This window comes from Sus scrofa, chromosome 7, assembly GCF_000003025.6.
Source record: "Sus scrofa isolate TJ Tabasco breed Duroc chromosome 7, Sscrofa11.1, whole genome shotgun sequence".
Lineage (NCBI taxonomy): Eukaryota > Metazoa > Chordata > Mammalia > Artiodactyla > Suidae > Sus > Sus scrofa.
The window spans coordinates 110035996-110307723 of record NC_010449.5 but is presented as its reverse complement, the minus strand read 5'-3'; the positions used below and the strand labels follow the sequence as shown (position 1 = coordinate 110307723).

Sequence of the window (271728 nt, the reverse complement as noted above, 5' to 3'; positions counted from 1 at the left end):
CCAACTTCAGCTGAAGCCATCCGCATGTCATTATTTTTCTTAAGGATTTTCTTTTAGTTCTTCCAAGATGTGCATGATTAGGGTCTTTTTCTCTCCAATTTTAGCAGAGAACATATTACCATAGGTGCAATTTAATTTGTCTTTGTGATAGGGATGGAGTTAGACACAGATATTTTTAGAAGTCCTAATAAAGGACCACAGATAAGGAGGGAAACTTAGGGGACATTGGGAGATTGCTGTAAGTAAATAAATTGCTCAAAAAAAGCCATCAGAACAAGGCAGGTTTGCTTCATCAGTGGAGCCTTGAGAATTGCCTCAGGTCGTTGCGTGGGGGGTGGGATTAGGCCTGCATTCATATTCAGACCAAGGGCAAGAGTTTGAGGACCAGCCTTTTGAGGATTTGAATACACACCTTACCTGATACTAAGGAGGAGCTACTGCTCCCAGAAAGGAAGAGGTGGACTTTTCCAACCCCCATTCCCCTTGGCTGATAATTGTAGCCCTCCGGATCTTAAGGGCAGAGCTTCCGTGGCTGCCCGCTTGCATCTCTCACAAGTGTTCTGTCTTAATAAATCTATTTCTTGCCTATCCCTTTGTCTCTTGCTGAATTCCTTCTCTGTGGAGACATGAAGAACCTGAACCTCAGTGAGTCTAGACACAGGGTGAGTGATTCTAATTTAAAACCTTGGGGTCAAGTCCCAATCTGGGTTTAGACTGGGTTCGAGTCCCGGCACAAGGGTTCAAGGCTAGGTTCAGACCGTTAATATTGTCAGTTTCACTTGGGCTTCACTCTGTGTGTATGAAGAAAAAAGAGAAGATGCTGTCTGGTTGCTATTCCCTGGAAATAACCCATGGTCACGAGTAGATGCAGAGAGCTAGCCCGGGTATATCACAGAGTTAGCTCCCAGGAACAGGCTTCCATTGTCAGAATCACCACCAGCTGCAATGGCCTGAAGATCTTTTGTTGACCATTTAAACATTAATTTCTCATTGTTAAGAAATTATTCCAATGGTACATTATTGACATTTAGATACTTGCATATCTGTGTTTTAGAAAGAATTTTCTCCCTTGATGAATTGGTTTGTTTGCTTTTATTATTGGGTTTCTTCTGGTTGTCTTAGCTTGTCAGTGCAAAACTAAGATTTGTGTTTGGTTGCAATAACTGTTTGTAGCCTATTTTTTCTATTTATCTCTTTATTCACTTTATTAGGCAGGTGGCTTTTTTTTCTTATTTAATGGTTTAATCACATTTATTTTTATTAGATGAGCTTGAAGCCCTGTAGAAATGGAGATACAAATAAAATTAACTTTCTATTATTATGTACCATAATATACTGCCTAATACATACTCTACATAGTTCATTTATTGTATTTTATTATTTATTATTTAAAAACATTATTACATTTACATTTAATATATATCTTTATAGATTACCATTAGTTTCATAATTCAGAAGATTCCTGGAATTTATACTTGTCTGCTTGTCCATACTCAGTATTATCAATGAAAATTATCCAGTAATGCAGTAAAAACACCAGGAGGTAAAGGCCAAGATAATCTCCTCCCATTTAATGGTTTTTTATGAACATATGTTCATCTTTAAAATCCCTGAAGGATAAAAATGAAGGACTTTTTAAAGTGAATATTTTTTAAAGTATACCCATCAGGGCAGAGTAAAAGAAATAGAATGAAATAAATGGGGCATGTACCCTCGGTGTTGACCCCTGTCTCAAAAAAAAAAAAAAAAAATACCCTTTGGTTTCAGTGAAGCGATTGAAGAATGCTTGGAAATTTGAGCCATTGATGATTTCTGAGTCATATTCCAACAAAATACTCTAGCTATTTATTCATCTAATAAGTTAAGGAGAAAATGGAACTTTAGAGCTTGGTGATATTAACATGTTCTAAAGCAAAGGATTAATTTGCTGTTTGTCACTAGAGGGGGCTTTAGGAAAGTTTAAAGCTGAATCTCTGTGAGGAAGAGAGCCAACTCAAGGCAGTGCTAACCTACGCATATTACTCATGGAGTATAAGGAGTGACTTTACTCCTTATACTTTTGAAGAACATTTTGAACCGTGACTCCAAGATAGAGCTTCTCCAACTATAGTTAGCGCCATATATACTGGGTTCTTAACGGAGCACAGGAATAAATTACTATATTATCTAAAGGCCCTTCGGTAATAAAAAAAAATCTTCATCATTGTCCACCCATAACTTGATTTTTCTTAATTTTATCATCAGGGCTGGAGAGAACTATAATGGCCATAATTCTCTGTGAAGCAACATGTGCCCAATAGAAAAGAAATAGAGACAGACAGAAGCGAGTGATAAAGGGACAAGCTGATCCCGAGGGACCATTTTGAGCTCTTGTAAGAAAGAGAACTCTGAACACAAATTTCGTCTTGTCCATAGAAAATGATCATTCTCATATCTGTATCACCACACAGTGTTCACTGCACTTTTAAAATATGCTCCATTTCACACTTTATTTTCCTTTTTCCTACAGTTTAAAAGAGGACAAAATTATGACTCTGGAGGTGGCTCAGCTGGTTTGTTGTTACTGAGAATCCCTCACATCATGTCCCTTTAGAGAGGCGGCTGCAATTGCAGATACTGGACCCACCAGTATTGTCATCGTCCTCCATCGCTCCAGTTTCTTCCCAGCTGTGTTCCTTAAATCTTTTCATCCAATTAAGAGAGCAGGTCTCTGTGAACAGGACTTACTCACTCTGTGGTTACTAGGTAACCTGTCCCTGTAGTTTAAGAGCATTTTATCTATTCTTCCACTGCCCATCAGTTGCCACAACACATCAGGGATGATGCTTGGCCTAAAGATTTGATAATTCTCCATCTATAGCATGCTTTGTTTATAAGCAACTTAATTAAAAAGAAAGCCAAACAAAAAACATAACCAAGCTGTTAGTTTATTCTGATATTATTTTTTCCACTTAGTAGAGTTTGGGGAGTTCCCATCGTGGCTCAGTGGTTACTGAACCCAACTAGTATCCATGAGGACTCAGGTTCCATCCCTGGCCTTGCTCAGTGGGTTAAGGATCTGGTGTTGTGGTGAGCTATGGTGTAGGCTGGCAGCTACAGCTCTGATTCGACCCCTAGACTGGAAACCTCCATATGCCCTGATGCAGCCCTAAAAAACAAAAGACAAAAGACCAAAAAAAAAAAAAAAAAAGTTTGGAGATTTGGAGTTCCCTGGTGGCCTAGATGTTAAGGATTTGGTATTGTCACTGCTGTGGCTTGGGTTGGATCCCTGGCCCGGAGAGAACTGGGGGAACTTCTACATGCTGTGGGCATGGCCAAAAAGAAAAAAGAGTTTTGAATTTCAACAATTAGCAGATTTATGAAGTTGAGATAAAGCTCCTATAGGTGCGTGTATGAATCACAAACGGACACCTGAAATCAATTAAAAAATAACTGAGTTTGTAAGACAGCAATGAAAACCATCCTTTATAAATGCCCTACCCAGTTTATCTAGGGATTTAATCTCCACTCCAGACAAAATGAAGGACAGAAATGAAGAAGATTAAGGAATGTTTAAATTTAGACTGCATTAATTATTTCTTTATAAAATTTGAGCATGTAAGCTTAGACAATAGAGACAGGGATGGGTTACGGACCCTTTCACTTGATTTGGCTGAAATACAAGATTCCTCTTACCTTCTTTGAGTCCTTCCATTGCCTTGCCTGCAAACATTTGTTCAGTGTTCATTGTGTTTCATGTTTTTAAACAAAATCTAAATTGTCCAACAGTATGAAAATATGTAATGAGAACATCTTCTTGTTATGTAACATTGAGTGTTCACTGAAATTTATAACCATAGGCAACTTTAAAGAAAAACATTTTAAGTCAAGAAGTGAATAGAGGAGAACTTTTCCACAGTAAAGGCACAGTCTAGAAACATGGGTTGTGAGCTGGGCACAGAAAGACTTCCTCCGTGTCACTTATAACATGTAGAATGGATGCTTATGGAAGATAACTGGACAAATACGGTGAACAAGGGGTGTTCTGAGCCTTCTTAATTTATTTTATTTTGGCCTCACCCATGGCATGGGGAAGTTCCCAGACCAGCATTTGTAACCAGAGCCACAGCAGGGACAATGCCAGATCCTTAAGATGCTGAGCCATGAGGGAACTCCTGAGCCTTAATTTACTTTTTAAAATGCAGCTGGCAGAAGCAGATAGTTTCCCTTGTATGTCAGAGAGAACTGGGGGGCTAGAATGATGCCAGGAATCACTGAGCCAAAACCCTCATCTTGCAGAAAAGACTGCTGGAGTCCAGAGCATGTAATTGGCTCACCCAACTCAGCTCTCTGACTCTTCATGTAGTGCTCATTCCACTAAATCAGGAAACAGGCAGTGAGAAAGTTATCTCAGTGACTTTTCATTACGTATGTTTGCTCTCTTAGGCATGTGCTTCCTAAAATAATGGAAAAATTATTTCAATGTGCAATCATGAGCAAATAAAATGGAAAAGATAAGTGAGAATTTGCTCAAGTCCTTTGCCTTAGGAAAACCTATACTTAAGCTGTCTGAAACGAATGCAAATATGTATTTTTTTTTTTGTCTTTTTGCCATTTTTAGGGCTGCTCCCGTGGCATATGGAGGTTCCCAGGCTAGGGGGCCAATCAGAACTGCAGGCCCTGGCCTACGCCAGAGCCACAGCAACGCCGGATCCTTAACCCACTGAGCAAGGCGGGGATCAAACCCGCAACCTCATGGTTCCTAGTCAGATTTATTAACCACTGAGCAATGACGGGAACTCCCAAATATGTATATTTTAAAGTTGTATATTTTTATAAAAGACCAACAAATATTATTCTTCCAAAATGGAGGTGAGCCCAGTTAAGCCCAGTTTTTCTCTTACCCTAGAGATGACGACTTTACCATAATCCAGAGATAATCTGTCATTCACACTGAGTTTGGGAACATATTTCACTGGAGAATTATCCCTCAAAAGGGGCAGCTTCTCTTTATCAAGGGTGGAAGAAAAGACAACATTCATGATGCTATCAAGCACATGGACCACTGGAGTGCAATCCTTCCAGGGAACTCTGGGCAACAGTACAGAACACCTCGGAGTTCTCCCTGGAGATGAGAGAGCTGGGTATTTATCCACCACCTCCTGTTGGTCCTCCTCTGAGGGCCACTGGGGGGTGGGTGGTTAATTCCCCATGGGCAGTAAAGTGGGTTTCAGTGTTGAGAAAGCTCTAGGCAGTAAGGTGCAGGCACTGATGGCTGACACTGGGATAGACGTGCAGGAAGTGGCAAGAGCTCAGGACTGACAGTAGCCATTCAGCACACACATCTACTCTTTGTGTTTTGTTTTGTTTTGTTTCTTTTTAGGGCTGTACCTGGCAGCATATGGAAGCTCCCAGAACTAGGGATCTAATATGAGCTACAGCTGCAGGCCTACACTACAGCCACAGCAATGCCAGATCCAAGCCGCATCTGGGACCTACGCCCTAGGTTCAAGCTTGAGGCAACGCCAGATCCTTAATCCACTGAGCAAGGTCAGAGATCAAATTCACATCCTCAGGGATACTAGTTGGCTTGGTTACCGATGAGCCACAACAGGAACTCTGCATCTTCAGTTTTTAAGATGTAGTTTTGTTTTTGTTTTGTTTTGTTTTTAATTGCAACATTTCTGTCGAATCTAAAGCTCTTCTCTTCCCCTTCGCTAGCACCGACTAATTTTTGGTTGGGCCACATGGAATCAGGCTACATTTCTCATCCTCTTTTATAAGTAGGATGTACAAGACAAAATTCTGGTTAATGTGTGAAATAAAAGAGATGGATGCAAAGTGAGGAAAGTGTCTTTAAAGCAGAGAGTGTGCCTTACTTTTTCCTTTTCCTCCTTTCTCCTGGGTTGAATGTGGATGTGATGGCAGAACCCGGAGCAGCCATCTCAGACCAGGAAGTGGCCTGGGAATGAAGGCAAGGATCAGCACAGTGATGAGCTAGAAGGAGAATGAGTCCCTGATACCGTGGAGTTTCGTAACCATCCTGGAGTCAGACTTTCATAAGAGAAAAAACTAGGTGTTCTTATGTGGCAGGGTATGGATTCAGAATTGTCACTGCTGTGGCACTGGTTTGATCCCTGGCGCGGGAACTTTCACATGCTGAGAGAAAACTTTTGGGTTTTCTATTACTCACTTTATAATCATAGCCAAATATAATTAGAATTTTCTTAGACTTCAAAGTACACTATGGAAATGAATTCTCCTAGAAAGTAACTTTTTGACCACTTGGAAGAGTCAATCAATTCAAAATGCCTACCTGGATTAGACTGAAATTATAAGAGCATTTTTTATTGTTACATAAGGGTGTTTTCATTATTTCTTAATACATAGATGTAATTATTTCTAATAGGAGCAATTTGAGAACTGACTTGAAATAAGCCAAACCCATATTCAAATTTTATATAAAGGTTACCTTTCTCCCAATGCATTCTCCATTCTTGGTGTCATTCAGAATAACTGTCTTAACATTTCTAAAGTTTGGCTCAGGATAGCATGGAAATATTATAGGATGAAGACTTACGAGATAGGAATCCTTGGGCTGCGTGGTCTTAACTCGTTGTGTGAACTTAAACAAGATACCTCTCTGAGCTAGGGTTTCTTGACCTTTAAAATAAAAGAATTAAAATGCAGTAAGTGTTCCTTTCAGTCCTCGTTCTACAAAAAACTGGGTATTTGTTAAAGGCAGCCTTTTCCTAGTGTTCTGACAAAGACCAAATCTCTCAAACCCTGGAGGTATTTTAGGACCCGTAGCTGCTTATGGAAGGTGGCAGATTTACTGTTAGTGATTTCACTGCTATTTTGTTCTTAGAAAGTTATTCATGGTCTTAAATCACGTTCAAACACCAAGATTGTTGACACTACCATTTTATAAAAATTGAAGAGTTTCAGAGTGAGAAAGTATTCTGCCTCGTATATCCTTGTCTAACTGGAATGAGGCATTTTAAGTCACACCTCTAGGAAACTGGTTTTGTCTACCCACTTGTGTTAAATATGTTTTTACACATTCCTTGTTCATAATTCAGTGTCCTCTAGTGGTTAAACTCTAAATCAGAAAAGCCTGCAGTGCGTGAGCAGTTGACATAAACGTATGAGGACAATAGGTGCTTGGTCACGGGTGGCACTGCCAGGTGTAACCACTGCCTGGGTTATTTGCCGTTTCAACAGCAGACTTAATCAAACACATCCCCAGGCTGCACTTCACACGTAAGCACCAACTCCTAACCCATAATCTTTAGGAGTTGGTGGCCACACCTGGCAGCTTATTAACACTCTCCTGGGGAGCTTTTAAAAAATACTAAAGCCTGGGTCTTCCTCGCAGGGAGAGATTTATTTTGATATTTGGGTTGGACTTGGCACTGGTATTTTTTCCCACATTTCTCTGCATGCTTAAGGTTGAAAAGCACTGGGGATATAATGCTATAAATTCCTTACTCTACAAATAAAGCAGCATAATACATTTGCAGGTTGCCTCTCCTTAATTCAAGGTGCATATTGTAAATACTGGGCACTAAACATTTTTTGGGGCTGCACATAGCCTTTCTTTTCCTGCCATATTTATTGAGATATAATCGACAAACAGCACCGTATAAATTTAAGGTGCACACACAATGATTTGACCTACATATATCATGAAGTGATTATCACAATAGTTTAATGAGTATCCATCATCTCATACAGGTACAAAATTTAAGAAATAGAAAATATTTTACTTTTTTTTTTGCTTTTTAGGGCCACATCTGTGGCATATGGAAGTTCTCAGGCTAGGGGTTCAATCAGAGATGCAGCTGCCGGCGTACGCCACAGCCACAACAACACAGGCTCCGAGCCATGTCTGTGAACCATACCACAGCTCATGGCAACACTGGATCCCCGACCCACCGAGCGAGGCCAGGGATTGAACTTGCATCCTCATGGATACTAGCCAAGTTTGTTTCCCCTGCACCACAACGGGAACTCCAAAAATATTTTACTTTTGATGAGAACTCTTAGGATTTACTTTTTAACAACTTTCATGTGTAACATACAGCAGTCTTAATTGTATTATTCATGTTGTACATTACATCTCTAGTACTTATTTATCTTATAACCGGAAATTCGTATCTTTTGACCACACTCATCCAATTCTGCTTCTAGTAACCCCAAATCTGATCTCTTTTTATATAAATTTTTTTGTCATTGTTTGTTAACATCTAAGAAACTGATATGAAATTTATAAAGGGGGATCCTGAAAAATACTTAAAGAACCTGAGAGTAGGAAGAAAAAAGAAAAAACCCTAAGAAATCATGGACAAACAAAACAGCCAGTAAGAAGATAAATTTTAATGTATTTTACATGTGAATGGTCTAAACAATAATTAAAGGATAGAGATTGTCAGCATAGATAAAATAAGACCCAGCGGATTCTTCTTTGCTACTCTCAACAAGCTGATTCTGACATTTATATGGAAAAGTAAAGGAGCTGGAATAGCCAGAATAATTCTGTGAAATAAAAACAAATTTGAAAACTCACACTACCCAATTTTACCACTTACTATAAAGCTACATTAATCAGACGGGGTGCAGAGTTCCTGTTGTAGCGCCCTGGAAATGAATCCGACTAGGAACCATGAGGTTGCGGGTTAGATCCCTGGCCTCACTCAGTGGGCTAAGGATCCGGCGTTGCCATGAGCTGTGGTGTAGGTCACAGACATGGCTTGGATCCGGCGTTGGCGTGGCTGTGGCGTAGGCCGGCAGCAACAGCTCTGATTCGACCCCTAGCCTGGGAACCTCCATATCCCTCGGGTGCAGCCCTAAAACGACAAAAGACCGAAAAAAAAAAAAAAAAAGACAGGATGGTATTGGTAAGAGGATAGAACATAGATCAATGCAACAGAAGAGCCTACAAATACAATAAATGAACCTTTGATAAAATTGCAAAGACAATTCAAAGCAGAAAGATTGTCTTTTTAACAAATGGTGCTGGAACAACTGGATGTCCATATGCAAAATATTAACCTAAACACAGATCTCATACCTTACACAAAATTAATTCAAAATGAAGTATAAACCTAAATGTAAAACTTGAAACTATAAAGCTTGTAGAAGAAAACATAGGAGGAAATTTGATTCATCTTGAGTTTGACAAAACATGATGCCAAAAACATGACCAATGAAAGAAAAAAAATTGGTAAATTGGAATTTATCAAAATTAAAAACATTTTTGGTTTGCAAAAGACATTCTTAAGAGAGTAAAAAGATAAGCCACAGACTTGGAAACATATTTCCAATCACATATCTGATACAGGTCTTATGTCTAGAGCATATAAAACACTTAAAATGAAGTAACAAGAAAATATGATTTTTTTAAATTGGCAAAAGATCTGAATATACACCCCACTGAATAAGATGTAAGGATGTCTCGCTTCAATTGAATGGGGAAAATAGTAACTTTACTTTGGGATACTTTGCAGACACCACCTTAACCAGGTGATCAAGGTCAACATCACTAGTAAGGTCTTGTTTTTTTTTTTTTTTTCCAGGGCTGCACCCACAGCATGTGGAAGTTCCCAAACTATGGGCTGAATCGGAGCCATACCTGCCGGCCTACTCCAAAAACCTGAAGAAATCCCAATAAGATCTGTTGTTTAGCTATTGTGATGTACCAGGCTTCATTTCCTGGTCTTGATAATTATGTGATAACTATTTAAATTGTTGACATTAGGAGAAGCTGGGCGAAGGATGGATGGGAACTCTTGCAGCTCTTTGGTAAGTTCAAAATTATTTTGAAATAAAGAGTTTTCAGTTTCCTGGGGCACAGTGGGTGAAGGGTTTGGTACTGTCACTGCTATGGTGTGGATTTGATCTCTGGCCTGGGAACTTCTGCGTGCTGTTGTGTGGCCAAAAAAAAAAAAAAAAAAAAAAGAAATGGAAAAAAAGGAAAAAAAAAAAGAAATAAAAAGTTAAAAAACACAACCGTCTTTGGCTTAAAGATGAGGATACTGAGGAACTGACTGGTTCGTTTTCCATAAATCTAATAAGTGGAATCTCTGATGTCACATCAGTTCTGTCCGACTCTAAAGCTTGTCTTCTTCCATTAGTCAGCTATCTTTGAAGTTTTCCCAAGTAGTTTCTAAGCTTGTTGAGAGATAGGACTTTATTTTCTTTGTCATTGTTTTAACTCCAGGTAGAGATAATTAATAATTTTTAATTATTAATAATAATTAATTCCTTTCTATTCCCAGCACCTAGCAGAATGACTCCTTTAGGGAATGTGTGTCCAAAACACATTTGTTGGTTAGGACATTTCCCTCCTCAAGAAGGCATGTTTTTTGAGTTCCTGCTGTAGCTCAGTGGGTTAAGGATCTGGCGCATCAGCTCAGATTGCTGCTGAGGTATGGGTTTGATCCCCAGCTCCAAGCAGTGGGCTTTGCCGCAGCAGTGGCATAAATAATAGCTTTGGCTCAGATTCAATCCCTGGCCTGGGAACTTCTGTACGCTGTGGGTGTGGCCAAAAAAAGAGTGTTTGTTTTCTCTATATTCATAGTGTTTTCCCAGCGTCATATTAATGTGCTGGTGTATAACAACCCAACATGTGTCTCCCCTTCATTCTCCAGCTCAGGGTCAGTTATTAGAGAGTAAGCCGCAGAGGAGGTTAAAAAAAAAAAAAAAAAAAAAGTTTAAAAATGACCAAAAGGAAGTCAGAGCGGGCACCTTCCAAGTGAGCCTCATCTCTTCTTTCCCTGGGCTCCTGCATGCTGCTTAGTCATGGTAGGATAACTACTATAAAAAACCTCCCTTACCTTCCCACCCACATTTCAGCGGCCTGATATCACAGACATTTAAATTTTCTTTTGGGAGTTGCCGTCGTGGCACAGTGGTTAACGACTTCGACTAGGAACCATGAGATTGCGGGTTCGATCCCTGCCCTTGCTCAGTGGGTTACCGAGATCTGGCGTTGTGGTGAGCTGTGGTGTAGGTTGCAGACACGGCTCGGATCCTGCATTGCTGTGGCTGTGGCGTAGGCCAGCAGCTACAGCTCTGATTAGCCCCCTAGCCTGGGAACCTCCACATGCCGCGGGAGTGGCCCAAGAAATGGCAAAAAGACAAAAAAAAAAAAATTTCTTTTGGCAGTGCCAGTGGATAGGGGTACTGGTGTTAGCCAGCAGATCTTCAGGCATTCAAGAATCTGGTTTACGGAGGCTCCCCCATTCTTCTAATATGACTTCAGGACTCCTTGGGCATGGATCTCCAGCTGGCAGATGAGAGAAGAGGGAGGAGGATGACCCATGGAAATTGTTATAGGCCAGGCCTGAAAGTGGCCCACATCACTTCTGCTCACATTCTATTAGCTCTCTTCTCAAGAGAGGCTGGGAAGCAGAGTCTGGCTATGTGTACAGGAAGAAGAGGTTTTGGGTTTGGTTGTCTACACATGTACCAATGCCCAAATAAGAAGTCATTTGCAGGGACAGGTTGGACTTGGCAGAAATTATCATAGCAGCAACTACTAAAAATAGAATTTGTGACAGCCAATCCCTTCTCCCCAGCATTAGTCAGAGGGAATCTCTCACCTCTTGGCTGTTGCTCTCTTGTGTCATCTTCTGCGTAGCCCTCTCCATGAGCACTGACTGACAGCAAGTACATGGGCGTGAATGGACATAAAAGAGAACAAAGCCACCCTTGTTCCAACAAACCCCAGCTGTCAGTACACATCTCCAATATCCCAAGTACTGATCCCAAGTGTTTCTTAGAAGTGATCTTTTTAAAACAAATCAAGCCAGAATGCACTTAACATTCATCATCTCCTGCTTTGAGTTAGCGTTGCTGCACGAGCTCTGTGGCATTTTGTCAGACCCTTTGTTGTTGAATAATAACATATTCGTTTGGGGAAAATGATGACAAATTAGAAAAGAGAGCCTGAGTCTACTGCAGCAAATATAACAGGCCCATTTTATTTCCAGGAATGGGCTGTCATTGTGGCCCAAGTGTCCTTATCCATGGCAGCTCTCTCCCCTATAGAGAGGCTAATCATACAGTGAGGCAGGCCACCATCAAAGGCTTGTCATATCCAAGAGCCTGGAAAAACCGGAGACAGTGATGGAAAATTAGCATTTCTTCAGCTGAACCAAGGCACATGGAAATGTGCTTGGAAATATGGCCTGCTTTATTCACTAGGTGAAATTCTTGTGAAATTTATAATGGAAATGTTCCAGCTGAGGATATCTGATGTGCAGAAACCACTAACCTGCAGCTTGTTGTATATTTACACAAAACGAAATAGCTATTTTGTATTATGTGAAATATAAAATGTGCATTATATGATTTCTTTGCAAGACTGTTTATGAAGAGTCTAGCTCTTAGACCACTGTGAATGCACATCAGACCCTGACTTTTGGGCTTGTTGACCACAAGTGAATGTGATCAGTCAGAATTCAGTCGTTTTTTGGTTCTGAGCTGCTGCTCATACTGGATGTTAGTTCTCAGAACTAGTAACTAAACTAGAATAGTGGTAGTTGAGATGTGCCATTTGAAAGTAACATTGACCCATAGAAAATAAGAGTTACCAATGGCTAGTGATTGACAGCAATAATAGTAATTATGATAGTAATCTCGATAAAACCTAGAGACACTTAAAAAATGTCAAAAGGCTAAGAAGAAAATGCCAAAAGTATAAGATATAATGATAATTTAATCAGATTACATAGAAAGGTGAAGGCAGAACTTTGAGAGTGCACAAGGTACCTCACTTGTGCCCTGGAGCTGAGTGTCTGTCTCCGGATCTCACTCTGTTTCCCTGGGCTCACGGCTCTGAGCCTGGTCAGGCTGGGTAGGGGAGTGGGGGCTACCATTTAGGTGTTACAACCAATCTGTATTCTAATTGCCAGGCCAGTATCATATGGTACAGTGAGCAGGACCATCCCGACTACAATGAGAAAATTGTTTTTTGTTTGTCTTTTTAGGGCTTCCCCCCTGGCACATGGAAGTTCCCAGGCTAGGGGTTGAATCGGAGCTGTAGCTGCCAGCCTATGCCACAGCCATAGCAATGTGGGATCTGAGTCATATCTGTGACCTATGCCACAGCTCACAGTAATGCCAAATCCTTAAGACACTGAGTGAGGCCAGGGATCAAACCTGAGTCCTCATGGATACTAGTTGGGTTTATCGCTGGGCCGTGACGGGGACTCCTACCATGAGAAAATTTTAACACTCCCAAACAAGGAATCAGGTGCATGGGCAATATTTATTGAGCATCTACTCTGGTGCTTTACATGCACCAGTTTGAATGCTAAGGGAATGACACAAGGTGGTGATAGGGATGGGTGGAGGAGGACAAGGGCTTGACCTTAGGAATCAGATAAATTGGCCTAAATAATTTTTATGTGAGTATGCAACTCACACCTGCAATTCCTACCCCTGCTTCAGAGTAGACTCTATATTCCTGAGAGACAGAAAAGCCAATGAGATACAACATGATATGGGGGCGGGGGGGGGGGATAACCTCAACTTTCTAGTTAGGTAACTTGCTCTGATTCTGGTCTTGTTTTACCACCTCTGAATCCCTATAGTTTCCTTCTATAAAATGAGCATAAAAACCATGATCTAAAACAGTTGTTTTCATACACATTAGATGCTCAAGGTTAGCTTCTCTTCTCCTAGGGTCTTGCTTATAATAGAAGCTTGATAGAGAAATGAATTGAGGACATTTGGTAGAACTGTAGAATGCTGAAACTGGAAGAACCTTTGACAGTCACCTAGTTCAATTATCTTATTGAATTTAATTATATTTCTCCTTTTCTTTTCTTTTCTTTTATTTATTTATTTTTTTTTTTTGCTTTTTAGGGCCGCACCTACGGCATATGGAGTTTCCCAGGCTAGAGGTCTAATAGGAGCTACAGCTGCCAGCTTTCCCCTCAGTCACAGCAACACCAGATCTGAGCTGTGTCTGCAACCTACACCACAGCTCACAGCAATGCAAAATCCTTAAACCACTGAGTGAGGACAGGGATCGAACTCACCACCTCATGGTTCCTAGTTGGGTTCATTAACTGCTGCACCATGATGGGAACTCTGTCTCCTTTTCTTAGAGTTATGAATTGATGGGAGAAGAGTGGCTACCATCAAAACATGACATCTTGTCTATTAGATAGGGAAAGATAAAAAATGAGATACTCTCTATTGGTGAGGGTGTAGAGAAACTTTATACTTCTGTCTTGTTTATGTATATAGTGGCTCAACTTTTCTGGGGTGCAGTCCTGATGATATGGAACAAACATTTAAATATATATATATATTTCACAAAACATCATACATAATACCACTTCATTTATATACATTTATTAAGGCATGCCTGTGTCTATGCACAGAGAGATATTGGAGGAGGGCCACCATAATTTTTTTTTGTTTTTTAGTTTTAGTTTTTTAAAAAATTTTATGGCATCCCTGCAACATGATAGTTCCCATTCCAGGGGTTGAATCTGAGCCGAGGCCAAAACCTACACCTCAGCTGCGGCAATACTGGATTCTTTGAATCGCTACCCAGGGCCAGGGATTGAATCTACACCTCCGCAGTGACCTGAGCTGCTACAGTTGGATTCTTAACCCACACACCACTGCAGGAGTTCCACCGCAATTTTAAACAGTTACCTCTAGATGATTTGGGCTGATTTTTACCTTCTTCCCTATACCTTTCTAAAACGCATGGATTGTCTATTTGAGCATGTATTGACTTTATCATCAGAAAAAAAATGATAAAGCTATTTTCAATTTGAAACAAAAGTCAGAAAAATAAATAGTCCCTCATATTTAAAAGTTTAATGGTGCTACTTGGCAGTGTCACCATGCAGAATCCAATTTTATTTTTATTATTTAGATGACTGTCAAACCAGTTGTTTACATGGTCATAGCTGTGGAGAGTGCACACGCCAATCATTCTTCTCATTTTCTCCATCTCCCATTTTGGAAGTTCTGGGACTTAACCACAGATCTTTTTTTGAAATAAGGTAGTAAATAAATAAATAAATAAGACTGTCTCCATAATTTTAAAACTTATGCTATCATAAATCCATTTTTTTCCTAAATAAAAGCAGATGGTTGACCATCCTTTAGTGTAAATCTGTCCTTAAATGATAACCAAACAAAACAGATTTCCTGTCTTGTGATTAAAGAATTTTAAGGACTACCCGTCAAGACGCAGGATGTGTAGTGTGTACTGGTTGCCATGGTTTCAACTGAGGATGGACTATTTAAGCTTAAGCTATCCTAATTTAGATAGACAGGAGTCTCAGCTTTGTAGGGTTAAAAATGGTGCAAAGGCATGACTATTTTTAGACTAAATGGGAGCCTGACTATAGTAACAGCTAAAAAAAGAAATCCCTGTCCTTAATTAACCATTTGGCTACCAAACTGGAAAAAAGAAACGAATTCAGTAGATTTCTGTCTGGATACTAGTCAGGTCGTTAACCACTGAGCTCCAGAACTCCAGCACAGGAACTCCAGATTTCTCTTTGGAAAATAAAGCTGGCATGACAGAGAGAAAGCTGATGTCTAATTATGCAGTGTTTTTGAACAAACATCCTGATATTTAAAAAAAAATCCTGAAAGATATATACTTAAAAGACCTGTTTTAAGCCTTAAAATCAGCTAGGCAGTTTCCATGGCAGTTTTACTCTTGAAGGATTGGAGATTGTAACCAATTAAACATTTTTAGCAGCTAATTTCTTTTTCCCTTGCAAATAGCACTTTGGAGCAAAGAGGCGGGCGGACTCAATAGTTTATCCTTGGCTCTACTACCCATATTATTTCAAGTAGTGCCATAAGAATTATTTTAAAAATGCAGATGGTCTCTCTGTCAAGGGCTTTAACATTGAAATGAATGGAATCTATAAAGGCTGGAAAAATTAGCATATACTAGTTTCAACTCAAGATTTCCAACCCCTCTTTATGGAAACTCCAGAGGTTCTTTGAAGGGTGGTTTGGAAAGCCCAACCAAATCAGAATCAGACAACAAAAGTTCCAGTTCCTGTCCTGCCACTGATTGGCTCTGGGATTTGGGGAAAATCACTTAATCTGATTAGGCAGGTTTTAATCAGAAACCTTCAGCTTTAAGAGTACTTAGACCAGATGAGTTGTCTACTTTAAAAAAAATGTATTTTTTCTTATTTGCCAACTGTTGAATGTTTTCTTTAGATAAAACCTGTGTGGGAGTTCCCGTCATGGTGCAGTGGAAACGAATACAACTAGGAACCATGAGGTTTTGGGTTCGATCCCTGGCCTTGCTTAGTGGGTTAAGGATATGGCGTTCCTGTGAGCTGTGGTGTAGGTCACAGATGTGGCTCGGCTCCTACATTGCTGTGGCTGCGGTGTAGGCCGGCAGCTGTAGCTGGGATTCGACCCCTAGCCTGGGAACCTCCATAGGCCACAGGTGTGGCTCTAAAAAGCGCAAAAAAAAAAAAAAAAAAAAAAGTGCATTGTGAAAACCAGAGAAATTTTCCACTTGTGAATCTTGGCCCTCGGTTGGGAGTGTCCTTGAGTAGTTCTCTCTTGGTCCTTCTCCAGGCAATCCCTGGCCACCACTGACATTGAGTGGGAGCTCCCAGGGCTTCTTAAAATACAGTTTGAGGACCATTGGTGCTCATATCAAAGGCATATAAAAGGTAGACTCAAATGTCTTACTCAATTTTAAAAGTTAGTCTATGGTCCTGAGAAATCTCAAAAAATAATGTCATAAGAATTTTTTAGGAAATTAAGCTCCCCATATTATACCAACAAAAACAAAGCATAACTGTTTCCAAAGGACAGAAATTATTATTATTATTTTTTGGCCTCACCCATGACATGTGGAAGGGATCAAACCTGCAGCACAGCAGCGACCCAAGCTGCTGCAGTGATAACACCAGATCCTTAACCCTTTGCACCACAAGAGAATGCCCAGGAATTATTATTTTTAACATTATGGGTTAGAAACACTGTTGCCTTGATTTGCCTGATACTTGACCTTAAAGGACACTGATGTGAATTCTCTCCCTACTGCTCACTTGTTGTAACTTACAGTAAAACAATTAAATGCTCGATACAACCTCTTTGCTGTTTTGTCTGTTTGTTTCGCTGGGTATCTACCCATTATAATGCTCGTAATGTCACAGTTTAAAAGTTTTTATATTCTTTTGGATTTTTACTTACTTATTTTAAAATTTTAATTAAAAAAAATTTTTTTGGCCGCTCCGCGACATACGGAGTTCCTGGGTCAGGGATCAGATCTGAGTCACAGACGTGACCTAAGCCATAGCTGCAACAATGCCAATGCTGGATTCTTAACCTATTGTGCGGGGCTGGGGATAGAACTTGCATCCCAGCACTTCCAAGACGCCACCCATCCCATTGTGCTGATCCCATTGCACCACAGTGGGAACTCCTGGATTTTTATTTTTATTTTTATTTTTATTTTATTTTATTTTATTTTTTTATTTTCCCACTGTACAGCAAGGGGGTCAGGTTATCCTTACATGTATACATTACAATTACATTTTTTCCCCCACCCTTTCTTCTGTTGCAACATGAGTATCTAGACATATTTCTCAATGCTATTCAGCAGGATGGATTTTTAAATGGCATTGCATAGTTCACAAACTTCTTTATTCTGAATGGTAGATGCTGCTTATTGGGATTAATTTATTTATCATCAATTTTAATCCAGCCTTTGTCTGTATTTATGCAGAACTCTTTTAGTTTTATTTAGAGAGGAAGTTGCCACACTGAGAATAGCTCTGATTGGATCAAAGACTTGTGAGCCTCTATGGAGGAAGCTGGAGTTTGGGCTCCAAAATGATTTCTATTAAATCCTGACCAGGAGTTCCTGCTGTGGCACAACCGGACTGATGGTGTCTCTGCAGCACCAGGATGTGCAAAAAAATCCTGACCATTGGTTATTCTATGTCTATTAGATATGGACTACTACTGGGAAATAGCAATAGTTTGAAAAGGGCAGCAAGTGTCAGAATTTCATTATTTCAAACATGATTTCAGAATCAACAATGAAGATGTGATCTGATTCTTGCCTTAATGTTTCCAACAGCTGTGGAATAATAGGAATCAATTGTGTATAGGGATCTATTGCGGTATAATCTGCAGCTGGAAATCAGACTATGTCTGGATTCTGTGCTACACAGATAAAATAAAGCCGAATAAAAGTAGTATGATTTAGGAGTTCCCGTTGTGGCTCAGTGGTTAATGAATCCGACTAGGAACCATGAGGTTGCGGGTTCGATCCCTGGCCTTGCTCAGTGGGTTAAGGATCTGGTGTTGCCGTGAGCTGTGGTGTAGGTCGAAGACGCGGCTTGGTGTTGCTGTGGCTCTGGCATAGGCCGTTGGCTACAGCTCCAATTGGACCCCCAGCCTGGAAACCTCCATATGCCGAGGGAGCAGCCCAAGAAATGGCAAAAAGATAAAAAAAAAAAAAAAAAGGTAGTAATGACTTAATAAGTGATCTCTATGAGGAAAAAATATTGTGCACACTCCCTAATGCTTAAAACTAACATTTGTACCATACTTCCAAAACCACTCTACAAATTATTTATAGAGAAATCACATCAACCACCCACCACCTGTTAAAACAGAGCAAGTATTTTAACACTGAAAGGCAACTTACAAAACATCAAGGGAACTGGTAATGGAAGGAAATGATAGGCTGGAAATGACAGGTTGGAGACTTAACTGAGTTTTTCCTTTCTTATTTTTAACTTTTAAGTTGTAATATATATTCAGAGAAATGTGCATATATGTCAGCTGGCTGAATTTTCACAAACATAACATAGCTGTGGAACTCGAACTCACATCAAGAAAAAGAATATTGGAGTTCCCGTCGTGCGCAGTGGTTAATGAATCCGACTAGGAACCATGAGGTTGCGGGTTCGGTCCCTGCCCTTGCTCAGTGGGTCAAGGTTCCGGCGTTGCCTTGAGCTGTGGTGTAGGTTGCAGACTCGGCTCGGATCTTGCGTTGCTGTGGCTCTGGCGTAGGCCGGTGGCTACAGCTCCGATTCAACCCCTAGCCTGGGAATCTCCATATGCCGAGGGAGCGGCCCAAGAAATAGCAACAACAACAACAACAAAAGACAAAAGACAAAAAAAAAAAAAAAGAAAGAAAAAGAATATTACTGAAATCCCCTAAATCTTCCAGTCATTGTCTTCTAGTCACTGATATCTTCTAGTTGCATAGATTAGCTTAGTGTGGTCTTAACTCGTATATAAATGGAATGATACAACATGTACTCCTTAGTTTTTTTTGGGGGGGGCGCTCTGCCTATGGCATGTGAAAGTTCCCAGGCCAGGGATCTAACCCGAGCCACAGCAGTGACCTGAGGTCACTGTGACCGACACCGGACCCTCAACCTGCTGTGTCACAAGAGAACTCCAATATGTACTCTTTCGAGGCTGGTTTCTTTCATTTAACTTTGTGAGATTCACCCATGTTATTTGTTCATTCTTCTGCAGAGTATTAAGTTGTGCAATGTACAACAATTTATTGATCCATTCCACTGTTCATGGGGCATTTTGGTAGCTTTTGATTTTTGACTGCTACAAATCATGCTTCTGATAAACATTCCTAATTATGTCTTTTGAGTATATTTTTGGCAGTGAAATTACTATGTCATAGAACAAGCACATAATAGGTACTGCTAAATGGTTTTCTAAGTGGTTGTACCAATTTATACTCTCAACTACTTCATGAGAATCCTGGCTCCTCTATATACTTGTCAACATTTGTTATTTTCTGGCAGGTAGGTAGCTGTATCACATTATGCTTTTATTTTGCATTTCCTGATGACTGAAAAATTGATTACCCTTTCACAGGTGTACTGTCATTTGGATAGCTTCTTTTGTGAAATGTCTTTTAAGATTTTTGTCTAATTTTCTGTTGGATGTCTATCTTCTCATTGATTAGTAGTATTTCCTTATGTATACTGGCTAATTGCTTGATTTTTTCTATATACAATGTGATTTGTAGTGTTCAGATTTATGCTCGGAATGTTTTTTTAAAATAATTTCAGGTATTTTGTTTACTATGAATCTTACATCACTGTATATTCAGGTCTGGAAAGCTTCTAATGACACTTGGGTAGAAAAAGTAACCTTATTCCAGAATTGAAAGTTTTACATGCAATCGGCCACCGTAAAATGCATTATCATTATTTAATTTTACACTCATAATCTTTTCTTTTTGGCTGCACCTGCAGCATGTGGAAGTTCCTGGGTCAGGGATTGAACCTGAGCCATAACAGTGATTGGAACTGCTGCAGTAACAATGCTGGATTCTTAACCTGCTGCACCACAAGGGAACTCCTTTTTTCATATTGTTTGAATCATTGCTTAAAATTGAATATGAAGATAAGAAGAACAAAAAACACCCCAAAACATGAGGGGATAACACTCTTGCTTTAAACTTGTTATAGTATAGTAGTCTGTTCCCTATGTCTATGAGTCTGTTTCTGTTTTGTAAATAGGTTCATTTGTGCCATATTTTAGATTTCACATATAAGTGATATCATATGGTATTTGTCTTTCTCTATCTGACTTATTTCACTTAGTATGAGACTCTCTAGTTTGATCCATGTTGCTGCAAATGGCATTATTACTTTTTTATGGCTGAGTAGTATTCCATTGTGTGTACGTACCATATCCTCTTAATCCATTCATCTGCTGATGGACATTTAGGTTGTTTCCATGTCTTGGCTGTTGTGAATAGTGCTGCAATAAACATAGGGGTGCACGTATCTTTTTGAATTATAGTTTTGTCCAGATATATGCCCAGGAGTGGGATTGCTGCATCATATGGTAGTTCTATATTTAGTTATCTGAGGAGCCTCCATACTGTTTTCCATAGTGGCTTTACCACTTTAAATCTCCATCAACAGTGTAGGAGGGTTCCTTTTTCTCCACGTCATCTCCAGCACTTGTTATTTGTAGTCTTATTAATGATGGCCATTCGGCTGGTGTGAGGTGGTACCTCATTGTAGCTTTGATTTGCATTTCTCTAATACTTAGCTATGAAAAGATATCAACTCCCTTTTCTATGTAGAAATTGATGGAATAGATGAAAAAACAGTTATTACTAAGTCTCCAGGTTAAAATTTTCTAGGTCCTTTAACTCTATTATCATATACACTATATACACTAAAATATAAAGGCTTAATTCAAGGACATATATTGTTTCAAATACAGTTTTGTTTGTGAAAAGACTCCAGGTTCTGTTCTTTTATTCCCCCCGTAATTTTTTTTAATTAAAATTATTTTTTATTTTTTTAAGACTGCACCTGCATCATATAGAAGGTCTCAGGCTAGGGGTCAAATCAGAGCTGTAGCTGCAGCCTTTGCCACAGCCACAGCAACCCGGGATCTGAGCCATGTCTGCAACCCATACCACCGCTCATAGAAATGCCAGATCCTTAACCCACTGAGTGAGGCCAGGCATTGAACCTGCATCCTCATGGATACCAGTCAGGTTCTTAAGCAGCTGAGTCACAATGGAAACTCCAGGCTCAGTTCTTATATGACAGAACAGATACCCAGTTAATGTTACTGAAATCACTTTCTTAATAAGTTTGGCGCTAGGAAGAAGAGCTAACGCTTCTCTTACAACCCCAGAGTATTACATTACACTTGACTGTCATCAGTTATATTTATATTTTAGTTGTATTTTAATGAAGGGAACATAATTTGAACTATAGTCTCTCTGAATGCATGTGATACTGAGCTGCGAATTCAGGACTTCAGATTTGCATATTATGTTGTATTTAATACTGCAGAATTGTTTTTAAAATTAAGATAAAATAAATTGGAATAGAACAAACTGTGGGGATGCTCTTTCTAGTTACGTTATTTTGTTTTCTGCTTTAAAATGTAAGCGAAACAGATTCTTTTCAGTGTCAAAACAGAAAAGAATTTTTCTCCTAACCAAAGTCCTTCAGTTTAACAATTGGCTTGTGCACCAATTCACATTTACTGACTTCCTTGACTAAACCACAATAAGAATCACAAGATGTGTAAATTCTGCTTTCTCATCTGCCAAATGAATGTATTCACGATTGTGATTATTGTGGTTACTCTGCAGAACAATATTTACTAATTTCAACAGCTAAACTATCTGAATTATCTTACAGTGGGAAGACAATTGTCTTAGGATCTCACCTGGATCCTGCTGCTAACCAGGTGAGTTATTTTGGTGAATTACCAGGCTAATCTGGCCCTCTGTTTCCTCCTCTGTTATAAAGGGGGCTGTAGAATTAGAGTATCATAATTTTGGACTCTATGCAAATGATGACTCTAGGCAGTGATCATGGGTGAATATAAAACAATTAGGAGGAAAGATAATGGAGAACTTTATAAAGGTTAGATCAGGCTGACAACATCTGAAACCACTGATCAACCTTAGTGTCACACAGAAAGACACTGGGCATTAACGTATGCAAAGGCCACAACTTCACCTATGAAGTATTCTTACCAAAACTATTGACACTGAATCTGTTCGAGATCTAACATCTAGTTTATGGGAAACATAGGAGAAAGGAAAATACTGAAGACACTCAGAGATGGACTAAAATCCAAGGAATTCCACTATGTGAATGCTCTGACCCGGGTTTTTTCAACGAATAAATTAAAAGGAAAAAGAAAAGAAGAAAAGGGAACTTGTAGATGAAGAGATGAGATAAATGAATCAAATACTCAGTGCAGATCTTGTTTGGATCCTGTTTCAAACAAGCCAACTGAAAAAGAAACTCTATATGAAACACTTGAAGGATATTTGAATACCAAGTAAATATCTGATTTTATCAGGAATATTTGGTTAATTTTTAGGTGATGTATGGTATTTTGCTTATGCTGAAAAAGGAGTTTTTATTTATTTATTTATTTATTTATTTGGTCTTTTCAGGGCTGCACCTGCAGCATATGGAGGTTCCCAGGCTAGGGGTCGAATCAGAGCTATAGCCGCCGGCCTACGCCACAGCCACAGCAATGCCAGATCTGAGCTGTGTCTGGGACCTACACCACAGCTCATGGCAACGCCAGATCCTTAACCCACTGAGTGAGGCCAGGGATCAAACCTGCATTCTCTTGGATACCAGTCAGATTCACTTCTGCTGAGCCAAGACGGGAACTCCAAGAGTCACTATCTTTTAGAGATATATTCTGAAGTATTTTTAGATGGAATAATGTGATAACTAGAATTTGCCTCAAAACAATCCAGCTGCAAAGTGGTAGGTGGATGTGCAGATGAAACTAGATTGGCCATGTGTTAATTATTGAAACTGGATTTACAGAACATGAAGGTGCATTATATTGCTCTCTCTGCTTTTGCATATGTTTACCATTTCCATAATTAAATGTTTTTCTAAATGGAAAAGAGTAATGAACACTTTGTGATAATTTATTAAACTATAGGCTTATAATTTGTGTAGGTTTTTGTATCTGTTTTAATTAGTTGTGGCTGCCCTAGCAAATCACCACAAGCTGGGTGGGTTGCAACAACAGAAATGTATTCTTTCACAGTTCTGGAGTGTAGAAGTCTGAAATTCAGTAGGACTGTGCTCCCTCCAGGGCTTCTAGTGGAAAATCCATCCTTTGTCCTGTCGAGCTTCTGGTGGCTATTAGCATTACTAAACTTGTAGTTGCTCCACTCTGGTCTCTGCTTTCACATTGTCTACTGTCTGTAATCTCCCTCTGCATCAGTCTTTTTTTTTTAGGCTTTTTATTTTTTCTATTATAGTTGATTTTGCATCCCCCCCTTTTTTTTAAGGGCCACACCTGCGGCACATGGATGTTCCCAGGCTAGGGGTCGAATCAGAGCTGCAGCTGAAGCCTATACCACAGCTATGGCAACACTGGATCTGAGCCGCAGCTGCAACCTACTGCCACAACTTGAAGCAATGCTGGATCCTTAAACCACTGAGCAAGGCCAGGGATTGAACCCGCATCTTCACAGACACTGTCAGGTTCCCACTGAGCCACAACAGGAACTCCTTGCATCATTCTTATAAGGACATTTGTCATTGGGTTTAGGGCCCACCCAGGTAATCTTGGGTGATCTCATCTCAAGATCCTTAATTTAATTATATCTGCAAATACTCTTTTTCCAAATAAGGTAATATTCACCAATTCCTAGGATTAGGATGTGGACATATTCTTCTAGTTGTCACCATTCAACTCACTACATTGACATACCTCAGTAAAAAGATTTAAATAGTAATCATCAAAAGGAGCAGTTTAGTCTTTCTAAGTTTGATATTAAAGAATAACTGTTGGGAGTTCCTGTTGTGGCTCAGCTGTAACAAACCTGACTAGTATCCATGAGGATGCAGGTTCGATCCCTGGCCTCCCTCAGTGGGTTAAGGATCTGGTGTTACTGTGAGCTGTGGTGTAGGTTGAAGATGAGGCTCAGATCTGGCATTGCTGTGGTTGTGGTGTAGGCTGGTGGCTAAAGCTCCTATTCAACCCCTAGCCTAAAAAAAAGGCAACGAAACAAAAAACTGTTAAGGAGTTCCTTGGTGGCCTAGTGGTTAGGATTTGGTACCTTCACCTCCGCAGCCTGGGTTTCAATCTGTGGTCTGGCAACTGAGATCCCATGTCAAGCCACTGCACATTGCAACCAAAAACAAACAAAAAAGAATAACTGTTAGAGTTATCCCTAATTTCAAATGTGTGAGACATCCTCGATTTCTTCCTTTCTACTTTACCACATAGGCAAATCTTGCTACTTTTACTGCCGAAACGTAAATCAAATCTATTTCTTTCCACTTTACACATTTAATGCCTTAATCTCATCTATCATATTTTACAATGGTCTTTCTGGCTTCTAATCTTGCCTCATTTTATTATTCACAGAAAAATTAGAGTAATTAAAAACAAAAGCAAACAAATACTTCACAAATCTAGTTATCACCCCTTTTTGCTCTGTCTCTCAAATGGTGATCCAGTGCTTCCAGAATAAAACCCAAACTCTTTATCATGGCTTCAAAGCCGGGAGGAGTAATTCAGACCCTAACTCTTTGTCCATACTTCTCTGGGGCCATTCACTTTCTTTCTTTCTTTCTTTTTTTTTTTTTTTTTGTCTTTTTGTCTTTTGTCTTTTGTTGTTGTTGTTGTTGCTATTTCTTGGGCCGCTCCCGCGGCATATGGAGGTTCCCAGGCTAGGGGTTGAATCAGAGCTGTAGCCACCAGCCTACGCCAGAGCCACAGCAACATGGGATCCGAGCCGCGTCTGCAACCTACACCACAGCTCACAGCAACGCCGGATCGTTAACCCACTGAGCAAGGGCAGGGACCGAACCCGCAACCTCATGGTTCCTAGTCAGATTCGTTAACCACTGCGCCACGACGGGAACTCCCCATTCACTTTCTTGACCACAACTGTCCAGCCCCACGGGCCTCCCTTTAGTATCGTAAATATGCCAAAACAAATTATACCAAATGTAGATCCTTAAAGAGGAGAAACAAGGCAGTTTTTACCACTAGACTTCTATGGGAATTTTTTTATAAATTGTGTTTTTAACAGAAACAAGCATTCATATTGAATACAAATACATTAAGAAAATATTTAAACAAAATGGAAATACTCTCTCCCTGCTTCCCAACTATCCTACAGTATAGGATAATGACATTTTGGTTTGGTTTATGCGCTTTATTTTATTTTATTTTATTTTTTTTAAACTAATGCCTTTATTTTTATTTATTTATTTATTTTTTGGTCTTTTTGCCATTTCTTGGGCCGCTCCTGCGGCATATGGAGGTTCCCAGGCTAGGGTCGAATTGGAGCTGCAGCCACCAGCCTACGCCAGAGCCACAGCAAGGCGGGATCCGAGCCGCGTCTGCAACCTACACCACAGCTCACGGCAACGCCGGATCGTTAGGTTCCGTTCCATTGAGCAAGGGCAGGGATTGAACCCGCAACCTCATGGTTCCTAGTCGGATTTGTTAACCACTGTGCCACGACGGGAACTCCTATTTATTTTATTTTTTATTTTTATTTTTTGCTTTTTAGGGCCCCACCCACGCCATTTGGAGGTTCCCAGGTTAGGGGCTGAATCAGAGCTACTGCTGCCAGCCTGTGCCACAGCCACAGCCACATGGGATCCCAGCCGCATCTGTGACTTACACCACAGCTCACAGCAATGCCAGATCCTTAACCCACTGTGTGAGGCCAGGGATGGAACCCGTGACCTCATGGTTCCTAGTTGGATTCGTTTCTGATGAGCCACAATGGGAATTCCTAGTTTATGTGCTTTTGGATTGTTTGTTTAAATACGTAAATACATGATTATATAACTTGGTAATCTCCTTTTCCTAACTGACAGTGATTAAGAATCTGTTTTCATGTTATTACATATACAGCCTCAACACTATTTTTTAGGCTTTTGATCCATATTTCCAAATCACCTTACCAAAGACTTGTGCCAATTTGCATCCCTGCCAGCAGCGCGTGAAGGTTATCATTTTCTCACATCCTCGGGAATATTTTCACTCTCTGCCAATCTGAGAGATGAAAAACAGCATCCCATTGTTGTTTCAATTTGCATTTCTTGGATGGTAGTGAGGTTGAACTTTTTTTGTTTCTGACATGGTTTACTTGTTGTTCTTCATAACTGCATAATTGAAAGTGTTTGCTTACCTTTAAAAAAGAAATGGTAACGTATCTAAGGAAGAGTTGTGTAAGCTGCTCAGCACTGCATTGCAGCGACTCCACCACTATGCCCCGGTGTAGGGTTCCATCAATGCCTTGAAGATGTTTACTCTCATGTGTCTAAGGATAGAGCCTAGGCTTTTATACCCCTCATCAGAGAAGTCTTTATTTTCTTCTTGTAAGATATGCATCATAGAAAATCATCCATGATCAGTTTTAAAAGCTTGTTGCTTACATTTCCTGAAACTACATCTGGGGAAATAAAGAGGAAATGATAGATTTGGAATCTAAGTTTCAGGGAGTTCCTGTCGTGGCGCAGTGGAAACGAATCCAATTAAGAACCATGAGGTTGCAGGTTCGATCCCTGGCTTCACTCAGTGGGTTAAGGATGTGGTGTAGGTCACAGATGCAGCTCGGATCTGATGTTGCTGTGGCTGTGGTGTAGGCTGGCAGCTACAGCTCTAATTAGATCCCTAACCCAGGAACCTCCATATGCTGAGAGTGCTGCCCTAAAAAGACAAAAAAAAAAAAAAAAAAAAAAAGAAAGAAAGAAAAAAGAAAAGAATCTAAGTTTCAGAATGTGGCCCAACAATTTGGACTTGCCACTGCCTGGGGTTTTGATCACCTTTAGGTTTCAGCTTGGAGTGCAAATAACTTTATACATCTGAATATTCAGTTATATTAATTTTAGAAAAAAGGTCAGAGAAAAACACAGGTAAAGGGTAACTGACACTAGCACCCATTCTCTGCATTACTTATGAACACGCTCTTTTATATTGCAGCTCTGAAAAAAATTTGAGCAGACCATTTCTTTTTTTTTTTAATTTTTTCCATCATAGCTGGTTTCGAGTATTCTGTCAATTTTCTACTGTACAGCAAGGTGACCCAGTCACACAAATATATATGCATTCGAGTAGACTATTTCAAGGCACCATGTCTAATATGATCCTGTAAATTTTCAAATGTACCACAAGCTCACTTATGTGGTGATGCCAGTCATTACAGCCAGAATACTTTTAACTGTCCAAGGTCCTGAAATGATACGTTTTTATTTTACAATCTTGTGTATTATTTTGAACTCCAAGTGACTGTCCATCATAAGCTGGAAAGACACACAATTTATACTATGGGAAAAAAATCTAGTCTTTACCAAAACAAAGACCGGCTATGATCAGATATGTGGCTCATACACCATCTGTGATGGGAGGAGGAAAGTCAAACTAGACTAAGGAAGGAAGTGTCAGCATTTATTGAGTGGCTGAACACTCTAGGTAGCTACATGAAACAGGCTCAGCGTAGAGAGAAAAATAAATTGAGGAAAGATGGTCCCTTCCTTTCTTAAAGAGTTGGAGCAGACATAGAAAGGGCTCAGAAGCTCAGAGTTGAGCCCTTTCAGTTGAACAACAGAAGCTCAGAAAGGCTGAGTGATTTGCTCAAGGTCACACAGCTTACTTGGGACAACTTGGACTAGAAATTGGTGGTTCTGATCTCTATCATGGTGGTCTTTCCACTCTATGACTATTGTCTCATATGCCAAACACTTAGCATTTATATAAATAAGCATGCCCTAGAGTTAGATATAGAACACTGAGAGATTAGGCAATAAAATGAAAGGATGATAAAGTAAATGATATAGAGAAGAACTGAGAGTCAAGTGACACATGCCTGGTTGGATAAGTTTTAAGGTGAAGGAGAGTTCTGACCAAGACTCATGAAGACAGAGGTGATGAGGTCCAAAGAGACCCACATGAAGGGAGCCCCATTAACCACACAAGTGCAGGAAGCCAATCAAAGAAACGATTGGTGAACCGTATTTGGCAAATGAAGGACAGGGTGTTGTAAGTGTTTGATTGACCAGAATGCTTCTTAAATGAGGGGAAATATATGTGTTCATTTTATGACGCCTTGAGGCCACTCAGGATGTCTCTGTTCCAGTCCTAACCCTGTCATGGACCAACAGTTTGGCCTCAGGAAAATCACCTTACTTCTTAGGACCTCAGCACCATATCTGTACAACGAAGGATTCCAGGACATCAAAGATTGCCAGAGTTGCACAAAAGAGTCACCAGGGGCTCTTGTTAAAGAAATATAAATCTCCAAGCCTTAGACCCACTGAAATAGGATCTTCAGAAGAAGCACTTGACCATGAAATTCTTGTCACCTGGGAAGTTGGAAGCTCTCATATAAGATCTCTACAGTTCCTTCTACTAATGACTACATTTTATGATTCAGCTTTCTTACTGGAACAAGCTCCAAACTTCTAAAGCAACGGCATCTCTGTTTGATGGACTGGGATCAATGTGAATGTCATTGTAAGGATCTGTAGCTTTCCACGGGGAAAGGGCAGAAGAAGGGATAAGTGCACGAAACCTCAGTTATCTCTTTTTGAATATAAAATTTAGTAGATGAGCTTGCTCGGATGTTAGGGCTCCCCCGCCCTCGGCTTTTTAGGTCTGCACCTGTGGCATATGGAAGTTCCCAGGCCAGGAGTTGAATCAGAGCTGCAGCTGCTGGCCTACACCACAGCCACAGCGACATGGGATCCGAGCCGCATCTGCGACCTATACCACAGCGCACAGCAATGCCAGATCCTTAACCCACTGAGTGAGGCCAGGGATCAAACCTGAGTCCTCATGGGTACTAGTTTGGGCTCGTTACCACTGAGCCACAAAGGGAACCCTCGGGTGTTAGCTTTTAAAATTTTATTTGCCAGGAAAACTCTATATCCAATATATCTGTATTGCAAATAAAAGTCTTAACACCGAAGAAGAAAACAATAGATGAAGGTATCTTCCAGGGAGAGAGTAGAAGAAAACAAAACATCCCTGTGAATGTAGGAACTTCACATCCTCTCAGTAGCTTTCCTAATAAAATAACAAATTACTCAGCTGATCAAAGGTAAAGTATAGATTTTCCTCCCTAATACTTTATTCTTAAATTTATTATTTTTGTCATTCATGGCTCAAAAGCAACAGAGGCATCACTATAGTAGTGAGTTCAAACTTAATTTTATCAATTTCAAGAAAAAACACAGTTATAATGTTGTAGAGTTATGATACTGTGGTCTTTTAACTGAGAAAAATAAGGAAAACAAGAGGAGTTAAAAATGTCCAATGACAAATAAAATAATTTTTTTCTCCTATAAACTAATCTAAAATTTATTTGAATTCATGTATGACATAAGTGCTTAAATTTTTTCCCCCATAGTTGACCGTGAATATTTGGAACCCATCACATACATTCCCACTCATTTCATCCATCTATGTATTTTATACAGAGGGCAAGAGCACACAGCTGTGAAGTTTGTACACTGCATATGGGCACCAAGGTGGGGGTGATGGGGCTGAAATCCATTCCAAGGGCTCCTGGGCTTCCTGGTATTGGTAGGTCCTTCCCAATTCCCACCCCATGCTCCCAAGGAGTGTCTTCTGGCTTGAACAAAGGCCCTGCTTGCAAATCAAGCCAGTGCCATGGTGCTTTTTCCACTGGAGAGAGTGACTTTCTAAGCTATAATATTGGCTAGAAGGGACTTTGTTTATAGAGGCTAATTACCATATAGGATAGCAATGTCCATCTAGACTTGCAGTGACCTTGTTTTTAAACAAGGAAATGTAGTATTTGGCTTTTCCAAGATGTTGCTGAGGGCAGATTTAACTTGGTAGGTCCTGATAAACCAGTATTTTACTATGGTGTGATGGATAGCGGGGATAATAATTGATGGTGGTTTTCTTACAATGGAGGTTCCCAGGCTAGGGGTCAAATTGGAGCTACAGCCGCTGGCCTACACCATAGCCAGAGCAATGCCAGATCCGAGCCACATCTGTGATCTACACCACAGCTCATGGCAACGGCAGATCCTTAACCCACTGAGTGAGGCCAGGAATCGAACCCACAACCTCATGGTTCCTAGTCGGATTTGTTTCTGCTGTACCATCACACGAACTCCAAAATTTTGGATTCTTTCTAACTAAGGGTTATGGTCATTTACAACTTTTTGTCACCCTAAGATACAGTGCTTTGGAAATTCTTCTTGAAAAATAATGGAAGAAATAGAGAAGAATGATCTTGCGTAGGAGACACAATAAGACTCCTAGAAATTAGCTGTCAGCTTAACTTTGACCCCTGATGAAGAGTGGTGCAGATCATTAGTTATTTCACAAGCTAGTGGGTCAATACTTCACTGTGTGTCTGTAACATTAGAGGGCTATTTTAAACAACATATTATCAGAATCTAAATATAGGAGTATTGCATAAACTGGAAAGAGATCCTCCTTCCATAAGCATCATTATTAATAGACCAGAGTAGGATGGAGTAGCTCACCAACATCATGTGACTGTGGAGAACTGGGTAAGACCTGGGAAAGTCAAAGTAATTCCATCAAGAATGCTTAGCTGGCTCAATATGGCAAGACGGCCACATATTTGGTGTGATTTGGAGTGACTTCAGGGACATAACAAAGGCTTTCCCACCTACCTATCTGCTCACGTCTCCCCAGCACTCCCTTTATTTGTTTGATGATTCCTGAGGGTCTAAGATTCATATTCACTGCTTTGACATAAAGGTTCAGTTGCTGTTAAAATGTAAATACTTCTGGGATGGGAAGGACATTCACTAGTTCTTTCTGAGAGCCAAGAGCACACACTTTCATAGGGCAAAAAAATGAAAGGAACCCAGAAGGTGGGGAGATGCCAAGGATTTGGAAATGTAGAGTTTCAGCTGCTGTTTCAGGTGGAATGGACTCTACTCCAGCGATCAAACTAACTTTATGTAAAAAGTGAATAAGGACTTTATTAATATTTCTGCATAAGGAATGGTACTTTGACTTAGAGATGGATGGGAGCCTGGTTTGATTTCTACTTCCATCTCTAACTAGCCATGTTAGTTGGACAAGCCACTAGCCTCTCCAAGCTCCAATTTCCTCCTTAACAAATATTTAAGTACCTAATACATATCAGGCATTGTTTTAAATGAAATCAAGATGATAATAGTACCCATCTTCTAGGATTGTATGAGAAGTAAGTGAGGTAATCTTGGAGTTCCCTGGTGGCTCAGTGGTTTAGGATCTGGTGTTATCACTGCAGTGGCTTGGGTTGCTGCTGTGGCACGAGTGAGATCCTTCCACATGCCATGGGCATGGCCAAAATTAAAAAATCAATGCGGTAATCTTAAAAGATGATTGCTATGTGCCTAGCACAGAGTCAAAAAAACCTCATGGAGCAAGTAATCTTAACAATGACCCCTTAAATCTGTAAGTCCCTGCACATTTTGCAAAACACTTTCACATTTATTGTCCTCTTAAGTGACACTGTATGTGGAGCTAGCCAGATATTTAGTGTCCTATTTTATAGATGAAGAAACTGTAAAACCACTGTGGAAAACAGTATGGACATTCCTCAGAAAACTAAATATAGAACTATTTAGTTCTATATGATCCAGCAATATATAATCCTGGGCATATGTGGGGACAAAACTTTCATTAAAAAAGATACATGCACCCCTATGTCCACTGCAGAATTATTCACAATAGCCAAGGCATTGAAATAACCCAAATGACCATGAACAGATGAATGGATTAAGATGTGGGACATACACACAATGGAATACTACTCAGCCATAAAAAAGAACAAAATAATGCCATTTGCAGCAACATGGATGGAACTAGAGATTCTCATACTAAGTGAAGTAAGTCAGAAAGAGAAAGACAAATACCATATGATATCACTTATATGTGGAATAAGTGATGAACAGATGAACAGATGGCACAGATGAAACTATCTACAGAATAGAAACACTCTCACAGACATGGAGAACAGACCTGTGGTTGCCAAGGGGGAGGGAGAGGGAGTGGGATGAACTGGGAGTCTGGGGTTAATAGATGCAAACTGTTATATTTAGAATGGATAAGAAATGAGGTCCTGCAGTGTAGCACAGAGAACTAATATCCAATCACTTGTGATAGAACATGATGGAAGACAATGTGAGAAGAAGATTGTGTATATATATATAACTGGGTCACTTTGCTGCACAGCAGAAATTGACAGAACATTGTAATCAACCAGAATAAAAATTAAAGTGTAAAAAAAGAAAAAAGAAATTGAGTGAAACTTGCCGTGATTCACTTGCTTGCTTGGACTTCCTACCTAAAAGGATGGGTGTCAGTTGGCCAAATACATTGTACTCATTACTTACCCCTACTTTATAGATGGAGAAATTCAGTAAGGCTTAGAGAGATTTCGATTTTCTTTTCTGAAACCTGGAGTGGAAAAAAAAATGCTTTTTTAAAAAGTACGAGGTGGAGTTCCCATTGGGGCTCAGTGGTTAATGAATCCGACTAGGAACTATGAGGTTGCTGGTTCGATCCCTGGCCTCTCAGTGGGTTAAGGATCTGGCATTGCCGTGAGCTGTGGTGTAGGTTGCAGACGCGGCTCGGATCCCACGTTGCTGTGGCTCTGGTGCAGGCTGGCGGCTGCAGCTCTGATTAGACCCCTAGCCTGGGAACCTCCATATGCCCTCGGGGTGCAGCCCTAGAAAAGACAAAAAACAAACAAACAAATCTGAGGTGGCTAAATGCTTGTACATCTTGGTGAAGGGGTGAAAAGAATCACTTGACATGAAGAGGAGGTAGTTCACAATTTAATCTCTAATAGATAAAAGTTACTGCAAGGGTCTTTCTGCTCTTCATCTTCAATGAAGTACTGAAAAACTTAAGGAAGGATGGGATTTAGGCTAGAAACAAGAAAAGATTTGACCTCATCATAATTTCTTGAATTTGGGAGAAGCCAATCAACACAGAATTTAGAATGTCTTTCACTAATTGTATTTAGAAATCTTGGAGGGTCATTTAAGTTGGAATCCTATTCAGAGACGGAAAGGTAACAAAAAAATATCTTGAAATGATAAATCCAAATCTGGTTCTATGATTCAGCAAACATTTAGATGACTTAGTGGTAGGAAAGGAAGGTCCTAACATTACATTTGCTCCAATCATTTATGACCAAACAAATATTTGCTGAAAGCAGCAAAAATGAAAGATTTATATTTCAAACATTCCCACGGGATGCTGAGACTATATCCCATTCCCTACTGAGCAAAATCTTTTCCATTACTCAGACTATCCTAAGCCTTTCATTGGCTACTTGGTAGAAGCATCTGCCAATACATGGAGACAGTAGGTCCTTCTAGAGGGTTTTCAACACTTTGCCAAGCTTAAAGGCTCTAGAAATAAGACGTGCCCATAAATAAAGAGGTTATCTGAAAGCATATACCTATGCCTTCCACATGCCTTCGAATTTTGGCTCACGTTAAAATCTTCCTAGAACAACATGAAAATCATTCATTATGGTGTGTAACCTTGCTGAGTTTTGTTTTTAAATTCAGTAAAATACCATATGTGCCTGTCAACTTGGTGTGGATGTGTGAAAACGCTCATTCATCCTTGAAACATGGTGTATTGGGAGATAGGAAGCAAATATAACTTCCTCGACTAAGGCTAGGGCTAAGTCTAGGGGAGAAACCTGTGTAAGCACTGGATAGAACTGCCTTCTATTCCATGGATATTGGTAGAGAAGCTGAATTCAACTAGAAGGTGTTGAGTTATTTTAATGATCTGCTGTGGTCAGGAAATTGTTTTTCCCTTTGACTGAACTTGTCTTTGGGTACATCATGACATTAAACATTACCAGAAAGCAAATGATTTTGAACTCTTAAAAAAAAAATCGGAGTCCCCAAAAAAAGACGATGGGACTTTTCCAGAATAAAACATACTAAATAGAAATAACAGCCAAGTGAAATCTTTGATTGGATTCTATTTTTTTTTTAAATCAAACAACCATAACTTTTTTTCATGTTGGAAAATTTTCAAAACCAGAGTTCCCATTGTGGCGCAGAGGAAATGAATCTGACTAGGAACCATGAGGCTGTGGGTTCGATCCCTGGCCTCCCTCAGTGGGTTAAGGATCTGGCATTGCCATGAGCTGTGGTGTGGGTCGCAGATGGGGCTTGGATCTGGCATTACTGTGGCTTTGGCATAGGCCAGCAGCTATAGCTCTGATTAGACCCCTAGCCTGAGAACCTCCATATGCCTTGGATCTGGCCCTAAAAGAAAGAACAAAAGAGGAGTTCTTGTCATGGCTCAGTGGTTAACGAATCCAACTAGGAACCATGAGGTTGTGGGTTCGCTCCCTGGCCTTGCTCAGTGGGTTAAAGATCCGGCGTTACAGTGAGCTGTGGTGTAGGTTGCAGACTCGACTCGGATCCCGAGTTGCTGTGGCTCTGATGTAGGCCAGTGGCTACAGCTCCGATTGGACCCCTAGCCTGGGAACCTCCATAAGCCGCAGGAGAGGTCCAAGAAATGGCAACCAAAAAAAAAAAAAAAAAAAAAAAAAAAAAAAAGAGAAAAATTTCAAAATAAAAAATTTGAGGAGAAAACAAAAAAAAAAAAAAAAAATGTCTAGCTCCATCTCTGAAAACTTACCTGGGATTATGTTTTGGTGGTAACTCAAAGAGAAGGAATCACCTTAAAACTTGTTTTATAATAAGTAGCATTATAGCTCTGTAGAGTTTTGGTAAAATGTTTGGCATAATACTTTACAGGACTTTAAATACTATTTTCTAAATTTAAAATAGTCCTGAAGATGTAACATATCACATAGTGACTATAGTTAACAGTACGGTATTGTATATTTAAAAGTTGCTAAGAAAGGGATTCTTAAAAGTTATCATCACAAGAAAAATAATTTGTACCTACATGTGATAATGGATGTTAACTAGACTTAATTGCAGTAATCATCTCACAGTATATACCAATATAGAATCATTATGCTGTACACCCTACTAATACGATGTTGTATGGCAATTATATCTCAATAAAAAGATTTGAAAGTAAACTTACAAAGGAGGCAGAGGCAGTTCCTGGTTATGAAATGTAGTCTTCAGCCTTGGCCTTTAATTACAGCTTTTTTGGAGTTCACGGTATGTTGTCTTCATTAATCCCCAATCAGAGGTTTCTGTCACTAAATAAATCTGTAGGATTTACCCATACCGAGTTTACTATTGAGCAGTATGATATGACACCCTTTTGCCCTTTAGTTGCTGATGTGTCTCCAGCTTTTCCAAGCCAAAAGCAGAGCCTACGATTAGAGCAACATATATTTAAGAGTGTGTTTTCGCAGATGCTGGTTGGGACATGAAGACAAACGTAGGCATGATTAAGTGCTGAGAACGAAGTGGAAACGGCTGGGGAAAGAAAACATTTCTGGTAGGATAAGTTTAAGTTAACGTTCAGACATAAGCCTATCAGTTTCACCACTGAGTGGATCTGCTCAGGGTGTGTGTGGGGCGAATATCTTCATAAAATGCCCTGGAGATTTCTCTGCAAGGTCTTTTGAGAAGAGGACTTGAAGGAATCGGATTTCTTCTAGACCTCAAGAAGGAGTGATGAAACCGATGGGGGAAAAATCATTCCGATCTTCGGGAATTCAAAGTAGATTCTAATGAGATCTGCCCTCCTCCCGCTTCTGCTTGCCGAACAGCACTAAGCAGGAGTCCCCAAGCTGCTCCAACACTCCCTGCGATTCGCTGTCCCGGACTTTCTCCTGCCTCACCCCGGATCCGGTGTTCAACTCGCGGAGCTGTCCTTTGCCAGTCATTCGTTGAGGCTGACTCCCCAAGCGGCAGGCAGCATCCCTCCGCCCTCACACCCATCCTGGGCTGCGGCGTTGGGAGTGGGTAAAGGTCTCACTAACTCGCGGGAAACTTTCTCGTGGGAGATGACTGGGGTTTTCCGGCTTCCCCAGCCCTTCCACGCTGGGCCACAGGGCGTTCAATAAAGTGGTGCCGCAACTATTGCAGTTTCTGAGCTGCAGAGATCGGCGCAGCCAGCAGCAACGCAAACCCTGCAAGGAACTGCGCCCTTTACCGCCAAAGGCACCCCGGACGCGGCGCCGGGGCTGCTGGCGGGGCACGGCAGGTGCAGGGCGACTTAGCGCCACGATGCTTTGTTTTCTTGCCGCAGGAACCCGAGGCGGTCTCTTTCCACCAGACTTAACCCGCCCGCAGCAATAGCCATGGAAGTTGTGGCGACGCAGGAGAGGGAACCGCTTGGCGCGGCATCTTTTTTGGATGTTTCTTCTCTACCCAGATCACTTCATTCCTCCTTCTTGGGGTAAGTGGAACCTAGTCTGTAACGGCGAAGGGGCAGAATTGAAGGCGATGGAAGGGGATCGCAGTAACACAACGGGTTAATGTGCTAAGTTATTTTTCTTGGGAGGGGGCTCTCCTCCCTGCCCCTTCCCTTTCTGGCCCTGGACATTCCAGATACGCAGTTTAGAAGAGTTGGGTTTGACTTCAGGCAGTTAGGGGAGGGGATTAATTAATTAATTGATTAATTAGTTTTGGTAATTTGTTTTCCTCTCCACAAACTTGTCTTTTTGTCCACATTCTGAGAAGGGAGTATGAAAGTGAAGGTGAGGGAAGCCCCAGAGGTTGGAGAGGGAGGAGTGATTTAGCAGAGAGAAAATCCTAAGAGCCAATGACTAATGCAGATCTTTAACCTAGACCAGTAACTCTGGACCCCTGATTCTGCTCCCTCACCCCAATAGATCCATCCCAAACTGCCCATCCCCCCACCCCCAATAATCCTCCTGCTGATGCTTTTCTGGGGGAGGGTTCTAAGGGCCAAAATAACTCTGACAAAACCCTGGAAACTGTCTTGTACACGAGATGCTCAATAAATGTTTGTTGACTGACTGAATGATGTACTCCTATGGCTGCAATTTGTGCCATGGGAATTTGCCTTGGATAGTGATATAGACCCCGGGACACCAGGTCCAATTCATTTCAGAAAAGGAGAAGGGGCTGGAGCCTTAGAAAATAGAGTACTTGGATCTTCATTACCCTAAAGGATCCATGTGACAGCTTCAGGGTCAGATTTATGGGTCCAGGAACCAGATGAGCTCATTTGGGTTTGAATCTCCACGTCGTGACCTTGGGTGTGTTCCTTTACCTCTCTGAGCCTTGGTTGTCTCATCTGCAAGGTGAGGCCATTGAGAGCTTCCTCCACATGATGCAGGGAAGAAGAATGGAGAGAAGTATGCAGAGGTGAAGGAGCATTTGATAAATGTCAGTCTTGCCTCCCATCCTCAGAGGATTCAGGAGAGAAGGTATCTTTCTCTTTGGTAACCTCTCTCTGACTCTGATGCAGGTAATACCATTGTATTGCAGTGACTGGGCTGGCACCCTTCTGCCTGTGAGCTCTGAAGGCTTTCTCACAGGAGCTTAGAAGCAGCTTCCTTTGGGTTTCGGAGCAGAATTTGCATACGTACTGGTGTCTCTGGGGGCATGGTTGGAGAAACAGTAATTCTTTGTCTTATCTCCGTGTCTCATCCATCCTCAGCCTTCTAGCAGAGGGAAGCCAAGTGTGGAGATGGAGTTCCAGAGAAGGTGGCTCTGAAGCACTTGGGGAACCTACACCTGCCTAAAGGTTGGAGGAATCAGAATAGTGCCATCAGATTGGTACCAATTTTGCCTGAATGAGGTCTGCAGAAAATTCCCTGGCAGCTTATAGGGTCAGTGACAAAGCACTTACCAACCCTTCCCACAGATAACAATGAACCTCTGTGGATCTTGCCCTGGGACTCAGAAACCTGGGCAGTGGGGGATGGATGATGTGAAAGATGCTGCTGATACAAGGCTCCCCCCAAAGCCTTAGGGTGTGCCATAGAAAGCAGGCTTGGGAAAAAGCTGGATAGACTCTTCCTCTTTCTTCTCTCTCTCTCTCTCTCTCTCTCTCTCTTTTTTTTGGCATTTCTTGGGCCGCTCCCGTGGCATATGGAGGTTCCCAGGCTAGGGGTTGAATCGGAGCTGTAGCCACTGGCCTACGCCAGAGCCACAGCAACGCAGGATCCGAGCCACGTCTGCAACCTACACCACAGCTCACGGCAACGCCGGATCCTTAACCCACTGAGCAAGGCCGGGGAGCGAACCCACAACCTCATGGTTCTTAGTCGGATTCGTTAACCACTGCACCACGACGGGAACTCCTCTTCCTCTTTCTTAAGGCAATGATGATCTAACCTAACCTTGCACTAGATGGTAAGCTCCATGAAGGCAAAGTCCAGGTCAAAACTTGTTTATTTGTTTGGTGTTTTTTCCATATTGTCAGTAATGGCATATAGAAGGAGCTCAAGACATAAGTAAAATTAACAGCTAATGGACAGTAACTTAAACTACTTCCTGTCCAACACTGCTTCCTGCAATTCATTCCTTCATTTAGCAAGCATTTCTTGAGCATCTACTCTGGGCAAGTCTCTGTCGCTAGGCATCTGAAGCAATTTATAAACATTATTTATAGTGGTACTTCGAGTAGCTCATTCAAAAGCATCTCAGGACCACCAGGTTCTTCTGGAGACCGAGGTCGCAGCGCAAGCCCGTTCGTGGATTCAGGCCCAGGCAGTAAGAGCCGAGGGAAAGGGGAAATGCTCTCGGTTTATTTTCTTTCCGGGGACATGTCTGGAGATCCTTTGCACCTGCTCCAGCCGAGCCCTCGGACTCCCGGGGCCTCCAGGTCTTGGCAACTCAGCTTTCCTCAGGGGCCCCGGCGCCTCGCCAGTCCCCTCCCCGGCCTCTGAGAAGCGGCCCCAGCCAGGTAGCTGGGGAAGGGACCAGGCTGCGCCTAGGGAGCGAGCTTCCCGGGCGAGGAGAGCGCTGCCGACGCGGAGCGGTCCCAGAACAAAAGGCTCATGGCTGGCACCGGCTTCCTCGGAAGGAGCTGGGGATGTGGGTTTGGGGCGCAGGCGGGAGAACCAGGCGCGGGAGCGGACTGGAGTGAAAACATGAAGTGAGACCAGCAGGTGCGGGGTGCGCCCAGGGTGGGACCGGTGACAGGAGGTCACCCTCGAGGTAGAGGTGCCTCCACGGCCCTTCCTCCGCCTCCTGCAGCGCCTTCCAGGCAGCGAAGCGTGTCTCCGGCTGCAACTCCACCGAGCGCGCCGCGGCCGCCTCCACGCCCGCCCACGGGCCGGCCGAGCCAGTAAGTAGCAGCGCGCCTGCCGCCCGCTCCCTGCCCCCCGCCCCACCGCGGCTTCCGGGCCGCCGCGCCCGCTGCCTCCCGCTGCCTCCCGCCGCCTCCCGCCGCCTCCCGCTGCAGCGCGGGCGAATCCCGAGCCAGCCGCTGCCCCAGGCGGGGCGCGGGGGGCCAAGCGCCTCTCCTCCGCCCGGCGCCTACACCCGCTGCGCGCCCTCCCGAGAAGTGCGGCTTGTGCAGCGCGCGGCGGGAGGGTCGCCCTTGTCGCGCGCTCCCCGGTGCCGCGCCACCCCGACGTCCAATGGTTTTCGCGGGATGGGGAGTGGGGGGCGTCGCCCGGGGGGCGAGGAGCCGGGGCCGGGGTGGGGCTTGTGCGTCCTGCGCGGCCGAGCGGGGCTGACGTGCCCGCCCGAGCGCGCGCCCGCGCGAGTGTGTGCGAGTGTGTGTGTGCGGGAGTGCGTGAGCACACGCCTTCGGGGGCTGGAGTGACACTGCAATGGGCTTCTCCCTCACGCCGGCCCTCTAGCTGCTCAGCCCCCAACCTGCGAGCGCCGCGTTTGGGAGACAGCGTGGCTCTTTCATCTTCACAAGGCTCCCTCTCCATCCACCCCTCGCCGGTCTTACTTTTCCTTTTACCCCGGGGGGTCGTTGCCGGCCACCCCTCCATCGGTGCAAACACCCAAGCAGTCTCCAGTTCTCTCCTAAGCCAAATATTTCCCACTTGTCTTTCTCTGGGGTTCTTCCACGAGCCAGTCCAAGGCTCGCTCATCCTTGGAAATTGTTTTGTTGGACTGCTGTACCGAGGCGTGTAAAGCTTGAGGACTTTATTATTATTTCGATTCTTTTCATTTTCTCCCCTTCTGGGCAACGGAGCAATGAAATTTCCAATCGAGACTCCAAGAAAACAGGTGAACTGGGATCCTAAAGGTTGGTATTTCCTACTTTTGACCGCCCTGGCCCTACCTCCATCTCCGGCGTGTGCGCGCTTCGAGTGGAAGCACTCTGGCTCCTGGCAGCGTGTGTCCTGAGGCTGGAAAATGCGCCTGGGAACTGCAGCGCGGGTGGGAGGAGGGCGGAGGCAGCGTGGGTTCCAAACCCAGATAGTGCCTGTCATTATCACATAATCATTGTCCCTCCTGGATGGTTTTAAAATCTATTTAAAGGTACACCAAGCTGGGTGTTTGGCTTGAAATTGCACCAGGTGTCGGTATTTGCTTCTGACTTTGTGTGTGCGAGTGTGTGTGTGTGTGTGTGTGTCTCCTTTGTTTCTGGTGATCTTTGTCTCTGGCAGATGGGTGGGGTGCCTCCCCCTAGACTTGGAGCTGCACCGCCTGCCCAGGGTGGCCTCAGTGGGAAAGGTTTCCTGGCAGCAAGTGGGGCTGGAATCTGCAGCAACAGTCCCTAGAGGTGGCCCTTCTCTAGGGCGTTTGGAATAATGAAGCCCACAGGGGCCCTACAGATCTTCACTCAGTCTTATTACCAAGCCAGGCAGCTAGTTTGTCTGGGAGATCAGAGTAGGAGGGGGAATGGGGAACGGTTTGCAAGGGTGGGGCTGGTGGGCTGGGGAGGGGACCAAGCAGTGTGCCCCTGCGGAGTAGTAGTATTGTCTGCACGCTCTTCCGAGTGTTGGGCAATGTTCCCTGGGTGCAGAGGGGTGCCATTTAGGCAGGTGTGTGTGCCTAGCATCAGCTGCGGTGTCTGTAATTAGCATACAGATGCTAGGGCTCCTTGTGAGTGATCACTATGGGAGCAGAACAAGTTGAAACCTCATGTCCAGTTTTGACAAGAATGCTCTTGCTTTTGTCATGCTTTTGACAAGCATTTCTCTTAGCTTATTTGAACTCCGAATGGGGCAAGGCAACGCCTCTGTGTGAATTGGGCTTGAAATTTGTTTACTTGATGTGTGTGTGTTTAGTGTTTTTTACAAGTGCATTTCTTTTCTCCAGACTGAAAAAGGAAACCCAGTCACTGTTGAGTAAAATGTCTTATGAATTAACTGGGTACTGAAGACAGAGTGAAGAGATACTACCAGTTATCAACACCAAGGCTTATCTATCTTAAATACAATCCAGACAGTTTATTTTGTTTATAGATCTCTGGGAATACAAAGTGTGCCTTTCTTTTGTTTGTTTGCTTTTTTTGGAGGGGGGAGAAGAATCATCGCAAAGCGTATTTATTGAATATCAATAAATACAGGAAATACACTGCCTTCTTGGAGTTTATACTGAGGGAGACAGACCTAAGTCAATCATTGAACAGAGAAGCACATAATTACAAGTTTACATATGTCCCGTGAAAAAGAGCATCAAGGTTTTTAGAAAGTGTCTGATGGAAGAGACTTGTAAGAACCAGGGGAGGTGGGTAGTCAGGGAAGACTGTCAGACATTTGTAGTGAGACCTGGAGTATATGTAGGAATTAATTGGCTAATGGAGAGGGGAACCTGCAGAACAGGAAACAAGTGCAAAGGCCCTGAGGCATAGGGAACATGTATGTTTGAGGAATCGAAGGGAAGTTTCCAAGGCTTGAGCAAAGAGCAAGAGAGCATGTGTTTCAAGGTGTGTTTGGGGAATCCATAGGATCAGATCTCAAAGCCTCATGTTGTTGAGGGTAGGGTGGGCTTGTGGATTGGGGGGATGGATTTGGGGAGTAGTCTTTATCTTAAGCTAGTGAAGTGTTTCAAGTTGAGGGGTGACATGATCTGAGCTAAATTTTGAAACAAGTGCTATGTGGCTCTTCTGGATGTGAGAGACGAGATACGATAGTGGTGGTAGCTGGTAGGGGATGGAGAAATGGGTGGAGTAGGGAGCTAGGGAGGGCAAAAATCCACAGGCTTTGTGTGACTAAAGATGGAGGTGGTGTAGTTGGAATGACTGGGAAGGCAGCCAGGCAGGACCCGTCTTGAGGGAAAACTCGTGAGTTCAGCCCAGGACTTGATGAGTGGGAGACATCCCTGAGTCCTCCAAGAGGTGGGTCCCTTGGGCGGTTGTCTAAAGAGTCAGGTGGGGATATTCAAGGAGCTCTGGTAGGGAGGCCTGGGTAGCTGATTTTGTGAAGCTCGTTTTAGCTTTTAACATACATTTCTATATAATCATCATTCTATTTATGTCCCAGTGATAAACACAGATGAATCCCACACTTTACAGCTTGAAATAGTGGAGGAACTTGCAAGTAGCATCTACAGTCACAACCAGTGGTGCTAAAAATGAAGAGACCTCAATACAAATCACAACATTCAGTGAGCAATCATTGCATGCCAGGTGTTTTATGTACAATTCTTATGTATAGTTATTCTCACAATACTTAGGGTGATGGCATAGTGTATTGTCCCCATTTGACACTTGATTGCCATGGGGACCCCACTGAGCTGCCTTCTAGTAATGTGCTTTGACTTGAGGTACAGTTGTTCCTGGCGGTGGAGTGACAGTAGTCTTTCCTAGCCAGGAGGTGGAGGCAGGAGGAGAGCGGTGGGTTAGGGTGTCATATCTTGCCCGTGTAGAGAACTGTGTGCACATGTGTTAATAGACTGATCGAACAATTTATTTATTATCATTTAACCAGAAGATTAATTTATTTAATCTTAGAAGGCAGAGATAATCCTAATTTTACAGGTGAGGGAAATTGAGGAACAGAGAGGTTTACTAAGTTATCCAAGGTCACACAGCTAGTAGGTGGTACGTTTGGACTAGAATATGGGCCCTTAAACACTCTTTCGGTCTGGTCTGTCTTTTCTGTTTTGGGGATCCCTGGCTTCTCTCTGATGAGGCTTCCAGAGCTTGAGGACTGGAGCAGCCTGTTTTGAGGAGAAAGAGAATAAGAGTGATGAGGAGGAGGGAGAGGAGGGCGAGGAGGAAAGGGAGGGGGAGGAGGAGAGGAGGAGGAGGTGAGGAAGCATGAGGCGGTGGATTAGCCTTTCCCACTCATTCCTTTCTTCATTAACCTGCCTAACCAAATAGTGTCTCTATTGGCTGAGGGTGGGGCAGTCAGTGGCCCCTGAGCAGACATTGGGTCTGTTCTTTGAAAGTTTGGGTTTACGTAGAGCAAGTGTGTTTAGCGGAGGAAAGATGAGGAGCATAGCGTTATAATAGCAAAGACGAGGGTTGGTTCCTTAGGATTGGGGTATTAACAGACTTGTACCTTCAGGTGGCTGTGCTCACAGATTTTGGAAGGAAGTTGTAATTATGATGTTTTGCTTGCAGCCCTATTACCTGACAGTTTAATAGCACAAAATGAAGGTGGTTTGAGAACAGATTGGTTGTGATTGCACTTGGGTGAATTAAGCAAAGCACTGGTAAGAGGTTTAGGTGCAAAAAACAAGACCTAAGTGTAAAATGATTATTCTCTGGTGAGCTGTGGCCTTCCTTGGTGTTTGTAAAGCCACGCCTTTAACACACAGTGACTGTGGAGGACCTGCACAAAAGTAGACTGGCACTAAGTCTTGGCTTCATAGCAGAACTTTTATGCATTTTAAATCACTGGGATCACTTTTGATGATCTGTTGAAAATTGGGACTGGCTAGCTGCTTTTATGTATGTTGTGGGCTTTTAAAAACCGGTAAGATCAGGAAGTTCCTGTGGTGGCTCAGGGATAAGGAATCTGACTAGGAACCATGAGGTTGCAGGTTCGACTCCTGGCCTTGCTTGGTGGGTTGAGGATCCGGCATTGCCATGAGCTGTGGTGTAGGTTGCAGACACGGCTCGTATCCCACGTTGCTGTGGCTGTGGCTGTGGCTGGCAGCTGTAGCTCTGATTCAACCCCTAACCAATAAGATCAGCAAACATCATCACCACAGCTGGAGGCAAGCAGATCTATGGTGTCAAAAAACTCTGAATTTGAGTGCAAAGGAATTAGTTTCTAAAATGAACTGTGGCATTAATTAGCTGTGTGACTTTGGGCTGCTCACATAGCCTCTGTGGGCTTCACTTTCCTCCCGTGTGCAAGGAGGCCATGGACATGACCTCTTTGATCCGATCTCTTCAACATCCCCCTTGATCCAACCTTTGGACTACTTGGCTTCCTTTTGTTCCTCAGATAGATCAGACATGTTCCTGTCTCAGGGCCTTTGCACTTGCACTTTCCATTGCTTATAATGTATGTTGGTGTGGCTGGTTCCTTTCCATCCTGTAAATGGAGATCACCTTGTTAGCAAGGGTTTCCCTGTCCCATGTGAAGACCTGGCTTCTTGTTCTCTAGTCCTATCACTTTTTTTTCCCTTTCTTTCTTTCTTTCTTTCTCTTTCCTTCTTTCTTTCTTTCTCTTTCCTTCCTTCCTTCCTTTCTTTCTTTCTTTCTTTCTTTCTTTCTTTCTTTCTTTCTTTCTTTCTTTCTTTCTTTCTCTTTCTTTCTTTCTTTCTTTCTTTCTTTCTTTCTCTCTCTCTCTCTTTCCTTCCTTCCTTCTTTCCTTTCTTCCTTCCTTCCTTCCTTCCTTCCTTCCTTCCTTCCTTCCTTCCTTCCTTCTTTCTTTCTCTCTTTCTTTTTGCTTTTTAGGGCCGCACCCATGGCATATGGAGATTCCCAGGCTAGGCATCCAATTGGAGCTACAGCTGCCAACCTACGCCACAGCCATGGCAACGCAGGATCCGAGCCACGTCCACAACCTAAAACACAGCTCACGGCAACGCCAGATCCTTAACCCACTGAAGTGAGGCCAGGGATCGAACTGGCAACCTCATGGTTCCTAGTTGGATTTGTTTCTGCTGTACCACAATGGGAACTCCCCTATCACTTTCTATTATGTCACCTGTTCCGTTCTCTTCCTGGTACCTGTCTTGATCTGAAACCATCTTACTTGCCCACGTGTCACATTTGATGCCAGCCTTCCTCACTGGCAGGTGAGCCCTATGAGCAGGGATGTTCCCTGTCTTGTTCTTCACTGTCGTGTTCCCAGTGCCCTGGGAAGCACCTGCCACAGAGTGAATGACTTTTTGCTGAGTATATGTAGGAATGTAGGGATGGATCAGAGAGGACCTCTAAAACTTTAGGCATAATGGAAATATTAGCACTCTTTTAAGCTACAAATGGCAAAGCACAAATAAGACGAGGATAAGAATATCCCTAAATAATAGGGTAGCAGAAAGGACACCGATATCCCTACTGCATTGCACGCTCCTAGCTTTTCAGAGCCTCCAGTAGGCTGTTTTCCTTCTGTTCTCCTTTTCACCAGCAGTGGGATCAGGTGGGTGGGTAGATGTAGCCTGACAAAGACATGGTTGGTGTCCATTTAGTAATTTGGTACAAATTGGCCGTTGGTGTGTAGCTCTATTTTAGGTATTTAAAAACATCTAAGAAAGAAAGAAAATCTTAGAGTTGGTGCTGGATTTTTTTTTTTTTCTTTTTTTTGGCTTTGCTCATGGCATGAGGAAGTGCCCAGGCCAGGGAGCAAACCTCAGCCAGAGCAGTAACCAGAGCCATAGCTGTAACAACGCCAGATTCTTAACCACTAGGCCACCAAGGGACTCTCTGGAGCTGGATTTTTTGAAAAGCTGCAGTTGTAATGCAGAGTTTCATGCAAAATTCTAAAGAGGCCTGTACTGTATGTGTGATCACCTTTCAGTTTACAGAACACTTTTTACAAATTATCTCATTTGTTCTTTCCACAACCCTATTTTTGTCAACCTTGGAGTCTTAGATTTACAGATGGGACTAGAACAAGTAAGTGACTTACCTGAAGGCCCAAGGTTGCAAACAGGCAGCCCTGGGGCCAGGCCTTCTGATGCCTACATCAGGTCAGTTTTCCTCCCTTCCAGGATTTTTGCTCATCTGGCACTCTCTGATTCCGTCTTATCCAAAAAACACGTTTAGAGATTTCTCTGAGAGATTTATTTATTTATTTAACCTTAATGTTTAAATTTGTAATTAAAATGTAGTTGATTTACAATGTTGCACCAATTTCTGCTGTACAGCAAAGTGACCCGGTCTCTCTCTCTCTCTCTCTCTCTCTCTCTCTCACACACACACACACACACACACACACACACACACACACACTTGTTTTCTCATATTATCTTTCATCACGTTCTATCCCAAGAGATTAGCTATAGTTCCCTGTCCTAGTACAATCTCTGAGAGATTTAGAGGAAGAAGGCATTGGGCTTTGGGTTGCTCAGTGAGTCCTGGTTTCTGCAGGCTGTACTTCCCACGGGCTGGCACTTTATTCCCATGAGTTTAATTGAAGACCCTTGAATCCTGCCTCTGCTCTCTTGATTAAAAAGATTTCCTTCTCTTGTGAATGTGAGCTGCATTCAACACGGACGGTCCATTGCATGCTATCTTTATTAATGTGTTTCCAAACACACATTTGCATAGCTTAGATTTTCTGGAAAGAAAATCATCTATCTTGATTTAAGATCCAACTCTCAGGAGATCAGCTTTCCAAATGGGATTAATCATATGCCAAAATCACCACAATTATCCTAGAAAGTAAAGAGGAAAGATGTTCCAAGGACTGGCTGGGCCAAGATTTGATTCAGGGTTCTTTTCCAGCGGTATCTGGGGGAGCTTCCTCAGGCTTCTGCCAATCCCAGTAATCACTGGGACTGGAAAATTCAGACTGGGCAGGTTAGGAGTTCCCTTGTGGCTCAGTGGAAACAAACCCGACTGGTATCCATGGGGATACGGGTTCAATCCCTGGCCTTCCTTGGTGGGTTAATGATGGGGCGTTGCCTTGAGCTGTGATTAGGTCGCGGATGTGACTTGGATCCCGGCAAGCATTGCTATGGCTATGGTGTAGCCCAGTGGCTGCAGCTCTGATTGAACCCCTAGCCTGGGAACTTCCATAAGCTGGAGGTGTGGCCCTGGAAAGCAAGCAAAAAAAAAAATAAAATAAAATAAAAAAAAGACTGGGCAGGTTGACTTTGCTATTCCACCCTGTTTCCAGAACATCTGTACTTTGACTCTGTGTGAGTTGGCTCAGGCTGTCATAACAAAATATCATAGACTGAGTGGCTTAAAATACAGGAATTTATTTTCTCAAAGTTGTGAAGACTGGAGGTCCAAAATCAAGGTACCAGCAGCGTTGGTATCTGCTGAGAGCTCTCTTCTTGGGTTGCAAATGGCCATCTTCTCACCAGGCCCTGGTACTCTGATGTCCCTTCCTCTTCTGAAGGGACACCAGCTCTACAGAATGGGAGCCCCACCCTTATGACCTAATTTAATGTTAATGACCTCCTAAAGGCCCCATCTTCAATTCAGTCTTGTTTGGGCTTTAGGTTTCAGCATGCTAATTTTTGTGTTGTTGTTGGAGAGGGCACATGATTCTATCCATAGTGGGTTCTATATGAGCATCATCTTAAATTTGATGCATTTAAAAAACACAATTCACATCCTGCTTCAACTTGGGAAATTTCACCCACAACTGAGATTTGGTGTTTAATATAGAGAGGGGTCGTTTCTCCCTCCCTTCCTTCCTTCCCTTCTTTTCTTTTTATGGCTACACCTCCAGCATATGGAAGTTCCCGGGTTAGGGGTCGAATCAGAGCTGCAGCTGCAGGCCTATGCCACAGCCACAGCAACACAGATCCGAGCTGCATCTGTGACCTATGCTGAAGCTTGAGGCAATACTGGATTGTTAGCCCACGGAGTGAGGCTAGGGATTGAACCCACAACCTCAAGGAGACTCCATCAGGTTCTTAACTCACTGAGCCACAATGGGGGCCCACTCTTGACTGGAAAAGGCAAAATGTACCTTTTTTGAGGTGGTGGATTCATTTCGCTTTTAGTCCATGGGGATTTAGAGATTAGTGATGAACTAGAATGAAGCCATTTTACTGAAAAGCCAATTAGGACATTTCAGTTTGGACAGCTCCTTTGGCTGAAGCAGCAAGGTGAATTAAAGTGACCATCTTTTGCTGGACTCAGATTTTGTGAGACAGGTGCTTCCTGGGTGATCCAGCCAGAGTTAGGGCTGGTCAGGGGCTCAGCTTGGCATGACATGGTTATGGAATCTATCTCAACGTGGCATCAGCACCATGTGGCTCACCCTCACCTGGTAGGTTTCTTACAGAGGTCAAAGGCGCTGCCCACTTTTGGCCTGTGGTTCCTGTTTTACCCTCAGGGGAGACTTTACTGTGTCAGGCTCATTACTGTTACTCTGATGGAGAAACAAAAACCTCATATTTACTTAGAACATTTATTTGTGGTTTGCAGACACAACTTGAGATTTTTTTTTTTTCTCCCTCCCGAGTGTCTGGGACTGAGTACAGTGAATGGAGAATGAAACCCGATGTTCCAATCCCTTAGGGTTGGAGGGGGCTCTTGAGGGCCAGAACCATTGACAAGGGGGGGGTGGTCCTGAGGGGGTATTTCATTCTTTATTTTTACCATTCCTAGAGCAGGAGAGTCGGGAGGGGTGGGTGGGCAGGATTTCAGGCCATTCCAGATTCTGTACTACCATGAACTTTCTTTTTCCATGGAGGGAACTTAAAAAAAATTTTTTTTTAAAATTATAGATGATTTACAATGTTCTTTCAATTTCTGCTGTCCGTGGAGGGAACTTTGAAGCAGAGGAGAATTGCGGCAAAGGATAGGATTGGTGGAGTCAGCTGCTGCCATATGTAAACCATGTGATCACAGGGAACGTCACCTCCTCTTTCCTCCCTCCCTCCCTCCCTTCCTTCCACCCCCACCGTGATTTCTACAGAGTTCTGATCTCAATTGCTGTATCTTATGCAAACAATCCCATTTTTTTTTTCCTTCGACTACTTGATGTAGGGGTGATGGTAGTGTTGGCAGTTCAAAAAGAGATACTTCAAGAATCAGTGCAGATCTGCTCAAGTGATGGAGAATCTGAAGTCATGTCCAGCTTTGCAGAATAGCCTAAAATACCTGACATTTGTAATCCTGACACACTAGCTAGCAACAATTTCACTACCAGGAAATGCATTTCTAATGAGTAAGCAGCCCTGTGGGTCCCCCAAAGAACAATTAAATATTTTAGCAGGATAAAGTTGAATAGTATAACTTTATCAAATTTAATGTGTGATGAGCCCGACAGGCTGACTGGAGATGCTCAGTGTCGCTAGTGATACTGGGCAAATGAACATTCACTCCACCAGTTGCGAATATTGCTTTAGGCCAAAGGCATTCATTTCTCATGGTGAAATTCGAGGCCATGTAGAAAGTAGTTACAGTAGAGCAGGTTCAGCATATACCTCCTTAAAATAACTCGACAGGCATAAATGTATGTTATATTTATGTCACCTAGCCTCTGGACTAGATGCTGCCCTCTGCACATCATAGGAGCTCAAGGTGGGAGGATCTAGGTGCCACTTCTAGCTCTGCCACTCTTACGGAAAAGGAGAGAGTTGGACTGTTGCTCACTAAGACCCCTTCGTGCCCTGATAGTCTTAAATCGCCTGGGTCCTGATCTGAGCTCTGTCACTAACTAGTGGCTCATTTGGGCAAGTTGTTTCATTTTGCTGTGACTTGGTCTCTTCATCTGCAAGGTGAAGATGAAGACGCCTGGACTTCCTTGATTTGTTATGTAGGTTAAGTGAAGTGACTTAAACAAGGCTCTCAGAAGAGTGCTGCAATGTCACAAGGGCCCCTGAGTGCACCTGAATTACATTATTGTCAGGGTTGCAGGGGCCCCTATTCTGTAGAAGTCAGGGAGGCTCCAGCTCCCCGACTCTTCAGAAGCATCTGCTTCACTCTCCAGATCATCAGGGAGGGTGGCCTATTCCAGAGCCCCCTCCTTCCTGGGACTCTCTTAGACTTCCTGTGTTCTTATCCCAGGCTTAAAAGCCCTAAGCTGTTCTCGTCAAACCAGAGAGAAGAACAAAGAAAAAACACAGTTTGGAATCATAATACTCAGTCTGAGTTACTGTTCTACCAATTTTATTAGCTGCGTGAACCTGGGCCAGTCACTTAACCTGTCAGAACCTTAGTTTTTTGTGGGTTAAAATAAATGGCACAGGAACACCTGCTTCATGTTGGCCGAGATGATCAAATGAGATAATATCTGATAATAAATGTGAACAAGTTTTATAAACTGTTAAATTCTAGACCAACATTTCCCAAAGTGTGTTCAGTGAGACACAAACTAGTCTCCTCAGATGCTGGGTGGAAAAAAAAATGTTTTCATGGCCATGACAGATTGCAGAAGGATGCATCTTCATTTTCTCCTGGAGAACTGATAGTGCTGTGTAACAAATGACCCCAACATTTAGTGGCATTAACTAATGATCATTGTTTAATATCTTACAGTTTCTGTGGACTAAGAGTTACGGAACTGCTTAGCTGGGTGGTCTGGCCAGGAGTCACTCTGTGGTTGTGGTCAGATGTTGACTGGGGCTGCTGTCATCTGAGAGCTTGACTGGGGCTGAATGGGGGCACCTGCTTCTTCTTCTTCTTTTTGTCTTTTTAGGGCCACACCCACGGCATATGGAAGTTCCCAGGCTAGGGGTCAAATTGGAGCTGTAGCCACCGGCCTACACCACAGCCACAGCAACTCGGAATCTGAGCTACGTTTTCAACCTGTACTGCAGCTCATGACAATGCCTGATCCTTAACCCACTGAGCGAGGCCAGGGATCTAACCCACATCCTCATGGATACTGTCAGATTCATTTCCGCTGAGCCACGACGGAAACTCCCAGAATCTGCTTCTGAAATGGCTTGCTCCTGTGGCTTGCAAATTGCTGCCGGTTGTTGGGGAGAGACCTCATTTCTGCCGGTGTGAACCTGTCCAAGGGCTGCTTGAGTGTCCTCACAGCATGGCTGGCTTCCTCCAGAGTAAGCCCTCCAAAAGAGAACAAGGTGGAGTCGAATGCCTTTTGTGACCTAACCCCAGAAATCATATACTGTTTGTTACTACTACTATATTCTTTGTCCCCCCCCACCCAGTTTATTGAGATAAAATTGAGATACTAGACATTGTATTAGTTTTAGGTGTACAAAATAATTATTTGATACCTATGTCGTCAAATGATTACCACAATAATTTTGCTCAAAATCCATCACTACACATACTTACAATTTTCTTAGGATGAGACCTCTCAAGATCTGCTCTCTTAATAACTTTCAAATCTCCAACAGAGTATCATCCACTAGAGTCACCATGCTGTACACTACATTCCTGAGACTTCCTTTATCCTAGAGCTGGACATTTGTGCCTTTCCATCACCTTTACTCATGTGGCCCAATCCCCACTCTCCACTCCTCCATCTGCTCTCTGTTCCTGTGAGTTTGGGTTTTATAGATCCCACCTGTAAGTGAGATCACTCAGTATTTGTCTTTCTCTGTCTGACTTGTTTCATGTAGCATCATGTCCTCACGGTCCATCCGTGTTGTTGCAAGTGGATTTGCTACCACATTCTTTTCACTACTTGTAAGTCACTAAATTTAATCCACATTTGAGGAGGCGGAGTGATTAAGCTCACTTTGGGAGGGGGCGTGTCAAAGCATTTGAGGACTTTTTTTTTAAATCACCATAAGCCTTCCCCCCATTACTTAAATTGAATGTGTACTAAGTGCCAGGCACTGTGCACAGTGCTTTAGAGACATGATCTCCTGTAGTCCTCTTGCGAGTCTAAAGAAACAGGGGAAATGATTATCCTTGCTTTCTGAATGAGGAGGCTGAGGCTTGCAGAGCTTAGGGAACTTGTCCAAGGTTACCTCGTGGCTTTGTGACTTGATGCTGGGGGTCTGTTAAGCCCTCACCTCTCCTCCCTTCACCTCTCCCAGTAATCCTGCAGTGCAGAAACTGGGTTGATTTTGTTTAACCCTGCATTTCCCATTTAGCCACAGAACATGATTCATTGAATTCCATGTACCCCTCTTATCACCTACTGCTTGAAATGATATTTTAGAAAGTGAGTATGATGATGATTTATATAAAATATGAATATGTGGCCTTACAGTAGATCCCAGTACCAACAATCCATGCAGATTCTTCAAATGCAAAAATCATCTATTAAGTCCGTTTTATGTGGACACCAGGCTCTATGTAGACCTGTAAAATATTCACCCCAAATGACCACATGAGATATGCAGTTTGTTCTCACTGTAAAACAAGAGTTGAGTGTGACAACTCAGGGACCTGCTTCTTTGACAGCCCTCTTCCTTTACAGGTTTGGGGACTGAAAGTCCACCCTCCTTGGATGAAGCCAGAGGAACAGGCCATCCCTCAGGCTGCAGAAGTGTCAGGGAACAGGTGTCTGGTGTGTTTCTCCAGCAGACCTTGTGTCTGTGTGTGTGTGAGAGAAGCACAATTCCAGACACAGCCAAGCTGGCAGGGATGGTGTGCCTGGGATGATGGGCCCAGCACACAGGGAGAAGCCACTTTCTGTCACGTTTGGAGTAAACACACTTCTTTTTTTTTCTTTTGCTTTTCTTTTCTTTCTTTTTTTACCATCTTGTTGCTTTTCATGCACATTCTCGGAAGAGATAATGATTTCCAGGAAGCAGGGTGCATCTGATGCCTTTGAGGTTCCCATGTTTGCAAACATTGCATGCCTGGATTATTCCTAAGGTGACTTTCTATTCTGAAGAAAGTTCTGGAGCTTCTGTGTTCTGGGCAGAGCAGAGTGAACACAGTGTCTTTTGAGCGCCACCCTGGGCTTTGTTGAATCTGTCGTTTCTCCCACAAAATGGCAAAGAGAGGCCCTAGGACAGGGTGAGAGTGGGTTGAATGAGGCTGCCCAAGGGCCCGTCACATTCCAGAGGCAACTCTCATGGTGTCTGTAGCCATAGCAACCATGGGCTGAAAAATTCTCAGGATGCTGATACGCCGTGGTACCCACCTTCTGGTCCTGTTGCTTTCCCCTCTACTTGTTCATCTAGGAACTACCCCCAACCCTGCCTCTACCCCCCTGACCCTCACCCTGGAACAGTGACTGACTTTCAGGGTGATTCTACACTGGTGATTTTAACTTTTGACTGATTATTCACTTCCTGAGCCTCATTTTCAATTCCTGGACCTACCACTGATTCATGACCCAGCCTAAGCCACATGCACATCATTTTCTCAGCCTTTCCACTTTTACTATGAACATTTGGGTGTATTCATATCATGTCCATACTCTAGGTTTAATTGTAATCGTGTATAATGACAGTGGCTCAGGGCACTCATTGTTCAGAATAAACACCCCTGAACTTACCATGCACTCTAAAAGAACAGAGAAAGCCAGTAAGGCACAGAGGATAAACCACAGATGTCTGGCCAGGGAACCTGGACTGTGGTCCTTGCCAGAGTGAGAGGAATGGCCTGATGGCACACAGGGTGGTGGGTGGCATCCAGATTATGCAGGGAAGATTGTGCTTTTTCTGAATATAGTGGAAAGGTACTGAAGAGTTTGAAGTAGGAGGGATGACACAGTCAAATTTGTGTTTTAGGGAGTTCCCTTCATGGCTCAGCAGTAACAAACCTGACTAGGATCCATGAGGATGCAGGTTCGATCCCTGGCCCCGCTCAGTGGGTTGAGGAACTGGCATTGCTGTGAGTTGTGGTGTAGGTTACAGACATGGCTGAGATCCTGCATTGCTGTGGCTGTGGTGTAGGCTGGCAGCTACAGCTCTGATTTGACCCCTAGCCTGGGAATTTCCATATGCTATGGGTGTGGCCCCCAAAAGGACAACAAAAAATTTGTATTTTGAGAGACGATTTAAAACATTTACTGATGATTATAACTCATAATTGAATGATTGCTTTAGCAGGTGTTTATGCCTGTGTTTTTTGCATGGTGCTGGGTGTGGGACTTGCCAGGGGCACTTGCTATCTTCTTTTAGAAATCATAGGAATTTTTGAAAAATATTAGGCAGGAAAAAAAGCTTTTCTTGGTCTTTTTGATTTATAGCCAATTCTAAACTTCTGCTTGCAAATGGGAGGTCTTTTCTTTCTTTCTTTCTTTCTTTCTTTCTTTCTTTCTTTCTTTCTTTCTTTCTTTCTTTCTTTCTTTCTCTCTTTCTCTCTTTCTCTCTTTCTCTCTTTCTCCCTCTCTCTCTCTCTCTCTCTCTCTCTCTTTCTCTTTCTTTCTTCAGGGAGGAAGGTATATCTTAAAGCAGCAGCTATTTTCAATCTCTGTTAATTAATATCTTTTTTCAGCTTTGTTACGTGGCTCTTGATTCTGTGATAATTTACATATCTGGAGTCAGTGAATCAATAGACCCCAAACTATGGCGCATCTAATATTTTGTACTTCAGACACCTTTTGGAAGCATTCAGCTATCAGTTTAGCATAATGGGCCTAATAAAAATTGCTAGCGTCTCCTCCACACCCCGCTGTCACTTTGTTCCTGGAGTGTAGGGAGGCATTGTGATGTTGGGGTATTTCTCCTTTGACTATAATAGGACCCCCTGCTTGTCAAGTCCTTGTGGCCTCAGCTTGGAAGGCATCCCCAGAGCCTGAATTAATGAGACGCTATGATGTGCTGGCCCCTTTCTCTGGCAGAGTGAGAACACAGCTTCTATAGGGACATGAATGCCTGCTTGTCAGGCAATAATCTCTGCATTCAGATGCAGTTCTAAAGAGAAGCAGAGCCGGTGGCCACGGGGGGTGGGATTTGAGGAGCCCTGTAAGTCCCTGTCTACAACTGACTCACATCCATCAGTTACTCTGTTCATCGGCAGCCTTTCATTCACCCTTGTGGTTATGCCAAAAACACTGGTGAGTGAGTGCGTGCAGAAATGGGGCTAGGCGCTAGACACAGGAAGGTGAAAAAGACCCGAGGCTTCGTATACGGGAACGTCACAGTCTAGCTACAGAGACAGGTGCATAATCAAGTTCCAGGAGGTACCGTGATCCATGCCATGATAGGGATGTGGATTAAACCACCACCTCCAGAACACTTCTTGTTAAAAGGCAGATATGTTTCCTCCGGATAACACTTGAACTCTGTATTAATCCATTGGTACAGGCAGGTTAATCAAGTTTCTCTGGGAGACCTGGACTGAAAGGAAATGGAACAGAGAATGAATGATGGGTTGGCTGGGCCCTGATGGCTTGGGTGGTGGGGGTGGGTGGGATGGAGGTACTGCAGGTCCAGGTAGGGGGCAGAAGGTGCTGTGATGAGTGGGGAAGGGCACCGAAGGCACACTGTGACTGTGTGAAGCTCCAGTTCACATTAAACTCACTTCAGGGAGTTCCCGTCGTGGCTCAGCAAAACGAATCTGACTAGGAACCATGAGGTTGTGGGTTCCAGCCCTGGCCTCGCTCAGTGGGTTAAGGACCAGGCATTGCTGTGAGCTGTGGTGTAGGTCGCAGATGCGGCTCGGATCCCATGTTGTTGTGGCTGTGGCATAGGTCGCCAGCTGTAGCTTTGATTCAGCCCCTAGCCTGGGAACCTCCATATGCCACAGGTGTGGCCCCCCAAAAAAGGTCAAAATACAAACAACAACAACCAAAAAAACCACACCCCCAAACCCCAAAAAAACTCACTTCAAAATCTGGGAAGGACTCTTGAGACATCTAAACCCTTGTGGCTTCTCAAAGGAAAACACTGAAGGTCAAGTGCAAAGAGGTGCCAGACTGTGCGTGTGCATCTTTATCTAACCTCCAGTGTGTAACACTGCATCTCACAGCAATGCCAATGGGGAGAGGCCTTTGCTTCTCTTCTTCTTCCTTTGGAAGAAGAATTAATGAAGAGCCGTAACTTAGCAAGAGCCCGGAACATGTTAGTTCTGAGATTCCAAACGAAATTCTCCGGAGGTCTACAACAAGTAGGGATGTGGGTGTATTTTCAGTCTCTTGGAGAACATGCCCACTGGTTTATTCAGTGACTGTTTACCCAGTGCCTCCCTTGTGCCCAGCACAGTTCCAGGCCTGGAGGTACAGAGATGAACAGCACAGAGTCCCTGCCCTCTTGAAACTTACCACCTGGCCAGCATGCTCAGCCTCTCTCGTAAGCACTCAGGGTCTGCTTCCTCTGCATTTCAGAAATCTCTCTCTGGCACGCATTTGACAAGTAAAGGAGCTTAAACACTTTCATAAGGCGTTCCCGTCGTGGTGCAGTGGTTAACGAACCCAACTAGGAACTGTGAGGTTGCGAGTTCGATCTCTGGCCTCGCTCCGTGGGTTAAGAATCCATTGTGTTGCGGAGTTCCCGTAGTGGCACAGTGGTTAACAAATCCGACTAGGAACCATGAGGTTGCGGGTTCGGTCCCTACCCCTTGCTCAGTGGGTTAATGATCCGGCGTTGCCGTGAGCTGTGGTGTAGGTTGCAGACTCGGTTCGGATCCCGCGTTGCTGTGGCTCTGGCGTAGGCCGGTGGCTACAGCTCCGATTCAACCCCTAGCCTGGGAACCTCCATATGCCGCGGGAGCGGCCCAAGAAATAGCAACAACAACAACAACAAAAAGACAAAAGACAAAAAAAAAAAAAAAAAAAGAATCCATTGTGTTGCCATGAGCGTGGTGTAGGTTGCAAGATGCGGCTCGAATCCTGCGTTGCTGAGGCTGTGGTGTAGGCTGGTGGCCACAGCTCCGATTAGACTCCTAGCCTGGGAATCTCCATATGCTTCGGATGCGGCCCTCAAAAAGACAAAAAAACCCCAAAACCCCACTTTTATAATAAACCACTTTTATAGTAAGGATGAAAGCGAGGCCATTCTGATGTTACATTGCTCTTGGAAAAAAACATCCTATTTGTTCATTTGGTAGGCAATAAGCTTTGATCTGCTGAAGGCAGCAACATTGTTAGAAAAGGCAGTGATTTCAAAGAGGGCCTCAGAACTGCCGAGTTTGTATTGAAATTTTATTAAGGACGTCTGTCACTTAGGACTCTGTGCTTCTGCATGTGTCACTGGGACTGATGGGAGTTTGAGTCTCCCCCATGATGATGGCTTATAAATGAATCCGGGAGGAATTGCAAGAGGCTGAAATGTGAGGTACTTAAATGCTCTCTCTTTCTCTCTCTCTCTTTCTGGCAGATGGAAACTTTTTTGCTACACGTGATTTCCAAAGTGTCTAAATTTACATGTCTTCTGAATAGGGGGAAATTGGGGCCGGGTTGGTTGGTTTGCAGTCTGTTAGTCTCTTTGCTACATCTGGGATGCTGGGGAAGACTAGGGCCTGCAGAGACAAGGATGCCAGCCTGGGTCATGAGGCAGCATCTGGGGGTGTGGGAGCCTTTCCTGGAGTGTCAGCCAGAATTGGGATGAAGCCACACCCCCATTGCCAGGATTCTCAGCTGAGTGGTGGGGAGAGACCTGTAGGAGCCATCCAGCCGGCAGCTAATGGAGGTTTCTGCTTTATTTTAAGCCAATTCTAGTGATCAGGGGAAGCCTGCCTGGTGATGCCTGGTGATGGCAACAGTGGCACACTACTGCCGGGGATGAGGGGAATGTGAGGAGAAAGTGTGCAAGAGCTCAGATTTGCCCCTCCCAGCTCCGCCGCTCCCAGGCTGCTGGTCTTAGGTGCTGACTTACCTTTCTGTCCCTGTTTCTCCACCAGAGAACCAGCAGTGGTTACAGGACTCACCCCCTCGGGGTTGGGAAACTCAAATGAGACCACGTGCACAGAGGATGGAACATAGTGCCCGACACATGGGAGGCATTTAATAAATGACAGTGATTCTATTGATAGCACGTGTTTACTGAGGAGCTGCATCGGTGTGTAACACACGAGCTGTAACTCGCACTTCACAGCAGCCTGAGTCATTTTGCTTGTTCTTCCAGTTAACATCCTAATGTTTAGCCAAACCATCTAGATGCTCAGGTCTTCCAAAGAACCTGCACATAGGGAGAGCTACAGATCTGTTTTTTTTTTTTTTTTTTGAATGACAGCTTTATTAAGATATGATTCATAACATGATAACTGCTCATGTAAACTGTGCAATTCTGTGTTTTTTGCTTTATTTACGGGGTTGTGCAACCATTACCGCTCTATGATTTTAGAAGATTCCTAAATTACTCCGAAAGAAACCTCTTCCCAGTGGAGGAGCTGCCACTCCCTAATTTCCCTCATTCTCTCCCAGTCCCAGGCAACCACTAATCTTCTTTCTGTCTCCATGGATACGTCTATCCCGGACATTTCATATGAATGGAATCACATAACATGTGGCTTTTTGCAATGGGCTTCTTTCACTTAGTGTAATTTCCTCAAGGTTCATTCATGCTGTAGCATCCATATCTATTTTTGAATGAATGTCAGTCATCTGAGACACATAGTATTAGATCTGTTTTGAAGATAAAGAAACTGAAGTTGCTGGCGGCCACCCAGTTTGAAAGTGCTTGAGCTGGGGTTGGCACCCAGGTGTGTTGAAACCAAGGGCATTCTGTTGTCATCCCCTCGCTGGCCTCTGATTGGGTCCCTGCAACACGCGGTGCACCTTCTCCAGGTAGAGGAGTGTGTCCCACTAAGCAAGGACCCCTGGACATCAGGCCTGCCCCCACCCCAACCCCCCGTCTTTGCTGTGGTGATGGGAGCCCCTGCTGCCAAGACTCGGGTAGTCTCCACCACCTGATGGAGGAATTTGTGGTTTCGCGGACGGATACCCAAGGGTGAGACTTGTCTTGGCCAGTCTAGCTCTTTTTATCCATTTCTCAAGGGTGATGGCATCAACTGGGAAAGTTACAGAAATGAAAATGAAAGGAGAGATATACTTCTCTGGGTTCAAAGCCCAGCAGTCCAGTCACCTGAAGTGATGGAGGAAACGTCATCTTTCTGGTCTCGTCTTTAATAGTGGATTGTAGTTAAACACTGAGAAGTCTATGATGGTCTCCTCTCCAGGCCCCAGGGATTCTCCTGAGATGTGAGGTGGAGCTGCTGTGGCAGCACCAGTGTGGTGGGCATAGGTGTTTGTGGAAGGGAAAGGCCTATATGCCATGGGTGCAGTCCTAAAAAAAAAAGAGAAAAAAAAGTGAGGGAGTTCCCCTTGTAGCTAGCAGAAACGAACCGGACTAGTATTCATGAGGATGCAGGTTCAATCCATGGCCTCACTCAGTGGGTCAAGAATCCGGAGTTGCTCTGAGCGGTGGTGTAGGTCATAGATGCAGCTCGAATCCCGAGTTGCTGTGGCTGTCGTGTAGGCCGGCAGCTGTAGGTCCGACTCAACCCCTTGTCTGGGAATCTCCATATGCCGCACCTGCTGCCCCCTCCCCAAAAAAACAAACAGCCTTGTGTACTACTTCCAGGCTCCTTTAGAAACACCATGAAACCTTGGGTTGACTTAGAACTACTGGGACCTGGTCTTCAGATGGCCTGATTGGCTGAAAGGTCATGAAGACCCCAGGATGTGGGGAGCGGTTCTGTGCTTCTTTGGTAGATTTGCTGTGGCAGTGGCCCTGGTCCTGGTCTCAGTTCATGTGAGACTTTGAGCCTTGTGTGATGGAGCAGACAAATCACTGCCCATCCATTTCCCTTCAGTGCAAACTGGTTGACTTTGATGGCCAGTTGTTTTTTTTTTTTTTGTTTGTTTGTTTTTTTTTTTGCTTTTTCCCTGGACTGGCCCACTTTGCTGCTCCATGGGAGGCAGAAAGTGCTGGGAAATTAGAGCCCCTGACAGCCTCAACCAATGGCTGATGGGAGATGGTAGATAAATACCCCAGATCTCTCAGGCCCGGGTGGGATAAATCAAGAATACGTTCTGCAGGGGCAAAAAATTCTACTCCTCTGAAGGGATAGCCAGCTTGATGCTGCACTTTTTTTTCCCCTGCATCCTCAGCCTGTGGAAATTCCTGGACCAGAGATCGAATCTGAGCCAAAGCTGTGAGCTATGCCACTGCTGCGGCAATGCTGGATCCCTAACTCGCTGTGCCAGGCTGGGGATTGAACCCGAGCCTCAGCAGTGACCTGAGCCACTGCACCATATCCTTAAACCACAGCACCACAGCAGAATCTCCAATGCTGTACTTTCTATTGGTCTTCTTGGCTGCCTTCTGGTCCCTGTCTCCCTTTTCCACTTCTCCGTTGGTGCTTTCTTTACCACCCAAACAAGTATTGTGCTCACGTCCTTATCTGAGGATCAGCTTCTGGAGGAACCTGAATTAAGACCTATGCTAACACTTTACTCTTCCCTTGCTGCTCTACCTCATTCCCCAACCAGCTGGCTTTGAGTGAGAGGCTAGGGCAAGGGCCCCAAGATGCTTTTCAGGCAAGCTAGTGGCTCTCAGGGGTATGAGCCACAGCCAATCAGTCGCTTTCTCTTCAGCACAAATGCCAGTGCTGGTGAGTAACCCAGAAAGCATGAGAGGAGAGCTAAGGCTTGATGAGGCTCATCTCAGCCTCATCAAACCATTTTGTTTCCATGATACCCTGTCTCAGAGGATGGCAAAATGAAATACCATTCCTTCTTGTTGTTTGTGGTAGTTATGTCCTAAAGTCACTGTGAGTACTGAATTAGTGAATAATGAATCATTGCTTCTAGGGGAAATCTAAGGTTAGGTTCCTACAAGCATCTGGTCATTGCATTTCCACCAACTCATCAATCCATAACCTTGTTTTATGTGTGTTTCTGTTTAAAGACATCTTATTTAACTGACATCATTGACTCATTAACATTGAACTCTGGGCCAATGGCACTGTAACTTATGCCTCATGGATGCCGACAGAACAAACATATTTTCTTTGTAAGGGCAATCCCAGCCTTGCACGTAGGAATGCTGGATAGCACTTAGCACTATGCTTGAGTGTAATTTTAAACAGTGAAACGACCAACAGGAAGCACAAAAATGTGAAAAACGTGGCACTAAATAGACCACAAAAAGGACACTTACAGCATGAGAATGGACACAAAGAAGGCAGAATATTGCCTTGTTCGACCTCAGCTGGGAACCTGTGCTATGAGCCTCAAATATTTTGCTGCTCCGCACATGTCCACGAGTGACTGCAAAGTTGCTGTGAGTACTGTTTTGGGGGGTGACAAATACATTTTAGCAAGTAAGAGAATTTGCATATGCAGAATCTGTGAATAATAAGGGCTGGCTTTCTTTTTCACTCCAGTGCATTGACTCTACTTCAACTCAATATCTTTATTAAACACGTGTGAGATACTCTGTGATAGATTCTGAGACGTTAAGGGATGATCCCTCCCCTTCAGGGGTCTTCATTCTGGTGGCACAGGATATTAAAACAATGACACAAGACAGGATCCATACACCCAAAGAGAGACAGTTTCATGGGGGTGCGAAGGGGGGATTTAAGAGTACAAGTCAGGGAAGATTTCACAGTGGACCGAGTCTTAGGTCTAAAGAGACATTCATGTTTTGAGCATGTCTTACATCGTTGAAAGAAGGGAAGCCATTGATCGGAACAACCTCGTTCCCACCCCACCCCCCAAATCCGCCAGACTATATGCATCTGTACCTGCCTTTGTCCCTCCATGGATGAAATGTGTCTGCTGCCTAAGGCCAACCCCTCCATTTATACTGGGACCCCACCACTTGGGCTCTCTTGGTTCTCCTCTCTCCCCCTGAGCCACTCTCTCCCCCTCTCTACCTGAATATTCCCACTAACATGGAAACATGCTTCAGTATCTCCCATCCTTCCCTGGACCTCATATCCCCTCCAGCTACCACCTAAGTCCTCTCTACCTTTCACAGCAAAACTGCTGGAGAGAGTTGTCTGGAGTCCTGGTCTCCACCTCCTCACCTCCCTTCTTTCCAACCATTGCCACTTTGCAGGGCTGCCCTTACCCAGGTCACCAATGGCTGTTGCATCCTCTTTCTGTTCTTTATCTGAAGTGTCAGAGAGGATGCATGCTGCAGAATGTCCAATTAAAAGAGGCTTAAACAATTTGGGTATTTACCGTTAAGAGAGTTATTGCCCCACTGAATAAAGGGCTCCCGGTTGGCTCAGCTGGTCTGTAATACCGCCAAGAACCCACTTGTCCAGCTTTCTGCCCTGCCTCCCTTCATTACGTTCCTGATGGTGGAAAGAAGGCTGTCAACACTCCAGCAGGCATAATGTTGTCTAAACACAGTGTGGGAAGTGGAGCAGCCTTTTTCCTTATGTTTCTCTTTTTTATCCTGCGGAGGACTCCCCCTAGCCCCCAGGAGTCCCGCAGCCTACTTTTCCTTCCATCAGCCCCTAAACCTATCATTGCCAAAGGGGAATGGTATTATCATTATTGGCTTGGACCAGTTAGGATTTATCCCCTGAGTCTGTGACTGGGGCCCACCTTTTTTTGAATATATTGTCCTTTAACCAACTTTTAAGTGAAATTGGGTCTATTAGCAAGGAGGTGGGGGGGTCTAACGTGAAAGCCCCCTGCAGCACCTGCCACATTGTCCTTGACACCTCAAGGCAGTTTTGACAGTTGACTGCTTCTTCCTTCTGGACGCACTTGACTTTTTTTGCTTGCTTTGGGACAGCATTTTCACTCTGGTGGCTGCTCCTCAGCTTCCTGTTGTCCCCTTCTCTGGAGCTCTCCCTCAAAAGGACAGGAGGCCAGGCACTTAGACTTGAGGACCTTCTCATCTCTGTCTGGTTCTCCCTAGGTGATGTCAGTAGCCCTCAGTGCCCCCCAGCAGTCCATCTCCAGGTTTTCACATCCACCTGCCTCCTGGGTGTTTCTATGCACATAGACTGAAACAGGACCGATGGACTTCCCACCCCCAACTGCGCCTCCTCGTCTCAATAAAGGGCTCTGCCATCTCTCCAGTTCCTTGAACAAAACATCCTGGTTTGGTGAGCGAGTCCTTTCCTCCCCTCTGGCATTTCAACCCCCCATTTATCAGCAAAGTCATGTCAACTCTGACCTTCAAAATACTCCAGAATCTGTTTGTTTCTGTCTCTTGCTGCTCCCACCTCTCTAGTTCTTGCCTTCTCTGCTGGATGGCTGACATCATCTTTTTATTGCTTTGCCCGCTTCCACTCCTGCTCCCTGTAATCCAGTCCCCACAGAGCAGCCAAAATGATCACTTAAAAATGTGAATCAGACCCTATCATACCCATGGCTTAAAATTCTTGACTAGTGTCTCTTTCCACTTGGCATTAATTCCGCACTTCTTGTGCTGGCCTGCAAAGCCCTGTGTGATGGTTGCTTATTTCCTCCCTGGACCTCAGCCACAGCCCAATCCTCTTCAGACTTATGTCCATTCCTCGAATAAAGCAAGAGCCTCCTTATCCGAGGGCTTTTGGAGGACCCCTTTCCTCCTGGAATTCTCTTCCACTGGGTCTTCATGTGACCGGCTCCTCTTCACTTCTGAAATCTCAGCCCAAATGCCACCTGCTCAGCTGCTTTTCTAACCACCCACTTGTGCAGGTCACCCTCTGCCACAGCACCCTGTTATAATTCTCTGCATTATGCCTGCCACTCATTGAAAGTTTTCCTTTCTATTTACCAATTTCTTTTTTTTTAGGGGAGGTGGACCCACGGCATAGGGAGGTTTCTGGGCTAGGGGTCGAATTGGAGCTATAGCTGCCGGCCTTCGTCACAACCACAGCAATGCCAGATCTGAGCTGCATCTGCCACCTACACCACAGCTCACGGCAACCCCGGCTCCTTAACCCACTGAGTGAGGCCAGGGATCCAACCTGCATCCTCATGGGTACTCCCTGTATTTATTAATTTAATAAATTAAAACTAAAAAATCAACAACCTAAAAACACTAAAATGACATCCTCATGAGGTCAAGGGAGGGAAACGTAATGAACAGTATTAAATGCTCTACAAAGAAGTTCCTGCTGTGGCACAATGGGATTGGGGGCCTCTTGGGAGCCTGGGGTGCAGCTTTGATCCCTGGCCTGGCGCACTGGGTTAAGATTCCAGTGTTGCCACAGCTGCGGCTTAGGCTGTAGTGGATCTGATCCCTGGCCCCGGGAACTCCATACGCCCCAGGGTGGCCAAAAAAGGGGGGAAAGAAGCTCTATAAAGACTGAAGGTGATGATGATGATAGTGATGATATAGTAACAACTAACATTTATTTTTACTATGAACCTGGTGGCGTGCCAGGCATTTTGCCCCCATTATTTTATTGAATCCTGACAATGTCTGTATTTCAAGGAATGTTACCATTCTTATCTTGCATAGGGGAACATCGAGGCTCACAGAGGTCAGGCATAGTGCCTGGCGCATGGTAGCTTTCAGGTAATATTTGCTTTGTGAGTGAAAGAATTTCCCCAAGGTCTTAGAGCTCCAAATGGAAAAGCTGAGCGTCTAATTTAGTCTGAGTGAAACCAGAGTCCATGTGTATAACCAGATGGTGATTGAAATACTGAAATACCCCTTACCAGATTGAGAAAGAGAAATACAATATAGGGTAGGTCATTTCTCATTTATTGTAAAAATGTGATAAGTAAAATTAACTTTTGGACCAAAAGCCTTGAAATTTTGACTCCATCAAATTCTTTCAAAGGGATAATTGAGTTTTGAAAAAGTGTTAGGGATGAATCCAGATTGAGTGATTTCCTTAATTTTTATCTTTTTTCTTTCTTTCTTTTCTTTTTTTCTTTGGGGCCCTACCTGCGGCATATGGAAGTTCCTGGGCTAGGAGTCCAGCCTACCCCAGAGCCACAGCCTCACTCCCGCTGAGGGAGACCAGGGATCAAACCTGCATCCTCGTGAATACTAGTTAGGGTCTTAACCCACTGAGCCACAATGGAAAATCTGATTTCCTTATTTTTAAAATTGAAGTATAGTTCATGTACATTATTATGTAAGTTATGGTTGTACGAGATAGTGATTCACATTTTTTAAAGGTTATACTACATTGATAGTTGTTATAAAATATTGGCTATATTCCCTCTGTGGTACGATATATTCCTGTAGCTCAGTTTATACCTCTTAATCCCCTATGCCTATCTTGCCCCTCCCCCCCACTTCCCTCTCTCCACTGGTAATTATTAGTTTGTTCTCTATATCTGTGAGTCTGCCTTTTTTTTTTTTGGTTATATTCACTAGTTTGTTGTATTCTTAGATATCGCATATAAGTGATATCATACAGTATTGGTCTTTCTCTGCCTGATTTTTTTCATTTAGCATAATACCCTTTGTGTTCTATTCATGTTGCAGATGGCAAAATTCCATCCTTTTTATGGCTGAGTAGTATTCCATTGTAGTATGTATGTATGTATGTATGTATCTATTCTACATCTATATATATATCACATCTTCTTTATCCATTGGTCTGTTGATGGACACTTAAGTTGCTTCCCTATCTGGATTATTATAAAAATGCTGTTATGAACATTGGGGTGCATATATCTTTTTAAGTTAGCATTTTTGGGTTTTTTCCTATATGTATATATATATCCAGGAGTGGAATTGCTGGGTCACATGGTAGTTCTATTTTTCATTTTTTGAGAAAGCTTCATACTATTTTTCACAGTGGCTGCACCAATTTACATCCCCACTGACAGCGTACAAGTGTTCCCTTTTCCTCACGGAGTGGTTTCCTTATGAAAATACCTCAGCGATGCCTTCTCATGTTAAGCCCAGGTTCATTGTGCAGGGAGTTGTTAAAACTTAGGCTTTGGGGTGAGTGGCATAAGAATGCCACTTGGATGGTGCTTTGGGTGAGCACATTCTAAACCATGTTCATTTTTGACAAGCTCGTCGAGCACCTAGTGTTACACATTTTCTGGATGTGTTGGTTTTTTGTTTATTCTCTTACAAGGCACATACTTAGTGCTTGTGGTTTGCTCAGCACTCTTGTAGGCTGACGGAGATGTCACACAACCCTAAGGGCACAGACTTGGCCATGGCTGAGTTTACAGTCTAATTGGAGTGTTGAAACACACACGTGGATGAATATCAAGTCTCAAATAAAAACCATTACCTCAATGGATGAAGAATGGGCAGTCCAAGGAGTTCCCATTGTGGCTCTGCAGATATGAACCCAACTAGTATCTATGAAGACATGGGCTCAATCCCTGGCCTTGCTCAGTGGGTTAAGGATCTGGCATTGCCATGAGTCGTGGTGTAGATTGCACATGGCGGCTTGGATCCTGCATCGCTGTGGCTGTGGTGTAGGCCGGCAGCTGTAGTTCTGATTCAATCCCTAGCTTGGGAACATCCATATGCTGCAGGTGTGGCCATAAAAAGACACACACACACAAATAATAATGTGCAGTACAAGATGGATTAGAATAAGAGATTGAAGAAGCAGTGTTATCCCATTACACTGGGGTAAGGGATGCACAGGGATTGGTGGAGAGGAAAGAGAAGGTAGAAGGTTTTTTGCACAGGCAAGACAATGCACATCTGCAAGGTTTGCCCAAGGGGCAGGATAGGCAGCCCTCCAAAGGATCAGAGGAGGGTTTGGGAGAGAGGGTTAGATAAATGAGAACTGTCAATAGAGAAGGCAGGGTGTGGCTTGTTGTTGGGGAGCTACTTGGGGATTCTGAGACCTGATGTGACATGAAGCAATATTTGTAAGGGATTATTCTTGCAGTGGCTGTGGAACATTTGGGAGCAAACCAGATTCAAACTGGTAGTACAAGTTAGGGCAAGATTTCTTAACTTCAGCCTTTCCTATGTCACTATTGCTTTTTAATTTTTTTCCCACCATATTTAAATATCATCTATACTGTTATTTACTTAGTATTTTTCTGTAAGTTGATTTCGTGTTTATTTTTTAAATATTTGTTTATTTATTGTCTTTTTAGGGCCCCACCTGTGGCATATGGAGGGTCCTGGGCTAGGGGTCAAATCAGAACTGTAGCTGCTTGACTACACCACAGCCACAGCAACTCAGGATCTGAGCCGCATCTGCGACCTACACTATAGCTCACTGCAACATCGGATCCTTAGCCCACTGAGCAAGGCCAGGGATCGAACCTGTGTCCTCATGGATACTAGTTGGGTTTGTTAACCACTGAGCCACAATGGGAACTCCTGATTTCACTTTTGAAAGCTTAAATATGTTTATATTTGCCTGAAGCATTAATATCTACCACTGTTTAGTTAGTATTTTTCTTTAAATTGACACCCCATTTGAAAATTAAGTAATTAGTCTTACCCTAAGAAGTAGTATCTATAAAACCACAGGTCTGTTGTGATTGTTATACTTTTTTTCTTAGTGCACATTAAAATAAACCATTACAGGAGTTCCCGTCGTGGTGCAGTGGTTAACGAATCCGACTAGGAACCGTGAGGTTGCGGGTTCGGTCCCTGCCCTTGCTCAGTGGGTTAACGATCCAGCATTGCCGTGAGCTGTGGTGTAGGTTGCAGACGTGGCTCGGATCCCACCTTGCTGTGGCTCTGGCGTAGGCCAGTGGCTACAGCTCCGATTCGACCTGTAGCCTGGGAACCTCCATATGCCATGGGAGTGGCCCAAGAAGTGGCAAAAAGACAAAAATAAATAAATAATAAATAAATAAATAAATAAAATAAAATAAAATAAACCATTTCAAAGTTTCCTTCTGGGTGTCACTTCAGGTCGTCTTGTGTACCACCAATGGTTCATGCGCTCTGCTTTGGGGAACACTCAGGGCAGTACAGCTCTCTAGCTGTGACATGACGGAATTGAATATAGGGGGTTTAGCCTACATTTATTAAATGCTTACTGTGTACGAACCACTGGCTGGAGGAAATGAAAATATAAATTATGTACAGTCTTTCGAACCTAGTCCTAGACATGTGGAACAGCTTTTAATCATGCCATCTGATATCAGGTCTGTCAACTGGGCAATACTATGGAACCAGGGCTGGGCAAGCTCTACTCAAATCCATTTCACTCCAGCCAGTATTTTCCAGACACTGTATGATGCTTCTGTAAATATGAAGGAAAGTACAGGGTTTCAGGGAGGGGGAGATCAGCAACCAGTGGATGAAGTGGGAGGCAGAGTGGCCTAAGGACCATAAGAGAGATGCGATGAGATACAGTGAGCTCAGGGCTTGTGAGAGGAAGAGTTGAGAGCCAGCTTTGGGGACCAGGAAAGACCTTCTAGAAGACATGGCATTTCAGATGGACTCTGAAGGATGAGATGAAGTAAAAGGCAGTGACGGAGGGGCTCTCACAGGAGGAAGGGCATCAACAAAGTAGCAAAGAGGAAAGAGGAGGCATTTGTTTGGGAGACGAGCAAGTCTCCAGTTGTTTTGTGGGAACGTGGGGAGATGAAGGTGGAAAAGCAGGTTGGGGCCTTGTGGGCCCCTTTGATGCTGGGCTGAGCATGGATTTATTTCTGTAGGTGTTTGGGAGCCATGGAAGGCCATGACATGGGATGAGTTGCACTTTAGGAAAAGGCTAGGAACTGGAGGGATGAATAACAGCAAGCTGGAGTCTGTTAGGAAGAAACTTCAGTAATCTGGGTGAGAAATAACGAGGCCCTGGATGGACTCCATGACAGGTCTGGGCTGGAGGGACCCGTGGAGAAGTGAAGAAGAAAGTCTAACTAGAAGGTCAGTACAGAGGTCTGGGGACCGACTGGCCATTGGCATAATGGAGTCAATCATTTCCCTTAAATTGCAAGGAGAGGGGTGTCACCCACAAGGTGTGGAATATCGGGGAAGGCTGACTCTATGTAGGGGAAGGAGATGATGGCCTTTCTGGTACGTGGGGGTGAGACGGAGGATGCATGCTACAGATAATACTTCACGGAGAAAGAACAGAAGCAGTCCAGGCTCTGTCAGTTCCTTTTATTTTGTCAAGTATACACAAGGAGAAATAGCTGTGCAGTTTCCCTGTGCGTTCTAGAGGCATTTAGGTCAACACCGAAAAGGGACATTACTGCTGTTGGCTTGAACATCGGTAACACGTCCTGGGAAACCGGCCCACTGTGTTGTGTGATAAGTCATTTGAGTGACTCATTTTTATCCATATGGTACCCACTTCCCCTGCAATCTCCCAATATTTAGGGAAACTTACAAGACAGGATTCTTCTCTTCCAACTCCTTGTTTTCCCCCTGAAAAGCATCCGATGTCCAATGGCTGTGGATGTAATTCTGCCTCTACGTGGAGAGGAGTCTAATAGGCATATGTTTAGCAAATAGCCTATGGAGGCTTCAGGAGAGCAGGATTTGGAATTTGACACTCCCCAGCAGAACAAGAGAACGGTGGCTCGCTGATGCTGGTGGCAACTGTCACAGGAAGATTTCCCAGAGAACCCTCTATGTGTGAATCTCCAAAATCCATCCATTTTCAATTTAGTCTTTGCTTCGGGAGTGCCTGTTCTTTTATCTAGTTCATATAATGCCCATCCCTGTAGTAATTGCGGTAAAAGGCACCAATTTTAATTGCAATGAGTAGAGCAAAGCAACTCTTTTTGGGAGCTGCTCTGAACAGGAAGAAGAGGCTGAGTTCTTCTAAGCAGAACTGCTTAGGGAATCTGACCGACCCATTTGCCCTCATCCCCATCACCACACAGGGACTAGTTAGTTCCAGGAAGTCTACAGCCAATTTAATGGTAGAGAGGAAAGGAAAAGGCGCTGTTAAGTGGATCTGTATTCGCAGTTATCAAAGATGCCAACATTGTCTCCTGGCGAATAGGAACCCAAAGTGTGCTCTGAGGATGGTGCCAGATGTTTCTGAATTCGCCTTTCATTAATGATCCCAGATACTGCACACTTAAAAATAGTTGGCTAATTGGCTATTAGCTAGACACTAAACTTTTGGAATCCATTCCTGTATCTAGGTTTCCATTTCGCTGAAGAGGCAATGAACAGTTTAGAGTGAAGTTTGTTTATTTTCTCAATGAATTTAAGTGGAAGTCTTGTAAAACGGTGTATTTGATTTCTAGCACAATTTTCCTATTGCATCCAATTTTCTTTTTAAATAATAGAATGTCATTATAATGTAGCTGTTAGGAAATGCATTTATTCATGCATATATTTATTCATGCAATAAACATTTATTTACTGTCTGCCAGGCATTTTGCAAGACTCCTGAATATAAGGGCACGAACCGTGTTTTGTACTTTTTAATGTTTCTCTAAGAGGAAATGCCCTGTTGTACTACATTAATTCTAAGACGCATTATTTTATCTTTTTTAAAATTTTCTTTTCTTCTTTAAAAATTATATGTGATTGACAATGTTGTGCCAATTTCTGCTGTACAGCAAAGTGACCCAGTCATACACACACCCCATATATATATATGTATGTATATGTGTGTGTGTATATATAGATTTGTTTCCCTTTATTATATTATCTTCCATCATAATTCCAAGAGACTGGATATAGTTCCCTGTGCTATGTGGCAGGACCTCATTGCTTATCCATTCTAATAAGCATTATTTTCATTACATAACATAATCTGAAATCAGAAAAGTGTCTTATTACCAAAGACATGTAATCATTTACTGGCAATCTTAATCTTTTAGAAGCATAAAATAATGATGCACTTAGTGTTTTTTTGTTTCTTGTTTTGTGTTTTACTTTTTTAGGGCCACACCTGTGGCCTATGGAGGTTCCCAGGCTAGGGGTTGAATTGGAGTTACAGCTGCTGGCCTATATCACAGCTCACGGCAACGCCGGGTCCTTAACCCACTGAGCGAGGATCGAACGTCCTCATGGATGGCAGTCGGGTTCGTTAACCACTGAGCCACGATGGGAACTACACAATGCACTTTGTAATTGATGGTGTATTAGATTTGATAGACGGTTATTTACACAATACTTTTATTGATACCATGCTTTGACCAATATCATGGCTCCATTTGGAGTTCAGCGCTAATGTTAAGCATCTAGTTTTAGGCATTGAAGTTGGTTCAGGAGTGCCAGAGCTCAGACAGCTGGGTGGCCATATCCAAGAAAGAAAGGTCAGAAGGTTTATGGTGGGCCAGGGGTTGCAGCTGCAGAGGCAGTAAGAGCAGCATGGAGAGAAATTCTGCAATGCCTCGTGACTCTGCATCTCTCCCCTTTTCTGGTCTGCTACATAAATCCAGGGCGGCATGACTCTGCCAGACAGAAAGGAGCAGGAGGAATGAGAAATGGCACTTAGGGCTGTAGCGTGGGAGATGGGAACTCTCACTGAGAGAGGCTGAGGTCAGCGTGTGCTCCCGATGATGGGAAAGTGGACAAGGACAGCAGCAACATCCATTTGGCGAGTGTCCTGTTATTATTGCCTATTTAAAATACGCTATTTTTTCCCAGTTTCATTGAGATGTAATTGTTAAACACAAGTGTAATACATTTCAATTGTACAACGTGATGATTTGATATATTGTGAAAGGATTCCCATCATTGAGTTAAGACATCCATCTGCCTCCATATTTACTTTTTTTTAGTCAGTGTGTGAGAACACTGATGTACTACCTTCTTAGCAAATTTTCATCATCCGATATATAGTACCATCAAATATAGTCACCATATTATACCTTAGATCAAACTTCATTTATCTTATACCCTTATGCCCTGTGGATGGCTTAGTATTTCCCCACACCCCGGCAACCATTCTACTCTGTTTTTTCGTTTGTTTGTTTGTTTTTGTCTTTTTGCTATTTCTTGGGCTGCTCCCGCAGCATATGGAGGTTCCCAGGCCAGGGGTCGAATCAGAGCTGTAGCTGCCAGCCTACGCCAGAGCCACAGCAACGCGGGATCCAAGCCGTGTCTGCAACCTACACCACAGCTCCCGGCAATGCTGGATCGTTAACCTACTGAGCAAGGGAAGGGACCGAACCTGCAACCTCATGGTTCCTAGTCAGATTCGTTAACCACTGCACCACAACGGGAACTCCTCTACTCTGTTTTGAGCTTTACTTTCTTTTTTTCGTTTCATCTGTAAGAGATACCATGCAGTATCTTTCCCTTTTTGGCTTATTTCACTTAGCATTATGTCTTATAGGATCATATATGTTGTTGCAAGTGGCAGGATGTCCTTCTTTTTAAAGGCAGCGTAGTATATCTTTATCTATGCATCACATTGTCTTTGTCCTTTAATCCACTGATGGACACTTAGGTTGTTCCCACACCTTGGCTATTGTGAACAAAGCTGCAGTGAACATGGGAGTACAGATATTTCTTGAAGGTAGAGATGTCATTTCCTTTGGATATATACCAAAAGTGGGGTTGCTGGATCATATGGTCGTTCTATTTTTAATTTTTTGATGAGCATCCATGCTGGTTTCCATAGTGGCTGCACCAAATTACTGTTCCACCAGCCGTGCAGAAAGGTTCAGTTTTCTCCATACCCTCATCAGAGTTTGTAATCTCTTGTCTTTCTGATGATAGATATCCTAACAATGTGAGGTATATATTTCATTGTGATTTTTTTTTTTCCTTTTTAGGGCTGCATCCATAGCATATGGAAGTTCCCAGGCTAGGGGTTGAATCGGAGCTACATCTGCTGGCCTACACCCCAGCCACAGCAATGCAGGATCCAAGTTGCGTCTGTGACCTACATAACAGCTCACGGCAATGCCGGATCCCCAACCCACTGAACAAGGCCAGGGATCAAACCCAAATCCTCATGGATACTAGTCGGATTTGTTTCTGCTGCACCGCAATGGGAACTCCCTTCATTATGATTTTTTTTTTTTTTTTTGTCTTTTCGCTATTTCTTTGGGCCGCTCCCGCGGCATATGGAGGTTCCCAGGCTAGGGGTCAAATCGGAGCTGCAGCCACTGGCCTACGCCAGAGCCACAGCAACGCAGGGTCCGAGCCGCGTCTGTAACCTACACCACAGCTCACGGCAACGCTGGATCGTTAACCCACTGAGCAAGGGCAGGGACCGAACCCGCAACCTCATGGTTCCTAGTCGGATTCGTTAACCACTGCGCCACGACGGGAACTCCTCATTATGATTTTGATTCAGATACACTATTTAAAAACTAACAATCCTGCAAGATAGGTGATCATTGAACATCATTGTTAGCCTTGTTTCGTTCATGAAACTGAGGCTCAGAGAGGTAAGTGGCTTGCCCAGCAACATACAGTTAATAAGTGGTAGAAATGAGATTCAGGCTTTGATCCGTGAAGCATTAAGGTCTCCTGTGCTTCAACATACTGCATGACATCAAAGTCTCAGAAGGTGCAGTGAATTTATGTCCAGTCCTGAGAGGTCCCAGCAGCCAACCAGGATCAGAGCAGTGCATGTCATACAGTGGCGTCAGAATCCAAAATTAGGGCCACTGAGCAGAATTCTACCAATGTCTTGAGTAACTTCCCTGTGTACCGTAGCCCAGGTGCATGAACAGACCTAGACTGAGAGGGAACAGATACCCAGCTGGCCCAGAGAAGTACCTGGTAGCCTGATGAGTTAAGTGCTGAGGTTCAATGATTTGTTATTTTACTCTAATCAAACCCTCAAAGAGCAAAAGTGCTGTTGTAGCTAAGATTCCAGAACTCATTGATGAGTATTTTAATAAGCCCGTGATCCCAAGAGAAGCTTGCTGCAGAGACGAGCTCAGAGTCTATAGTTGGGAGCTGATTAATAATTTTAATTATGTTTCTAGTATTGGTGGAGATATTCTTCCATCACTAGATCCCTTCAGATTTTGATCCCATGTAGATCTCAAGGAAATTTGAATTTTTTTGGTTCATTATTTAAAATCACTGTGTTATTTTGCTGAGAGCTATTGAATAGCCAAGAAGAATTTTACATAGTCTCAGAAAGAGTCCAGTCTTTCAAAGGCCAAGGAGAGCTATTCAAACCTGGGACCTAGGAAGAATTCTAAGGTGTATTTCTAACTTATTCTTGTGTGATAGCACAAAGTAGATATTTATTAATATAGAGGAAATATCTCCACTGAATGGTAAGAACAGTTGTCCGTCTTTCTTTTTTCTTCTCTTTTTAACAGCCACATCTGTGGCATATGGAAGTTCCTGGGCTGGGGTCAAACCAGAGCTGCAGCTGCTGTCTACACCCAGATCCGAGTGGCATCTGCAACCTATGCTTCAGCTTGAGGCAACGCTGGATCCCTAACCCACTGAGCAAGGCCAGGGATCGAACCCACATCCTCATGGACATTATGTCAGGTTAACAACAGGAACTCCTGAATGAGAATTTTAGTGAGAAATTTATAACATGTACAGAGTCGTGGTGACTGTGTTGCAACATTTTCTAAAGGTATAGAACACAACATTATTAATACACTAGGAGGGGAAAGTTGGGACAGTACCCTTGAAGTTGCTTATTAAAGTTAGGTGGAGAAAGAAAAGGTCAGTAATTTTTTCAGGTCAGGGTTTGATGCTCATGGGGATGCTGATACTGGAATCAGTGCTCTGAAGACCAGTCAGAACCTCTTGTGGGCTTTGCCCATGTAGCAGATATGAGGCCATTGTATGCTAGGATTGATGAGACCCAAGTTTCATGGGCATAAACACAGCCACTGATTAAGATGATGCATCTATTGGGATAATTTCTTTGTTTCTTTTTTTTTTTTTGCACATAAAAAAATTAAAGTATAGTTGATTTACAATGTCGTGCCAGTGTCTGCTGTACGGCAAAGTGACCTAGTCATACATATATATACATTCTTTTTCTCATATTATTTTTCATCATGTTCTATAGTTGGGATAATTCCTATTGAAGATGACTGAGAACTTGGCCCCAGTGGAATCCAGCTCAAAGTGGGGCTGAATCTATTGCCTCCTAACTGAGCAGTCCAGGCAGAGTTCAATCTAGGGATCTGGACTAAATGCAGCCCAGAGTGTTTCTTCATTTCTTGATGTGTCATCTTGGCATTGATTTATTCCTGGGCAAGTTTCTTCTTGGTGGTTCTAGGATGGCTGCCACTGGCTCCCGAGCTTCCTTCCAGATTCATATCCTTCAGGAAAAAGAAAGCTGAATCACCAAGGCTCCAACAAAAGTCCTGCAGTTGAATTTTCTTGGTCCTAATTGGCCTGTGTACGGTCAGATCCTCATCTTTTAACCAATCATGGTGGAATGGAGCAGGGATCAAATGTGCTGATCAGCTGGCCTGGGTCATGTTCTTGAGTCCTGGAAGCTCAGAGTGAAGCCCAGTGAAGCCTGGCACAAGGGCTGAGATGGGCTGGAGTGGCCTTAAAAAAAAAATCAGAATGGGAGTTCCCATTGTGGCTTAGTGGACACGAACCCAACTAGTATCCATGAGGATCTGGGTTTGATTCCTGGCCTCGATCAGTGGGGTTAATGATCCAGTGTTGCTGCGAGTTGCAGTGTAGGTCGCAGACATGGCTTGGATCTGGTGTTGCTGTGGCTGTGGTGTAGGCTGGCAGCTGTAGCTCCGATTCTACCCCTAGCCTGGGAATTTCCATATGCCACACTTGCGGTCCTAAAAAAAAAAAAAAAAAATCAGGATGATCTTGCCAAAAGATGACTGGCCATGGATGCTGAGAGAAGGGATGGGGTAGGGAGAGAGGGCAGCTGGGAGACTGGTGGGGAGGTTATTGAAGTCCAGGAAAGGAGTCATGGTGGCTTGGATAAAGAGAGTGGCAGCTGAGAGGAAAGGGGTGGACAGATTTGATTTATACTCTGGAGATGGAATCCACAGGGTTTGATGTGGATTCTTACTCAGAGTGGTAAGCAAAAGGAGATTTAAAAATGACTCCCAGAGATCTAATCCCTTGTGATAGAACATGTTCGAAGATAATATGAGAAAAAGAATGTATATATGTATATGTATGTATATATATATATATATATGTGTGTGTGTATATATATATATATATATATATATATATATATATATATGACTGGGTCGCTATGCTGTGCAGTAGAAAATAGACACAACTTTGTAAATCAACTATATCTTAATAAAAATTAAAAAAAATGACTCCCAGGTTTGTGGACAGAGCAGCTTGGGAAAACAGTGATACCATTTTTTGAGACAGGAAGACTTGTGGGTTTTTCTCTTATTTTGTTATTATTAATTTTTAATCAACTGTGCTATTTTTGCTCTTTGGGATTTGAAAAGCCTCTCAGACATCTGAGTGGAAATCTCAACTAGACTGTTGGAGAGAGGAAACAGAAATTTAGAGGGTAGGGTTGGAAATATAAATTAATGGACATATGAGAAAGAAGGGGTGGCTGCAATGGTTTTAAGTTTTTAAAAAAATTGTGTAGTTGGTTTCTTAAATGAGATGGGCTCATCAAGAATACAAACAGAAAATGGCTTTATGCATCTTTAACTGCTACCTGCACACTTGTTCTGTTAGACCAGTGCTGGATGATATCCCAGGTGCGTCCACAGCTTTTCTAGGCATTTAAAATAAAATAAAATAAAATAAAAAAGATACATAAGAATAATTATTTTCAGGACTTCAAAACTCCAGTTTGTTTTTTTTCTTTTTTTCTTTTTTTTTTGTTTGTTTGTTTTTTAGAGCTGCACCCACAGCATAAGGAAGTTCTCAGGCTTGGGGTCAAGTCGGAGCTGTAGCCGCTGGCCTAGCCCCAGCCACAGCAATGCCGGATCCAAGCCGCATCTGCAACCTACACTGTGGCTCATGGCAACACCAGATCCTTAACCCACTGAGCAAGACCAGGGGCCAAACCTGCATCCTCATGGATACTAGTCGGGTTGGTTACCACTAAGCCACAGTGAGAACTCTCAAAAGTCCAATTTAATATAAACCCAAACATCAGCCTCTCCTTCAATTTGAAGCCCCCCTTTTCTGTAGGTCAGGCCTGGGCTGAGATGCCCTAGCATCTCTGAGCAGTGGCAGAGAATGGCCTGGTTTGTTTTCTTTCCCTCTTTGTCCAAACTCCTTCCCTGCCTGCTTGGCTGCTCTGGCTCCTCCAGGGTCAGGTGGCAGGGAGAGGAATGATGAGAAGGCAAAAACCTTACTACTTTGTGGCTCTGTAGCCACAAGCTACCCTCTGTCTCACAGGCAATTCAGGAGCTTTTGTGAACTCCTGGCTACCCCTCCCCCGCCCTGGTGAAGACCTGAGCTTTCCTGCTGCAGATATGAGTGATGCCCTCCCTGGCTGGTACCCACACACCTCCCAGCATCTGGCCTGAGTACACTCTGGGTTTTTTTGTTTTTGTTTTTGTTTTTGTTTTTTAAGGTCTTAAGGCATTTTATTTTATTTTATTTTATTTTATTTTATTTTATTTTATTTTATTTTATTTTTGCTTTTTAGGGCTGCACCCGTGACATATGGAGGTTCCCAGGCTAGGGGTCAAATCGGAGCTGTAGCTGCCGGTCGACACCACAGCCACAGCAGCGTGGGATTGGAGCCATGTCTGCGACCTACACCACAACTCACAGCAACACAGGTTCCTTAACCCACTGAGTGAGGCCAGGGATTGAACCTGCATCCTTATGGCTGCTAGTCAGATTCTTTAACCACTGAGCCATGACAGGAACTTCAAGGTTTTTTTTTCTTTTACAGTAATTTTTTTTTTGTTAAATTGTAGTTGATTTACAATGTTCTTTGAGTTTCTGCTGTACAGCAAAGTGACTCAGTCTCACACACACACAGACACACACACAGACACACAGACACACACACACACATTCTTTTTTTTTCTTACTATCTTCCACCATGTTCTAACCTAAGATATTGGACATATTTCCCTGAGCTGTACAGTGGGACCTCATTGTCCATCCATTTTAAATGTAATTGTTTGCATCTACCAACTCTAAACTCCCAGTGCATCCCACTCCCTTCACCCTCCTGCTTGGCAACCACAGTCCGTTCTCCATGTCTGTGAGTCTGTTTCTGTTTTGTAGATAGGTTCATTTGTGCCATATTTTAGAGTCCACATATGAGTGATATCATATGGTATTTGTCTTTCTCTTTCTGACTTCACTTAGTATGCGAATCTCTAGTTGCATCCATGTTTTTTTCTTTTTTTCCCCAAGTGGTTAGACTTCTAGCTAGCCACCCTCCCATCCCATCCTAGTGCCCCCCTGGCCCCTGAGAAATCTCTGTGCTGCCAGACTTGGGAAGAACAGGCTGTTGCACTGCTGCTTTCTGTTCTTAACCAGCCATTACAGGCCAAACTCTGGGAACTCAGGTCTGATTTGCTCAGGGTTGTCTTATCACACACCTCCAGGGGGCACCACTCATTTGTCTTCTGGGGTGTGCAGTTAATGTTGCAGCCCTCATTCTAACAAATCTCATATACTCTTACCTGGAACACTGCAAAGCAGACCTGGGATGTTTGGAGCTTGGCAAAGCACCCAGCAGGGGAGAGTGGGATGGGTGGGAAGGTGTGCCAAGCTGCCAGGACTCTCTTTGGCCAACCACACTGATCTCTCTGAGCAGGTCCCTTGCTGTTCCTTTGTCCCAGTGTTCCCCGATGTTAGATTTTTTTTTTTCCTTCTTAGAAACTCCTTCTCCAATGAATTCTCTTATGTGGGTTGGAGGTGGTAGGTGATTTCTTGAACCAGCATGACCTCATCTTAGTAATTTCTGCATAGTAAGTGCTTGGGGCCTCAGTATAAGCCCCCGAGACAATAAGAAAGCCCTGCTTCCTTCATATTGCCTTGTGGCAGAGAAACCCTTTCTTCAAATACAGCCTTGCAGGCAAGTCCAATACCTGAGGCAGGCAGAAATCGTGAGTGGTGAGCAGGCAGAGGAGGGCGGGCGGGTGCTCAAGGCTGGCTCCTAGGCATGGTGAACACGTTGTGCCTGGAGAGGCAGCCCCAGAATCCAGCGCAGGGAGTATCCCATTCCTTACAGTTCTGCAGTGTTTGGCCCGTTCATGACTTTTTGGTGATAACAACAGATTCGTGTGCATTGTGTGGGAACAAAGAGCATCCCTGTGCCGCCCAGTTCAACTGCAGCGGACCGCCTGGCAGCTGCACGGTTCTACAGGGTAAATGCCTGCCTCCTTGGTCTCCTGACACTGACCTAAAAGCTTCTGCATAAAATGGCTTGGTAGGTGCCCTTTCTGCTTCTGGCTCTGAAAATAGCAACTGGACAATGTGCAGAACTGATTTTTCCATTTTCTTGTGTCTGTGTAGCTTAGGGCTTTGTTCCTTGTAGGAGAGTCAGAATTTTCTGTTAAGGCTTTTTCTGTAAAGGCTTTGTTCTTTGCTCCTAGGAGAGTGGAGCCTCTGTCCCAGGCCGTGGTGAGGCTTAATGAGGGCTTGCAAAGAGACATGCCAGGGGGGCTGGTGGCTGGCCCAGAGCAAGCACCCGATACATGTTACCCGATTGTAGTGACTACAAACTGGATGGTTGAAAACAACACACATTTACTGCCATCTCATTCTGCGGGTCAGATTTCCGAGATGGCTTTTTTGGGGCTAAAATCCAGGTGACAGTGGAGCTGTGTTCCTTCTGGCGGCTCTAAGGAAGAGTTCATCCCTTGCCTTTTCCAGCCTCTAGAGGCTGCCCACATTCCTTGCCTCTTGGCTACCTCACGTTGACCTTTGGTTTCCTTCTCACATCATCTTCTCTGCTTCCCCCCAACCCCCAGCCAAGACCTTGTGATTACATTGGGCCCTCTTAGCTAATCCAAGATCATCTCCATACCAATAGCCTTAACCTCCTCACACCTGCAAAATTCCTTTGTCAGGAAAGGTAAATATGCACAGGTTCCAGGGATTAGGATGTAGACATAGGCATGAAAGGGTCGATTTTGAGTAATTATTTTCAACAGTGTTGACTTCTTAAAAGCATACTGCGTGGGACTTAATTTTTGGATATTGTAAGGCTTGATATGTACAATCACGGATCAGAAAAATTCACTGAATGGTCATTTTCTGCCTATCACACCAATTATTTTAAAATTGTCTTTTAAGGTAATTTTGTAATCCACAGTGTGCCAGATCCTCTGCTTAGTGCTGGGCCTAAAAATGAGTAAGATACAATGTTTATGCCAAAGTAGATATATGATGATGAGAATATTAGTGATAATCGTATTAATGGACATTTATTGAGTATTTACTATATGCTAGGTATTAGGCTAGGCACTTAAAGTGAATTATCTTGCTGAAGTGTCATCGATAGCATTAAGGGAAAGGTATTATTCCCATTGTAAGAATAAGAAGGTTTAGAGTTTTTTTTAGGGCCATACTCTCGGCACTTGGAAGTTCCCAGGCTAGGGGTCTAATCAGAGCTGTAGCCGCTGGCCTACACCAGAGCCACAGCAGCACGGGATCCGAGCTGCATTTGTGACCTACACCACAGCTCACAGCAATGCCGGATCCTTAACCCACTGAGCAAGGCCAGGGATCAAACCCACAACCTCATGGTTCCTAGTCGGATTCGTTTCTGCTGCACCACAACAGGAATTCCAAGAAGGTTTAGAGAGTTTAAGTACTCTTTCTTTCCCTTCCTTTTTTTCCTTCCTTCCTTCTTTCTCTTTCTTTCCTTCCTTCTTTTCCCTTCCTTCCTTCCTTCCTTCCGTCTTTTTTCTTTCTTTCTTTCTTTCTTTCTTTCTTTCTTTCTTTCTTTCTTTCTTTCTTTCTTTCTTTCTTTCTTTCTTTCTTTCTCTCTTTCTCTCTTTCTCTCTTTCTCTCTTTCTCTCTCTCTTTCGTCTTTTTAGGGCTGCACCGGCAGCATATGCGAGTTCCCATTGATAGGGGCTGAATCAGAGCTGTGGCTGCTGACCTACACCACAGCTCACAGCAATGCCGGATCCTTTAACCACTGAGGGTGGGCAGGGGTTGAACCCGCATCCTCATGGATACTGGTCGGGTTCATTACTGCTGAGTCACGATGGGAACTCCTAATTTTTTTTTTCCTCCTAAAAGCCGGTAATCGCTATTAGCTAATTGTCCAAGAGCTAATGACATGAGCCTTGTTCTGTCGATTCTAAGCTGGTACAATTAATTACTGCACTATACATGCCCCTGGAAGGATGGATGGGATGGGTCTGCCTCTGGCTCTCTTCTTAGCAGCATAAAGGTTGACCAGGGGCAGTAGAGCAGCACACACAGGTGGGTGGACTTCAGACCAGCAGGCACAGCTCCCAGGGGAGGCTACGTCTCTCCCATCCCTGCCATGGTCCTAAGCTGCAAGTACACAGGTCTGACCTTTGGGCAAATGTTGCCTTGTCTTCAGGAGACTCTAATAGCGTGTGTTAATCATCCCACTGAACTGGTCCCTCCCCAAGATCCTTAACATCATGCTGACAGGGTCCTGCTGCAACCTGAGGTGGTGTGTGGATAACAAAAGAAGAGCCCAGTGGAATACCTCTTCAGTGATTCATGTGGAAACCACCTGGTGATTTTAAAGGGCAAAAGGAAGGTACATTTAGGTTTATCTGAAGGGAAACGTTTGAAGACCAAAGGCCACATTATTCTTGATCTTTGCTGGAATTTCCTTCAGGGGAAATGGGAAATTTGCATGAAGGGCAGAGGTGAAGGCTGGCCTCCAGATTGGATGCCATTCCAATGCCCAGTCTGGCAGCTCACCTGGGCAGGTTAGATGTTGGCCGGAAAAGGAGAGGAGGGAGAAGGTTCCCAGGGTCTACCCAGAGTCTGGGATGGGCTGGAGAAGTGAAGGCAGAAAAGGCTGTCACCTCCCCTGCTCTGATCCCAGAGGGCACCACGTGTGCACATCCCTGGATCTTTCCTGCAGGCAGGCTGCACAGGGCAGGGCACGGGTTTTTACCCTTCTTGTTTTTCTCCTGGGACATCTCTCTCTTTACTCCTTTGGTTCCACCTCTGAGCTTAGGAGACATTATTTTTTTATGTTTTGCTTTTTTTTTTTTTTTCCCTAGGGCCCTCACTTTTGGCGCATAGAAGTTCCCAGGCTAGTGGTCGAATTGGAGCTACAGCTGCAGGCCTACACCACAGCCACAGCAACGTAGGATCCGAGCCACGTCTGCAACCTACACTGCAGGTCATGGCAATGCTGGATCCTTAACCCACTGAGCAAGGCCAGGAATCAAACCCACATCCTCATGGTTACTAGTCTGATTCACTGTGCCACGACGTGAACTCCAAGGAGACTTTACTTTTTAAACACGTTCACAGATTGGGTAATAGGAAAATGCTTATTAAATTGTGGCTGGTGGTGTTCTCTTGTGGCATGGTGGGTTAAGCAGCTCGGGTTGCTGCTGTGGCTTGGGTTTGATCCCTGGCCTGGGAACTTCTGCATGCTGAGGGAGAGCATCCATACATTTTGGCTTTTTTTGGTATTCTACTAGTGAAAATGTTTAAAATTTTTTTTTTTAATTTATTTTTTATTGTTATTTCCCCCACACACTTTTTTTTGCCCACTGTATAGCGTGGGGACCCAGTTGCACATACATCTATACATTCTTTTTTCTTCCATTGTCATGCTGCATTATAAGTAGACATAGTTCTCAGTACTACACAGCAGGATCTCATTGTAAATCCATTCCCTGAGCAATAGTTTGCATCCATTGACCCCAAGCTCCCAATCTCTCCCACTCCCTCCTCCTCCCCTCAGGGCAACCACAAGTCTATTCTCCAAGTCTATGACTTTCTTTTCTGTGGAAAGGTTCATTTGTGCTGTATATTAGATACCAGATATGAGTGATATTATATGGTATTTCTCTTTCTGACTTACTTCACTTAGTATGAGAATCTCTAGTTCCGTCCATGTTGCTGCAAATGGCATTATGTCATTCTTTTTTATGGCTGAGTAGTATTCCATTGTGTATATATACCACATCTTCCTAATCCAATTGTCTGTTGATGGACATTGGGGTTGTTTCCAGCTCTTGGCTATTGTGAATAGTGCTGCAATGAACATGCAGGTGCATGTGTCTTTTTTAAGGAAAGTTTTGTCCAGATATATGCCCAAGAGTGGGATTGCTGGATCATATGATAGTTCTATGTATAGATTTCTAAGGTACCTCCATACTGTTCTCCATAGTGGCTGTACCAGCTTACATTCCCACCGACAGTGCATGAAGGTTCCCTTTTCTCCATACTCCCTCTAGCATTTGTTATTTGTGGGCTTATTAATGATGGCCATTCTGACTGGTGTGAGGTGATATCTGGTGGTAGTTTTGATTTGCATTTCTCTAATAATCAGGGATGTTGAGCGTTTTTTCATGTGCTCTTTGGCCATCTGTATATCTTCTTTGGAGAAATGTCTATTCAGGTCTTTTGCCCGTTTTTCCATTGGGTTGTCAGCTTTTTTGCTATTGAGTTGTATAAGTTGTTGGTATATTTTAGAGATTAAGGCCTTGTCAGTTGCATCATTTGAAACTATTTTCTCCCATTCTGTAGGTTGTCTTTTTGGTTTCTTTTTATGGTTTCCTTTGCTGTACAAAAGCTTGTAAGTTTGATTGGGTCCCGTTGGTTTATTTCTGATTTTATTTCTGTTGCTTTGGGAGACTGACCTGAGATGTCAGAAAATGTTTTTGCCTATGTTCTCTTCCAGGAGTTTGATGGTGTCTTGTCTTACTTACATTTAAATCTTTAAGCCATTTTGAGTGTATTTCTGTGCATGGTGTGAGGGTGTGTTCTAGTTTCATTGATTTGGATGCAGCTGTCCAGGTTTCCCAGCAATCCTTGTTGAATAAACTGTCTTTTCTCCATTTTAAGTTCTTGCCTCCTTTGTCAAAGATGAATTGACCATGGGTGTCAGGGTTTATTTCTGAGTTCTCTATTCTGTTCCATGGGTCTGTATGTCTGTATTGGTACCACTACCACACTGTCTTGATGACTGTGGCTTTGTAATATTGCTTGAAGTCTGGAAGAGTTATGCCTCCTGCTTGGTTTTTGTTTCTCAGGATTGCTTTAGTGATTCTGAGTTTTTTGTGGTTCCATAAAAATTTTGGGATTATTTGTTCTAGTTCTGTGAAAAATGTCATGGGTAATTTGATAGGGGTTGCACTGAACCTGTAGATTTCTTTGGGTATTATGGCCATTTTTACAATATTAATTTTTCCAATCTAGGGACGTGGAATATCTTTCCATTTCTTTCCATCTTCTTTAATTTCCTTGATTAATGTTTTATAATTCTCGGCATATAAGTCCTTTACCTCCTTGGTCAGGTGTATTCCCAGGTATTCGATTTTTTGTGGTGTAATTTTAAAGGGTATCGTATTTTTGTATTCTTTTTCTAATATTTCATTGTTAGCATACAGAAATGCGACTGATTGAGTGTTAATCTTATATCCTGCTACTTAGCTGAATTCGTTGATCAGTTCAAGTAGTTTTGGGGTTGAGTCCTTAAGGTTTTCTATGTATAGTATGTCGTCTGCATATAGTGACAGTTTTATCTCTTTTCTTCCTATTTGGATGCCTTTTATTTATTTTGTTTGTCTGATTGCTGTGGCTAGGACTTCTAATACTATGTTGAATAGCAGTGGTGAGAGTGGGTATCCCTGTCTTGTTCCAGATTTTAGTGGGAAGGCTTTCAGCTTTTCTCCATTGAGTATTATATTTGCTGTAGGTTGTTGTAAATGGCCTTTACTATGTTAAGGTATGTTCCTTCTGTACCCGCTTTGGTAAGAGTTTTTATCATAAATGGATGTTGGACTTCGTCAAATGCTTTTTCTGGATCTATTGAGATGATCATATGGTTTTTGACTTTTCTTTTGTTAATGTGGTGTATGGTGTTGATTGATTTGCATATGTTGAACCATCCTTGTGAACCTGGGATGAATCCCACCTGGTCATGGTGTACGATCTTTTTGATGTGTTGTTGGATTTGGTTGGCTAAAATTTTGTCGAGAGTTTTTGCGTTTATATTCATCCAAGATATTGGCCGATAGTTTTCTTTTTTGGTGGTATCTTTGTCTGGTTTTGGAATTAGGGTGATGGTAGCATTATAGAATGTCTCTAGCAGTGTTTCTTCTTCTTCAAACTTTTGAAAAAGTTTAAAGAGGAAGGGCACCAGTTCCTCTATGTACATTTGGTGGAATTCGCCTGTGAAGCCATCTGGTCCTGGACTTTTATTTGTTTTTATGACATATTCAATTTCATTTCTAGTGATCAGTCTGTTCAGTTGATCTATTTCTTCTTGATTCAGTTTTGGCAGGCTGTAAGACTCTAGAAAGTTGTCCATTTCTTCCAGATTGTCAAATTTGTTGGCATATAATTGTTCATTGTGTTCTTGCATGGTTTTTTGTATTTCTGCAGTATCCATTGTGATTTCTCCTTTTTCATTTCTTATTTTGTTTATTTGAGTTCTTTTTCTCCTCTTCTTAGTGAGTCTAGCCAGAGTTTTGTCAATTTTGTTTACCTTTTCAAAGAACCAACTCTTGGTTTTATTGATTTTTTCCTATTATTTTTTGAATCTCTATTTTATTGATTTCCTCTTTGCTCTTTATGATTTCCTTCCTTCTGCTGACTTTAGGGTTTTTGTTGTTGTTGTTGTTGTTGTTCTTTTTCTAATTCATTTAGGTGGTGGGTTAAGTTGTCAATTTGAGATCTTTCTTATTTATTGAGGAAGGCCTTGTATTGCTATGAATTTCCTTCTGAGCACTGCTTTTGTGGCGTCCCATAGATTTTGAGAGGTTGTGTCTTCTTTATCATTTGTCTCGAGATATTTTTTAATTTCTTTCTTGATTTCCTCATTGACCCATTGGTTTTTTAGAAGCATGTTGTTTAGTCTCCATGTAATAGGTTTTTTCTCATTTCTTTTCCTGTGGTTGATTTCTAGTTTTATGCCATTGTGGTCAGAGAAGATACTTGAAACAATTTCTATACTCTTAAATTTGTTGAGGTTAGCTTTGTACCCCAGCATGTGATCAATCCTTGAGAATGTTCCATGCACACTTGTGAAGAAAGCGTATTCTGATTTTTTTGGATGTCATGTGCTGAAAATGTCAATTAAGTCTAAATTTTCTATTGTTTCCTTTAGGATCTCTGTTGCTTTATTGGTTTTCTGTCTAGAGGATCTGTCCACTGATGTGAGTGCAGTGTCAAAGTCTCCTGCTATTGTATTCTCATCAATTTCTCCTTTTATGTCTGCTAGTATTTGTTGTATGCATCTGGGTGCTCCTATATCTGGGGCATATATGTTGATGATTGTAACATCCTCTTCTTGAATGGATCCTTTTACCATTAAATAGTGTCCTTCTTTGTCTTTCTTTATGGCCTTCGTTTTAAAGTCTATTTTGTCTGATATAAGTATTACAACTCCTGCTTTCCTGTCTTTTCCATTAGCATGAAATACCTTTTCCCACCCCCTCACTTTCAATCTATATGTGTCCTTTGTCCTAAGGTGAGTTTCTTGTAGGCAGCATATTGAAGGTTTTTGCTTTTTTATTCAATCAGCCACTCTGTGTCTTTCCATTGGAGCATTCAGTCCATTGACATTTAAGGTGATAATTGATAGATGTTTATTTAGTGCCATTTTAAACCTTGTTTTCCAGTTGATTCTATGATTCTCCATTCTTCCTTTCTTTTTTTGGTTGGATGGTCTCCAATTATTTTCTGCTTGCGTACTTTTCTTTTCATTTTTTGTGAATGTAATCTTTGATTTTGATTTATGCTTGCTCTGTTTTTTAAGTATGTTAGCCCCTTCCTATTATTTTGTGTTTTAGCCTGATAGTCCTGTAGGTTCAAACACTTCATTACCATAATAAAATTTAAAAAAAGAAAAAAGAAAAAACAGAATCTATTTATTTCCTTACTTCCTTTGCCCACGTTTTATGATTTTGATGTCTTTTTAAAAAAATTTTATTTTTTTTTTAAACATCTTCATGATTGGATCTGTATGCTGGCTTATTTAAGTGACTGCTCTCTGATTGCGGTTTCCTCCATCCTAGTTCTTCCGCTTTTTTTTTTTTTTTTTTAATTTAGAGAAGCCCTTTCTCTAATTTAAAATTTTTTAATTTTAAAAATTTTATTGGTGTACAGCTGACTTACAAAGTTGTGTTAGTTTAACGTGTACAACAAAGGAATGGATATATGTATATGCACCCATTCCAGCTTTTTAAGATGGTCTTAAGTTTAAGTAATTGTTTTTCGATAATGATGATTGCTGAAATGCATACTATGTGGGACTTAGTTTGGGATGTTTGTAGGGCTTTAAATGTATAAAATCACAAATGAGAAAAATTCAGTGACATAGTGGCTGTCTTTCCTCCTTCCTTCCCTCCCTCTCTCTACTCTCTCTTCCTTTCTCATCCTCTCTCTCCCTGTCTCTCTCTCTCCCTCTTATTCCCTCTCCCTACACCTCCTTCTTTCTTTCACTGCCTACTATAGGATAGACAGTGGGTTTAGAACTTGGGATACAAAGATGAATAATTACAGTCCAGTAAAGGGGTTCATTCATTGTATCAAATAGATATTAACTGAACATCTGTGATGTAGGAGGCACTAGTCCAGGTGCTGAGATGCAATGATGAATGAAACAGTTCCGATCTAATACTCTAGATGGGAAGTTTATTCTCCAGTTGGGGTGGGGGGAACACACAATAACCAACCACATAAGTACAGAATCCAGTTTCAGCTGTGAAGAAAATGAAGTTTGGCAATGGGCTAGAGAGTAATGTTAGTACTTACTTCATAGAGTAGTTTTAATATTTAAAAGAGTGAATTTGTATAAAGTATCTGGAGTAGGGCTTGTAATTATAAGTACTCAATAAATGATAATGATTTTAATGTTAATATTTGCTCAGTATATGGTGCACTTCAATAGATGAAGAGCAAGGTGTGTTACATATAGTAAGAGTATTATTTTAGAATCTGTTTCAATTTGTTTATTAGTCAGTGTTTAGGATGCTTGGGTTCTGTTCCTGGTTTTTGCCATGGTTCAATTTTATGAACCTCTACTATAATATAGATTAAAACCACTTTCTATAGCTATTGCTATATAAAGAACCATGCCAACTTACTGGCATGAAACAAGCATTTATTGTGCTCAGGGGCTCTGTGGTTTGGGAAATCAGGCAGGACTTAGCGGGGTGGCTTGTCTGCTCCACGCTGTCTGAAGCCTCATCTGGGAAGACTCGAAGGCTATGGGTATTGATGGTGAGAAGGTGGTGGCAGGGGCTGGAATCAACTAGAGGCACCTTTGCTCATGTGACTGGCAGTCGATGCTGGCTCTCAGCCAGGATCTTAGCTTGGCTGTTGGGTGGAACACCTACACAGGACCACTCCGTGTGGTCTCTCCACATGGTCTAGTTTGGGCTTCCTCACTGTATGGCAGCTAGGTTCCAACAGTGAGCGTCTCATGAGAACCAGAAAGCAGTGCCGTGAACTTTTATGACAGCTTTGGAGGTCACTTCTGCTTTAGTTGCAAGCCTGTCCAGATTCCAGGAAAGGGAGCATAGATTCTACCTTCACAAGAGGAATGTCAAAGTTACATAGTGGGAAGTGCATGCAGGACGGGAGAGGTGGCCAGTTTTAAAAAAATGCAGTCTGCCTTGAGGTTTCATCAGGAGGCCAGTTATGAGGCTGGATGGCTTAAAGGATCCACCGCACTTCTAAATTTTGGACACGCTCCGAAATCAGGGTCTCTTTTATTTATTAAAGGAATTCAAAGATTGATTCATTAGGACTGGTAAGCTTTCTTTCATTTAGGAAGCACTAATGGAATGCTGACTTTGTCAAGACCTTATGCTAATTGCTGTGGGGGCAACCGGAGCTACCATAGGAAGCCAACGAGCTAACAGGTGAAGATGAATACTGTTGGATTTCAATTAAGCAGTCTCTGGAGAGGAAGAGGTGACAATCCCCAATGATATTTACAGTAAAACTCGTCTGAACAAGACACAAAACGAGGTGAATGCAAACATTTTCAGTTAGCAGTGCAGTCAGTGCCCAGAAACACGTTTTCCATTCTGTAGAATTTCCATTCTGTTAATTAGTTATTGTTACAACCAGCAATTAGCAAATACTCGCTACAAACATTCAATATACTAAGCACCCTATGAGTTTGATATCACTTAGTTTGCAGTGTACCCCAGTGAGGCAGGTTTCTTTACTGTGTCCCTCTTCCAGGTAAGGGAGAGACCAAGTGCTAAAGAGACTAAGTGACACATGCTGGCATTTGCACCCAGGTCCTCTGCTTCCACAGTAGATGCTGAAAGTGGCAGAGCTGGTTGGCACAAAGCTGGGACCAGAACTCAAGTTCTGGTATTCTCTTCAGTACTATTTCTCCAGATTTGTGTTTTCCATCTGTGTTCCATGATTCTGCTGGGTCCCAAGAAGGTCTGGGGACCCAGTGCAGGGACAAGAGGGAGATAAAGCTTAAATGACTGTGGGCCCATAAACTCCAACTATGTAGTCTGCTTTGAGATATATTATATCATATTATAAATAATGCAGTATATAATGGTATATTAAAATGTTATGTTTATAATATATAATACAGTACATAATATCCAAGACCTGTGTGGACTAGATCAGGGGTGCTCCGACTTTTAGAACAAAATTCTCCCTTTAAATGTAATTTTACATCTATATCTGTAGCTGTGTCATTCCCACTTAAAAGTTTGAATGCCTTTCAATTCAGTTGAATTCCCACTTAAATCCAGACTTTTAGAACAAAACCCTTCCATGTGACGGAACGTTCAGTTTGATTTCTATCTTCTATCTGTTAGGTTTCTCTGACTGACTCCTTCCTTCCAATGGAATTTTGTATCTGTAATTTCCACTTAAAATTTAAATTGCTTTCCATTTCATTGAATTTCCCCTCAAAATTAAAAACCTTTAGAATAAAACCCTTTAAAGGAAGAGTTTTGTTCTAAGAGTTTGAACACCTCTGATGTATTCCACACTGCTCTTGGATATTTTTAGTTTAAAGGTTGGGTCTGTAAGCAGTATCACTGTCATTATTCTAACAGTGGGCTCAAGAACTCAAGTCACTAGCTGAAGTCTCTTCTACTGGCAAAATCAGCATTATCATCTGCTGTAGAAAATAGTCTTTAAAGTGCCCATGCAAGCACAAGTTCATAAAACCAAAAGTCATAGAAAAGGGAGGGTTTATTCCGTTTTTTAAAAGTTCAGTTTGATTCAGATCCTACATCTGTTAGGTTATTCTGACTGATTTACTATGTAAATATGTCCCAGAAAGAGTGATCATACTTTGGTCTTTGTTTCCAGTTTCCTTTTTCATACTGGGTTTTCCTGATGGAAAGTGATTTAAAAAATCCCCTTAAAGTGTGATGATCACTCTCTTCTTTTCCAGACTGCAGAGTCTGATAGATGCATCCAACAGTCATTCACTTGTGATAGAAGGAGATGGGAGATTTCTGGCACAGGAACATTTTTAGCTAACGTCTAGATTGTAGGGAGATGCAAGCTTGACAGAGCTGAAGCAGACCTTGGGAGATGGGGATGCCTCATGCAGCTGTGCAGGTTGTGTTCTGCACCTAGCGGGCACTCATCAAATGCTGGTTTGAGAGAAACTGCACTACTTGGGGAAAAAGAGCTGACAGTGATATTTGAATGGAAAGAAACTACTCTGTCCTTATGATACTACTTAGAGAACACTATGGAATGGGCTTCACATGGAAGTTCTCAGTGAGTCGGGTGTATGGCACCCTTGGCTGTGCTCGAAGAATCAAGCAATCCATGACATACCTACTTTAGTCCTGTGGTTGTGGAACATATGGCTGAGGAGCATATCTGCTGAGGTTGGCACCTTGCAGTTAGAGCAGCTTAAGTGCATCTGGCTTCTGAGGGGCCATTAAAAATCTTTAAATGGCAAGGAACTCTTGGAAATGCCCCCAAATTCCAAGACAGCTGGGCCAAGCCATATGCTCTTTTAGTTGGTCAGACCCAATTCTCTGCCTTCCTCTCTCCTTCTAGGAGGTGGAGGAGACAAGACCTTAAGACTGTTTCACATGATCTCTTCAGAGGCAATTTCAAAGCAATTAATTACAGGCTGACCCCAAAGTGCATGGTGAATTAAATATCAGCTAGGATTTTCTATGAAGATTCTACTCCTTGGTTAAAACCTGAGAACCCAAAGGTTAGATTTCACTCTCTATGAAAATGGGTTTTTTCTTTTGTGGTTCCCCAAGCTTTGCTATTTATGAGGATCCTGCATCCATCCACAGTTAACATTTGTTTACACCATGAGCTAAATGCAGTTCTTTCATTCTACACTAATTTGTTGAGCCCTACTGTGTGCTAGTATTCAATATCTAATTTGTGTTTGGCTATAGGATTTTGAATAATGCCCCTTGATTCTTATAACTGGGCAGTTCCTTGAAGGGAAGTGTTTTTGGTGATTGCTTAATTGCGACAGACCCATGTCACATAGAAATTTGCCTGAGCAACAGATTTGGGTCTGAGGGTCTATAAGGAGGTGGCAGCATGGACGAGGGATTTAACCATTGATAACAATGCTGAAGCAAACTCTGGGCACCCTCCCTTTAAGACCCATTTCTTGCGAAGCAGCTTATGGACCAGCATGGCAGCTTGGTAGATTTCCATGCGATCCATACAAGAATCTGTTTGCTCTCTGAGATTCTGGACACCTTCTCTAGACCCTTGAGTGTTGGGTCTTTTCTGAATGACCCGGGAGTGGAGGTGGAGGTAACTACCCCTCTCCCCATTCAGCCATCCTTTTACCTCAGTTAGGTCTTGGACAGCAGGGTTCTGCTCCATCACCTTGTACCTCCTGGTTTCTGAAGCACAGCAGGATTTGAGAAATGTTTGGTAAATCCATTCCATGAACTTGACTTGAGTTCTTACTGCATGCACTACACTGGGATTGGGACGATGGAAGATTCAGAGACGGAGGGTCCCTGTTTTACCCTCTAGATATTTTGGAGGTGGTATGAGGTACTGATCCAGCTGGAAGGTCCAGCCTACGTTCAGCAGCTCTCTGGTGCAGAAAATCCCCCTGGAGGCTCGTTTGGCCCTAGGATTTCCCTAGGAAGCGCTGACTTTTGCCTTCCCCAGACTCTCTTAGTCCTTCTCCCCAAACCTAGGTCTCGCTAGGTTTATTGAAGATTCCCTTCTCCTCCACTTTTCAAGATCTCGTCCCCTAATTTTTCAGTAAGTCTGCTGATTCCTCGAAGCCTTCACTAATTAGAGCTATTAAGACTCTTTCAAAGCCTGTCTTCAGAAAACTGGATTTCTGCATTTTCGGCATCGCAAGCTCCCCAGTCTTGTGAGGACTACATTCTTTCCCCTTCCAGGTTTCTCTCTTCGGCTCACCCTCGCTGACTCCCAGCCTCTGAGAGCCGCATTGGCAGTAAATCATGGAGATGTTGCTGGTGTCAGCAGCACTGATACTGCATTAGAGGGGCCGCTTTGGAGGAAGTGATCCAGAGGGTGCTGCTGAAATGCAGAGCCATTTTGTAGGGTGGTTTGTAGAAACCTTTCCTCCCTTTGACAGATCTCATTCATTTTTGCGACTTAGTAGGCACAGTGAAGGAAGAACCATCTAAAAAAATTTTTTCCCCTCTAAATTTTTTTGGGAGTTTTAAGTGACTGTGAAATGAGCCAGCAGCAGCTACATGGGCGAGTGAAGATGGCTGAGCTGCTTGTAAAAGTAGGATGTCCTGGGTCATTGAGACTCCATCTCGGTGACCCTGGGAGAAGGGCAGAGTGAGGGCACACCTCATTTTACATAAGCTGTTTGTCCTTAAAAATATATAAGCATAGGAGTTCCCATGTGGCTCAGTGGGTTCAGTATCCGGCATTGCCATTGCAGTGGTTTGGGTCGTGGTTGTGGTGCAGGTTCGATCCCTGGCCCCCGGGACTTCTGCCTCCTGTAGGCGTGGCCAAAAACATATACACGAGCGTAAACCAAAGTCCATTTTAGAGGCATGCAGAGCTTACTTTTTAAATGTGTTTCCAGAAAATCCTTTTGGAGAGGAAATATCGATCTTGCAGAGGGATTTTCATATATAATTTCAGGCTTGCTAAAACAAGGTACCCCCTGAATATCTTCATGACATGTAATCTGACTGCTGTCTCTGAGCAGGGAAACAGGGCAGCTTGCTGTGGGCGCTGAGGGCCAGGTGAGGAAGGAAACCCTGGATTGAGAATGGCAGCCACCCCCAGACTGTTCTGTTTTCCTGGCAGCAGCGTTCAGCAGCCTGGATGTGGACCCTGTGCAGAGAGAAGGATAACAAGGGGGTCTTTCCAGGTAGCTCCAGGAAAGGACAGAAGGAATGGGAGTTGAGTCTGTGAGCTGAAGAGTGTGTCACAAGGAACCTGGCATCTAAGCTGAATGGGGGGAGGAAGAAAGAGAACGTGGGGAGGGCACGAGAGAGGGTGGGGAGCAGAGGCAGGGTGTGCTGGGGTTGGTAATTATGGGAGAGGACTGGAAGAATTGGATGCTCAAGTCAGCAGTGGGTTTCCTTAATTGAATAGTTCGGAGGCAGGGACATTTCTCGTGATGACGAAGTTCCGGATGCAGCCACAGCAGGAGACAAGTGTCGTGGATGCTGTGGGCGCTCCACAAGCTCTCCCAGGGCATTTTCCTGGCCCCGCACACCTGTCCCCTAGAGTCTGTGAGCTTTTCCCCTTGTAGTGCATACCCACAGCCTTTTCCAGAGAGCTTTCCTTGGTTTACTGGAGGCTCCTGGGTGTTGATCTCCCCCAGGGGTTTTCTGTAGGCAGAGACTGGTCACAGGAAGGAAAGCCGAGCTCCCTTGCCTCAAGGCATGCTGCAGAATTCTCCATGGGCTAGGCAGAAACTGGGGGGCTTCACCTTGAATCACACCCTTGCTGTGTTTCTTGCCCTTCATTTTCCTCCTTTCCCACTTGCTTATGGATTCTCCCAGAAACACCTGCTTAAATAAATTGCTTGCAAACCCTTCTTTATCTTGGGGTCTGCTTCTGGGGAACCAGACCTAAGTCAGTGGCTGAAGTGGAATGAAGGTGGTAGTGGCGCTGGAATCAAGGAAATGGGAGGTAGGGGTATTGGGTGGATTCTCTGTGGGACACTAAAATTGCTCAGCAGGAAAGCAGGGCCTGGATGGTGAAGGCTTCAGGGAATCAAGGAGAGAAGTCAGGTCTACGCTGACAGCTATGAAGAAGAGAAGAAAGTGGAGGAGCTAGAGGGTTTGAGTCTCAAAGGAATAGGGCCTTTGATAGGAGCGCAGAGTATTGGTTTTCTGGCTCTGATGGTGTGGGTGAGGGAGATTGAGCAAGCTCTACCTGAATGCCACCCTTGGAGGGCAGAATGTCTTCAGGGGAAGTCCACCTGTCACGGAAGAAGAAGGGGAAGTCTTCAGTTCTGCAGCAGGGAGTTCTGAGGTATCTTTGGAAAGGTTTGGAATGGAGGAGAAAAGGAAGGTTGGATCAGAGCAGAGGAAGTAGAGCGTAGAAGAGAGATCAAAGCTACATGGAGAGAGATCAAAGCTACAGGGAAGTTTCACTGACCTTGCACTTCTCAAAAGAATTGATCCCTTCAGCTTCCTGTGGATGGTGGCTTGGCAGCCTGGACAGTGAGTGTGGAGTTTGGTACTATTCCTGGCACAAAGTTGGCATGCTTTGGCTGAATAAGTAATGAATGACACACCAAGTTTCTAAATACCCCTTCCTTTTTCATCATTGTGAAACATCTGTACACTTATCACTTGCATGTCTTTTATGCTCTGATGGATATGAAATTTATCCAGGTACCTTTAGCTGTGTCTGTCACCATCACAGAGTGGGATCCAATGAACAGATTTGCTAAGGTTAGAGAATTAGGCAGTAGTGTGGGTTATGAAATTAAGTCACAGATTCCTTCCCCCTAATGAATTAACGCTATTTCTTAGTTTTTCTTTCTATTGTGGATCTGTAAATAGAATTGGTTATGTGAGTATAACTATTCAGAATCTATGTTTGTGAATGCTGCTGCTGAAGGGAATCTGTTGGGGTTGCAGGACTGGGTGTGGAGGGTGAGGTAGGGCTAGCAAAGTAACATGGACCCTAAGGCTGGGTAAAGAGTTGCGGGGTTTTGAGCAGAAGTTGGAATGGGAGGGGTCCCCTGTGTAGAGCTGCAGGAGAGGTAACTGCTTTTGACATGACACCTGGGAAAGGCAAACCTCTCCAGAATGGGTCCTGATAATAGGATTTAAAACACTTGGCCCCAGGGTAAAGGAGATATTTTGGGAACTGCAGCTGCTTATATTATTTTTAATCCCAAAGAAAGGGGAAAAAAATCTTTCCTTTAAGAAGTGCTCTAGCTAATTTAAATTGTGGAGGAAAAAACTTAAGACAGGAGACGAAATATGTTATTCATGAAGCATTTTGGAATAAGAGAACTCCAGCTGGTTGGTGGCTGTGCACCTTGCAGCCTTGGCCATGGAGTCAAGACAAATGCGTCCATCTTGCCAATATGGCAGAGTCTGGGGTCTGTTGGGAGAACCGCAAGGTAGGCAACCCAGAATCCTGAACTATGAGCAGACCTGTGGGAAATGCCAGGGCTGTTCTGATCAGCTCAGCAGATGCAAGAAATAGCTCTGGTGCTGGGCTCTGTGCTTGTGTGGGTACGAGTTCATTTCACAGCAGCAATAAAGGCATCCTGCCTGCTATCAGGAGTAGCCTATAGCTTAGGAATTCTGGAAGAGGGGTTCTGTTGAAGAGAGTTTCCCAGAAGCCAGGGAGGTAAAGTGGTCTATGAGAAGACCATTAATGAGCAGCAGAATAATCCCACAGGACAGTAATCAGTTCATCAAACACATGCTAAGACCTCTTGCAGGCCAGGCCTTGCACACGATGCTGGAATAAGATTTACCACCTGTGACACTGGGAAGTCACGCTCTGGAGCTCCCCCTTCCCTCTCTCAATTTTTCTTCTTTCTTTTTTGGCTGTGCCCATGGCATGTGGATGTTCCATCGCCAGGGATCGAGCCATGGCAGTGACCCGAGCCACTGGAATGACAAAACCAGATTCTTAACCCACTGCGCCACCAAGGAACTCCCTCTCCATTCTTTCATATATAACAGCTCACATTCCTGCCATCTCTCCACCCCGCCTCCACGCTGTGTCTTAAATGTTGCTCCCTTGAGCACCGGCTTTTTCTCTTCTCTCATTTGACATCTCCCTCTCGACCATTTCATCCAGTCCTGTGGCTTCAATATTAACTATAGTCGCATCACTCTCAAACCTAGGGTTCAGGGAGTTCCCATCGTGGCGCAGTGGTTAACGAATCTGACTAGGAACCATGAGGTTGCGGGTTCGGTCCCTGGCCTTGCTCAGTGGGTTAAGGATCCGGCGTTGTCGTGAGCTGTGGTGTAGGTTGTAGATGTGGCTCGGATCCCGCGTTGCTGTGGCTCTGGCGTAGGCTGGCAGCTACAGCTCTGATTAGACCCCTAGCCTGGGAACCTCCATATGCCACGGGAGTGGCCCAAGAAATGGCAAAAAGACCAAAAAAAAAAACAAAAAAAACCTAGGGTTCAAATAGATTTCGCCCCTGATTTCCAGTCCCTTAAACCTAATGTCTACTGGATGTGTCCACTTGGATGTGCTGCAGGAGCTGCAGACTGAGACCTCTTACCTTCTCTGTCCTGGAGAACACCATGCTCTTACAACCAGATGCCTGGGTGTCATCCCGAACCCTGCCTGCTTCACACTGCTCACTTTCTGTCAATCATCGGGACCCATAGATTTTTCTTCCTTAGCACCCCTTGTCTCTGACCCCCTCCTTTCCTTCCCTTCTGCTACCGCCTGAATTAAGGCCTCCATGCCACGAGCCTTGTTCTCTGGGTCCTGTCTGCTGGTGAAGACCCCTGACTTTGTGCCATGCTCTTGGCTTAGAAACACAAGAGACTTGGGGAAGACCAGGAGAAACCATTTGCTTACCAGCCCTGAGAAGGAAGTCAGTGGTCCTTTGAACCCCAAAGGACCCCTAAATATCCAGCACCTTCTGTGCTTTCCCTGGGTCAGGAGTGTGCTCATGGGGCAGGGCTTCAGCCTTTGGGTCCTCAAGTCCAAATTTACTCGGGTCCTGGTCAGAGGAACCCCAGGAAGGGAGGCTGGAGGGAAGTTCTGCCTGCCTGGAATCAGAGAGGTGACTCACTGAGGGTGATTCATGCCATTCAACAGATTTTTTTTTTTTTTAACCCAACCAATATTTTATATCCCTGAGTAAAAGAGAACCTTCTATCCCTTTGTGAAAAGAACAAGGAAGCTCAGAACTGAGCATTTGGAGCACAATGGAGTGAATTAATTCTCCGTCTCCCTTCTAGTTCTCCCTAGCAATTGAACAAGCCACCAAGGGCTCTCCTTGCACTCTTTACTTTCCGAGAACTTTTAAAATTTATTTTTATTTATTTTTTATTTTTTTTATTTCTTTCCGAGAACTTTAACAGCTTGACTCAGGATGCTTCTCTGTAGGAAAACAACAACAGCAACAGCAACCATGACAACAACCCGAGTACCCGATTCAGTGACCTCTGCAGTCAAACTTTCTTTTGGGCACATGTGTGAACTTAATATCATAAATGCTGGCAGAAGGCAGATTTTTGGCTGGCTGGCTGAATGAGTTCAGGATTGAGTGAATTGTAACTACGAGCCTTCCAGTTGAAGGCCCTAGGCAAAGCTCCACATGAGCCACGGAGAAAATCTCAAGAGGGGGGCATCTGATTGTATTGGGGAGTGGGCAGCTAGGGAGGACTTCTTGGAGGTGGTGACACATGAAGAGAGTTTTGAAGCTTGAGGAGGCCAAGTAAAGAGTGGGGAGGAGAAAGGAATCCAGGAAGCAGGACCTGTTCCTCTGGGCTTGGCCTGCAGAGGCCTGGGTGCTGCTGGATTTGGCTGGGGCAAAGATTGCATGTGGGGCGTGGCAGCCGGTGAGGCTGAGGAGACGGCCGGCACCAGGTCCTGGAAGGGAGTCTTGCTGCAAGCCACCGAGCCTGCAGGTTCTTCTAAAGCTCTGTGGTGCCTTGAGAGGAGCTGGAGTATGAGGTGGATGTGATCAGACCTACACCTGAGAGAGCGCCCCCTGGCTGCGGTTGGAGGATGCATTTAAGAGGGGCAGGACTCCCAGCAATTCAGGTGAGAGGAGGTGGGGGTCTGGATTGAGGAGAGAGGCGAGTCTAGGTGGCAGCACATTCTTCCCTCCTTCTTCCTCCCCTTTCAGACTTGCTTCCTCTTGTCTTGGCTCTCTGTCTCTAAAGAGTCCTGGAAATTTCATGGTACCTTGGTCTCTTCCATCTGGAAACAAATGCCTGAAGTTTTCAAAGAGGGCTACAGGGAGAGGGCAATGATTAAACTTAAAGGTCGAGCCTTGTCTGTGGTGGCATTTGGGGACATGGCTTGGTTGTTTAGTGTGTCTAGACGGAGCATCCCTGCACTCTTACCAGGACCAGCTTGATCACCCTGAAGGTGAAGCTGTCCGATGGAAACAGAGAAAACAAAGTTTGGCTGTCAGGGTCTCTGGAATCAGAGGGAGCACGTGCATTCTCTCGGCTCTTCTTAGAAACCAGCTGCTGTGACAGCAGCACGCTGATGGGGCTGCAATGGTCTGCTCCCCATTTCTCCTGCCCTCTTCTCAACACCCGCCCTCTGCTCCAGCCAGGGAAGCCTTTTGGGGATTCTAGGCTCAGCTGTACCCCGGGGCGCTTTAGAAGCTCTGAGCTGCCTGTGCAGGTGGCCCTGGCACAGTTCCAGACCTGGAGGGGTGGTGGTTGGGGAAAGGAGGTGGGTGTTCACAGTCTCTTGCCAGCGTGCGGCCGTCACAGCTGTTCTTTGCCTGGGTCAATAGGCAGAGTCGTGTTGCTGTGTGACAGTGGCACCTCCGAGGGGGCTGGATTTCACGTTCCCAAGAGACCCTGGATCCCCTGGATGCTGTTTGTTCCAGGTGCTGTGGAGGAGTGGAGACACTCAGGTTAAGGGTTTGAAGGTGGCTCTCAGGGACGCCACTGCTCACTAGCTTGTGACAGGCTCACCTCTAGTGTCACCTCTCCAGACCTCAGTTCCTCCCTCTCCAGGGGGGATAGATAATGATACCACCTGCCATAAAGGTTTTGTGAAGATAAACAAGTTCACATGTGCATCAGACCTTCGCCGACTCTTCCACTACTTCTGAGGGCAGGGACGTGTCTTATTCATTTATATATATACCCCCAGTGCCAAGTGTGGTGCCCTGTGAACTCACGTTTGCTGATTGAATGCATGAATGGCTGATGCAGCAAAGTGTCAGGGGCATGGGAAAATATAATATAAAACTACTAAGAACTTAGTCAAACAAGGAAAGAAAAGATTTCCATACATGCCCCCGTCTCCATCCACATTTAGGTAAAAAAATAGAATGGGGTAAGGTTTGTGAGGAAGCTTTTTAAAATGAAAATTAACTGAAGAGAACTTGTCTTCCAACATTTTCTTTCTCATCAAGTTGTGTTGCCAAATCCTTCTCTGTTGGAGTTGTGAGGTGTGATAGGTCATTACTTTATATGACTCATCCATTATTGACACATTTTAGATAAAAGGGCTCTTTCTGCCTGGAAGGAAACTCCTTTCCTTTCTTTCTTTCTTTCTTTCTTTCTTTCTTTCTTTCTTTCTTTCTTTCTTTCTTTCTTTCTTTCTTTCTTTCTCTTTCTTTCTTTCTTTCTTTCTTTCTCTTTCTTTCTTTCTTTCTTTCTTTCTCTCTCTCTCTCTCTCTCTTCCTTCCTTCCTTCCTTCCTTCCTTCCTTCCTTCCTTCCTTTCTTCCTTCCTTTCTCTCTTCCTTCCTTCCTCCCTCCCTCTCTCTCTCTTATGGCTGCACAACACCAGATCCTTAACCCGTTGTGCCTGGCCAGGAATTGCATCCGAGCCACCACAGAGACAGGCCAGACCATTAACCCACTGGACCACAGCTGGAACTCCTCCAGTTTTTCTTTTTCTCCCCCCGACCCCCGTCCCTAGTTTTTAGTTCTTATGCTCCAGAGGAGAACTGACTTTGAGGTCAGGTTATTCTAATTTAAATCCTGGCTCCACCACTGTCTGGCTGCCTGAGCTGGGCTTAGTCATTGAAGCTCTCTGGGTCTCAGTTTCTTTGTCTGTGAAATGGGGACGTGTAGTGGCTGGGAGCGGGCATGCGCATGGCAGGCCTCCAGCTGGAGGGGGTGTACCTGAGCGAGAGCCCCAGCTGCTGCTTTGAACTCTGCCATGGGCACATTTCCCGTGGGCTGCTTCCAGCCCGTGGCCTGGGAGACACAGGACTCAGATGGCTGACTCTGCTTTAATAACTCGACAGGGTAGGGGTCCACATGGTGCCTGCCCTCCTGGGGCTCGAAGTCACGTGACAAGCAGACAGGCTCTGTTAACAGCAAAGAGTGGGGGCCAAGGGAGACCTAATTTGGGGGGATGCATTTGTTTCCTGTGGCCGCTCTAACAAATTGCCATAAACTTAATGGCTTAAAACAACCCAAATTTATTATCTTATGGATCCAGAGGTCAGAAGTTGAAAATATGTCTCACGGGGCTGAGATTAAGGACTAGACAGAATGTGATCCTTCTGGAAGCTGTAGGGAGAATCTGTTCCTGGTCGTTTCCAGCTTCTAGGGGCTGACTGCATCCCTTGTCTTGCGGCCACATCCCTCTGCCCTCTACTTCTGTCTTTACATCTGTTTCTCTGACCCTTCTGCAGGCCTTTATAAGGACATTTGTGATTACAGTAGGCCCACCCAGATCGTCCAGGAGAATCTTCCCAGCTCAAGATCATTAGCTTAATCCTATCTGCAGAGTTCCTTTCGCCATGGAAGGTGACATTTTCATAGGTCCCAGGGATGAGGAAACGGATACCTTGGGGGGTTATTTTTCTGCCAACCACAGAGGAGCAGGGGAGAAGGGGAGGAGGTGCTTCTAGAAGTGGTTATTTAACCCCAGATTTGTGGGTCAGGAGGTGGGTGAAACTGGAAGCAAGGAGGTCACTCAAGAGGCTGTTGGGTTGGTCCAGGCACGATGGGATGGTGGCCTGGGTGAAGCTGGTGGTGAGGGCGATGGTGAGAGGTGCAGGAGACTGAGATCCAGAGAGGAGGTCGAATGAATGGGAAGTAAGGACAAGGTTGAAAGGAAGCTGCCCTGGACGAGGCTCAACTTTTCTGTATGTATCAACAAGGGCATGTAGGAACCTGAATGCAGGGTCTTTAGGGAAGGTTAGCAAGAGCATAATGCCCAGGGTGCAGATTCTAATTCTTAAGTCTTTCAGTCAGAGATTCCAGATTATGCTGTGTTCATGTAGGTCAGAAGGACATGTTACATATACTGATTTATGTGGTGGAATAATATACAACAAAAAAGCTGAGAGGCAGCTTCGTTTCCAAAGAGAAAAGCTGATTTTGAGGTTATACAAGCAAAGGTTGGTTTTACAAACGCCTCTCTGACTGGGTGTTGTCAGGATCTTTGGTGTTTTTTGAATGAGAAGTGACATTCCTGTGCTTTTATTTATCCTGAGTTTCCCAAGGCAGAGATAGAGCAGTTTAACTCTCACGAGTGAGGATATTTGCCTCCCTTAGGTAATTAGTTTTGTCAGATCCTAATACCTTATTTACACAACAGCCAGGCTGCACTGTGACAGAAGCCATGATAGACCTCAGTATGATAAAGGGAGAACAAAATCGAGGGGAAAAGTCTGTTCATTGTGCACAAGGCAGATTTCTGAAATGCATGATGCAGTTCTGTGTGTGACACGACCCTGAACATCCTGCCATTCCAGAAAAGCTCCCAACTTAACATATTTATCTCCGAGCTAATGAAATTGCCCTTGCAGGGAACAAGGACCTTTAAGAATTCCATGTGTTCTGAACACCAGGGGAAATTTCATTTCCAATGACTTCTTCTTTGAGGAAAAATAGGAGAAAAATTCTATCATTAATAGATCAGGAGTGATGACATTTAAGTCATCGCATTTTCCATTGAGAAATACATTTAGGGTCTATTTTATTCATCTAATTTTTTTAGGAAACCAGGTTAATTAGAATAAAATAGCACCTTGCTTCCTTTTCTCATTATGACCACTTGCTTTTCCCTCACCCTCAGGAGTCTTCAGGGTGAGACTTTCTTTACTCTGATTTTTTTTTTTTCAACTGAAGTATAGTTGATGGATAACATTATATCAGTTTCAGGTATAAAACAGCAATTTAATATTTTTATAGGTCATACCTCATTTACAGTTATTACAAATAAAATGGCTATATTTCTCTGGGTTGTACAATATATCCTTGTTGCTTATTTATTTACTATGTTAAGCCAATGAAAGTTTTTAAATTAAATGTCCTTTATTCATTTTTTGGTGTCCCGAAAGCCCTTTATAAAAAGGGAAATGAGAAAAATAAACAGATGACATATTATTTTTTCTCACATACCAGAAAAAGATGTTTTGTTATTATTGAATAAGTTTTTAAAAAATTATTTTTATTTTTTCCATCATAGCTGGTTTACAGAGTTCCGTCAGTTTTCTACTGTACAGCAAGGTGACCTAGTGACATATACATATAAACATTCTTTTTCTCACATTATCATGTTCCATCATAAGTGACTAAGTATTGTTGATTTTAAAATATTATATGTTTTAGTGATTCTCAATTTTTGAAGGTGATACTCCATTTAGAGTTATTATAAAACATTGGCTTTATTCCGTGTGGTATACAATATATCTTTCAAAAGAGTGTTTCCATTTTCTTTGAATATATACCCAACAGCGGAATTGTTGAATCATATGGTAGTTCTATTTTTAGTTTTTGCCAAATTCTAACCACTAGACCACCAGGGAACTCCTCTATTTGTGGCCTTTTTTATCTCTCCCTCTCTTTTTTTTGGGCTGCCCCACAGCATATGGAGTTCCCAGGCCAAAGATCAGATCTGAGCTGCAGTTGCAACCTGTGGTGCCGCTGTGACAATGCTGGGTCCTTTAACCTGTTGTATGGTGCTGCAGAGATGCTGCCGATCCCATTGTGCCACAGTGGGAACTCCTGGACTTTTTGATGATGGCCATTTTGACAGATGTGAGATAATATCTCAATTTATTTTTTTTTATGGGCCACATCTGTGGCATATGGAAGTTCCCAGTCTAGGGGTTGAATTGGACCTGCAGCTGCTGGCCTACACCAGAACCACAGCAACACCAGATCCGAGCCATGTCTGTGACCTACACCACAGTTCATGGCAATGCTGGACCTTAATTTGTTGAGCAGGGTCAGGGATTGAGCCCACATCCTCATGGATACTAGTCGGATTCCTAACCTGCTGAGCCACAGCGGAAACTCCCTTGTGGTTTTGATTTGCATTTCTTTGCTGATAGTGATGTTGAGGATTTTTTAATGTGCCTGTTGGCTACCGTATGTCTTTTTGGAAAAATGTCTGTTCATGTCTTCTACCTATTTTTTAAAAATTAAAGTATAGTTCATTTACAATGTGTTAATTTCTGCTATACAGCAAAGTGACATATATATACACAAAGTGAGATATATACACACATTCTTTTTTATATTTCTTTCCATTATGGTTTATCCCATGAGATTAGATATAGTTCCCTGTGCTATACAGGAGGACCTCCTTGCTCATCCATTCTAAGTGTAATAGTTTGCATCTACTAACCCCAAACTCCTGGTCCATCCCCCTCCCTGCCCCTTCTCCCTTGGCAACTATAAGTCTGTTCTGTATGTCTGTGAGGCTGTTTCTGTTTTGCAGATAGGTTCATTTGTGCCATATGTTAGATTCCAAGTGTTATCATACAAATGGTTTGCATCTCTCTTTCTGACTTATTGCACTTAGTATGATAATCTCTAATTGCGTCTATGTTGCTGCAAGTGGCATTATTATTATTATTATTATTATTATTATTTTTAATCTCTTTAGGGCTGCACCCATGGAATATGGAGGTTCCCAGGCTTGGGGTCTAATCAGAGCTGTAGCTGTCAGCCTATACCAGAGCCACGCAACGTGGTATCCTAGCCACTCTGCAACCTACATCACAGGTCATGGCAATGCCCAATCCTTAACCCACTGAGCAAGGCCAGAGATCAGACTCGTTTCCTCATGGGTGCTAGTTGGATTTGTTAACTGCTGAGCCATGATGGGAACTCCTACGAATGGCATTATTTATTTCATTCTTTTTACGGGTGAGTGTATTCCATTGTATAAATGTACCACATCTTCTTAATCCATTCATCTGTGGATGGACATACAGGTTTCTGCCCATTTTTCAGTTGGGTTATTTGCATTTTTGATATTGAATTGTATGAGCTGTTCTTTCTCTTTGCATGAGCTGTTTATATATTTTGGATATTAACCCTTTATTGATGATATCATTTGTAGATCTTTTCTTTCATCCAGTAGGTTGTCTTTTTGTTTCTTTTGCTGTGTTAAAGCTTTTAACTTTAGTTAGGTCCCACTTGTTTATTTTTGCTTTTTTTCTTTTTATCTTAGGAGGCAGATCCAAAAAAATATTGCTATAGTTTAAGTCAAAGAATGTTTTGCCTATGTTCTCTTCTAGGAGTTTTACGGTTTCAGGTCTTACAGTTATATCTTTAATCAATTTTGAATTTATTTTTATATATGGTGTGAAGAAATATTTTAATCTCATTCTTTTACATGTAGCTGTCCAGTTTTCTCAGCACACTTGTTGAAGAGACTGTCTTTTCTTCATTGTATTGTCTTGCTTCCTTTGTCATAGGTTAATTGACTGTATGTGCATGGGTTTATTTCTGGGCTCTCTGTTCTGTTCCAATGATGTATGTGTCTATTTTGATTACTGTTACAGCCAATATCATGATGTTTTGATTATTGTAGCTTTGCAGTGTAGTTTGAAGTCAGGGAGCATGATAGTTCCAGCTTTGTTCCTTTTTTTTTTTTTTTTTTTAAGATTTCTTTGGCAATTTGGAGTATTTTGTGGTTTCATATAAAACTTATGATTACTTGTTCTAGTTCTGTGAAAAATGTTGTGAGTATTTTGATAGGGATTGAATTTAATCTGTAGGTTGCTTTGGGTAGTATGGACATTTTAACAATATTAATTCTTCCAGTCTAAAAGCATGAGATATCTTTCCATTTCTTTGAATCATATTCAGTTTCTTTCATCAGTGCTTTATAGTTTTTTCATTGTATAGGTATTTCACCTCCTCAGTTAAGTTTATTCCTAGGTATTTTTAAATGTAATTTTAGATGGATTAAAAATTTTTTTCCTATCTGATATTCCATTACTAGTGTATAGAAACAGCATATTTCTGTGTATTAATCTTGAATCTGGCAACTTTGCTGAATTAATTTATTAGTTTTAGTAGTTTCGGGGTGAATATTTTAGGATCCTCTATATAGTGTATCATGTCATCTACAAATAGTGACAGTTTTACCTCTTCCCTTCCAATTTGAATACCTTTTATTTCTTTTTCTTATCTGATTTATTGTCTGACTTCCAATACTCTGTTAAGTGTAAGTGGAGAGAATGGGCATTCTTGTTTTTCCTGAATTCAGTGGAAGGCTTTCAGCTTTTCACTGCTGAGTACTATGTTTGCTGTGGGTTTATCCTAAATGGCCTTTATTATATTGAGACATGTTCCCTCTCTACCAACTTTGATGAGTTTTTATCATGAATGGATGTCAAATTTTGTCAAATGCTTTTCCTGCATCTATCGAGATGATCATGTGATGTTTATCTTTCCTTTTGTTCGTGAAGTATACCACCACATTGATTGATTTTCAGATGTTGAACCATCCTTGTGACCCTGGAATAAGTCCCACTTGATCATGGTGTATGATTCTTTTTATTTATTGTTGGATTCGATTTGCTAATATTTTATTGAGGATTTTTGCATCTATATTTATCAGAGATATTGAGCTGTAATTTTCTTTTTTTTGTATTACCTTTGTTTGGTTGTTATCAGGGTAATGGTGGCTTATAGAATTATTTGGGAGTGCTCCATCCTCTTCAATTTTGGGGGCCTATTTTGAAGAGGAAAGGTGTTAGATCTTGTTAATATGTTTGGTAGAATTCCCCTGTGAAGCCATACCATCCAGGACTTTTGTTTGCTGGGATTTAAAAATTATTATTACAAATTCAATTTTACATCTAGTAATTGGTCTGTTCATGCTGTCTTTTTCTTCCTGAATCAGTCTTGGCAGGCTGTATATTTCTAGAAATTTATCCATTTCTTCTAGGTTGTTCAATTTGTTGGCATATAACTGAAGTATTCTCTTATGATTTTTTGTATTTTTATTATGTCAGTTGTTATTTCTCCTCTTTCATTTCTTTGTTTGTTTGTGTCTTCTCTCTTTTCTTTTTCACGAGCCTAACTAAAGGCTTAACAATTTTGTTTATTTTTTTCCCAAAACCTAACCCTTGGTTTCATTGATTTTTCTATTATTATTATTATTTTTTGGTCTCTATTTTATTTATTTTCTCTTTGATTTTCCTTCCTTCTCCTGACTTTGGGCTTTGTTTCTTCTCGTTCTAATTTCTTTAGATGGAAGGTTAGGGTATTTATTTGAGATTTTTCTTGTTTGTTGAGGCCTGCATTGCTATAAACTTCCCTCTTAGAACTTCTTTTGATGAATCCTCTAGGTTTTGGGAAGCTTTTTCTATTTCATTTATTTTGGGGTATTGCTTGATTTCCTTTTTGATTTTTTTATTGATGCATTGGTTTTTTCATAGCATGTTGGTTAATCTCCATGGATTTCTGTTTTTCCCATTTTTCTTTTTGTAATTGATTTCAAGTTTCTCACTTCTGTGGTCAGAAAAAAAACGCTTAATATAATTTCTATCCTTTTAAATTTGTTGAGACTTATTTTATGGCCTAGCATGTGACCTAACCTGGAGAATGTTCCATGAGCACTTGAAAAGAACGTGCATCCTGCTTTTGGATGGAATGTTCTGTATATATCTTTTAAGTCCAGCTGATTTATTGTGTCATTTAAGACCACTGTTGCCATATTGATTTTCTACCTAGATGATCTGTATATTGATGTGACTGGGATATTACTACTGTTATTTTATTGTTGTCAATTTCTCTTTATATCTGTTGATATTGGGGGCATACATGTTAAGGAGTATAATTTTTTTCTTGTATTGATCCTTTTATCATTATATAGTACCATTCTTTGTCTTTTGTTATATGCTTTATTTTAAAGTATATTTTGTTTGATGCTGGTATTGCTACCTCTGCTTTCTTGTCATTGCCATTCATATGAAGTATCTTTTTCCATGCCCTTTCAGTCTGTGTGTGTCTTTAATTCAGAAGTGAGTCTCTTGTAAGCAGTACATAGATTTTTTTTTGCTTTGTTTTATTTTTTATTTATTTATTTATTTTCCAGTCAGCCACTGGAGCATTTAGTCCACTGACATTTAAAGTAACTATTGACATATATATATAGTTATTGCCATTTTATTACTTGTTTTCTTATTGTTTTTGTAGTTCTTCCCTATTCTGTTTTTCTTCTTTTAGTTCCTTCTCTTGCGGTTTGATGATTTTCTTTAGTGGTATGCTTATGTCCCTTTCTCTTTTATTTTTGTGTATCTATTGTAGATTTTATCTGTGGTTACCATGGGGCTCACACATGTTGGGGCTCACACATGTTGATATATAATTGTATCTATTTGTTTTAAACAAGGTAGTCTTTCAAGTTCACACCCATCCTAAAATATCTACATTTTTTTGTTTCTGATGCAATATTTTACATCTTCATGTTTATCCATTTATTGATTATTGTAGTGATACTTGATTTTATAATTTTTTTGTCTTTTAATATACATACTAGCTTATGTAACTGGTTGATCCTCAGCTTTTACTATATATTTTCATTTACTAGTGGGATTTTCCCTTTCCTATAGGTAGGTACTTCTTGTTGTAGCCTTTTCTTTTCCACTTAAAGAAGACCCTGTAACATTTCCTTTGGGGTTGGTTTAGTACTAACAAACTCAGTTTTTGCTTGTTTGTTTTATCTCTCCCTCAATTCTAAATGATAATCTTGCTGGGTAGAGTGTCCTAGGTTGCAGGTTTTTCCCTTTCAGCACTTTAACTATATCATGACATTCTCTTTTGGCCTGTAAAGTTTCTGCAGAAAAATCAGCTGATAGCCTTATGGGGGGGTCCTTTGAATATAACTCTTTGTTTTTCTCTTGCTGCCTTTTGAATTCTCTGTCTTTAAGTTTTGCCATTTTAATTTTGATATATCTTGATGTGAGTCTGTTTGGCTCATATTATTTGGTACCTTCTGTTCTTCCTGTACCTGGATATCTGTCTCCTTCTTCAGGTTTGGGAATTTTTCAGCTATAATTTCATAAAGTATATTTTCAACCCCCTTCTCTCTCTCTCTTCCCCTTCGGGGACACCTAAAGTGATAATGTTGGTGCACTTGATATTATCCTAGATATCTCTTAAACTTTTCTCATTTTAAAATTTATTTTTCTTTTGGTTGTTCTGATTGGGTAATTTCTGTTATTCTAGATTCCTTATCATTCTTCCGTATCACCTAGTCTGCTGTTAATTCCTTCTAGTGTGTTTTTCATTTCAGTTATTGTATTTGTTAGTTCTGACTGGTTCTTTTTTTACATTTTCTAGTTCCTTGTTAAAATTCTCATGGGTTCATCTATTTTTTTCCCTAATTCAGTTAGCATTTTTATTACTAATGGTTTGAATTCTTTATTTGGTAAATTATTTATTTTTGTTTCATTAGTTGTTTTTTTATGCTCTTTTAATTGAAACAAATTCTTCTGTCTTTTCGTTTTCCTTATCTTCCTCTGTCTTTATGCAGTTAGGTGAAATAGTTGTTTTTTGCTCCTTGTGTTGGAACAGTCCTATATAGTCTGTGTCTGCCCAGGGGCTTTGATGGGAGAGCTAGATATGATGTGGACACAAGGCACATCTTTCCTTGGATTGCACTGGCATTTATTACCTTGGTAGAAGGTGGGGCTGGCGATGGAGGAGCTGGGTCCAGAGCCAAATGTAAGCTGGAGCTTCTAAACTCAGTGTCTGCTACCATCCTATGGGAAGTGGGGTCAGGTCTCAAGTTGCTACAGCAGAAGCCCTGAGGATTGGGCTTCTGAACGAGCTTAATTCCCTTCAAGCACATGCTCTCTCCCTCCCAACACCAGCACCCTGGGTTCCAGAGGGGAACAATGCTGGATCAAGAGGAGCTGGCACAGACACTCAGTGAGGGCTGGGGTACAGTCTGTGGTTATCCAGCCTCTGTTGTGCCACCTATGCAAGGAACAGAAATGGCTGCCTCTACCCTGCTCAGATGCTGCTTCAGGTGTGAGCTGCCTCAGTGTCTCACAGCTGAGGTCTTTTCCTTGGTCATGGCAACTCCATTCTAGTGTGGGGCTGTGATGTGATATGAGGCAAACAGCCCTGTAAAGTTCATTCATCTGAGGCTGGTGTACATGCTGGGGCAGTCACAGAAACCAGTCAGCCACCTGTGTGGTTTTAATTCGCCTTCTCCGCCCTGCTTTGGGAGCAAGCCAGCTCAAGCACACTTCTCCTGAACATATTCCGGGCTTCCCACAGTCCTCCTGTTAGTCCCACCAGCCCTCAAACCAGCCAAGGGAGCTTGTCTATTTTTGTCAGACCCCAGGGCTGAGGCACCCATATGAGGCTTGAACCACTCACTCCCCAGGCAGACTCTCTGCTCATGTAATCTCCCTTTTCTTCTGAGTCTCCTCCCAGGAGTCCCGACCTGTAGATGTATTTTTGATGCATTTATGGGGTGGAGGGTGAGTTCCCAGTTCTCCTACTCCTTCACCTTAATCTGCGGGTCACTGTGTATGGTTTTTGACTCTTTCCCCTTATAGCAAGCTCACTCTTTTGTTTTATGACCTGAATAAAAAATTTCTAAACCTGCTGATGCTCATCTCTTCTATACTCTTGGCATCACCCAGCCCTCAGCACTTGGACAGAGGAGCTGGGTATCTTCTCCTATTTATTTCCTCTCCAAATTGAACAATACATCTGTTTTTACAATAAGGTGGTTTGTGTATCTTACACATCACTTAAGAAGGAAACTAAGGGAGGAGATGAATGATAAGTAACAGAAATATGGCTTTCAAATTTGGACACTTGTAGAGAAAAATAGACATTTCAGATTCAACTAACATTATTTTTTTTAAAAAAACTAGAACTCCTGGTTCTTATTTTTTTCAAACTCAAACAGACACCTAGCAACTGATCAAATTCCCTCACCGCGGGCTTGGGGAACCAATTTTTTAATCCTCACATTGGAAAACTGGGTTGAAAAAGACATCTGTGCTTTGTTTCTGACAAGTTTTGGGTTTTGTATTTATAAACTCTCTTTTCCCCTCTCGCCCACCCTGTTTCTCAGTGGCCGTTCCTGCAGCAGCACCCCCGGTGTGCCAGCCCAAGGGCGCCACTAACGGGCATTACACAGCCCCCCGCCTCTCCATCTCCTCCCGAGCCACGGTGGTAGCCAGAATGGAAGGTGCCTCCCAGGGGGGCCTGCAGACTGTCATGAAGTGGAAAACGGTGGTTGCCATCTTCGTGGTCGTGGTGGTCTACCTCGTCACGGGCGGTCTCGTCTTCCGGGCATTGGAGCAGCCCTTTGAGAGCAGCCAAAAGAACACCATTGCCTTGGAGAAGGCAGAATTCCTGCGGGATCATATCTGTGTGAGCCCACAGGAGCTGGAGACGCTGATCCAGGTGAGCAGGGAGTGAGTTGACCATAGAACGATGTGTCGGGGGAGAGGGTGGCATTGACTTTGTCTTTCTGGCTCACCGAGCTTTGCCCTTTGGTTGAGATGCCCCTGATGGTCATGGAGGTCCTCTCTGGGAAGGGACATTTGAGTGGAGACCTGTGACAATGTGGGAGAAGAGGGGCCAGACATACAGTGTAGGTGTGGGCTATGTTCTGTATCACCTGCTTTTGGATGTGGTGGCCAGAGGAAGCACCTGGCAAAGGGCTTTGATTTTTCAAATTCAAGGCCACCTATGTATGCTGATTAACTTTTAAGTCTGTGTGAGATGCTAGGGTAAGAGGGTAGGCTCGAAACCAAAGAAAGAAAGAATTTTAAGCAAGCAAGTGTGTATTAATGAGAATGGAGAAGAGCAGAGAAAAGGCCACTGGATGTGGGATGGGGAGGCTGCTAGTAACTTGAAAGAGGCTTTGATGGATTTGTGGGGCTGAAATAATAAGGATAGAAGTAATAGTATTATCAAGGTTGCCGTTTTTGAACTTACTCTGAATCAGGCACTGGGCTAAAGTGCTTTCATATCTTGAATATTAAGGAAAAGCATTGATAAAAAATGGGGGCAGAAGACTTTGGGCTCACACCTACAGAAGCAAGGCAGAAGAAGCAGGGGTGGGGGTGGCTCAGCAGCAGTCACATGAGGCTGGGAAGGGACATGGGAGGCAGTGGGTCATGGAAGGTGGTATGATGGGAGGGGTGAAACAGGAGGCTTAAGTGTGTGAAAGGCAGAGAGAACCGAGTCCCAGGAGGAGGAGAGGGAACTGGTTGAGTGCTCAGTGGGAGGGCTTCACCTCGGAGGTGAGGGGGGATGGCTGCCTCCGGGACTGAAGTTTGATTTCCAATCTATACACCCTTCTGAACCACAAAGAGTAGTGGTGGAAGGTGGTGACATTCATGGGGGCAAGGGAGAGTCCCCTCTTTCTGGATGTTCTAGAGTTTGGAAGGCAGAGGGATAGAAAAGACAGCTTTCACCTTTCCTTCTGCCTCTGGGATTCGCAGCATTGAGTTCTGATGGCTACTACCATCCAGGATTCTGTAGAATTTGTGAGTCTGGGCCATTGGGCCAGCTTATTTATTTATCTATTCCAGCTACACTGATAGGATAGGGGAATTCTGAGGCTACTTATGATCTGGTCCCTTCATAGTAGTTGTATTCTTTTAAATTAGTTTTGATAATCTGACTTGATTCTTAAATTAATAGAAATATACAATTTCTTCTTGGGAATAAATATGATTTCATACCTATGTCCTACAGTTTTTTAAATTCAATTAATTTTATTGTATTTATAGTTGTACAACCATCTTTACAGCCTAATTTGAGAACATCTTCCATCCAAATCCCTGGTACATCACTACCTCCCCACCTCCTGCCCCACCAACCTGTCTCATTTGGTAACCATATGTTTGCCAAAGTCTCTGAGTCTCTTTCTGTTCTGAAAATAAATTTATTGTATCCTTTTTTTTTAAGATTCCATATATAAGTGATAGCATATGATGTTTGTATCTCACTGTCTGAGTAATTTCATTTAGCATGATAATTTCTAGGTCCATCCATGTTGCTGCAAATGCCATTATTTCATTCTTTTTATTGCTGAGTAATATTCCATTGTGTATATGTACCATTCTGTATCTTCTTTATTCACTCCTCTGTTGATGGACATTTAGGTTGCTTTTATGTCTTGGCTATTGTATAGAGTGCTGCAGTGAACATTGGAGTACATGTATCTTTTCAAGTCATGGTTTTCTCTGGATAGAGGCCCAGGAGTGGGATTGCTGGATCATGTGGTAATTCTATTTTTAGTTTTTTGAGGAATCTCCATACTGTTTTCCATAGTGGTTGTACCAATTTACATTCCCACAGACAGTGTAAGAGGGTTCCCTTTTCTGTGTACCCTCTCCAGAATTTATCATTTATACACTTTTTGAGGATGGTCATTCTGGCTGGTGTAAGGTAGTGCCTCATAGTAGTTTTGATTTGCATTTCTCTAATAATCAGTTTTTTGACCATCTCTATGTCTTCCTTGGACAATTGTCTGTTTAGATCTTCTGCCCATTTTTGGATGAATTTTTTTTTGATATTGAGATGCAGGAGGTATTTATATATTATGGTATCCAACAATTTTTGTTTAAAAAAATTTTTAAGGAGCTCCTGTTGTGGCTCAGTGGGTTTAGGACCCAGTGTTGTGTCTGTGAGGATGCAAGTTCAATCTCTGGCCTTGCTCCCTGGGTTAAGGATCTGGGGTCGCTATGGCTGTGGCACAGGCCACAGCTGTAGCTCCAATTCCACCTCTGTCTCAGAAATTTCCAGATGCTGCAGGTGCGGCTGTGAAAAGCCACAACAACAACCCAAACTTGAAAATGCTAAAAGCTGAGAGTGGTGTTTCATATCACTCTTTCGTAGGTGGCCTTGTCTTTTCTTTTTTCCCTTTCATGGGAAAATGCTGCCAAACGTGCAGTGATGAGAGTGTTGTACAATCTATGCCAAATTTAAGGCTCAGAATGCCAAGGAGAATGGAGGAAACAATTCTAGAGTAATTTTAAGTAAGGAATTATAATCTTGTTGTGCTCTGTGGTGAGATCCTTTTTATTTAGTTGGTCTGAATTGAATCTGGGTTCATGCCTGCATTCTCCTTGGATAGTGAGATCTTGAGGAAAGAGATCATACCTTATTATCTTTGCATCCATGGAGAGCCTCTCCAGGACTCTATATCTAATTATCGCCCAACAGCGGAATGCTTTTGGGATCAGATATCAAATTAAACCTGTAACATTGGTGATACCACAATATATCTGAGATTATTCATGTATTTGTTTTTAATTCAGTATTTCTCAATTGCCCATTCTTTGGCTTTCTCCTTTATGGAAGAGTTCAGAGCCAGAATGATGATAGGGTGATGGAGGGTAGAGATGCTAATTCTGGTGCCGCCATTAAGACTCATCCTTTGACCTCAAAGGTTTCTATGAAATAAGGGATGTGTGTGGGTGTGTACGTGTGTGTGTGCGTGTGCATGTGTGTGCGCATGGACCTGACATTTTCTCTGTGAGGATGTGGGTTCAATCCCTGGCCTCATTCAGTGGATTAAGGATCCAGCATTGCTGCAAGCTGTGGCATAGGTCACAGATGCAGCTTGGATCTGGTGTTGCTGTGGCTGTGGTGTAGGCTGGCAACTGCAGCTCTGATTCAACCCCTAGCCTGCAAGTGCAGCCATGAAAAAGAAAAAGAAAAAAAAAGAAAAGAAACACAGTGTTTGGAAGGGTTAGTGTGGTGTTTTCTGAGCTAGCAAAATAGTATTATTGTGTCTCACCAATATTATTGTCATATCTGACCGATAAGTAAAAAATTAGATTGATGGTATTTATCTGGAAATGTCACTCAATCTTGGTTGGATTGAGTGACCTCTCATAAAGCTAATCTGGAAGGTGTAATTCAGACACCTGAATTATTATTTGGTGATTAATAACAAAAACAAAGTACCTGGAACAACATAACAGCCATGAAAAGCCTGGATAGCTTAAAATAGCCACAGCTGGGGATGGATTTTCCAAAGACTTGAACCCCTTTTATGGGGTACCATGGGGCTGTAGCAGAGAGCCCCAATTGCTGTTATGGAGGAGACTGTCTCATCAATTAATTCACCCACACATTCTTCAAGGTGCTATTGAACTTCTGTTATATCAAGGAACATGCGAGGTGTTGGGGATAGAAAAGATGAGGATAAATACACCTGGAGCGTGTTGCTAACCTCTCTGTGATTCCATTATCAATACTGTGCCTACAATCCCTCACCCTTAGGGAATTGAGAGGATTAAATTCTATCATTCACAAGAAGGGCTTTGAACTGTGCTTGGCATGTGATGAGTCCTCAAAAAAAAGTGTAGCTGTTGCTGCTGCTGCTGTTTGGAAGGATTAGTGTGGTGTTTTCTGAGCTAGAAAACACCACACTAAGGAGCTCAGGATTTCAAACAGTGTTTCTTACTGGGGAGGGTTTGCTTCCAGACCGTGTGTCTGGGATGACCACGTGTGAGACATTTTTGATCATTACAGCTGGAGAGATGCTACAGGCATCAGTAGGGAGAGGCCAGGGCTGCTGCAAAACATCCAACCATGAGCAGCACAGCCACGTATCACAAAGAATGATCCAGTCTCACATGTCAGTAAGCAGAGAAGCCCTGGAGGAAGAGGCATGTAAACCAATAATTAGAAGTTATTTGAATGGAGCTATTTCCTCCCCCTGTTTTACTGAGATGTGATTGACATGTATCACTGTATAACTTTGCGTCCAGCATAGTGGTTGGAACATTTATTGTGAAATATTACTGCAAAAATTTGACGTAGCGGCCATCATCTCATACAGATATGATACAGGAAAAAAAAAAACTTTTCCCCTTATGGTGAAAACACTTAGATTTACTCTCCTAGAAACTTTCATATATACCATATGGCAGTGTTAACTAACTCTGGTCATAAAATTGTACCTTACATTCCTAGTACTTACTTATAACTGGAAGTTTGTACCTTTCCACCACCTTCCTCCAATTCCCTTTCCCCATCCCCCCATCCCTGATCTTTTTTTCTATGAGTTTTTTTTTTTTTTTAACATTTCACATATAAGTGAGATCATACAGCCTTTGTCTTTCTCCGTTTGACCTGTTTTACTTTGCTTAATGTCCCCAGGGTCCATCCATGTTTTTGCAAATGGCAGGATTTCCTCATTTTTTATGGCTGAATAACTTTCCATTATCTGTCTATCTGTCCGTCCGTCCATCCATCCATCCATCCATCCATCCATTTCATCTCACAACTTCCTTATCCATTCTTCTGTTGATGGCCACTTGGGTTGTTTCCAGGTCTTGCCCACTGTAAATGCTGCTGTGAACTTGGGGGTGCAGATATCTTTTGGAGTTAGTATTTTTGCTTCGTTTGGATGTATTCTCAGAAGTGAAATTGCTGCATCATAGGGCGGTTCTATTTTTTTCTGTCTGAGGGAACTTCATTCTGTTTTCTGCAGTGGCTGTGCTGGTTTACAGCCCCATCAATAGTGCACAGGGGTTCTTCCTGTTTTTCCACATCCTCGCCAGCATTTATTGCTCGTCTTTTTGATGATTGCTGGAGTGGAGCTATTTGAAATATGTGAAAAATGGGAGCCCCAGCGAGACAAACATAGGTCAGGGGAGGTTCTGTGGCTATTTATCTCCTTTAGTCCCTGCAAGTATTCTACAAGGATCATCTTTTGTGCCACTTGCAGAGGAGGAAACTGGAGCAGCAGGAGGTGAAATTACACTCTCAAGGATGCCTGATTTGTGAGTAGAGGATCTCAGATTTACTCCTGGCAGTCTGATCACTATCTCCTTCTCTTCAGCACCATACATTAGAACAGAAACATGGCCTATGGGAGGGGTTCATTCTGTACCTTCAGTGAAGGGCATCTCACCAGCATGTGGGATCCATTGAGGGAGCTGCAGGTGGTCAGGGTGCCTTGAGCTGAGTGGTTTGGAGGAGGTGGCAGGAGATGAGGTTGGGATTGGGGCGGGGGCTGGATTCGAGAGGTGCCCAGGGAGCCTTGCTGAGGAGTTTGGGCTGTAAGCTGTGGGAAGTGGGGAGTCACTGAAAGATTTAAGAAGGTAGTGACACGATGGAAGTTTGATGTTGGAGTGATAACTCTTTCAGCGACGAGGAAGTAGGGCTAGAGGAAGGAGAAATTAGAGGAAGGACAAATATTGGGTCCTCATAGGTGAGCCATGCTGAGAGTGAAAGGGCCATATTTAAGAAAGTCTGTGAGTTCCTGTTGTGGCTTAGTGAGTTAAGAACTCAACTAGCATCCATAAGGATGCAGGTTTGATCCCTGGCCTTGCTCAGTGGGCTAAGGATCTAGGGTTGTCTCAAGCTGCAGTGTAGATCTCAGATGTGTCTCGGATTCTGCGTTGCTGTGGGCTGTGGTGTAGGCCAGCAGCTGTAGCTCCGATTCAGCCCCTAGCCTGGGAACTTCCATATGCTACAGCTGCAGCCCTAAAAGACACACACACACACACACACACACCGCCGCGCGCGCACACACACACACACACACCCAAAAAGAAAAAAAAAAAACTTGAGAATGATTCATTCCCCATTCAGCAAAGTTGTCTGGAGGGCCTGCCCTGGGCTCTGAATCCCTGCCTGTTCAAGCAGAGGCCACGTGGGCAGTGTAGCCTGGCCATCAACACCCACACTCCAGAGTTAATCTTCCGGTGTTAAATCCTTCCTCTGCTTGTGTGCTATGTGACTTGGGTGAGAAAGGGAGTCACCCCAGGCCTCAGCTTCCCTTCTGTCAGATGAAGGTTGTGAGAATAGTGCCCACCTGTTAGGGAGGACTGAGAATCAAAACACTCGGTTACTTTTAGCTTTTGTGACTGGTCCTATTTCTCTGTTAGGGAAGGCAGGAAAAAAACAAACAAACCAGGGAGTTCCTATTATAGCTCAGTGGGTTAAGAACCCAACATGGTGTCTGTAAGGATGTCGGTTTGATCCCTGGCCTTGCATTAGCCACAGACTGTGGTGAAGGTTACAGATGAGGCTCCGATCCAGTGTTGGTGTTGCTCTGGCTGTGGAACAGGCTTCCAGTGAAGCTCTGATTCTACCCCTAGCCTGGGAATTTCCGTATACTGCAGGTACAGCCCTAAAAAGAAAAAGAAAGAAAAAAAGAAACCAGAAACTCCTTAAATTATGTGCATCCCGAGGTTCTCAAGGGAAGAACAAAAAAAGAGAAGAAAGCTCTTGAAATGCCCCCTGGGACTTCAAATCCTAAATTTCTAATGGACGAATGTTCTTGATTTGCTGCGATTGCTAATGTATAAAGTCCCCTTCCCAGAAATTTCTCCAGCTGAGTTGGGCTGCTTATACCATACCGCCATGTTGCTGTGGCTTGAGCCCCAGGAGGTAACTTAGCAGGTTTCTGTTTCTTTTAGGGGGCTTACCCCACCCCTAGGTGATCATCTTTATCCCCAGCTCTGGTGGGGACACTTGGCCTCAGATCTATTAAGAAGACACTGGGGAGTTCCCATCGTGGCGCAGTGGTTAACGAATCCGACTAGGAACCATGAGGTTGCGGGTTCGGTCCCTGCCCTTGCTCAGTGGGTTAAGGATCCGGCGTTGCCGTGAGCTGTGGTGTAGGTTGCAGACGCGGCTCGATCCTGCGTTGCTGTGGCTCCGGCGTAGGCTGGCAGCTACAGCTCCGATTGGACTCCTAGCCTGGGAACCTCCATATGCCGCAGGAGCGGCCCAAAGAAATAGCAAAAAGACAAAAAAAAAAAAAAAAAAAAAAAAAAAAAAGACACTGGGGCTGGCTCCATGGTCTCTATTCCCCCTGACGGTACCTTTGTGTGGTTTGAGATAGAACCTCAGGGACCGAAAAGGCTCAGGCAGCCCCAGGGAGCAGGGAGCAGGGAACAGGTCACTGGAAAAACAGGATGACCCTCGACTCCAGCTTCTGACTGAGTGGAAGGGCCTGTTTCCTCCTGCCTGACTGCTATTTATCCCTCAAGGAGGCACCTTGACCTTCTAGTCTGTGGCCCTGGGGGAAGTGATGAGCTCAAGCTGGGCCCCAGCAGTTCAGCCCAAGGAGGACACAGAGGACCCATCCATCTCTTGAATCTTACCCTTAAGACTCTGGGAGAGAGTCTGCAGATGACAGTAATGGGGAGATTTCCTGCAGTGCTATTGTAACGATAAAAAATAGCTACCACCTCCTGACTATCTACTATCTTTCCAGGCATGAGGAAGGAAAATAAAGGGTTTAACTCATTTAACACTTGCACAGACCTCCAGGTAAGATCCATTGTCATCACTCATGGATACCAGTCAGATTCATTTTCTCTGTACCGCAATGGAAACTCTTGCTATTTCTTTTTTTCTTCTTTTGTCTCTTTGGGGACACATCCTCGGCATATGGAAGTTCCCAGGCTAGGGGTCGAATTGGAGTTGTAGCTGCTGGCCTGTGTCACAGCCATAGCAACTGGTGGCATCTCAGCTAAGTCTGCAGCCTATATCATAGCTATGGCAATGCTGGATCCTTAACCCACTGAGCAAGACCAGGGATCCAACCCACGTCCTCATGAATACTAGGCAGGTCCATTACTGCTGAGCCACAGTGGGAACCCCTATTTCTTTTTTTTAATGGCTACATCTCCAGCATATGGAAGTTCCCTGGCCATGGATTGAATCTGAGCCACAGCTGCAACCTGAGCTTTAACCCACTGTTCTGGGCTGGGGATCGAACACATACCTCCACAGTGACCCGAGCTGCTGCATTCAGATTCTTAAACCACTGTACCATGTTGGGAACTCCTTTTTTTTTTTTTTTTTTTTTTTGCCAGCTTGTGGCATGTGGAAGTTCCTGGGCCAGGGATCATACTTGTGCCACGGCAGTGACAAGATAGGATCCTTAACCCACTGAGCCACCAGGGAACTCCCTACCTCACTGTCTACAAGGTTGACTTTGGCCCCTGGCAGACTTCAGTTTTGCCTTGGTAAGAACTTCTCTTCTCAGAGCCCTTGTGACCTCAAAACTTGCATCTTCTATTCACGCTGGCTTCTTTGTCTGAAGAAAGCCTGATACTTCTCTGCCTGGAGTGGGCTGTGTCTGGACTTTCTTGGAAGTAAGACCCTTTGGAGTGGTGTCCCTTCTCCCCTGCCTAGACGGGTTTAGTCATTTTTTTTTGCTCTTTTTAAGGCCCACCCTTGGCAAATGGAAGTTCCCAGGCTAGGGGTCGAATTGGAGCTGTAGCTGCAGGCCTACACCGCAGCCACGGCAACTTGGGATCCAAGCTGCATCTGAGACCTATACCACAGCTCACAGCAACGCTGGATCCATAAGCCACTGAGCAAGGCCAGGAATACTAGTTGGATTCATTACCATGTCCTCATGGATACTAGTCAGATTTGTTACCTCTGAGCCACAACAGGAGCTTCCTCAGTGCCTTTTTGCCTTTTTTTTTTTTTTTTTTTTTGTCTTTTTAGGGCCACACCTGCATATGGAGGTTCCCAGACCAAGGGTCGAATCGGCGCTATAGCTGCCAGCCTACGCCACAGCCACAGCAATGACAGATCCAAGCCACATCTGTGACCTACACCACAGCTCATGGCAACGCCGGGTCCTTAACCCACTGAGCAAGGCCAGGGATCGAACCTGCAACCTCATGGTTCCTAGTCAGATTCATTTCTGCTGCGCCACGACGGGAACTCTCCTCAGTGACTTTTTATGTGGTAGATAGGATTGTCTGTCGCCACTGGTTTTCCCTTTATGATTTCTTAGGGATTTTGATCCTTTGCCAGTAGATGATTAGAGCCTTAGATCTTTGCTCAGGACTAGGGCCTCAATCTGTCCTTGATGGATACTATTTTACACTGTTTATTAAGCTCTGTGTGTAGGCTTGGGGTGAGGCAGTTTCCCTGTATTCCTGAGCCCATTTTTACTCTCCATCATCCAAAGCCGTAGCTGCTGCTACAGCTCCTGTTTACAGAGGTGCCCTGCTTAAGTCCTCACAGCCAACTAGTGGCAGAAGTGGGCCTGGATCTGGCTTCTCTGACTCCAGAGCCCATGCTCTCTTAACCAGGCTCTATCCTTGTCTTGACACAATGGGGCTGGAGAGTGTATATTGTATCAGGACAAGTTCCTCCTGACTAAGGGAAAATCCACTTAAACCTCATGATGGGAAAGCTCCTTCCTGAGAGTCCATGCTTGCTTTCTGATTCAGAGCCCATTCGTTTTTCTCCCCTGGATTCACAACCCCCCCACTCCCCCAACATCCAGATGCCTCTATGCCAGGGTCAGGTGCTTCAGGGAGAGTGACTTGTTTCACTGGTCAAGGAAGAGTTAATTTGAGATATGGGCAGCTGCATGAGAGTACTGGGTATGATGCTGTGGTCCTAGGCATGGACCTTTGATGTTGTCATGGTGACCAGGGCTGCTATTCTGCAGATAAGGGGAAGGCCAGAGATCTCAAGCTGTCAGACCTTCTCCCTACAATCAGGAGATATTGGTTCATTTGCATGACCATGAACATTTCTCAGAGTTGGAACATTTACCATTCTCTTCTTTTGTCAAGTCCCAAATCACTCATTCATTCATTCATTCATTCATTTGACATTTAATTGATTGCCTGCTGTGTGCCAGAGTCAATGCTAAGTCCTGGGGACGTAATCGTGAATAAAAGGCAGACATGGTCCCAGATCTCTTGGAGCTGGTAGCCAGGATGGCCAAACATCCCAGCTTTTGTGGTTCTGGAGTAATCTTGAGCAGTGCCTCCGTTCCTGTCAAAAGTGTCCCGGTTTGAAAGATAAACTATATAGTCACCCTACTGATTGATAGCAGGGGAGGCAAACTTTATACATACAATCTCACAAAATCGTGTAAATAAGACCAGATGAATGATGCAAAGGTAAGGGAGCTAGAGCTGTGAGGCATGGGGAAGCACACCTGACTTAGTGGGATGGAGATTGTGAACAGAAGGAGCTGAGTGTCAAGCCCCTGTGGTGGTAGGAAGCCAGGATGTCTGGGGACCTGAGAGAAGGGGAGAACCATTAGCAAAGGGAAATTGCTAGGCATTTAGGTTGGAAATGGGCAGGGGTGAAACCCTGCAGGGCCTGATGTCAGATTTTATCCTAAGAGCACTGTGAAGCTAAGACTGTTTCAGGCAGTAGGGTGATGTGATCTGATCCATCAGTGCATTGCCATTTTGGTCCCTCATTTAAACCCAGAGCATAGCAGTGGTAGTTGTAAGCTGGTTTTAAGTCATTCATTCATTCATCAACTTACCATTTATGGAGTGTCAGTTATGACGCTTTGCTAAGTGTTCTGCTCTGGATTTCTGAACAGATTTATCCTCAGAGGTGCTAAAACTCAAGTCCTGGAAGAAGCCTTTGTGTACCCTCCATGGTGGGTGGTGCCTGGCTTGGCTTGGTAGCATCAAGTATTCACATTTGCCTCTGTGCTTATTAGACTCTAGTGTCTAATCATCATTTTCTCACTTGTCTCTTTTCCAGAACTGTGTGCGAACTTTTTGAGGTTGAATCTATGCCTTTTATCCATGCACTCCTCATGGCTGGTGTAGTGGCTGGCCCATAGAAGATGCTTACAGTTTGAGGACTGAATGAGTGGTGTGTGTGTATCTATTTTGGAGCTAAGAGCCCTTCATGTAGAATCTTTTAAAGAAATTTTTTTATTATAGTTGATTTACAATGTTCTGTCAATTTCTGCTATACAGAAAAGTGACCCAGTCATATATATATATATATATATATACAGTCTTTTTCTCATATTGTTTTCTATCATGTTCTGTCACAAATGGTCAGTTATAGTTCCCTGTGCTGTATAGTAGGACCTCCTTGCTTATCCATTCTAAATGTAATAGTTTGCATCTACTAACCCAAACTCCCAGTCCACCCACTCCCTCCCCCTCCCCTTTGGTAACCATAAGTCTGCTCTCCATGTCTGTGAATCTGTTTCTGTTCTGTAGATAGGTTCATCTGTGCCATATTTTAGATTCCATATATAAGTGATATCATATGATATCTATCTTTCTCTTTCTGACTTCACTTAGTATGAGAATCTCTAGTTCCATCCATGTTGCTGCAAATGGCATAATTTTGTTCTTTTTTATGGCTGAGTAGTATTCCATTGTGTATATGTACCATGCCTTCTTAATCCATTTGTCTGTTGATGGACATTTAGGTTGTTTCCACATCTTGGCTATTGTGAATAGTGCTTCAGTGAATATACAGGTGCATGCGTCTTTTTCAAGGAAAGTTTTTTCTGGATATATGCCTAAGAGTGGGGTCGCTGGGTCATATGATAGTTCTATATTTAGTTTTCTGAGGAACCGCCATACTGTTTTCCATAGTGGTTGTACCAGTTTCTATTCCACCAACAGTGTAGGAGGGTTTCCTTTTCTTCACAGTCCCTCCAGCACTTGTTATTTGTAGACTTATTAATGATGGCCATTCTGACTAATGTGAGTCATTTAGAATCTTCACAGAAGCAAAGCAGAAAGTGATTTTGTTTCTAGGCACTTGAAGACCTTGCTTTTTGGTCTGGTTGTCAAGAGTACTTCTGTGTTCTTTATGCAGAAGTAATTCCCTTGGTGTCTACAGCCCCGAAGCTTTCTATATTTAGGAATGTAATGATTTTAAGGAGTGGATGGCACCTGGGACATCCATTCAGCAGCCTGTAGAAATCCTTGCTGTGAGCAGAGTGCAGAGCCAGACAAGCCTTCTCTTGCCCTGCCCTGAGCTGTCTTTTCGTCCAAGCAGCCTTTTGTGGAGGACGTTTGGGCCACAGCCAAGGCAGCAGGTGACCTCTGGTGAGTGCAGAATCAGGTTCTTTGTGCCAAAGATGCAGCTCTTGTAAATTGAAGCCACTCCCCTGGCTGTTGCCCTGAAGTCGGAGGCACTGCCCTTTCTCCAGCGAAGCAGTCAGGCAGAAGATTATTCAATGTGTGCTAGATCAGGCCTGCAGCCCCTGGCCTGTCTCTACAGGCTCCCACTTCATTATTATTATTGTTATTCTCCCTGGGGTTGTTGATTCCATCACTGTTTAGTCAAGAAGATCTAAAGCTTTTAAGCCAAAAATTAAAGACCTAATGGCAATTGGCATGACACTAGAAAGATGAATTTGCAAATAAGTCCACAAAAACTCCCATAAAAATAAAACAAAACCCCAGAAGTTGAATGCTATGGTATCCATATTTATCTACAAATGCGCGTGTGTTCCTTGTTCAAAGTGAAGCAAAAGTCTCATTTAATGAGATTTTGATGGTGTGTGGCTTGTACAATTATTTTCATTACCCGTAATCAAATGTATTCATTTACATAACTAATATTTACTGAATGCCTGGCATGAAGCAAGTGCTGTGTTAGGCTCTGATGATTAGAAAAATAAAATTAAAAAAAAAAGATGCAGGATGCTCATTCCCTGTCCTTGGGAAACTTCCAATCCGGTATTCATTGTTTCAGTAGCTCCCTTTGTGGTGTTTACTATGGCCAGGCGTTGCTCTAAATGCTTTATGTTTATTGAGTCATTTAGTCTTTACACTGATCCTCCAAGGTAGGAGTAAGCAATTTGCCCAAGCGTAAGTGACAGGTAGAACTGGGCTTTGGACGCAGGCAGTCTGGCTCCAGAATGCGTGCTTTGTCACTACGATGCTCTACTCCTGGTGGGGGAGACCAGCGTTTGCTTGGGTGATTAGAGTCCACTGTGATTGGTGCTTTGTTCACCTGTGAGAAGGACCTCCGTTCACCTGTGGGAAGACCGCAGGACGATTCTCTGTTGGTTGTGCTCTAGAGGGACATGGCTTTGCATCGTCACATAAGGTGTTGAGCTGGCTCAACATATTCTGTCTGCAACCAAAGTAAATGATTATCATTCAGGTCTGCAGTTCAGAGTTGCTTATCCATCTCTATTGAGAACATATGTTTTCCCTTCATTCTTGGTAGAACCGGGCAAGCTTGTTGGTGAGGGTTAGCCTTACCAAATAAGGGAGGAGTTAACCTTTTGTTCTTTGAGAAATGAGCATCAGAAGTACAAATGCCTACTTCTCTGTGTTGTCCTTTTTCAGGTGGAAGAAGGTAACATGACAGATGAGCTTTAGGAAGAAGTTTGCGCTTTTTTTTTTTTTTTTGTCTTTTTGCCTTTTCTAGGGCTGCTCCCGTGGCATATGGAGGTTCCCAGGCTAGGGGTCTAATTGGAGCTGTAGCCGCTGGCCTGTGCCACAGCCACAGCAACGTGGGATCCGAGCCACGTCTGCGACCTACATCACAGCTCACAGCAACGCCAGATCCTTAACCCACTGAGCGAGGCCAGGGATCGAACCCGCAACCTCATGGTTCCTTAGTTGGATTCATCAACTACTGTGCCATGACGGAACTCCAAGGAGGAGGTTTGCAAGCTAGACAGGGAGAAGGCCAGAGTTAAAGGGTGGACTTGTAACAATGTCAGCTCCGTGGCTTGCTAAGTGCTACAGTAGCGGGAAAGTTCCTTGTGATTTCCACTGTTTCACGTCTAAAATGAGAATAATGGTAGGAGTTACTATTACAGGGTTTTTGTGAGGGTTGAAAATGCTGGCTCCTATGAGTATATTTATGAGTGCTCCAGAGCTTTCTTTGAAGAAATCTCCGAGATGGTCTTTATTTCCTTGTCTGCACCACGTGAAACTGTAATTGTTGGAGAGATGTGCTGATGGTAGGAGCGGACACATTTTCTAAGGGGCCACGGAAAATGACATATTAACTTGGGATTACTATTGCTCACTCCAGAGTAAGGAAGAGAACAAGTCAATAGCTACAATGAAACAAGGTAGCAGAAGTTTCTCTTTTTCATGATGTTATTAATCATCGGCTAAATTTCAAGCTCTCTCCAATGCAGTGGTGACGGAAAGAATGGTTGTCTTGGGTTTAGCTTATAGGTCAATGAATCAGAACTCCCATAAATGCTTTTGTAGCCCAGTAAGAAAAAGTCTTCCCCCAGAAATTGGATAGGTTCATCTTCGATAGGAATAATCTCAAGTGCAGAGAGAGTGGGGAATACATCAAACATTTTCCTCAGGACCAGGGTGATTTTTCTCCATCAGTTGGCACATTTGTTATTCAATCTGTGCAGGTTGAGTCCATACTGAGATGAAGGGGTGACAGTTAATTATTCTGAAAGTTTACTGATCTTATCAGAGCATGCACATGTATCCCTGCTTCCTTAGTGGATCTGATGCTTTAAAAATCTCTCTTATTTCATCCTTCCGTGATAGTCAAAGTCAGAGAGAAAATTAATTCTACATTGTAAGCCACAATTTGGAAGGCAACATGGCTTGGTCCCGCATGGTGGTGTTTGGCTAGGTACGCCATTGGTGTAGACCCAGGTGCTAAGGAATGAGTTTTAGAGCATTTCCTCCCAAAGAATCAACTAGCAGTAGCAAGGAAAGCTGCTAGCTAGTTCAGACTCTAGGCTCTGGATGTGCTGTCTAGCGTCTGGCTCAGGTTGGGTTTCTCTGTCTTATTTTTCAAACAAATTCTCTTCTCATGCTGTCCAGTCTGCAGGTGACCTTCACTTTACATTTATAACCAGGCTGTAAAGCTCTGATGAAAGCCTCCTGCCTGGATCCCCCTGGAACCCGGGGAAAGGCTAATATTTGCATATAACTGGATACCCAGGACAGCAGGAAAATAAACACCAGCATCGTATCCACCATGGCATTGAAGGTGCCTATCTCTTTGCCTTTTTATGGCTTTCGTGAGCTTTTATTTTGCGGGAGACTCCGAGGGGGTGAGTGGCTTAGGAAGGCACTCAGGCCAGCACAGGCCTGATGGCCACCCTGGCCACTTCCTCAGTGGGAGGTGGAGACGACGCGTATGTCAGTCCCCCTCTCCCTGGACCTGTCGTAGATGCCTGGGGTGTCCCAGCCTGGGAGGGAGCCAGCCATCCTGCTCTCCAGAGGCAGGGATCTGGGCCAACAGGTCTGAGATGGGGAGAAAGAAGGACACAGAGGGTAGAGCAAAGCTGCCTTCTAACATTTAGGATGATAATCTTTCTGTTGACAAAAGGTCACTTGCCAGCTTCCTGGGCACTTGATGTCCACCGTGGGCAAGGCAATCACTAATCTATGTCTCATGTGTTCCGTGGCGATGCCCATCTTATGGGTCACCATGGGGGTTAACTGAGTTAATCTGTGTACTGGTAAGGACCTAGGATTCCTATTATTATTAATGTCGTTACATATGAATTGACAAGGCACACTGCCTGATGTCATATATAATTAAAAAATTCTGGCAACAACCCTGCAAGAACAGGTCTCTCATTTTATAGATGAGAAAACTGAGGCTCAGAGAAATTGAGCACCTTACACAGACTAGACAGTTGCACTTGATCTATGAACTGCAAGAGGAATATAAGGGGTGCTTATATGCTCTCTTTTTCTTTCTTTCTTTCTTTTCTTTTTTTTTTTTTTTTTTTTTTTTTTTTTTGTCTTTTTGCCTTTTCTAGGGCCGCTGCCACGGCATATGGAAGTTCCCAGGCTAGGGGTTGAATCGGAGCTATAGCCACCGGTCTACACCACAGCCACAGCAATGTGGGATCTGAGCTGCATCTGCGACCTACACCACAGCTCACGGCAATGCCAGATCCTTAACCCACTGAGTGAGGCCAGGGATCGAACCCGCAACCTCATGGTTCCTAGTCGGATTCGTTAACCACTGCGCCACGACGGGAACTCCTAAGTTCCCTTTCTGTACTGAAGTGAAGTCTTCTTGGAATGAAGAAGTGCCTTGCTGGGGTTGCTTCAGAGTTCCTTTTTGATATCCTCCCACTGTGGTTTGACGTATGTTTTATGACGTGGCTTTGCATTTGGACATAAAATAGCCCCTCCCCAGCCCCAGCACATTCACTTTTGCTGCTGTGAATATTTATGTATGTGAAATGCTTTTGAGCAGGCGAAAGAGAAAGCAATGTCAGTGAACAAATGAATACCATACTTCCACTTCTTCTTACCTGAGGCCCTTCAGCCACAAATGTGAGAGGAAGTGGAAAGCGGCTACTACCCTGCTGTCAAGGCTGTGAGTCATTTAGGGGCACTTTTAAGTTGAAATGACTGTGGTCTGCCAATTGCCTTTCTCTGTCTCCCAGGGGCTGTGGCTTTTCTGTCCATTAGTGGCTGAAAGTATGCCCACTTTGAATACATTTGTGAAACCACTTTCCAGACCCCTCATCCTGCCTCAACCCTTAGCTAAAATTTCCTTGATAAATCCCTTTACCAGCTGTGCCCTCTCAAGATACAAATGCCGTAGACCTAGAATCACCTTTGTGCCTTTTGTCCCAGCAGTGTAAGCTGTTAGCAAATTGCCTACACATTCCGGCTTACGCCTGCCCTACAGTCCAAGCATAATTATTAACAAAGCCCATTTCACTCTGGAAATGTCCTGGTTTGGACAGTAAATCGAACCTTCACCATGGTTATTAGCGTCTGTGCATATGGCACCGATTGGTTGCATTCTTCAGTCTCAGACAAGGTGAGTGATTACTGCTCCACCTTTGTTTGTCTTCCTTTTTGGTGCCACATAAGGAAACAGAGAAACAGATTATCTCACCGAGTACACAGATCACAGGAGAAAAGCCTCAGACAGTTAGTGGTCCCTGAGGGCCATCGCTCATCCCAGGGTAGCACTAACACTCAAGATGATGTCTTGTGCAGCCAGAGCAGTGATTTACGCAGCCCAGCATGGCTCATGGGATGATAGCATGGGGTGGGGGGGACCTTGGTGGGGGGCGCCTCCAAGGGCTCTTTAACCCCCTTCTCTTCTTTCACATCAACCTTAGACCTGCCTCATTTTGTGAGAGGCTATGGATTCTCTGTTATACCTTTCTGGTTGTCCTAATGCCTGGGGGGTGGCAGGAGGGAGGAGGCAGGAAGGACAGATATTCTTTTACTTGTTTCTTTTCCAGTTTTCTCGAGATATAATTGACAGATCACATCGTGGAAGTTTAAGGTAGACAATATATTGCTTGGACACGCTGGTATATTACAAAATGATCACTACCTGGGCATGAGCTAACACTTCCACCCCGTGGTAGAATTACCACTTCTCTTTTGTGGTGAGAACATTTAAGCTTTTTCTTAGTAACTTTTGATACAATACTATAGAATATGGTCTTACTAATTATAATCACCATGTTGTGCATTAGATCCCCAGAACGTATTCATCTTAAAACCAGAAATTTGTACTCTTTGACCAATATCTTCTCATTGTGCCCACCCTCCAGCCCCTGGCAACTACCATTTATGTGCAGATCTTGTCCTCCTTGAAGTCAGCACACCGCCACCATCACCTTCTCCTCTTCCTTTTTTTTTTTTTTTATTAGAATAATCATTATAATTCTTTGTATTGGGTTACTTTCTTATGATAGTCTGTACTGCAAAGAAATAAATTGCTTTCCTCTCACACTCTGGGAAGATCATGTGCATGCATTTATTATTTTAGTTTGTTCACTCATTTATTATTGATCGAAACATTCATTCATTTATGAATCGTTTGCTGGGTGGACACCGGAAATTCTAACTTATGGGCTAAAGAGGAAATTCAAAAGAGGTGGAATTAAATTTTAAAGTGATACCTTCTTATTTCTCGTATGCTTCCCCAGAAGCTTGAAGCTCTCACATCTCATCTAATATAATTTTTCTTTTTGATCCTCAGAAGACCTCTCTGAACTTGGTAGTGGTTCAACTTGGAAGTGAACACATGATGTTCATTAAGTCTGAGATTGTGGCTTAAAATGATGCTGATGCTGGTCGAACCTCTACCCTATAACTGATCGCTTAAGCCAGGCTGTACAGGGCTCAGTTTCGTCATTTCATGATCTGCGTGCTCGGACATTTCCAGTGGGCTGGCTTATCTTCACTTTTGCAGCCTGAATGGAAAGAAAAAAAAAGAAGGCTTAAAAGCAGAGGCATTTAATTTAAAAGGCTTTCCTTGAGTTTCTAGACGGCACTTTAGAAAATTAATAAAGGTAGAACTATGAATTCAATCAGAAATATTCTTATTGAGTTAAAAATGATACTACTGATTTGGGTGATAACAGTCCACTTATACTGCCTATAGTCTATAGATATATAACCCTGAGTTTGCTAATTCATTTTAATTCTGGTTGTTTGCTGGAAGTTTTCTGACCTCTAAGATCCGGATAGACTCAAACCTCATTCCTGGCACAGCAGATCCTCTAAAGCCTTTCTAAGAGCTTGTTGACTTGTGAGTGGCCTTATTTTTCTTCTTACTTTGGTTCTAAATCACCTTTTGGCCCACTGTGCCCATCACAGACAGCCCTTATATTTAAAACCATTTCCTCAAGGCATTTGTTTGTATAGCCCACTTTACTGAAGATGTAGGGGAGAGAGAGAGGAATTTACATCACAGATGTGAAGCAAGTTAAAATTGAGTTTCAGAAGCCCTGGGCATTGTTTTGAGTTCAGCTGAGTTCTTTCTCTCTTTTGCTTTTCTCTCTTCCTCTTTTTCTTCAGGACTCTCTCTTTTCTCTCTCCGCTTAGTGTATGGAGTTCTTGTTGTAGTTCAGTGGTTAATGAATCCGACTAGGAACCATGAGGTTGCAGGTTCAATCCCTGGCCTCGACCAGTGGGATAAGGATCCGGCATTGCCGTGAGCTGTGGTGTAGGTTGCAGACGTGGCTCGGATCCTGCATTGCTGTGGCTCTGGCATAGGCCGGCAGCTACAGCTCTGATTAGACCCCTAGCCTGGGAACCTCCATATGCTGCAGGAGCGGCCCTAGAAAAGACAATACCAAAAAATAAATCAACCTTTCCCCATCTTTATTTATTATCTTTGAATTTAAAATTAAAATGCTGAGCTATTAAGCTCTAGCCAGCTCCAGCAGCCAAATAGTTTGGTGCCTCCATTGACATGTTCAAAGAAGAAGAGGTCCCTTCTTACATTCTTGGACAATGTCAGGGCTTTTCCATCTCTAGCTGCAGGTGAGTTTGAGGGTTGGGGAGGACAAGTGTGCTCTGGGTACCAGATGCAGAGGAAAGGGCAAAACCATTGCTTGGGGCTGGTGAGGGCTTGAATTCTGGCTTCTCCACTTCCTGGCGGTGTGACCTTGGGCAAGTTACTTAACTTTCCTTGGCCTGTTTCTTTATCTCCAAAGGAGGGGGTGTAATGTTACTTTCTTGCAAGTTGTAAAAAGGATAAAATCAAATAACACACAGGTGGAGGAAGGGATAAAACAAACGCTTCTAAAGCACCTGCCTCAATGCAGACCTGCGACAAATGTTAATTTCCTTTCCTTTCAACTGATAGACACTTTCCTTGAGGGTTACATATGTAAACGTTAAATATTTATAAATTGCATATTTTTTAAAAAAGAGACTTGAAAAGGAATCTTACTTTGGATTTTTGATGAAACAAATAATTATCCCTGCTTGTCTTGGCTGCAAATCTGTATTTTTATATGCAGCACTGGGTCTGCTTAGGATGTTTCTGTCCAGTCTTCAGCACAGTGAGACTTGATGGAACCCAAACTCTTTTTGCAGCTTCATAGAAGTTGTAAGTATTAGGTGTTGAGGGTATGGTTTGATGCCATCTAGGTGACTGGGGCCTAGAACTGTCCCTGGGGGACTATTTCCAGGTGGGGGCATCAGAGCTGAATAGATAATGAGCATATAAACACTACTGAAGGCCCTGCTTTGGTCTGATGGCAATCACAGTGTAGGGAAATGGATGTTTTACCAGCAGAAAGGACTCTCCATCTGTCTTCTCTCGAAAGCAGAGACCTGCATAGCCTCCAGCAAGTAAGTGATTGATGTCAATTAGGCCGATTTAAACCACAAACAAAGACACCTCCCATGCACCTGGATTTCAAATTCTGGGATGCCGCGGTTTATGTTCAAAACAGTGGCCAATATAATATTTCATGTTCTTAGTGGCAGGAATGGATCAACTAAAGACTTAAAAGAGACTCTTTTTCTTATTGTCCAGTCAGTTGTCCAGGGGGATTTGCTAAATCCAACCAATAGCCTGTTTTTTGGACAACCCACCAGCCACGAATGGTTCTGCACATTTAAAGGGTCGTAAAAGGGAAAGAAAAGAAAAACATGCAACAGAAGCCATATGTGGTCCACAAAGCCGAAAATATTTACTTATCAGGCCTTTTATGGAAGAAGGTTGCTGATCCCTGGTCTGATGAGTTGAACTATTGCAGATTAATGAAGGCAAACCATAACAATGATTGACTTTTTCAGTTGTAATCTAATTTGTGGCGACCACCGTGTGCCTGTTTTAACAAAGCTTAGTGGGCATTATTTAGGATAAATATAATCACATTTCAATATTTAATCGTGTCTGGCAATATCCACATGGGGTCATTACAGTTTTGTTCAGGGAATGGAGTCCCTATTTATTGTTCTAGAAGCAGCTCCTATTTCCGACACCTCCCTCTGAAGCTCCACCTGTCTCTTCCTCACCACTGCTCACCTGGTTGAGGTCTCTTCCTACTCCCCCGGGCCTGAAAGAGGTTGGCAGGGGCCAGGCGGGGAAGGGCTGCTGAGGACTTTTCCACCTTATTCTGTGCATTCTGAGAGTAGGAAGGATTTTTTAGCAAGGGAGTGTGTGATCAAAAGCCACTTAAATATAGGGGGTGCAGAAGTATAAGCCGGGGGTATCCTCAGGGGCTGCCATGCACAGCCTGGACCTCCTGGAAGAAGTGGAGTCCAGATTAGACCCTGAAGGATGGCACTTTTATGGGAGTGAAAAGCAAAGGTCTGGAAGGATGAGGGGCTGTCTCCTAGAGTGTCCTGCCCTGGGTTGGAGGCTTTTACAGCAGTGTAAGATGAGGTTGGCTCATCCATGTGGCCCGGTCATTGGGAATGTTAAGGTGTATGAAGTTCCAAATCAAGGAGCTGGCAAGGAGTCATTGTCATTTATCTTTTATTTGATTTTATTTTGGTCATTTATTTTTTAAAAAAAAATTTAAATTCTTGGAGTTCCCGTCGTGGCTCAGGGGTTAACGAATCCGACTAGGAACAATGAGGTTGCGGGTTCGATCCCTGGCCTTGCTCAGTGGGTTAAGGATCCTGCATTGCTGTGGCTCTGGCGTAGGCCGGCAGCTACAGCTCTGAGTAGATCCCTAGCCTGGGAACCTCCATATGCTGAGAGATCGGCCCTAGAAAAGGCAAAAAGACCAAAAAAAAAAAATTTTAAATTCTTTATTTAAAGTGTAGTTGATTTACAATATTGTGCCAATTTTTGTGGTATAGCAAAGTGACCCAGTCATATACATATTTATGTATATGTTGTGATATATGTATAAATTATTTTTCTCATGTCTTCCATCATGTTCTATCACAAGAGACTGGATATACTTCCCTGTGCTGTACAGTAGGACCTCATTGCTTATCCGTTCTAAATGTAATAGCATCTACTAGCCCCAAACTCCCCATCCATCCCACTCCCTCCCCCTCCCCCTTGGCAACCACAAGTCTGTTCTCTATGTCTGCAAGTCTGTTTCTGTTTTGTAGAGAGGTACATTGTGCCATATTTTCGATTCCACATATCATATGGTGTTTGTCTTTGTCTTTCTGACTTACTTCCCCTAGTATGAGAATCTCTAGTTGTATCCATGTTGCTGCCAATAGCATCATTGTCATTTATTTTAAAAGGAGCTGTGTGTGAGTGTGTGTTGGTGGACAGTGAAATGATCATCATGAAATGGGCTACTCTTGGTTACACCTTGCCCCAGTGCTGGGCACTGGACTCAGTGTATTGCAGGGATCATCTCATTTGATCTTCTTGACAACTCTGGGGAGCAGGGGGAAGGTAGTATTCTTCCCAGCTTGCAAATGAGGACATTTGGGCTTAGAGAGATTGAAATCTCTTGCCCGAGGTTCTAAGGTGGACAATGAGCAGAGCCCTGACAGTCTGACCCAGGAGCCCAAGCTCTTAACTCCTGAAATCAGCTCTATGTAAAGCGATTCTAACAAAGCAGAAAGGGGAAGGGCGTAAAGGAACTGAAATCCTACCTTCCACGAATGACCGCTTTAGATGCCAGAGCTCTCAGACATCTTTCTGTGTGTATGCACAACAAGACATGTGAATTTTGCACAACCTGTGTCAGCACTGCATAAATCCTATGCCTGCAAATTTTACATACATGGCAGCCTACTATATGGCCTAGTTTTTTTTTCCTATTTCAAATTAATTTTCTAATTTTTATTAAGTGAGTGTATGATGTTAAAAAAATTCAACCAAGTAGGATTTAAAGATCCAGTTGGCTTTATGAAACAGTTTATGAATCGGGAAGTTTCCTGTCTAGGAACTAAAGGGTACTCCAAGGAGTTGTACAAGATGGAAGGTTTTTATAGGAAGAAGGATGAGGCAAGGGAGCTATTATCAAAAGAAAAGAAAGGACTTTTTTCTTTTTTGGCTGCCCATGGCATATGGAGTTCCCCAACCAGACCAGGGCTGCAGTTGTGGTTCCACACACTGGATCCTTTAACCCACTGTGCTGGCGCTTGAACCTGCATCCTGGCACCGAAGAGATGCTGCTGATCCCCTTGCAATACAGTGGGAACTCCAGGAAAGGATTGTTTTTGGGTCGGGATGTCTTCTTTTGGGGGCAAGTAACAGCAGGGATTTTATCATGCAGATTGCCTCTTTTTCCTCTAGGGCATGAAGCGGGTCCATGAGACCTCATTAGTGCTGACCAGAAAATTCCAGACGGCTTGATTAAGATTATATTTCTGGATGGACCTAGAGAATAGTATACTTAGTGAAGTTAGTCAGAGAAAGACAAATACTACATGATATCTCATATGTGGAATCTAAAGATAACACGAACGAGTCTATGTACAAAACAGAAACAGACTCACAAACACAGAAAACAAATGTATGGTTACCAAAGGAGAGAGGGAGGGAGGGACAAATTAGGATTAACAGATACAATAAAATAGATGAGGAACAAGGGTTTACTGCATAGCACAGGGAATTATATTCAGTGCCTTATAATAACCCATAATGGAATATAATGTGGAAAAAAAAACCAACCCTGAATCACTTTTCTGCACATTGAAACTAACACAATATTGTAAATCAACTTCATTATAAAAATATGTATACTGCATTAAAGTTCAGTGTAACATACTTCATTAAAAAATGTTTACAAAAAAGATGACATTTCTGGGGAAGGTCGAACCTGACGTCAAGTCAAGTATTAAGTCCAGGTTTGACACCGTGGGCTTTGGTATAAGTGGTGCCATTTGGACCCGGGCTTATCTCTTTAACAATCGTGTTTCACTTTGTGACGCTCCCCGCATCCACATAGCGCATCCTTTATAGAGCATTGCAGGTTCTTGAGCAAGGAAATCATTTTCTTGGTACACTTTTTAACTGACTCTCATGCTTTCCCTCTTTCTCTGCAGCATGCCCTTGACGCTGACAACGCAGGAGTAAGCCCAATAGGCAACTCTTCCAACAACAGCAGTCACTGGGACCTTGGAAGTGCCTTTTTCTTTGCTGGAACCGTCATCACCACCATAGGTATCCATGCGTTTGCCAGTACCTTTTCCTCCTCAGGGCCTTCTGAGTCATGGCACTCATGATCGAGGTTTTGTTCTCCTAGAATTCCTGGCAGCTGCAGCCTCCAAGGAGGCATACGAAGCACTGTCAAATTAACGCAGTAGTTGTGTGGTGGCTTTCCATAATAGGCAAAGCAGAATGAAGAATCTCATTTTTCACAATGAAACACTAGGGAGCCTTTAGTTTGAAGGGACCTCGCGGAAAGATTAGAGTAAAAAATCAATCTCTGAATTGGTCATTTGAACTCCCAATTGTTCAGTTGAGCCCAGACTCCTTTAAAAAATTGTACTGTTGGAGCTACTGTTGTGGCTCAGTGGTAAGGAACCCGACTGGTAACCATGAGGTTGCGGGTTCGATCCCTGGCCTTGCCTAGTGGGTTAAGGATCCGGCATTGCTTTGAGCTGTGGAGTGGGTCGAAGACCAGGCTCAGATCCTGGGTTGCTGTGACTGTGGTGTAGGCTGGCAGCTGTAGCTCCAATTCGACCCCTGGCCTGGGAACTTCCATATGCCTCGAGTGTGGCCCTAAAAAGAAAAAAAAAAAAAAAAAAAGAAATGTACTGTTTATTAAAGTTATACCTGAAAGAACCAAACTGTTTTACAAAGTTTGTTATGAAAAACAGCGTCTCCACCCGCCCCCTCTTTTTTTCACATCTCCTGGGGCAATCCCTTTCACCTCTTTTGCTTGGTTATTTTGAGATTCACCTTCATATCTTTAAATATCACGTGTGTGTTGCACTTCCCGAATTTTGCTTTAGACATGATTTCTCTCTCTCCTTCTCTTCTTTTGTCTTTTTAGGGCTGCACTTGTGGCATATGAATGTTCCCAGGATAGGGGTCAAATCGGAGCTGCAGCTGCTGGCCTATGCTGCAGCCACAGCAATGCCAGATCCTAGCTGTGTCTGTGACCTACACCACAACTCACGGCAATGCCGATCCTTAACCCCTTAGGCAAGGCCAGGGATCGAACCTGCATCCTCATGGATACTAGTAGGGTTAGTGTCTGCTGAACCACAATGGGAATTCCCTAGAGATGATTTCTTGACTTCCCATTGGAATTAGTTCTTACTTCCTCCCTTCCCTGCTGTAGAAGGGCTCTCTTCCCATCCTCCTAGCTTCCCAAGGTAGGCTAATTTGATCAAAAGTGGACATTTGCATTATTTGGGTAGGTAAACGCTCTTTACAACTGATCATAAGGTGATCTGTGATTATTTCCTTCCTGTACCCATTACTGTCTTATTGTATTTGTATGTGCCTTTTTTTTTTCTAATATTTGGGGTTAAATGATTTGTCATAGTGGTTAGCTTTATAATTGCATATAATAGCCTTACTGTTCTATTCTTTAAACTTTATCTATTAGTTCCCTGTTATGGGTAATGACATCTCTTTCTCCACCACACAATTTTAGTTGACCCTGTTCTTTTAATGTTTACTTTTACATTATTAAATATGCATATGCTTCTATTAGATGTTTGCTCACTTTAAATAATAACTCTTGGCTCTCAGCTATTACACATAGTCAGGGAACTTTGGCGTCTCAACTTCCGCTATCAATTATTACTCATTGTAGCATTCTGTTACATCAGAGTAGATGTTTTACATTCTCTTCTGTTACCTGCTGGCCAAAAGGATACTCCCTTTTGTTTTAGTTGTAGTTCTTACAGTTGAATATTGTCAGGGTTCATCTCTAGTCGTGGTTTTCATCATGGTTTTTCCACGGTGGTTTTTGCCACCGTCACTTCCTTGGCTGAAATTCATCTTCAAGTAGTTGCCTTAAGAATGGCTCTTGGATGGAAATTCTGTCAAATTGGATTGTTATGGTCATTATACAACTACAGGTGTGATAAATTTATTTGAGTAATAAAAAAAAATAAAGAATGGCTCCTGGGATGGAGTTCCCTTGTGGTGCAGTGGGTTAAGGAGCTGGCATCGTCACTGCAGGGGCTCGGGTTGCTGCTGTGACATGGGTTAGATCCTGGCCCAGGAACTTTTGTATGCTGCAGATACGGCCAAAAATCCCCCCCAACCCCCCCAAAACAACGGCTCCTGGGAGCAGTAGTCCCTGGGTTCTTATATCATTCAAAATGGTAGTCTTACGCTTGGAGGGCAGTATGGCTGGAAATGAAACCCTTGACTCACATGTTCTTTTTTAAAGATCTTGTTGGTGTTACTCTCCTTTCTCCTGATGTCTATGTGGCTGTGGAGAAACCTGATGGCAGCTCACTTTTTTTCCCCTGTTATAAGTGACTTGATCTTTTTGCTCAGCTACTGGAAAGATTACTTCTTAATCTTTCATCCGATAACACTACCAGGTTTTGTCCGTTTTATTTCAGGAAAGTTTTCTTTGTTGTCCTCTATAAGCATTTTCTCTGCTGTATGGTTTTGGTTCTGTTTTTTGGGAATTCCAGTTGTATACCTATGGTCACTTCTTTGCCCGTTTTCTATGTTTAATATTTTCCTTCTACTCCTTTTTAATCCTTAAAAGTTCGTTTTTAATTTGTTGGTTTTATCCTTATTTCTCTGTCTTTGTGTTTTTCACGGTGTCTGCTCTGTCATGTCCTTCTTCCAATTTTATTTTTGTGTGTGTGTGTGATCATTAGGGAATTTTTTCTTTCCTATTTTTCCCCTGAATTCCATTAGCTCAGCTCACATTTCTTCTATGCTTATTATCTCACCATTTCCTCCTTGATTTCTTGCATTTTTGTGGTTTCTCTATGATGATTCTTACAGGTGATTACTTCATAGTTGTTTACCATTTTTGTCTGATTGGGGCAATCTTTTTCTGCTGAGTGTCTCATTCACTGGTAGGTTTTACTGCTTTTTCACATTTAAAAAAATGGAAACTTTATATTTATACTGGGCCAGTTTCTTTTAAAAATACTTTATGCTAAACAAAATGGATATTCCTGGACCAGGTCTCTGCTGAACATTTCCATGGGGCTGGGGAGGGAAGAGCAGGGAGAAGCAGGTAACCTTTCAGGTAGCACATCCCAAGACCCTTCTCTTTCCTGCTGTCAAAGAGACAGAGTGCTTCCTGCAAATATGGCCCATCTGCGTTATTTTCTGTATCGTTCTGCCTGTTCTGTTTTTCTAGACCAGGTCACACTCAGGAGACTTCTGCTGTTCTCCTCTTCACTTTATATTCCACACTTGGTGCAAACAGGGATATGTCTTTTGAAGTTCACGCTGAGACCCTCACTTTCATAACTGAGTTTTTTCTAGCACTTTCTGAGATTTGCCCGTAGGCCCTTTCATCATTCTATGTGCTTCTTCTCTTTATTTTTTTTCTCATATTGCTTCTGTACCATCTCAGCCTCTTTGGAGAATCCTTACATATATTAAGGAATCTGTAGATTACATCCCTCTCCTAGCTCTGCTGAAAATGAGTTTGAGAGTTATTGATCCTCATACAGTAGTGAAATCACACTACAATAAAAATTTTCATTCATAGAATGGGAAACACACAGCAGTCACCAGTTCATAGTAGCGAAGGACAAACTGGGAGGCTCCTTTGCCCTCACAGTGGAAGGATTCTTAACATTTATTTATACTCTTTGGGAGGAACTCCCTCATCTATTACTCTCTGAGGCCCAGCTATCCCTTCTTGGAAGTTCTTCTCTCCCTTCCTTTTCATAACCACCCAGTAAGTGGATGCTGGAGAATATGCCTTTTTTGGGGGGATGCACATTCTTAATGATTGACTTCCTCTTGGCACAAGTTTCAGGGGCTAAGGTTTATTTTAGAGGCACAGGTTTTTGTTTATGATTATAGATGTCATCTTTGGGACCTGTGTTATTTCTACATTGGTGGAATCAAGAAAGTAACGTGCGAGGCGATAAGAATATTTGGGATTATGGAGTTCCTGCTGTGGCATAACGGGATTAGCAGCATCTCTGCAGTGCCAGGATGCAGGTTCGATCCCTGGCTGGCACAGTAAGTTAAAGGATCCAGCATTGCTGCAGTTGTGATGTAGGTCACAATAATGGCTCAGATCTGATCTTTGGCCTGGGAACTCCATATGCTGTGAGGGGGTGAGAGGGAGGAAAAAGAAAATTTGGAATGAGAGAGAGAGTCGTCATTCCTTTTTAGAAAGCCTCTTAATCTAATTATATGACATACTAGGTTCACACTCGCAAATCAGCAAATGGCATTAAGATGAACTATTACACGTATTAGAGGTGTATGTTACACTAGTGAGTCTGGGGTCTAGAAGCCTTTCAAATACTCCAGATCAGATTATGTCCTATTAGTGATCAATCCCACAGCATCCAACAAAGGAAACAGGATGTGGCTCAGTGGAAACGAATCCGACTAGAATCCATGCGAATTCGATCCCCGGCCTTGCTCAGTGTGTTAAGGATTCGGTGTTGCCATGAGCTGTGGTGTAGGTCGCAGATGTGCCTCAGATCCTGTGTGGCTGTGGCTGTGGCTGTGGCCCCCAGCTGTAGCTCTGATCTGACCCCCGGTCTGGGAACTCCCATATGCTGTGGGTGTGGCCCTAAAAAGCAAAAAAGAAAAAGTACATTTTGGAAAATGCACTCTCGCCCCCAGTATGGGACCCATGAAACATTCATGTGTATTAAAGACAGAAAAAAGAAAACCATGATATTCTTACTTTTGTAAAATGGCCAAACCAGTGGTCTGTATGACGCATTGAAAACCACTATAGCTACATTGGGATATGCACTGATTTATTATGTTAGCTGCTAGCCCAAACCAAGGGCTTGGTTTATTGAACATCTGTGTTCATTGACTCACATGACATTATGTAACTCACCAACAAGATAAAACCTGAATGATGGTTTAATCCACCTAATGAGGAACATGTGACATATGACCCTTTCTGCCCTTTTTAATATGTTTACCTTGGAATCTTTGAGTTTGTGCAAGTGGCTCTTAGTTTTTGCTGCTTAACACCTACTCACTTACTCGCTCTTGTCCTGTGATAACCATTTCCCCAATGGTACCCTGCTCCAGGCCTCCGGGGAAGAATCACCTTGTCTAGACTCAGACATCCAGTGCCTTGAATGTGCATGACCACAGTCCTGAGTTCAGAGAGAGAGATGAGATGTGGATTAGGCAATCAGCAAGTCAGTTCCCAGACTTTTGCTTGAGCTTGGGAGGAAGTGACTTCTCTTTCTTAATGAAGGCAAATCTGGAAAAAATAAGCCCAGGACCCTGCCATTTATTTATTTATTTTTTCCCTCCGTGGGTTGTTCTCCTTAGAATTCAGCTGACAGTAAGGAAGCTGAGTAAGAAAAGAGGACTGATAAATGGGGTCCAACTTGCAGCCTCTGAGCTTGGGATGAACCTAACCAGGAAGCCTTAAGAAATAAATGTTAAAGCTCCTCTTATTTACTGGGGTCTATACATTTCCTGTTTTGCTTAAGCAAGTCTGCTTTGGGTTCTCTCTTGCCTAAGACTGAAAAACCCTAACCAATACACACTTATGGGTCAGAGAGCATGGAGGGAACAGTAAGTACCCCTCTGACCTCCATAGCCAGTACTTGACCCTGCTGGCCCCTGCAGTTGCCTTATTCCACCTCCTATGGGCTGCGTGTCTTGATTTAAACTCTTGGGCCAGAGCCTCCTGTTGGATAAGTCTCTAGGTTCATGTGCTTATGTCCTGGCAACTTGGGATGCTGTTGCCTCTATAGTGGGAGGCAGGACACTGTGTCAAGTCTTGGCACAGAACGGGGACCTTTCCCCAAATCGGAAGGAAGGTGGAGGCTGATCAGGAAACTACTATTACCAAACAAGCACAAAACACAAACAAAAATAAAGTCCAACCCAAACCACAAGTCCATTTCGGTATCATGGCTCAGTGTTAGTGTGAGAGATTGGGTCCTTTTCTATTCAGTGGGAAAAAAGCTATTTTTTCTCTCACTCCCTGTCTTAATGGAAAAATAATGTGTTGTGTGTTGGACAGCCATTTAGCTGGCTCAATTTTAACTCCGGGGTGGAGAGTCTTTAGAGAGTCATACAATTAGAGAATTCTAAAGAAAACATTAGTACAATGTTAGTAATAATGAGCTGAGGAAATAATGCTTTTTTTTTCCCAAATTGGGTAGTGGTAAATTCATTCATCACAAGTGGGAGCAAGGCTTATAAGAAAACTAAGAGCCTGCTCATTCATCCCATTCTTCCTGAGAAATTTTCCATTTTTTAGGACTCAGGCAGTAGAGCAACTGGAGCCCAGGAGTGTTTTCACTATTTGTAAAGTATGCAAACATTAGGCTGCTTGCTTGAGTTCACATAATGTGTGACATAATTCTGTCAACATTTCCCCATTGGTGAGATTCTTTGAAAAACATAATCTTTAATGGGTTCCATTGGATCTACTATCAACATTGTAACCACAGGTTGTTGGAAGCTTAAGCGGTTTTTACTTTTGTGATAGTGTCACATCATGATAAGAATCTTTGTGCATGAATGGTGATCATCTTTATCTCTGGTTGTTTCCTTGGAAAGATTCCCCCAGGGATTGCGGTGTCAAAGGGCCTGGGCCTTTTAAAGCCTTGCCAAATTGCTTTCCAGAAAGAATCTCCTGAGCTGCATGAAGTTAGGTATCATTCAGACACCAAAAATACGCTCACTGTTTAGAATGTGTATGGAGAGAGAGCTTAGGAGTAAAAATCGTTTCTGAAAAGCACCTCGGTGTCAGAGGTCCCGTTTATCTGAAGATTATCAAAGCCCTTTTTTTTTTTTTATTTTGAGAATTGACTGTATTTTTTATTTAAGCCTCTGTAGTTTGAGGTTAACCTTTGCCTTATCTAATACAAGGTGCTAATGCTGTTTTTTTTTTCTTTCTTTTTTTAATTGTTATTTCCCCAATACATTTTTTTCTACTGTACAGCATGGCAACCCAGTTACACATACATGTACACATTCTATTTTCGCACATTATCATGCTCCATCATAAGTGACTAGACACAGTTCCCAGTGCTACACAGCAGGATCTCACTGCTAATCCATTCCAAAGGCAATAGTTTGCATCTATTAACCCCAAGTTCCCAATCCACCCCACTCCCTCCCCCTCCCCCTTGACAACCACAAGTCTGTTCTCTAAATCCACGATTTTCTTTTCTGTGGAAAGGTTCATTTGTACCATATATGAGATTCCAAGTATAAGTGGTGTATGGTATTTGTCTTTCTCTTTCTGACTTACTTCACTCAGGATGAGAGTCTCTAGTTCCATCCATGTTGCTGCAAATGGCATTATTTTGTTCTTTTTTATGGCTGAGTAGTATTCCATTGTGTATATATACCACCTCTTCCTAATCCAGTCGTCTGTTGATGGACATTTGAGTTGTTTCCATGTCTTGGCTATTGCAAATAGAGCTGCAATGAACATGTGGGTGCATGTGTCTTTTTTAAGGAAAGTTTTGTCTGGATATATGCCCAAGAGTGGGATGGCTGGATCATATGGTAATTCTGTGTATAGTTTTCTAAGGTACCTCCATACTGTTCTCCATAGTGGCTGTACCACCTTACAACAGTGCAGGAAGGTTCCCTTTTCTCCACACCCCCTCTAGCATTTGTTATCTGTAGACTTATTAATGATGGCTATTCTGACTGGTGTGAGGTGGTACCTCGTGGTAGTTTTGATTTATACTTCTTAATAATCAGGGATATTGAGCATTTTTTCATGTGCTTGTTGGCCATCTTCTTTGGAAAAAATGTCTATTCAGATCTTGTGCCCATTTTTCCATTGGGTTGTTGGCTTTTTTGCTGTTGAGTTGTATAAGTTGTTTGTATATTTTAGAGATTAAGGCCTTTTCAGTTGCATCATTTGAAATTATTTTCTCCCATTCTGTATGTTGTCTTTTAGTTTTCTTTTTGGTTTCCTTTGCTATGCAAAAGCTTGTCAGTTTGATAGGTCTCATTGGTTTATTTTTGTCAAAGCGCTTCTTTTTTTAAACAAGGTTTTCTTGTACTGAGATATACAGAAAGACCTACAAGCATATGGCAAAGGGGAGTACGTTCAGGGTCTTTTCCAAACTAGGAGCCATGCCAGAAGGAAAACTAGACTGCTGTCTTTCTTTTCTTTTCTTTTTCTTTTTCTTTCTTTCTTTCTTTTTTTTTTTTTTTTTTTTTTTTTTTTTTTTTTTTTTTGTCTTTTTAGGGCCGCACCCAGGGCATAAGGAGGTTCCCAGGCTAGGGGTTGAATCAGAGCTGTAGCGGCTGGCCTACACCACAGCCACAGCAACGCCAGATCTGAACCGCCTCTGTGACCTACACCGCAGATTGTGGCAATGCTGGATCCTTAACCCACTGTGCGTAGCCAGGATTGAACCTGTGTCCTCATGGATGCTAGTCAGATTCATTTCCACTGAGCCACAATGGGAACGCCAAGACTGCTGTCTTTCTTGAGGTCACTCTGCACCCTGTCCCTTTTCTCAGTAACCAACTCTGATGTGAGAAAGACCCACCTGCCTCTGTTGATGCTCTGGTGGGTCTCCAGCAGCTAGATTTTCTGCTGGAGGAGTGATAACTCCCGTGTGCAGATTCTTTCTACACACCATTCCTGGTGGAAGGGTGGCGAATGATTATGTTCCTACCAACAGCTATGGAATGCAATCGGATTTCATCTTTGGGGCATTTTTGGATTGAGTCACCTGACTCTAGCCACATCAGAGAGAGCCCCTGGTCAGGTCAGTAACTATGTCCCTTGCTTGGTGGCCTCAGTTAAGAATTGTACCTGCCAAGGTAGCATGGCAGCTATGTCTACTTGACCAGTAGCAGTTGGGTTGGGTCTTTAGCCCACGGCTTTGGAAATGGCAGTCATTGTGGTGCTTACATTCTGCGTGCTTGTCAGGAGCTTGGAGCTGTGCTCTTCATTCATTATCTCCCTTAGTTTTCCATTAACCACGTAAGGTAAGTACTCTTATTTGCCTCCTTTTACCTATAAGAAGACAGACCCAGGGGAGTTCCCGTCGTGGTGCAGTGGTTAATGAATCCGACTAGGAACCATGAGGTTTTGGGTTCGATCCCTATCCTTGCTTAGTGGGTTAAGGATCCAGCGTTGCTGTGAGCTGTGGTGTAGGTTGCAGACGTGGCTCAGATCCCGTGTTGCTGTGGCTCTGGCGTAGGCCGGCAGCTACAGCTCCGATTAGACCCCTAGCCTGGGAACCTCCATATGCCTCGGAAGTGGCCCAAGAAATGGCAAAAAGACAAAAAAAAAGACAAAAAAAAAAAAAAAAAAAAAAGACAGACCCAGGGATGTTAAGTGCCTTGTCCAATATCTCAAGGTTTTAAGCCGTGGAGCCTGGCTTTAGTCACTAGTACCAGCTATATAAGGCACAGGACCCAGTGCAAAATGAAAATGCAGTCTCTTGCTAAAAAAACAGATTAAGAAGGTCAAAATGGGGAGTTCCCACTGTGGCTCAGTGGTGACGAACCTGACTAGTATCCATGAGGATGCGGGTTCGATCCCTGGCCTCACTCAGTGGGTTAAGTATCCAGTGTTGCAGGTCTCAGACACGGCTCAGATCCTATATGGCTGTGGCTGTGGCTGGCAGTTGTAGCTTCAATTTGACCCCTAGCCTGGGAACTTCCATATGCTGCATTTGTGGCCCTAAAAAAGTTAAAAAACAAAACAACCCCCCCCAAACCCTCCAGAGCAATAAACCAAGCTCTGGGCCCTTCTAAGTGTGGGGCCCCGTGTGACTGCACAGGACACACACCCATAAATGACAGACAGTCTGGTTTGAGGACATATACTAAATACCAGAGCTGAATAGCATACCGTTTGGCCAAGATTGACTTTGGCATGTGAATAGCAAATAGAAGGGTTCCATATACGCTACTCAGGCCCACATCCTCTTTAAACAACAGTTTTCTCTTTGGAAAGGCTTGTGCCTTCTAGCCAGGGGTGACCAGAGCTAAGCGTTACGTTGGTCCTTTTGTTTGCAACAGAATATTCTTGCTGGGCTGGTCGTCTCCTGCTGAAAGTCACTAGAAGCCAATGAGGAGCTCCTAGGCTGCCTTCTGCTTTATGAAATCCACTTTTTTTTTTCTTTGTAGGGCTGCACCTGCAGCTTATGGAAGTTTCCAGGCTAGGGACTGAATTGGAGCTACAACTGCTGGTCTATGCCACAGCCACAGCAACACCAGATCCAAGCCATATCTGTGACCTACATTATAGCTTGCAGCAATGCTGGATCCTTAACCCACTGAGCAAGGGCAGGGATTGAACTCAAATCCTCATGAATACTAGTCTGGTTCGTTACCACTGAGCCATGATGGGAACTCCCTGAAATCCACTTCTAATGTTCTGGGCTAATTCTGCCTGTCCAGCTGCTTCTCACTTCCCAGTCTTTGCTGCTCCAAGGATACCCAGGCCCCAAATCCAGCCAGGGGCCCACCCACCTGAGCTCTTGAGCCAGGCTGGCCTGGGCCACAGACATTTTCATCCTTTGTCTTGGTGCCCTGGGAGAACAGTGGAGCTTCTGGAAGGAAAGTAGGAACCAACAATCTGTTTTCTCCTGGGGCTTAATTCCCCTGGAGACATAGCACTCAGCAGAGATTCTTTCCCACAGAAAACCCGGGGCAAGATGATAATTGCTAATACTTACTGAGTGCTTATTCTTTGCCTCATGCTTCTTATTTATTTATTCATATTTATTATTATTTTTGGCCACATCTGTGGCATGTGGAAGTTCCTGGGCCAGGGATCAAACCTGTGCCACAGCAGCGATCTGAACCATAGCAGTGACAATGCCAGATCCTTAACCCACAGGGAACTCCTACATGTATTTAATCTTAACAGGTAACAAATGCTTCACATGTAACTCCTTAAGCTATGAGGTAGGTGCTATTGATAGCCCCATCATTCAGGCGAGGAAAGCAAGGCAAAAAGGTAAATTGCCCAAGTTCTGAGAGTAAGTGGAACAGCTTAGAACTAGAGAGCCACGGTTACACCTTACTTGAGAGTTCTATCAAGCCTTCTAGGAGGATGGACAAGGAAGACTAAGGCTTGGTCCAACTAGAGGCAAAAATCCAGGAATTTGGTCCTCCTGTTGCCTGAGAGCAAAGCTCCAAAATGTAACTTCTGGAATTTTCTCCGAGTAACAGGATTGAAGGTCAAACTGGAGAACAAACTCTCCAAATAATTCATCAGAGACCATGGACACACACACACACACACACACACACACACACACACACACACACACACGTACACACACACAATACAGCCTTACTCAAGAATGGCAATTATTTTATGTTTGCTATAAAGTGATAGCCTTACATATATTTCAAGACTTATTTGAATATGACTCTACGAGTAAGCTTACCCAAGAACTTTGCTCTAAATTTTTTTTAAAAAGTTATTGAAGTAGAGTTGAATTACAATGTTGTGTTAGTTTCAGGTGTACAACAAAGTGGATTGGTTATAAGCATAGATATATCCATTCTTGTTCAGATTTATTTTAGTGTCCTAGTCTGCAAAACACTGCACAAATAAGGGGCTGGCTGTAATACTACTAGACTGCTACTGCTTCTTGGCATTGGTATGGTACTTTGCAGGTCCTGATTTCCCCCCACCTTTCCTTGAACCCCTCCGTCACTTATTGGAGGTGAAGTGATTCCGAGGATAACCAGGAGGAAGGACGCGCTATTGGGTTGGAGCCTCCATCTTCTCACTTTTCTTCATGCTCCTTAGACGACATGGAAATATTCCCTGAACACAGTCCTTACCTAGACGGTGGGGCGGATTCTCTCCAAAAGCTGGAGGAAGGGGTGCAGCACATGTTAGGGCTAAGAATATGCCTGTTCAGTAGGTTCAAAGCCTGAATGTGTTGGCCTGTGTGTGTAATAGGTGTCTTTCTGATAGATTCAGACTAAAAGAAAACCTGTATTCCTTGACAGTAATCAGGCAATTATGAGACAGTCAAGAAAAGTCATAAATGTCTCCACAATTATAGGAATAGTTTCAAGAGTCATCATCATCCTGCATGAAATGATGCTACATAGGCACATTTATTCCTTATTAAAGGTAAATTGGATTATTCCAGAGGAAAGTACTTAAAAAATGATTCTGTCCAAGTTCTTGAAAAAAGTTCTGAGAGCCTTTTTTTTTTTTTGGCACAATTATATAAAAATCATAAATATCACATGAGATCACTAATACATGGAATCTAATGAAAAATAAGATGAAAGAACTTACAGCGCAGAAACAGACTCAAAGATGCTGAAACTGAATTTATGGTTACCGAAGGGGAAACCTGGGGAGGGGGATAGATTAGGGGGCTGGGATTGACATATGCTCCTTACTACCTATAAAATGGAGAGTCAGCGAGGACCTGCTGGACAGCACAGGGGAACCTCCTCAATACTGTGTACTAACCTCTATGGGAAACGAATCTGAAAAGGAATGGATACGTGTATATGTGTAACTGATTCACTTTGCTGCACCCCTGAAACACAGTTTTGTAAGTCACCTCTACTCCAATAAAATTTATAAAAGAAGTGCAAGATTAAGAAGGCTTGCCTGAACAATCATCGAAGAAATGGAAGCTATAATTTAGATAATTTGTGATAAGAGGTTTGAGGGATTCTGACTGGAAAACTGAAAAGAAAAATAACCAGGTGACTCATGACCCAAAGGCAGAAAGCATCAGTGAGTTCGCCAGGCTCATGGGAGGATGGGTGATGGACCAGCCATCAATATTATCTTTACTCTGTTGCGTCCCCAGCATGCCATGAGCCCAGTAACTCATCTACTGCATGAATTTAAGAAACAGACCCCACATGAGTTGCCCTATATTGGAGAATAGTTAGGTAACTAGACACTAGTTCATATAATATTGCAATATCATTGGCATGGAAGTAAATAACAAGTAATGTAGTGTCTCATCTCTGTATAATTTGTGCTAATACTATAAGCCTCTCTTTCTAGCACTGCTTTCTTCTGCCTCATCATAGAGGGTACACCAAATACTCGCTAGACGTAAGTTACTTGCGTAATTGCAGAACTCTTGAGAATGCAGATGTTGGTGTTTTCAAAGCACTGTTGGAAATAGCATATTCGTAGACCTGGCTATAAAAGGATTCTTTTGTCTTTAAACATCCATTCCACCCACAAACATTTATTCAGCACCTGAATCCTTGGGGCAAGAAGTGGGCGGGAGGAAATTGGACTCAGATGGCGTTCCTAGTAAAGAGAAAAAGAGAGCCAGGCAGAGCTCAAGTTCACTGTCAGGATAAGAAAGAGGCACAAAAGTCCTCCATCCCTAGCTCTACTCTTCTCGGCCCTCCCAGGGTAGGGCTGTATGGTCCATGGGTCCTTTATGAATTTGTACTAGAGCACACATCCTCTTTAATGTGGAACACCCATCACCCAAAGAAGCCAAAAGCTGAAGACAACCACTGTTTTTAGGTGGAAGGGATGGCATGGGGTGAGGCCATAAAGAAGAAGCTCTTTTCAAACCTAAAAAAAGCAATGGTGAACGCTTCTTAGGGGTTCAGTGTCCCTAAACCAGACATGTCCAAGATGTTTGGTGTTTCTGAAAGGGGGTGCTATCATTTTCCATCAGAATTGCAATTCCGGGTGACCATAAATTTCCTAAAATGTCATTGACCCAAATACCATACGATCCTGGAAACCTGGATCCCCTTGAAACTATTTACAAGGAGTGAAGAGAAGAGAAGCAATGGAACAATGTTCTGAATTTTATAGGGGCTTTGAAATAAAGTTCTGCTCCTGAAGCTCATCAAGTGGAGGGAATGGAGAAAGTCTTTAAGTCTGTGGATTCTTTGGTTCAGTGCTCTAATTTCTCTGCTGCCTCACTACTCTCCCTCTCTCTTTTTAATATTTCTCACCAGGGTATGGGAATATTGCTCCAAGCACAGAAGGAGGCAAAATCTTTTGTATTTTATATGCCATCTTTGGAATTCCACTCTTTGGTTTCTTATTGGCTGGAATTGGAGACCAACTTGGAACCATCTTTGGGAAAAGCATTGCAAGAGTGGAGAAGGTCTTTCGAGTGAGTACTGTATCTATTTAAACCTAACCTCTGTGATCCAATTGGCTGTCACCTGGCAGGATCCGGAAGGAATTACCAGGATATTCCCATTTTGTTATCACTTTTAATGGAGTAGTTTATTTTTATTTATTTATTTATTTATTTTTTTATTTTGGCCAATGGTAGTCATGGATGCTGAACCTAAACTACTTTCTCTTGAGCACTTTCCTTCTTCAGAGTGGTTGGTCTTCCAGGAATCACTAGACTAGAGGGTTAAGTATGGGTTTGCCAACACAGATTTTCTGAAGAGGTGAGGCATATGCAGCCTCTTCTCGGAGAAGGAAGATGGGTTCTTTAGTGTGTTGGCAATAGAGAATTATATCCGTTTTGTTATTGGAACTCCTTCACTCCATTTTATTTCCAATCACAGTGTGTTTAGGCTGATCCTAGCTTCCAAGACCTGTTCCAGAAACCTGTATTTTTCCAGCCATTGCTTTGTGCTTTGTATCTGTCTCCTCCCTGCCCTTCTGTCTCTCCTCCCCTTGCTGAGTGCTCCCTTAGCAATAGTACACTAATAAACTAATTCATACTAAGGTGTTGATGATTGCTAGTGCCTTAATGAGTTTGTTTCTTCTTGAGAATACTCACCTTTAAACGAGGGAGAAAAATCTCAACTCAAGAAATGTATTTACTAGAGATGGCTCTACTAGCATCAGTGACAGGCATGTGGGGAAGATGTGATCGGACCCGGGTTTCCTTTAGCTCACAGCCATTCATGTGATTTAACAGAACACTTGCTTTGCTTAGGGGTAAGGTCATTTCTACTCCGTTTCCCATTATTGACCCAATTCTCAAGTCTTTGAAACCCTTTTCAGGGAGTTTTTTCTCAGGATGATTTCCTATTTAACAATGATGATTTGAGATCTTTTTCGGTATCTAGCAATGATGGGCAGAGATAGATCCATGGTTAGTTCTGTGGCCTCCCTTATTTCCCCCTCTGAGATAAATCATGACATAAACTTCTCTTTAGAAGAAGGCAAGGGAGCTCTCCCATCGAGTAGTTTCAGAAATTCTGTTCCAGTTGAGTGAAGGAATAAAGTGCTAGAGCTGTCTTAAGCCGCCTTTTATAAGCTCAGCGATCTTGGGTGAACTGCCTCAGTTTGCTCATCGACTAAATGGGATGGAATTCAAATTTACTCGATGAGGTCTTGGTGCTGATTAAATGAACTAATGTGTGAAACACCTTGGCACGAGGCCAGATTCAGAGTTCAGTGCTGCTGTGTGTCTGCCTCTTGAAAGAAGCACTTATTGACAGGCTTGCCACTCATTTGAATTTCATGAATAGCTTGGTGGCATGTGGGTTTTCCTGGAACATCCTGCAACCTTTGCCCCAAAATGCTGGCTGGCCAGCTGGCCTCATTAGAGCATGAACCTGGGCTCCGTGGTCACCATGGAAACCATCAGTGCCCAGCTTCTGTGCTTCTCAGATGTTCAGGTCTCCCTAAACCAGATATGGCAACTCTGGCTTTAAGAGCTTGTTTTGAACTTCTCAGAGGTACCCTTTTAGCCATGGCCTCATGGCTTCTGAATTAGAGAAAAGTATATCTGGCAGATGGAACATTCAGAAGAACAGGATTCGAATGGAGACATGACTGATCTAGCATTTTATTTTTATATAGCATCTCTAGATCTGAGTGTCTTTGTAGAAAAAAAGGATCAGACAGAAAGCTTGAGAAACCTCCCCCCAGAGCAACAATAAAATTTGGTTCTTGTTACACTCATCTTGATGACATCTGCTACCAAATTTGGGGACTTAGTCCCCCTAATGAATTCTGAACTGCAAGTGGAGGGGATGGATGGCTCTCCTTCCACTTAAAGCTGCCGCTCAAATGGATCATTCCCAGGGCTTGGGGACAGAGCCTTTGAAATCTTGTATTTCATTTTTATGCTGATGGCCCACTCACTTCCTCGCAGCACCATCAAAGACTGGGACTGTTTTAGCAAGGAGCCATAGTATATCACCAAATTGGCAGCACACGCTGTACGCATTTGCAGAACATTGGAGGGTGCTGTGAGAGAGTGTCTGAGTTCCAGAAGGAATATGAATACACTTCCTGAATCTACAAACAAATGCTTCTGCAGCAGTTTGCTAGCTGTGTGCTGTTTTGGTAGAAATTCTCAAAGCTCTTTGCTATCCATTTAAACTACACCTAAAAGGCCAGTTTCTCTTAGGTGATTATTGGAGAACTGCAAGTTAAACCAACAAAGCTTGGGGTTGTGAATTTTTAGTTCCCATGAAGAAAGATTTTTTTTTTTTCACCTGCTCAATGATTAAGCCTTTCCCTTCGTCTGGTGTGTTTTCTCTCAGCCCTTGGGAAGAGAGGATTTTTAGCAGAAAAAGACAAAATGTAAAATCTAGGTGCTTATATTCTGAAGTGAGGAAATTTGGGGTCTTCTATCACATTCCAATTCTGAGCCTCATTTTAGAGAATTTTTGGTTGCCCAGTGGGTTAAGGATCTGGTGTAGTCAATGCTGTGGCTCAGGTTGCTGCTGTGTTCTGGGTTCAATCCCTGGCCCAGGTACTTGTGTAGGCCATGGGCGTGGCTGAAAAAATATAGAATTGTTGGAGTTCCTGTTGTGGCTCAGTGGAAACGAACCTGACTAGTATCCATGAGGATGCGGGTTCAATCCCCAGCCTTGCTCAGTGGGTTAAGGATCCAGCGTTACCATGAGCTGTGGTATAGGTAGCAGACAAGACTTGGATCTTATGTTGCTGTGGCTGGGGTGTAGGCCAGCAGCTGCAGCTCTGATTTGACCCCTAGTCTGGGAATTTCCATATGCTGTAGGTGCGGCCCTAAAAAGCAAAAGCAAAAAAAAAATCGTCTGAAAATTGCCGAGACTGGCTCAGCAGGATGGGGCTGAAGAACGGGTGCTGTGAAACTTAAGGAAAAAAGTTAACATAAAACAAGACACAGAGACATTTATCTTAAAGGTGGGAACCGGGTGGGGCGGGGGAGGGGGGTGGCCTCAAGGTCTCCGGGACCAAGAGCCCTGCCTCAAGAAACCACACTGCTTTTATTGTGCTCTAGAGAATGACGTCAAGTGAGAAGGGGGTTGTAGGTACAGGACATAGGGGTTTTTTTAAGTTATGTTAAAAGTCACATAGCCAGTTGCTGACTAAGCTTTTACTCTGACCTTTAGGCATTGAGCAGTCATTAGCCTTGGAGGAAGCTTGGCGTCAGCTATCTATGCATAGCATCTAGAGAATCACCATTGTGCAGCATGCCTGTCTGCAGCAACCCGGAGTGCCTAGGTTTGCACCTCGGTTCTCCTTGCGAACGCATATCTTGCTAACGACCCCCTCATAAACCCCTTGGGGCCATGAGGCTCTTTCTTTTATTCTAAGAGGACGTATCATGCTATGCCAATCTGCACAGGTCCAGCGTGCCTAGACCAACGCATTATGTCCTCATTCAGCTGACCCTATGAATAACTTATGCCTTTAGGTCTTTGTTCTTAAGCTTAAATCATTTAGCAGCACTGCGACTGTTTTCCAAGCAGGAAGATGGGGTAAAGTAAAGCAGGACAAGATGGAGTTTTCAGCAAAGAGGCTAAGAAAATATTGCAGAAACATGTCTTGCGACAGAAAATATCTGACTGTCTGAAGACCTGTTCTGTCAGTTTTCCCAGAGCACAGAGTGCCTCACTCCTGATCACCCCCTGAGCTCCTTTCAGGGGATGTTGGGGGTTGGCAGGTGCAGTGGCTCATGATTCAATCCATGTAGAGGCAGATGGCTAATATTAATCTCCGGTTCACATGTACAATATAGTGATTCATATTTTTTAAAGGTTATACTCCATTTTTAGTTATGAAAAAATAATGGCTATATTCCCTGTGCTATACAATATATGCTTGTAGCTTATTTTATGCCTAAATAATTTGTACCTCTTTAATCCTTTACCCCTGAATTGCCCTTCTCATTTCCCTCTTTCTACTGGTAACCACTAATTTGTTCTCTGTATCTGAGACTGCTTCTTTTTTGTTATATTTCCTAGATTGTCGTATTTTTTATTATTTAAAAAAATTTTTTTGTTGATTTTTTAGGGCCTCATATGGAAGTTCCCAGGCTAGGGGTTGAATCGGAACTGTAGCTGCCGGCCTACACCACAGCCCCAGCAATGGGGGATCTGAGCCGCTTCTGAGACCTACAACACAGCTCATGGCAATGCCAGATCCCTGACCCACTGACGGAAGCCAGGGATCGAACCCGCATCTTCATGGATACTAGTTGGATTTGTTTCTGCTGTGCCACAGTGGGAACTCCCTGTCATATTTTTTAGATTCCTATATAAGTGATATTACACAATATGTCTTTTTCTGATCATTCAACCACGTTTAAGGCAAGACAAAAAAAGATCTCCTTCTGTGGGAGAAAAATCTTTCCCAGAAGGTACCCTGCAGATTTCCTCTTCCATCTCATTGACCTGAACCGGGTGGCATGACCCTTCCTGCCTGCATGGGAGGTTAGGAAAATGAATAGCTGATGAAGGAGATTGGGGTGGATTGATTTAGACCGGTGGTTCTCAGCATGTGGTCCCTGGACCAGCATCCTCAGCATCCTCTGGGAACCTGTTAGGAGTGGAAATTCTTGGAGAAGTTGGGGCCCATCAATCTGTGTCAGCCAAGTTTTTCAAGTGATTCTGATGCCTGCTTAAGTTTCAGAACCCCCAGGCACAAGGGGATTATGTTTCATCTTCTGGGGGTGACCACATTGCTGCGAAGAGCAACTTTAGAATTCTGGTAGCAAGGCAAATGCCAAGCATCTGCCATGGGTGCCAGTCAGCTGCTAACCACACAGACCCCTCATATGTGTGGGTAGCAGTTGACTAGCTGCTCTCCCGCCCTCTTGTTTAAATCCAGTGGCCTTTGGGATCCTTGACACAGTCAAGGGAGGTTATCTTATGCAATGGTTGCAAACATCACCAGCTTACTCTCACCCCCGCCATGTCTGCTGCAGAATTGCTGCCTGGCCAAGGCAATTCTCCTGACTCCAGAGTTTTTTTAGGGGAAGAGAGGCAGACATTGCACGGGTCCTCAGGGCTTTGGCTTCTGGTCACAGCCCACCGGCCTGAACTTGTCACACTGCCCCACCTGACTGTAAAGAGGGCCTGGCATGCATCATTCGATCTCCAGGAAGGGGAGGGTATGGGAAAATTGGTGAGTCCTAGTTAATGTCTGTGCTATGCCCTGGGACTTCCTGTTGGCCCCACTCTAGGGTGACAAGCATCCCAGGGATTTCAGTACAGGTGGCCTGTGGGTTGCTGTGGTGGGAACACTACTCTAGTGACACTCATGTGGCATCCAATGAAAATGGAGCCTATTTGTTGAGCACCTTGCCTAAAACCACACGGTAAGTTGAGTGAGTGTGGACTTGGGGTCATTTATAATGTTTATATAATATAAAGTAGAAATAATTCTTCTACTGGGCAGGAAATCTGGGCAGTTGGCAAGTCAGGATAACTACTTGGGATTGAGCAGGGCTGATCTTGGTCCAAAGCAGATTTTGGAAGTGGGCAGCCTGTCCCTCCCCCGCTGCGGGTAGCTCTTCTGCCGGCCCGGGGCCGGCCCTTACTTGATAGGTTACTGCAGGAAACCTGGTCGATATTTTGGACTGAATCCCATTTTCTTGCCCTGAGCTGGATTTTGGCCTCTGGTAGGAAGCAGCTGCCTCTTTTTACATGACTGATCAGCAGGCTTTCTGATATTACCTCTAAAACCAAGGGATGCTCTTTTTCTTCTTTGGCCTTTCTCCCCCACGGATACAGCAGAAATGTTTATATTTACATGCCTTTGGAACCAAAGGTGCTGGGGTGTAGCTGCCAAATGGTCACATGTTACCCTAGGCTTGTTGGTGCTGTGATAACTTGGGGACTTTAGAACCCACCAATTGCTTAGGGCAGGGCGATGGCAATCTCATCCTGGTAATGATGTTCAATCAGTGGGCTAATCAATCACTTGGGAGTGCAGGAGGGGGGCTGGTGGTGGAAGCGGAGGACTCCCGGAGGCCTCTACCTTGTGCCTGACATGAGTTAAGGAAGGATTTGGAAGAACGCACTTTAAAGAGCCCACTGTTTCTCACACTGTATCTTTGAGTTGGCCCCCAGGAGCAATGAGGTTAATAAGATAATTATTACTTCCCAAAGCCCTTGTTTTGGGAACTGGGTGTTATTTTCAGCTCTGTGGGTTCAACGACAATTTCCAATTCCTAGTATTAGTGGAAAAGTGCATGGCACGCCAGTTATGCAAACTAGCCAGCATCTTGCCTAAATAGCCAGGGGTTGGTGAGGGCCAAGTGGTGGGTTGAGAGTGCTCAATGGTGTGTGTGTGTGTGTGTGTGTGTGTGTGTCTGTCTGTCTGTCTCTCTGTCTGTCTGTCATCTGTCTGCCTCCACAACATGTCTGCACTAGTGCATATCATATTAAACATTACTGAAAAATAACCCAGTAAGACTAATGTTACATGGAAAGTGTGAGTTTGTTTTTATCAGAGGAAACACCTTGGTTTTCATGTGAACATTTGCTTTCTTACTTTCCCCTAAGGGGCTAGAAGAGGGTGGGAGGTAATTGTTTTAAAATGCAAAGAAAGCAATTTTTAAATTTTTATTTATTTTATATTTTTAGGCCTGCTCCTGTGGCGTATGGAAGTCCCCAGACTAGGGGCCTAATTGGAGCTGCAGCTGCCGGCCTACACCACAGCCACAGCAACAGCAGATCCAAGCCGTGTCTGTGACCTACACCACAGCTCACAGCCATGCCGGATCCTTAACCCACTGAGCGAGGCCAGGGATTGAACCTGCATCCTCATGGCTATTAGTCGGGTTTGTTTCTGCTGAGCCACAATGGGAACTCCTAGAAGGCAAATATTTTTTAAAGCTTCCCCCACCAGGTTCAGAACAGCTGAAATAATTTAAGGACACTGACCCAGATGTGCACTTGGAACAAACTATGTAAGTGACATCCAGAAAAGAGATTACACAGCATTCCTTAATGACAACCAGGACACAGTTTGTCTGTGATGGTCCCTTCTTTTCTCTCTTCCTCCAGCGCAGGCCTGCTCAGCCTCAGCTCTCTGGACATTTAGGGGCTGGACAATCGATGTGGGACTTGTCCTGTGTGTTGCAGGGTGTTTAGCAGCTTCCCTGCCCTCCATTCACTGGATGTCAGTATCATCAGTGGCCTTAGTAGGATGGCCAAAAGTGTCTCCAGATGTTACTAAGTGTCCTCTTGAGGGCAAAACCGTCCCCGTTACGAGTCATGACTTGGCTGGGATTTAAGGGGCCAGTTGTTTCACAGGTTCCCAAGGGGTCTGCCTTTGTCCCCTGGATGAATCTTCCACCTGAGCTTTGGTGTCTCCACCCACGGTCCTGTCCCCCTCCTCAGTGTCAGTGCCATTCCCGTTCAGAGTGCCCTTCTCTCAGATGGGTCCTTAAAAGGGGCTTTGGGAAATTTATACTCTGAGAACAAGGTCATTTCTCACCCGAGGGAACATGCCTGGGGACTTGATTCGATGACATATACAAAGGTAGCTGTACATTATTCTTCAGTAGGCAAACACCTCAACACTGTCTTTAGCCGACCCATCGGGACTAATCTCAGGTGTGAGTCTTCCTCTTTCTTGGCTTATTTTTGATAACTGGCCAGCATCCTTTTGGTGTTTCCTATTTCCATCTGAGATCCCTGTAGGAGGTTTTAATGGCCTTTAAAATGCGTCTTCACTATTTTCCATAAGCAGCCAGACTCTCAAATCTGCGTAAAATCTGACTACTTAAAATACTGCCCGGATAGAATTTAACATTTAAACTTTTTTTTTTTTTTTTGTCTTTTTGTCTTTTGTTGTTGTTGTTGCTATTTCTTGGGCCGCTCCTGCGGCACATGGAGGTTCCCAGGCTAGGGGTTGAATCGGAGCTGTAGCCACCGGCCTACGCCAGAGCCACAGCAACGCGGGATCCGAGCCGCGTCTGCAACCTACACCACAGCTCATGGCAACGCCGGATCGTTAACCCACTGAGCAAGGGCAGGGACCGAACCCGCAACCTCATGGTTCCTAGTCGGATTCGTTAACCACTGCGCCACGACGGGAACTCCATTTAAACATTTTTAAGGTGGCTTTAACAGAGTCCCTGTTTTTCTTTCTGGCAAACTTTGATCACGGGTGACTTCTGAGACCACGACTGTTACTTCGGGGTGGGCCATCGCTTGTAAATGCCTGTAAGTAGGGATCTTGGTAGGAAGACTTGGATTCGTCCTTGTCCGGCAGGGTTTGGCTGAGGTGGACTGAGTATTGGGACACCTCAGTCTGGAAGTCTCATCTATTTGAGGATTTACTGTATGGCAGACACCGGGTTGTGGGCTTTACCCAGAATAAGCTGTACGACAACCCTCTAGAAGGATCATTCTTACCTTCTTAATTTTTTAGAAGTTCGTTTTATTGGCACATAGCTGACTTCTGATGTTGTCTTAGTTTCAGATGTATGGCAGAGTGAATCAGTCATACATATAAATATATCCATTCTTTTTCCCCATATGAGTTATTACACACTATTGAGTAGATTTTCCTGGGCTATACAGTAGCTTCTCATTAATCGTCGATTTTATACAGTAGTGTGTATATGTTATTCCCACCTTCCCAATTCTTCCCTCCCCCCAACGGTTTCACCTGTGGTGACTGTAAGATTGGTTTTGATTTGCCTTCTTAATTTTATGAAACTGGAATGCTTGGACAGGTTTTGTGAATTATCTAAGGTCAATCAGCCCCAAAGTGACAGCAGAGATTCCAAACCAGGTCTTCCTGACCCAGCAGAGCAGGCAGACTTAGCTTTTCCACTGTCCTTCCTTCTTTTTCTTGTGGGATAGAAATAGCCACTGATGGTTCAGAAGAGTCTTCATGAAAGGTTCATTAAGACCGGGGGACAGACAAAGATGGCCAGTTGAGGAAACGCTGATACTGGTCCTGTCTTTATCTGCTCTCAGAGGGTTTTAGTTATCCAGCTTTGTCTCATCTATGGATACTTGGAACTGGACCATTGCCTCAGACTCTTCTCTCTGCACCTGCTCTGTCTCCTTAATCTGGCCCCATATTGGCAAGCATCTCTTCTCCCAGAGAGTACTCTTTGGCTTCCATGCCCCCTTGCTTGTGTCGGCCATGTGATTAATGTGAAGGTGGGCTTATCAGAGAGGGGTTGACTGGTTTGGACCCAGCTCTGTGCGATGACTTGCCAGGCAGACCATGCTCTTCACTCGACGTATTCTTTCCACCTCATGGGTCCACTGTGTACGGTCCACTCGATGCTGACAGTAAGAGGAGCACACTGCTCAAAGCCAAGCTGTTTGGTGAGCTGAGGCAGCTGGTTTTGCCTCTGAAAGCCTTCACCTTTTTTTCTGGATTTCATCAGATTGCCTCAGTGGTTTTGAGACTCTGGAGTTTGAGGGGTGCCAACATCACGATTTTAATTCTTGTTGGGAAACTAAACCCAAAGAAAGCAGTAGAGGAAGCTCTTCCTGAACCACCATCCAATTGAAGAAAGTCTCTGGAACATGTATATGGTTATTCTTAACCTGCCAATTCTTGTCTATGTCACTTCCTGTTATCACCAGTTCTTATCCATGGACGAGATGGTCACTTCCTATTATCCCAGGGGATTATTGATTAAAACATTTTATATCTTAGCATTTTGGAACCATTGAAAGTCCAGTGATGCCTCAGTATGTACGGTAACATGTTTTTAAAACTTCCGGGGACATACGAGTTATGAATTTAATCCAAGAATTTTATGAGTACTCACATTTTTATTAGTATCATAAAACCAGCTTAATAGGTGGATGATTTTTCATGTTCACTCTTCAACACCAATTTTTACAGGCTAATTTGTGTCCTTTGGAGCACATTCCTATAATAGAATAATAATATTTTCCCTTTTATAGAACTCTTTGTGTTTTTAGTTTTAATCAGTATTTTCAAAAACACCTTACATTCAGCCTCATGCTAATTCTGTGAGCCAAGCAAGTAATAAACCACCCTACTATAGCTTCTGACAAACCAGGTTCCTAAAGATTGAGAGACACTGTTGTTGAACTGAGTCTGCCAGCCTCCGAGTGGGGTGTGTGGTCTATGTCAGTAGTCATTGATAAATTCTGAGAAGCTTTAGAACTTTCCATTTGAGGAAAGGGAAGGATTTTAGAATATGTCATTATTGAGAGGTGTGCAGGTGTTCCGAACCTTTACCCAAAGAGGCCTCTCCCTGGGCAGGTGACCGCATGGCAGGCATAGTCCTGTCACACTGCCGAGCAGGCACTGATGGCTTTGTGTAAGGGAGGGCTGCCCAGATTGAATCGATCCTAGGAAACGTGCCTTCCTGCTAGAGGAAGTACATTTTGTGTTTCGGGGGAGAAAATGCTTTGCTTTTTATTTTCTGAGAAGAGCCGCATCTGTGCATCATAGCATTTTTGACTTAATGGTTTTGCACCGTATCGTGGAAGTTTATTGCTGAGTTTTAGCATCTTGTTAGGGTAGAGCTGTGGGTCTCCCTCTGTGGGTGGTGGGTGTCCAGGGGCCTGAGATGTTGTTTTAAAGGATCTGAGGAACTTTTGTGTATCAAGCATTGCTGGTAAACAGAATGAATCATATGTCTCCTTTTCACCTGTACTGCCCTTTCCTAAATGTACGTAGAGAGTAGTCATCAGTAATTCACTTAAGTTCATTTTAAAATATGATTCTTGCATTCATAGTAGCCTTTTTTTGTCTTTATATGTTTTCACCATCAGTGGGTACTCCATGTTCTATTATTGTGTGGGGATTGAGGATTTTTTTTTTAATCTTCAGAAGGGAGTCTCATACTCAGAAACGTTGAGTGTAAAAGTACAGAGCCACCCTGGCTTTTCAAATTAGCACTCTTTCCATGGAACAAACCTTTTTGTCCTGCCCATAGTACTGTTTCAGAGAGGGTCTCTTTTCATTTAAGGTGACCCCAGGAATTTGCTTTGGATACTTTAGAACCTGCTTCTGCTTTTCATTTATGCCTGTTTTTTTCTATTGTGGTAAAATAGACATAACATAAAATTGACCATTTTAACGATTTTAAAGTGTATGGCTCATGGCATTAAGTACATCCGCGTTGTTGTACAACCAGCCCCACCATTCGTCTCTACCACTTTCCCAGCTTCCCAAGCTGAAACTCTTCACCCATTAAGCAGTAACTGCTCATTCTCTCCAACTGCCTAGCCCCTGGCAACCTCTCTTCTACTTGCTGCCTTTATGAATTTGGCTGCTTTAAATACTCATATAAATGGACTCATACAGTAGCTGTCCTTTCCTGACTGGTTGATTTCACTTAACATGGTGTCTTTAAGGATTCATGCAGGTTGTGGCATGTGTTGGCATCTCCTGCCTTAGTAAGGCCGCGCATGTTCCACTGTGTATTTCAACCAGGTTTTGTCTATCCCGTCGTCTGTCTATCATTGGACCCTTGGGTTGCTTGTGAATGATGCTGCAGTGAGCATGGACGCACGGACCAGTCCCTGCTTTGAATTCCTTTGGCTGTATATCCAGCAATGGGATTGCTGAGTCCTATGGTATATTCTGTTTTATTTTTTGTGGAATTACCATTTTGTTTTCCGCATGGGCCACACTGTTTTACATTCCCACCAGCAAGGCTGGAAGGGTTCCACTTTCTCCAAGACCTCACTAGCACTTGTTATTTTCTGGGGTTTTTTTTGTTTGTTTTTTTTTTTTTTTCCTTTCAACTTGTATAGGCCACGAAGACAACATTTTGTACCTTGTTTATCTGCTTATCCTCTTCAGCCCTGGCTGCTCCAAGGCTGTCACTCTGTTATGTGGTGGCGGGGAGGGCAAAGGGGAGAAGCGGTGCCTGGGGCTTTGCCTCTCTCACACCTGCTCTCCTCCTACCCTCACCTCCATCCGCGTCCTTGTGCTTATTTCCGTCCTGCTTCCTCAGCTCTGGCACTGCAACAGAGCAGCTGGGAGGGAGGGTGGCTCAGCGCCAGGCCAACTTGGGCCTCGCGTGCTGGTGACGTCCAGTTTCCCCTGGCCTTGCTGTCGCTCTGAAATCCTTTTCTTCACCTAATAATGATTCACTCTCCAGCTGCCCATGGTGGCTGCTCCTTCATACCTCTCCCCAGGTCACCTGCATAAGCAATTTTCCAATAATGCCTCTGTGTTCTCAACACGGTGGGGGTTCATGGCAGTAAACAAAGACAGTTCCTTCTCCCAAGGAGAAAACAGACATGAATGAAGCCCTGTCCATAATGAGAGCAGGGCTAGGGCAGGTGGCCTCTGAAGCCACACGGCCTTAGCGCCTAAGCCCTGATCTATCACTTACCGGCCACATGACCCCAGGCTGTGTCTCAGTTTCCTTATTTGAAAAATGGGAATAAAAGTAGTGGCTACCTCTTTGGGTACATTGCATGAGAGCAATGCCTGGAATCCAGTTAGCCCTCAATAAATGTTATTCACCGTTATGATAAGCCCATTGTTAGCTTTCTGAGCACAGAGGAGGGACCTGTGAATTCCAGCTTGTATATTTGACATCACACACGTCTTCAGTGATGCACCCATTTTATGTAGTTAATGGGTTATTCTCCTGAGTGAAACATAAGAGCCTTGAAGCTAAGGGATATCCTGCTTTTCTTTATCTGTACCCCTGTGCTAAGAGCTAAGTGCCTTAGAGGCATTCCGTAACTACACATTGATGGTGAATTCACTGGAGGGGAGACAGAGAAATTAACCAGATCCCTTTCCACACCCCCAGGGTGTGTGGCTATTCAGCATCCCCAACAAACAGGATTGAAGAAGAGCTGTTTACAGATGCAGCCTGCAGTGCAGCCCCCTTCCTGGAAGGGATGTGGAGGTGGGTGGTGGGAGCAGCAGAAAGGGTCAGAGGGAATCTGATGGGCAGGATGGCCTGGGCCTGGGAGAGACCTCCAGTCATCAGTCCCTGCTTTGGGAGGAAAGCATGCACTAGCCATGATTCAGGAAAGGAAGAATCCAGGTCTGACCATGCCCTTACCTTTCCATCCAAGCAATAGGAGAGACTGTGCATTTCATTCTTGGTGGCACGTCATGGGCTGCAGTGACTTACACGGGTTTTTCCAGGATATTCCATCACCACATATAGAGATGCTGGTAAAAGGAGAATCACTAGCTGGTTGCCTCTCAGCTTGTAGGTGCTCTTACAAATCTCGAACACACAGGTCCGTACATATTTTTACAAAGCATCAAGAGTTCCAAGACTTCCCTCCCCAAAGATGCCTGGCTCCTCACATATCAACAACGGACTGGTGGAAGATGAGTTTTGCTGTGTTGTGTTTAGATACTGTGTCCTTGCCACCGTGGCACCACTTAGACTGAGCAACCTCCCTTGGGTTAGTTTTTTCGATTCCTTGGCTAAGATGAATTTTACTGTAAACAGCATCAATGATATTTCTACCTGAGCCTAGGGAATGGTTGAAAGGGCTCACATTAGATCATTATTATTAATATTTGGCCATCTCCCCATCCATACCCCACCCCCTGCTTCCTTCTGAGTAGGTACAAACAGATGTGATGAGCATCTCCTATCAGTTACCAGGACTTTCCCTTCTGATTCAATCACTGCCTTGCACTTTAGTTTGAAAAATTATAAATAGGGATCTATAGCATGCAGCTAAAAAAGGCAGGCGTTCCCACTGTGGTGGGGCGGGTTAAGAATCTGACTGCAGCAGCTCAGGTTGCTATGGAGGTTCGGGGTGAGTTCAACACCTGGATGGCACAGTGGGTTAAAGGATCCAGCATTTCTGCAGCTGTGGTGTAGGTCGCAACTGCAACTTGGATTCAGTCCCTGGCAGGAACTTCCATATGCCCTGGGTGTGGTCATTAAAAGGAATTTATGAATGATTTTAAGGAGAGGACACAGAAAGCCTCTGTGTTTTTTTTAAAAAATAAATTTTTCAAGGACAGTAACAAAGGTGGCACCAAAACTAACAAGAAAGCAAATGTCAACATTTAAAATGACATGCATGCCATCTAAGTGCCACTCTGGCCGTGTTGTTACTACTTTTTGGCTTTCATTCTTTTCTGACATTGCTGTTTGCTTCTTGTCTCTGCTGCTCTTTGTAATCGTCTCTGTTGTCTTTTGCCCTTTGATTCTCTCTGGTAGGTGTCTTTCTCTCCTACCTCCCCTTTGGAGGCTTGTCAAGCTTTCCTCTAGGGAAGAGAAGGAAGAAGCCCTGTCCAGATGGCCGGGTAAACATGTGACACCTGCTTCTGGGAGCCTCCGCTGGGGGTAACTGGAGGGTTGAGGAGACTGCTCCCTGCCTGAAAAATGGGCATGTGGATTTCTGTCCCTTTTCTAGTTTTTTTTTTTTTTTTAAATGATCACATGCCTTTAGCTCTAATAATACTCCTAGAAATGTCTTAACGTCAAATTCTCCCCCATTATTAGGGAAACAACAACAACCACAAAGTGAACTCACCAACCAGGTTTTGTGAAAAGTTCCTATTGGTTGAATTTTTCAAAGATGAGTGAAATAGATGGGGGGCATTAAGAGGTACAAACTTCCAGTTACAAAATAAATGTCATGGAGATGAAAGGTACAGCTTGGAGAATACAGTCAATAATATTGTAATATCTTTGCACAGTGACACATGATAACTAGACTTAGTGGGGTGAGCATTTTGTGTTGTATAGAAACAGCGAATCACTGTGCTGTGCCCCTGGAACTAATATGTGTTATAGGTCAACTATACTTGAAAAAATTACTTAAAAAAATTTTAAGCTTTTCACAGTTAACATTCTTTCTTAGAGTAAGCTCCTGGATGCTTGTGTCTGGGGAGGAATCTGTTTCCACAGGGGAACTTCAGAGGGCCTGTGTGTTTGCATTGAAGTGCCATCCTCTTTCATCTCCAGATTTTTGCTTGTGACATTTATAGATTTTCAAACATTATCCCCTCTCCCTTCTGCTCTCAGAATAAATGCCAGCTCTTTTGGGAGTGTGTCCTGCCTCCTAAATGAGGTCAGCACCTTGTACTCCCCTAGGTAACATTCATCTCCATCAGCCCTGTGACGACAGGTCTGTCTGCCTCTTTAGCATCCACACCTGGGGAAGGAGTGACCTCATGGTTTTTTTTTTTGGCCATGACCGAGAAGGCATGCAGAAGTTCCAGGTCCAGGGGTCGAACTTGAGCCACAGCAGTGACAATGCCAGATAATTAACTTGCTGAGCCACCAGGGAGGGAACTCCAACACAAATGCATTTTTTTTTTTTTTTTTTTTGTCTTTTTGCCTTTTCTAGGGCCGCTCCCGTGGCATATGGAGATTCCCAGGCTAGGGGTCGAATCGGAGCTATAGCCTCTGGCCTACGCCAGAGCCACAGCAACGCAAGATCCGACCTGCATCTGCAACCTACACCACAGCTCACGGCAATGCTGGATCCTTAACCCACTGAGCAAGGCTAGGGATTGAACCTGCAACCTCATGGTTCTTAGTCAGATTCGTTAACTACTGAGCCACAACGGGAACTCCGATAAATGCATTTTGATATAGCAAATGCCCTTGAAATCGAAAGTAGTGTTGCATGCAAATAATTGTCAATGGAAAAAAAAGTTTTTAACCTTTGAGATACAATTATTTTGATGAAAGGGCTGTCTGGTAGGGGAGCTGTCCCCTGATAATGCTTTTTTTTAAGATTTTTTATTTTTTCTATTATAGTTGATTTACAATGTTCTGTAATTTTTTCTTTTTTTTTTTCTTTCTTTTTTGCTTTTTAGGGCCACACCCAAGGCATATGCAAGTTCCCAGGCTAGGGGTCAAATCAGAGTTGTAGCTGCCGCCCTCTTTGCAGAAATCGCCTGAGCTGTCGGACAAGATGAGGAGGGTGCCATGTGCTCGCCAACAGCCGGGCTCCCCAGCAGCTTTGCTCAGGGAGGAGATTGCCACGTTCTGTAGGAAGGGGAGGTGGCACGGGCAGCAGGCAGGATGCAATTACTGAATTGGAACAAGGCCACATCCTCACAGCTTCCACTGCCACCACTGGCAACCGTCCCTGGGATTCTGAGGCTTCAGACAAGGTCCATCTCTCTGACGTTACCATGGGGAGGAGCTACTTTTCCTTCTCTCAGTAGCATCTTCTTCCCAAAAGAAAGGAAGAAAACTGCATGATTTTCAAGGGCTTCATGCTGTTTCTCTGGGGAACCACTGCTGTGTGTGTGTGTGAGCCTGATTTTCACTTTCTCTCTTTCCCTTTTCTCCTCCTGTTCTCCCCTCCCCCTGTTCTCTCCACCTCTCCTCTTTTTCTTTCATTGCAAAGATGACAAAAAGGTCACTGAAGAGACTTTGGAAACACAGAAGGGTACAAAGGAGAAAAAAAATCACACGAAAGTCCATTGTCCAAAGAGATCCACCTTGAATGCATTGATAATTGCATGTTCCAGTCATTTCTCTTTGCATCATGTGTAGCCTTAAATGCTTGCTGCTCCCCTGGCACCCCTGCAGGCCCCTCCCCAGCTCCTCTCCCCAAGGTCCCCTGGCCTCTAGTACTTGGAGGGCTTGTCGCTCTTGTGTGCCCATGTCTGTCCTGTCCATGGCCTGGGTCTTCTCCATCCATTCCTCTGGATTGCTAGTCTTTCCTCTAACTATGGACTGCCCTTGGCAATGCCCCTCATCCTCTCTTGCAGGTGGCAGACCCCCCTGCCTTGACGGATTTTTGCTTCTGCCCTGCTGGCCTGGGAGAGGAGGTTTTAACTCTCCACCCCAGGAATGGATAGAGTCCCTTCTACACCACAGCTGAAACGAACTGTGAGGTTTTTTTTTTTTTGTTTTTTTTTTTTTGGCGTTTTGCTTTTTAGGGCTGCACCTATGGCATATGGAGGTTCCCAGGCTAGGGGTTGAATCAGAGCTATAGCTGGCAGCCTATGCCACAGCCACAGCAGGGTGGGATCTGAGTCATATCTGTGACCTACACTGCAGCTCACGGCAATGCTGGATCCTTAACCCACTGAACAAGGCCAGGGATCCAACCTGTGTCTTCATGGATGCTAGTGGGGTTCAGAACCTGCTGAGCCACAACCAGAACTCCCGAGCTGCGATTTTTAACTAGACTTTCCTGAAGATTTAGGAATGTCAGAGAGATGTTACCAAAGCAGCATAACCACTTGTTATGGTTCTGGCTGATCTTGGAGTCCAGAATTCTAGCGGGCTGTGGGGCTTTGTGCCTGATCTGCCTCCAAGTGGCTAAAGCCAGCTTACCCTGACTTCCAGGAGTGGTAGCTTAGCTGAATCAGGAGAAGCCAATTATGGCTAATTTAAGCAAAAAGAAAAAAAATTAGAGGCTATTGTATAGCTACCGAATCCTGAGATGGATGGAGACCTGGCTGGACCTGTACCCAGCCATGAACAGTGCCCCAAATCACAACACAGAACTAGTCCTGGAAGAAGTCACAGCTGTGTCTGCCTGGCACAGGCAGCAGCCAACCGTGCTGACCCCACTGATTCTGGGCCCTGGATACTGCTGCTGGAACCACCCTTCTGATGGTCCCGGGAACCGGGACCTAATACCGCTACTGGGGTCATGAGTCCTGGAGTGGATTCCACCTGGTTCTTGCTTCTTCATATAACACAACGGTGTGTCCACTGCTGCCTGCCTCCTCCCTCTTCCCCCTGCCCCCGTGGAAGCTCCCATTCCACGGGAGGGGGCAAGATCTGCCTCTCCACACTGGTCAATTCCAACTTGTCAGGGGCAAGGTCTGCCTCTCCACATCTCTACCCCACTCAGTGTGCAAGTCCCTCACGCTTTGTTGAAGAGACTTAGGAAGATCCAGGACTCAGGAGGGGTGGGGAGGCGGTTGGTACCCACCCTAGAGAAGAGTTCTGCGTGGAATCCCTTCCTCGATACCTCTGGTCCTGCACCCTGGGTGTTCTGTTTGGAAGACCCTAGGAAGACCCAGTCCCTTGCACTCTTCCTATCTCTCCAGGCTGAGTAGCCTTTCGGCACCATCCCCCCACCATCTTCATCCCCAGCCAAGTCTTTTCTAGTCTCTGGGAGAGGAGAAGGGGTGCTGTAAAACACCTTTGAGAATCTTTTCCCCTCATTTAGGAATGCTCTTTGGGATACCAGAGAGAGAAAAGAGGGGGAGGAGAACACAGAAATCCTTCAGGTGAACACATCGGATCTGCTCTGCCACATCTGCTCACTAGTGTCTGGTTCAAAGTCTGACTTCCATCTCTCTGGTTGGGGAACCTGGGTTGCCGCTTCTGTCCTTGCAGTTGGGAAAATGAATCATTGGCATTCTTACCTTCTGCACTAGGAGGACGTCTCTGTCTTTCACCAAACCAAAGAAGGGGGTTCAGAGGATGAACCACTGTCCTCTAAAGTGGTCATGTCCCATGAACTCATTCGCTCAATTCCATCACAGCATGATAACAGGGTGGTTTGTTGGCCTTCAGCAGCATCGTGATGTCACGAACAGAACTCTCTTGGCTGAGTGTCACCAGAGTCAGCTCAATTCCACTTTCTAGTCTTTTTCTCAACATGAGGAGAACATCAGGAGACCCGGATGTCTTTTTAAAGATTGTCTTTGGGAATCTCCATTTCTGGTGCAGTGTGGAAAATTGTTCATATAAGATCATGAATATCTCTGCCAAACACTTTGCAAGAGTGAGGTCATCTAAATTATATTTTAAAGAGAATACTTTTATAAGGAAATTATGATCTGCAGAGATACTCCCCCCCACCTAAGGGTGGACCACTGTTTACTACTTTATCTTACGGAGCATCTGATGTCCACACCTGCTATGATTTGCATAACTAAACAGCCCAGTCATTTCATGAAAGATGAAGGTAAACTTTAGTCATTACATTAAACTCCATTAAAGGGTTTGTATATAACTTAATTCTCTTAAAAGGAAAAAATGTGCCAATTTACTAGCAACAGGGACAATTATTGTGTGTATTCATTTAGTAATCCAAACAGGCTTCTGTCTGGTCATTCTAATCAAATCTACATTCTAATGAAATCCATTCTAATAAAATTAAAGAACAGTGCTACTCTTTAATAATTATGGAAGAATGATAGATGAATTATGAACTTATTTGCCCACGACGCATGAGCACTTGGCAACTGGACGTTCTTTTGTTTGTGTAAAACTTGAGCAAGTTTTACAAAGAGGGCAAATCTATCAGGATGTCAAGATTCCCCCACCTTGGATGACTCTGCCATGAGGCTGTCAATGAAAACTTTGTCAGGAGCAGAAACCAACCAAAGTATGTGAATTCTGACTTCATTGGCACCTCCTTGGCTTCCTTGCAGGGTTTTCTCTCCAGCATGCGTCTTCTGTCTTGAATCATTAACAGTAACCCCCTTTACTACCATGGCTGACTCTTGAGGTATGGGCAGGATATGTGGGAGAACAAGATAGGCAAACTGTGTCATCTAGTCTCCCTGTTATACCTCTCAGTTGATAGGTTCTTTCCCCTTCATAGCACTTTTCTCAAGCTGTGATGATATATTGCTTTTGTGATTGTTTAATGTTCGTCTTTCCCCCACTAGCTCTGCGAAGCTGGGGGACGTTCTGTTTTGCTCACCAGTAGATTTGGTTCTGTAACTGATAGAGAGTAGTGCCTGATAAATATTTATTGAAGGAAAGAATAGAAAAGTTATAGGAGTCAACTTGATTCACAACCTGAGAAATATTCTGCCAAAGCAAATGTGGCAATTCTGGATGTTTCTGTCAAGTGTTGTAGAGCTTCTTGGTTTACGACTTACTTCTGGATCACTTTATATGAAATTGGGTTCCATTCTTATTCAAACTGTGTTCCATTCTTGTTTAAGTTGTTTCTCTCAAACAATTAGGTACAAGCTCAGCTGAAAGCCTTATACCTCTAAGAAAATTCTAGACCTCTCAAACCAGTGTTCCATCTCTGCTTTCTATATCCCAGTCTTTTTCTTAATAATGTTCATCCTTCTCAAAGATTTTCTTAATTTTTCTCGCTTCTCATTGCCATTTTTCTCGTCTTGTTCACACGTCTTTTCCCTATATGATTTCTTAATGCATATTTCATTATTCTTTATAGTTTTATGTGGACGGGCATTCCTATGGGCTTTCATTAAAAACATTTGTTTGGAAAGAAAGAAGGAAAGAAGGGATGTTTCTCTTGGGAAGGGGGTTGCTTACCACTGCTCCAGTAAAACCCAGGAATTTTTATAGATACTGAGTCAATAATAACCAGGTGATTTTTTAGATATTGACTTACTGGCTTCTCTTGGGGGCTTTCTTCAAATCCTCCAATAGACACGATAAATGAAGCCACAAGAAATGCATGCTTATTTGTCACTTATCCTGATTCCTGGGCTTGTAGACAGTTATTCCAGAAGGCCTGCCAGAAGTTCATAAATGCCTTCTCTCTGGGCTACTCTACTCATACCCAAGGTGGGGGCATTTGAAGGCCTTCTTCTCTTCCATTCCACCTGGGTGCTCTTGGATACTGGTTCCAGTCAATAGAGACATGGCTAAGAGATGCCAGGAAAGACCAAAGGGGGGAAAAAAAAAAGTCAAGAGCTCCCTTGATAAGCTGCAGTGGGGCAAGTGAGCATTCTACTTACTTAGTGTGTTAGGTGGCTGCATTATGACCATTGCTGCCTAACTCCACCCCCACCAAACCTCCCCTGTGCAAGGTCTTGTCTCTCCTAGACATCTCCAGCCTGGACTGGACTTCTGTAATGAATTTCCTTATCTTCTTTTAGGAAATCAGTCTTAGCAGGAGGCCCACTGTAATTGCACTGTCTCCCCCCCCCACCTTTTTTTAGGGTCTCACCTGCAGCATATGGAAGTTCCCGGGCTAGGGGTCGAATTAGAGCTTCAGCTGCTCGCCTACACCACAGCCACAGCAACTCAGGATCCAAGCTGCATCTGCTGCCTATACCACAGCTCATGGCAACGCTGGATCCCCAACCCACAGAACGAGGCCGAGGATCAAAGCTACATTCTCATGGATACTAGTTGGTCTCCTTTCTGCTGAGCCACAGCAGGACTCCTGTCTTTTCCTCTTTTGTTACATATGTTCCTTCCTGGAAGGGACTACAATCTAAAGAAGGGAATCCATGAACTTGCCCCACAGTACGTGGTCTGACCTCATTCTCCCCTTCACAGTGGAATAATTATTGAGCTAGCGCCACAATTAGCAACAACAACAAAAACACAGTACCAGGAAGACAGGGGCGGGGGGTGGGGGAAGAGGAGATTTGAGATGATTGTGGTCTTTGAAAGAACCAGATAAATAGCATCCCCTCTTTCCCATTCAAGGTATGAACCAATTGGGAAATAAGACAAAGGAGATGGCAGATTGAAGCCTAATATTACTCTGTCCCTTCAACACTGCAGAATTTGGCCTATGTTTGTGGAAAAATGGACTTCCTAATACAATCTGAGAATTAGACAGGAGATCACAAGGGGGCACTTTTTGAGGGCAGCTTTCTTCCAAAAGGAAGAAGAGAGAAAGAGGCAGAGTCCTCAGTTCCTGCATCAGATGGCCCTGTGTGCTGCCACGTGTGGGGCTCCATGCACAAGCAAAGAGCATCAGGGATGGGAAGGAACATCTATTCTATTCAGGGGCTCATGTGTCTTGACTACTGTGGACTGCTTGGCCAATGAACCATGACCTTGAACCTTGGTTAGAAAAGGAGGGCTACCTTTCAGTTGTCTGCAGCATTGTTTCTGTAGTATTATTATTGTATGCTGTGTGTATGGTGGAGGGGAGGGCATTCAGGGGTGGGAACATTGTTCATTTTTGTGCTGAAATCTAGATAAAATAAGTCTGGATGTGGTTTCTATGAGAATTGCCAGGAGTTATTCTGTTGATGTGGCTCATTAGGAGGTGCCCCAGCCTCCTCTCCTTTCCATGAGCCTGCCTTTCATACCTCAGCTAAAGAGAAAGATGACTCTTCAGCCAGGGTTACATCTGATGTTTCTTTCATTGGTGTGAACTCCCACAGTGATATTTTTTAATCACTTGGATGTCTTTAGATAATAACTTTGCCAATAGTCAGACCAAGGGAGTTCCTGTTGTGGCTCAGTGGTTAACAAATCTGACTAGGAACCATGAGGTTGCGGATTCGATCCCTGGCCTTGCTCAGTGGGTTAAGGATCCAGCATTGCTGTGAGCTGTGGTGTAGGCCGGCGGTTACAGCTCTGATTCGGCTCCTGACCTGGGAACCTCCACATGCTGCAGGATCGGCCCCAGAAAAGCCAAAAAGCCAAAAAAAAAAAAAAAAGTTGGACCAAGGCTGGGCACCATGGACAGCGCCATAAAGACCTTTTAAGCCAAAGACCCAGCCAGGTAGACTTTGTGAGCACGAGGAAGGAACTTTCTCTCTCTCTCTCTTTTTTGGCCATGCCTATGACATGTGGACATTCCTGGGCCAGGGATCAATCCCATGCCACACCAGCGACCCAAGCTGCTGCAGTGACACCAGATACTTAACCTGCTGTGCCACAAGGGAACTCCTCTCTTTTTGGCTGCCCCCTGGCATATGGAGTTCCTGGACCAGGAATCAAATGCAAGCCACAGTTGCAGCCTATGCCACAGCTGCAGCAATGCTGGATCCTTAACCCGCCGTGCCGGGCCAGGGATGGACCTGTGTCCCAGCGCTCCAGAGACACTGCTGATCCGATGTGCCACAGTCCGAAAGCTATCCTCTCTCTCTCTTTTTTTTTAACTGCTATGTCTCTTGCAACTAGAACAGCCCCTCACATGTAAAAGATTCTAATAATTATGTACCGAATGAACTTTGAGTACAAAATCTTGTGTTCCAATAGAGTTTTATCTTCAAATGTTAAAAGCCACTGAAATGATGAACAGAAAATCTTCGAAGATTTTAAAGTGTTTCTAGAGTGGAATAGCTGAGAATTTTTATTCCGGATTTTAATTTTTGTTTTTGGTCTTTTTGTCTTTTTAGGGCTGCACTTATGTCACGGATTTTAATTTAAAATACTTTTAGCCATCCCAGTTGCACCGATGTTGGTTTTTAAGTGATAGAAACAATTTAATTGTATACACCAAAAGCTTTCTCAAAAACTTTGCATGGTGATACCAGCAAAGCACTGAAGTGGCCAATAATCTGTTGGATGCTGCAGCATGGCTCAGAGTCGGATGCTAGATATAACGTGTTTTGAGAATAGAGCCTATCCATTTGTGTATTCGGCTTTTGCGTAGGACATTTTCAGTAAGCTCCATGGAGATTTTACTGAGCGGTTCTCACTCATGTATGTTTACAGTGTCTCTGCCATGGAGATTATAGGCAAATAGTGTTTAAAAGCTCTCCTCATAGTTTGTAAAATTACTGGTACTACATGGCTATTCGCTGTGATGGTGAAACCATTAGTTAGAACTGGACTTTTTGAAAAGAAATCTTTATGGAAAACATAATTATATCAGAAAATGAAGTCAGCTCTTTTGTGAGTCAGTTCCTATTATCTGTCCATTTTGAAAACTCATTCTCCGTTCAATTGTATTACCCATGGTGATGTGTTTGCATTTCAGCAAAACAAAACTGAACCACACTAGCTCTGCATGTCTAGCTCCCATCCTAGGATTTTTACTGTAGTATCTTTATTATTGAATAAAACCTCCAATGTCCTGCTAAAAAAAAATCACAACACATAAGCAATTCCTCAGCCAGACACAACAATCAGGCTTGCTCACCTCAGAATTCTAAGAGATCACAAAGAAGTGAAAAGAAGAATAGATATTAGAGAGGAGTAAAAATCAGAAAAGAAATAGCCCACTCGGAGTTCACGTTGTGGTGCAGTGGAAACAAATTCAACTAGTATCCATGAGGATACAGGTTCGATCCCTGGCCTTGTTCAGTGGGTTGGGGATCTGGTATTGCCATGAGCCATGGTCTAGGTTGCAGACACGGCTTGGATCCCATGTTGCTGTGGCTGTGGCATAGGCTGGCAGCTGTAGCTTTGAGTGGACCCCTAGCCTAGGAACTTCCGTATGCTGAGGGTGCAGCCCTAAAATGCAAAAATAAAAAAGAAATAGCCCACTGATGAATAGAAATATACTTCTCTTTAAAATAAGATTGTGGAAGAAACAAACACCAGCAGGACATTATGCTTGATGAGAAGTGGATATGTGGCTTGGCCCTCCCAGGTCTGAAACATGTAAACACTTTCAGATTTGTCAGCACATAGGTCCCTCTCTCAAAGGAGAACTCGGAGCTGGCTCCCCTGCCTCCTGTCTTATGAAGCTGACTTTGCTTTTTGGAATAATTGCAGATATGATTTTGACAACTAAAAGAACTCTACAGGAAGCTTGTTTTGAGTTCCTCAAAAATTCCTACAGTTAGTGCCACTCAGATGCAGGAAATAGTTTTGTATAACACTCTTTGCCTCAGGAGATAGAAAGACCACATGATCTGTGCTAATCAACAAAGTGGTGAAAACAAGATTTGGACAGATATACACAACTATTCTTGCACTTCTGCCCAAATATTGTTATCAAACCATTTCTTCCCAGAAAACAGGTTTGTTAGCCTAAGAACACAGTAGCTCAGTCAGATCTGGGCGCTCACAAGGTTTTCTGCTAGTTGCTCTGCTTACCAGTAAATTAGCAGTGGGATTTTGCCTAGCAACCCCACTGTGGAAACACAGCTAGACTCTTAAGTGGTTGGGGAGGTGATGGTGAGAAGGTCAAAGGAACGCAAGGTCCGTGCTTCTCAGGGTCCCTCTGCAGCTGACCCTGCAAACATTATCTGCAATTCTCGGCAGCTTCAGAAGGATGATGAAAAACTAGGGGGGGAATAATGAAAAGGGAAATAAAAAAGCTTCCAAGATGGTGAGCTGAGACTTTCTGAGAGCTCACTCCAGAGTCAGCACAGAAGAACCAAAGGAGAATGAGAACTTTTTTTCTTATTGAAAAGAAGGTAATTATAGGAGATAATGTATATAAAGGGAGAACCAGCAGTGAGCGCCTGAGCTAACAAAGATTATCTTACACTGGACGGGAGGCGGACAGGACATTCCTCAGTAGCAAAGGGCAGCAGTAAATCTGGGCTGTCCACATAGAAGGAAAGATTCGGACTTTTACATCAAAAATGATCGCTGCCGATCATTGAGCACTGAGCAGACACAGTGCAAATGGAACAGAGCAGGATGCTAGGGGCCCTTCCTCGTTCTCTGCTTTAGCTCCTCTCTGAAGTACCAGGATAACAGTATCCGATGCACCTTCCTGGCGTTGTTTTACAAATCTGAAAACCCCCCTTCGCCAAAAGAAAGAAGTTAAAACTTGATGACCAGGAGCTCGGAGCCCTCAGGCTTAAGGGTTGATATTGTTGATCCCTGTGACCCCGCCCCCTGTCCCCGCCCCCGTCCCCGCCCTGTTTCCTCACCATCAGCCAATCAGAGAATTGTACACATGCTGATCACTTCCCCAGGAACCTCTCCTCCCTCACCTGGCTTTTTAAAATGCTTTACAATTTTGTTCAGGGAGTTTTTGGTTGTTTGGCCTCACTGTGGGTCTGGCCCACGAACTTGTGCTAACTCTAAGCTTTTACACACTGATTTAATCTTCCAAACAGTCCTATGGGGTGGATTCTTTTATCTCTATTTTTAAAAGAAGAAACTGCTGCAAAAAGTTGAGAAGCTTGCCCAAGGTCACTCAGCCATTTAGCAGCGGGAATGAGATGCAGCGTCTCAAGCAGCCTGTCCCTAGACACCGAGTTCTTAAACACCATTTTTCCGTAGTAGCGAACGATTGAAGAGCTAATGGGGATAAGAAGCCCAAAGATCACTGAATGATGTGTTTGTGGTTTCATTTTGAAAGCTAGTTTAAAATGTTCAATTAAGGCGTGTTTTAAATGTTCAATTAAGGCATGTACATTTTTTTTAAGTATCTGGAGAGCAGCAAAAACATGGGTATCCAGGATAACAGATATTGCCAAACTCTTATGCCCATACCACTTCCTTTTATGGTGTATATACAATTTCATACACACGCACGCACGCACGCAAAACACTTTATTTTGTAAGTCCCTAAAATACCCGGATGATTAAATTCTCCAAGCCTTCTCTAAGCATCACCCTAGGTGTCTGGAGGAAGCAGCACAGGTTGGCCTTGGGCCGTGAGCGGTGGTGAAATGTTTATCATGCAGATAAACTCTGCAACAGATAATGCAATTAGGATGGAGCCTTTGTTACACATCTCCGTCTCCACTACCAGACAAATGCTGCCCCGTGCCATCTTCCCTTCTACCCACTTCCTGGAGCCTGGGAATGTCTCCAGCCTCCTACGTACTTGCTGCTCTCCTCTGCCAACCTCAGCCTCATTTGGATTGCAGTTGCGTTCACATCCTAATTTATGGCTTAACAAGTGTCTCCCAAACATTTAATTCCCTTTAATTTCATTATGCATTTGAGGAGGATGGTTTATAGAGGGGGAAAATGATAGTCCCACTGCCAGCAAGTAGATGAACTTAATGATCTGTGGGAAAGTCTCCTTTTGGGCTTTGGCTTTTCGTAGGTCTACAGACAGAACTAGGCTAATCGTAACTACATCCTGGATTCAGAGGGGGCTTACCTGCCCCCTCAAAGTCTTATGATATCCAACACAGAAATTCATGAAATGGGTGAAACATTCCCTGTGGTTCTCAGGTAATTTTTCTTGTCATAGTACTTACGTTTGTGGAAAAATGGTATTTTCACATGTAGTTTCAAAAATATCAATAAGTTATTTTTTTTTTTCCAGATGGCTTTTCTGAGGACATGGGGAGGGGCTATACAAAAGCATGAGTCAGCTTATTTTTTCCTGTTCCCATTTTATATACCAACGATCCTCTTAAGAGTCAGAGCACTTGACTCCTTTTTATGAAGGACTGTATTCCTTTCCCTTCATTCCTTCTTTCCTCCCTTCCTTTCTGGCCGTCATATGGAAGTTCTTGGGCCAGAAGTAGAATCGGAGCTGTGGCTCTGGCCTACGCCACAGTCATGGCAACACCAGATCCGAAACCCACTGAGCAAAGCCAGGGATCAAACCTACATCCTTATCGAGACAACATCTGGTCCTGCTGAGCCGTGACAGGAACTTCAGGATTGTATTTCTTTCGCTTTATGAATATTTAGGTAATGTATTAATCCAGGAAATGGCATGTAAATAGTGCTGATGGAGATTTGTGCAAATAAATATTCTCCGCTATAGCTAGTCCTAGTCATTTAACTGCCCACTCCGCCATATTGAATATACCTGGGACCAAGATCCCATCAGGTGGGATCTGATGGTTTTGGGGCTTTATTACAGAGGAGAGCAGCCATCTTCTTCTTCCCCCTCTTCCAGCTCCCTTGTCCCTTGGAGTTTTCCAGTGAAGGGGCAGCAGTTATGTCTGTCTCTACAACTCAGGGAAACTGAATCGTTATCAACCTTCCCATCTCAGAGACCTAGTCATTTCCTTGGCTAGCATTTCCTGGTTGAGCAGAGTTGGCTGATCATAGCAGTGCCTCTCTTGAGCATTGCTGTCCAGGGAAACCTGGCTGAGGTGTCCCTGCTATGGATGAAAGCTTAGGAATTCATGGACAGTGACGAGATCTCCTAGTGACAGGTTCTCATTCTGTCTTCCTTCCCAGAGGGGGGAAACAGGGTGGCCTATTTTTTTTTTCTTTTTTCTTTTTTTTTTGCTTTTTAGGGCTGCATCTGCAGCATATGGAAGTTCCCAGGCTAGGCACAGCCACAGCAACGCTGGATCCTTAACCCGCTGAGCGAGGCTAGGGATCGAACCCGCATCCTCATGGATACTAGTCGGGTTTGTTTCTGCTGTGCTGCCACAGGAACTCCACGGTGGCCTATTCTTCATGGAGGTTAATCTGGTTTCTTTCATTAGCGGAGGACTCTGGCAACTTTGAACAGGTGACTTCTTGAGTAACTTGAAAAGTGGTTTCCGTCACTGCACACTGGACTGAGAGTCCGTCACCTCAGAATTCTCATCTGGGCTCTGCCCCTCATTAGCACTTTATGCAAATTCCCCACACCCTTTTGGGCTGGTGTTTTCATCTGTAAAATGAGGTGTATGAATGCAAAGTTCTCTCTGTACTCTGGAGAGTCTCTGCCCTCTTATTCACTGGAAGGCAATGACAAAAACAGATCACATGGTAAGGATTTCCCATATCGATTGCCCTTAAAATGCATACTTTTGTAGAAACTCAAGGTGGGCAGTGTGCACAGGTCCAGACACTCTGGTGTGAAAACATATTTATGATAGTATGCAGTTTGGGGTGGGTATTGGTGCTAGGGTCCCCTCTGAGGACTGTCTCCAGTGCAGAACGGCCACTTTGAGAAGACCTGAAGGGAGGATTCGGTTTAGAGGCAATGCCGGTGTTGTCTGGAGTGCATTCAAGGGCACAGCAGTCTGCCTCCAGTCGACCTCTGGACTCCGTGGGCGCGATTCTTTTGCCCAAAGTATCAGTTTAATTTCCATTCCCAATGCATTTTCACTTCCTAACTACTGGCTCTTTCAGAAGCTGACATGAGATGAAGCCCCTCCTACTCATTTTAGACAGTGACCCTGTCATTCAGCACAGACTCCTGTCCTGCCCCTTGCTGGTACTACAGCCAGCAAACATGATGAGCGCAGCACCAGCTCAAACACGTGTGTTTTAAAAGAAAAATATGTTCTAAAGGTACAACTTCAGCAGTGGGCAGGCGGGTGAAGAAGCAGACAGACACTTGGCTGGCGTCTGTCACAAATGAAGATGGGGGTGGCTGTGTCTTTCTTCTCATCCCAACGTGCTGGCCTGTCTCAGGAGGCATTTTTCCCAGCATAGTCCTATTGCCACAAGGGAAACTGGGTGAAAATCCATCCCCACCACCCCTGTGGGAAGACCTCGAAACATGTGCCCTCCTGATGGAGGGTGAGTCACGTCACATGAGAAATGGCAGCAAGCCCTCCTTGGAAAATAGGCAGGTTGGACTAGTGAGGAAGTTAGAACCAGCATTTACGCGGCAGTCAGGGAACCACTCAAACGATATTCAAGGCAGGAGCTAAGTGGGGTTTCTTGACCCAGGGACCACTTTGACCGCCTGAGAACCTCTGTGTATTTTTTTAGGAGAGGACCCACAGCTTTCATTAGATTCTCACGAAGCTGCCCACAAGCAAAGGGAGGTTCAAAGCCACGGATGTTTCCCCCTCTACCTCTGTCTTCCAAATGCAGGGTGATGGAGCTGACTTGCCTTTCTCCTTTTCTGTTCTTTTTTAGAAAAAGCAAGTGAGTCAGACCAAGATCCGGGTCATCTCAACCATCCTGTTCATCTTGGCCGGTTGTGTTGTGTTTGTGACCATCCCTGCCGTCATTTTCAAGTACATCGAGGGCTGGACAGCCCTGGAATCCATTTACTTTGTGGTGGTCACTCTCACCACGGTGGGCTTTGGTGATTTTGTGGCAGGTAAGCACCCGGGGCATCCCATAGTCGCCTGGGCTCTGGGAGGGGCAGCAGATATTCTGTGGGCAGGGCTTTTCCAAACCACATGGAAAGATGTGGGAGGAGCCAGTGAGGCTCAGCGTCCCCACTGCTGGGCACGGGCTTGTTTCGAACCCATGGTTCTGTGTGAGGTAAACAGCAGCCGCTGTTGCCTCGAGAGGAAGCCACCTCTCCCTCCCCAGGATGCCGATTGCCCTTATCATCCTATGAATCATGCGTGAGTGGAATGAATTTCTCATTGGATTTTGAACTTCCGAATTGGGTTGAGGCTCCTTGAATCAATTGACAAAGGCTATATTAGCAAGTGGCAAATATGAAACTCTGGGGAGATGAGCATAGAGTTTAGTCTGCAGTGACCTGCAGATTAAGTGTCCTGATGCTGACATGACAGCCACTGTCCCTGCAAAAGTTGCCCTGGGCATGTCTGGATGCCAGACTTAAGACTCGGGTGACGACCAGGAGCTGAAAACAGCCTCCGGGGAATATCGTATTAGAATGGATTCTGCGTGAGAGTATATAGAATAGCCTTCGTTGTAAAAACAAATGCCAGTGAACTGTGCTTAAGGAAGCAAAAGAAAACCATCAAATTCATCTAGGGACAGGGAGCTTGAAAATTAAAATGAGATCTGACTTCTTACATATATCGTTTTCTGAGCATGGTAGGAATTTCCCGATGGAATAGTTCTAGGTGGTCAGACAGATGATCATTTTCTACCCCGAGGAGTGAACACTCTGACCGAGCAACTCTATCAGAACTTAAGACATTTAGAGAGGGCAGGGGTCTCCTCTCCTCGAATCTGGAAAACAGCAAATTCTGGAGAGGATGTTGAAGGTTGGTCCACAGGCACGCGGGTTATCTCCACATTGGTCCTGTGATACAGAAAACTGGAAGAGTGGTTTTGGAGCTAATCCAACTGGGAAGACGGAGACTGATGTCTACTCTGTAGAAATCGCAGTTTTATTTTTTTTTCTTCTTTTTACTGGCCAAAGACTAAGAATTGCCAAGTCAAGGTGATTTAAAAATCGTTTTGCAAAGAACCTGAGGCAGTGGGGCCCCACCAGTCGTTCTCAGCCATTGTGCAGCTCCTTGGCTTGGGCACGAAGTCACTTGATGCCATCTGATTAGAGGCCCGAAGCTCTGGAACCACACCACCCAGAGAAATGAGGAAAGGAAGAGGAACAACTGTCCGGTTCATTCCTTAGCATCATCCATGGCTGCTCTGTGGGGAAACTCAGTTGAGATTCTGATCCTGGGTAGATACACGCAGCGGCAGCTGGAGTTTAGGGCTGTTTTCACCAACATCTTTAAGTTCCCCAGAGCATCATTTGCGTTCGGCTGTGCCCCAGAGCCTTCTGTGCCAACCCTGGACTGTCTGGAGGACTGTCTTCCAAGGACACCAGTGGTGAACCCTGCTTTCCAACCCGTCATTGCTCAGTTCAGTCTGTTAATGTGGGGCAAAGATGGCACAGCCCTGGGAATATGAGCTTTGAAAAGTTGCCTAGGACTTAAACGTATTATTATTATTCTCATGAGCCACCATGGGCTGTGAGCACTTAGCACACACCCCACTTGACCTTATGTTTACTTACCTAGTAAAGTTGTGAGCTCCGCAGTCACACGCAGAGCACTGTTTTATTTCCCTTACGTACCTCTGATTACACAGCCATATCACCACCTTTGTCCTGAAGTCGCCACAGACCCGGGCCTTTTATAACTCACGTGCTGAATTATACCCGTTTCCAGAGCTTACACAGACCAACTTGAAGATTGCGTGCCTTAGAACCTAGAAGCATGCCACAGCCTTTTGGCAACACTCTAAGAGCGAAAGGATGCCCATCGTTGAAAAAGATACATTAACCAGAGCGGATGGTTGCTGTGATCTAACATGACATCAACTCAGAAATATAGTCGGAACATCGATCACCACACAGGATTAAGTCCTGGGTTATTTTGTAGCTGTCTCACTTGAGGACAGTCTGACAACCCTGCATGTATTTTGCAGCCCTGCCTGGGAGCTCACGCTGAGTTCCGCATTCCCGGCCAGCAGGTGATAAAGGAACGAGCCAAAAGCTGTTTACTGCCTTGCTCGCTAGCGCGCCCTAGTGACAGTCTTTTTTTTTGGGTGATGATGACTTGTTAAGGTAAATAAATATTTACTTTTAAGATAGCTCCAAGGAGAAAACTGCAGAGTTCTCCTGCTTAGCGCAGTGGTGAAATCAACCTTGAGAACCACTTAATGTTGAGGAAATGCCAACCGTGTCCTAGAGAAAGCTGAGAGGGAGCGTTGCCGGAAAGGGAAAAAACACAGCAGCTAAGCCAAACCCAGGGGGGCTTGCCATGGAAACCTTCAGTGAAATTTGGAATTCTGATTTTAAGAAGTGCTGGGAGTAGCTATGGAGACCTTGTGGGCTGCATTGCAAAGTGGGTTTGGTCACACTGAGAAGTGCCAGATGCCACAGTGCCTGAGCAGCGGCCTTGGGGAGGTTATTATTGATAGCGTGGATTCAGGGGTGCTAGATGAGGTTACAGCCTTGACCCAGTGGGAGAGTCTAGTGCTCACTCACCATATAGCACCATAAGTAACAGGACTAATGTCCATTGTCCTGGAAATGGCCACCAGCCTGCTTCACGGAGCAACGACATCGCACAGCGTGAGAACAAGGCTGGCGTTAGTGATTTCATGGAGCTTCCCCACTTCTTTACGAGAGAAGCCTGGGGCTCGGACTCTGTTTTTCGAGGCTACCTTTGGCTGCGCCGTAGGAGGGCTGGAATAAACAGGCTAATTACTTGGAATAAATGGCTGGTCCTCTCGGTGGAACAGCCAATCAATGCAATCAGGCAACTAGACGATTTGGTTTGATGGATTTTTACTGTAATCCCTATTTGTAAAATAAAGGGATTGGATTAGCTGGCCTCGAAGGTTCCTTTTCCTTCTAGCACGGTGATTCTAATTACTCAGTCTAATCGACCCTTTGTATCAGCATCGTGTGCACACCATCCCTCAGTTAGCATTAAATCACTATTGCTTGGGTCCCAGTCCCAGGGATCCCAGGAAGACTAATTTTCCTTCCACACACCTACTCATCTCTCGGTGCATGCATGTGTGCTTAAGGAGGAAATGGTTCCTAGAGTTCCACACCATCTGGGATTATTTAGTATTTTTAAAATTGAATTTAAGGCAGTTTAAGAAAAACTTAGCGACTGGGCCTGACCAGGCATTCTCTAATTCATCATCGAGCTCTGGTTTAGACTGGGTAGATCAGGTTGGTCACTGACATACTTTTGTTATGAGTATTATGATCAGTGATCAAGATTCAAGGGAAGTTAAGCCACAGGTCGGGCTCTTTTAGGGAAGAGACACAGGTTGTCCTTGCTCTCCCACCCATGTCACATCTTGTGTAACCTCAGGCCTAGTAGCCAAGTGTTAGATGGCAATGGGGTGACATCTCTGTTGCATGGGCTGGGATATGTTTCTTCTGCAAAGACCATCTGCTAGATCCTGGTTAAAGTAACGTTTGGTTGTTTTCAGGGGGAAACGCTGGCATCAATTACCGGGAGTGGTATAAGCCCTTAGTGTGGTTTTGGATCCTTGTTGGCCTTGCCTACTTTGCAGCTGTCCTCAGTATGATCGGAGATTGGCTACGGGTTCTATCCAAAAAGACAAAGGAAGAGGTAGGCTTCCTTCCAGATTCCGTGTATGTTCCTAGAATCAGATTAGCTCTTGCCAAGAATTACCTGTCTCTGTTCTATGGGATAGACCATTTCCCACTAAATGGGGGGTTCATAGGCTTCCTCGTTTTGAATCCTTGAATCAAATGGATTTTTGTTTTAAACGCCAGATTAAATGGAATAGCAGTTATTTCTGGATCCTTTTTTGGCAGGTGAGAAAATCTGGTGACTTACTTACCAACCCACAGATCCTGGAAAGATTAGTAAACAACAACATTTTAAAAATTGAAAAGAAAAAAAAATCCAGACATAGTCAGCAGAGGTAGACTATAGCTGAAGGTGTGTGCAATTGCCCTTAATCAGCAAGTGAGTTTTTCTCAATTCTGCATGAGATAAGTCATTGAACCATGGCTGCCCATGGGGACGTGAACTCAAGGGCTTCCTTTTACTACATCCCCTCCTGGTTTTTAGACCTGCAGATACATCTCTTTATGGCCGGTGGCACTCAGCATTTCCTCCTTCATATAAATGCGCACGTTTTTGTAATGTAAAGAATTATGGCCATGAGGTTGGGGGTTCGATCCCTGGCCTCGCTCAGTGGCTTAAGGATCTGGCATTGCCGTGAACTGTGGTGTAGGTTGCAGACGTGGCTCGGATTCCGCGTTGCTGTGGCTGTGGCGTAGGCTGTCAGCTACAGCTCCGATTCAACCCCTAGCCTGGGAACCTCCATATGCCACAGGTGTGGCCCTGACCAAAAAAAAAAAAAAAAAAGAAGGAAAGAAATATCCATGTAGCTTTCTGGGAAGAGAGGAAAAGAGATAAGAAAGGAGGAGGGTGAGTCCAGAGCAGGGAAGTACTAAAGAAAGGAAAGAGATAAAACCCCAAAGAAACAGGAGTTTGGGGTTAGTCAATGCAAACCATTCCATTTAGAATGGATAAGCAATGAGGTCCAAGCACAGGAAACTATATCCAGTCTCTTGGGGTAGAACACGATGGAAGATGGTATGAGAAAAAGAATGTATATATATGTTATGACTGTGTTGCTATGCTGTACAGCAGAAATTGACATGACACTGTAACAACTATACTCTTAAAAAAAAAAAGAAACAGAAAGAGGGACAGCCTCTTTAAGAGTGACTGACTGTTCCCTTCCCAGAATGTGGTCATTCTATGTAGAAGGGCCTGGAAGAGCATTGCTGAATGGAGACGTCTCCAGTATCATTCCTGGTTGCAGTGGTTTAATTTTCCTGGCTTGCACAGGCAATGTCAAGGCACTCTGCAGTCTGATTCTCCAGAGAGCTAAGTGACCTGCTGAAAATCAGCTGTAATAAAAGAGCACCCACATAAATATTGATGTTCCTCAGTGCAGAAATCCCAGTTACTCATCTGTACAGGAAAGCACGAGATTTGTATGAATTAGCCCTGCTGAAAAAGAGCCCAGAGATTTGGTACTGATCCTCATGCAACACTGCACCATAAGGAAGTATGTTCTATGGACTTTGGCAGAACATGGCCCCGCCCCTTCCTGCACCCTGACCAGGGAAATTTGGTTTCCAGGTGCCCCAGTGGATCTTACTGAACCAGGGCAAGCTGGATAGCCCAGGGCCAGAGCATGGCCCGGGCAGAGGGTGACACTTGAGCAGGTTGCCCAGGACTGAGGGGGTACCTGGGACACAGGACTTTCCGTTATTTTTTTTTTAATTTAATTTTATTTTTTTATTATTATTTTTTTCTTTTTTTTGTCTTTTTTTTTTTGTCTTTTTGCTATTTCTTGGGCCGCTCCTGTGGCATATGGAGGTTCCCAGGCTAGGGGTCTAATCGGAGCTGCAGCCGCCAGCCTGCGCCAGTGCCACAGCAACGCGGGATCCGAGCCACGTCTGCAACCTACACCACAGCTCAGGGCAACGCCGGATCGTTAACCCACTGAGCAAGGGCAGGGACCGAACCCGCAACCTTATGGTTCCTAGTCGGATTCGTTAACCACTGTGCCATGACGGGAACTCCCAGGACTTTCCATTTTAAAACCAGGTCATTCCCAGGCTGACTGGGACAGGTGGGTCACCCTCCCCAGATAGAGGTCTTAGAGGGACCCAGAAGGGCAAAGGATCTGCTGAACATCTGCTTCCTACCCAGGACCCAGCTAAGTGCATGTCCACCATGCAGTCACGTGAAAAACTCTGTGAGCGAGGCAGGGCTACCCCAGAGTTATGTTGGAGGAATGAGGCCAGACCGTGGAAAAGGAGGTGGAAACTCAGGAACTCAGGCCTGTCCAACTCCAAGTATCGCTCTTGCCCTCGCAATGCCATCAGCCTCTCCTTCAGTCATCGCCTCCTGTTTCTCAAGCGTCCACGTGGCTCCCCCGCCCACCAGGGTCCCCATCCCTCCTGAGACGGGTCTCTGGGGCTGCAGGAAGGGCCCGGGCAGGGTAGCATCCTGCCCGTCCTGCCGGGTGCAGGTGCCGCCACCACCTCCGGGCCTCCTTCTGGTGGGGACACGCAGGGGCTGCGGGTGCTGGGGGTTCCGGGTCGGAGGTGACTGTCTCAGCGCGTGGTGGTGGTTCTGTCTCCCGGCCAGGTGGGTGAGATCAAGGCCCACGCGGCCGAGTGGAAGGCCAACGTGACGGCCGAGTTTCGGGAGACGCGGCGGCGGCTGAGCGTGGAGATCCACGACAAGCTGCAGCGGGCGGCCACCATCCGCAGCATGGAGCGCCGGCGCCTGGGCCTGGACCAGAGGGCCCACTCGCTCGACATGCTCTCCCCGGAGAAGCGCTCCGTCTTCGCCGCGCTGGACGCCGGCCGCTTCAAGGCCTCGTCCCAGGAGAGCATCAACAACCGGCCCAACAACCTGCGCCTGCAGGGGTCCGAGCAGCTGAACAAACACGGGCAGGGGGCCTCGGAGGACAACATCATCAACAAGTTCGGGTCCACCTCCAGGCTCACCAAGAGGAAAAACAAGGACCTCAAAAAGACCTTGCCCGAGGACGTGCAAAAGATCTACAAGACTTTCCGGAACTACTCCCTGGATGAGGAGAAGAAAGAGGAGGAGACGGAAAAGGTGTGTAACTCGGATCACTCGAGCACGGCCATGTTGACTGACTGCATCCAGCCGCCGGCCGGGATGGAGAACGGGGTGGTCCCCACGGACACCAAAGACAGGGAGCTTGAGAACAACGCATTACTTGAAGACAGAAACTAAGTGGTAAGGACACTGGACTTGACGGAGCGTTGTGGGGGTTTTTTTGTTTTGTTTTGTTTTGTTTTGAATATTCACCCTGAGACACGTGCCTTAAACAAGACTTCTTGTTAGTCTGAAATTACATAGCATCGAAGAATATATTTCACTGTGCCATAAACGACTGAGAAAGCTTGCTCTGCCAAAAGGAATCAAAGAACAAGGACTTCAGTTGCGATCAGGACTGCAGGACACCCAGGGAGGCTTCCCTGGCATAGGAGGTCACAGACACAGGTGTCCAGGGCGAGACCAAGGTGATGCTGTGCCCCAATGCCGCACTGCCCCCGCGGTGGCAGGTAGAAAAGGGCAGCTATTCCTTAGACCAGCCATCTGAAAGGAACAGGTGTGTCTTTTCCTGGACCTACCGTTAGTGATACGTGCACACACAGAAGGGGACCGGATTAGGGGGTGAGCTGGTACTGGCAACTAGGGTAAGAGTGGACATTTGGGCATGTTGCTCTGAGTTCCAATTTTGATACACACCATTCAGTGCACATCTAGGCTTTCTAAGCTCCAAATGAATGAATGTCCTTGGGACCCAAGAGCACCTGGAATTTGTTGGAAGCAGATCAGAGCACACATTAAAAGGTGCAATTGCTTTCCTCATTACGAAAGAAAAAAAAAAATCACAAACACATCACACTGTGGATATTACCTTAACCAATGACAGAAGCCTGCTGCATTTTTGTCTTTCTCGCAGGGGCAGGTAGTGCACATGAACTTGCAAGCATTGGTGAAAACTCAACCTCAGCCGCTGCATGGTGACAGGCAAAAATCATGCGTTTTCCTCAGTGGGTGCAATGGTGAAAATAAACTGGTTTTGAAATGTTCATGTTCATTCTTCTAGGAGCTTCTGTTACAATTTCTTTTGATAAGAGGGGGAAAAAAATACCAAAACTATTGCCTTGCATGATGCCGGTGGCTTGCTGTTCTGTCTATCGGACCCTGCATTTTTATAAACATAGATGTCCTGCATGTCTAAGACATACCAAGGAGGACCATGGCATCATTCCATCTCAGGGCTTCTTGTCCCTTTGGGTGTCTTAGGATAGACGTAGTGACATGAGGTCTAGTCTTGCTATCTGCAAACAAAAGGAAAATTAATCCCTCAACCAACCCCTGTACTGGACGATTGAATTGTTTTCATTGCTTGCAGCTTAAGTGCCATTATTGCCATTTAAAAATATAATACTTAAAAGAAGTATTTGAAAGATTTCACGTTTATGTTTGGGTGTTCCTTTATTCTGAAAGCATCCCTTCTTCTCCTTGCTCATTGCTTTACCCACACCTGCTAGCCCCCCAAGTTGGAACACCACTGTGATTGCTTGTTTCTAGGCACACAGTAACCAACACGTGGGGACAATTATGATTGTTCCATGAGGGCAGAGCACTCAGTGAAGGGCAGTGGGGGAGAGGAAGGTTCTAAGTGGATTTTTATCACAAAGGGAACAATCTGTCCTAGGCCAGCATCCTGTGTGTGCCTCAGCCTTTTTCAGAGTTGGCTTACCATCAGACTGGCTCAAACGTGGCTGTTTGAGCCACACACTTAAGCATTTGGACCTGGAAATACGAGGAAGCTGCTGGTCATGGGCCTCCTAGGCTCAGTGCCACCTTTTGAGGATATGGCATAACTGATACATAGAGTGGACTTATCAGAAGATCACAGGGGTAGCAGAGACTTCCAGAAACCATCTAATGCTTTCTGACTTCCAGGGAAAATGATGCCCACTACATCCTTGACCTCTGGTACCATGGTGGACCTCTTCCTGCCCAGCTCCCCCAAATGCAGAGCTCTCTCTTGTCTGGAGCACATGCAGCCCCTCTTGTCCCTCTGGCCCCCGATTTTAGACTCTAGGTATAGATGTGGTGTTGCTTTTGGGAAGGAGTCAAATAAAAGTCAAGTTTGATGAGGCCCTTTCTTGTTCGAGGTAGGTCTGGGTTCATGCCTTCATGGGGCTGGAGCTGTGCCTCCCTGGGGGCATCCTGTGTTTGCACAACAACAGACACTTGGGAAACAGTGTAAGTGCGGGTGTGGGTATTGGTTCTTCATATGGGATTCATTCCAGCCTGTTTTAAGAAATTGGTAGATAGCTGGGGCTTTCTTATTCTGACAAGTTCAAAGCTTTCCTGTCCAAGGATCTTGTTCATTTGGGTTTCCACCCTCTATTCCTTGGTACCTTCCTTATAGTGGTGGGTTAAAATTCTAGACCCTATCACCAAATCTGGCCAAGAGGCTTCCCTGTCATTTTTCTAGTGGCTTCTGTGGGCCAGGCACTAGATTAGGCACTTTATGGGTATGGGCTCACTGAAACCTCACAGCAACACTCTGCTCTGCCGGAAGTGTTTGCAGACCCATTACACAGATGATGACACAGAGGCTCAGGGAAGCTAAGTAACTTACCTAAGAGCACACAGCAAGAAGGTGGTAGAGCTGGTGTTCAAAGTCTATCTGACCAAAGTCTACTTTTGACTTTGCTATAGCGTCTGTGTCATGCACTCTTGTGTGTGTGTGTGTGTGTGTGTGTGTACCCACATGTGTCTTTTTAGTTTCACGGACACAGATTACAGAGGTGGGGAGAAGATCTTGACGACCAAGACGGTACGAGGTCTTTGTATAAACTTGGCCTAACGTGTTGCCCTTGCAGATGCTTCCTGGACAGTATTCTGTATGTGGCGCCCTTTCTGCATTGTTAAATATGCCCTTTGCAAGCGCGCTTTTGCACTTTACTTGCTTATCTTGCAGTAACTCGGCCTCCAGCTGGAGCAAAACAATTCAAAGTTCTAAGCTGCACACTCTACCAAATGCAATGGGTGTGGGTGTGTGCATAGACACTTGCCCAGACCAGTCAAATCCCAGGAATGTGGAGGGATCAAAAATAGCCTTTGGCTGAGAGTTCTCCGACGAACAGATGGGGCCAAGGCCCTGACGAGAAACATCAAGAGTCTTCCTTGTGTGGAGATCGATCGCTTAGATCTGAGGGCAAAGTGTCTGAGCACCTATAACATCCTCAGAGCAGATGCTGAGAGGGCACGAGAGGCTGGACTCCACTGTGTGGGTACCACTAAGATTTGCGGGGAGGCCAGGGGTTTTGGAATTGCTTGAAAGTTACCTTTTTTACATGGGGCCAAATAGAGTTTGAGAGGATGAGGTTAAGTGGCTGCAAATTCCGCACACATGTGGGCACAGCCCTGTCCATCCAGCTGCCCGTCCCCCCCGCCTGGAGAAAACATTCTGATTTTGCACACAGGGCACAGGGCAGTGTCCTTTGTTTCTCCTGGTAATCAGACATGGAAAGTTTTGCTCCACCATAGATCTGGAGGTTTATTGGTGAGAGCCAAGGAACGGTTTGGAGAGACTGCAGCTCAATGCCCAGCCCTAATCCAGCAGTGACTCTAAGCCTTTATCACTTTGGGGGAAGGGCCCTCATGTGCGCCTAGGCAGGAGGGTCCCTGACCTACAGCTAAGGTGACTCGGGCTGTTTGTCTGTGTTCCCCAGTCCCAGCCTGTGACCTTGGGCCTCTCGGTCCCCTTGCTACATCACCTGCACATCGAGGGAGTTGAACACAGATCATTGTCAAGGTCCCTTTTAGTTTGGCAGTTCTCTGACCATTCCCTGGTCTGTGACTTAATGAAATGTACTAAGAACACTTCTAGCTGGATTTATAAATACTGAGTAATGGGCCCCACTTATTTTAGGCAAAGACGAGAGCTCAGTCTCTTGCCCTTTGGGATTTGTCTTCTGGGTGATTGATGGAGAAACAGATGTATTTGGGAGCCTGGTGGCCAAATTAGGACAGTGTCCTGCATAGGCTCACTCTGTTCTCCTTGACAGCACACTGTCCCCTGGGGGACTTGGGGCATGGGGGCTTTTTCTTTTTTTTTGGCATGGTGTTAAGACTAAAGAATTTTGAGCTATTGTTGTTTGCAATCAATTATAGTAAATATCCCCTCTGATTTATGAACTCATATATTCTAGACAGGTATTTCTTACTTAGACCCCCACCCACCTATACACACACACACACACACATGCACGCACACATGCACGTGCACACACGCAGAGGAGATGGCTGCTTGGGTTCTATGGGAACCGTTCATGTTGAAAGTCCTAGTTGTACTAGGTGTTGGCACACCACCCCTTGCCTCCCCCTGGGATCATATTTCCTTGCTCAGTCATCTCTGCTCATACATTTGTATGCTTGGCTTTGAGGGTTAATGAGAATGTGGTCAGAATTTGGAGAGGGTAGATTTTTATTCGCTGTATTAGATAAGAATGTAAGACCCTCCAATGTGTATGTACTGTGGCTTCTGAACAATAGGAAAACAGACATGTAGAGATTCTCTTTAAAAAAAGTTTAAGGAAAGCCAGTATTGCATTTCATGCCTCTGCTTCCTGCATCCCACTAATGTTTCAAATGGGGGTTATTCTTTCTCACTGTTATGATGCAATTGTGTGCAAAGACAGTGCTGCGTGAGCAGAGGGAGCTAGCTAGCTCTCCAGGGTAGAGCATCAGAGCTAATTAGTAATGGCCTTAAAAAATAAAAATGGCAACTCTCTCAAACAAAGATGACTTTAATTTGGCATTGTGGATACTGCAAATTCTGCGTCTGGAAACTCTGGAAGAGCGCGCCGATTCCACGGCTGTAAATAAAGTCCCGCCCTATGTCCTTGCACGAGGAACCAGCTATGTGGTCCTTCAGCATCCTGCCCACAGTCCCCATAAACCTCAGTCCTCCCGTGGTGGTCCCTAATTCATGTGACATCAGTGCAGTGGCAGTGAGGAAAAATAAGAGGTGCCTCTGATTTTACTGAAAGTGATCATTTCCACAGGTAGCTAAGAGATGTGGAATCTTACTGTCCTCAGCTCGTAAGTGAAAAATCTCAAAAGAGTTCCCTGTGCATTACCAAGCCCCCTCCCTGTGAGACTCCCGCTCCATCCATATAGCAGTCCTGTGCTGCCAAGGACAACTGGGAAACCTCCCCTTTGCCATCAGGGCGCTGAGCTTGAAGGGAGAAGGTGCCTAGACGCGATATGCAAACCAACCCACGGGCCAGCCTCTGGCTTCTTACCCGTCCCAGAGTCACAGGCAGGGGACCCCTTAACAATGATAAACCCACGTGTGGAGTTGTCTTACCTATTTTTCTCTCTGTAGGATTTCATGGTGCTTTAAAAAGAAAAAAAGGCATTTTACAGAAAATAATGCCGGGTTGGGGGGGGAGGAGGGAATTTCGTAATGTTCTTAGGAAAAGTACAAAAGCAACTTTGCTTGTAACATTTCAATAAGCTGTGCTGCTATTGTCTTTATTTGATGATGTAATTTTTTTTTTTCAATGATGGAGAAAATTGCAACAAAGACCTTCTGGAAGATCCAATCCAACGTCTCTCCTGTTTTCCTTTCTTTTGTGGGGCCAAAAGTGGTTCATAGCGGCTGGGTTGGGTGGTACGCTCAGGACCACAGGTCTTCTGGGGACAGGCTTCTTGCCTGGCTGGACACTCACAGGCATTCATCAAGGCAGAGCCTATGGAAACCCATGGTCTTGCAGGCGGAGAAGGCTGTAGCAACGCAAGAAGAGGAAGCCTCACCCCGTGTGATTACTGCACTTTTCTTTTCATTTCCCTGGTTTTATCTGATCCTGATTGCATGTTGCTGGGGGTGGGGGGGGGTGGACAGCACATTTTCTAGGTGAGGCACTGAATTAGACATTGTGACAAGTCTGCCCATATAAAATGGACAACTCCTTGGATGCCAATATTTCAAGTTGTATTTGATTCTGCTCTTCTGCTTTGCATCCACCAACCATGGGCTTGTTGTAATGGGTAGAGAGAAAATGCCCACTGTTTTTGAGCACCTATTATGTACCAGGTGTTCTGCTAGGCAGTTTACAAACACGCTGCTTAGTCTTCCAAGTGAAGCAAGTTGGGTTTCTTCATCTCATAGATGGCGTTTGAGGCTCAGGGAGATTAAGAAACTTCCAACCCAAGTGAATCAGCTCCAAACCTGAGTTTCTTTCACCAGATCAAGCAGTTTCATGGGTCATGTGCCTTGAGCACTTTTCTAGTAAAGATGGTGTGATTCTTTCTGACTTGTCTGTGTTGTGTCTCCCTCCCTATTTGTGAGAGAGGTATGCCGTGAAGTCACAGGTGAGTTTTGGCTGCAGGACCAAGCAAGGCCAAGTGGCTTGCACAATTGCCAAGGCCATGAACTGTCCCCTCAGGCTAACCCAATGCAATTGCTGGTCATGGGCTGGGCAAGGACAGATCTGGTTCCTGTTTTTATTGCTCTCATGGGCTTGGCCCAGTGCATGGCATGTGGTAGGAATTCAAAGTGATCTTTCCAAAATGCAAACTGGCCTGTGGATTTCCTTGGCTTTCAGGATTTAAAACCCCAAAGTGCTGGTCTATCAGGACCTGCGTGCATTTCTGTCTCATCAAACTTCAGCCTCCACAGCCACCATTTTGGATTTCTTGCAAGCTCCCCAGTGGTCCACTCTTCCTTCTCTGTCTCCAGCTTTTTGCAGGTCCTGCCCCTTTGGAAAGTCCTCTTCACTTAAGTGCCACCTCCTCCATCCTGCGACCACTTGGCTCCTTCAAGTCTTTCAGTACTGAGCTGGAGAGGTCCCTCTGGAAATTCTTAGCCCACTTGTCCCCTCCCCCTCAGAAGGAGTTAGTTGCCTTCAATTCAGTCCACTCTGCTGGATTTAAAGGCTGGATTCCTTGTCAGTCTGATGCAGATGAGAAGCTCCTCAGGGCAGGAACTAGACCTTTCACTTCTGTTCCCAACACTAGGCACTGTGCCCCATGTAATACAGAGGCTTAAATTATTGGTAGAATAATTTCAATACCCTAGCATATTTGTATCCTTCAAGGCAGATTTTTTTTTTCCCCATGAATTGGAGCCAAGACTCCACTGGTGGAATAAGTAATTTATCTAATTTCTGAGAGTCCTCTTGGTCAAAATTAAGTGTGCCTACAAAGTAATGAATTTGATTTGTATTTTGGGTTTACAAACAGCTCCATTTTTTTTTTTTTTTAAATGGCTGCAGCATATGGAGGTTCCTGGAACAGGGATTGAATCTGAGCCACAGCTGTGACTTAGGCCACAGCTGCAGCAAAGCTGGATCCTTTTAACCCACTGTGCTGGGACAGGGATTGAACCCTAGCTTTTGCAGCAACCCAAGCTGTTACAGTCAGGGTCTTAACCCCTGTGCCATGGTGGGAACTCCAAAATTTTAATCACAGTGATAGATAGTTAAAATAACTAAACTCTAAAGATGAATACTTTGGAGTTCCCTTCGTGGCACAGTGGTTAACAAATCTGACTAGGAACCATGAGGTTGCAGGTTTGATCCCTGGCCTTGCTTAGGGGGTTAAGGATCTTGTGTTGCTGTGAGCTGTGGTGTAGGTTGCAGACGCGGCTCAGATCCCGAGTTGCTGTGGCTCTGGCGTAGGCCAGGGGCTACAGCTCCGATTCGACCCCTAGCCTGGGAACCTCCATATGCCGCGGGAGCGGCCCAAAGAAATAGCAAAAAAAAAAACCAAACAAACAAACAAAAAATGACTACTTTGATGGATAGCTCTCATTTAGATATATAGATAATGGAATTCATTTTACAATGAATCTGATTACTACAGATACAGTTTTGAATGTCCATGACCATAGGAAGTATGAAATTATGTCCTGTGGGGATGTCAGATCTATGACGGACGAACACCGCCCCTTACTTCTTCTGCCCAAGGCAGATATACTAATCATGGAATTCCTTCCCTCTTAACCCAGGTGCATTCTCGGAATCCATTTAAAGGCTCTCAGTGTTGGTAGTTCTCAAAATTATTGTCTGATGATTTTTTACACCCAAGAGATTGTTTCATGGTGTCCATGAGGTCAGAACTATTTTTAGAATAATACTAAGACATCGTTTACTCTTTTCACTCTCATTCTCTCATGAGGGTTCAGTATTTGGAATTGAGTAGCATTAGTCACTCAGAGAACAGGGGTAGGGTCATGAGATACCTTTGCTGAAGATTAAGAATTTTCCCAAATGATAGTAAATGGACTTACATTTCTTAGAAAACCCCGAAGCACCTAGATATAACATTCTCATTGGAAAGGGCTTTCTGCTTTGGCCTCACAGGGATGAATCGTATCAATAGTCATAAAATGGTATCCCTCTGACCCTGCCTGCTGCTCTGCGGGGCTCCTGCCCCTCAAATTCCTCACCAGCTAGTCCTGAGAATCCCAGAAGTGTTCTTGCGGGTGCTCTAATGCTTGGGGACTATGCTATGGGGATCGGTTTTCTAGAAACCTCCTTGCCCCTCCTGGACTGGATTACATGGCCTTCCAATGGCTCCCTGGTAACAACAGTCGCTCCGTTTTGGTAATGGTCTATCTTCCTCACAGTGAGAACCCTACATGGAGATCTCTTCCCTTCCTCGATTACATGGACCTGGCACGGTGCCTGGCACGCAGTAGGAGAGCAGAAGATTTTTGTTGGATCAGTAGCAAATCCAACCTTGGTGCTGAGGAAAGGCCTCTGCAGAGCGTATGAGCAGAGGAAGAGAACCCAAATCTGGGGTGAGCTGTGGGGGAGGTTGGAAGGATCACAGTGTGTGAGGGGAGCCCTGGCAAAGGGTAGGGGTCAAGGCAAATGGAAAATATCTTGGAAGAGATCTAGCAACAGAACACTGACCCAACGGCAACTTTCAGCTCATTGCTTCTATGAATTTATATCAACCATAAGAACCAGGGTAGTGTAAACACCTCAACACAAAAGTATTCCAGTTTTAAAGTGTGAGTCATACATGGCTGTGTGAATTTGAGACAGTACACAGGTCAGCACACATCCATTGCCTTTGTGTATGACTCCTTCTAAGAAATCCATTTCAAAACACATCATAAGAATCTAAAACTTAAAAAAAAAGTCTCCTGGGTCTGTACAGCAGAAATTGGCACAACATTGTAAATCAACTCTACTTTAATAAAAAAATATAAAAAGTCTCTCACAATCCATTGGAAAGAGTTATGTTTATTAAATGAATTGTTAAGGTCATTTGAGGATACCTCACTTGGAACCATTCAGGATAAATAAAAGATTTTTTTTTCTCACCTAGAACGTGATGATGTTAAAATGTTTTACGATATTGTAATATGTTATCTAGAAACTGCCTACATCAGTGGCACTTTTGAATCATTTGCAGACACTTGAGGGAAAGAACAAGTGCAAGGCCAAGTACGACAGAAGTTTGAAATGAAGACCTTGGACAACTCCATCACTCTGGAATCAACAGCATAAGCTGCAAATGTATGAAATGGAAAGGCACATAATGCTGGCATAATTTGTGGCCCTAAGCTTCCACATTTTGTGTAGAACAATAATCTGTGCCTTAAAGAGCATTGTTCTTTCATTGTCTGATTCCATAGAAAGAAGAAAAGTCATGGGCCATTCCTTTATTTTCATGAGTGAATGCGAATTTGAGACAGTTTCTCCACTGAATTATTGTGGGGAGGGGGGGGAGAAATAGCTAATGGTGATGGTAATTGGTTAAGACTGTATGATCCATGTATCCATCCATCCATCCATCCAATCCATCCATCCATCCAATCCATCCATGCATTCATCTAACAAATATTTATGGAGCCCTGCTCTGTGTGAGGCCCTGGCAGAGTGACAGGGCATGGCAAAGTCTTGGTTCCTGCCCTCAAACATCCCATGCTGTAGTAGGTAGCCCTGTGCAATGTGCTCGGGGGCAGTCAATCCTCCTGGGGTGGAGGAAGTAAGATCATAGGACTGGATGTGATTCTGTCCAAAAGTACAAGAAATTTTAAGGAAAGTGCTAGGAATTGAGAGAGCATGAGACTTGGCATGTACCATGACAGTCAAAGCAGGCTTCCTGTAAGAAGCGGCATCCTAAAGAGGGCAGAGAAGGACTGGTTAGGGAGTGGGGGTGGGGGTGGGGTGGGGAGGGTGATGTGAGTGGTTCCCAATAGTAATTCTGCATAATAATATTTGAGATTGATCACTTTGTCCCAAGGATATCAGCAGCGAATCCTCACTTGGGATTCCTTTGTGGTAAGACATTTTCTGTTAAGAAAGGAATGCTTTCAAATGACTGAAATAAATCCCAAACACTAAGCCAAACTGAAAAGATGAACAGAAGATAAGCTCTACCTGCCCCTGGTTACAGTAGGGCTTGTAACTCCCAAAGTCAAGTGTGACTGGGGAACACTCAGCATAGCAGCTTTGCTCCCTCTTCTTGTGTCTCCAACCCCCACCCCTGCCCCGCATCTCACATCAAGCTGCTCCCAGGTTCTGGCTCCATTTCCTTGGGGGAGGATTCCTTGCCTTCTTGTTTCAAAAGCCAGGCCCACAGAAGAATTTTATTTGACTGGAAGCACAATGACTTGGAGGGGAAAGAGGCTTCCCAGAGTCAAAAAGAGACTCCCTTCTGTTGGCAACAGAGCAGAGGGAAGTCTGAGGTCCCACACAGAGGGGATAGGACATGGTGTGATGGGCTTTGACAGCGGACCCCCTGGGGCAGCCCCATGAAAGGGCCAAGTGTACTGTGGGCAGGTGTGGGGTCCCCATCAACCAAAGCAGAATTTCCTACCTTCCTGGCAGGAACAACATGTTTGCAGAAGATTTCTCTTCTAGAAACACTTTGTATCTGTGCAGTGCCTTGGATCACACCATCTTTTAAAGGCTGAGGTGGGGGAGGCAAGGAACAGCCTCAGCAGAGCTCCTGCTTTGTATCCCCTTCAGGCCTTGGCAGGTGGGAGGGTGGGGCTGAGCAATTTGTCTCCTCCCTAAGGGAAAGAGGAGCCGAGATGGGGACAGAATGGGGGGGGGTGGTCCCCTGTGGGGTGAGAGGGATCCAGACCACCCCATGGCCAAACCAGGTCACAGAACTGAACTCGAGACCCACCCAACCCTGTCTATTCTATATCCGCCTGGGCTGTCTCCAGGCACTAGCTCAGCACTGTGGGATCTGGGATCCAGGACAAATTCCCAGCTGACTTGAGGGAGTTCTTATCCCTGAAAACAGGCATGAGTGTGTCAAGGAGAAGAATGGGACATGTCCCATGTCCCCCATCCCCCTGCTTCCCAGGCCTTTAGGGAGCTCCTAGAGGAAATAACTCAGCATGAAAAATTGACTGCATATTATAAATGAGGCTGGATGAATATTCTGCAGTATAAACACTTTTTCTCTCTCAAATGTTCCTCTTTCCTCTCCTCAGTCTGCCCTCTGGGCACCCCATTCTCTGCATGCTTCTGCCCGTCCCACCCCCCAATTCAAGCCCGAGAAGGGTATCAAGAGTGGAAAGCAGAAAGAGCCTAGCATTTCCTGGCCTTTTTCTTTCCTTCTAAGTCTGAATCCTTGGGGGATGAACAACAGAATAATGAAAACTGATCAAGGTGGAAAGGGAGGGGGATATAGGCAAAGATGCCTTCCAGAAACAAATAGGCAAAGTAATTATATTCGTTCTGGGGCAGGGGGCGGAGGAAGACTCCCTAGCCTAGGGAGAGGAGGGCCTGCAACGTGTGTTTCATCTGGGCAGTGCCAGGGGCTCTGCCTCCCCACCGGGGCATGGGTTCTGCATGGGGTAGGACCCCTTTCCCGGGGTGTCAAGCATTCAGAGTGACGGGGGGAGAAGCGAACCTACCAGGCACTGGGGCTGAGGGGTTACCCCACCCTCTCTGAGGCATAGAGACTGGTCAAGAAGCTAAAGGGAGCCTTGGGCTTCAGGAGGGCCAGGCACTGAACAGTGTGATGTTCCAGAAGAGTGGTTTCAGAAAAGGTACAAAGCAAGAAGAGGTGGCCCGAGGCCATTAAAAAGGACCCAAGGGAGCTGAGCTGAAGGGATTAGCGAGGGCCTCTGAGGATGAGGTGGGCGGAGGGCCAGCTCTGGGGGCGGTTTCCTCGCAGGATTTCTGCACCTGCAGCCTGAGCTGTGCTTCATGACAGAGGAGGGGCTTTCGTGGGACTGGCTGCTCCAAGGGCCCTCAGAGGTGGATGACAAAACAAGTCATCCACCAACATCTGAAAACCTGTGCCAAGCGTACTTGACTGCGACCAGGGGATCTTTGGAGATTGGAGTCTGGACACTGGCAATGCTTGGCTTCACCTCAGGTCAGCATGAGGGCTGAGGGCCATTCAGCACTAATTTATATGCCAAGCCCATGACATGCGGAGCAGGAAGACATGTATTTGGAAGCATCGGGAAACTTTACTAAGCAGGTCTTGGCTCCATGTTCTTCCCTGGGGGCTGGTTTAGTGCAGAGAACCAGCAATTAAAACGGAGCAGGGAAGCATACGTACAATATGAACCCTCATCAAGTGAAAAAAGAGTGTTCAGTGCTTGTGGCTGTGGGGATTGCCCCCATTTCTGTGACTTTAAGCTCAGGCTTCCTGACCTTTTCCGACAAGAGATCCAGAAGATGTCGCAAAGGCTACTAGAACAAAACAAGAGGTGGCTTCTTACAAAAGATTAAAAGAAAAAAAAAAGTCAAGAGGTTAGAATTGTCTGGGTTACAATACCTCTGGGCTACTGTACCCAGAAGAATACAATTGATCCAGTGAAAAAAGCTATCTGACCCAGGGTTCAGCCCCTGAAGACGATGCGTCTTTTTCTTCAGGAGTTATATTTCTCTTTTCCACCTTTTCTTTTGCTTTTTATTTATGTCTTAGCCCTAAGAGAAACCAAAGAGCCTTTCAATGCTTGCTGGCTTGTCAAGCCCTTCAAGAAGTTCAAGCTTGACACTCTGCCCTGTCTGTAATAACAGACACATAAGTTCCCGTGTGCCGTGGGCTGGACTTGCCCAAAGTCACAGCCACCGACAGTGGGTGACGGGCGGGAATATAGAACTCAAGTCGTGCTTAGCTCTCGACTCCACGTTCTTCTTCCACGCTTTTCCCTGCAGGAAAGCTTCTAATCCAAACCCGGAATCCACACCATAGTAGAGGGAAGGGGGCCCCGGAAGATGCCACCTCCTGTCCTCTGTGGCACCCTGGACCGGCCAGGGCATCTCATCCCTTGGATGAGTTTCTTAAGGTGAGGCCACCACGCCTCCTGGGAGTCAGGGCACCGGTCCTCCCTACCTCAGTTGAAAGATGAGCAGCAAACCACAGGGGTGCCACCTGCCCTTAAGACCTCCTTCCTGCCCCGTCCCCACCCCCCCATTTCCATGTCTCAGCTAAAGCACCAAATGCATGCGTCAGGCTCCTCCAGGGAGAGAGCGTGGTGGGGCGGTGCCCTCCGCACTCCTGCTACCCGGCTCCATCTCAGGGGAAGGAGAAGAGTGACAGCTCAGGGGCTGTAACCCCACCAGGGAAAGTCGGAAATCCTCTGCTCGTCAGAACATGGGTTGGGCCGGCCGGGATAGGTACCACTGCATAAGTGAAAAGACCAGGTAGTGTTTTCACCTTCCTCTTTTTCTGTCTCCCTCTCTTGTTCCCATCCTTTTAGAAGCCTCTATGGGCAAAGGTCTGGTGGATAAATCATCCCCGGGGACCTTGGGCTGCCCCTCCCCGCCCCCTCCTGCCTGGTTCTCCTTCCTTGTATTCTGCTGGAGCTGTGTCATCAGGCTCCAGCATGCGGGCTGGCTAACCTCAGCAAGGAGTTCCTCTTGCAGTTTAGTTGATACCGTTTGTATCTATCTATCCATCCACTTCCTCTGTTTCCTATGGGATTCTTTCAAGTCCTGTGTGATCCCGTTCAAAAACACCCCTTGGCATTTAGAGATCCTTTCACATAGGAGGAGCCCTCTTCCCTTTGGACTCAGGGGGCCAGGAGGGCTGGAGTGGGGAAGGTTAGGGACCTGGGGAATGTTACAATCTTTGTGTGGAGTTCAGTCTTTCTCTGCTCTGGGGATGGTTCCCGTTTTGTTTTGTTTTTTTTTAATGAAAAGTTCCATCCCTTTAGCAGGGTGGGATCTGGGAGGGTGTGTGGTGGCGCCAGTGCAGAAATGGGTGAGATATGGGTTGGGGCTCCAGACCCCAGCAGGGCCAATGCCCTTTTTAGGCAGGGCTGTGGCAAGCAGGGGTATTGCACCCCATTGCCCTGCGGGGCACAGAACCTGCCCCCCTGCCTCCCGGGGACCCCCAGGCCAGGCAAAGTATTCAGAGGCCCTGTATCCTGGGCTTAAGTGGGCCAGGAAGACGTTCCCTGCCTGGAACTGGATACTTATGAGGAAACAGGGTTTGCCTTCTCTTGCTCCTGTCCTTGTCCTCTCTCCCTTCGCTGCTTTCTCCCCGCTCTCCCAGTGCCCTGGGTAGGCCCCTTCCCCCACCCCAAGACTCGGGGTGCCTTTCTGAGTCCAGGTCATCGTTTCCCTTTGCTCCCAAATTTCCCCTTGGGAGTCATATTATCCAGTGGTTCTGAATGCAACGAGACTATGGGAAACCACCCATTATGCTGGGGGTTAAAATAGTAGCAGTAGCCACAAAACAATAGTCCTTTGGCCCTGCCCCTCCCCCCAGCTGCCCTGTGGGGCTCCAGCCCCTCAAGTTTCTCTCAAATCCTCCTCAGAGTCCGAGAGTGATTTTCTCACGCAGTACTCATGCTTCTCCTCTTCGGCTGGGGGATCTGGGCTTATGCCAACATTCAAACTGGCAGGTAGGCCTGTGGAAGATTCCAGAAGGTCCTTGGGCTGGTGTTTAACTCATCCAAGTGGAGGCCCAAGGAGGTGCTTGTGGCCAGTACACTGGAAGCGTTGCCATAGCGCCGTTTGTGGCCACACTGCCCTGAGTGAGAGGAAGCAGTCACGTAGGTCACTGCGCTGTTTTGCTAACTGTCTTTCTCTGTGACTCTAATTTTCACTTTCCTATTCAAAGGTTGGACCCTGAAAGTACCCAGGGGAGAAGATGACTCAGCCTTCCCTTGGGCGGGTCCAGGACCAGAGTTCTGCTGGCCTTTAGATTCCCCCAACCCTATTCCCAGTTGCCCTACAGGGGTAAGGAAGGCAGATGAGACACTAGGTTGAATCACAGCCCCAGTTCAAAACCCGCAGCTGTTTCCCCAAACTGCGCTCAAGGATTGAGACCTACTGGTAGAAGGGGCAGGGAACATTGAGCCCCGGTCCCCTCTGTGGTATTCCTGCCAGATGGCCCTCTAGCTGCTAGTTGCTCCTTTCCAGCCTGGGTGGAGGAGGGCTCCAGACTGGAATCCAGCACCTCAGGCTTTCCTTGGTTCACTCAAAACAGGAGGCACTCTCTCCTGGCACAAACTTTGAGTCCCCAGGAACAGACTGCAGGAAGGCCTCTGTCTGCCTCCCGAGGTCCCCAGCTCGCCCAGACTGCTTCTGGGAGTTGATACTTTGTGGTTGGGTCACTCTTGCCAGGCTTCTGGCCTCGTAAGCTGCTCAGCGGCTGGGAGCTGGCATGCCATTAAAGTGACAAAGGGGAATAAGGGAGAAATGAGAGAGGTTAGGGGGAGAAAAAGGCACAGAATATGCACCTACCGAGAGGACAGGGAGGAAGTGACAAATAGAGGGGTTTCAAACTTAGTTTTCAATCCTCTAAAGGACGTCTGGGGTTCAAGTGTGGGGAGAAGATGATCGTTCATTCATTCATCCCTTCACCCAACAAACCTGTATTTGGATGCCTGCTATGTGCCCGCATAAGGCTCTAAGGCCGAGGTCCAGTGATAGAGGTGAGACATTGTTTCTGCTCAAAGGACCTCGCCCTCTAGTGGGGGTGAAACCCACGAAGCCAATAAATGTGGTAGCACGTGGCCTGCGCAATGAAAGGGTTGTGCCCAGAAGAAGGGGGTGCCGCCCGCCACCTGGCAGCCACCTGGGTCATGGCAGCCTCCAGGAAGAGGTCTGAGTGAGTAGCTCTTGGCGTGGGGACAGGGAGCGGGTGAGTGTTCCGGGCAGACCAGAACCACCCAAAACTACAGAGACGTGCAGGTGGAGGTGGGTTCAAGGACAGATGAGCCCTGTTAGAATGGACAGACCAAATGGGGGCTTGGGGGAGCCAGGCCCACGAGGCCTCAAATACCACGTTGAGGAACTTGGACTTTATCTGCAGGCTGTGCGGGGAGCCCTGAGGGTTAGTGAGGAAGAGCCAGGCCTACGAGAAGGGTCCTGCGAAAACGTTGTCTAGGAACACAAACCCAGAACCACACTGAAGGGTTTATAAAGGGCGTCCGGTCTTTTGAGTTTAGGAAAAGCAAGAGTTCACACGTTGGGCCATCCAGTTAATGGGACTTCTTCATGCAGCTAGAAAATGGCAGCACCTAGACCCAGAACCTTGTTATTTAGAAATTTGGTGCAGAAACTAATTCAACAAAAATTTCTGGGTTTTTTAGCTGCAGACTTGAGTCAGGGGCTGCTCCATATTGCAGGGTTTTTTTCATCTGCATCTGTGTCGTCTGTGTATATGCTCTTCCTTCTTCCCTCCCTTCCCATCTTCCTTTGCTCCTTCTTCCCTCCCTCTTTCTATTCCCCTCCTTCCTTCCTTTTTTTTTTTTTTTTTTTACTTTTTTTAGGGCCACACCTGTGGCATATGGAAGTTCCCAGGCTAGGGGTCGAATTGGAGCTGCAGCTGCTGGCCACAGCCACAGCCACAGCCACAGCCACAGCCACAGCCACAGCAATGCCAGATCTGAGCTATGTCGCCAACTCCTTAACCCACTGAGTGAGGCCAGGGATCAAACCTGCATCCTCAAGGATACTATGCGGGTTTGTTTCCTTTGAGGCACAACAGGAACTCCCATCTACTCCCTTCCTTTCTTCTTTTCTTCTTTACGGACTGAGTGCCTTTCATAAATGCACGCAAAAACTTGTGTTGGTAATTCTTCCCACCATGGCCTGCGTGTGAAGGCCCAGAGCACTTTCCTTCAATCGTCGTCCTTAGGAAGGGCCAGCTGGGCTTAGCATCATTAGTTAAGAACAGAAGGGAAAGAATGAAGAGGGGTGCATATGCCTGAAGTCAGGAGCTAGCCCTCCTCCTAACTAGGTTACGGAGGACTCCAGTGTGGGGAAAATGTGGACCAGAGCTCTACCATGCAGCCCATTCAAAGGGGTGATGGGGAGTAGTTCCTGAACCTTGGCTCTTCTCCTAACACAGTGCCTGCTGCCATCCAGGGGCAGAATGGTCTTGGAGAAAACGGTACTTCAGTCAACAAGCCAGGGAGTCCCACCAGCTGGACCAGTGAGGTTACTTTCCAAGGTCAAGCTTTTGCCTCTACTTTTCTCTATCCTCCAAACATGCAGTTTCGTCCTTCTCTGTTTTGCCAGGCCCAAGAATAGGGGCATCGTAGAGATTTGTCTGAAATGGGAGATCCTAAAAGGCAGAGTCCCATAATGTTAGAGCTAGAAACAGCCTTAGAAAATGAACTTCGCCTTCATCCAACATGTTTTTTAGGCAACACTGTTGCCAGACTTTGAGCTCACTTCTGGCCCTGGCTCTCAGGGGAGCAGAGAATAGGGAACCCAGACTCTGTCTGCATCCTTGGGCTTTCCCTTCTTGTCTTGGTCACTAGAGATATTTTGGACCTCTTCTCCACTGAGCTGAGCCCATTGAATTTTTCAGAAATGGCACCAGTGTTTCTGGGTCTGTCTACTGGAGACCTGCTGGTCATTTGTAAGCTCTTGTTTCATTTGTATCTGTATGTCAGCTTTCCAGTTGTCTTACCCTCTCTCCCTCCATCCTCCTACCCCGTCCATCGTCTTTCCCTTCCATTCTCCCATATTCATTGTCTTCCTAATGTATGCCTGAGGCTTGGGCTGGGGCATTGAGATAAGTGGCTTATAATCAAGTGGGAGATGACTAAGAAAACCAATAGTGACTATGGAAGAAGAGACTTGAGTTCACTTGGAATGTGAGAGCAATCAGAGTCTCGAGCTCCCCCAAGACCCTCCCCCAAGACTGTTGCTGTGGCATCTTGCCTTCGCCAGGGTTCCATTCAGTTAAACGGTCCGTTGGGCTGTTCCTCTTCACAGCTGCAGCCTGTAGGAGACACAGCACAGTCTTCTCTCTGTGCTCATCTGACGACACCTTGAATCACAAGGTTGAGATCCACTTGCTTCGGCTCTCATCATTTTTCCCCCCTGTACATGTGGTCTTTATGGGGTTTGCTCCATTCTTCAATATGAATGTCAGGAAGAATTGGAGCCAAAGATTTTCCAGGGGATCAGATAGTCTGTTTTCTAATACATGCTCAAGAAGAAGAGCTCCTTTGTGGAGGTGGCACAAATGTGGATGGATTTTCTAGGCAACTTGTGGCTGAACAGGACCTGGAGGTGTACAAGGACCATTTGTTCCTGCACTGTCGATCACTAAAATCTTGAGTCTAGTTGGATGCGCTTATCAGGCAAAGAGAAAACAATGAAGATATAGTGTCCTTTTGCCAAATAATTTTTGAACTACTCTTGCATTGCAGAGGTATTCATTGAGCAGCTAAGCGAAGCTGAATTTAGAAGTCAAACTTAAGTGATTGGACTGACATTGTGATTTTGCTACCATTGGTCAAGGTCATTTTCCCTTTCTTACCGTAATATTTAAAGAGAGTACCTGCCTTCTTAGTTTTTAATTCCCCTGGGGAAAGATAGTTTTGCAAGAGAAGTGGTTTTCTCTGCTATATGCCGGGCATAAGGCTTTAAGGCAGAGGTCCAGTGATAGAGGCGAAACATTATAGGAAAAATCACAATGGTCATTTCCTCAGAGGCAATGCCTCAGCCCACCCTCAATAGGTCAGTGTGCATACATGCACACCACATATACCCACCAACCACCCAAGGCCACTCTCATCAGTCTTCATAATCCCTTTCCAAAACTAAGCAAAAGAGGAAGGGAATCACTCTTGGTTGAGAGGAAAATCCTAGTCAATTTGGAAAAGCCAAGGAAATCATAGTAAGAAAGAAAAAGCCAAGGAGACAAGAATTTCTTACTCCATCTTTCCCCACCACCCTCCAATAAGAGCCCAATCAAATTATAGAAAGGGTTAAACTTTTTTAAACATTTAAAAAAAAAAAAGTCTGTGATGAGAGTGGAAGGCAGCGACTAAGATTAAACTCCGGGAAATGTATCCAAGCTCTTAGTGGATATCTATTGTGAATGCTGAATGCCCAGGGTGCCAAGACCCAAAGTAAATTGCAGTGTACAAAATTCATCACCGTAAGGGATGTGGGAGGAAAGATAACACTGGAGGAGGAAAGAGTCAAAAGTCATCAGATGAAGGACAAAGCCTCTCTGTTCCCTCCGTTTTCCACTGAAAATTCAATGTAATAAAAGACCACAAAAGAAATCTATTACATTTAAAAAAAAAAAACATCAGTTGGAAGGGAAATACTACTGAGCTTGATGACTATTGGATTTTTTTTTTTTTTTTTTGAGAAAGGGAGATTGGGTAATGGGAAGCCATAGGAAAATATTCTACCAAGCCTGTGTGTTGAAGACATTTTTTGATGTCCTTTTTCTTTTCTATTTCTGTTCGTATTCAGAAGCTTGTCAGACTTCTCAATTTTCTTTCTCTCCGGGATCCTTGCTTCATTTCTCTCACACCTTTTGGAACAATGACTTTGGAGAGAGCTGGTTTGTTTGAGTCTTGACTTTGGCACTTACTAGCTTTGTGACCTTGGGCAAATTAACGAACCTTGTTTGGCATGTATTTCCTCTTCCATAAACCGAATGATAATCCTTATAAGATTATTATGGGTATAAGCCTAGCCAAATGCTTAGTCTGTTGGCACTTACAGGTGGCACTCAATAAATACTAAGTTCTCTTTCCAAAGCTAAGCCCTCTATGTGTGGCTTCAGTGAAGGCGTTCTTTCCTGATGTTGTGGAGACCTTCCTCCTCTCTCTTGCATCTTCAGCTCTTCTCGCTGGGTGAGACCTTTTCCTCATTTGAAGCCACCTGGATTTAGTGAGTCTTTCTTTGTACTTGGAAATCATGGGAAAGGAAGAATCAGCCAGGAAATGAGGTACCTGTGGGTTCTTTAGAAAACTCGGACCAGGAGATGCTTAGAAAAGGGCTTGGTTACTCTGGATCCACTTGTCCATCCATGAGATAAGGCCGTGGGATTGGGTAAGATCCCTCTATTAAGCACGTGGAGTGAAAAGACTAGAACCTTCAGGGCACACCCAAGGAGGCATAGAAACCAAGAGAAATTAGCAAAGCAAAGGAGAGGGATGGAGAGGGGCAGAGACAGAAGAGGGGGGTATCAGAAACCAGAGCCAGGGCTAAGGCAGGACAAAGGAGAAAGGAGCAGCAGAGTGCTTACCTATGATAAGCTCCAAAAAGTGTCCACCAAGCCTCTTTTTGTTGTTTAGGAGGTGCCTAAAACTTTTTGCCAGAACTTTTTCAGTGGTGGAGCTGGGTTGCAGTGCTCTAAAGGAGGCAGTGAAGGCAGCAAGCATAGTTGATTCATTTGAGGAGCGCAGCAGGGAAGATGGAGCTGTTTCAAGAGCAGAGGGAAGGCCAGTGGAGACCTCTGCTGCTTCCACAAGTATGGTGGGCTATGGGGTGCCTTCTGAAGCTGTACGAAAGGAACCTTATGAGAGGTTGAGAACACAGGGGTACGAGGAAGCACTGGGGAGGGTCTTGAGCTGGGAAGAGGGGAGAAAGGGGATGCAAGCAGGGCACTTGTGGTGGGATTGCCTTGGATGTAAGAATAGAAAATGTCCTCTGAAGGAGGTGGAGTGAGGACAGATGCAGATTTGGATGAGCTCATTGGCAGAGAGGGGCTGGGCTGATAATTTTGAGGGCTTTATTTTCCTTGGCCAAGTGGGACGCAAGCTGATCCGCTAAGAACAGGAAGTAGGGGATGTGGCAGGGCCTTTGTAAGAACTGTGAAGGTTTGGAATAGCCGAGATGGGATATAGGACAGGGTCGTTTGTGGACACTTAAGATCCCAGAAGAGGCGGCAGCCCCTGCGTGGTGATTTTGTCAAGCAGTGCTCAGCAGCACAGGGGTAGAAGCAAAAGCCGGGCAAGAATGTTTGGACCTGTCCAAGATGGGTAATAGGTCAGATGGGGCTGGAAGAGAAGGGGCTGGGACATTGAGGATGTCCACAGGGCTTGGGGAAGGATTCCTATGAGTCTCATTGTGAGTTCTTCCAGAATAGGAAGAGAAGGCATGAAGGAGAGAATTTGATGGGTGGGAAGGAGGGGAGAACAGGATCGATGAGGCTGAAGAGCTGGTATAAGGCCACTTGGCCCCAGAAACCTTTTGATAGTGGAGGGAAGGGCATCTCAAACATTTTTCCTTTCCCTGGTATTTAGGGATTCTGAGTATGTGTCCCTCTATTTGTCTTCTCTTCCTTTAATGACATTGAGTGGCTTTTGAAAAAGGTCGCCCTGACAATTACAGGAAGTTATAGACCTTACATATCTGATAATACTTCCCTCAACCTTAATTCTTAGCTTCTTGCCCAGCTGGGCAGGTCCAAGATTTTGCTTCGGGTGATGGCAACCTGGAGCAAGGAAAAGAATTCCCTTTAAGTGAAAGCACAGTCTTTCACGTAGGGGCCAGAGGTCTGTTCCTTATCTGCCATGGGGAACTGTTGTTTGGTCCTTGCCCTGGTCCCCCATCCTATTCCTGAGACGGTGATTCGTAGCTGGATTCTCAGTTTCTGCACCTCTTTCAGGAATCTACTTGGTTTTTAAAAATACTTTTATTTTTTTAAATCTTTTTTTTTTTTTTTTATAAGAAGTCACTGCAGAGGCAGTATGTGAAAATTTCCCCCTTTGCTTTTTGCTCTTTCTTTAAAGCTTGCAAATTAGAGAAGCAAAGGAAATGTAAATGAGTTCTGAATTCAGGCTGAGCAGAATCCATACATCCAGACTGTATGGAAGCTTCTGTGATGTGGCCATAAAAGACCCCCTCCCCTTTCCTGGTGTGGTAGAATATTCCTTCAACTGGAAGTTGGACTCGAACAAGTCCTCCGAGAGTCTGTGTGCTGGATCCCTTCTACCCTCAATGCACTCTGGGTATGGGGGTAGCTGAGCACAACTGCGCACCCTTATCCATTGTTTAGAAATGGATACCCTGGAAGGATGGGCATCTTCGATAGACTCAGAGAAAGAGCAGGTGCAAATGCTTCATTCAGAAGGAAGTAAATATGTCCTTTCCAGGCACACTTAAATCACATAAATCCTATAATGTCCTATCAATCACAAAACTTTGGAAATTAGGAATGAAGGGGTTTCATGACCGAAACCTATTCTGCCCTGTAGTTCATTTGTTTGTCCAAATTGCATTTCTAGTGTTGAATGCAGAAAGAGCCTCACTATTGGTTTCCTAATGTCTTCAGCAGGCCCAAGGCCCCTGCAGAGGCACTGGCAATGTGTATGGTCCCCTTTTCTGCTCTTCCTGAAAATCCCTCTATTTTGGATTCCAAGAGAAAGTAGTTAAGAGAATCAGCAGCTCTGTAGCTCTGTTGCATATCTGTTCTGGTTCTGTTTCTGAAGTTCTTTTGGTGTCTTTTTTTTGGTCGTTGTTCCATAAAGGATGTGGTAGGCCACTTTTTAAAGCTCTTTGAGCATCTGGAAGGACTGTGGGCATGTCCCTCACTCCATGTCACTTCCTGTCTCTCTTGTCCCTCCTCCTCTCTCATCCTCCCACATTTTGCCGAATGTTGAGGGCACAAAGACATGGGACTTCCTTCATAATGTTCCCTGTTCCCACTGGATTAAATTCTGCTTATCTTGGATCACTAACATACAAAATTGGTTTTAATGAATTATCTCAACCAAAGGGATCCAGAACATGCCAAAGTTGGAAGGGCCAAAGGCTTGCTGCCCAAAGTATGGGTTATGGACCAGTCATATGAGCATCATGTGGGAGCTTGTTAGAAATCCCAGATCCTAGACCCCAGCCTGCACCTAAGGATCTGCGGTTTACCAAGATCTCCAGGTGATTCAGACACCCATTACCGTTTGAAACGCATTACTGAGATGAGCCATGTTAGGAGAAGCCGATTGGTTCAAATATTGTTTTATCCTTCCCTCTGTCTGATTTAGAGTTAGACTATCTGAGAGTATGTTTGGTTTTTGTTTTTCTTTTTTTAATTCAGAGGGGGAGAGAAGTGGAGACAAGTGGGAGTCTTTTGAAGGTCAAAGGGATATTGGAGGTACCTTTGGGAGGTACTGGCTTTAAGGGAATTTGTCCCCTCTGCTTGGCTTCCCAGTCTGTCATACTCCCGCCAATCTCTTGTGAGTTTCGATGGCACTGCATTCCGACGAAAGAAAACCACATAGGTAGAAAACATGTATGACAGCTCTAGTTTCTGTCCTAAGAATTACAGATGCAAAATGTAGCCCAATAATGGTAATTACGAATGGGTTTGGGGGATAAGTACTAAGGAAGAAGCAGAAACCTGTTTTGATAAGTCGTATTATATAACTAGCAGATTCATCTTGAACAGCAGTGTAAGGAAGCCATGAAGAGAAATGATGTTAATGTATTGTGTGGCATTTGGGCTGCAGGTGGGACATTATCTGTCTGTGGTCTCCTGCTCAGGGCCTGGGTAAGGATGGCCCAGCTTGGAGATAGAGCTGCCTTTCACCAAGGAGCCCTTCTCTTCTGCATTGCACTGTAGTGTGGTGAGATGCATTCATTGCAACTGCTTATGATTTGGAAAGTCAGCAAACAAGTGATGCATCATCAAAGTGAAACCTACCTCACTTTGGCAGCCATAAACTCATGCAGTCCTTGCAGGTGAGAGTGCATGAAAACCTTGGATTAACACGTTTTGAATTATTTGTCTTTTTCTGTGGGCATCTATCACTTTCCTTCCCACTGTAGCTAGAGGAGTTTAATCACTTGCAGAAATGCCTGGCTTCTTTATCTCTCAGACACACTAAAAAAAAAAAAAAAAATACCTGCACTGGCAGGTAATGGAGGACTGGTAACAAGTTTGAGTCACCTAGGGACTTCTTTTCATGCTTGCTAGTATCAAATTGCTTAGAAAGAGAAAGACACAGGACTCAGGCATCTCCTCAGATCAAAACTATAATCCTTGGGTCTTATCTCATCCCCGATTCCTATGCAATTAAAAAAAAAATTCATTCTTAGTTTAAAATTACTTGCTAAATATTAAACTTGAGTGATTCCAAGGGAAAGAGGAGAAACAAAAAATCACCTGTAGTCACCTCCATGCAAAAACACTTTAATATTTTGGTTTATAGTTTCTCTCCCGTTCAGATATACATATGAATGTATATACATACGAATGTATATAAATGCCTACAACATTTATATTGCCTTTACAAAAATGTTACCATACTGTCCTTTTGCATTTAGCAATGCATTCCATTTTCTCACACTAACAAATATGTGATATATGGTAAATACTTTCTGTATGATTTTTTAGTGGCTGCACTCTATGTAGTTTCGCTCCACTAAGAAGTGGGCGTAATGGGCATATGCATCTGATGAAAGAGGGAACGTGAGCAAAAAACCTCTTTGTTTCAGGAGCATTGAAGTTCATTACATTCCATTTCCACTGGGAAATATGACTGAATGGTCATTTGCTTTCTTGTTTTTGTATCTTGTTAGGACCGCACACACTTAGAACTGCCCACGCTTGATTCAGAACTGCGCACGCTTGACTCAGTCATTTCTGAATGTGATTTGAGCCTCCAGATATAATCTTGTTCCAAGATTCTCAGATATCTCAATCTCTTGCCCTCCATCTGCCTCTAAAAGTACCCGATGAATTCATATGGCTAATATGTGTGCCTACCTAAATGTGTAAGTTAATACGGAATAAGGAAGGAAATGAGCCAAGGAAAATAATTAGATCCTCCTCCTCTCCATTTGTGAAAAGGAGTAGCCCACTCTTGCTGCCTGCGTTCACTCTGGAAAAGGGTCTATAGGTGATGCTCTAAGTTTGGGACTATATGAATGCAGGATATGCTAGAGAACATTTTTGGGAGCAGAGTTGCTATGATAAATATCCCCCAAGGAGTGACTTAGCTTCTCAGTGGAGAAACCACAGAGTCCTTGGCCCTGCCTGTCAGCCCCCGCCCTGTCTGTCTGCTCTTATTTCATGGCGCTTGCCCACGTTAATCTTGCACCCAAGTGGGTCCATTCACCTCTGGAGACCAGCTCCTCTGGTTCTGCGGAAATCCTTGGCCAGCTTCCTCCTCCAATAGGCGCCTCCTCGTTTTTTCTCCCCCTTGTAAATCCCATCCCTCCTTCCTCAAGACTCAGCTTTTCCATGTGGCCTTGCACCCCTCCAGCCGTCCCAGGTCAAGAACCTTCCTGACACAAATGAGCATCTCCCAGTTGGTATTTCTCACAGGTTTTAGTCACTTGATAACATGTTTAGCTGCACATACTTGGAATATGCTTATGTATATGGACACATCCCCGCTTAAAGCAATAGCAAGTCAGATTTCCCCTAAGTTGTCAAAAAAAGCCTCGGGATACATTTCTTTGGCTTTGCTTTCATAGAAGCCACCCCAAAGTCTCGGGAATCGCTTGACATTGTAAAGATGGGAAAGGGTTTGAAAGCCTTTTGCTCAGCCCTGCTGGCCACAAATGAATTAGGATCTCTGTGTTTTCTTTCTTACGTTCTCAAAATGACCTGTACCTTCTCCTGAACTATAATCTCCAATCACCACAAGCATGCAATAACGAGATGTGTGTGAGTAGGTCGGGGTGGGGAATAACACACAAAACACAGACATAGTGTGAGCTGATGAAGGAAGATTCCAGATGGTTCAGAAACATGGGACTCAAAGCAAGAGTCTCCCCCTTCTCTCCCCTCCCTCCTTCCTCTCTAGCCTTGATTTGCATGGATCCCCAAGTAGACTTTGAGTCTACTTGAGATGTGCATTACGTTACACGGCTCTGAAACTAAAGTCAGTGCCTTAAGGAACAGTTTGGGTAAGGGGAAATTTGCCCCTGGGTATTTCACAACCAGAGGAACATCTGTAGAGCTAAATCATGAGACCCTAGTAAGGGGGCCGAGCTATTTATTTCTTGTTGTTCCCAATAATGCCTGGGACTAAGTCCTTTCGTGTAGAAGTTGCCCAGTGCCATGACTGAAGCATCTGGAACAATAGGATATGAGGGCCTCAGTTTCTAGCAAGCTGCCAGTGGTACAGGTATAACAACTATATATACACCTGTACACCTAGACACACATTTCCATAAGATCACCTATGTCCATAGGGGGTTTCTGCCCTCTTAGGGGAAGGTGGGCATGGGGGAAATCTGTTGGAAATCCCTGCCAGCAGAAGCTCCATCAGAAGAGCAGGAACATAGGACCAAGTGCCTGGGCAAGGCTGTCAAGCTGTCTTGTGGTGGTGCTGGCTATGGGGTGGGGGTTGGGGGTGGGGAGCAGCCCTGCCAAGATGGTTGGATTGTCCAATGTGGATGGACCGCTAGGGCCTCCTTAACCCTGAAGAGAGGAGAAAAGGAATTAATGTTGAAAGCACAGAACATTCACTACAGAGAGCAGAGGAAGAGAGAAAGCAGAGGCCCACCTGGGGGTCCTTTGGGCTTAGGGAGAGAGTTCTTTTCTGTAGCTTCCAGATGTTGACCACCTCACACTTGCCTCATCAAGTTGGTATCAATATCCCACTTTTAAGTGAACTCGAGGGGTGCTTCTGCCCTCCTCTTCCCAGGCCTCCCCTGGCATCCTTCCCCTCCAGCAGAGGGCTTGGGTGTCTCTCTCTTTCCAGCTCCCCCAACCCCAGCCCCATTTCTTAGCAGATAGCACTTCCCGTTAAGACCTATTTCTGTGAATTTGAAATCACTCTCTAGCTCCTCTTTTCCCCACACAAATCTAGACAGGATAATACACCCTGGAAATAAAAGGGCTTCCTATTTTTCTGGTCCACCCTCCTGATTTTTAGTTATGTTCAGTGACTCCTTAGAGGTTACACCTTGTAAGCTCTGTACACCCCAGAGGCCAGGCAGGACAGGCCTGTCTCCTCTTACCCAGTCCCCACCCCCCCACCACTTGAAGAGGCTTCTCAGCAGATTCCTTTGGACTCATATTGAACCGAAGTACAGGCAGGTGGGTACCATGTTGCCTTGACCACATGGACATCTCCCAAGCTATTTAGATGTTAGTTTCACCAAGTTATTGGGAACTCTCTCCAGTCAAAGTTTCAGACAGAGGGTATTTCGTATACCCACCCTCCCATCCTCTCTAGCAACACTTCCAGATTACAAATGGTCAGCAAGGGAGACCCCTGCCCCAACCTTCCCCCCACCCCCCACTTTCTGAAGATCAAAGTGTCAGTGTTACAGAGGAGAGTCACTCGGGCATTTTTCACCAACTTCCCTTTTCTGAAGCAGGAACCACACAGAAGGGACAGTGGTCCCTGGTCGTCCCTTGGCTCACTCCTCAGACGGCTGCTGAAGTGGTGATCTGTGTTGCCAAACCATTCTTTTCCTCTGTGGTTCTCCATTACCTTGGGGACCCAGTCTCTGCTCCTGCCCAGTGGCCCCAGCCTCCTATGCTCCTGCTGCTCCCCTTGGCTCCCAGGCTTCAGCTCTACCAATGTTCTGACACTTTGTGTGCTGCTGTTGCACCTACAAGGGCTTTGCCCTTGCTTTCCTTTTACCTGAAATTACCTACCCAACTTTCTGCCTCCTATAAAATTCCTTCCCCCATTTTATGGGAGAGCGCAGATGTTTCTTCTTCTGGGAAAACTCTGAACTTTTTTTTCTGCTGCTTGATTGATATATTTAGTTCTTTCACTATCATTATTTACTTAGGTGTTTGTTTCTCTTAAGAGCCTAGGAACTCCCATGAGGATGGGATCCTTGTTTGATCCATTTTTATGTCCCCCTCACCCCCAGGTGGCCCAAGAAAAACAGGTGTTCAATAAACACTTGTCGAATTCACCTATATATGTTGCCTACACAGAGCATTTGCATTCAGCTGGGTTGATGTTAACACATGACGTATTTGCCTAAGAAAAGCCTAGTCTAGTATTCTTCAATAGATGATTGGTTGCTTCCACGAACAACGTCACTCTCTCCCCATTTTCATGACCTCTTAAATTTTCCAGGACTTCACAGAGGTCCAAACTTGTACGTGTACTCAGCCCACCTGAAGGTCTACTGTCCAATGACTAAAGAAAGGACTTGGTATCTTGACGAGCTTGCTCTCCCTCCAGGAGGAGGTAATGACCCAGCTCAGCTGACACAGACAAAGCATCATGGTGGTCTGATGCCAGGGAGCTCTGATGACATGAGAAGGGCACTGGCAACCCAAGTGCTCCAGAAAGCATGGCTAGTGGGGAGGGTAAGCTTCCACCTCCCAGAAGATAAGCTCACGTGTCAATGGTCAGGCATTTGACAGTTTAAAGACATTGCCTTACACATCCAAGGATGGAGGTGAATGTGGCATTGGGAGGTGAAGAGAAGAGGGCAAACTTGATTCCAAACCCTTGTCTCCCCCAGTTTAGGAAATGATCCTCACGTCAAAGGATAACGGGGTGCCGTCAGGTCAGCTGAGAAGAGGGCGGGAGGGAGGTGAAGGAAAGGCAGTCATCTTCATGAAAGAGCCACTCTTTGACCCTCCGTCCTTGACATCCGTGATAGAAGTCTTCTAAGAACTTGGCCAGGGAGAATAACTATTTCCATTTTACAGATGCAGAAACTGATGCTCAAAGGAAACAGATGGACTTGTCCAAGGTAAACGCAGCAAGTGAGTGGCAGATTCCTGGTCGAGCTGACCCCAGACTGTAGGGGTATTTTTGCACACCCTTACGTTGTTTCTACGTCCTGACTGGGCAGGTTGAAAGAGCATGCCAGGTTGTGGAGTGGAGGGAGGTGAACGGGCAGTTTGCAGAATTCGGATTTTAGGAAGAGCTACATGGGGCTTTCCAGTTTTTACTGACACTTCTTATCATGTTTTCTGCCCTGACTCTTGTGGACTCTGTCCTGCCTAGATAGACTGGAATATTTAGAAATGGCAGCCTTGGGCAGATTCAGGACATAACCAGAGGGGAAAATATGTAACAAAACCGGAAATAAAAGTAGTGTATACATACCTCCCATTGAAGAGTAATAAAAGTTGCCTGGAATTGGTGACTCTTGGCATCAGCCAGCCTGCGGTCCTTTGGGGCCACAACTGTCAAATACTTTGGGGACAGAGCTTTAGAATAGCAAAGATGGATGACTGCTTCGGTAACGCCCTCCCCTACGAAGTCTAAAAGAGAGTCGGCATTAGGCGTTTTATGACTGACTTCTTCTGTGTTTTCACCTCTTAATAAATCTGGGGGAAGACAGGATGTCCGTGGCAATGAGAGTCCCTGTGATTGAACTGCCTTGAACAGGATGGCTGTAAAAGGGGCAGGGCAGGGGGGCTGGGGGTCTCTGCTCTGGTTTTGATGAGCTATTAGCGGAGTGGAATGAGGGAAGGAAGGGAAGAAGAGGGAATACTCTCCAAGTGAACCCTAGAGTCAGGCACAGAATCTTGATGGGGGTGCTTCTCAGAAATAAGGATGTCTAGGCAAAGAAAAGATACAGGGACAAGCGCTATGGTGGGGGAGAGAACAACTCAGCATTGGAAAAATGGAATAAATAGAGCAGGCTTCTGGCTAAGCTTGAGGGTAACTGACTCTACTGAGGGGGGACAGGGGGGTGACTAAGAAGGTCCTGGGTAAGGTGGGCAGGGGAAAATCTCTGAGCCAACCTGCACTCTGCTGCAATGCAGGCCCTGCGTCTTCTGTTTTCCCAGACCAGGGCCCTCTCCCCAGCAACCAAATTACCAGGTAGGTGTCCCCATGCTGGGAGATCGAGTGTCCTCCCAAATACATCCAAGGATCTTCCGTGATCACTGACCTTTTGTTCTCTCCCTTCCTTTTCTTCCTAATCCTACTGAATTCCCTCTTTCACTCTTCCTGGCCTTTTACAAAACTTCGTTTTTTGGCTCTTGTCACCCTAGGACGAAACATAGCTACTTCTCTCCGTATATCTGAAAGTTTGGGGTTAGTGGAAGAGGTTTTAGCACTGCCTAGAACAGGAACCCAAATTCACTTGCGCTCCCAGGTTTGTGGAGGCTTTTCTGCCGGTTGCATCTCTCCCTAGGATTGCCTGTCCTCCCCCCGCCCCAATTGCTGCTGATTACACTACCTCCTCATTTCTTCCAAGGTCCCAGCCCTCCTCCCTGGTGGCATCTGCAGATGGCTCCAAAATTCTGGTTGCTTTATTAATTAAGCAAAGCAATTTAGCTCTCTCTGGCTTAATCTGCACACACCTAGACTAGCTCAGTGGCCTCACTTCTCATAACCCAAGAGGCCCATCAAATGGACATCTTGACAGAAAAGTCATCTACAAGGAAGTGGATCATCCCTAAAAGACAGAAAAAGTTTTAACTCCTGATAATTTTAAAGAGAAATCTTTTCCTTCCTCCAATGCTGAGACAGTGGGTATGATAGAGTGGTATGACAGGGGCTGGAGGAGTGGGCATACCCAGCTCCAGGCTCTGCCAGAAATGAAGGAGCCTGTGAATTGCTCGTGGTGGGTTTTCTACTGGATTTACTTCCTACCTTTGTCCTGGAGAGGAGAGTGTGCAGGGGTGGTGGTATACTCCTTATTGGATGGAAGACTTGAGAAATTTCATGGAATTGGTGATTCAAGACTTCAGGCCAACATGACCTTGGGCGAGTCCTTGACACATAAGAGAAAGGACTTGGAAACACAGCAGCCTTCCCTTTATAATTGTGACCCCGTCTACAGGAGGCTCCTTTCATTCCTTGGGCTTCAGATTGCACAGCCCGACACTGCCTCCTTTCTGCCTCCTGTATCCCTGGATACCCTCCTATCGTTAGGGGCTGAAATGTCTTCTCACACAGCATGTGTTCTGTGTGTGGATAGAGCCTTGGTGACAACCTCTTCTGGAGAGAGTAAAGGAAAGAATGAAGGGCTGCTTCAGAGTTTTGCATTTGCTTTTCTTCTTTGTGGCCTTGTCTGTCTCTGCATCTCTGGCTGGTCTTCCTCTGACGTAGCCTTGCTTTTTCCACTATTTCATAACTTAACCACTGGAAGCCAGGCCCTCTCACCCCCACCCATCCTCCCAGGGTGAAGAGGCTGCTTAATGTAGCACCCGAACAGAATTTATCTTAGTTTGGTAAGATGTCCAATGGTAACCCCTGCTGGAAATTACCAGGTATTGACCAGGAAAGGCTGAATTCAAGAGTGGCTTTCATCGTCTGTCACAATGGGTAATTAACAAACAGAGCTTCTGAGTGGAAACAGAATGGTTGTTGAACCCATTCTGCCTGAGGGACGAATGGCTAAAAATCAAATCTCGGGCTAAGTGAGAGATTTCCTTTAACTCTTTGGAGCAGGTAGCACGTATAGTGTTCATGGAACACTATACATATGTCCTGAGAAACAAGTACATGGATTGGGTTGCTGCCTGCAGCTCACAGATTAGACTGTTTTTAGGATATCAGATTCTGCCTCTTTATTCTTTCTCAGACCCTTTTAAAAGCTTCAGTTCCTACCAAAAACTCCAATTTTGTTCACCTTACACAAACTGTCCCATAGTGTTCTTATTCGGGTGGTGTTTAGTAATCGTTCACTAGATTTTATGGGGACAAACATAGCTGTTTAAGTTTATAAAGAATAAAGAAAAGCATTGACTATTAGGGACTGGCAAAAGGCTGCTTGGATTTCTCATGGTCTCTTGGTAAAGAAGGGCTCTGTCATTGATGAGAGGACCCTTGGCATTTTGGTGTCCAAGCTTTCCTGCCCAGAAAATGCTAGAAGTAAGACACAGGCTCCAGCTGCATCAGTCCAAATCTGCGTAAGTTTGGAACCAGGTAAATTTTCCAGAATTTGTGCTTCAACACTCTTGAGCACCCACTGGGACTGTGAAAGGTCTGAAAGGCTGGAGCCGTCCTTGTTTTGCCTATGTTATAACTGAGGATCCAAGATTCAGGGACTGATGTTCACACAGCCTCATTCCAGACTCGGGTCCTGTGATCCTAGATGCTCGCTCCTCTCTGCCTTCCTGACGAAACAGCAAAGCATAAGGTGTACAACTCTCCTGCTGAGTGAGGGGTGAGCCATGTCAGCCTCATGGTCTAAAGGCAAAGGCATAATCCACTCAGCAGTCTGGATTTACAATGGTGTTCGCCACCTGCATTCTGTAAAATCCCCGAATGCCTGTGTTTCCAGCAGCAGAGTAAAGAGGCTGTGGACCCTTACTCTTACTCTCTCCCAGAATTGGAGGGGATGGAAGGATCCTTGCATGACCAGCCTGCCCTCCTCTTCTCAGATATCTGCCTCCCTGATGGTGGGGGGAAGCAGGGCAATGGGGGCCCAAGCCCATTACTCCATGGGGTGGGTGAACCCTACAGAGGAGGCTCAAAAGGCATCCAGCCAAAAAGATCATTTTCCTATCCAATTCCAACAACATTCTCCAGTTTATCTAGGAACTCACATCCAGATGGATGTAGTTTTGGATGGTTCCCAAGAAGGAAAGAAAGACTGAGGGGCCTCCAAGGAATATTCAGTTCAGGACCAGGGACAGAGTTTGGCAGGTGGTGGCTGCTGCATCTCCCTTGCTCTTTGGGATGAGGCTGGCAGTAGTCCTCTGGGGTAGCACTACCAGCCGTCCTGAGCCACCAACGCAATCTCGTCCTGAGCCACCAACGCAATCTCGTAAAGAAGTAACTGTTAGAATGAGGTCCAGCCAGCAGGGCAGTCTGGAGAATTCAGGGAGGGAGGAAGGCCATCTCTGGTTCTCACTTCACTCAAGATGTCAAGGAAGCATCTGAACATCTGTCTTACAAAGGCTAGGTCTCCAACTTTTATCAGGGGCAAGGGAAAAAAAAATGCTTCAACACAGTGCTCAGTTTCTCACTTTTAGAAATTTCAAATAGCAAATGTGGGCAATTTTACTTCCTGAAGCCAGGGTTGAAATGAACTTCTTTCCTCTGAAAGAGTCCAAACATCTGAAAAACTAATAGAACACTTCCAGGAATGTTCTTAGGTATATCTGAGGGCATGAGAATTGGGAAGTGAGGGAGAGTAGCCGGGCTGTAAAGGGGAAGCTCTGTATAACCAAAGGGTTAGTGTATTCTTTCTTGACAGGGGACAGAACTGAGGCAACATGGAAAGCAAGAGCTAAATAAATCATTAAGCTAAAGAAGATGATTGAAGGATTGAATCAGATCCCTGTTGAAATCAAGAGCCACAGTGGGAAATGCATAGTCAGGTAGTTCCTGGCAGGACCAAGGAGGAGAGTGGTCTGGGTGAACCACTAGGAGGGTACTCTCGCTTGCAATGACTTTCTACCTGCCTTCTACAGAGGGATGCATGGGGCACTTAGTTGCCTTTAAATAAATGTTCAGGGACAAGGCAGACACCCCTTCCCCACAGAAGGAAGATCACAACAGACAGTTCCTAGATCCCCTGATGGAAAGGTGTGCCGGGGTGGGGATGGGAGAACCTCAGAAACTGCTCTTGTGGTCTGTGCCCTTCCTGGTGGAAGTAGGTACCAAAGTTGGCCATGGTGTCCACGGGGACAGAGGCTTCCCAAATGATGAACTCTGGAACCACCAGCTGGGTCGCCAGAATGTGTGGGCAGTGAGTAGAGACTTGGTGAGTCAGGCACAGCAGTATTCATGGGGAGATGGGGACTATATGCCTGGGAACAGAGGTTAACAGAACCAGAAGGCTATGGAATTCTGGTTTTGGTTACCCCAAAAGGTTCCTACCAGTGGTTTTCCAGTTTGGGCACAGGAAAATGGTATATTTTCCATATTGCACCAGAGGGTGACTCCTACTTGACTGGAACATACCTTGCAGCAGTGGAGTTTAACATCACTTGGGTCTTGGAGTCCTAGGAGAGTTGATGAAAGTTGTATTTGCAGAAAGAAAAAAAACATTACGCACAATTTCAGCGTGTTTATGGATCCCTTGATGGAAACCCACAGATCCTTATTTGAAAGCCACTCCTCTTTTTCACTTTTTGCACACCAGAGGGTGTTTAGGAATCCTGTAAGGTATTGGCCAGGCGCCAAAGTGAAGATGGGACTTTTAGGATGTGACTGAGCTCATGTTGAAAGGGATGTTCCAGGTGGAGGAATGCACTGAGCTGTGTGAGCCTCCCATTCACAGGAAGACTGGGATTGTTGTCTGTAGGACACATAGCAAGCTTCTATTTTTTTCTCCAGAGTAGGTCCCTCTGTCCACTGGGCTGTGGCCCCAGGGGATGATGGATTGATGACTTTAACAACCACTCAAAGCCTCTAATACCTGTTGGATTCTAGGGTTGGAGAGGTGCTAATTGTGTGGCACGTGCAGATTGGAGAATTTCTAGGTGGTGGTGGCAGGTGAAAACTTTCCAGCAGGGCGAGCCCCCAGCAAAACTTGTGGAAGGCAGGGCAGGCTGCCTCTTACTTAGCCCTGCGGCAGCTGTACAAATTAGGGAGGATGACAAAGCCCAGAGGAGCACCTCCAAAAATAGAGGTTTACACTCAGATAATAAAAGCATCAAATTTGTGACTAAGAAAGATGGACTGTGATAGTGCAGACAATGCCAAGATCAAAGACTTGGATGAGCAGTCCATAAAGGAAGAGCCAGGGGAGGATCACCCTCCTACAAGGTGCTCTTAGACCCCTGGGCGGCTGGGGGACTCTACGCAGAAACTCTGTGGATGCCTCCTATTTGACTTCACACTGGCAATAACTTGATCCAAGCTGATCAGAAAGAGGTGTTTAGTGGCCCTAGCAGGCAGCCCCCTTGGAGTTGTCAGTGACTGCATTTTCTGATGTCCACTGTCTGTCCCAATTTCCTGCTGCATTAGATAAGCCTTGTCCCATAACATAATCCTCTGTTCACCTTCTGCTGGTGTGGGCGCTTTCTAGAAAATTCTGCCTTAATACTCTGCCCACTCCTGCCAGAGAGAAGGTGGTATTGTCTACAGACTCTTGGAGGATTCTCAGAAAATCTTGAGAAGCTCCTTTCTGATCTATCTGGTGAAGGGCTATACACCCAGTGTGCAGGGTTTGCAGTTTGGATGAGGAAGTGTTGAAACATTGTCTGTACAACTAGACTGGATATTTGAAATCAGGACTGTTCTGGAAAGTCCAGCGTCGTGGGTGGGCAGGGTCCCATACCCTGACCTTGATGCCCCTCCAAAAATCCCCCCACAATGGAATGGGCTCTCCTGAACCAAGTCCTCTGAGTATTTATCTGTTTACTCTCATGAGACGCTGGGACAAACAACACGTGAAATGCCAAAGCCTGTCCACAGCCATGACTACATACAAATTCTCTTTGTGTTGAGTTAAGCATTTTGAGAAGTTTTTGGCACTTGTACCCAGGATAAATTATAAAATGCCCCCTCCTTGTTCTTCCTCTCTTCTCTTCCATAGCCTGTGAACTTTGTTGTTTCTGAAACATGTCAGTTGCTATTGGAATCTTATTTAAGGAGACATATGTCGTTGCCATTCTGAAAATGGTAACAGTTTAAACCATCACTTAAGAGGGTGTTGAGTTACAAAATAGAATTTTAGTGTGGCTTAGTCAGTTGGCTTTCTGTGAGATGTGGTCAAAGTAGGGAGGGGTCAGGAGGCCTGGGCTGGTGCTAGACATCCTTCCGCACCAGCATCCCCACTAGGCTAACGGTGGGCTCCGGCACCTTGAGCCCAGCAACAGATTCCCACAGCTGAGGTTCAGCTAGGGAGGCAGAGCTGTTCAGCTTTCTGGGAGGCCCCGCAAGAGTTCCCAACATGAAGCTGGACCTAGGTCGTGGAAATTCCAGGAGACAAAAGTGGGCTGCCTATTATTGATAAGAAAGCTCATTTTCTCATTCGTCCATCTGAAATTCTTCAATTGGCATGTTCCTTCTCTGTGCTAGGCACACCGTATTACCTTTTTTTTTTTTTTTTTTTTGTCCTTTTTGTCTTTTAGGGCCGCACCAGTGGCATATGGAGCTTCCCAGGCCAGAGGTTGAATTGGAGCTGTAGCAATGCGGGGTCTCAGCCATGTCTGCAACCTACACCACAGCTCACAGCAACGCCAGATCCGAAACCTACTGAGCAAGGTCAGGGATCGAACCCGCATCCTCATGTATGTCATTTGGGTTTGTTAACCACTGAGCCACAACGGAAACTCCTAGGCACCGTATTTGCACTAAGGTTATATAGAAATTGTTAAAACTTTATCCCCTGCCTTCAAGGTCACAGCTACTAGACAAGGCAGTCAAGTTGAAGTGGAATTACAATAGAATGCATGAGCTAGCCTAGATGTAACCTGCAGGGGGCCTTTCTGTCAGGAAAGGCATCCGAAGGAGGGGGTTTCTATTTTAGATCTGGATCCCGCCCAAGGGAGGGCTGGAGAATGGAGTGGAGACCAACTTTCCAGCAGGGGGCGCCCATTGCTGGGTTCTACAGCCTTGTGGTGGTGTGACTGTGATTGCGGTTAGCTAGGGCTTTCATGCATTGGGGGAATGGAAATTCAGAATTGTGGATCTGGTGCGTCAGGTTGGAGAATCAAGAACAGGAACTCGGAACATAGGGTACAAGGCAGAAACCTACTTCTCTGACCCGGGGCACACAGAGATGATGTGGGTTTGGGGAGTCCAGGGTTCAGGAGCCCCAATTGCCCCATTACTAAAATGGAGGTGGCTAACTGCCCTCGCAGATGTGCGGAAGCTTGGGGAGCAGCCCTGGGGCTCAGAGGTCGGGATGACAGCCAGGGTGGTTCCAGGTACGGGGCTACCTTGCCATCTAGCCTTCATGGGTGGCCACCACTCCCCTGCCAGTCTATAGGCAGGAGAGGTAAAGCTAAGCCCTACCAGATGGGCACTGGGGTCGGAAAGGATGAAGTGGGGGAGTGGGGAAGAATTGAAGATACTCAACCATCTCCTTCCTTGAGACAGGCTTGGTTTGGATTTAGACTGGGGTGAGATGCTGGACTTGGATAGACCCGGCTGTGGCAGGGAAAGGGAGGGTGGGGGCGGGAGTGTGGATGGATGCACGGAGAGATTCTGTACACTGAAGTTCTGCAGAGCTGGGAGCTTTTCTGATTGGGAGTTGGGCTGGGTGAAAACTGTCATATCCAAAGAACGCTTAATGTTGTGGAGACTGATGACAGAGGTGACCTGCCAGGGATTAGCCAGGCAAACTGGGGGCCAGTGGCAAACCCTCCATCCATCTGACACCAGGATGTTCCTGACTCTTGCTGTCGGCCTCTGCCCCAGACGCCTCCTGGGAGGTGATGGGCTGTCTTCGAATACACAATTGTAGGCCCTTCTATCTTGATTCCCTCCAACCCACCCCATTCAGGGAGGACATTTCTACCTGTATCTTGTGCATTTTGCGGTCTGGCCCTGGCCTGAGACCTGGTCCAGAGCCTCGACTTTAAAAGAATTTAGGCTTTGAATCCTAGTTTCCAATCCTGACTGCTCTTTGATTTGCCTCTACAGTCCTGCCCCTACAAGGCACTTGGTCCTGGACCCCAGCTTGGCCAAATCTGTCTCTGATCCAAATTGTACTCATGGTTACAGCTTCATCAATGACCTATTTCAAAGCCAAATTTAAATCTCTGCCAGAAGAACATGTGACTATTCAGAGCACGCTCTTGTCTACCTGGCCTACACGAGTAACTTACAAGGAACAGAACATTTTAAGAAGAATAACTGCATTTGGGATGAGAGTTAAACTTCAGGCCAGAGCATTAAAACCATGGATATGTTTTCTATGCAAAGAAACACAGCTTGTTAAGAGCTGTATCAGGTTCTTGAAGTCTGCATTAACTTTGTCCCTTTGGGTCAAACAAAATTGTTATGAACTGGCATTTCTCTTCATGTTCTTAGACTCTGGTGGTGCTTGGCTTCTTTCTCATTTATTACCCTGTGTGGCCATTTCCCTTCCAGCCTCAGATTATGTACCTAGGTGTCCCCCCCCCCACGCCCCCAAATCAAAACCATGACCCATACCCTTGTCATGGGATTTTTCTTTCACTCCGATTGTTTAGATAACGCAAAAGCTTTCCTCTCAGACTAAATTGGCCTGTTAAACCCCAGAGAGACTCGCACATGGCAAAATTAAATGGGGAAGGCCCTCGGTCTGATAAGGCCATTTCATCTCAGAGCCCCAGTAATCAGTTTCTTTCTTTTGACAGCCATTGGCCTTTTGAGTTATTTGACAACTTTGACTAAAACTGTGTCTATACATATGTATTTCAGTCCCAAGCTTCAAAGGTGGTAAAACCTGATGGCAAAAACAGAGGGGTTTATACCTGCAGTTTTGCAACTCATTTCAGGGCCCGGATTTAAACACATTTTACTGTGCCAATTCAGTGGTAAAAAAATTATTCAAAAAATTCATGACTTTTTTTTTGGAGGAAAAAGAAATGAGTTTTTCTGTTTTCATTTTTTTTTTTTATATGCCAAATCCAGACCAGCTCAGCAGATGTGGGGTGCTGATGAGTGAACAGAGTCAGTGCTCTTTCTCAGTGAATACCCTGTAATGCCAGGGGCTGTTGGGATGATCCTTGTCTTACACTGGCAGCCCCAAGGAATGTGAGAAATAAATAGAACATCTATATTTAAATTATAGTGGGGGTATATTTAGTCTGTAACAGAGACAACTTGAAGAAGAGCTTTCCCCTGGAAATTAATTGCCAGCTGGTGTTGATGATACTTCACGTTCCTAAACATACCCGGATGGGCTTTTCTTTCCAGGAAATGGCTGGTATCTTAATCTTGACTTCTTCCTTGGCCTTCTAAAATAGAATTTCTATTTGGGAATCTTTATTTGATGTGGTTCCTCTCCCGGATGCCAGTCAGTCTACCTTATTTGGAGAGGAAGAAGGCAACCCGCATAATCCCATTAGAGGTGGGGCGGGTGGGGTGGGGAAGGAGGACAATTTGTGATGCCCCCCCTCCCCAAGTGTAGAAGAAGCTCTACTTCAGCATGATGCACTCCTTGGTACTTCCTACAGGTTTACAATATGATGGCAACAGGGAAAGAGCTTGTCCTTTGGAAGAGAAGTCATTTCAGAAAAATACACTTGTTGAAATTTCTAGCTGTGGAGATGTTTATATAATGGGGAGATTTTAATTAACCATAAAAGAAACCTCAACAACCCCAACCCCTCCCCGCTTCAAAACCCCTCAAATAGAGGCACAATATCTCTTGTCTGCCCACAGTCAGGCTTTCCCCTCTGTGATGCGACCAGTCAAGCTAGCTCTAATTGTAGACAGTCCTGAGAGTCTGGAAGAACCCCAGGGCTAACAGTGGAAGAAAAACCATTGGCCGTAAACTCCGGCCTAAGTTTCTTCATCCTCTCTTGGGGGATCCACACCCAGCAGGTGCCCACCCTTCCTTCCCAGATGAGGGTCTGCTGTTGGAATCCGTTCCGAAGAGTTGGTGCCTGTACCGTGTACCAGTTGTTAAATATTTTGAACATCAGCTCCACCTAGCTTAGACTAGAACTGGGAAGGGAATAGCGTTTTAACGGATGTGAATGGGTCAGAGGTGACACTCTCAGATGGGAACAGCCCCCGCTGGGACAGCGCTCAATGGGAGCAGGATAGGATGGTGAGGGGGGAATTGACTGGACCACGCAAGCCAGGTGCCAGTAAATTTCAGCCTTGAAAAACCTTTCTGAAATGGTCCAAAGTGGGAGACACAGTGACCCATGAAACCCAGGGAACAAGAGTGAAACCTGTGAAACCCAGGGCACAAGGGAAAGGGAGGGGAAGCCAGGGTTCCCAGGATCCGGAGCTCGTGGGGACAGTGAGGCCCGGCCAGGAGGGAGCCCAATGAGTACGAGGAATGGAGCTGAAGTGGGTCCATTCCCTGGATGGGTCCCCGGTCTGACAGCGGGTGGGGCTGGATGCCCCGGAGGCACTGGGTGAAGGCAGGTGCACAGCCTGAAGATCCTGCCTATTCAGCTGCTCCCCTTCCTCCTTTCTAGCACCAATACTGGGGAGCTGACCCAGACTGGAACACGTCCCAGAGGGGTGCCCTGGACACGTCCGGGGGTGGGGGGTGCCCTGGCTGGGGCCCCCCTCCCTCCTCCTGCTTACCACATCCTTTTCACAGCCCCCATTACTCTTCTGAGTTTTTTCAGAGCAGACTTCCGAGGCTGATTCATATGTGCCCTTATCAGCGCTGGGAGCTCTGAGAGAGGAAATGTCAAACTCGCCTTGTTCTGTGGTCACCGTATATCCCAGTCACTGCCGTTCAATAGCTTTGATGTGTAAACAAATTCAAGCCTGTACATACTTTGGTTTTTCCTGTCAGGTTCACTATGTTACCCGCAGACAGTCTAATGTAACACTGTGTATGGAAACAGTCTGCATTTGGCTTTAGGATATACTATGTGGCTTTTTCCCTGAGCAAGATTAACTGTCTACTTCTCTTTGGGGGAGTGACATTAAGTTAGATTTTATTCCTTGATGTCCCAGCAACAGAAGGGGGAGGTGAGCCTGGCATAAACCCAGCCTGCATAAGATGAACACTGTCCTCTCAATAAATCACAAAGGGGGGGGGTGTCATTGAAAATGGATGCTGTTCATGAAGTTCCATGTTGTCTCTTATCTTTGGACGTGCCTTAGGTCGACTACTTCTGATGATGCTCTTTGGCGTTAGAAGGAACATTTCCTGTTTAATGTGCTAACATAGACTGCTGGTTAAGGGTTTCCAATTTTTCACATGTGTGTAGTCAGTTTTCACAATATGATGTTTCAGGGCCTTACGGAAGTAAAGGCTGAAGACTCATCTGGGTGTTTGAGGGCCCCTTGAAAATGAATGTTCCTTTGGGGGAAAGGATACTCAACCTCCTGCAGAAGGGATCAAAGTACATAGCACTGGGGTTGGACATGGGACTTTGAACAGGGTCAGAGCTAAGGATTCCTTAGCATAGCCTGTAGAGGTGGGAAAATAGCTGCTTGAAGTGGACACCCCATCCTGTCGCCTCATCTTGCGATTATTATTTTTTTTAATCCCAGTAGAGGTAGACCTCATCCACAAAGAGGCAGAACGGGCCTATGAGGAGAGAGTTTTCTCTCCACGCTGGCATCTCAGGAAACACCTTAAAGTTGAGAGGGCAACGGGCTTTAACTAAATGGGAAGTAACTCCACATTCATTCAGAATTTACCAAAGAGGAATCAGAGTTGTCCTTCGAACACCTGCGCCCATCAGCCAAGCCTCTCTTTTTGGAAGATTGGCATTTCCTGGGTGAGTTGTTTTTGAAGGGTATTTGCAGGTGTAAAATCAGCTCCAAACAGGAAAGGGTGTTGCTTCTTTTTGCTCTCATTCATTAGCCACATGGAGAGGACCCAGTCAAACCTCCACAACTTCTCAGATTTTGGTGTTGACTGCTAGAAGGGGTGACTATGTCACATTTCCTGGCTGAATGCCAGATGGGGTTCAGACACTCATTAGCTTGCCTGCCTGTTTGAGCCAGACTCTTCTAGAAAGTTTGCCAGGTATTCCCTGGAGAAATCTCAAGGTGGGAGGTCGGCTGGGGCAGCTCACCGTAGTAGGGCAAGAAGAGCAAGGTCAGTGGCTGAGCAAGCTGCACTGGCACTGCTTTGAGGGGCAAGAAAGTAGCCCCAAGGCATCAGGAAGACATTGCAAGTGGATTTGGGCTCAAGTTGTCTTGAAAAAGTCCTAAGAAGGCCATCTTCTTGGGTAAGCAGACCCCAGAGGTCCACTGCCAGGGCAGAGGCTGATGGCGCTGGGGTCATAGGGGCTCAGCCAGGGGGAGAACCGTTTGTGTTAGGAGATGGTGCCACAAGGAGGAGCCCTAAATGACCTTCAACATACCCTTAACTGTTGCCCACAAAATAAAACCAGTACTTAAATAACAGCGGTACTTCAAGAACCAAAAGAACACCACAAGTAGCACCAATTAAGTAAAAATTCCTTGGATCTTTCCCCCTCTCATCCTTTTCTGTACCTGGAGAACCAAGAAGCAGGCACTGGGTGCACCGAGGTGGGCTGGGATGTATCGCCGAGAGTGGGGCCACACCGTGACCACTCTAAAGATGCTGATCCCCAAACCTGAAATCAAGCCTGAACCAGGTGGAGAAAGAAGGTTTAATTGAATTCAGGTTGAAAGTTTTGATTTATAATGGTCTGGACTGGATTTTCAATTCCTGAAGATGGGCCTGTTTTCTAATGGCTGAAATTATTGAAAGTGATGGGATCTGCCTCAGGTATTGGCGGGAGAAAACAAGACAATTTCCTGATTATATCCTACGCAGTTAAACCCTGTATAAATCTGATAAAATCTGCATTATAGATGTACTAATGCAGCTTGCTTGCTTTTATTAACTCTATTGGCCTGATTCTGATGACCTACCAAGATACTGGTAATTTGAGGCACAAAATGCCTGTCTGTACTCTGGATATTTAAGGATAGGCAAGAATTTACCCAAGGGGAACAGAGCATAATGATATCCAAGACAAGAATATCACAAGGAAGAGCCACTCCAAACCATCCTCTCCTTTCTAGAGTCAGGAGAAAACGCTTTGAGCTCTGGTTGGATTTTTTTCCAAGATAGTTTTCAGCCCTTCTCCATGGACCCACATGGCTCCCTTACTCCCATTCCCCCAATTAGGATGAAAAAGCCCAACACTTAGCCAAGCCTGTTTTCTCCTTAGGAAGGACTCACTCTGAAGGGTCAAAAGGATCAAACTGAGCTCTGTGGACAGCCGAACGCCAAGGATGCCTTTGGGAACTTTTCTGACACTTTTCCAAGTGAACCACCAAGAAGAATCCAGAAACCCTTTTTATCTGTATTCACACTAAGAATCAAAAGCAAGGCAGGGGGTTGTCTCCAAGAGCATTTTCTTTCTTCTCAGAGCTCCCTTTAGGAGCCTCACAATTAAGCACACACAGAAAAGAAATAAGGAAGCCGCAACAGCTTAATGTGTGAATAGTGGATCGATATTCGTATATGCTAATGGTTCTGTTGGGTCTTTCTTTCCCGTCTAGTTTTCTTTCTTTTCTTTTCTTCTTTTTTTTTTTTTAGGGGTGCAGGTGCAGCAAATGTAAGTTCCCAGGCTAGGGGTTGAATCGGAGCTACAGCTGCTGGCCTACACCACAGGCACAGCAACGCAGGATCTGAGCCACGTCTTTGACCTATACCATAGCACATGGCAATGCTGGAACCCTGACCCACTGAGCAAGGCCAGGGATTGAACTCACGTCCTCGTAGATACTAGTCAGGTTTGTTTCCACTGCACCACAATGGGAACTCTCCCCATACAGTTTTCTATTTGACTGTGTCTCAACCTGAAGACCGTTTTCTTTGGTTGTGTGTGCTGGGCAGGTCCATGTTAAAGACTCAAGAGAATGTTTTCCAAAGACTAGCAAGGCATTGCTAAGGTCCCCAAGGATACTTCTTTTTTTTTTTTTTTTGATACTTCTTTCTCCTGTAGATGACAAAGCATTGCTGGAGTCATACTTCCTCTTTGCAGAGGCAGAGGCAGGAGAAACAGATGAGTGGGGTTTCAGAAGTGAAGGATCCCAGGTTCTCTTTCCACCACCGCTATGGACTGCCAACAAAACCTGAGGCTCAAAGCCAAATACAATGTTAAGTAATTTAAAGCCAGAGGGAGCTATTAGACAAGAAGGCATTAGAGCCTTTCTGGAAGCCTTGCTTATGTTGCCTTTTGTTTTGGGAGAAGATAGCTCCTAACACGCGAATTCAGGTTCATAAAGTCTTTTCCTCAATTTCAAACCTAAACACTAAAATCTGGCTTTTGTTGTACTAACACGGTATTTTAAATAGCCTTTAGATTGAGCCGAATTTTTTTTTTTTTTTTTTTTTTTTTTTGATGGTATGAGAAAAGCCCCTGAGAGTAGAAAAGCTAGCAATCGGAGGAAGCATGGCAATGTAAGCCCAATAAAGACCGTGGATAACGGTTAGTGGGTGTCTTGGTTGGAAGTCCCTGGTTTTATAGGAACTGTAGGATGAAACTTGTAAAACAATTTTATTCATTATAACTGGAGTTTCTTACTGAGGATTCACCTCTGTTTTCTCTTACCCTGGAGAATACCCAGCCACAGTTCTAAGAGGCTAGATTGGCCAATGCATACCTAGCTTTGACTTCAGTTGATACAGAAAATTTCTGTACCAAAGGTCTTCTACTCGTCCCCAATTAAGAAATATCCTTCACTTTTAAAGGCAGGAAGTCAGGATTGTTATTTTTGTTTTAAGCAACTAACGAAGGGGAAGTCAAAACACATGGCCTTAGTGAGGTCTTCCAAACAGAGGTCTCCCAAATGGCAGAAAAAACAGAGCAAAGGTCATTGAAGACAGACGTTGTTCTGGATTCATGATGAGCCCCCCGGTCTCCTTGCTGGGATCAGAATATTGCCATGACCCCAAAAGTTGCTTGCCAGATGAAAATTTTCTTAGATATTTTTATTCTTCCAGGAGAATGGATACTGATCGGCGTGTCCTCACGTGTTCACTGGAGCAGTCTGCTTCAAACAATAAGCTACCTAGATTCACGGCTCTGCTGGCTTTCTCAGTTTCCATTGTCATGCTCTCTGGGAACTTCTTCCCAACAGATCTGATAGCTTTGAGTCGTTAATGCTGTTGAAATCTTTCCTGGAGTCATTGTGCCCCTCTAGGAGCTGCTGGCTGTGACTTCGCTTGTTAGGGACCACTTGACCCCTACAACTGAATCAGTTCTTCTCACTCTCACAGTGCTGGCTTCTTCTCTGTTACTACTAGCCTGTGGCAGAAGTATATGGTATGCCTTGATGTCACTTCCTTCAGAGTAGTGATTCATAACGGACATAGCGAGACAAAAAATATTTATTTACAGTGGTTTTTTGAGAGCTCAAAAATTTTTCTGTTGGATGGTCATTACCACCAGAAATCACAATAAGTCTATGCAGAAGCAGAATTTCAGCTCTTCTGATTATGTACTTTTGAGACTGTCTTACACAATCTTGAAACAACCAGTCAGTACAATTAACCATTCTTTTGTTAAGAAGCACACAAATGTAATCAGGCCTTAAATAGTCCACTTAGAGTGTCACCCGTTTTCTATTAGCAAAGAGGAGGGGTTGAGTGCTATCTCAAAGTAACATCCCTTGGAATAAATTTTGAGATCTTACAATTCAGTACAGAGCAGTTGAACAAATATTGAATTTATATTATGAGTAAGGAATTAAGGTAAACATTGTATGGAACTTAAAGATAAATGAAGCAGGATGCTAATGAAAGAGTAAAAAGAAATGAGAAGATGTCAAAAATTTCCTAAATTGATCTGAGAAAGAAAAAATATATATGTATAAGAATATGGGAGTTCCTGTCGTGGCACAGTGGTTAACGAATCCGACTAGGAACCATGAGGTGTCAGGTTCGGTCCCTGACCTTGCTCAGTGGGTTAAGGATCCGGCGTTGCTGTGAGCTGTAGTGTAGGTTGTAGACGTGGCTCGGATCCTGCATTGCTGTGGCTCTGGCGTAGGCTGGTGGCTATAGCTCCGATTAGACCCCTAGCCTGGGAACCCCCATATACCACAGGAGCGGCCCTAGAAAAGGCAAAAAAAGACAAAAAAAAAAAAAAGAATATGAATGATTCTTGGGCACAAGAATAAATATTCCAGATGAAACTCCTTCTTTGGTCATACTCCAGCGAGCAGCAGTGATTCTGAGAGTGTCAAATGTCCAAAAGAGGAAGAGCCATAGCTGATGTGAGAACATCAGGCACCATGGAAAATTCTCAAATAGGGAAGGAAGAAGGAGCACACTTTTGGTTCAAGATCGTGGACTGGATATGCGTGTCTGACCTTACTCCCTTCTGAAATGCCTCTAAAAACTCAAAGAGTCCCTGCTGTGGCTCAATGGGTTATGAACCTGACTAATATCCATGAGGATGCAGGTTCAATCCCTGGCCTCACTCAGTGGGTTAAGGATCCAGTGTTGCCTCAAGCCATGGTGTGGGTTGAAGATGTGGCTTGGATCCGGTGTTGCTGTGCCTGTGGGATAGGCCAGCAGCTGCAGCTCCAATTAGACCTCTAGCCTGGGAACTTATATATGCTACAGCCTTAAAAAAAGAACCCCCCCCAAAACACCCCCAAACCAACCCCCCAAAAAAACAAATGATTTTTTTAAGGACACAAACTATAAAGGTGGGAGCAGGCCACCCCGAATATTTGAGGAACCTCTAAGCAAGAGTATGGAGATCCATGCCATATGTTTAAATATTTAAAATTTATAAGTCAAGCTAATAATCTAATATAGTTTATCCTCCTGCTTTGACAAATATACCCTCATAATGACACAATTGAAGTGTATGTGTATATTCATGCCAAATAACGCAGAGTACAACCTCAAAAAGCATTTCACTATTGTCAAAGTCTTGATTTGCTGCAGGAAGAGGCAGGGGTGAGCTCCACAGCACATGTCCAGTTCTACTCTCAGCCCTTGCAAGGAGCATCTTCTTGGCCATCACTCAGGTCAAGGGAGTGCACACTAGCCATGCAGCCTATTGGGTTGACCCAGAAAGAAACATGGGCAGGCCCTAGGCAGGTTCTGGGGACTACTTGGAAAGGGAATTTGGGGCTCCTGGATACCCAGAGTGTGATCCCAAAGAGGATGGTAAAGACACCCCAGTAAGCATACACATTACCTGCTTCAAAGAATCTGTTTCTCTTTGGGATGGGAGCAACTAAGAACCAGACCTCCTCTTTCCCAGATCTGAGGCATTACTGATGGGAATGAATTAGATTGAAGCCCAAAGTGATAAGGTTTCTGAAACTGGAAAACAAAATGACTCAGAGGTAACAGATTCAGCAGACACAAGAGGGATCAAGTTTCAACCAAGAGTAGAGAAAAGGAAGACCCAGTATGGTTTAACCACAGAATCCTCAAAAGGTGTGGGATATTCAGGGACTTTCAGAAGTTTGGATTCCTATAAGAAAGATGAGTTGAGAGCTGTTTAAGAAGCAGTGAGATTCCTATATTCTTTCTTCTACTCCATACTTCTGGGGCAGTCACTCTTTTCTAAGCCAGGAAAGAAATTACCCATAAGTGGAAAGAGAAAAAGGTCTGTGGTCCAGGAGCAATCAGGCATCATTGAAGGCAGGATGCCAAACAAAATGGGGGGGGGGAGGTACTGAAATACGGCTATGGTTTGTGGGGACCCTACTCCCACCTCCAGCTCTCTACCCCCTTCTGCTTAAGAATACTGGAATCCAGGCAGAAAATTGGGAGATTTGCAAAAAATATGATTGGATCTTCACAGCCAATAGCCCCTCTCATCTGATCAAAGCGTCCAGCTTTTTTTTTTTTTTTTTTTTTTTCCTCTTTGGGAACAGACAACAAACAAAAAACAAAAAGAAAAAAAAAGTCTGGAGGAAACTAATTGTGCAAGAAAAAAACTTCAAATAATATCTTTGAAGAAATTTTTAGAAAAGATAGAGTACCATGGATGAAGAATAGGCTACCATAAAATAGTCTAAGAATATAAAAGAGCTTTTGGAAATAAAAACTTGATGGTAAACAAGAAAATTCAATAAAGTGTTAGATGATCACATTGAAGAAACTTATTCAGAATGTAGAACAAAATGGCAAAAATATAAACAATAAGAGAGAAAACAAAAATCATAAAACTAGCCATGGTGGTCTAATATCTGAATATCAGTTATACAGAAAGGATAATAACAAAGAAAGTGATAGAATATAATCAATGAGGTAATTTTAGGAAAAATTCCATAAATGGAAAGACATGAGTTTCCAGATTTAAAAGCTCACATTGTCCAGAAAAATGAATTAAAAATAGATTCACACTGAAGACAACTCATGTGAAATTTATCTCAAATCACTGGAGCACCAAGGAGAAAATTCTACAAATTTTCAAGAGAGAGATAGAGGGAGAATAAATAATAACAACAAAATCCTTCAAATAAAAAGCAAATCCTGTTCAAAACAATCAGAATGATGAGATACTTCTCAAAGACACAGACATAGGAAGTCGGGAGATACCGGAGCAATGCCTACAAAACTCTAGAGAAAACCTAGAGGAAACCAAAATTTGCAATAAAGAATTTTACACCCAGACATGCTGTTAATGACTGTGAGGCTAGAATAAAGAAATTTTCAACATGTGAGGTGTTCAAAATTTTACCTCTCTATACCACTTCTCAAGAAGTTACTTGAGGATGTGCTCCATTAAAAAACAAAACAAAACAAAACAAAACAAACAAAAAGCAATCAGAAGACATGGTGTGTCAGAGTCAATCCTATGTGTTCACCTTATCATTTCCTTTCCCCAGCACACAGGAAGACTACATATCCCAGCATCACTTGCATACTAATGAAGCCACAGGAATGAATCTTGGACCACGAAATGTGGGAAGAATTGATGTAACCCCTCCATCAGGTCTGGATATGAAGACACTCAGAATGATCTTCTGGTCTTTTTCCTTTCAATGATCACTTTGAGTCCTTGAGTTCCAGATGGCTTTCTATGAGATGGAGAGCTATCTGATTTGCACTGAACTGTGACATGAGTGAGAAATGAAAAATTAAGTTGAGCCATTGAGATTTGAGGGGTTGTCTATTGTAGCAACTAGTGTTGCTTTCTCCACTTGCAGAAAGTGGGTGCTGATGTAACAGAAACTTAAATGATGTGGCATTGCCTTAGTGGCCCAGTGGTAGGCAGAAAAGGAACTGATAATCAGAAATTGAGAAGACGGGGACCCAAGTTATGCAGTGGCAGACATTTGATAAAAGTATCACTTGCTGTGATGGGGGAGCCAGCAGCCAAGGAGAATTGGTTACAAAGAAATTAGAATGTTGATAGCTGTTGGCCACTCTTTGATTCATTTGGCAAGTTGTTACAAGAAAGAGATAGCCTTAGAAATGAATTGGCCAGTCTTCAAGGAGAAATACAAGTGAATAAAAGGCATGTAGAAGTTTGGGCCCAGAAAACCATTTTCTTGTAAAGCACAAAAAGAAATAAAGTTAAATTTCATGGTTAAAGTGACCTGGGTGTGATGGTCCTATCCGAGATTAATAGCTTCCTTGTGGTTGTCATTAGATTAGGAAAAATATGTGGAGGGAAGAGGAGGCAATGAAATAAGCCTGTACCTAAAAGATAAGACTTATTTAGAAAAGTGTATGAATTTTATTGAAAACAAATTCCTTAAAAACTTAGGTTTCTGAAAGAATTGTATTGGCAATGAGTTTGATTTAAAAACCTCAGTTTCTGAATAAGATCATCCCTGTGGCAGAAACTTCACAACCAGAAAAGAGAATTCAAGGGCTCCCAAAGGGACCTGCTTGCCAACACTTGGGTCAAATGTGACCAAGAATAATAAAAATCAGAGTCTCCCAAAGAATAAAGAGCCACAGAGAAGAAGAGCCAAAGGAGTTCCTTCCAGAGGCAGAATCAGGGCTCAACTCAGGAAATGTCCCTGACCCCAGGGTTGGTGGCCCTCCCAGTGCCCAGCTAGATTTCAGAATTCCTAAGGGCCGGTGACTGTCTGAAGTCAGCTCTTATTCAACATTGTTGGTAGAAATACTTCTTGTCTTGAAGCTAATTTAAAAATTTTTGTGTTTATGCAACTGATGATTTTCTGTTTTATTTCATAAATTGTAAGGTCAAAGGGATTGGAACCAATGGAAATTATTGCTTTGGACTGTCTTTTGTCCACACATTGGAAAAGAAAGAAAATGCTTTGGTGATCTGTTGGGCAGATTGGCAGACATAATGCTAGACACTGTCTACACGATTTCTTCTTCTGGCACACAGCAAGTCTTTGTGCTCCAGTCTGTCATAGGTTGAAAGTCTTAGGTGGTTAGAGGTAATGTAAACTATGTCCAGGTCTGGCCCTTAACAATGCTCTACATGACCCTCTAGCTCTCTCTCCTTGTTCATAGGCAACTTTGGAGGCAGTTGTTATAGATGGCCTCGTTAATAGATGGAGACCCATGCATAAAATACATGACCACAACTGACTGACAAACATGAGAAGTAAGAATGTATTGTGTAAAGATCTGAAGGGTCATGGTTTGTGTCCACTAGCAATTTCTTAATTCTAACACAAATATGATATTAAAATTGGGAGGAGCAACATGGAAGCAAAGCATGTGAAACCCCCAGGGTGAATGGAGTTCACCAAGCACAGGGGGTCACCAGTCTAGACAGGATAGGTGTGAAGGTTCTGGGAGAGTCTTTCCAGTAAGAGGAAACTGATGTAAGAGTCAATGTGGACGCATGTCAGAAGAGGGGATTTAAGACCCTGCTGGAAACCTGCAGGTCTGTCTTTAAAATAGCATGTAGATTTATAATTTAATTAGCACTGACATAACCCTGTTGAGTAGGAGGTGATAAGGATGGAGAATATGCAAGTGTTGGTGGGGGAAGGGAAGTGAGGAAGAGGCTTAGTTATCCTATCAGGGAGCAAACACATTGCTTAAAACCAAAAGATAAAGATAGAGCAACAATGACATGCTATTCAGCGATATGCATGCCTTCATAGCTAAAGACTCAATTCAAAAAATACTTTCTAACATATTGTCATGTCAGAGAAGGAGAAAGAATTTTAAAGCAAGTCATTTTCAGTGGTGAATTTCCTGTGATGTCACCTTGATGGTAGCCATCCTTTTTTTTTTTTTTTTTTTCTCTTTTTAGGGCCACACCTGTGGCACATGGAGATTCGCAGACTAGGGGTTGAGCTGGAGTTGAAGCCATCGTCCCACGCCACAGCCACAGCGACACCAGATCTGAGACACGTCTGCGACCCACACCACAGCTCCTGGCAACGTGGGATCTTAACCCACTGAGCGAGGCCAAGGATTAAACCCTCAACTTCATAGTTCCTAGTCAGATTATTTTTGCTGTGCCACAATGGGAACTCCTAGATCTGTGTCATTTTAACCATGACAATTTTTTTTTGTAATTTATCTCATAGTCTTTTAAACTTACCACTGTGATTTGTGTCTTCTTAAACGGATTTTATAATTAATCCATTTCTTTGGATAAAGAAACTGAGTCAGAGGTTTTTTTGCTTTTTCTCTGACAGTCAAATTTGATTCATTGACTTGATAAGGAGGACTAGCTTTGCTAACTAGGGTATGTGCTTGGTATTTTTCATAAATTGAGTGAGTTAAACTTGAAGCTCTGAGGTTTTGACTATACATATGTTCTAAAGGTATATCATGTTCACATAATAAGAAAAAGAATGTTAAAATCAACACATTTATTTTCAAAGCATTTTCTGAGTATATTGGATTAAACAAGATAACTACAATAACAATGAACCCCACATGAAAGTGGCATCAGTCTTGGTCTCAAATGCCACCTCCTCTGCACTTGGCCGTGACCCAACTTCAGTATCTCAAAGGTGCCTACGCCCTAATCCCTGGAATCTGCGAATATGTTACATTACCTGATAAAGGGGTTTTTGCAGATACAGTTGAGGTAATGGACCTTGAAGTAACGCGATTATCTTGGATTATTCAGGTAGGCTGGATCTAATCACACAAGCCTTTAAAAGCAGTGAACTTTTCTCCAGCTGGAGACAGAAGAATGTGGCAGAAGAAGACCACAGAATTTGAAGCACAGGAATCATTTTACTTCCTGTTGTGGGCTTTAAAGATGACAGGAACTGTGATCAAGGCTCTGGGAGCTGAGACAACCGCAGGCTGACAGCCACTAGGAATACCGTGACCTCAATCCTCCAAAGAAAAGGAACTGAACTTTGCCAAGGAGCTGAATGGGACTGGAAGTATATTCTTTCCAGAGCTTCTGCAGAAGAGCTGAGGCTGGCCGACACTTTGATTTTGGCCTGGAGACCCAGGAGGAGAGAAACCAGGCGAAGATGATCCTACCTGCAGAACTGTGATGTAATACATTTTTGTCATTGTAAGTTAATAAATTGGTGGTCATTTGTCATGACAACAATAGAAAATGAGTATATACCCTTGCAGATCTTACAACCGTGCCACACCTGCACTAGCTTGTTGGCTTGTTCATATTTTATTTTATTCCCTCAAGCCTATGGCCATACTACACTGAATGTACCCGGTCTCATCTGATTTTCTTCCCTCTGGAAAAGTAATCCTTATGGCAAAAAAAGGTAACTACTGTGTGTGCTTTAGTCACATTGTCTTGTATGTGCATACTTCAGAGATATTGCAGGTTTGGTCCCAGACCACCACAATTAGAATAAAGTGAGTCACATGAACTTTTTGTTTTCCTGGTGCATGTAAAAGTTATGTTTACGCTATGCTGTAGTTTATGAAGAGTGCTTTATGTCTAAAAAATGAAACCATGCACATAACCTTAATTTTAAAATATTTTACTGCTAAAAACTCTATTGTCTGAGCCTGAGGTAATTCCTAGTCATCTTGCTGGTGAAGAGTCTTGCCTCCATGTTGATGGCTGATGACTAATCAGGGTTGTGGTTGCTGAAGCTTGGGGGTGGCTGTGGCAATTTCTTAAAATAAGAAAACGAAATTTGCCACATGGGCTTTTCACAAGCGATTCCTCTGTAGTGTGCAGTGATGTTTGATAGCAATTTGCCCACAGAAGAACTTCTTTCAAAATTGGAGTCCATCCCTCCAATTTTGCTGCTCTTTTATCAACTAAGTTTACGTTGCTCTTTTATCAACTAAGTTTACGTAATATTCCAAATTCTTTGTTGTCATTCCAACAATCTTCATAACATCTTCACCAGGAGTGGAGTCCATCTCAAGAAACCACTTTCTTTGCTCATCCATAATAAGCAACTCCCCATCAAAATTTTATCATGAAATTGTGACAACTCAGTCACATCTTCAGGCTCCACTTCTAATCTTGCTAGTTCCACACTTCTGCATTTACTTCCTCCACTGAAGTGTGAACTCAAAGACATCTATGAGGGTTGTAACCAATTGCTTCCAAACTCCTGTTAATGTTGCCATTTTGACCACTTCCCATGAATGAGCAATGTTATTAGTGGCATCTAGAATGATAAATCCTTTCCAGAAGATTTTCTTTTTCTTCTTCTTCTTTTTTTTTTGTTTTGTTTGTTTTTTGCTTTTTAGAGCTTCACTCGCAGCATATGGAGGTTCCCAGGCCATGGGTTGAATCAGAGCTACAGCTGCTGGCCTACACCACAGCCACAGCAACGCAGGATCCAAGCCATGTCTGCAACCTACACCACAGCTCAGAGCAACACCGGAGCTTTAACCTGCTGAGCGAGGCCAGGGATCGGATCCGTGGCCTCATGGTTCCTAGCTGGATTTTTTCTGCTGAGCCATGATGGGAACTCCAAGAAGATTTTCAATTTACTTTGCCCAGATCCATCAGAGGAATCGCTATCTCTGGCAGCTATAGCTGTATGAAATTGTTAATAAGACTTGAAAGTTGCAGATCCATGGATCTACAGAATGGATATTGTGTTGTCTGGTGTGAAAACATTAATCTCTTGGGTAACCATGTGCATTGTCAATGAGCAGTAATATTTGAAAATAATTTTTTTTTTCCTGAGCATTAGGTCTCAACAGTGCATTTAAAATATTCAGTAAACAGAGGTGCTGTCATTCAGGCTTTGTTGTTCCACTTATACAGCACAGGCAGAGTGGATTTAGCATAATTCTTAAGGGCCCTAAGATTTTCAGAATGGTAAATAGCATTGGCTTTAACTTAAAGTCACCAGCTACATTAGCCCTGAAAAGAGAATCAGCCTGTGCTTCAAACCTTTGAAGTCAGGCATTGACTTCTCCTCTCCAGCTATGACATTTGTATATGGCATCTTCTTCCAGTATAAGGCTGTTTTGTCTACACTGAAAATTGTTTGTTTTGTGTAGCCACCTTAATTGTCTTAGCTAGATTTTCTGGATAACTTGCTGCAGCTTCTGTATCAGTGCTTCTTCACCTTGCACTTTGTGTCATGGAGAGGGCTTCCTTTCTTTAAGCCTCATGAACCAACCTCTGCTAGATTCAAATTTTGCTTCTGTAGCTTCCTCATCCCTTTCAGCCTTCATAGAATTGAAGCCAGTTAGGGCCTTGCTCTGGGTTAGGCTTTTGCTTTAGGGAATGTTATGGCTGCTTTGATCTTCTACCAAGATCCTCAAACTTTCTCCATATCAGCAATAATGCTATTTCTGCTTTCCTATCATTCACATATTCACTGGAGCAGGGCTTTCAGATATTTTCCTTTGCAGTCACAACTTGGCTAACTGTTAGGCATAAGGGGCCTAGGTTTCAGCCTTTCCCAGCTTTTGACATGCCTTCCTCACTGAGCTTAATCATTTCTAGCTTTTGATTTAAAATAAGAGATGTGTGATTCTTCCTTTCACTCGAACACTTAGAAACCATTGTAGGCTTGTTAGTTGGCCTAATTTCAGTATCTTTGTGTCTTAGGAAATAGGCAGGAGGAGAGGGAGAGGGATGGGGGAATGTGTTGTTGGTAGAACAGCAAGAACACACACAACATCAGGTAAGTTCTCCACCTTACACGGGTGCCATTTATGGTGCCTCCCAAACAATTACAAAAGTGACTACAAAGATCACCGATCACAGATCACTTTAACAAATATACTAATAACGAAAAGATTTGAAATATTGCAAGAATTACCAAAATGTGACATGGAGAACTGAAGTGAACAAATGCTGTTGGAAAAATTGTGCCAATAGACTTGCCTGATGCAGGGTTGCTACAAACCTTCAATCTGTAAAATAGGTGGTATCTGTGAAGCACAATCAAGTATTAGCCATAAAACAAGATGTGTCCGTGCTACCCTAGTGTTCATTTGAAATGAAACCCAGTTCACAGAGATTAGTTAGAAACCCCTTATCTCTCCTGTCTGTCTGTCTGTCTGTCTATCTATCTATCTATCTATCTATCATCTATCTAAATGATCTAGATGACTCGTGGAGTGATCATGGAGGTGAGACCAGGCCTCCTGTCTGGGAGATCACAGCTGTGGGAAATTACTCCATTGACCCCTGGACTCAACATAATTTCATAGAGGACTAGGTTCTTCATAATGGAAGGGGAAAAATGAAACACTACATTATTAAGCAACTTTAGCTCTTGGCAGGTTACACACGTCCAGATTCCAGAAGAAAAGCCAAGAATTTTTTGTTTCTGGAGTTACTGTCGTGGCGCAGTGGCTAACGAATCTGACTAGGAACCATGAGGTTGCGGGTTCGATCCCTGGCCTTGCTCTGTGGGTCAAGGATCCGGCGTTGTGGTGAGCTGTGGTGTAGGTTGCAGACGTGGCTTGGATCCTGCGTTGCTGTGGCTCCGGTGTAGGCTGGGAGCTGTGGCTCTGATTAGACACCTAGCCTGGGAACCTCCAAATACTGCAGAAGCAGCCCTAGAAATGGCAAAAAGACAAAATAAATAAATAAATTTTTTGCTTCAGGTTTGAGTCTCATTCTTGAGTCCATTGCTGGTCCACAGAGGGAAGTAGCATTTGTCAGTGGTTACCGTTCCATCCAATTCATCCAGGCTTCTCTATGGTCCACACCCTACACCTTGGGTCTAGTGGGCAGTCTATGTTCAACCCTAAAGCAATATATTGGGAAAAACATTCCTTGACCTAGACCCTTGATCCTCCCCTACCGAACACTTCCATTTACTTGTTGGTCCCAGGACCCTACCTCAGGATTCCATGATTCTTCTGAGTCTGACCTCTGGCTAGTCATTCAGTTCCACTAGATTCTTTTCTGTAAGAAAATAAAGTGTTGGTGGTGAATGGGTAGAGAACAAGGGGTGAGCTCTTCAGATTCTTTAAGCAAAGCCATGAGGCAAGTAGCCCTTGGTATTGCTAGCACGAACCTCATAATTCCAATGAATTATGCTCAAAGAACCTTTTATTCCCCTACCACCTCAAGCTGAATTGCCAAAAGCGATATTGTTCTAGGTTTGTGACATGTCATGATCCAAGACAAGAACTGGGAAGAGGAAAACAGAACTAGGAGAAGTTAATAGGACTTGAAGAGAAAGGCTACATGAACAGAAAAGAACTGTGACCTTCAATGAAGGAAGGTAGTTGCTGTGGCAACCCCACAGTGAGGAAGCTGGGGGGTTACATACTCTGACCTTATTCTCCTCCTTCTCTCCTGTGTTCTTCATAGAGGCCCCAGCTAGATTTACCGACGGAAGCTGGAGGGAAAGGCAACCCTTTTAGGTAGTCTATTCAGGCCAGCTTGGCAGAGCTCAGAGTAGCTTTGAGAGTGCCTTTGGAGATAAGATGGAAGTTTCCAGCAGTCTTGAAGATCATGGGATTAGAGGCAGCCACAACTCCAGTTTGGCTTACTGGACAAGATCCTAAAGCCCCATAGGAGTAGAGGTTCAGAGACAGAAAGAACAGGTGTACAGTAGTGGCTGTGCTTAGGGTACCCTTACCCCAAGGTACAAAGTTTGAAGGAACTGACAGATGACTTCGCAAGTAATGGCTCTTGGGCTCTGCAGGACAACCTATAACTCCCTCCAATCCAGAGGATACATCTATGGGTACTTCACTGAGACCCCTCCTCATTTATGACTGTGGCACTCAGATCCCCTTATAACAGGACGTGTTTATGTGTGTGTGTATGTGTGTGGGTGCCCATGCAAATGTCTGCACACACACTTAAATCTGGGAAGTCAAGGTGAGAAGAGCACAAGAAACATTTTGGGATTACTTATTCATAAATATTCTTTTTACTCTGAGAGCAGCCCTCGATAGTTAGGAGTTGGTTTCTCAATGGCTACACATGTACCGAATAACACTGTGCCTTTAGTTACAACTGAGTGATGCTGGAATGGGTGCCTGACATGTTAAGCCAACTTAAATCCTTCCTTAGTATCTTGATGACTGGATTTTTTTTTAAGCTTTCTTCTATCGGGGAAGGAGGCATTATGAAATTGTATATTCAGCACCTGCTGAATGTCAAATTTTCTGCCATGTGGAAAAAGTCATCTACTTTGAAAGGAAACAAAGTCAACCCACGAGAAGCAGAGGCAAGACACAGACTCCAGGAAGTGCTTCTTTTTTCTTTCTCTCTTTTTTTTTTGTATTTTTGCCTTTTCTAGGCTGCTCCCTTGGCATATGGAGGTTCCCAGGCTAGGGGTCGAATCGCGGGATTCGAGCAGCGTCTGCGACCTATGCAGCTCACCGCAATGCTGGCTCCTTAACCCAGTGAGCAAGGCCAGGGATCGAACCTGCCACCTCATGGTTCCTAGTTGGATTTGTTAACCACTGCGCCATGATGGGAACTCCAAGGAAGTGCTGTTTCAACTGCTCTTGAATTCCAGCTGCACCTCTGACCTTGCCATTGGATTGTTCACTACTTCAATAATGTAAGTCACCTTGGTACTCTTTCAATAAAAGAAAAGAGTTTTTTATTTGGTCAAATCTGGCTTGAGTTGGATTTCTAACAAGAATCCTGACTAATACAGTTGCTACAATTGATAGTCTATATTAATTACTCCACACATTGTACAGATTACAGGAAGGATCAAATGATAGAAAGTCAGAAGTTAGACCCCTTAGGGACAGGGCCTGTAGGATGAGATGCTTGACTAAAGCTTTGGCTTGGATGGGGAGGAGTCTTCAGTTGCAGAACAGCATGTGCAAAAGGGTGATAGTCCCCATTCCAAAGATATATTTGTGAAGACAAAGAGTAGTTGGAAGCAGGCATGTGTGTAGAAAGAGACAAGACTGAAAAGGAGCCTTACTGTTGAGGACTTTGAATTCCAAGCGAAGAAGGTTGTGCTTTATTGAAACAGGGAGCCGGTAAAGTTTTTCAACATGAAAACGGTATTGTTAAAGCTATGTTTTAAAATTTTGACCTGGTAATATGCAAGGAAGTTGGCAGTGGTTTTAGAAATATGAGTTGGAAGACAACTGCAGGCATCCCAATGTGGGTAACAAAGCCGTGGACCAGAGTGTTAGAAAAGGAAACGGCGGAGTTCTGTCGTGGCGCAGTGGTTAATCCAACTAGGAACCACGAGGTTGCGGGTTTGGTCCCTGCCCTTGCTCAGTGGGTTGACACATTGCCGTGAGCTGTGGTGTAGGTTGCAGACGCGGCTCGGATTCTGCGTTGCTGTGGCTCTGGTGTAGGCAGGTGGCTACGGCTCCGATTCGACCCCTAGCCTGGGAACCTCCATACGCCGCGGGAGCGGCCCAAAGAAATAGCAAAGACAAAAAAAAAAAAAAAAAAAGAAATGGAAACTGCAAGAAAAGCAGAGTCTTACTCATCTCTCTATCCTTCACATTACTTAGCAGAGTGACTGGCCTCTCGTAGGCACTTATCAACTTCTTGTTAATAAGTAAGGAGTTCAAATCAAGTAATGTTATATTCACATCATCAATTTTTTCAGTATTTTAGATTATAATTTAAAAATAAGCTCTATTGACTTGTGGTTGCCTGATGGGAGGGGGAGGGAGTGGGAGGGATCGGGAGCTTGGGCTTATCAGACACAACCTAGAATAGATTTACAAGGAGATCCTGCTGAATAGCATTGAGAACTATGTCTAGATACTCATGTCACAACAGAAGAAAGGGTGGGGGAAAAAACTGTAACTGCAATGTATACATCTAAGGATAACCTGACCCCCTTGCTGTACAGTGGGAAAATAAAAAAAAAAATAAATAAATAAAAATTAAAAAAAAATTTAAAAAATTAAAAAAATTAAAAATAAGCTCTATTGTTGAGTTATTAAAAACACTTAGTCTGAATATTTTCGTTGCCATTGAATTCCAATGTAACCTCAGGAAAATCAGAGCAATACATATGTTTTTTTGTTGTGACTAAGAGTTTTATTAATTAATTTATTATTATTTATCTATTATTTTTCTTTTTAGGGCCACACCTTCAATATATGGAAGTTCCCGGGCTAGGAGTTGAATCAGAGCTGCAGCTGCTGGTCTATGAAACAGTCACAGCAACGCCAGATCTGAACCACTTCTGTGGACTACACCGAATCCTTAACCCATAGAGCAGTGCCTGGGATTGAACCCCAGTGGCATAAAATGTTGAGTAAATACTTTTTTTTTAGTCTTTAAAGACTATTATGCTATTCAGCAAAGACATTGTTCATCTCCTTGATGAATGTCTGAAATTCTGATATATTGATATATGTCTCTATGGTTCACTCTTGGGGACATAAGTGAAAATATCACTACCACATTGGAACTACAGCTAATCATTATTTGTCTATGGAGGCAAGAGGTCAGCAAAACTCAAGGAAAGAATTCTGTGAGAATCAATTACTCATTTGGAATTCACAATAAAAATTATAGTCAGTCGTGAAAACCATTTACGTGGAATGTTGAGAATAAGCACATCCATAGAGACAGAAAGCAGACTGCCCATATAAAACTTTTCAGTTTGGTGATGTTTTCAGTGTATTCACATAGCTGTGCAACCATTACCACAATCTAATTTTAGAACATTTTCAAGGCATGCAAAAGAAACCCCACACGTATTAACAATTATTTCCGACTCCCACTCCCACTTCTTCCACCTGAGACTGGGCAACCAAGTGGTGTCTTTAGTATAATCACAGAGCTGTATAAAACTGTTAATATATTATACACTTTATTTCTTTTAAAATCTGGTATATTTATCTTTTATAATTTTAGCAATGGTACAATGTATAAGATACTTCTTTTAATTTTTTAAGTTTTTTAAAGTTAAAATATAGTTGATTTAGAGTGTTGTGCCAATTTCTGCTGTACAGCATAGTGATCCAGTCAAATACACACACACACACACACACACACACACACACACACAACACATATACATACACATTCTTTTTCTCATACTACTTCCTTTATGTTCTATCCCAAGAATGGATAGAGTTCCCTGTGCTGTACAGTAGGACCTCATTGCTTATCCATTCTAAAAGTAACAGTTTGCATCTACCCACCCCAAAATCCCAGTCCATCCCACTCCCTCCCCCTCCCCTTCCCCTTTAGCAACTACAGGTCTGTTCTCTATATCTGTGAGTCCTCTTCACGGATAGGTTCATTTGTGCCCTTTTTTGGATTCCACATATAAATGATATCCTATGGTGTTTGTCTTTCCCTTTCTGACTTACGTCACTTAATATGAGAATCTCTAGTTCCATTCATGTTGCTGTAAATGGCATCACTTTGTTTTTTTTATAGTATACATACACCACATCTTCTTAATTCATTTATCTGTCAATGGACATTTAGGTTGCTTCCATGTCTTGGCTATTGTGAATAATACTGCTATGAACATAAGGGTGCATGTATCTTTTTGAAATGTAGTTTTGTGAAGATATATGTCCATGAGTGGGATTACTGGATCATATGGTAGTTCTATATTTGGTAGTTTTCTGAGGAACCTCCATACTGTTCTCTAGTGGTCGTACTAATTTACATTCTCACCAACAGTGTGGGAGGGTTCCCTTTTCTCCACATCCTCTCCAGCATTTGTTATTTGTAGACTTATTAATGATGGCCATTCTGAAATAGTAACATTATGTTTAACATCTTGAGAAATTGCAAACTATTTTCTAAAGTGGATCCATTAATAAAGAAGATGTGATCTATCTATCTACAATGGGATACTACTCAACCATATAAAAGAAATGAAATAATGCCATTTGCAGTGATTGGATGGACCTCAAGATTATCAAACTAAGTGAAGAAAGTTAGACAGAGAAAGACAAATATCATATGGTATCATTTATATGTGGAATTCAAAATATGATACAAATGAACTTATTTACAAAACAGAAACAGACTCAGATATGGAAAACAAACTTATAGTTATTAAAGGGGAAAGGAGAGGGATAAATGAGGAGTTTGGGATTAGCAGATATAAATTACTATGCATAAAATAGATAAACAACAAGGACCTAATGTATAGCATAAGGAATGGTATTCAACATATTGAAATAAACTATAATGAAAAAGAATATATATATATGAATATATATCTAAAACTTAACACTGTTGTACAGCAGAAACCAACAAAACATTTTAAATCAGCTATATTTCAGAAAAAAAAAAACAAAAAACAAAGTGGATCCATTAATTTACATTCTAACTAGCAAAATATCAATTTCTCCATATCCTTGCTAACACTTATAATCTGTCTTTTTGATTATAGCCATCCTAGAGGTATAAAGTGGTAGCTATTGTAGCTTCAACTTGTATTTCCCTGATGGATAATAATTGATGTTGAACAATTTTTCATGTTTATTGGCCACACGTGTATTTTCTTCGGATCACCATCTGTATTTTAAAAGAAAGTTTTATTGAAATATAGCCATATCTATTTGTTTACACATTGTCTATGGCTGTAATTTTGCTAAACAGCAAAGGTGAATAGTTGCAAGAGACCATCTGGACCACAGAATCTAAAATCCTTCTATGTGGCCCTTTGCAAAAGGTTTGCTGACCTCTGTCTTAACCCATAGGTCTTAGCCATTGCAGCGTTTAACAACTATCGTGGTTTTCCAGGGGCTGAGGTATTTTGGGGACTGAAGGATTTTCAGTGTCAGATACTGGAAAGTTTTAGGCATACTAGAATGGTTGGTCACCCTCACTATTGCACACCATGTGTTTGCTGAATGAATAAACAACTGCTTCTCTGAAGGTAAGACTCATGGGAAGGAGAAACAAAAAGTCAGATATTTCTAAAACATAAAAAGATTTTACCTAGAGTAGAAGGATCTGCAAAAACACCAAGAAAAAAGATCTCCTAAAGAAGAAACTGAAAAAGAGGTAAACCAGAGACCACCCCAAAGAGGCACAGCAGAGACACGGCCCTGTGCTGCTGGGGGCTGCTCTCCACTTCCGGAAACTGCCTGCTTCCCCTGTCCTATGGCCCCCGCCAATTTCAGTCTGACAGTGAAATACTTCCTATGCTTCGATCCCCAACTTCTGCCACCACCTGGAGGAAAACTCTGGGGTGTAAAGAGCTCATTGTGATTCAACTGGTTTTTATTTCTATTCTAAAGTCAACTGATTTGGTACTTGAGACTTTACGCCTGTAAAATCCCTTTAATGCAGTAGCTATGTTAGTGTTTGAATAAGCAACCAGGGAAGGGTCATCTGACGTGTGTGTGTGTGTGTGTGTGTGTGTGTGTGAGAGAGAGAGAGAGAGAGAGAGAGAGAGAAAGAGAGAGAGAGACAGGGAAAGAGAGAGAGACAGCCTTTGAATTCTGCTCACCACAGCACAACCCACGACAATGGTTCTTTTTGGGGGTGGGGGTGACTCTGACCCTCATTTAACTCAAGTTCCCATGTCCCTGAGATTCTGTCCAGTATTTTGACCACTCCAACCGGGCTTCAGCACCACCTCTCAGGAACAGTGTACATGAATATTTAGGATTGCTTTGTTACAAGCTTGGCTTCAAAGGGTCAGTGTAATGCCTTGTATGAGTTGAAATGCCTCCTTAAGAAGGTCCTACGGGGGCTACTGACAGGGGATGGCCAGGTATCCTAGGGTTTCTCCACTGGCAAAGGGTGGGGAGAAGTCGTGTCCCACCCTGTCGATGTGGCCCTGACCTGGTGTCTCGCGAGTGACATTATAGATGGCTCTGAGATGACCTCTCCCTATCTCTTTTTTTTTTTTGGTATTGCTGCCATTTCAGGCTGGGAAACCCCCATGCTTAACCTTTAAGGTATTAAATGTTTGCTGTTGTGGTGGTGGTGGGATGCCTTGAGGGGTGATCATAGCTTATGATGAGAAGCGCCATGCGGAAGCTGAAAAAAGACAAGCTCTATTTTCTAGTCCAGAACTGAATGAGTGAACCAAACTGATGTATTCTGTTTTGCTTTTTTAACTTATTCACTGAAAGGACACCTGCTGGTAATCTGCAATAAACACCCATGCAATGAAAAGCCTGAATAGAGGCAACTTTGGGTGCTCTAAGGTCCCTGGACAGTGGGCGTGTTAAAGGTCTGTTTCCTTCTATTTTTTATTTTTTTGCTTTTTAGGGCCACACCTGCGGCATATTGAAGTTCCCAGGCTAGGGGTCTAATCAGAGCTACAGCTGTTGGCCTACGTTACAGCCACAGCCACACCAGGTCCGAGCCACGTCTTCAACCTCCACCATGGCTCACAGCAATGCTGGATCCTTAATCCACTGAGTGAGGCCAGGGATCGAACCTGCAACCTCATGGTTCCTAGTCTCATTCGTTTCCACTGCGCCACAACGGGAACTCCAGGTCCCTTTCCATTTCCTTTTAAATTATTTTTCTGGAGTCAAAATGCAGACTGTCTCCTCCAACTTATGAATAATAGTGGATTTCATTGCTCATAGTAAAGTCCCTAATCCTGAAAAACATACAGAATCAGGCACACATCAATTCTGCTCCATGTGAAGCCCAAGAAAAATGATTGACAGGCACGCCGGCTGCTCTGGGCTGTCACTCTGAAGCCTAAACCTTTCCAGAAGGATACTGAACAGCCCTCATGCAATCCAAGCGAGGCTCCTGATGAATGTTTTCTTATGCAGAATAATCAAATTTTGAGAATATGCTACAGGAAAGAGCTGTCACATTGCATTAAGTTAGCAGTGTGACTTCCATGGAAATTGCCAGGTAACTCGATTGCCATGGACCAATCCTTCACAGGCATAATTTAGTTCATTTAGAGTTAAGAGAATAAAATGTCCTATTTGGGATTGTTGAAGGCAAGCAAAAAGCCGTGGTGCATCTTGTGGTTCATGGGTGCTGAGAGGACTGACTGCTACGGTTAGAGTGGGATCCAAAGACTGTAATATCAGACAAATTCACTTAAATTACACTCGGGCTTCTATAGTCTACCAAGCACTCTCACTTAGAGTCTCTCGTGATCCTTGGGGCAATTCTAGAATGGAATTATTGTTATCTCCATTTATTTTTTATTATTTTTTAATTTTTTTTATTTTCCCACTGTACAGCAAGGGGGTCAGGTTATCCTTACATGTATACATTACAATTACATTTTTTCCCCCACCCTTTGTTCTGTTGCAACATGAGTATCTAGACAAAGTTCTCAATGCTATTCAGCAGGATCTCCTTGTATATCACAATCAGAGGCAATGCCTCATTCAAGGCCACTTGGCTGGTTTGTGATAGAGTGGGATGAGAAGCTAAAATTAAATGCCCCATTATGGGCAGACCTGTTCCCCCCATCCTGCCCCTCCCCCCGCCCCCACGATATGTTCCAGCCCAAACTCTCAGTACCTCAGAATGTGACCTTATTTGGAAATAGGTTTGTTGCAGATGTAATTCATTAAGATGGAGTCACATTGGAGTACAGTGGGTCCTTAATCCAGCAGGGGACTGGTGTCCTTAGAGGAAGAGAGACACATGTGAAGATGGAGGCAGAGACTCTAATGAGGCATCTACTAGCCAGGATGCCGAGGACTACTGGATACCACTGAGAGCTGGGGGAGGCACAGAACACGCTCTCACAGCTCACAGAGGGAACCAACCTGGCCAACATCTTGATTTTTGACTTCCAAGCCTCCAGAATAGTGAGAAGTAGCTTCGTTGTTTTTAAGCCACCTAATTTGTGGTGCTTTCATACAGCAGCCCTAGGTGACCAATAGAGTTCCTAAGAATCAAAAAAGTTTCCATTTACAGTGCCCTGACTGTGGGTCGGGTACCTTACACATATTCTCATAAAATCTTAGGAACTGGTCAAGGTACATTATCAAGACCTTTTCATGTCTTAACTGGGTCAAATAACTAATAGATGGTGGAGTTGGCATTCCAGCCCTCGGCCTGAATTTTAACCTGTGTCTTGTCTGCTACGCATCTGAGACATAATGGTGTCTAAAATACTTAAGGCAGTATTGGGTGAGGCAGCCCTCAACCCTTCTAAGTTGCTCCTTTATTCTAGGTCTCCCAGGCAACTACTAATTCAGCTTGAACTCTACCATGCTAACTTGCATGCAATTATTACGAATAGCCACAAAACAGTGCCTGACATACAGGAAAAAGCTGTATTTGTTCAATGAACAGCACGAGAACTTTTAACCTGTTGTAATTCTTCAAAATTTACAAAGCACTTTTCACATAGATTCTTATTAGGTTATTTAAAAATTTTTTTGAAGGCTACGTAAAGCATATTATGTCTTTTTCTAATTTTTTTTCATCTTTAATATTTATTTATTTATTTTGCTTTTTAGGGCCACATCCATGGCATATGGAAGTTCCCAGCCTAGTGGTTGAACCAAGTTGCAGCTACCGGCCTTTGCCACAGCCGGAACAATGTAGGATCTGAGCTGCCTCTGTGACCTGCACTGCAGCTCACGACAATGCTGAATCCCTAACCCACTGAGTGAGGCCAGGAGTCGAACCCACATTCTCATGGATACTAGTGGGATTGGTTTCCGCTGAGCTACAAGGGGAGCTCCCTCTTTCTAATTTTTAAAAAGACTTTGTCATGGTCTCTTCAGCCAGATAGTAATGGTTAAGATTAAAGAACATAATGAATGTAGCGCACGGCAACGCCAGAGCCTTAGCCCACCGAGCAAGGCCAGGGATCGAACTCACAACCTCATGGTTCCTAGTCGGATTTGTTTCCACTGCGCCACAATGGGAACTCCTCTCTCCCTCTTTTCATAGACTGTGAGGTGGGCACCAACACCATCATCCCTTTTGCTCTGTCAGACCTGGGCGTAGGGAGGGGTCAGCCACATATTTAGCTCATCACGGGTCTCGGGGTCCAGGAAGGTGAGAAGGTCCTCCCAGAATACTCACACAGGTTAGGGCCATCTTTCCAGGCACCACAATGTGCCATAACCATATTCTCATCTGTTACGGTGTCTGGATCTCTTGGGTGGTCGCTCAGTTCCTTACCAACTTTAACAGGATATGATTTATTTTTGTTTTTTTTCCAATAGAGTTTTTAAGATGTTTTTATTTTATGTAGCCTCCCTTGGCAGCTTATTCCAAGTTGAGATAAGTAAACCTAAATCTTGGATTTTTAGTGATGCAGGGGGTGTTAAGGATAAGCCCACTGAGTGGGGGAAAAAGCAGATCAAAATATGTGCAGTATGATTCCAGTTCTCTGCCTATTTTTTCCCAATACTTGTAGATATGTGACCTTGGACAAGTTACTTATCCTCTGTGAGTCTTTTTCCTTGAATATGCGCAATAATATGAACCTCGCAAGGATAACATGAAGAGTGATGTGTTTGACCGTCTTTGACAAATATCGATGTTACACCTTATATTAGTTTGCCAGCACTGCCATCACAAAGTACCACAGAATGAATGGCTTAAACAACATAGCTGTATCTCCTCACAGTTATGGAAGCTGCAAGTCTGAGATCAAGGTATCAGCAGGGTTGCTTTCCTCTGAGGTCTCTCTCCTTGGCATGTAGACGGCCGCCTTCTCCCTGTGTCTTCATGCGGTCATCCCTCTGTGTGTGTCTGTGTCCAAATTTCCTCTTCTTATAAGGACACAGCAGACATATCTTGGATTAGAGGCCAGCCTAATGACGTCATTTTAAATGAATCACCTCTTTAAAATCTCCGTCTCCAAATACAGTCACCTTCTGAGGTCCTGGGGATTAGGATATCAACATGTGAACTTGGGGAGACATAGCTCAGCCCATAAAACATAATTCCTGTACAGCCTACAGCCTACAGCCCATTCCCACTGAGCTTTGTGCTGTTCATCCGACACCCGTGGACATCCGACACCCTCTGCCTAGAATGTCCAATCTGCCTCCTTGGCAGGTCCAGCCCTTTCTCCTTTCCAAAGTCCAGCTTAAATGTAGGATTCTTTAGCAAGTGTCCTGATTCTAACCATAAGAAATCCATCCCTCCCCCGAGGCCCCTGGGCTCTTTCTTGCATCTGGAACAGGGCAACAATTTTATTTAATTATGAATCCCCAGAGGCCTAGGGCAGGATCTGGCACATACGGGCTGTTCGAGAAACAACCTGGAGAACTGCATTGAATGCCAGTTAATTAAACCAACACTGTCTCTTCGCTGGACTTTGTTGAGAAATACCTTCATCTGACCGTCCACGGAGTGTTCTGAGGGCAACGGAGATGGGAGGAATGAAGCCGATTTCAACAATCCATTAAGACAGAATAAATGCGTTTATTTATCTTCCTTCCTGAATATTTTATATTTAAGAAACCTATTTTGGGATATGTCGGAGGCAGCTGAACATTTTATGGATGTTAACATGAGTGTGAAGTGACTTTCCTGATTTATAGATGTCCTCTGAATTTTTAATCAATATGAGAAAAGCTATGCTACTCGGCAAGTCCAGAATCATGTGGGGGTGATTAGTTAAACTGCTTGTGTAGGAGGATAAACAGCACACGAAGAAAGTATGCTGTGAAAATGTGTAGAGATTATTTCAACAGGGCTTTGTTTCAAAATGTATGGAATATACATATACACTTTTTTTTTGTCCTGACAATTTAATTTAAAATGGACTTCCTTATGATGCAGTAGGTTAAGAATCCAACTGCAGTGGCTCAGTTTTCTTCAGAGACTTGGGTTCAATCCCTGGCCTGGGAACTTTCATATGCTACAGGTGCAGCCATAAAATTAGGGGGGGGGAAGGACTTCCTAAGGATATTTGGGATTGCGGCACAACTAAATGAAGTGGTTATGTGGAACCATCCTTACTTTAGGGACTTTCTTTTTCTCACAACACCTCAATTCCAAACAGGTGGGCTTTACTGAAATCTGTCAGCTCAAAAATAATAATCACCCTACATGATATTCTGTGCTTTATTACTTTTACAATTGAGATATTCCTCTTTTTAAAAATTTCAATTGACTCTGTTGCCAAAGGATACCTTTAAAAAATTCATTTGTTACTTATACTTAGTGCAAGTTCAGGAAGGGGTTTTTGAGTTGATGGACCCATGAAGTGAAAACTAAGATCTTTTCCAGCAAACTTCCAAGTCCTTTAAAGTGTTTGAAAGTAATTTGATTTATCCTATCTTTCTTCTTTGATGATGTCACCATCCACCTGGGGTTACAACTGACACCTCTTTCTCTCACGTCTCCTTCAACCTGTAAGTCTAACAGCTTTTCCCAGTCTGTTATCTCTGTTCCATTCTCTCTGCCCCTGCCCAGACCATCCTCTTTCATCTGTCTCATGGATTTGCTACAATATAGGTTTGACTGCATAGGACGGAGACCCAAAGCAACAGTGGCTTAAAGCATAAGATAGAAATGATTTTCTCTGTCACATAATGATCCAGGCTGGTCTGGAGCCTCTTTCTCTTCAGGGACTCAGATCCCTTCTGTCTTGATGCTCCAACACCTTCAGGTGCTGCTCTCATCTGCTGGGTTGAAAGTGTCTCACCACTGTTCCTGAATTCCAGGAAAAAGGGGGATGTGGGAAATGAGGGGGTATTTTACCTTTCCTTTAAGGTAGGACTGGAGTTTCACATGTAATTTAAACACATATCCCATTGGGCAGGATTAGTCACATGGTCTCAAATCACTGCAAGGAGATAGCTGGGAAATGCAATCTGTATTCTAGGAAGCCTTGTGTCCAGATAAAAATTCTCTCTCTGTGCAAGAAGAGAGAATGATATTGGTGGACAACTTGCAGTCTTGAACTCATCTCTTAGCTGGCTTTCCTGCTTCCTGCCTCATCAAATTGTCCTTTTCCCTCAACTTTTACTAAAAGCAATATGGCCATACCTATCCGTGCTCAAAAACATTCAGCAAGCTCCTTACTGCCCTGCACATAAACTCTTAGTTCTTGGCATGGACTGAGCAGTCTTCATGCTCTGGTTCCTGTCCACCTCACCTATTTCTGTGCTCTTTGCTCTTTATTCTCAAATACTGAACTCTGTTCTTTCTCCATGAATAACACTGTATTTCATGCCTCAGTGTCTTTGCACATTCTGTCTCTTCCTTTAGGGGTGTTCTTTCATCTGAAAAATTTCTAGTTGACTTTGAAAACCAAGTTCAGGAGTCACTTCCCACGGGAAATATTTTTTTAAAAATTAATCTCTCTTCTCCCAGCCTTAATCAAGAGAATTCATCGGTCATTCTTTGTATTGCATATCTGTACTTATACCTGTTCCATTTTGCCCTTAACATGTAATGTAGTCATTCATCTTCTCTTCTATACGATGAACATGATCAGATTCACCTTCACATCCTCAGAAATCATCACAATGCTTTCCAGAGAGCAGATCAATAACTGCATGTTTACTCTTGATTGAATGAGTGAATGAACAGGTGTCAGGATGATTACATGACATCAGTATTTGCTTAGCTCTTTTAACCTTTTACATGAAACCTTCTTTTATTATTTATTTTCTTTTATTTTATTTTTGTCTTTTTGTCTTTTTAGGGCTGCACCCATGGCATATGGAAGTTTCCCAGGCTAGGGGTCTAATCAGAGCTGTAGCCGCCGGCCTACACCACAGCCACAGCAACACCAGATCCGAGCTGTGTTTTCAACCTACACCACAGCTCACTGCCTTGCTGGATCCTTAACCCACAGCGAGGCCAGGGCTCAAACCCACAACCTCATGATTCCTAGTTGGATTCGTTTCTGCTGCACCACAATGGGAACTCCCTGATGTCTTCTTTTAAATAAAAACTACTTGTGAACACTTACTCTGTTTAGGGTACATTCACTTTGTTTGTGTTCAGAGTATTGGCATAGCAATCTAACTTAATCTTTATAGATACCCCTGTGAGATAGGCATTGTTATTCTTTTTATACAGATGGGAAAGTGAGGCATGAAGAATCTAGTTTAATTAACCAACTTCCTTTCTTTCCTTTTCTTTTCTTTCCTTTTCTTTTCTTTTCTTTTCTTTTCTTTCCTTTCCTTTCCTTTCCTTTCCTTCCTTTTCTTTTCTTTCTTTGTTTCTTTCTGTTTCTTTGTTTGTTTGTTTGTTTCTTTCTTTCTTTCTTTTCTTTCTTTTCTCTCTCTCTCTCTCTTTCTTTCTTTCTTTCTCTTTTTTAGGAATAGATGCACCCATGCAGATGGAAATTCCCAGACTAGAGGTCAAATCAGAGCTGTAGCTGCCAGCCTATGCCACAGCCACAGCAATCTGGATCCAAGCCACCTCTGCAACCTACAGCACAGCTTATGACAATGCTGGATCCTTAACCCACTGAGCAAGGCCAGGGATCGAACCCGTGTCCTCGTGGATACTAGTCGGGTTCGTTACCCCTGAGCCATAACAGCAACTCCCTCATTTCTTTCTTAATTGCTGTTGTCTGCAGGGAAAGCGGAAGATAGAAGAGACTGGAGTAGAATTTTGCCTGGGATGGTATTCTGGAAAGAATATTGGACTGGTAGTTACTCGGTTCTTGCTCAATTCTATAATCTGTTAGCTTGAGTGGCCAGCTTTTCTTTCCTTCCTCGGGCTTCAGCGTTCTCATCTGACAGGCAGATTGGCTCCAAGATCTCTAAATCTCCTTCCAGATCTGAAAGTCAGTGATTTTCTTACTTTTCTAATATAGCAAGTTGAAATGTAACCCTCCTCCACACCAATATGCTACATTCGCACAGCTGCGCTTTTGCTAAAAATGGACACTTTCTAAATGTTAAAACAGTACATGGTAGAGAATAGTCAGTTTAGATCCAAAAACCACCACTCTGCTCAAGGATGAACACTAAAGCCCTGGATCCCACTCAATAGAAAAATCTTCCCAGAATGGAGGATGTATAAGGCGTTGCTTTCACTGAAGCTTTTTAAAAGATTACATCCAGACATATTTAGCCACCAAATACATTTTGGATCCAGGAGTAGTGCGATTGACATGTAGCCAGAAATGCGCCCTGGCTTCTCTCCACGACCTGAGTCCACAATGTATGGAATTTTATGCAACTCCCGTGTGTACTAACAAATTCCCTGCAGGTCTTTCCCTCATGGATTTATATCAGAAACCTGAAGGCTCTATAAAACTATCACCCCTGAAACAATCGAAAAGAAGGCAAAAGGGTTCATCAGGTGGAGATAAATATATCACTTTTGTGGTGGTGACGATGATATCAGAGAATACAGCTTCTCTTGGGGTCCAAGGCAACTTTCTAATCCTGAACCCTAGAATCAGGCAGACATTCACACAGCCCAGCTAGATTAAGATGCCTTTTCCCCAATGAGTGAATGAATGAAGCTTTCTCAGTTTCGTCACAAAAACCCACTATGGCAGAGACTGCTAGTTACCCCTCAAACCTCCTCGTCTGGCTCTAGAGCTCAGGCTTTTCATCGTTATGCTAGGTGGTTTCTTATGAGAGACAAGCAGAGGCACTCTTACGCTATCTCAAGCAAAGGATGTTTGTATTTAGGATAGATGGAGAGGCCAGAAAAATAAGGAATATCTCAGTGGTCACCTGTGATGCCCTGGCATCTGGTTATCCCTTCAGTGGGATTGCGTCCGTTGCACCTAGACCATTGTTTATCCTTGTGGGGACTCAGTTACTCTCTGTCACTGCTCTTTATGCTTCTGTCCTCCTGTTGCACTCAACTACTAGCTGTTTCCACTCAGTTTCTTTCTACCACGAGACCGTTTCTTATACGTGTTCTTTACCGCCCGTGGCTTCTGCATTTTGCCCTCTCTATGTGTACACATTTCTGCCTACTCTATTGTGCACTGATAATATTGTCTTCTCCATTTAAAGGATTGGTGGGATCAGCCAGTTATCTTCCAGGACCGAATGCCCAGTTAGGTAAGGCTTTCGCAGCAGTCATTGTCTTCAGATGGTCTGCCTAGCGCCTCCGGACCTGCCTCCCTGTACCTCCTCCTCTGCCCAGGTCCCTAAGAGTGCTGCAGGCCATGCCACACCCTTCAAGGACTCTCTACCAAACAGTTCCTCATTCAGTTTCTTCGAGAAGGAGACATGCCTGGCAAGGGAGCTTGAGTCTTCTGTCCTTATTATTGTCTCTTTGTTGTTCTTTCTCATCACATCCTATAAATGAAGCCAAAGACGTAAACAGCATATTCAAATTTGCTCCTTCTTTCCCTATATCTTATCTAAATAAAATGAAATGAGCTTAGAACATGCATCAAAGATATCTTCCAACTCTCATGCCTCATCTGTCTAGTCCAACTATTGCATCAGGCTTCTTTATAATCCGTGGGCCAGACAATCAATGGTGGCTTTTTTTTTTTTTTTTTTTTTTTTAATGGCCACATCTGAAGCATATGTACATTCCCAGGCCAGGGACTGAAGCCAAGCAAGCCACAGCTGTGACTTACACAGCAGCTGCAACAACACCCCATCCTTTAATCCACTGCACTGAGCTGGGGATCAAACCCCCTTCCTCCTCAGCAGCCTGAGAGGCTATAGTTGGATTCTAAACCCACTGTGCCACAGCGGGAACTCCTCCATGGCGGTCTTTAAATCAGTGATCACTCTGCTTGAATCTGCTGTGATCAGAAGCATTGATTGCGAAGAATCGGGAGGACTATAGATCCAGCTGTCTCTCTAGGCAACATAGACTCTTCTCTAAGAACAGCAGCAGAAGACAAGGCATAAGCAGAAGGTTTGGTATGATGAAAGATGCCTGCTCTATTGTCCACTGATCCACTCAATGTTGTGTAGGTTGAATAAACTTTATTAGAACCATTAGCTTCTGAACTCTTTTTTAGGGACTCTAGGTCTTTAGGATTTGAATTAGGAGTGGAAGGAAGCACTGGACTGGAAGGGTCTAATCTGACTCCCTGCCCAAGGAAGAGAGCAGGCTGCAGGATTCCTATCCTTTCTTTCCTTTCTTCCTCCTCCTTCATTTTTATTGCCGCTATTCAGAAATGGGTTGACTATAATCCTTAGTTCACGACTTATTATCGATTTGAAAATGGCTTGCTTTTACGTATTTAGTTGCTTACTAGTAACTCAATATTGGTGGATTACGTCTTAAAGCAAAAGCTAAGATTTTGACAGTAGTCTTTTTCTGCCTTAGTTTTCTATTCCTGAATAAAAATTGACTGCAAATTAGCAGTATCAAACAACACCTACATATTACTGAAGTCACAAATTCTGTAGGTTGGGAGTCTGGGTGTAACTTAGCTGTGTCTGAGTCTTACAAGGCTTCAATTACAGTGTTGGCCAGGCTGCCGTGGGCACGGCCAAAAAAAAAACCCAAAAAAGTTAATAACAGTGTGGCTAAGGTGATTTATTTAACATCTATGCCTCAGTTTCCTTATGTATCAGATAAGGACAGTGATAGCGTCTGCTTCATAGGGATTTTTTAAGGATTAAATGAATATTCGTCCACTGTCATATTAATGAACATTTGAGTTATTTTTAGATTTTTTGTTCCTGTAAACAAGGCTGAAGTAAACATGTTTATACCTGTCTCCAATTGTAGATACATAAGAATATCTTTTGAGAATATACTTAGGAATGGAATTTCTGGGTCATGGGACATATGAATGTTCAATTTTAAGTAGATAATGTCAAACTTTCCCAAATCCACATTTCCATCAGCAGTGAATAAGAGATCCTGGGACTCTTTTGTCTCCAATACTTATCATAGGTAAATTTTTACATTTTTTGCCCACCAACATCATGGCCTCTGGTACACCACTCTGGCCTGAACTTGCATTTCCCTGATCCCAGTAACAGCCAGCATCTCTTCTTAGGTGTGCTACCCCTATGTAGCCTCTTCTGTGGAAGATCTACTCATGTTTTGCCTAATTTTATATCAGATTGTTTGTATTACTTTAATATTTATTTCTAGGCATTCTGTACATATATGCACACTAAAAATTAGATAATAACATGCTTAGGGTAAAATAAGCCTGATAATAGGTAAATAGGGAAACGGTCAACTTTGATTTGAAATTCATTATAGTGAGGTTATAGAGCACATGGACTTTTGCATGAGAGTTCCTGGGCCCAAAACTGGTAGTTTATAATAGTTAATAATAGCAGTTCCCTGGTGGCCTAGTGATTAAGGATTCAGCATTGTCACTGCTGTGGCTTGAGTTGATCTCTGGCCTGGGAACTTCTGCACGCTGTTGGTATAGCCAGGCTGCCGTGGGCACAGCCAAAAAAAAAAAAAAAGTTAATGACAGCGTGGCCACGGTGATGTATTTAACTTCTATGCCTAATTTTCCTTATGTATCAGATGAGGATAGTAACAGTGTCTGCCCATGTGGATTTTTTAAGGATTAAGTGAATTAAATATAGCTAACCTTGAGAACAGTGTCCAGCACACAATAAGCACGATATTAGTATTTGCTCAGAGTGTTATTTAATTGGGTATCCAGGTGCTGTTGGTTGCTAGGGCAGTGTTCTGCTAATCAACTTTGAGTGTGTCACTTTTACCCATTCCTGTGTATGTATATTCTTTTATCTTGACTCATTTCTTTAAAAAAAAAAACCATTTATTTTATGTTATTTTATTTATTTTATTTTTTGCTTTTTTAGGGCCGCACCTGCAGCATATGGAGGTTCCCAGGCTAGGAGTCGAATCAGAGCTGCAGCTGCTGGTCTACACCACAGCCACAGCAACGCAGGATCCGAGCCACATCTTCGACTTACACCACAGCTCACGGCAATGCTGGATCCTTAACCCACTGAGCGAGGCCAGGGATCGAACCTGCGCCCCCTCATGGCTGCTAGTTAACCACTGAGCCACTATGGGAACTCCGTTTAAAAATTTTTTTTAAATTAAAGTATAGCTGATTTACAATGTTCTGTCAATTTCTGCTGTACAGCAAAAGGATCCAGTCATACATGTATGTACATTTTTTCCTCACATTATCTTCCATCATGTTCTATCACAAGTGATTGGATATAGTTCCCTGTGCTGTAGAGTAGGACCTCATTGACTATCTATTCTTTTTTTTTTTTTTTTTTGTCTTTTGTCTTTTCAGGGCCATACCCATGGCCTATGGAAGTTCCCAAGCTAGGGGTCCAATCAGACCTGTAGCGGCACCACAGCCACAGCAGCACTAGATCCAAGCTGCATCTGCGACCTACACCACCGCTCATGGCAACACCGGATCCTTAACCCAATGAGCGAGGCCAGGAATCGAACCTGCATCCTCATGGTTCCTAGTCTGATTCCTTTCCACTGTGCCATGACAGGAACTCTGACTATCCATTCTAAATGTAATAGTTTGCATCCACTAACCCCAAACTCCTAGTCCATGGCACTCCCTCCTGCTTGGCAGACACAAATCTGTTCTCCGTGTCTGTAAGTCTCTATTCTGTAGATAGGTGCACATTAAGTGAAGTAAGTCAGAAAGAGAAAGATAAGTACCCTATGATACCACTTATATGTGGAATCTAAAATATGGCACAAACAGAATCATTTCTGACAAGTCAAAATGGTTTTTTTTTCCCTCCATACACAATTTTTTCTTGAGTAGTGAATTAGCAGCTGATGGAAAAATATTAACTCAGGCCACTGAAATATACATATAATAATATAATACATCATATAATAATAATATATCCTACAATGCATAATTCTATCTCTAAGCTCTCCTCCAGCTTTAATAGCCTGTGATCCTTTAGGGGATGTTGAATTCCTCATTGCAGGCTGCCTGAAGCTTGACAAGAAGGCATGACAGAACTTCAATTATACTGCTTTGTTGAGTCTGAAATCACATTCCGAGGCAATAGTCATTGTCTAGGTATAATGGACTGCCAATTATTTGAATAAAGAGAAGTAATATTTTCCCGTGTTAGTTATCTTTCTCTCCCCCATTAATAAAGTTCACTTGTTCCCTTTGTCCACCTGTCCTTTCTTAAGGTTGCTGAATCCATAGATGCTTTTATCCACTCCAGACAGAATGAAACAGTGACTATATTTTTCCAGTGACTATATTTTTAGCCACCATTAAAGCTTATGTCTCTTGCTTTTCTGAGCAATGAGCACCCTGCAGCATTCAGAACCACCTGCATTCAGCCTTCAGGGAACTGGACTGCTTTGTTGATGGTTCAGCGGTTAAATGGAGGCATAAACACTGCAGGTTGTGTGTAAGCCAGAGAAGGGAGCTAATTATGCTAAACAGGAAGATTAATAATACAAGCTGTGCAAACAAAAACACTCTAACTGATTTCGAGGCATGATTATTTCTCTCCCTTGCTTCCTATCCTGGATTTATCCAAAGGACATGATGGTAGAAGAAAGTAGGTCTCGGAGTTCCCGTCGTGGCGAAGTGGTTAACGAATCTGACTAGGAACCATGAGGCGGCAGGTTTGATCCCTGGCCTCGCTCAGTGGGTTAAGGATCCAGCGTTGCCGTGAGCTGTGGTGTAGGTCGCAGACGCGGCTTGGATCCCATGTTGCTGTGGCTCTGGCGTAGGCTGGCGGCTATAGCTCCGATTGGACCCCTAGCCTGGGAACCTCCGTATGCCACAGGAGCGGCCCTAGAAAAAGGCACAAAAAAAAAAAAAAAAAGGAAAAAAAAGTAGGTCTCCTCCAGCAGATACTGGATCCTGACAAGTAAGAGATGAAATTGACAAGGAAATTCTCCATTGCAAGAAAGAGAAACACTGTGTTTGTCTGCCTTGGAGCTGGACTTTGAAGAAAGCTTGGAACGCATGGCAGTGTAATTAATTGGGAGAAACTGATACTCTCAAAGAAACTTATAGACTCAGGTCAAAGGTCAAAGGTCAGGCTAGGGCCTTATCAAAGGCCACTTCTCTCCAGTTCAGCCAAAGGGAAAGCTTGACACGTGGATAGGTAAGGACTAGACCCACTGGGAAGACCAAACTCTTCTTTCCTGCCTTTCAGGTAAGAACTCCTGTATTCTCCGGGGGTCCTGTCAGCTACTACAAACCTAGTTCTCTTAAGTGGAACCCCCGAATGGGTCTTAACATTGGAAGGTATTCTGGTTATCTTTTGCCGTGGAACCAACAGCTCCAAAATTTATTGGCTTAAAATAACAATTTATTGGAGTTCCCGTTGTGGTACAGTGCAAATGAACCTGACTAGGAACCTCAAGGTGGCAGGTTCAATCCCTGGCCTCTCTCAGTGGGTTAAGGATCTGGCGTTGCTGCTGAGCTGTGGCTAGCAGCTGTAGCTCCGATTCCACCCTTAGCCTGGGAACCTCCATATGCCGCAGGTGTGGCCCTAACAAGCAAAAATAAATAAATAAATAAATAAATAAATAAATAACAATTTATTATTATCTGTCCTGGTTCTGTGGGTTGACAAGGCTCAGCTCAGCAGCCTTGCTTGGGATCTCTCATGCCAGTGCAGTTGGGTAGCTACCTGGGCAGGAGTCATCAGGAGGCACGTGCGGGCTGGCCATCCAGGGCGGCCTTCTCCCTCACAGGGCTGGGGCCTCCGTGTCCTTCCACCTGGCCTCTCTCTCCAGGGGAGCAGCCAGGACACTGCAGCTCAGGGCTCCAAGAAAAAGGGAAGTGCTCTAACACAGCATCACTTCTGCCACATTCCGTTGGTCAAAGCAGTTAAAGGGCAGCTCAAATTTAAGAGAATGGAGAGGCATGTGGGTCCAAAGTGGGGAGGAGACGATGGTGTAGTCTTTGGAGAGAAGCTACTGTGTACCGCAGGTCCCTCCTGGGGAGTTTCCCAGGAAACCTAGCCTTTACAAGGCAGGGACCTTTGGTACTAAGCCTGGCAGAGATGCCTTCCTACTCGTCTCCATTTCCTCCTTTAGCTCGCAGCTGAAAAGTCACTTTCCCAGGATACCTCTCTAAGGCCCCATCATTAAATTAGTTTCTGTGCCTTTCCTTTACAGCATTAGAATAATTTGTAATTGCATATTTCTATGCTTATTGGTTTAATGTATGTCTCCAACACTGGACTGAAAACTCCACGAGGCAGGTAGGCCTATCTGAATTCTCTCCAGCCACTGCCCCTCCCTGCCCACCCCGTGCTTGGTATGGTGATGACTTTCAGTAAAATCTCGGCAAATATTTGTCAAGGATGAAGGAATGGCTGGGTGGTGAAAACATCTGATTTTCCCATTTGGCTCTGGTGGTTCATGCAGAGGTTTCCATCAAGGGGAGTCAGAGCCCTTACCCATTCATTTACGCTGTTTTAACACCAGTATTCACTGAGCCCCAATAGGTGCTGGCCACCACATTAGACCATGGGGTAGAACTGAGGACAAGAGTCCGAAGTGAACTCTGCCTTCATAGGGTCTACAGTCTATGTGGGAAGGCAGGCAGGTAAACACACTATTTCAACCCAAGAGGAAAGTGCTAGAAGGGGGTGGTACAGGTTGCAGGGTGTATTGTGCCCACCCCGTTCCTTCTCCCACCTACTCCTTCTCCCTCCCTCCCTCTCTCTCTCTCACACCCACAAACACACAGAATCTTATAGTTTCAGGGGCTCATGGATTCTACATTTATTACTCATCGTTTAGATGCTGCAGCATAAAACATATTGCACTCATATTTACAGCTATATCATTTGGGGTTTACTAAGAATAACTGGGGAATATCCTCCTTTAATGAGAAAATTAAAAGATAAGCTTGCTACGTTTCAGATGTTCTTAATAGGAGAAAGCTGGAGTTTGTGTCGGAAAATCTGGGATCTACGAGTTGAAAACTTCATAAAACGTTTCCAAAGTCAGAACCAGAGGTTAAGTTTTTCACTTTTGGACCTGCTTGCATTTCAGATCATGCAAACCAAAGCTACCTTTGAATCTGCTTTGTATGTGTTCCACACAAGTACTTATCTACATGTGAATAAAATACAGACCAGTTGCAAAATCACCCAGCAATGCTGAAGTTTTATTATTTCAGGCCAGCTGTCCATCACACTCTGAGAACAAAAGAGAGACCCTCTAATACAGTGGTGTAAGGAGTATGGATTTGTTCTGAACAGGAATTGATTGGAAGGTTTTGGGTGGGAGAAAGACATGATCATTTCCACACTTTAAAGAGACATTTCAGCTTCTGAGCAGAGTTTGTTTGAACCACAGGGTTTAGGAATGAAGCAGGAAGACCAGTCAAGAAGCTTCTGTAATTGGCCAGGCTCAGAGCAAAGCGTAACAATGGAATCTGGAGGTGAGTGACTAGAATAATGAAGGGATTTAAAATCATGTCATATTTCTATTTTTAAAAGCTAGAAGATGCTTAGATGTTTCAGTTGGGAATCTAGGAGATGCCTTCAAATAGGAGATGGGTTGTCATATAAAAGATGGAATAAAATTATCTGTGTCCTCAAAGGAAAACTCAGAGATGGAAACATTGGGGCATGAAATTTTTGCTCAGAATAAGGAAGCATTTTCTCCCAGAGCTATGCAGAGATGCGAGGGTCTGGCTGGGGAGTCAGTGAATTCTCATCCTTGACTCTGGATGAGCAGAGGCTGGAGGATCTCTGTGGGGAGATGTGGAGAGTCTAGGAAGGAATTATGGGATCTGATGCAAAAAATTTTACCCTGAGACTCACTGGTTTTGGAAATTCATAAATGTAGCAGGACTGAAACTTAAGGATACTGTCATTTTGGTATAACACCATTGAGACAAAGAAAATTCATAATTACATTCCCCATCTTGGGGATTTTTAGAGAATTCCCAAGTATTTGGCACACAGCCTATCCAAGGTGGGTATAGTTGCAGCTGACCTATTTGGTAGAAGTGTTGAACTTTCCTTCCCACTTTTTGCCTCTGTTTCTCAGAATAGTTTTCTTTAATCTTCCTTAGAGAGATGGTATAGAAGAAGAGTGTTGGTTCCAGATTAGAGAAACCCAGCTTGAAATTCTCTGCCACACTTGCTAATGGCATGAATGTAGACAAATTCTTTAATGTCTCTGAGCCTCATTTATTCATGTTTTAAATGGGGATAGCATTACCTTTTTTCTATGTTGTTTTAAGAGAGAACATGTGCAAAGTTCCTAGCACCTAGTAGGATTTTAATACATGGGAACCACATCCAGAAAAAAATGAAAACAAAATATTTTTTTCTTGTCCAGGCAAATGGAGCCAAGTCATTATGTATGGGAACTGGGTAGTCATGGTGATTGAACAGTCAACTAGCAAAAGGAAATGCTCACTTATGGAACTGATGGAGTCCTAACTCCAGGATATTATTTATTTTCTCCCCTCTAATTTGATGCATCTTCAAGGATAACCATTTACGTGAGTTCTTAACACACTGAGAAATTAGCAACAGTTCAGAGGCAAGGATGGATAATGCTTGGAGCGTTCTTGAGACTGGTGCTGGAAAGCTAGAGGGAGTAATTGAGCTTCCTCCATGAGAGCACGTCTTCCTGTGAATATCAGACTTAGGGGTTTGGTGGGGAGGGAATGGGTCTTCAAATAAATATGATTCATAGTTTAGTGGAAAAGTTGCAAACTTCTCTATGAAAATTGGATAGCAAGTCAGTTCATTATACTGTAGTTATTGACGTTGCAATTTGGACCCAATGAATACAATTACAAATCCATTTAGGAAGGAATGTGATCGGAGATTTTGTTGGCTTTCATTTACCCTTTAGGTGCCTGAATGATTTTGCAAATGAGACCTGGCCCCCTTCCACTACCCTTGGGTCCTGATTATTTCTCTACTTACAGCACCTGTCACAGTAACTGCCACAATGATGGTTCTTGCTAGTATTTGCTGGCCAACTGGAAATGCTCTCATTGTGTGTCTCTGGCGTCCTTTTGGTCAATGCAGGGATGGTCAGAATCTGGTTAAACATTTACCTATATGTGTGTATTCACTGTGCATGCCCCATGACTCCAGCAGCTTTAGTTTTCAACTAGCGCCAATCTCGACACACAGCCTCTGTATCTCTTTATATTTACAGTGAATGACTCATGGACATCAGCTCGATAGGTGTGCACAGCCTGATTAGGCATGAGACTTTCTATGTTATCTCAGAGTATCTTATAAAGCTGAGAAGAATAAACAAGATCCCCCACATTCTTAAGAGTGACAGGGAGCTGGCAGGCATGTCCTTAATGGCTTTTGAAGATAATCTATCGATTCTGTTACTAACACCACCTGCTCCTCCCACCTCATCCACACTCCAACCATAAAGTGAAGATGTGGCTTTGGAAAGGAGCTCCCCCAGTGGTCCACTGATGTGGGGAATGCAGTCTGCATGGGGAAGGCTGTGGCATTCTCATCTCCAGATTCAAGTGACAATATTCCCAGAAAACTGTCAAAAGGTTTGGGGGTGGATGCTTCTAGAAAGAGGGGGCTGGCATCTTACTCCCTGGCTGGTTGCTGGCTGAGCTCAGAAGTGTGGCAGCCATCCTAGCCTGCCACCAGGGAGCAGCGGAGAGCGTTCTGGAGGGCTTGACTCCTTGATGCTGGAGTTTAGGGGGCTTCCTGAATAGGGAGAATGGGGCTTAATTATAATCTGGAGCATTCTGGGGGTAGGAAGGTGGATGGTATGGCCTGCAATGGCTGGGAGGAGAAGAAGGAAGAGAGGGCCTGCATTTGGCCTGCATTTCCCTCACAACAAAAGGTGGTCAGGCTTGAGCCATCGTCTTAGTCAGCATGGGCTAACTATAACAGAATGCCAGAGATGGAGTGGCTTACTCAGCACAAATTTATTTTCCACAGTTCTGGAGGCTAAGAAGTCCAAGATAAGGGTGCCACTATGGTCAGGTTCTGGAGAGATCTTTCTTTCAGGCTTGCAAATGGCCATCTTCTCACTATGTCCTCACATGATGGAAACTAGAGAGAGAAAGCCAGCTCTCCCCTGTCTCTTCTTGTAAGGGAACTAATCCTATCATGATGGCTCCATCCTCATGACCTAATTACCTCCAAATGCCTTTTCTCCAAATATCTTCATCACATTGGGTGTTGAGGCCTCAATATATGGATTTGGGGTAACATGAATATATAGTCTTCGACAGCCATCTGGGAAGAATCTTTCCAAGAGGGTAGGGTGCATGGCAAGGGGGATTCAATTGGGGGAGATCCCGTGGAAAGCAAGAACTAAGAAGTGGTCCCAAAAAAGCACCTAGAGAGCACATTACCCCCTCAGAAACAAAGCAGTGCAGTGGTTCCCACTGTGACTCGGAAGAACCCACATAAGGCCAGCATTTGAAAGGGAGTGACACAAAACTGGCCACCTGGTGTCAGCCAAGAAAGAATATATCCATGATTAGAGGAGGAAAAGGGACTTTTGACCCTTCCTGTAATTTATCTTTTCCATGCACTGACCTCAAAAGTGCAGAAGAGATGGATGAATGTGGAGGCACAGATCACTGTCAATTTCCACGGCAAGTCCCGGAACCAAGGTCAGGCCTCATTGGGAAGGAGTGGGCAGTGGAGGCTGGTAGTGGGGAAATAGGAAAGGGACAGATTTTCAAATCATATAGGAGGTTCGAGTTTTATTTTAGATTAGACAGGACTTCAGAGTATCTGAAAATGCATCTTTATACCTGTAGCTTGTTCTTGAAACCAAAGAAGGTCACAGGCTCTGCCTGGGATGCTGTGAAAAGGTAGAGAAAAGAGGTCCATCAGAGCATGCTGGAAGCAGTGGAAGGAAAAAAATAAACCTGTTCCTGTTTGTACCCTCCCCGAGATCAGACTATTCATTAAACTGCTTCCACATGCAGGGTAGACATGACTGAGGAATTCACAGGGGAGGTGGAGGAGCGAACTTAGACCACACAGCAGACTTGCCCTGAGCATCCTTATGAGATGCGATTTTCCTCCCCAACTCTCCACTGACTCTGCAGCCCTAGTAGTCCTGCTCTCCTGCACGGAGACCATTCTCTTCTCCCTGGATGCAAACTTGCATTCCCCTCCTCGAAGGCTTTTCTGTGAGCCCCCCACGGGAAGGGCATGACCCCAAGGTCAATGTGAGTGGGAAGAAACAGACACTCTCTTGCGCACTTGCCCTTGACTTCCTTTTTTTCCAAGAAGGAAGTCTGAAGGTAGGTTTGTAGCTTGATCTCAATCTAATAGAATGAGTTTCCATTCAGGTTAAAGAAAGCAGGTATTATGCCCAGAAAGGAAACCAAAGACAATTTTTTTTAAAGGTACTTTTTGGATACTCATTGAAAAATTCAGTGGCGCTCTTGGTTGTTAGATGCGAAAGGCTCACAGTGACATTTCATACATGCTTTGTATAACTTCTTTCTGATCTTCAGGCGAATTTTCTATTTTGGGACATTGTCACCACTTAATTGAAAATTGCTAAGCTTGGAGTTCCCATTGTGGTGCAGTGGTTAAAGAATCCGACTAGGAACCATGAGGTTGAGGGTTAGATCCCTGGCCTTGCTCAGTGGGTTAAGGATCTGGTGTTGCCATGAGCTGTGGTGTGGGTGGCAGACATGGCTTGGATCCCACGTTGCTGTGGCTGTGGTTTAGGTCGGTGGCTACAGCTCCGATTGGACCTCTAGCCTGGGAACCTCCATATGCCGTGGGAGCAGCTCAAGAAAAGGCAAAAAGACAAAAAAAAAAATTAAAATAAATAAATAAAATAAAAAGAAAATTGCTAAGCTCTAGCATTATTACCCAGATGGTTTTATAAAATGATTTTGAGTCCTCTTTTGCTTGTAGTAGATGAGTTCATTTGGAAAAGAAAATTAAAAAAATATTAACCATCAAAAATGATAATAATGGGCCTTTCTGTGGAAATCACAAGAAGTGTGTAATTGGATGGATTTAAAAGCAGTTGTTGAGATGGCCTATCTGTAGTAGGATTGTGGTAGAAGCTAAAGAGTGATAGTGTGTCATATTTTAAAATTGTAATGGCTTTTCAGTCTCTACTTCTGTAGTCTGTCCAATTGTGCAATAGCTGAAGGCGGGTACCTTTAACCTACCAGTGATCCTATTGATTCTATTGCCGAAATATGTTTTCAATCAATTCTCTTCTCTTTCCCCCATTGTGACCACTTTAGCCCAAGTAATAAATGGTCGATGTGTTTCTAATTTGCCTTTCTCAATCCATTCCCCCCACGGTAGCTGATGTGATCGTAAAAAGCAAATGGATTAAGATGGTGAATTGAAATGCATTCACAGAATTCCTCTTCTCCAATAGCTGGTAAATGAGAGTAGGGTGTACAAAGCAGCCAAGAATATATCGACCAGCTCGCTGAATAAACTTAAAAAAAAAAATTCTCCCATTCTGCTTGCATTTCTCCAGATTTGGGAGTATTGGTGAGAAACGCTGGGCTTCTGCTGGCTTACCAGAATTTCTAGCTTCAGGGGCATGGAATGTGGATTAGGAAGAGGCCAGGCAACCATCATCCCTCCTTTACACTGAACCTCCTCTTCCCTTTTTTGGTGGATAGAACAGTCCCTGCCCGTGGTAGCCAGGAGAATGCCCCACCCTCAGATTTCCAACTGTAGGGACAGAAGCCTCCAGTCACTTGGCTCTGAAATCCATCATGGAGTTTGCACCAAAGCCATGTTTTCTGTGGGCTGCTCCCAGGCACCGGCAGAAGAGATGTCGATTCTGAGACACCTTGGGCTCGAAGGCTCTCCCATGGTCTTGCCCAACTTTCCTTGCTTTGCATGGCCTCTAGGAAGGGTTCACCCCAATTGGCTTCCTTCCCTCAGAGCCAATCCTGCATCATGCTAGAGGGCTCTCAGCCTCTCCTGCCACCCTCATGATTTTCTCTTGTAGATGGTCTCCCATGTTAATTTCTTGCACATTTGATCTAGTCTTGGTGCCTGCTTCTTAGAGGACTGAGAATAACACACTGGCACACAGGAGATGATTAATAAGTTTATTCAGGAAGCGAATGAAAAAATGAATTAAAAAGTGGTTTCCGTTAACCTCCCCAAAAAATCATCTCCCATATCCTTGGGAGAACTATGGGAAGAAAAATACAAGTTTTTTCTACCCTGTTCTGTTTCTGGCTCTTTATTCTCTGTGCCTGATGCTCGGTTATAAAATATTTTCATCCAAGGGGAAGCTTTGAGTCATCTTTTTCTTATGCATGATAACTTTGGCACCTGGAATGGTTTATAAGATAGTGGAATCAAAACATCATATGTGGAGTTCCCATTGTTGCGCAGCGGAAATGAATCTAAGAATCATGAGGTTGCAGGTTTGATCCCTGCCCTTGCTCAGTGGGTTAAGGATCCTGCGTTGCCATGAGCTGTCGTGTAAGTCGCAGACACAGCTTGGATCCTGCGTTGCTGTGGCTCTGGCGTAGTCTGGCAGCTATGGCTCCAATTAGACCCCTAGCCTGGAAACATCCATATGCCACAGGTGCGGCCCTATAAAGACAAAAGACAAAAAAAAAAAAAAAAAAAAAAATCATATGTGAATTCTTTAAAAATATTGTTCATGGAGTTCTTTTTGTGGCTCCGCAAGTTGAGAACCTTACATAGTGTCCATGAAGATGTGGGTTTGATCCCTGGCCTCACTCAGTGGGTTAAGGATCTGGCGCTGCTTCAAGCTGTGGCATAGGTCACAGATGTGGCTCAGATCTGGCATTGCCATGGCTGTGGGGTAGGCTGTATCTGCATCTCTGATTTGACCCCTAGCCCAGGAACCTCCATCTGCAACAGTCGTGGCTGGAAAAAGAAAAAAAAAAATTTTCTTGTCTTTTTTTTTTTTTTTGTCTTTCGTCTGTTGTTGTTGTTGTTGTTGTTGCTATTTCTTGGGCCGCTCCCACGGCATATGGAGGTTCCCAGGCTAGGGGTCGAATCGGAGCTGTAGCCACCGGCCTACGCCAGAGCCACAGCAACGCGGGATCTGAGCCGCGTCTGCAACCTACACCACAGCTCACGGCAACGCCGGATGGTTAACCCACTGAGCAAGGGTAGGGACCGAACCCGCAACCTCATGGTTCCTAGTCGGATTCGTTAACCACTGCGCCACGACGGGAACTCCAAGAAAAAAAAAATATTTTCTAAGTGTTCTTAGAACTAAATGAGATAACCCAAAGAGTTTAGCACAGATCCTGACACATTATAAACAGATAAAATATGGTGAACACACAAACAAGGTCCTGCGCATTCTCCTAAAGCAACATAATAAATGTATACACATCAACAAAGATGAATCATAAATTATTTGCGTTGATTGAAAGGAGGGCTTCTGGTCAGATCTAATGTTGCTTGGAGAGTTTTGAGTGCTTCTGGTAGGCACAGAAGCCTCTGGTCAAAGGGCTCTTATTCCTCACAATGGATGACTATGAAAAGAATTTGGGGTCGCTATCAGAATCATAGTAACAGCTGATACTTTCTTTGGGTGTGTCTTTTTTAGGACTGCCACCATGGCATATGGAAGTTCCCAGGCTAGGGGTCACATTGGAGCTGTAGCTGATGGCTTATGCCACAGCATCACCAGATCTGAGCCGTGTCTACTATCTATACCACAGCTCACGGCAACACCAGATCCTTTAACCTACTGATCGAGGCCAGGGATTGAACCTGTATCCTCATGGATTCTAGTCTGGTTCGTTACTGCTGAGCCACAATGGGAACTCCAGTAACAGCTGATAATTTTTTTTTTTTTCCCACTGTACAGCAAGGGGGTCAGGTTATCCTTACATGTATACATTACAATTACATTTTTCCCCCACCCTTTCTTCTGTTGCAACATGAGTATCTAGACAAAGTTCTCAATGCTATTCAGCAGGATCTTCTTGTAAATCTATTCTAAGTTGTGTCTGATAAGCCCAAGCTCCCGATCCCTCCCACTCCCTCCCCCTCCCTCCCCCTCCCATCAGGCAACCACAAGTCTCTTCTCCAAGTCCATGATTTTCTTTTCTGAGGAGATGTTCATTTGTGCTGGATATTAGATTCCAGTTATAAGTGATACCATATGGTATTTGTC

General features: G+C 44.0%; 1 protein-coding gene across 4 annotated transcripts; it reads left to right on the top strand.

Annotated features, from left to right (window-relative positions):
* Nucleotides 35847-190637, top strand: KCNK10 (potassium two pore domain channel subfamily K member 10). Of its 4 annotated transcripts, none has more exons than XM_013978357.2 (8): nucleotides 35847-36407; nucleotides 36694-36843; nucleotides 110398-110732; nucleotides 134717-134834; nucleotides 148698-148858; nucleotides 178130-178316; nucleotides 181883-182025; nucleotides 184597-190637. In XM_013978357.2, exons 2-8 carry the CDS (start codon nucleotides 36801-36803, stop codon nucleotides 185215-185217), a joined length of 1608 nt encoding a protein of 535 aa, XP_013833811.1. In that variant the 5' UTR covers nucleotides 35847-36407; nucleotides 36694-36800; the 3' UTR covers nucleotides 185218-190637. The 4 variants fall into 4 exon arrangements, with proteins under 4 accessions (XP_013833811.1, XP_013833810.1, XP_020955250.1 ...); XM_021099591.1 differs by adding an exon at nucleotides 38074-38245 and having other exon boundaries at nucleotides 35853-36843; XM_013978356.2 differs by having other exon boundaries at nucleotides 35847-36843.

Excerpts from the sequence above, each read along its gene's own strand:
- KCNK10 (XM_003482300.4), top strand. The coding sequence starts at position 40,578 with ATGAAATTTCCAATCGAGACTCCAAGAAAACAGGTGAACTGGGATCCT. Across the intron at positions 110,733-134,716 it reads AGCTGGAGACGCTGATCCAG|CATGCCCTTGACGCTGACAA; the intron begins GTGAGCAGGGAG and ends CTTTCTCTGCAG. Across the intron at positions 134,835-148,697 it reads AACCGTCATCACCACCATAG|GGTATGGGAATATTGCTCCA; the intron begins GTATCCATGCGT and ends ATTTCTCACCAG.